Here is a 288,358-nt window from a genome sequence, read left to right as displayed (position 1 = left end):
ATTTTAGTCCTATCAAAACAAAACAAATGCTGTCTCGTTCTCTATTTAATATGTACTCTTCCAAGTCGTACACATTTGGAATGATTTTTATTTTGCTCCCAGAGATAGATATATGTAGATATTTTCATTGCGGGGAATGTTCTCTTAATGTCGCCAGGCATCAATATTCAATTAAAGTAAGAAAGCATCGAAAGAAATGGTGATTCTGATTCATTAAGCACTTAGAAGTCTAACAAGCACGACACAGAAATTGCAGTAGGCGAGACCCTAACAGGATGGGTTTACGATCAATAGAGACAACAGAAAGGAAGCGGAGATCTTGAACAGAAGAGGAAAACAAACTCATTCGGAATTCAGGTACGTTTTCTTTTTTAAAAGACTCTGACGGGATCAGTTCAAGCAACAGGGTTGTAAGTTTTGGGTTGGGAAGCACTTGGAGATTTGGGGAAAGTGGGGTTTGGGAATGGAAATTTATTTATTTATTATTATTATTATTATTATTATTATTATTATTATTATTATTATTATTATTATTATTATTATTATTATTATTATTATTAATTTATTTATTTATTTATTTATTTATTTATTTAGGTTTTTATACCGCCCCATCCCCGACATGCTCTGGGCGATGTACAGCATATAAAATAACAGTATAAAACAATCATTGGCATCCAATTTTCCAGATTAAAATTCCCCCTCCCTCCGAAAAAGGGAGGCATGGTGAGTCTCAACAGATGGTAAGTGACCTAGATGACAGGCCACAAAAAGGGGGGGGGCACCATTAGTTGTCGGCTCCTCCAAAGGCCCGGCGAAACAGCTCTGTCTTACAGGCCCTGCGGAACTTGCCAAGGTCCCGCAGGGCCTGGACAGCTGGAGGAAGAGCGTTCCACCAGGCCGGGGCCAGGGCTGTAAAGGCCCTGGCCCGCGTGGAGGCCAACCGCATCGCTGAGGGGCCAGGGACCACCAGTAGATTGGCCTCCATCGACCGGAGAGGCCGCGCAGGGACATATGGGGTGATGCGGTCTCGACTTCAGCAAATGACTTCAGCAGGATATACTTTCATTGAGTCCACCAGCCAAAGCAACCGTTTTCTCCCGGGGAACTGATCTTGGTTGTCTGGAGATCAATTGTAATAGCGAAAGATCTCAAAGTGCTCCCTGGGGGTTGGCAACCCTATCACGGAACCGATATCTAGCGTAGATGACTCCAGCCAAGCTCATGTGGAGGGCCTCACGATTTCTTTTCTTATCATCTGTTTCCCCCAAATGCTAAACTCAGTTCCTATTTGGAGTTTCTCATGTGCACCAGAAAAGCAGCAGGGCAGAAGTCCCATTGATTGACGCACTCAAGGTGACAATGCAGCACAAACGTGAAGACCGGCCAGGAGAAAATACTCGGTAGTTACTTAAACCCACAAGTGCTGAACAGGCGGGCAGGGGGAACTCAAAATAGGAGATACAGAAAGCCTGAAAACTTGGAAGCTCCCTTAAAAAAAGTAGCACATATTCTTGTTTATTTGCATTTGTTACCTGGACAATGACTTTCCTAATTGATATCGAGTTGAAAAATTTGTCCTGTAACAAATTCGTGATCTGCCTGCAAAACGAAAAAGCGTGACAAAATCCGAGTTCTGCATCTGGCAGGAATTCAAGGCCAAGCATCTGCCACTGTAGTTTCCCTAAATTGGAAGTGGCATGCGTAACCTTCAAATCGTTGCCTTCGTTTCGTTATCCTTGGCTCATTCTATTAGAAACTCAGCATGGGGTAGGTGACGGCGAGCATTGCCACTTGTTATAATCGGTGTTTGGGGAAATTAACATAAACCCTTTTAATGGAACTTTAAATACCATTTGTATCTCCATCTCTGCCCCAGAACAACTGTTCTGCAAGATATGCAGTACTGTGACTTTTGAATGAGCAGTGGCATGCAGGAATGGTGGGGCCATTTGGTTCTTGCAACCCTGGGAGCAGCTGTCTATGAACATGGAGATCCAGCAAACGTTCAGTAAACCAAAGCTAGTGAAGTACAAAGGTGTTCAGTTAGGCATTCTTTCTAGGAGCAGCAGTGGTGTAGTGGTTAAGAGCAGGTGTAATCTAATCTGGAGGAACTGGGTTTGATTCCCCGCTCTGCCACCTGAGCTGTGGAGGCTTATCTGGTGAATCAGATTAGCCTGTGCACTCCAACACAAACCAGCTGAGTGACCTTGGGCTAGTCACAGTTCTTTGGAGCTCTCTCAGCCCTCACAGGGTGTTTGTTGTGAGGGGACAAGGGAAAAGAGTTGTAAGCCCCTTTGAGTCTCCTATAGGAGAGAAAGGGGGGATATAAATCCAATTCTTCTTCTTCTTCTTCTTCTTCTTCTTCTTCTTCTTCTTCTTCTTCTTCTTCTTCTTCTTCTTCTTCTTCTTCTTCTTCTTCTTCTTCTTCTTCTTCTTCTTCTTCTTCTTCTTCTTCTTCCTGTAGCCATCCCAGGTTTCTTGTGAATGTGGGTTTCTTTGAACTGCACCATTTTAAATCATTTGAACCGGCCCAAAGGCATCTTCAGATTGGCTGCCAGTCATGATAATATCACACAAAGTCACATTTTGTATGTATTTCATGATGGGGATGATAGATTTCCTTTATGCTCTTTTGACACGTCGTCCCCCCCAAGGGCTCGGAATATGTGGAGACAATTTTTTTTGTACTGTTATCCCGGCGTGTTCCACCTCCCCACACAAATGCCTCCATCTTTTTTGCTGCTTGAAAGCATTCCCATTATACAGCCTTTTGTCATGCAATCAGCTCTTCCATGCCTTTGACTGCTTATCGGACCGCTCTAAGAGGGAGAGCATCAGGGCCCCAGACAGGTCAGCCCCATGCCAAAGCTTTCAAAGTAGATATCTGAAAATGAAGTACTCAGTGTGGAAGACTGCACTGCCACAACACAAGAGAAAGCAACAGACCAGAAGAACATTTTTCCCCAAAAAAAGAAACATATATCTATCTATCGCTCAGAGAGAAATAAATGGGCATTTCAGAACCTTAAGTGTTCAGAAGCTGCAAATCTTTTTTTCCTCATGTATGTGTGATCATTAGCCTTTGATGCCAAATGAATAAATATTCCAGGAACAATATGCACACAATCCTTTTGGGATGATTTACCACTCAACTTCCAGTGTTATATTGCCTCAAACATTGTCACAGAGCTAATTAGTGTCGTTCTCATGTACTTTTAGGAAGTTCACAGCATGTTGTGCATCGATGAGGGTCAAATTCACTAGTTCTATTGCCCTTTCATCTTTCGCAACATCATGAGGGAGACATGGAGATTGGTGGCAATTTGTGGGAATCCACAAGGTGGCAATTTGTGTTTGAAGAATCCTGAAAAAATCAGCAATGCCACATCTGGAGTTTGGTCCTACGATCTAAATGAGGCACAAATTTCCTTTTGTGGGTGTGTAAAACGTCATCAAGCGACAGACAACTTATGACAACCCAGTAGAGTTTTCAAGGCAAGAGACTGACAGAGGTGGTTTGTCATTGGCTTCCTCTGCATGGCAACCCTGGACTTTCTTGGTGGTCTCCCATCCAAGGACCAAACAGGACCAATCCTGCTTAGCTTCTGTGATCTAACGAGATCAGAATACCCTCCCATTGCCCAGGGCAGAAGGATGTAATACCAGCCTGATGGGGAGGGTGGGGGGTGAATGGGGTCAGGGATGCCTCTGGCTTACAAAAGTTTCTGCATTCTCAACTGCTGTGTGGACTAGCCTATTGCCAACCTGGCTGCCATTCCTTTTGCTTGCCCTACCTCGGTTGGCCCTCTGCACTCAAGTATGTGAAAAGCATGACAGTCTGCGTCTGATGGCCTATAACTGGGCTCTCTGCCAGCATCTCCCTTGCTCTCAGCAAGAGGGAGCAAACATGTATGGCACTGAAACCCACTCCCCTGAAGTAATAGGAACTTACAAGCAGAGGAACTGAGGTCTATTCTTCATAGGACAAATAAAATGTCCTGAGGATGCGAAAAGAAGAGTTTCATGGAGGCACTTTGCACAGCTTCCTCCCCCAAGATGCTGTCAGGATGTTTAATTGCTACTCACACTGTCATATTTAGAAAACACTAAACTAGTTACTTCCCGCCCCCCCTTATGTCATGTTGAAAATGTCTTCTGCTTGCTATGCGGAGAGCAGCAGACATTTTATTTTTCCTGCTGCCCCTCACCCCAGCTTTAACTTTCGGTTTCTGAACAAGCAACTTAGGCCCACCATTTTCTGTCAGCTTCAGGAGCCTCCATGTAGCCATGGCCATTGCTGAAGGTTTCCCATGGAGGTTTCCTCTGCTAGCAGCTCATCTGCTTGCTATTTCCCTGTAAAAAGTTTGTGAATGAAGTTAGTTTCCCCTGGTGTGTTTGTAGCTATGATGACACCATATCAGAATGGCAGCCACTTGGTGGGCTGGTCTACCCACTATTGAAAGTAGTGGGTAGAGGCCAGGTCTACCTATTGCCCTCATGCAAACTGCTTGCCCAGAAACCAAAAGTGAAAGCAGGGGTTGGGGGAGGCGGGAAAAAAAACACCACTTCCTTTGCCAGTGCTTTCTTTGTCTGCACTGTGTAGATTTTTAAAAGCCAAAATAGTTCTTTTTAAACACACTGCAAGACATTTTATTTGTGTTGTGCAGAAAGAACCTGAGGCAGTAGTTGCGGCCAAAATGACTTTCTCACACAGGCTTGAACTCTAAGATTTCTACCAACTTGGGCCATGTAGCTGTAATCCCCTTAAAAGCTCAAACTCAGTGCACACGCGCACGCAAACACACACACGCACAATAATTTACAAGACATTTTGAGACAAAGTAAGGAGAATAATATAGCAAGGAGAGAGAAAATAGGAACTGACATACATAAATAGGAATAAATGGGGCTTCTGGTTTTGTTCCCAATCCTTGGTTGTGTTGTCATGAGGGTTGTCTGTACATCCGGTGTCAGTTTCAGAGGTTAGTCATTTTGGTCTACAACAGAACAGATAGATTAGGCCCAGTAGCACCTTAGAGATCAGCATGATTTGCAGAGCATAAGCTTGCAAGAGTTAGTTATCTTTGCCCGAACAAGATTTTTGAGGTATAAGCCTTGGGATGAAGGAAGCTTTGGCACTCAAAAGTTTATGCCTCAAAAAATCTTGTTGGTCTCCAAGGAACTACTGGACTCGAAACCATCTGGTGCCAAATGCTTTTCAGTTAACTGAATGACAATAGCCTTGTACAGAGAGAAGCGACATGCTGCAGAATTACACTGCTAGAAAGACCACCTCTGCAGCAGAAGAGGCACCAAGCAAATGGATCCAAGCGTCTGTTTGGATTGTCATGCAAAAATTAGATGATGATGATGAAGAAGAAGAGGAGTTTGGATTTTTTAACCCCACCTTTCTGTCCTGTAAAGAGTCTCAGTGTGGCTTACAAACTCCTTTTCCTTCCTCTCCCCACAACAGACACTTTGTGAGGTAGGTAGGGCTGAAAGAGTTCCGAAGAACTATGACTAACCCAAGGTCACCCAGCAGGAATGTAGGAGTGCGGAAACACATCTGGTTCACCAGATAAACCTCTGTCACTCAGGTGGAGGAGTGGGGAATCAAACCAGGTTCTCCAGATTAGAATCTACCAGCTCTTAACCATTACACCATGCTGGAATCCTGGAATCCTTTGTACTATGACCTAGGCCAGTGATGGCAAACCTTTTCGAGACTGAGTGCCCAAATTGCAACCCAAAACCCACTTATTTATCGCAAAGTGCCAACATGGCAATTTAACCTGAATGCTGAGGTTTTAGTTTAGAAAAAACAGTTTGCTTCAAGGTACGCGTTACTTGGGAGTAAGCTTGGGGAAGCAACCGTGCATCACTTCAAATGGGTGAATCACGACCCTAGGAAGGTTTATTCAGAAGCAAGGCCAGCCTAGATGTGTGTGTGTGTTGGGGGGGGGGGTGATTTTCCACTCCCCCTACATGACGAACTCTGTGTGTGCGTGCCCACAGAGAGGGCTCTGAGTGCCACCTCTGGCATCCGTGCCATAGGTTCGCCACCACTGACCTAGGCTATGCATTTTTATCCTGTAATGTTTGAGTGTAAGGTAGGGAGGGATAGGTTGTGCAACCGTTTCTCAGCGATAATGATTTACTCATAGAGTTTGGGGTGAATCCTAGAATGTCTCATCCATTCAATACCATCATTTCTGGTTTATGATGGAAGTGACATAAATGGGTTGGCCTGATGCCCAATTGCTCCCCTGTGTTTTCCACTGCTGACTTCTTCAGTGGTGGCTGGGAATAAGGAGTGCAGAGCAAGAGGTCTATAGCTTGAGACCTAGCTGCTCTAATATGTAATATATTTACATTCAATGTCTGTCAGTTGAATGTGTAGACTGAAATGTCTAATTGTCAGCATTGTAGTCTCTTACACATACATTTTGGGTGTGTTCAGTCATTCAGTTTTTCTGAGATGAAGTTGTTATTACTATTACTATTATTACTATTATTGTTGTTGTTGTTGTTGTTGTTGTTGTTGTTGTTGTTGTTGTTGTTGTTGTTGTTGTTGTTGTTGTTATTATTATTATTATTATTATTATTATTATTATTATTATTATTATTATTATGGTAGCGTTTACAGCTGCCAGATCTTTAGCTAGTTGTTGGCCTTTCATCACAATTTCAAGCCTCATCCAGAGGCTGAGGAAGTCAATGTATTGGCGAAGTACTCGTGCAGATCCCCTCAGGGCTGCCTTCTGAATTTGACAGATGTTAATTTTGTCAATTCGAAGATGTTTCAAGTGCTGCCCTAGTGTTTTTGGGATGGCACCCAGAGTGCCAGTTACCACTAGATGACCTCAGCTGGTTTGTGCCATAGTCGCTGAAGCTCGATTTTCAAATGGAGGTATCTAGTGACCTTCTCGTGTTCTTTTTCAGTGACCTTGCTGTCACCGGGCACTGCTATGTCGATGATGGTCACTTTCTTGTCCTCAATCATGGTGATGTCTGGTGTATTGTGTTTCAACATTTTGTCCATTTGGATTTGATAGTCCCACAGGATCCTGACCTTCTCATTTTTCATTACTTTCTCCGGACAATGTTCCCACCAGTTTTTAACTGATCTTATGTTGTAATTCTTGCATAAATTCCAGTGGATCATCTTGGCCACTGAGTTTGTACCTCTGTTTGTACTCAGTCTGGGCAATCTTTTTGCATTGGCTGAGGACATGATCTACAGTTTCGTCAGCTTCTTTGCACAATCTGCATTTTGCATCATCCGAGGATGTTTCGATTCTGGCCTTGATCAAATTTGTTCTAATGGCTTGCTCTTGAGCAGCAAAAATCAGGGATTCAGTTTCCTTTTTCAGACTTCCAGTTGTTAACCACAGCCAGGTCTTTTCGTTGTCTACCTTGTCCTCGATCTTCTCCAGAAATTGGCCATACAGTGCTTTGTTGTGCCAGCTTTCGGTCCTCATTTTAATCACATTTTTTCTGTATTCTTGTTTGGTTTTCTGGTTACCTCATGTCCCCAGGAAGATACACCACTACCTGCTGTAAATCAATGGATTAAGGATGTTACAACTTTACTAATATTTGAACAAATGGCATAAAAACAGTTGTGTTCGGACTTGTTTCCCAATGTTTGGAAATCTTTTTATAGAAAGCTATGTGTATATTTCCCAATACTGTTGTTATATTTTTGATTGTACTTCATATATATTTTTATCCTTTTTTATTGGCTGCTGGATTTTGAGTTTTTCCCCCTTGTCTTTTTTTTTGTCTTTTTTTTTAATTGTAAGTCACTGGTGGATTCTGAAAAGCATAAATATAACATCTTAAGGACATTATAAAAGCATTTGTTTTGGCATTTTGTGTTTCCACAGCACAGGAGTACACAAGCTTTGCCAGCCAAAACGGATCTTTTTTCTCACCTGCTGCATGGCGCTTTTGTCAGTTTCACAGTGACACGGCCATTTTGTGTGCTGCAGCAAATTCTCCATGAAGATTCCCCACAGAGGTTTCCTCTGGTTGCTGCTCATCCATTTGCTATTTCACTGTAAAAAGCAGATGAATGAAGTTTTTTTTTTTTTTGCCTAGCGATCCTGTGCACATGTTGTTTTTCCTCTTTTTTTGAGGGGGATGGCTGTGAAGATTTAGTGACACAATTAGAGAAGCTGCAATGTCTGATATTTGTGTTACCGTAGCTTCACAGACATCCCCCTCAAAACAAAGAAAGGAAAAATGACACATGCACGAGATTGCTAGACAAAACGAACTTTATTCTTCTACATTTTACAATGAAATCTCGGCGAATAAGCTGCAAGCAGAGGAAACTTCCACGGAGAAACTTCAAGGAAAATCTGCTGCAGCACACAAAATGGTGGCCATGAGCAATGAAAAGGAAAGTAAAAGATTTGGGTGGGAGAAATACAGAGTTTCCTGCTTGCTCGCATTCATTCAGCAAGAAGAAATCATCTTCAACTCGGTTTGGGGGGGAAAGATGGCTAGCTTAGTGATTTATTGAAAAACCCTGGTTGAGAGGGGTGTAATGGGCTGAACTGATTTTGGGAAAGAGAGCCATGTGGAGTTCTTCCCCAAAACACTTTTTATAATGTGCTAAAGATGTTATATTTGTGCTGTGCAGAACCCACTATTACTTGATGTTGTCATCATTGAGTGATAATCACAGAAGTGTGAGCCAGCCCCTCCACATTTGAGGCACTTCAGGCTTTTGAAAGTTATAGTTCCTTTTTATTTTTCCTCCTTCAGCCTGCCATAGGAGAAGAACAGTGCCATGATATTTTAAAGCAATGTGAAGCATGAAATTGGCTTTTTAAAATGAGCGGTAGTTTGTGTGTTGTGCTGACAAGAGGGTTATGAATTTTAAATAATCACAGTTTCTCCAGGGGTTTGATCCATATAGATGCACAATGCAGGGTTGCCAGGTCAATAGTTCACATTTCTTAATTAACACTAAATAGTTTCGTTGGCCCTAAGGCCACGGCATTTAAAGACCACATGGGTCTTCCTATATTTTTCTTCATGTCACCTCACAGAAGTCTGGACTGCTTAAGATGTACTTGATCACAGGGTGAGCAATTATTACCTACAGCTAAGCCCTGATGATGCAATTGACCTGCAGCAGACCACACGGCCAGAGTCAGCCTCAGCTAATGGTATAATAGCTGCAGTCATATTTGTCACACACCCCCAGATGTTAACTCCCTGCCGCTTATCTAATTAAGAAAGTCCCCAATTGAACTTGCTGTGTTCCATTATTGAGCTCCAATAGGCCTAGGAATACCAATCTTCACTGGACTAGCTTTGTCAACTCTGGCTTGGGAAATTTGGGGAGATTTTGAGGTGAACACTGGGAAAGGCAGGATTTAAGTAGTTGAGGGACCTTAGAGTCCTCAAAAGTAACTATTTCCTGCAGGGGAACTTATCTATGATCACTCAGTTGAAATTCTGAGATCTCTCCAGTTTCCACCTGGAAGTTTGCAACTCTAGCTGGGTGCTGAGTGGATTCAAAGTGCAGATGAGTGGTAAGGATCTGTTGATTTTTTGTGTATGTTTTCTGAAAGAGCAGAAGTAAATACCCATATTTACCTGAAAGAAGGCATAGTTTTGTATCCCCAGAAGGACAGCCAAGAAAAATAGAAGTGTCTCCTAAAATCTGCATATGAATTATATTTTTGCAATAATAAAACACTTCTGGTGTATAGCCCTTTTTTGGAGGGAGGCAATAGTTCCCCTAATCCTTCCCCAGTGCTGCATGGAAGCAGCTCCCCTTACTGGGTGGCCACTTATCTGCATAACACCAATATGGTGCCCTGTTAGGTCTTGGAACCGTAAGTCAATTAACAGACTCTGAAGTATTGATCAGTAGCATTTATTGAAGAGGTATTGAAGCACCACACTTGGCAAAGCCAGTTCTGATGAAGCTGGCATTCACAGTCCCCTTTATCCCTCGCTGAAAGTCCCCCTCCCATTTTCCCTAGAGTTTGTGAAAAACAGCTTTTTGGAGCTGAGGCACCCCAAGGTCGGCAGCAGATAGCAAGAGAGAGCCACCTGACTTCCTGCCCCACAAGATAACAGATGTAATTCTTTTTCTCACGTGACAGAGGTACCAAAGGAAACCTAGTTGTCTACAAAGCATGTGAAGCCATAAAGTAAAGATCAGAGAAAGAATTAACAGATAGCAGTGGTTACATTTAGCAGGCTGGTTACAGTTACATCAAATTGGGGATGCATCTCAATCACATAGATGACATTCCCGACAGGCCACGCATGCGCATAGCTTACAGAGAACATTGCAAGGAGGTCATCTGACATTCAGGTTCAGCTGCTTTTCCAATAAATATGAAAGTGTGAGAGTCATGTTACAACTGATAAAAGCAATAAGGTTACATGTCTATCTCATTGTTATTCCACCATTCCTCCAAGAATGTCAAGGTGGCATACATGGTCATTCCTTACCCATTTTATTGCCACAATCACCTTGTAAAGTAGGTTAGGCTGAGTGAGAGTGGAAAACAACAGTCACCAACAAAGTTTCATGGCATAGGTGAAGATCTGTACTCAGATCCTGGTCTAATGTAGTAGCTGTTATGCCACTCATTTTTTCCCATTCAATGACATCATTGTATTGAATGTTTCCCTATCACTGAAATAGAGTGGCCAGATTCTCCATGGGGAATTCTGTACAGCCAAGCAGGGATGTCCTGCGGACAGCTTAGGGGGGAAAGATGCACTTTAAAGTGTCCTCAAACTATTGCGGTTTGAGAAAAATAAGGCATTCTGAGGACATCTTGGGGAAAAGCTGTGCAGAGCTCCTCCCCAAATCGCTTTTTTTTGCATCCTCAAGATGTCTTATTTGTGCTGTGTAGAATGGGGTTTTTTACAGCATCAAAACATTTTAAATGAATCCCCTTTTAAAATGATTCTGTGGCTGAAACATTTTGAAAATGTCTTCATTTGCTAGGCATATCATTATCATTATCATTATCATTATTGTTGTTATTGTTATTGTTGTTGTTGTTATTATTGTTGTTATTATTATTGTTATTTATTAATTAAATTTCATAGACCGCCCAATCCCCAAAGGGCATCTCACTGCATCTCTGAACTTCCTCCTCAGCACCACTTTCTGAGATCAATCAGTTCCCCCTCACCTGTTTATTTGCCGCATTTCTCTGTTCTTTTATTTGTGGGCGGGGCAGTCTTTGAAGCACTGAGTATTTGAGGAGTGGAGATTACAAGCACAAGGCTGTGGGGCACTGAAGCATCAATTTAACACAGAACTCCTGTATGTATGTCAATCGGTCGGTCGATAGATCTTGATTATTTATCTGTCCATGTCCATGTCCATGTCCATGCATCCATGCATGCATCCATGCATGCATCCATGCATCCATGCATCCATGCATGCATCCATGCATCCATGCATCCATGCATCCATCCATGCATCCATCCATGCATCCATCCATCCATCCATGCATGGATGCATGGATGCATGGATGCATGGATGGATTGGCAGCCAGGAATCATTTCAAGGGGGTGAGTGCAGAAAAAAGAGGGACTGAAAACATTTTACAAACATTTTACTAACATTTTAGGAAATTTGTGCAGAAAAAGCCATTGTGAGCAAAGTTTAGCACTGTTAAAACATGTCATATTAAGCTACAGATCCTGGACAAAGTCATAGATCAGGTACATCTAAAGGACTTCGTTGGGATGTGGCAACATTTTTTTACAAATACATTTCCCAAAGTTTTGCAAACTTCAGTTTTGACCATATTACCTTCCCAAGCATCCTGTGTCATTCTGACAGCATGACGCAAGGCAGACTTCCAACTCTGAAGTAAATTATGTTGCAAAATCTCAGCAGCCTCTTCAAGTGCACCAGCTGCTTTGCAACAGAATAGGATTTTGAATGGGGCCACCTAGATGGAAACATTAGTGCAATTAGATCCATAGTGCTAAATAAGGAGGGATGAAAGATGCTAATTCCTTTAAGAAATGTCAATATGATAGGATCCTGCTGGCTTGGAAAGGAAAGTTGTGTTTTCCTTATTACCCACAAAGCTGAATTAATTTCCCAAAGAACATTTCAATTGAATGAACAATGCTTCACAAGGCATATGCTGAGAAAGTTTCCCAAAAAAACCTGTTTTTGTTGATTAACTGCCAGTACAAATGAACACAGTTTACAAGCAAAGATTAGATTATGGAGCAGATCTGAACGCGAGCCTAGTTTCCAAATGTTTGAACTTTACAATCATGCTGTTACAGTCGCTGCAAACTTCATGTCCCCTCTCTGTGTTTTTAATTTGGGATTTAAAAGAGGAATCATTGCAAATTGCTAAATCTAGTTATGAAATTAAATGTTGACAGGAAACAACATGGCAGGTTCTTATTAATGCATGAAGATATTGCTGGTTTCATTTCCAAGGTGCCCTTTTTGCTTTGCACAATTGCTTTTATGTAAATACCTAGAATGACACAAAAAGCTGGTTTCCATACCCCACTTTTCTCTACCTGGAACAATCACCTTCCCTTTTCCTTCCCACAACAGACACCTTGTAATGGAGGTGGAGCTAAGCGAGTTCGGAGAGAAATGTGACTAGCCCAAGGCCACCCAGCAAGCTTCTTGTGAAGGAAGGAAAAAAAATCTGGTTCACCAGATTAGAGTCCACTGCTCTTAATCGCTGTACCTCAATGGCTCAACTATGGTTCCCAACCTCCAGATCGGGCCCAACCATCTAGTAGTGTTTCTGTTGGTCTCCAGGTGATAGACACATATTCCCCTGGAGAAAATACATGTTCTATGGCAATGCGGCCTTCTGAGGTCTCTGATATCCCCAGGCTCCATCCCCACTTTTTAAAGCTGGATCTGGCGACCCTGTCCCACCTCAATACCCTGCCATTGCACAAGCAGGAGACCTGGCAACTCTAATTCCAGCCATGCTGGTGAACTCCTGATGCCAGAATATCCATGCTGGAGGAGGGGGTAGATATGGTCAATGCCACAGATATATTGGATGATGAGTGGAGAGCACTGCTCAACTCAACCTAGTGAGGACATTATATCTGGCTGTGGTGTTATAGAAGCCTAGAATGTTTTGAGAAGAACTCACCACTAACCTCCAGAATATCTTAATAGTATTAGTTTCAGAACCTTCAAATATATTAATATTTACCTATCCATCTTAAAGTTTTATTCAATTGATTAATTGCGTCTGATTCGAGGCTGCGCCATTCGTTTACTTAATCCATATAACGTTTTGAAACAAATAATAATAATAAAAGAACCCTTGGCTTCATATTGAAGGAATTATTAAACTCCTCTTCTTAATGGTCAAAGAATGACATTCATTCATAGATTCTGAAGGCTGAGTAGTTATTTGGAAAGCTCACAGATCAATATGAGTCTATTGATTTACCTAAGGGGCACGCAATAGAAATTACTTAGTTCTGTCTAGTGGAATGTACCAGTTCAGACTGCAAGTTTGAATGCTTCCCATATAAAAAATGTTTTATAAAAGACAGAGGAACCTAGGCAAAAAAAAATATTGTGATCCTATTTATACAATTAGGGTGGATTATAAATCCATGTTGGAGGTGGGTGAGAGATGCTAAAATTGTAATCTTATATGTAAGCTGGTCTGAGCAGAGCTTCAGCCAAGATGGGTGGGGTATAAATGTAATATAATAAAAATAAATAAGAAATATGATCAATTGACATTTAAAAATCTCATGCAAAATAATGTAGATTTAGTGCGGTCTGTAACTTATATGGTATTTATCCCACCGTTCCTCAACAAAAATACTTGGTTGTTGAGAAAAGTCCTAACAGGTTGAGGCTGATTTATGACAACGCTGTCGGATTTTCAAAGCAAGAGACATTCAGAGGTGGGTTACTATTGCCTGCCTTTGCGTAGTGGCCCTGAACATCACTGGTATACTCCCATCAAACTACTGACCATGGATGACCCTGCTTTGCTTCTGAGATCTGACAAGGTTGGACCATCCAGGTCAAAGCCAGACAGCATTAGGAAAGTTCACATACCTGTCAGCTTGGCTCACTTCCCATTCACTCTTGGTGGTCAGCAGCCAATTAAAGGACAGGCTGTTGGTAACCTGTTAGTAGAAGAAGAAGAAGAAGAAGAAGAAGAAGAAGAAGAAGAAGAAGAAGAAGAAGAAGAAGAAGAAGAGGAGGAGGAGGAGGAGGAGGAGGAGGAGGAGGAGGAGTTTGGATTTATATCCCCCCTTCCTCTCCTGCAGGAGACTCAAGGGAGCTTACAATCTCCTTGCCCTTCCCCCCTCACAACAAACACCCTGTGAGGTAGGTGGGGCTGAGAGAGCTCCAAGAAGCTGTGACTAGCCCAAGGTCACCCAGCTGGCGTGTGTGGGAGTGCACAGGCTAATCTGAATTCCCCAGATAAGCCTCCACAGCTCAGGCGGCAGAGCTGGGAATCAAACCCGGTTCCTCCAGATTAGATACACGAGCTCTATGCCACTGCTGCTTGCCCACAATTGCAAGAACATGCAGCCATCAGATGCTGACTCTCAGCTGATGAAGTATCAGCAGGCAGCAGGCAGCTGTTGCAGTTGTTCAACATAATCTGAGCATATCCCTGATTGGCTCACAATCTGATTGTTAGTGTTGGACATGAAAAAAGAAATTGTCAGCTGAATAGCTTCACTGAGAAATTTACAACATCCTCCTTACACAGCACACATGACTCTTTACCGGTTTTACCCTCACAGCAATTCTAGCCACAAAAATAATGAGTAATCCAGGTCACCCCATTTGTTTATTTATTTGTTTGTTTGTTTAAAAAAACCTTATATGACGCCTTATCTCCTCAGACTCAATGTGATTAACAAGGCAGGCACAAATTATAACAATTCAGTTAATAAAATTAAGTCAGATTAAAATGCTCAAATTAAAAAAAGAAGAAGAATTGGATTTATATCCCACTTTTCTCTACTGTAAAGAGTTTCAAAGCAACTTACCTCTCCTCCATCACCACCACCCCCGTCCCACAGGCACCTTTTTAGATATTTGACCCTATAGCTGGTCACCCAAAATGGTGTTAATCCATTGCAGCAAACTGAAAACAACAGTCCGGTGGCACCCTAAAGACTAACAATGTTTATTCCATCATGAACATCTACAATAGCCTCCCAGAAATGGAGCCCCAGAATCTGAACTGTAGAATGATCTTCCCAGGTCAGGCTTACAAATGGGAAATTCTGAAAGATTTGGTGGTGGAGCCTGAACAAGATGAGGTTTCCGGAAGGGGAGGATCTCAGCTAGATATGACAACATTTCTGTCCTCCAAAAGCTGCCATCTTCCCCAGGGGAACTGATCTCTCCAGTCAGTTCCAATTCCAGGAAAACTCCACCCCCCACCTGGAGGCAGACAATGTTACTCCAGGTCCTGGACCTCACTCCAGAATCACTCCAGAATCAATATCACAGCTTGAGAATAGGCTTGTCAGCCTCCAGTTGGGGGTGGAGATCTTCTAGTACATAGGTGTCAAATTCGCAGCCCTCCAGATGTTATGGACTACAGTTCCCATCATCCCCTGCCAGCATCATGCTGGCAGGGGATGATGGGAACTGTAGTCCATAACATCTGGAAGGCCGCGAATTTGACACCTGTGTTCTAGTACTACAACTGATGTCTAGGCAAGACAGATCAGTTTGCCTGGAGAAAATGGTCACAGTGGAAGACAGACTGTATGACATTATAACCCGCTGAGGTCTTGCTTTTCCCCAACCCCCCCCCTCCATGGAATTAACCTCCAAAATCTCCAGGATTCCACAGGATTCACCCCCAAACCTGGAACTGGCAACCCTAAATGAGAAGACACAACATTTTACTTTTGCAAATTCGGCCTGTCTCCCCTAATAAGTAAGAGCAAAGCCATGTCACGTGGCAGCAAGGTGCACATTTAGTTTCCATGCTGCGTACTGCCTTATCCATCATTCCCCAACATACCATAAATACAGGAGTAGCTGTGAATTCTAATTTGCGTGTGAATAACAAGCAGCTTTAGAATGCCAGGCTGCCATTCCTGAGGAATGCCGTTTTTACATGCAAGCCATGTCAAAACCCAAATCCCCCGGTGTTACAGAAGCTGTGCTCCGGTGACAGTTGGGCGACAAGTGGTAATTGAACATATTTAAAAATCCACCCCATGTACTGAACAGCTTTGAATGTCTGCTTTGTTTAAGGTCCACTGAATTGTGAAATAGCTACTTGATTCACACAGATGTTAATATCTCCGGGCTCTTCTCCGCTGCTCCTCATTTACATACTCACAAGCAAGTTCGCCATTCAAGGCTGCGCCTTGTCACTATTTTTTGTTGGGATAATGCATGTCCCAGACAAAACATCTCAAAACTGTAATTACCCCTCATTAAGGTTTAAGAAAAAAATAATAATAAGGAACGTTCCAGTAGGTGTTCAGTCGCTGGCACTCTGTTCGTCTCGTTTCTGTTTAAATACACGGAGCTGATGAATACAAATTATTCAGCGGGAACAATAGCAATTTGGATTGCTCAGGGTCTCTCTCCCTCCCTCTTCCTAGGAAAATATTGGGACTAATGATCCAGCAGGATATTCTAATTATCTATGACGTAGTGCTTGCACAGCAGGGAGTATAGGGTGTTGTTGTTTGAACAAGGGACCTTGTAATTTAAGGCTGGGGCATAACTGAGTATGTAAACAATGCTCAACCTTCTGAGCTGTCCTCAAACTCGGATGGAATAGGAAGGAGCAACACAGAACTGATGGATTGGTCAACTCTGTTGTCCAGAGCTGGATGGCCCGAACAAGCCTGTTCTTGTTGATCTCAGAAGCTAAAAAGAGTTGGCCCTGATCAGCACTTATACCAGAGTACTAATGCACGTTCCAGATTGCTCTGCTGAGACAGATAATGGGAAACTACCTCTGCTCACCTCTTGCCTTAAAGACTTGACATGGTCGCCATAATTTGGCTGCAACTTGACGGCACTTTACACACATAGGGATGGTCAGAATTCCAAGTGGGTCTGGCTGACCTTGGTGTATTTCATGTTGTGGGACAATCGGCATGGCTGCGAGGGTTTATTTCTGTATGCCTGCACACTTGCGCAGCTACACATGTGTTGCAGGAAATTAAATAAAGATAAGTGTTTCTGTGAGAAGGTGCAAAAGGAACCCAGATTGTTTCCATTAGCTCCAATAATTGCCTGCATGGCATGCATGTGAACAGGGAAAAGGGGAATGGGTTCTTTTACAACAATTGCAACCCGATATATATTTGCTGTGCAGAATCAACCTTTATTATTCTAAATGGTTCAACGGACCTGAGCTACTTGTTCATTATTATCCTAGTATAAGATTGCCACTTCTGGGTTGGAACACTCCAAAAAAAAATTTGGAGCACGGACAAGCATTGTTTGTACAGGGAAGGGACCTCATCAGGTTTAATGCCATATAGTCTCTTTCAAAGCAGCCTTTTTTTTTAAAAAAACAGCAGAACTGATTTCTGGAGCCTGGAGATTGGATCTAATTCTGGTAGGGGCTGATGGGAATTGTAGTTCCTGAACATCTGGAGAGCCGCACGTTCCCTACCCCTGGTTTAGAAGTTTCAAGGAGAACTTTTGTATGTATGTGAACACATGAATTTTTGTCATAAAGATTTACAATGCATTGCTGTCTCAGGACAAGCATGTTAGCCGTCAGGGTGTAAAAGTGGCTTGTCTGTATATGGTCAGTGCACCTGTAACCTCTATCTGTGGGTTCTGTGGAGCAGAACTTGGAATGAGTTTGCAACAACAAATTTTAAAAAACAAAATGGTATAACATCAAACATCAACATTTAACATCACACTTCAAGGTCCTGTTCAGGTTTCATTTCAAGTCCTTCTAGTTACAGTCTTCTGATATTGCTAAGTCCAATCCTTCTTTGCAAGTGGGTTGGCTCCTGAAGACTCCAAGGGCTTGGTGAACAGGATTCAACATGATGAAGGTTTCCAGAAGAACTCTCACCCATTACAACCACAAAAAGAAACCCTGAAACAATAAACTCCAACATTTACAACATAGCAAAAATAAACTACCACCTTTCCAGTAGTTCCCAACAACATTGCAGTTACCTTAACAAGGTGTTAAGGGCTTATATAAACCAAGGTCCGAGTCTGGTAGCCTTGTCTCCTCCAACGACATGAGCTCTGCAGCCTTCTCTTGCTGCTTTGAGTCTCTGCCCCTTTCTGGGTCAACCCATTCTGAGCATGGGGGTTACACACCCACCCCACATTTTTTTTAATATGGTGGACTATCTGGAGGTTGGCAAGACTAACAGAACAAAAGATAAATAACCAGGGAAAATTACATTTGTATCTCATTATAATCAAAAGATTCTGGTTGTGTGCTTGTGGCACATTATTCCAGTGGGGTTTATGGTATATGTGTTGATAATGGCAGCTTTATATTATCTGTGGTATGAAATGATGATCAGTTCCCTCAAAGACCCAGAGAGGCCTGGGTCACTTTTGAACACCCCAGCCTGAGGTTTCCAACTCCAGGTTGGGAAATTCCTCGAGATTTGGGGGTGAAGCCTCGGTAGGGCAGGATTTGGAGAGAGGAGTGTGGTATAATGCTATTGAGCGTGGTATAATGCCACAGTGTGGTATAATGCCATCGATTCCACTCTCCAAAGCAGTCATTTTATTCAGGGAAACTGATCTCTATAGTTTGGAGATCAGCTGTACTTCCGAGTTATCTCTAGCTCCTATGTTGATATTGGCAAGTCTACCCTACCCATTATAAAAGTATCTTTTAAAAAAAGAAAACAAGACAAGACATAGGAAAAAGAGAGATTGTAAAATATCAAATGCAAAAAAAATATTTAAATCTGAGGCCCCTTTGTGTTTGAGGCCTAGGCCAAATGGCCCTCCCATCTCTTCTCCTCAACTGATCCTGTGGAACTAAGAGTGGCAACTTCCTATTGGGATTTGGGGGATGGAGCTTGAGGAGGGTAGAGTTTTGGGGGAAGAGACACTCCAACAGGGTATAGTGCCACAAATCTCCAAGTATAATGCCACAAATCTCCATTCCCGAACTTTCCAGGTACTTCCCAAGAAGGAGTTGCCTCCCTCAGCTCCCCAGGTCCAGTCCACCATCCTGGTAGCAGCTCTGGTTGTAATTCTGGGAAATTCCCAGGCCCCCATTGGAGATTGGGAACTCTAGTTCATGACATATATCACATTTGCCATAAAGAGACATTTAGGGTGCCAGCATGCTCTAGTGGTTAAGAACAGTAGGCTCTAATATGGAGGATTGGATTCAATTTTCCACTCCTCATGTGAAGCCTGCTGGTTTACCTTGGGCCAGTCGCAGTTTCCTCAATACTCTCTAAGCCCGCATGAAGACAACCAATGACAAACCACCTCCAAACATGTCTATGGGGTCACTATAAGTCAAATTGTGGCTTGACAGCACTTTCCACCACAGTTTCTCCCGTCTCCCAGCTTCCTTTGTGCTGCTCATGACCATTGAAGGTAGCATGCTTTACACCTCAAGTTTTCAAGACAACAGCTACAATACAGAGAGAAATTTGCTGAATAATCTGAGCCATCTATCTTCATTTCCCTGCCTTCCCACTCCTCCATGCACATACAAGCAAGAGATTTCACAAACCTTTCAGTGTCCAAATGCCTCCTCACAAGTCTAAGCAATTACAAAGCTAAGCAATTACACTGCAGTGCTTTTCAAAATCACTCATGGCTGATTCTTCCTGCTGTAATGCTCAATTCCAAATGCCTTCCCTCTTCTCCAGCAGTTGCATTTCTTTTTCCTGTGGGGTCATTCCTGCTGCCTGCAGTACTTTCTTTGGGTATTTTGCCAGAAAGAGCAGGCAGAATTTACAATCAAGATGCTTCTCAGTAGAAAGTCTCCATTTGTCTTCACCTTTCACAACCCCTGTGTACTCTGGAAGTGGCTTTCATGAATAGGTCCACGTTGGTTACCATAGCTGATGATATTAAAAACTACTGAGAGGTCCAGGAGAATCAACAGAGTCACACTTCTTCAAAGCACAGCTCTTCTGCCAGGGCAACCAAGACTCTTTAAGTGTGGTGTAGTGATGATAGACATAAGGGCAAAGGCCCTGTCCTCAGAGCAAAAGCTCTGACCGGTTACAAAAAGAACCATCCAAAAACTTCTTCAGTGTTCAGAGATTTGTTGTTGTTTTCTTTTGACTCTGCACAGAATGGGAACTCTCCACAAGCAGGCAAGAGGAGGTTCGAAGGGCTGGGTGTCAACGTAGCATAATTTATACCTCCACAAAACATCCCACCCTGCCTTCTGACCATTGGTTAGGTTAAGAAGACATATAGACTTGGTCACTGCATTACCATTTAATTTCTCCACCCTGTACCCCCTCGCATCTCTACATTTGGGCACACTCCACCCCGCCCTGTCCAGAGACCTTGGTTGCTATATTAACCAAGGCTCATTCCGCATGGGCCAAAAATAGTGGTGTGAAAACAGTGTGAAAATGGTATAAACCCTTTTATACTGTTTTAAACCCATTTACACCATTTTCACACCGTTTTCACACCACTGTTTTTGGCCCATGTGGAATGAGCCCAAGTTTTCATTTTACCCTTATCAAATGTTTTTGTGATCTTCTGCTAACTTCTTATCGCTTGCTTGTTTTTCACATTGCAGTGTGCTTTTCAGACTTCACTGAAAAGTGCAGAAACCCCCCCCCCCCCCCGTTCCCAAGCAGGGCCTTTTTCAGCTTCTTTAGCTAACAGTATCTTATACAAAGGTCCTTTGTGAATTACTTTTAATATAAATATATATTTTCCCAATGGCTTATAACATTATAAGCTATAAATTTCTATCAGTGATTAAGTGTGGTGGATTCTAATCTGGAGAACTGGGTTTGATTCCTCACTTCTCCACATGACTGGCAGACTCTAATCTGGTGAACTAGGTTTGTTTCCCTGCTTCTTCACATGAAGTTTACATTTTGGGCTAGTCACTGTCTCTCAAAACTCTCTCAGCCTCAACTACCTCTCAAGGTGACTATTGTGGCGAGAGGAAGGAAAAAAGTTTGTAAGCCATTTTGAGACTCTTTATGATTGAGACAAATAGGGTATAAATCCAAACTCTTCTTCTGCAGTCACAAAACCAGGCCTAAAATCAGCTTAAACTGAGTAACAATCAGCCTCATATAGGAAAGCTTGGAGATGTTCATGAACTAAGGTTGCCAGCCTCCAGGTGGGTCAAAAATCTGCACCAATCGACTTCCGAGTATCTATGTACTATTATCTGATTTAAATATTTGTCAATGAACAAGAATTACCACCATTTTCTATTAGAGCCCCCTAGCAGCAGAGTTTAAAGCGGAGTCACTCTGGTAAGATGAGAAGGGTTCTTGCACTCACTGCAGCTTCCTACCACTCTTGGAAAAGAATACTCTTCACACAAGATGTTCTTTCCATAGGAAGGCTTTTACTTTAGCAGTTGCAAGGTTACACAAGTCTATTCTATACAAGACTATAATACTATACAGAACTCTTCAGCAATAACAAAGTTCAACTTACAAAGAACTCAACTCAAACTCTATCTCAACTTAGCATATACAAAACATTGCTTATACATCCAACAAGGATATTTTCCCCACCCAGGCATCAGTCTCTCATTGGTCTAGAGTTACAGTTGACCAATCATGTTAAAGGTTAAATGTTGCTACTTCTTGCCCCTAAACCAGGGGTAGGGAACCTGCGGCTCTCCAGATGTTCAGGAACTACAATTCCCATCAGCCTCTGTCAGCATGGCCAATTGGCCATGCTGGTAGGGGCTGATGGGAATTGTAGTTCCTGAACATCTGGAGAGCCGCAGGTTCCCTACCCCTGCCCTAAACTGACTGTCTCCAGCCTTTGGGTTTGCAAACTTCTGCTAACTTGATATGACCCTTTAGTGAACTTTTACTCTCTTTTTTATATATCATGACACCCCCCAATAATAATAATAATAAATGCACTAAGAGAAAATAGTGAAAACTGTTGTTCATTGTCAAATATTTTATGAGTTAATAGTACCTAGGTACTGGGAGCTCAATTACTGCAGATTCTTGGAAGGTTTTTGACTTTTTGGTGCAACAGGGAGGGCCTGGAGATCTGGGAATATAACTGATTTTTAGGCATACCCTTAGTAAAATGGTAGCTTTGTAGGGCAGACTCTAGGCATTAACCCCATCCAAAGTCCTTCTCCGCAAATCCCACTCTCCCTAACTCCACCCCCAAATCTCCAAGAATTTCCCAACCCATAGTTGGCAACAGTACATCTTATGTAGTAACTGTGGTACCCCTCACTCATTATATCCCTTTCTCCATATGTTATTTTTCGGTCCACATAGCAGCATAAGTGTGCTTAATTCCAGCAACCAAAGGTATTTATAATGTTGCCATGTTGAGATCAGCTCTCTCATCTCTACAAGATGACAAGATTGCCCTGTTAATTATATTTTTGAATCCACTGTCCACAATGATTAATATTAGTCTTAATTTGCCAACTTTAGGCCTCCCAACAATTACTTTAATTTGCTACAGGTTCTCTTTCAAAATTAATTTGCACAGGAACAAACAGTGGTTTAATAATTCAGCAGCACATAAGGGGATAAAAGAACTCCGTGTGGCTTCAACTTTTGCCAATTAGATTGATTTTTTTGTACTTTGTTAAGTCTTAGAATATAATTTTATGGATTCCTTTTATTCCCCTCCTCACACTTCAGAGTCACAAAATCAGTGCTTCTGTAATTGCTGCTCCCACGGACTCTCCAGAAAATAGACTCATCTCTAGATAATCAGTTTCTGATAAGAAGGAAGACTGGCTCAGAATTGCTTTGCTTTCCCCAAAGGAAGACTGCTTATCTAATTAGAAATAGACTGCAGCATCCTGGTTTTCATTTGGAACAGCGGCACACAAATAATTTCTGAATACTTCCTGCCATGAAGAAACACTAAAATATCCAAGGCAGAAAATGCTTCTAACGTACCGTGAGGTATGGAATTTAAAACTAATTTATAGAAGGAAGAAACAGTGAGACAAGGTTGTGGGAAGACATGGTTATCAGGAATCAATTGTTTACATCCATTGTTATTTTTACTTATTTTTCATTAGGGCTGCATTTTAAAAAGTCACTCTGCCCCCTTCCATGGCTATTTATTATATGTATAACCCATTTTATCCAGAGGATTGCCAGATCTGGGTGGTCCAGATTGGGCTGATCTCACCAGACCTCAGAAGCTAAGCAGGGTCAGCCTGTAATTGGAGTACTGGATGGGAGACCACCAAGGGATGGCAGAGTTGTGCTAAGGCAAGCAATGGCAAACCACTTCTGTTAGTCTCTTGCCTTGAAAACTACAGGGTTGCCATAAGTTGAATGCAACTTCATGGCACTTTACAGGCATACAGAAGATTCATGGTTGACCACCAGAAACAACCTGGGGTCAGCTGGAATTGTGGGAGAGGGAAGAAATTTGAACTCGCTCTCCAACATTCTCCTCAAGGATTCTGTTCTTGGAATGGGAAGAGAGACAGCTGATTTTGAGATCCACTCCCCAATCCAACTCTGATGGTCAGTTAGATTTCAACCCAGTAGCATCAAAGAGCTTCATTCTGCACAGCACAAAAAAGGCATCTGTAAAACATCTTAAAAAGAGGCAACTGTCTCTTTTCACTCTGGCCCTTTCTGCACGGGCCTCTATGTGCCCTCGCACCGGCAAGAATTCTGCCGACGTGGGGGTGGAGGCCGTTCGCACACAAGTGTCGCGAAGCGGCTAACGAGGCCGGTGCAGGAGAGGCTGACTCGCCGCGAACCACCTCTTCCCCGATCCCTCTCCCACTTACCTGCGATTAAGCTGTCATTAAGCCCTGCTGGCCTCCTAAGCCCCGCCCACACTGCCCTCCGACCTCCAGGGATCAGAGGACAGCGAGGGAGGGTCTTAGGAGGCCAGCAGGGCGACAACGACGACAAGGTAAGTGGGAGAGGGACGGGGAAAGGCAGCTAGCATTTCCGGCGGTGCTCTTCGCACCGCGCCGCCGGGAACATGCTGTTTGCTCAAAAACTACCCTTTAAATGGGTGTTTTTGAGGGTGGCCTGACGCCACCCTGAGGGAGGGGAAGGGGAGCCGAATTACCGGTGCTGCTAGCGTTTTCAGCAGCATACCACCCATCTTGAAGCGGCTTGGCGACTGGGGATGGCGTTTTTTTTGCTGCCATTTTTTTTGGCTGCCATTTTTTGGCTTATCATCGCGGAAAGGAGCCTCTGTGGTACTTAAAAATAAGACATCCAGGGGATGTCAGAAAAAGAGGTGGCTTCTGGATGCTTTCCAGACAGCAAAGGCATCAGAGGGGAAAAGAGTTTTTTTTTCCTCACCTGATCATTTTGCTCTCTGGTCAGTTTCACCCTCAACTTACACCCAACATTTTGTGTGCAGTTTAAGGGATTCTCCCTGCCACCATTTGCTAAAAGTTACCCGAACACGTTTGCTTTGTGCACTCCGATCCTAAGGTACCTTTCAGCCCAAAAAGTACATAGTTATACTCAGCTGGTGTTGCCAATTCTGGCAGTATATAGTTTTCTTAATTTTTAAAATTTGTTTTTGAGGTGCCATCTTCAGAGTTACACAGAGACATGTAAGACAATCTTAGTCACCCGGAAAATGAGTATTCTGCATTGGGTTGACCTGCCCTCTGTGGAGAGTCTTCATTTTTTTCTTGCTTCACAAAACCAGATCCCCCCCCCACCCCTTACACATGAATTGCTAACCCAGGTTCTAAAAACAGAGCTAGTTTATCTCCTGAAGTGTATAGAATGGGGGGAGCTGACTGAGTGTGAGAGATGGTTTTCCTGCCCTTATCCTACTCCCCTGATGAGTTTAATAAAATTCTGATGTTTTATGGTTGAATTTTGGAAAACCTTTGGAAAATCTCCGAGATGAAACATAGCAGAGGGAGAAAAGGGGATCACCTCAGTTCCTTCAGCTAGTTCAGTTATACATTTTCTTTAATGAGGTATAGGGTGGGGCAATTGAATAAAACCCACCAAAATGTTGACCGTTAGGCTCTACAGTAAGCAGGAGAATTAGGTGAGATGGACTGAGAAAGCTGAGTACATCCAACTGTATACTGTTTCTGGATTAGGGTTAGGTAACTATTTCTGGATTACCAAACTCGTCTATTACATCTGATCTCCAAATGACAGACCACTTTGGAAGGTGGACTCTATGACATTATGCCCCATTGAACTTCCTCCCCCTTTCCAAATCCCACCCTCTTCAGACTCCACCCCCAAAATCTACAGTTATTTGCCAACCTGGATCTGGCAACCCTATTGTGGGAGAAATGCAGGTGTGGGTGCCAACATTAAAGTCTTTTATGGTTTGGGAGCAAAATTCTTGAAGAACTGTCTACTCCCTTATGAACCTACAGTAATCTGTTGAAGTGGCGCTCCTATTTTATGGCAATTTATTCTGAGTATGGTTTTATTTTGATTGGTTTTATTATTGTATGGTATTTATGATGATTTTATTGTTTTAATTTGTTGTTCACCACCCTGAGCCCTTTGGGGGAGGGCAGTTTATAAGTTTAAGAAACAAAAAAATAATCTGTGGAGATCCTCTTTTGGATTGCCTTAGTTTCTAAGACCAGAGCCTTCTTGGTTGTGGCGCCAAAACTCTAAAACTCTCTCCTCAGGGAGATTTGTCAGTATGCTTCTGTTGCCATTTTCTGTCAGAGGTTGAAGACTTTTCTCTTGCATTTCTCTTGCATTCTCTTCAGTAAACTCCCCTTTTTTGGCTACAGTTTTAATTATTTGTTAGTGTTGTTGTATGTATTTCAACTTTGGTTTTAATTGTTTTGATGGTTTGTTGTGGGGGAGATTAATTGATTCGAATGGTTTAATTTGTTAGTTGCCTTGGTGGCCCTTGTGAGGACAGAAAAAGTGGGGCAAAGTTTGATAAGATAAATCAATAAATATCCTGGAAAGTATAAGCATCTATCAGCTGCTAAAATGTGGTCAATTAATCATGTGACATTGTATTTGGAAGAACTGCTCAATATATGGAAATGATTGGGGAAAGATTCTCTGTGGTGCTTTGTCATATCAAAAATGAGTATTACGGTTGCCAAAGCAACTGTGATGCTGGAAACTTAATCATAGCCTTATATTAATAACTACTAAAGTAACCTAACACAGGATTTTTTTTGTTCGTCCTACTGTTGTAGCTGAGTTATGGCAACCCTAAAGGGTTTTCAAAGAAAGAGACATTCAGAGGTGGTTTGCTGTTGCTTGCCCCCTGTAGCAACCCGAGGTTTCCATGTTGGTCTCCCATCCAAATACTTCCTAGAGCCAACCCTGCTTAGGGTGAAAGTTTGGTTTACATAAACAGCAGATCACATGGTAGAACTGTAACACATTAGATAGAAGAAGTTAATTTTCTACATTCAGAGATTTGATAAGAAGGGGCTACCCTGGATTATCTAGGTCAAAGCGGAAAGGGATATACATGCTTAATGTTAAGAAGGAACTTGTTACCTGCTAGGTGTCCCTATCAATTAAGGCACTCTCCCGGACATCAACTAAAACACGTGTATTTTCTATTACAGCTCTTACTTTGTGGTGTTAGTTCTTCGAGGGGATGCTCTATCTATCTATCTATCTATCTATCTATCTATCTATCTATCTATCTATCTATCTATCTATCTATCTATCTATCTGTCTGTCTGTCTGTCTGTCTGTCTGTCTGTCTGTCTGTCTGTCTGTCTGTCTGTCTGTCTGTCTGTCTGCCTGCCTGCCTGCCTGCCTGCCTGCCTGTCATTGGCCATCCTTCTCCATAAAGGCTTAGGGGGGCTTCCAGCATAAAACACAGCAATAAAATCAATTTCCAATTAATCTAGATGGCATAAAAAAAACCCACTTAAAACATTTGTGCCAATTTTTTTTTTAAAAAAACAGAAATTGACAGAATAATTCAAGATGGGGCAAAAAAACGGACAGAGGGAGACCCACTGAATGGAATAACATTATTATTTATTATTATTTAATTTTATTTATTTAATTAATTTAATTTATTTATTTAATTTATTTATTTAATTTATTTATTGCCTCAGTCACAGGCCTGACAGAACAGCTCTTTCTTACAGACCTGCAAAAGTGTGTCAGATCCTGCAGGGCCCGGGTGTCATCTGACAGAACATTCCACTAGACTAGATGGTGGTACTTCAAGATCATTTCATTTGCTAAGGCCTTTAATTACTTTAGGTGCCATTTAGGTTTGAAAATGGATATTTTTGAGGGGGCTTTGTGGTTTTCGTGGAAGGCAAGAGAAGTTTGGAGATGGTTTGCCATTGCCTGCCTCTGCATCACAACCCTGGCATTCAGGGGGAGGGTGGTATATAAAACTAATAATAAATAAAAAAAATTAAAATTGGAGGTCTCCCATCCAAATACTATTGGAGCTCTCCCATCCAAATCAGGACTCAGAGTGTGTGACTGATTGAAGATTACTCAACAAGCTTCCATGACACAAATCTAAAAATGAGTCCAAAATCCTTATCTGAATATTTTGTACAGCCCTCTAAAGACAATTAGTTGAGACAGGAGTATCAAACACATGGCCTTAACAGGCCCTAGGCTTATCAGACCCAGGAGTCAGCTGAGGCAATCCCCTCCTCATTTCCAATTTGGCATGGCGAGCTCAGCTTCTGGATGAGTTGGGCGAGTTGGGCTCTTAACACCCCTGTGTTAAGAGTTTTATCTGTAAATCCAGGTGTTCCTAGATTTAGTGGCTGTATGTAAAACATACAGTGTGTTGGAAAACAAAAACAGATTTATATTCCAGTTTCAGAAACCACACAATTGCCATCATGACAAAGAATTGTTCAACAGCCTGTTTGGAAAAAAGAAAAATTTGAATTAGGAAGGCCTCTCTTATCTAGACTTAGTCCTCTCCGATCTAGAAATATTTCCAGCAGAGCAACCATCAAATCTAAGAGTATGAGAAACAGTAGAAAACTTCTGGATGTACAGTCTTACAAACCCAATGCCAGACTTCCTTAATTTCCAGGATAATATGTAATTTAGTCATCTAAATCTGCCAGATTGCCTGCTTGAACATTTTTTACATATCTTGCCCACTGTGGCAGGCATCCTTCTGCTCAAAGGCCATGCTCCCACAGCTGTTCTATGGACCAGCAGGAGCAAAAAGGGATATGTGGGAGAGAGAGATTTGATATCAGAGATTCTGTGATGTCACTTCTGGTTTCAGAACTGGAAGGGATGCCACAGCTTTGCACGATGCTCTATGAATTCCCCAAATTGCCAACACTGATTTTGAACTCTCCACTCCTATGTTACTCCTGGGGATTACCAACCAGGATTTGGCAACCCTACCTCTAGCTATTACTTAGGGCAGTTAGGTGGGAGTAATTGAAACTGAATTCAGTGATCTTTTCATTAAAGTGAAAAAGCATAGAATTGGGCTACCGAATTAAGGATTTGTGAGGAAATCGATGAGAATTTGTAAGAGATAGAGAGCTAGGGTTTTAAAAAAGCATGCCACATAAGTATTATTTTCTAGGTCTCTTACAGATTGTTGCATATGTTGTGTTCCTGCATGTGAAAAGGCATAGATAGTAGTGGTGGTGCTGTTAGGGAACCCTGTTTACAAAGAATATATATATATATTTCCTTTCCTGGCAACCTTTCTAAAGTTTTCTATGCTTCCCACCCAAATTCAAAGATTGTTCTTGACTTTGAGTGAAATTTCTGAAGTGTTTGTCAAGACTTCACAGTTGTTGTACTGAAAAGGGTAACTTCACAAGCATAAAACACCTTCTTCTCCAGTAATCTTCGCATTTCAAAAAAAGAACTAGAAAGCCCTTCAGGGAGGTAGGATTTTTTTTTTGGAGACAAAACCAGTATCTTTTATATGTGCTTTTTAGCCAAGCATCTTAATTTTATTTTGGAGTGATTCACCACATTATAAATTCTCCTAAGAGCAACTTTGGAATGTCAAATAGTCAAAGGCTTGTGTTTGTAAATTTGTATTTGTATAACCTATCACTATGTCTAAAACAACACTTTAGATTTTTTTTTTTAATTCAAAACTTTGTACTGAGAGAGTAGTTAACTCAAAGAATCCTCCTGGGTCATCTGGTCTGTGCTAAAGGAATATGTAGTGTATAAATTAAATATTGAAGTTTGTTTTGCATTTTTTCATTTCTTGGATCTTGGTATTATGTCATCTCTGGTAAATATTGTTGTAAGCTTGAAGGATTACTGTGAATTGTTGTGAATCAGTCTATCCTAAATAGTCTATCCTATAGGTTTGGTCTAAAGTAGTACCCCAAGGCAAAAAGTATGGTAATTTCTTTCATGACTATATATATTACCTTAGAAAATGTCTCTGCCACTTACAGGGCTTACAGGAGATGAGCTGAGCTGACCCCAACGGAAGCAAGTGGGAAAATGTTCATCTCAGTATGTTAATAAACCTCAGTTTAGACTCTGGAAGTGAAAAAGAGAGGCAAACTCTTCTGTGAGTTAACTGAAACATTATGTGGGTACCAGAGATATGATATGGGATGGAGCAGGGGTTCCCAGCATTTTGGAGCTTTCAAGCACATATGGAATTTTGTCATGACACAGCAACAAAATGGCTGCCACAAAATGGCTGCTGCAGGAGGCGGAGCCAGTTACAAAATGTTTGCCACAGCTTAACACAGTACAGATCTTGAATTGTGGTAGCAGCTGCTGCCAAAACATTTTTTTAAAAAAAATCTGTACAGCTAATTTTTTTTTTTTTTTTTTTTTTTTTTTTTTTTTTTTTTTTTTTTTTTTTTTTTTTTTTTTTTTTTTTTTTTTTTTTTTTTTTTTTTTTTTTCTTTTTTTTTTTTTTTTTTTTTTTTTTTTTTTTGTTTTTTTTTTTTTTTTTTTTTTTTTTTTTTTTTTTTTTTTTTTTTTTTTTTTTTTTTTTTTTTTGTTTTTTTTTTTTTTTTTTTTTTTTTTTTTTTTTTTTTTTGTTTTTTTTTTTTTTTTTTTTTTTTTTTTTTGTCTTCGTTTCTTTTTTTCAATAGCCCATTAGAGGCCTTGCTGACACAACTAAAAGAAATAAATATTTTAAAATGTGAAGTTGGATTTGTGGTTTCAGGTGGATCCTGCACCCTAGCTCTGAAAGTAATTGGGTAAACGTGCTGTTCTCCCAGCATGCAGTGCATTTGGAAATGGCATCAATCAGATTCATTCCGCTACACATACCCCAGGATTACATTACACCAGATTCCTAGTAGGAAAGGTAAAAGACCTACTTGGTCCAACATCTTGTCTGAATACCTGTCAAGATTCATGGTTGCCAGTATCATTCACATCCCCCATAAAAAAAGAGAGATTAAAAAAGAAATCCAACAGGGTGTTCTATAATACAGATCAGCTTCTGAGGATGCAGGTCCTCCAAGATATAGTCAAGAGGATTTCTATCTCTGGCCGTTTCCGCACGGCTACAATTGGGGTTGGGTCGGCGTATACAACGTCGACCCAACCCCCCTGGGACCATTCGCATGAACGGTCCCAGAAACAGCCAGGAAGACAGCGCCGCGGAGCACCGTCACCCGGCGGACCTGCTGTGTCTGTGGCCATCCGGCATGTCGCCAAGGCCTAGGGACACACCCACCTGCCCTGCGCGAGTGCTCTGGCGTCGCAGGGCAGGGGGGCATGTCCCCAGGCCTCGGCGATGTGCTGGACGGCCACAGACATGGTAGGTGGAGGGCGAAAGGGGGGGAGGGTGCCTTCGAGCTGCTGCCATTCGCACAGCAGTGGCTCGAAGCCACCGTTTTCCGTAAACCTCGCTCAGGGAGCGAGGTAGGAAAAACGTGGTGGTCATTAGCCAGCATATCAAACGGCATCGGGTTGCAGAAGCAGCTGCATGCGCGCCACGGCTCCCTGGGAACAGCCGCTTTTGCTGTCCCCTAGGGCTACCGCAGATATGGCTCCGTGCAAAAGGTCCTGTTCTTGGTAAACAACAGAGTTATCAAAATACTTTTAAATTATTTCTTGGATGATATAGTAGATAGAATGTTGAGCTACAATTTGGGAGACTCAAATCTGACCCTCCCCAATTGCTGTTGAGGCTTTGGATCAGTCACTCTTTCTCAACCTAGTACACCTCATAGGATTGTTGAAGGGATGACATGGGGAAAGGAGAAAAAATGTATGCCATTCTGAACCCCTTAGAAGAAGGGCAGGGGGACAAATGAACATAGTAGACAATGTCGATCACTATGATAAAGTGTGTTAAGAATAACATATGGTGAATCCAGTTTCAGTTTGTGTGCTTTGAACATGAACCATTATCTTCTGCATCACAGTTTCCCAAAAGAGACGCAATTGCTAAATAGAAGTCAAAGTAATGGGTTACAGCTAGAAACCTCTAAATAGTGCTTGTATAGGCAGTTTGGTTTTCCCCCTTTTTTAGCTTGCGGACTCATAATTTGTATAGGATTTTAATTTCTGAAGTTGGCTGTATTGATCCTGTTAGGATAAGCACAATATGTTTTTCTGTCGGGTGCCTCATTTTAAAAGTAGCAAGTATAAGCTGGAAAGTGCTTTGGTGCGTGTGGAGAAGGCATGTTTGTGTGGAAGAATTAGTGCAGAGATTCAAGGGATGAAACCACAGTCACTGATTTTCAGGTAAGTATTGGCAGTACATGCCCAACAGGGATTGTTCTGGAGTAGACGAGAAATAGATTCCAGCTAAACCTGGTGAGGTTACGGATTCCACAAGTTATTTCCCCTCACCTTCGGCTTATCCTTGTGAAATTGAGGAGTGGGGGAAAACCAAAAATAAACAAGGAAATTAGCAAATACTCTTTACAGAGCTCAGCTATAACATCATAACAGCCAAGAAGACTAGAACCTAATGGGAGACAGAAATGACTGGAAAATGGCCCCCATTGAGATGGTGTAGAATTTTCCCCACCTCTCTGTGGATTTTGACAGGAGCCTTGTGATGTAGAATGGTCAGCTTCAGTACTGCAATCAAAGCTCTGTTCACAACCAGAGTTCAACGCTGACAGAAGTCAGTTTCAGTTACTGACAGAAGTCGGTTTCAGTTCCGCACATGCAGAATAATGCACTTTCAATCCACTTTCACTATTTTTTGCTAGTGGGTTTTGCTATTTTGCACAGTAAAACCCAGCTGCAAAGTGCATCGAAAGGGGATCGGAAGTTCATTATTCTACATGTGCGGAAGGGGCCTTAGCTAACCTTCCAAGGTTGGTAAAATGAGTACCCAGATTACTGGGAGTAAAGTATAAATGACTGGAGAAAGCAATGGCAAACCACTCCGTAATGAAAATCTTCCTAGTAAACATCAAGATGTGACATCACCCCATGGTCAGTAATGACCTGATGATGCTTGCACAGGGAACTACCTTTACCTTTTTAACCTCTATGGACATTTGCATGCTAGATTGTCATCCAGTAGTAATGTCCCATTCTCCCCCGGCACTGCCCTTAACATTTTCTGGCATTTGTTGATGGAGTGCTGGAGACTCTAAATCAAGAAGAGAAGAAACTTAGGGCTACCCCAAGCAACAAGTCTGCAAAAAAGGATAAAAGATGCCAGGTAACTAGTAGTGATGGCTTTATTGTCATGTGTAGCACCTACACATTCTATCAGGATTCTTTTTGCTGTGGAAAGGTTCAGCAAAAAGGACTCTCATTTCCCTGATGAAGCTTAAACATATAAGGCCTATAAAACATATAAGACAATAAAGCTATCACCAGCCACTTTGCATCTCCCCCACCCTTTTTCTTTAGCTTGCTAATCCTTAATGGACATTTCATATGCCAGGGCTTAAGAGTTGTGGAGGCTGGAGACTGGAGGCTGGTACAGCACAAGAAGGCTGGTACAGCCTTGGGGATAGGGCAGTATAAAAATCTAAACAATAAAAAAAATAAAAAAAATATCTGTAATGAGTTGCAGAACACCTCTTGCATGCTAAATGCTAGTGGACACAATTGATACTACAGCCATTGTCACCTTTCGGATTGCAGAGCCATTACGGAAAGTCAGTTTAGATGCTAACAAAAGAATTCTAAGCAGAGTTACACTCTTCTTAATCTACTGAAGTCTGTGGGTATATATAACAATATAACAAGAATCTTAATGGATCAAATCAGGAGTCCATCTCATACAGCAAGCTATTTAACACAAAAGCTGATCAGTTGCACACGATGGGCAAACAACATGGCTTGTCCCTGATGTCTTGTCGTAGCATTGGGCTGTAGATACTTTTTTTTCCTTTTTGCTGTCAAGTCACAGCTAATTTATGACAACCCTGTAGGGTTTTCAAGGCAAGAGACGTTCAGAGGTGGTTTGCCATTGCCTGCCTCCATATCACCCTGGTTTTCTTTGGAGGTCTCTCCCTCCTAACCAGGATCTTACTGCCCCTGAATATAAATATAATCTTACTGCCCCTGAATATAACGGTTCCTTTTAGTCATCATGGGTAGTAGCCATTGACGGTCTTATCCATGCATCCATCTATTCCTCTATAAAGCCATCTATGCCTGTGGCTATCATTACGTTTACTAGCAGTGAATTTCACACTTTAATGATTCATTGAGTAAAGACTTATTTCCTTTTGTTTCCCCCGTGTATATTGCCCATTAGGTTCACCCAGAGCCTTGGTACTATGGCAAAAGGAGAAGAGGCATCCATCCACATTTTGTAATCTTTGCATAATTTTATAAAAGAAGAGTTGGGTTTTATACCTAATTTTCTCAACCAAGAAAACAAAAAGCACCCTGCAATCACAATCTCTTCCCCTCTCCACAACAGACACCTTGTAAGATAGGTAGGGCTGAGAGAGTTCGGAAAGTACTGTGACTGGCCCCAGGTCACACAGCAGGCTTCATGTGGAGGAGTGGAGAACCAAAGTGGTGGCTCACCAGATTAGAGTCCACTACTCTTAACCAGTGGTGGGATCCAAAAATTTTAGTAACAGGTTCCCATGGTGGTGGGATTCAAACTGTGGCGTAGTGCCAATGGGGCTGGGCGGGGCACGACAGGGGTGTGGCCGGGCATTCCAGGAGTGGGGCATTCCTGGGCAGGGCTGTGGCAAGGACGCAGCCGCTGCGCTGGTCCTTGGGCGGGAAACGAATGCACGCAGGTGCAGGCTGCCACACATGCCAGTGCACCTCCTGTTAGATTGCTTCAAGTTCTGTGCGCTAATGCTGAGAGGAGGGCGTAACTAAGGCAAAAATCATGTGGCAAAATCACCAATTAGTAACCCCCTCTTGGCACACACAAATAATTAGTAACCTACTCTCGGGAACCTGTGAGAACCTGCTGGATCCCACCTCTGCTCTTAACCATTATATCACTGGCTCTCTAACATGTTAGTCTGAACTCTTTCCTTTCTGAACTGAAAAGACTTCAACTCTATAACCTCATAAACATCTTGTTTCCTTTCCTTTGCCTCTTTTTCAGCCCCAGAATATCTTTTTGAGACGTGGTGATCAGTATTGTACATAATATTCCAAAGAAGGCTAATGTATGGCACTCTATCAGGGAGTTACGGTGTTGTCATAGAATGGGACAACATCGATTGAGATTATGTTGTAAGATAAATGCAGTATGTAACAATTATTTGAAAATGAATCCATGCATCTGCTCTTCTGAGGGTAAATGCTCCATATCATTCAGTGTCCATATTTGGAAATATTGAAATAACCATATAAACAGAGGTTGCCTGTTTTGCTCATTCCTGTATTTTAATAATGATTTTGAAGATTGAGATTACGTGCTCCTTAGAGGGCAAAAATTTCCTCCCATCCTGATATTTTGTGCCTTGATGGTAAACAATTATGCCTGACTTAGTGGTGCATTATGAATAAGTTAATGATATGACTGTCCTAGAAATGTACATTCATGCTAAAGTAAATTCAGATCAGGGCTGCATACTTTAAAAAAAATAAAACAGAATACGCAGCAATAAACAGCTAGAAGTAAACACATCTTGCAATGTGTAATCATATTTTCTAATAGAGTGATGTTTATTTAAAGCACTCTGCAATGTATATCTAATTTTATACCTCATTTTAAATGGAATGTACCAGCTTTAATTTCGACATCTCTGCTATTAAAGGAACACCCAGAAACATATTGCAAATTAACATAATGATATCAAGAATTCCCACTAGCCCAAAGCATTAGTTCTCAAATTACATTATGCATATGCAAATCAAACTCTTCTGGCTGAGGTCATTTGTCACCGATATCAAGACACTGGAAGTTCTACTCCATAAACCGGTGATGCATAAATCACAAAGTTTGGAAAACTCATTGCAATTGAGTATCCAAAATTAAAACCTGCCAATAGGAGGCCAAGCAATTATGCAAATGACTGTGCCCTCGTGTGCCAAAGTTTCTAGCGGATTGAAAACTCATCCTATTTATGACTCTGTTAATTCAGCCTCCAAATTATGGTTCCTTTCTCCTAATTTTAGAATCCTGTCTTTATTTTCCACTGTATACCAATAAATGAGGGATTTGGATGTTCTTAAACTGTTATGCTTTTTTTTCAGATTTAGCCAGATGTTTAACTTGAGAAAGAACTTCCACATGTACCTGGACATTTAGCTTTGAGATAAACTTCACACTTTTTTCCTTCATTGAATGGGAGAGTTCATGAATCCTCCTAGCAAGAGAAGCAGATGCTATCTACAACACAGCTATTATTACAACATGGAAATCCAGCATGGTGTAGTGGTTAAGAGCAAGGGACTCTAAAGTGGAGTTCGATTCCCCACTCCTCCACATGAGTGGCAGACACTTGTTTGATGAACCGATTACCCACTCCTATATTCCTGCTGGGTAATCTTTGGCTAATCACAGTTCCTTCAGAACTCTCTCAGCCCCACTTACCTCACAAGGTGTCTGTTGGTGGAAAAGAGTTTGTAAACTACCTTGAGACTCCTTACAGGAGAGAAAGCGGGGGTATAAATCCAAACTCCTCTTCTTGCTGACTTGTAGTCAAAGGTACAAAAGTCATGGGATAGTCCCAGTTCTCTCTGAACTCTCTCAGCCCCACCTACCTCACAAGGTGTCTGTTGTGGGGAGAGGAAGGGAATGAGTTTGTAAGTCACTTTGAGACATCTTATGGTTGAGAAAAGTGGGCTATAAACCAAAATCTTCAACTCCTCTTATTATTATTATGTATTCAGGATTTTTTTTTTACCATTTCTCCACCGCTCATTTGCAGAGGTTTACAACATATTAAAATCATACAGAACAACATTCAATCACAACACTAAAGAATAGTGGAGGAAGTGATGGTCCAATTTAACTTAGGATATATCTGAAGATGTTAAAACAATAATACAGCTTCATGATCAGTGCAAGATGGTGTCTGAGTTGCGGAGCGGTTGTAAGAGCAGTCGTAAATTTTAAACTTTACATTCTCTTGGAACTTTATCTTCCCTTGGAATGTATCTGAGACACTCCCCTAACTCCCTTGCGTGAAGAACATGGGGTTTGTGGTTGAGAGCTGCATCAGAAAAAGGAAAAAGAGGAGGGCAGGTCAGCTAATGATGGATAGAAATCATCACTGTCCTCAGTTATAGCTTGGGGAATAGCTCTGTCTAAGGCTCATTCCGCACATGCAGAATAATGCACTTTCAAACTGCTTTCAGTGCTCTTTGAAGCTGTGCTGAATAGCAAAATCCACTTGCAAACAGGTGTGAAAGTGGTTTGAAAACGCATTATTTTGCGTGTGCGGAAGGGGCCTTATGGACCCTGTGGAACTTGCAAAGATCCTGAAGAGCTCTGGTCTCATTTGACAGAGCATTCCACCAGGTGGGAGCCAAGGCTGAAATGGTGGCAAAGGCAACATGGGTCATCTAACCTGTTCGTGTTGCCTGTGCTGAATCAGCTATAATTTCAGCTTTTCAGGCAGAAGGAAGACTTAGCAAGATGTCCTCTAAATAATATTCAAAAATATTTTCTTGTGTACACACAGCTTTCCTTCAGTTACACAACCAAGCTCCTTGTGCTATCATGGCAGCTATTGCCAAATGCAATGCTTTTAAAAACCTGCACAGCCAATCAGATATCTAATGGCCCAACAGAAGCAAAATCCCCATTCGCTTCCTAAAACCCCTTGGTGGACACCAGGAAAAATGTCATTTGGTTCCACGGAGCCCACATTGGGGTTCCCCGTACTACGTGGTGGCAAATTGCAGGCATGGGGACAGAAGTGCCTCCCCCTGTGCTCTTCTGGTCTTTGCAGTTTTTTAATGCCTCTGCACAACTCACAGACTTTCAGTCAGGAAGCAAAAATCAGACCATGGCTTTTTATGCATTAACATTAACATAACATGAATTTTATAGTTGCTGTTTTGACTAAACATGCAAAATCCGCCAATATAGACTAATGCACTCTCAGCTCTAAAGTTAAAATGAAGATGGCACTTGTAAATGCTTTTAGCATATTGATGAAATGATACAAGAGTACTTCTCTGGTCTTTAATAATTTCTTGTAAAATGCATTATTAATGAGTGTTTATCATGGGAAGCTTTCAGAAGCTGTTAGACAACACTGTCACCCAGAGCTACTTCACACAATATAAGATCAGAAGTGAAAACGATGTCTAGTAAAGTTCACGGATGGGGAACATCAATAGCCTTTTGTCTATATACTTTCCTGAGTAAACATTTTCATTGGTCTCTTCTATAATTATTGTGCGGCATACATCTCTTCCCCCATCCCCAATTTATGTGTTTATGCTTTCATTCTATTTAATCTCCCATGTACTTAGCAATATGGCATTTGTGTCCTTACTGAGCGCATACATGTCACATGAAAATTAATGATGGTGTGGGCACAGATCTACCCTAGGTCACAAATTGGTGCAAACTATCTGTTCTGAAATTTGCTCTGAAACATCTATTAATGGAAAGCATGCACTCACTTGGTCTGATTTCAGATCAGATTCAAGACTCTCCAGAGTCCATCATGGATTCGAAAAACAACTGCTAGTTAACTACTTGAATTTCTGGGAGTACTTCCTTTTGATAGGATAGTGTTTTATCTATGGTGTTAAACACCATGGAAATGACATTTCTCTCCATTCTCCACATTGCTGCTAAAATAAACACATCCCTAAACACTTAAGAATCCTGGGCTGATTCCGCATGGGCCAAAAACAGTGGTGTGAAAATGGTGTGAAAACGGTATAAGCCCTTTTACACCATTTTAAACCCTTTTACACCATTTTCACACTGTTTTCACACTGCTGTTTTTGGCCCATGCGGAATGAGCCCTGGTCACTATCCATGCTTCCAGAAAACTTCCCCAACCTTTTTGGAGCACATGAGCATCTTTGGAATGCTGATCCAGCACAGTGGGAGCAGACACAAAATGGCTGCCACAGGAGGCAGAGTCAGTTCCAAAATGGCTGCTGCAACTTACCTTCAATCACACAGGGAAGATCCTGGTGCCATTGGTAGCTGCTGTCAAAGCAATGTTTTTTTTAACTGCACAGCCAATTCAATCTCCAATAGCTAATCAGAAGCCTTGCAAGGCAAAAGTCTCACCTGGACCCACCCACTTTCAAAGCACCTGGCAGACACCAGGAAAGTGTTGATATGTGCACCCATAGGGAACAGTCTGTTACCATCTACATATGGATACAAGGAAAAGGACTGAGATCACTAGAGTTGGCATGAGATGATTATTTATTGCTGCATATCAGGATCCTACATTAAAAACCAAGTTTAATGACTGGATTGCATATGCCTACTTTTTACTTACCAGTATATGATTTTATTTGATTCATTAGATTTGTATCCCACCTTCCCCCGAAGGGCTCAGGATGGTGAACAGCAGCTGCAACTGTCACCACCAATAATCATCACATTAAGCAATAACCATCAAAGAACATAATATCAATAAGCATGAAACAATAAACATAGTATTATAACAAAATGTTCTAAATTACAATAAATATAACATTTCAAATATAGGATTATTAGCAGGGCATCAGTGCTTCGCTACGCATGCTTCATCACAGTCTCTCTATGAATTTTGGGGTGACATTCAGCATACTTCTTTGCAGCCTGTCTGTGGACTGATGGGTTTGTTTTCGCATAGTTTGCAGCAGCTTCCTGTAGTTGTCTTTTTTCTAATGCAATGTGTTATTGCTCTCTTTCACCTGGTGGGCTCCAAAAACCGTCATATGGAAGCAGCCATTGTATTTTCGGGATGCAGAAAGGAAGTGTTCTGGCATTGGATGCTGATGAATGAGAAGGCTGTGAAGAGGTTCAGGGTAGGGTTGAAGGTGTTGAACTATCACCCTTAGAATGTTCGTGCAGCATGTCTGTGGACTGAGGGGCTGATTTACCCTTAGAATATTTGCGCAGATGGACAGAGATGAGCAGTGAAAACAGTAAATAGGTAATAAATCAAGTGGAAGTGAATATTTTGAGAAATCCTTTCTTAGTGAGCACCTAAACCACAAAATGAACCGGTGTGCCAAATTTCAACTTTGTAGGTTCGGTGGTTTTTGAGTTCTTTTGATAGTCAGTCAGTGAGTCAGTCAGTGGTATTTCCTATTTATAGATATAGATAACAGAAGCATCAACAAGTCATCAGCATATCCTACTCTTCCCTACATATACACACACAAATTAGTAGTCAATCAGTAAATCTTTATTGTGGTCACAGACCAGCATAAAATAGATAAAAAGTCACCAATTGATAGATAAGATACATTAAAACAATAACTATACATCTGCTGGATTTAAAAAAGGAAGTACACAAAAGGTGAAATACTACTATAATGCATTCAATATTGCTCAGTGAATCTGTTGGCCTCCATCCAATCTGTCTGCTGGGAAAATCATAACTGTTCCCAGTATCCCCCTCCAAATGGCTCAGTATGATCATTAGGGTTGCCAACTGTTGGAATATTAGTTGGCAGAGTACTCAAGGCACATAACACAGCAGATTTTTATTTGCAGCTTAAAAAGTTACACATGGAGTCAGTGTAGTATAATGTTTAAGAGTGTTTTCCCTGCTCCTCCATATGAAGCTTCTGATTGACCTTAGGCACATCACAGTTCTCTCAGAATTCTCTCAGCTCCACCTGCCTCACAAATTATCTGTTGTGAGGAGGGGAAGGAGTTGTAAGCTTGGAGATTCCTTGCAGTTGAGAAAAGTGGGATGTAAAAACCAATTCTTCTTTATCTTTTCAAAATGAATATGAGTCCTCTATTGAAAGGAACTCCATTCTAGACAGAGTAGAGTGGAGACAGGATTCTACCTAGACTAACTAGCTAGGAAGGGTAGAGAGGCAGTATGCAAATTCTGTCATCATGGTGTCAACACAGAGAAGAGTATGGAGAGCAAGTGTCAGCTGGACGGAAGATTCCCCGAGTGCAGGAATCTACACATTAAAGGGATAGTACCAGAGTAGTAAAAAGGAAGGATGTTCTAGGTCCTGACTCTCTCTCTCTCTCTCTCTCTCTCTCTCTCTCTCTCTCTCTCTTCCCCCCCCCTCCCTGACACGCTATAATCCCCATCTGAACTCTGGGGCTAAGAGACAGTGGTGATTTCCTCACAGGCGATTAAACCTGGGATAGTTACCCAAAATAACCAGGTTCCCTCGAAATGTCCTCACAGCTGAACTGCAGAACACAGATCAGTCCCGTTTCTGGTGCTCCCCCCCCCCCTATCATGGGATTTTCCAGGACCTGCTTGTGTATGCACCTTTTTGAAAAAAAAACAACTCCAATGGGAACTAATAGGAGGTGGGGGCTACATATTTGAGGGTCCATAACTTTAGCCCCCATGAACCAAACTTCACCAAACTTGGATGGTATCATCAGAAGAGCCTCCTACTAATACCACCCAGATTTTGTAAAGTTTGGTCCAGGGAGTCCAAAGCTATAAACTCCCAAAGAGGGTGCCCATTCCCCATTGTTTCCAATTGAAGCTAATAGGAGATGGGGGCTACACATTTGAGGGTCCATAACTTTGGCCCCCATGAACTAAACTTCATCAAACCTTGGTGGCATCATCAGAAAATTTCAGATACTCTGAAATTTTGGTGCTGCTAGCTTAACAATTGCACCCCTGACAGCAGGCACCCCCGCTCCCGCAGGGGCAGGGCTAGACGTCTTCACTAGAAACATGCTGCAGTGAGGATGTTGGAACCTGGATGAAAAGGTTCTTTTGAAATCTGGTTGTATCTAGATTAAATTTTCAGTGGGAATTCGGCCAGTGGGAATTCCTTCACTTCCGACACCTACCTCTAGGTGGGGACTGGAGATCTCCCAGTTGATTTCCAGACTACAGAGACCAGTTCCCTAGAAAACATGGTTGCCTTGGAGAGTAAACTCCATTATACCCTGCTGACACCCCTTTCTTTTCCAAACTCTACCATTTTTATGTCCAATCCCTGAATCTCCAGGAATTTCCCAAGGTAGAGTTGGCAAGTTCAGGTATGGGAAGCAGGAATGGCTGGATCCATTGTAAAGCCAGTAGTGCATGTACCATTCTTGGTACACCTCTGCCATGGAAAAGTCATTCATGTCCTGACTCGTTCCAAGAGTGGACCATTTGTCACACTGCTATTTGTTTTCATTAAAACATATAAACAAATGGGCCCAGAATATTTTTTCCTTGCCTTAATTCTCTACTTGATTTAAGAACATAAGAACATAAGAACAAGCCAGCTGGATCAGACCAAAGTCCATCTAGTCCAGCTCTCTGCTACTCGCAGTGGCCCACCAGGTGCCTTTGGGAGCTCACATGTAGGATGTGAACGCAATGGCCTTCTGCGGCTGTTGCTCCCGATCACCTGGTCTGTTAAGGCATTTGCAATCAGAGATCAAGGAGGATCAAGATTGGTAGCCATAAATCGACTTCTCCTCCATAAATCTGTCCAAGCCCCTTTTAAAGCTATCCAGGTTAGAGGCCATCACCACCTCCTGTGGCAGCATATTCCAAACACCAATCACATGTTGCGTGAAGAAGTGTTTCCTTTTATTAGTCCTAATTCTCCCCCCAGCATTTTCAATGAATGCCCCCTGGTTCTAGTATTGTGTTGACTTCTAGTATGCAGTGGTTTGGTTTTGTTTTATTTTAAACTGTGACGTTGAGTTAGTCTAAGTAATTATGTACCTTTATATATGTAGGGTCCCTCGGTTCAAGCAAAAAACAGTTCAGAGTTGCTGGAATTCTGGAGTTTTATCAGTGATCAAATGCACAGAGAATTAGCTTCACAAAGCTGAAGCATTTGTGAAATATTGGCATGTTGTGGCTTTGGCCTCTCAGGCTTTTACAGTTTCCAACGGGGTGTGTGTATGTGTGCGAGCATGCAAATTACCTACATGCTCAGCCAAAGGAACTTGCTCTGCCACAAACAAATAAGCCAAGTCCCTCTTATTGATGATTTGCTTACATTTATCTAATCCCCAGCTGGTCGTTGAAAAATGTAGGTGGCTCGGTAATGTAACACCGATGTTCATTTTGTATGAGACAGCACAGCGGGGTTTTAGTCCCCATGTAGACTGTTTCTTTCTCCACCAATTCATCAATTGGAGCACAGCGGGAGAATTTACCCTAATTCTAGATCATGAAGAGGAATGGCTTGTCTCATGCAATCCAAATTAGCGTTATCTGTCCACTGACTGGGTTTCTTTATTTTATTTTAGAGTCTCTTCTCTACCCCCATGTGCTTTCCTTATATTAATGTTTGCTAGTTTAAGTTTTATAGCAATCTATACTTTAGGTTGCATCTGGGCTTTGGTGAACCTGGTCATATTCAGATGCCATCCTGAGGCCGTTTTGAAGTAGCCTAGGATGGCAACTAGTTCTTGGAGCAGCACAGCTTCGAAACATGCAAGCAGAACACTGGGGTGGCATTGTGCCAACATAAAACTGGCACCAGCATTTCTGCATAGGAAGAGAGTCAGAAATATAGGGTAACAGAATTGGGTTGCAGAGGAATAGGATGGTCAACCTTTGAAGCACTCTCTGGCCCCTTCCGCACACGCAAAATAATGCATTTTCAAACCACTTTCACAACTGTTTGCAAGTGGATTTTGCCATTCCGCACAGCTTCAAAGAGCACTGAAAGCAGTTTGAAAGTGCATTATTCTGCATGTGCGGAATGAGCCTAAGACTGGGTGCCATATATTCCAGCGTAATGTTGAGGAGGATGCTGTAAAACATGAGTGATGGGCCATTGTTTTGATCCCTTGATTTCTTTGTCAAAAGAATTTCAATGTGGTTGAACCCGGATCTGCAGAATTGTCTTGGAAGTTGAAACAGGGCTCTTGCTGAGGACAGCACAGTATTGCATGGTGCAGTTAGCATTGCCAAGTTAACTCCTGGCTACAGTTTGGAAATGTGAGCTAGGGTTGCCAGACCCATGTTGGGAAGCTCCTGGAGATTTGGGCATGGATCTTAGGGAGGAACCTTAGTGGAGTACAGTGATAGAGTCCATCCTCCAAAACATCAATTTTCTCAAGGGAAATAATCTCTGTAGTCTGGAAAGGAGCTGTAATTCCAGGGGATCCCCAAGTCTTACCTGGAGGCTGGCATCCCTAGGGAAAGTGAGGTGCAGGGTGAGACTGAGCTTTCCTTCCCTGACTTTGTGAGTGGTGGTGCACACACCTGTTCATATGATGAAGACCAACACTTCTAGGCTCAAAGCATCACAGTGTCTGTTTATTTGCAGGGGTGGTAATTTGGTAAAACTGAATCACCAAAGGAGCAGCAGTGGCGTAGGAGATTAAGAGCTCGTGTATCTAATCTGGAGGAACCGGGTTTGATTCCCTGCTCTGCTACCTGAGCAGTGGAGGCTTATCTGGGGAATTCAGATTAGCCTGTACACTCCCACACACGCCAGCTGGGTGACCTTGGGCTAGTCACAGCTTCTCGGAGCTCTCTCAGCCCCACCCACCTCACAGGGTGTTTGTTGTGAGGGGGGAAGGGCAAGGAGATTGTAAGCCCCTTTGAGACTCCTGCAGGAGAGAAAGGGGGATATAAATCCAAACTCCTCCTCCTCCTCCTCCTCCTCCTCCTCCTCTTCTTCTCCTCTTCCTCCTCCTCCTCCTCCTCCTCCTCCTCTTCTTCTTCTTCTTCTTCTTCTTCTTCTTCTCCTCCTCCTCCTCCTCCTCCTCCTCCTCCTCCTCCTCCTCCTCCTCCTCCTCCTCCTAAGGAACCCAAAAGCCATATTGGCTTTCTTCGGTTTTCCCCACTGCTGCAAAAACAAAAACAAACACCACAACTGAATAGCCCTGAGGCAGAAAAACTGAAAATTATTTGGCTTTTTTGGCTGCAGCTCAAGCATGTGTGTGTTGGGGGGCTGGGGAGAACTGAAGTTCTTGTTGATTTGGGAAGTGGCAAGTAAGGAAGGGAAATGAATGCTCAGCTTGATACCCCTGAGCTGAGCATTCATTTAAAGTTCTCTCCACTATGTGGACTTGAGAAGCTGTGCCAGGGAGAACAGGTAAATCTTGGGTTCAGGTTTTTAAACCCTGAATTTTTTTTGGTAACACCCACCCCCCCCCAAAAAAAAATTAAAACCCAAATCCTACATTTACCAGGTTTACTATTTATTGGTTGCTCCTTACGTTTCTTTCTAGATACCAGATCCTTTAAAGAAAAAAAAACCCAGTACATATGTTACATTCAGTTATTTGTCTTTGCCCATTCTTAGGCCCTTTCCCCACTTACCTTAAGCCCCGCGCTACTCGAGGAGAGTAGCGCGGGGTCCCTCAGCACTTCCCACTGAGAGAGGCTGACAGCCCGGCAGCCCCGAGGCTGCTGCTGTAAACCCCTCAGCGTGAGGCATTCCTGGCCTTCTTTCAAAGGGCGCCTTTTGATGACCCCGCGCTTTGCGGGGTGGTGGGGACACCCGGGCACCCGGGCCCTCAGAAAAGGGTAAGTGGGGAAAGGGCCTTTATGGCTATTTGGTTGTGGTTATTATCAGGATACTGGTCTAGCACCCTTATAAACTCTCCTAAGTATTTCGAAGCAGATGCCAATCTTTAAAGCACCCCTTCCCCCCTGGATCTAACAGCAATCTTCTACTACTTATGGTGCTTTCATACATGCTGAACAATGGATTTTCAATCCACTTTCAGTGCACTTTGCCGCTAGATTTTAATGTATGAAATGGCAAAATCCATTTGCAAGATATCACTGAAGACCACTGTTTTTCTGTTTGTTATGTTTGTCAGGTTTTCTCTGACCTCCAACAGGGGATTGGGGAGGGGGTACAATTGCCAGATCCAGGTTGGGAACTCCTGTACGTATACAAATTGAGCCTGGGGAAAACAGGGACCTCAGTGGAGTACAACGCCATAGAGTTCACCCTCCAAAACATCCATTTTCTGCCAGGAAACTGATCTCTGTAGTCTGGAGATGAGCTCAAATTCCAGAGGATCCCCAGATCCCACCTGGAGGCCGGCATTCCTACTGTCTGTGGAGAAGTAAGCTGTCTCCAGTAAAGTCCATTGTTTGTTCCAACCAACTTACACTGAAGGTCATTTCTGTCTTCCCTGGATCAGTTTTTCTGTTGCCTAAATTCAAGGGCCTTCTTAAACCCAATTCATGACATAAACTCTAATGTGGAGAATTGGGTTGGATTCCCTACTCCTCCATCTGAGCAGCAGACTCTTAATGGGTGAACTGGATTTGTTTCCCTGCCCCCCCCCATTCTTCTTCTTCTTCTTCTTCTTCTTCTTCTTCTTCTTCTTCTTCTTCTTCTTCTTCTTCTTCTTCTTCTTCTTCTTCTTCTTCTTCTTCTTCTTCTTCTTCTTCTCCTCCTCCTCCTCCTCCTCCTCCTCCTCCTCCACCACCTCCTCCTCCTCCTCCTCCTCCTCCACAGCATCTAGGATTTTTTTTAAAAAATCAAGTATTCCAAATCAATCTTTTTTTATGCCTTAGGTGCATAATGTCTTTAAAGTAGAAAGTTGCTGAATCACTTCTTTATACATTCTGTCAGAAAAAAAGTTCAACTGCAAATTGTTAGTAAGTGGAATTTCTGCTGTTTACTTTTAAATGCCACTTTAAAGAGATAATACAGGACTGAACTATAGGATACATTATTCAAATGTTATCTGAAAAGAATGACCCACTTTAAATATCAGAATGTGAACATCTTGCTTAAAAATGCATTTTGGAAAATTCTGAGATAGATGTTGCAGATGCAGTTTGCAAAATTCTGAGATAGGCGTTGCACATGCAATTTGTTTCACTCATATCTAATAGAATGCTGTTTTTCTACTTCCATTAGCTTTGCAAAGTATAAATACATTATAAGAAGGAGACAGGTGGAAGGACTTTTTTGCCTACTCTAAAAGTGAGGTAATCCACAATAATAGTAATAAATTATGTTAATATTTCAAGTAGAGAAAGCACATTTTTTTTCAGCAGTGTTGGAAATTGGGGACATTCAAAAATACAAAAGGTTTGCTATATAACATGTATCTGATCCAACACCGCATGAGCCCAGGCTAGCCTGTTTTTTCATACCTCAGAAGCCAAACAGGGTTGACCCTGGCTAGTAATTGAATGGGAGGCCACCAAGGAATGTCAGAGTCACTGTCCAGAGACAGGCAATGGCAAACCACCTCTGAATATCCCTTGCCTTGAAGACGAGGTCACCATAAGTTGGCTGCAAGTGGATGAAACACAAACACAGAATCATGTGAATGACTGTTTTGTTTTTGAAATAATTCCTGCTAGAATGAGACTGTAGTTTTCTTTAAAAGCTGACATAATTGCAATTTGAGCTGATGGGCAAGGCTGGCAAACTGCATGCTTAGAACTCACACACAGTCCCTCATTCAATCAGGAATACATACTCAGGCACTTGCTTCCATGAATATGGAGCCCTCCAAAGGGGGAGGGGATGGACTCACCTCTGGAGCTGGTGCAGCCTTCAGCCAGAGTGGGGCCCACCCTGCTGGCAAAGAGCAAGGTGATAATGCTAGCTAGAAGGGCCATATGCCAGAGGCACCCTGGAGTGTCAATGTGGCTCCATGTTCTGCCTGAACCCAGAAAGCTATACTGTTTCCCAGCTTTACCATCAACCCTGGGATGCTACACTGAAAAGCAGCAGCTAGTTTCCCAGAAGTATGTTATAAGCATACTTACACTAGAAACAATGAAGGCATCAACAAGAAAGGAATCAACATGTCACCCTGTCTTCCGTAAAACATCAGGTTTGTGTCTTTCTAATTAACCTACCTCTTTTTTTGTGATTTGTTCATTGGAAGCAGCATGTTGAAAAGTGTAATAAACACTGAACTGAAAGTACTCAACAACCTGCAATATTGTGCAACATATCTTCAAAGCAGAATGGAAATTTCCATATGCCACCATGGCCCTCAGTTATGTTTTTACAAAATACCAGTACTGGAAACCAGCTGTTGTGATTCCTATATTTCAGCTCCAGTTAGGGCAGATTTTAAGCAAACTATTAAATGAAAACTGCTTCATTCCGTCATGCTGCTGTATTACATAACCCAGCTCAATTAGTTTTGGTGATATTTTCTCTCTCTTGATCATTTTCTGCTCCAAAATGTGAGCAAGATATCATTCAGGCAACATCTAATAATGCTTTCATGCTTCTGCACATTTTTAGACCCAACTGCTTCCGTGCTTTTGCACATTTTTAGACCCATTGTGGTAAAGTGGCTGGAGTTTTGGGTTCACTCTACCATCATGGTCAGTGGGTGGCCATGAGCCAATCCCTTTCATTCAGCATAACCGAACTCCCAGGCTCATTCCGCACATGCAGAATAATGCACTTTCAAACTGCTTTCAGTGCTCTTTGAAGCTGTGTGGAATAGCAAAATCCACTTGCAAACAGTTGTGAAAGTGGTTTGAAAAAGCATTATTTTGCGTGTGCGAAAGGGGCCCCGGAGTTGTCCTAAGTATAAAATGAGGAAGAGAAAATAAAAAGTGTGTACTGCCTATGGGGACATGGTGTAACCCATGTCCCTGGGCAAAAAATTACTTGGGCGCTGGCACCAGCTCCAGGTGGTAGACCTGGACACCAGAGGTGGCTCCAGGCAGACCTCCTGATCATTTGGAAGTGCAGAAGTAGAGAGTGGGAGTTGGGGTGGAACCCAAAAGACACCCTGCTTGTAGTATTTCTCGGGAAAGTCCTATTTGTTATTTTTATATTGGGATATCTAGATCTCAATTTAAGAATTTAGAGAAGAAGGAAAGAGCCAGCAACATGATGGCGGGGGGGTGTGGGGGTGGGGAGAGGAAAGCATGAATAGCAGGGTGAAGCTACGTAGGCTGGCTGTTGGTGCAGGAAAGATGTCTGGGGCAAAGCTATTCTCACTGGCAAATCTGTCCCATTCTGGGAATGAATTAAAATCATGCTAGAAGTGGTCTCACTTGCCATGGAAAGAATGGAAAGTGAAAGCGCAGCTCAAGAAAATATGTCTGTATAAGTAATCTTGCTGTGACAGATGTTCACCCCCAATGCACAGCAGGCACATTGTGCATACTCATCCCTTGATAGTTAAAAGAAACAGAATTAACAATAATTTACTATTCCTGAAGTAATAAGATGTGATCCAGAATAATAAACTATTCATTGACTAAACTTGTGTCCAGCAAATTTGACTGTATCTTAACCAAGACCACAAACTTTGCCAGTTACAATGTTACTCATTTATCTTTATCTACAAGTAATATCAAGCTTGTTCCAGTTTGACATCTCTAAGCAATGGGATAAAATATCCCCAAGATATCTTTGATCATCTATTGCAAATCTTGGACACCGAAGAGTCACATGACTCAAGTTCTTAATGAACCAATAGTCACAAGGGTAGATTTGTCCATTATATGAGGTCTCATTAAAATGACCTCTTAACATTGTTGATTGCCAAATGTTCAGATGTGCCTTATAAAACTCTGTGCCCAAAATTTGATAAATTAATAAAACAACCTGTGAGAGTTATGGGCTGTTCTCAAAGTACCTAGTAAACCACATGAATTCTTATGTTCAACAATCTTTATTTTATTAAATGTTGAGCTGCACAGAATCCAAGCCTCCTTCAATATTCTTTTGAATTCACTACTGAATCCAATACATTCAGGCCCTTTCCGCACAGTAAATTTAAAGCAGGTTTCAGGCAGGATAAATGAACCCCTTTTAGCCCTGAGCCGTTCACATGGCTGGGCGTCCCATGGCTGGCTAGTGCTTAAAAACACTAAAATCAAAGGCCAGGGCATGCTGGGCTCATGGACAATGGACTCTACTCAGACACAGGGGTTGCATTCACTAAGACTGTTGCTGCTACAGGGGAATGCAAATGTGAATCATTCCCTGGACTGAAAAAACCCCACCTGCAATACTATACTATCAACCACACCTTTGCATAGCAAGTTCCACCCAAACTGATTGGTTCCCCACTCTGGGACATGGACAATATACACACCACTAAACATTCCCTTCTCATTGGACACAGTGCATAACAGACTTCTCTCTGTGATACACCTCTGAAGATACCAGCCATAGATGCAGGCGAAATGTTAGGAACAAGATCTACCAAACCACACAGCCTGGAAAACCCACAACAACCAGTTGAATCTGGCTGTGAAAGCCTTTGACAATACATAGTCTACCTTGTAAATGCTGTGATTGACATCACCCCATGAGTTATTAATGACCCTGTGCTTGAACTACCTTTACATAATGCCTATATCTTAAGCAGTAAATTTCAAAACAGAAATTCCTCTCCATTTAGCAATTCTACTCTGATGGTGCATCACAGCATAGCGCTACTATCTTTCGGGAAAACCTGAATGATAATATTCATTCTGAAAACTTGAAAGCCTCCTTGGCTCACACTTTGAAAACCTCTGCACTAAATAACAACAATGGTTTAGGCCAACCAGTGCTATAGAAATGAGAATAAACAGACATGAGCTTGATCAGTGATTTAAAGAACCCTTAAAACTTCACATAAGCCATCCACACATTCTAAAGAAGATCACAATGGCCTGGATCCATTGATCTAGAATGTACAAGCAGAAATACAAACAGAACTCGCACTGTGCAACGCCACTTGTGAAAGACCTTGTGCTACACCCAGTGCCTTCCTTCCTGTTTTCCTGATGGGGTATTATAGTATCCAGAAGATGGTTCTGAAATATCTTGTATAACCAGAATTGCAAGTGGAGATTCAGTAAGTTTGACTTCGTACAAATGGCTGCTGCTACCCCTTGTATTTCTGCTGGCACGAGACATCTAGCACAAACACCAATGTGCACAAACACAAATTTTAAACTGGTTCCAACCCAATATAATTATTGCTATAAAACACTTAATATTGGGTTAATCTCCCATTTGCTTTCTTGCCAACTGCACAAACATCAATCCTAAAAAGTCGGAGGGGTTATAATTGTAGACCCTGCAGTACTTTCAGAATACAGCTTGCAGAAGTGAGACTGCACCATATGGCTTTTTCCAAAAGATTGCAAAAAAGGGGAGAGATTATTTTTCTCCCTCTTTTTCTTCTCCTTGCTAGTTTACTGGTGCATTTTACATGTATTATGTCGCATGTTTCTGGTTATCTCAAGCTGAATTTTCCAGATTATCCTGGCTGACAGTTAAGTTATATTCTCAGCATGTTTCAGCATGTTTAATTAACTCCTTGGGGAAGCCAGGATATCTGTAACACAATTAACTTCCCATTCTTATGTAAATGAGGAGTTTCTATGTCCCTGTTGGAAGATTGTCCCCCCGCCCTCCTTCCTGGCTATGAAATAATACACAGAGCCTTGAGCTGAAATTTAGACTTCACTAATTCGTTCTGTGACATGAGAGGGAAAATGTTTTAGAGGGATGTGAAACATGGCTGTTTTAATGTATCTGATGAAATAGAAATCATCACCCCTAGCAAGTCTGTCATTCAGAGTCCGATTACTTTTCCTTTTCATGCTACTGGAGCAAGACTTTTTTGATGTGGATTTTCCAAAATGCCCTTTGTATAGGCTCATGCTGTCAGAAAGAAAATCTACCGTTAAAATTATTGATTTCCAAAGAAAATGATTTCATAGACTGTGTGTTGTGGGTTTTCCATGACTGTGTGGCCATGGTCTGCTAGTTTTTGCTCCTAGCATTTTGCCCACATTTATGGCTGGCATCTTTAGAGGCACGTTATTATAAGATGTGTTTCTTTCCATGGCACATCTTACAGTTACGTGACTTTGCATTTTTTTGCAGTCCCGCGTTGGAAGCACTCCCACAGGCAGGAGACACTTTATTTTCCTCCCTCCCACTTGTTCATGTTAAGTTCTGTGTCATCCATTATCAGCAGGTTGGGGCAGATTCTCTGAGCGCCTGGCAATGTACAAAGTCTCCCAAGCACAGTTTCCCCTCATGATACTGTGTATGACCATCTACAGCAGTGGTTCTCAACGTAGGGGTCGGGACCCCTTTGAGGGTTGAACAACCCTTTCACAGGGGTTACCTAAGACTCTCTGCATCAGTGTTCTCCATCTGTAAAATGGATAAATGTTAGGGTTGGGGGTCACCACAACATGAGGAACTGTATTAAAGGGTCGTGGCATTAGGAAGGTTGAAAACCACTGATCTACAGTAACTGTTCATTATTGCCTGGCCATTGCAGGAAGGTCCCTTTCCTTTTATTTTTCTTTTGGGTGTTGCTCAATCAGATTGTGGGACAATTGGCATGGCTGCAGGGATTCATTTCTGTATGCCTGTGCAGCTATGCATGTGGGGCAGGAATTTTTTAAAAGAAGAAATATATCTGTACGAAGCTACAAAAGCAACCTGGATAGTTTCCATGGGCTCCAATCACTGCCCAAATGGGTGAAGGGCACATATGTGAACAGGAAAAAGGAAAATGGGTTCCTTTATAATGATTGCAACCCATAATACATAGGTTGTGTGAAATCCACCCAGTGTCAGTGGGATTGTATTTAAATGATTGAGAAGCATTCCTACCTCAATGTAATTGCTACAAGATATATGTACCAGCCTGCTATATGTTACCACTGCCTTTCTGGGCATTCTTTCTTTGATCTTTACTTTATGGCTTTACACACTGAGCAGATAACTAGGCTTTCCCCTACACTTTGGTCTCTTGAGAAAACAAGAAATGGATTACTGAGCAATACCCCAATATAATTCTGGCAAGAGTGATCTCCTTTCACTGACTTGTACAGCAAAATAAGAACAAGATATTTCTGCTGTATTTATTTGTATTTTGATTTCTACTATACTGATATTTTTTTAAAAAAATAACATTCTGGTAAAAATGCTAGCCGATAGTTTCCATTTACAAGCCAGTCATTAAGGGCCATTCACATTCATCTTAATTAAGAAACACCATTACTAAAGTCCTTCTTAGTCTTTGCCTCAAATAGTGCTTCCGAATTTGCTATCTGGAACAGAGCTGTAGTGCTTTCCCAAACCCAGCCCTACATTTGAAAGTGTCCCAATCAAAGAGATGGCATTTCTGTTTTGCATGTCTTGCCCTTCTTTGGAATTCCAAACCAGGAGCCACATACTGATATTAATTTGAGCCTTTTCAATTATCTTGCATTTCAACTGATTTGATTTATATAGAGTTTGATGGCACTGCCTGCATAGGAAAATATTGTAGGGTGTGTGTGTGTGTGGTTTTTTTTTTTTTAAAAAAACCCTCATCTTTGCATAATAAGCATTCTTCTGAGATGAAAATGAAAATTCAAGGTAAATAAATAATACCTATGGATCATTGCAGACATTATTAAAAGTGTACGCCAAGGTGACAGATTGTATGCCTACGTCTGCTTTTTAATGTTGAAAAGAGACTAATTTATTAGCCAACCAAGATGCAGGGGAAGGTGCAGGGGAAGAGACACGATAAAAGTTCTTGCACCGTTTGGAATAGAATCCCCAGATTTGCAAATGGGAGTCATTCAAAGCCTGCAATAAAGATAATGCTAAATAGGTCAGGATTAATGGGGACACCTTGCAGCAGAGAAATGCCTAACTTGGAAATGGCATTCTTTCTTTCTAACCTGCCTCGGATAATTGAGATTTTTTTTTTAAAAAAAAGCAAACTATATTTTTAATAATCCTCATCTGTCCAGACTGACAAGAAGAAAAATCTGTAAGGCAGCAGGGAACTCAAAACACTTTTCTTTCTGACTGCCTGTCACCACCACCCCCTCCCAAAGCTATTTGATCTATTTTAAACAGCTTTGGACCCAGGTGTGGATATTGTCAAACCAGGAGAATGTCTAGAGCTTTGGCCAAGATGCATTCATTGCAGCAATGTTCCCCCCCCCCCCTTGACTTCACTAGAGAGAATCAGCACCTTGTGAATGTCACCAAGAAGACAGTCACAATGGAAATTAAAAAGAACAAAGCCTAATTAAGGGGATCAAAAAAGAACCAAGGATGTCTGCTGGGTCTTTCATAAGGTTGGGGGCCTCTAATGTTTCAGTTCACATTGAGTAAGATTAGTGAACAAAGAAAGTTGTATCCCCATGGCGTACCTCCAATAACTGTCATTGGCCTCTTCCCTGGCTCTTGTTTAGCATTTATGTTTTTAAATGCATTTTTGTTGAATTGTTTTATATATGATTTCAAATGCTGTTTTAATGTTTAAAGGGTTTTAAGTCTGCCATCTATTTGAGTAGAAAGACGTTAAAATGTTTTAAATAAATAAACCAGTCATCTGACCTTTTACCTTCAGGTTTTACAGAACAAAAAAACCCCCTGATTTGCCTACCTAGTGATCTGGAATTCATAGTTAAAGTTATTCATGAGTGTAGCACCATTAAATATTAACTCCTACTTTATGTCAATATTCTTAAGTACTGAAATATGCTGTGTTATGAAGGGGAGGCATGAACTCAATGAGAGCCTAGACCTCCTTTATGGTTTTGGTCCTGGGTACCTGAGAGAGCACATCTGCCCACATATTCTTGCCCAGCAATGACATATCAAGGGAAGATGGAGCCCAGGGCAAAACCTGAGTTCTCTCCCAGTCCCCATGGATGGGTGGGGGGGGGGGGTTTGAAAAAGCCTCTGCTGGGGCTTCGTCGGCTCATGCTGCCATTGTGCACCATCCTGTGTGCTCCCGGGCCTGCCCATTTGCACACATTACTCCTTGATTAAAAGAATAGTACATTTTTCTCCAGGCCTTTGGCACCCCTATACGGGCCAGTAGTCAACTCCAGGTTGACTCAGTCTTTTATCCTTCTGAGGTGCATAAAATGAGTACTGGGCTTGCTGGGAGTAAAGTATAGACAGGTGGGGAAGGCAATTTCAAACCACTCCATAAATATAGTCTGCCTAGTAAACGTTGTGATCTGATGTCACCCTATGGTGGCCCACTGCATGTACAGGGGACTACCTTTATCTTTTTACATGTGCCTGGGTATTGCTGATAACATCAGTGGAAGGCATATTGTACATATAGTTGCTTTAATAAAGAATGTTATTGGATTAGAGTAACTTTAGCTGAAGGAAGAGGTAGGTATGCGTTCAGGTGGAAGTTTCCCTAGATAAAATTGCTGCTTTGGAGGGGGTCTCTAAATCAGTGGTTCTCTTTGGGGGTCGAATGACCCTTTCACAGGGGTCGCCTAAGACTACTGGCAAACACATATTTCAGATGGTCTTAGGAACTGAGACACAAATAATTTTATGGTTGGGGGTCACCACAACAGGAGGAGCTGTATTAAAGGGTTGCGGCATTAGGAAGGTTGAGAACCACTGCTCTAAATCATTACACTCTGATGAGCTCCTCCCCATCACCAAACTCTGCCTTTTAATCTTCCAAAGGCATGCCATGAAAAGCTTTTAACTTCCTAATGGAGGATGCTCACATCCTAGAGGAATCTGAATACTTAGGAAGAAATTACATATATGAGTAAATGAGGAGATGGAAGTGACTCCAAAGAGACTGATGGAATGTAAGACCAAGCTCCAACTAAGAACTGATGAAGCAGGAGAAAAGCCAAAGCATGAAACGCAACACTCACTATGGAGCTCCATCCCGATTTTTTTTTGTGCACTTTGGGTTATTCCTCGTTGCACACTTTAGACGCAGTAATTCCATGGTGATATTTTGACTTTCTTTGCAGCCCTGTTTACTTTTATATGCCCTAGTTTGTGCACTCTTTGAATCAAGTCTGCACATTCCAGCAATTTAGGTAGCCTTGGTACAGTGTTGTTTCTATTGTTATTATTTCAGCCGTAGAGAGGGGACATCTATCACTGGTTTACAAACTATGTCTATTGATCTACCACATTAGGGTTTCTTCTGGCAATGGACATGTGGTGTCCCCTTATTCAATGGTATTCCCTTATTCAGTGTGTCCCAGGCTGTAGTACTCACTTGGACACTGGTTCTCATGTCCATTCAGCAGAGACAAGCTGATCCTTCACAACAGCTTTTCATTTGCAAGTGAGGCAAACCTTACAACTGTCAGTTTTAGCTAACATGCCAGAACTTGGAACTCAAACCAAGAGCCCCACCCAATGGGGCCAAACTAAAACACACAGATAACAGGGGAAGAGCAGACTGTTCTGCTGTATACATATCTATCAAATGAATACCCTATATACTCGCGTATAAGTCTACTTTTTCAGCACATTTTTTGTGCTGAAAAAGCCCCCCTTGACTTATACGTGAGTGAGGGTCCCACTTAATTCTTGTGTAGCATTCCCCCTCTTCTGTCTTTGCTCTCCTCTGCCTTCTTCTCTGCCTCCCCCCTTTCAGTCACTTTCTCAGCCTCCTTCTCTGCTTCTCTCTCCTCTGCCTTCCCCCTTTCAGCCACTTTCTCAGCCTTTGCCTTCTTCTTGGCGGCGGCCGGCCCCTGGCTCTCGATGGGTGACAGCCAGTCGACCTGGGTGATCTGGACAAGCTGCGGGATGGAGAGGTTGGTGGCAGAGACCCTGGGATTGGTGAGGGGGGGGGTCAGTGGCAGAGACCCCCAAATAGTGCCCGATCGTATCTATTTTTATTTTTGAAATTTACCAGTAGCTGCTGCATTTCCCACCCTAGACTTATACTTGAGTCAGTAAGTTTTCCCAGTTTTTTGTGGTAAAATTAGGTGCCTCGACTTATATTTGGGTCGACTTACACACTAGTATATAGGGTATACCGCAAAACAAATTTTAAAAATGAACTTGAACAGCCCATCTGGCTTGGAGTTGAGGAGGGGAAGTCTCACGAGTGTCTTCTGATCAATCCCATTGCCACCTGCATCAAAACTCATGGTTGCAAAGAATGGTAACCTTGGCTAATCTCCTTGGATGCAACTGACTAGCCTAGATATTCTGTATGGGGGAGAAAATGAATTCCAGGAAAACCAGCATTTCAGGCATTCTCTGTGGATTTATGGCTTGTTTCCTGCGGCCCAGTTGAAGAGTTCCAGAATTCTTAATAGTCAGAAGTGAGGCGATGAATTGCCATTAGAGCTCAAAGGCAGGACATTGATCAAAAGCTCCCCATTCTTCATTTCTCCCCCCCCCCCGAAGGCGACTTTTAACTTTCTTCCACCAAGTGCTCGACTTCGTATCTGAGCAAAGAACAAAACAGATCCATACAACATAACTGAAAAACAAATGTTATCTCAATCAATATTTATTGATGACTGAATTAATTTTGCCTTCTATTCTGAAAGTATTTCTGCCCATGACTAATCAAGTTTGACTAGGGAACCTTAATATAATCCAGTATTGTTTCACCTTTGTGATATTCAAAAGAAAGTTTGATCAGTTACGAAAAAAAATGGATTTAGGAGTATAACAATAAAAACATCTTATCTGTAAAATTCTTTCCGTTGTGCCTTGGAGGGAAAAGGGCCATGCTTCTGTAACCTCAGCTAGTGGGTTCAGTGGGGCAGAACTTGGAATGAATCTTGCAAACAATTCAAAACACATTTTCTTGTTACTTTTTACACAACAAATCATATATTAACACAGAACTGAGTGATACAACAAAACCATGACCTTATTCAAGTTTCACAATTAACTTTTCCCTTTTTCACAGCTTGCAATCCTCAAGTCCATTTTTCCCTCTTGTAGGTGGCTCAGGAAGTCTCCAGGTGAACTCTTGGTGCACTGGCTTCAGAAGAGGAAGATCCCAAGAGAATTCCCACCAAATAAACACATCCCTGAATCAATAAATTTTAAAATTTACAGAACAGAACAAAATTCTCCCTCCCTTACTAGTTCCCATACAACGTCACACTTTCTTTAAACAAGGTGTTAAGAGCCTATCATTAAACCTCAAGCTTCGGGCCTCACTTCACTGGGATATCACTGTTCCTGCTTCCTGCTGTTGCACTCCGATGACAAGGTTGCCTCTTTGGATCTGGTTTGACATTCCTGATTTTGAAGTCATGTTGCTGATTAATGATTTTACTGTTAACATCTTAGCAAAGGTTTAATTTTTTATTATTTTGCACTGGGGATTTGGAAATGTGTGTGAGGATGGATTTTTTAAATTCTAATTCTGTATTTAGTGGGTTTTTTTTTTAAAAAAAGTTTCTGTATTGGTGATGAGGGGTCTTATACCTGGGTTTTGTTTGTGTGTATACACTCACCTTTTCCATTTTATTTAGTTTTTTAAAACATTATTTTGCTGTCTGCTTTGGTTTTTGATAGGATTGTCAGCTATGGCTTGGAGAATACCCAGCGATTTTTTTTTGGGGGGGGGGGGAGCCTGAAGAGGGTGGTATTTGGTGAGGGGAGGGGCCTCAGCTGGGTATAATACCATAAATTCCACCTGCCAAAGCAACCATTTTTTCCCCAGGGGAGCTGATATTATGGGGGGAACTGGATGTTGCTTTGAGTGATTAGGAATTTTCCTCATAAGAAACAATGGAGATCTAGATGGCTGTTCAGGGGTCCAATTCCCTTACAAGGGTCCAATTCTCTTAAAATGTTGAGGGTCTTTAGGAGAGAGGATTTGATGCCCTAAAATTCTGGTACTACTTAATCAACAAACAACTACTTCAGATGTTCAGAAATGTACCATATCCCTCCATTGGAATCAGTGGAAACCAGCCCACCCCTATCAAATACTTGCCATCCTATCAAATTAAAACTAATTTTTACTACTTTAACTAGCATCATTTATAACTTACTTGCAACATTTGACTCATTTATCGGATTAAAAAATCAGTGCCTTAGTTTTCTATACAAAAAATTGAAAATACGCCCAATACTTGAGAGAAGTACAAGCTGACACACTCTTCTACCTTAGCTCATGTATAGTATTTTCAGCTAAATGCTACCGTTCTTCTGTGGCGAATGGTTAGAAAAAACTCAGTTATGAACATTTTATTTCAGAGTTTTCTTTTGAGGGTTTGGTGCTCTTTCTAACCCACCTCCTTCTGATCATTTTTTTTTCTCCTTCAGCAAGGGAAGACAGTAAGCTACTTGTTACCCAACCTATTGGTATATGTGTTAATAGTGGTTTGAGGGAGAGACAAAAAGGTCCACCATAAGGGAAGGGTCAGGTAAAAAGGCAAAAGAAGTCAATGAAAGCTCTGCCTGGTTCCCTCATGACATTTAGGCATCCTTGGTGCAGAAAGGCATCTTGGATTGAAGTCCTGTATATACTATAGTATGCTTATCTTGTTTTAAAAGCACCTCACTGATTCTAAAACCGGCCATGCCTTGTTGAAGCTTGAGGCAGAGGTGGGATCCAGCAGGTTTTCACAGGTTCCCGAGAGTAGGTTACTAATTATTTGTGTGTGCCGAGAGGAGGTTACTAATTGGTGATTTTGCCACGTGATTTTTGCCTTAGTTACGCCCCTCCTCTGCTCCTCAGCAGTAGTGCGCAGAACTTGAAGCAGTCTAGCAGGAGGTGCACCGGTGTGCGTGGCAGCCTGTACCTGTTTGCATTCGTTTCCTGCCCAAGGACCGGTGCAGTGGCTGTGTCCTTGCCACAGCCCCGCCCAGGAATGCCCCACCCAGGAATGCCTGGCCACGCCCCCGTCATGCCCCGCCCAGCCCCATTGGCGCTATGCCACAGTTTGAATCCCACCACCATGGGAACCTGCTACTAAAATTTTTGGATCCCACCACTGGCTTGAGGCATAGGCATATGGAACGCAGAGACCAAAAAATATTGTTAGTAAGTGTATTGAGCCTGACATTGAGAAAGGATTGCAGATCTCCATGTGGAGCCTGGAGAGATTCCAGAATCACAGCTTATGTCCAGACAACAATATTGTTTATCAGAAAGTGAAACCTGATACGATTATCAAAATTTCTATAAAGTTCCCTTCAGCACTGTGCGGTGTGGAAGAAAACTAATAAAACAATTGCTATATGAGTAAAAAGGTTTTTTTAAAAAAAAATCAGCTTGTGCATGACTTTTTCTTTAGGATCAGCCAAAGTTACAAAGTTACAAAGAAATGTTGAATTCTCTTTCACCAGGCAGGTGTTTAGTATAGACAGAAGTGGAGAGAACTGGCTCTTAACCACTGCACCAAGGAGTTTTTACCATCTTACCAAGGAGTTTTTTTTTAAATTTATTTGCTTCAGTCATTCATATTACACCTTTCTCCCCAATGGGCCCCCAAAGCAGTTTACATCATTGTCCTATCCTGGTGTAGCCTTTAAGAGCAAGTAGACTCCAATCTGGAGAATCAGAGTTGATTCCCCACTCCTCCATATGAGTGGAGGTCTCTGATAAACTGAATTTTTCCCACTCCCACACATGAAGGTTGTGGGTGACCTCAGGCTAGTCACAGTTCTTCGGAACTCTTTCAGTCCCATCTACTGCACAAGGTATCTGTTGTGGGGAGAGGAAAGGAATGAATGTATAAGCTGCTTTGAGACTCTTTACAGGAGAGAAAGGTAGGGTATCAGTCCATTTTTTCCCCTCCTTTTTCCTCAACCTTCTCACAACTGTGTGGGGTAGATTAGGCTGAGAATGCGTGACTGGCCCACGATCACCTACTGAGCTTCCGTGGCAGGTGGGGATTTGAACATAAGTTTCCCAGATACTAATCTGACACTCATGACCACTGTAGCACACTGGCTTTCATAGCACTGGAGTTCCATGCATACAGTAGTAAGTTACCTCTTGGTAATTGGAATTTGGTGTTCACCTGTAAATTTGCAATTATTCCTGTTCTTGAAGTTCCATGTTTGCAGCTGGTAACTTCTGAAAATAGTGTTTATGTAAAACTAGCTGCTAATGAAGGTGATTTCTACTTGATGTGATTTTAATTACAGACTTGAATTTAATTACATCTAATTGGTGGTAGTAATCTACTTTACTTATATTATGCTCCGTTTTTAATTGGGCAGGATAATATTCTTATTTTGTGCTGAGGAGTACAGTTTGGGAGCTGGAGAATGATGCTGAATTCTCTCCCAGCGATGTCTGCATTTCAGTGATGAATGGGAAAACAAATTTATGTGAGATTATTAACCAGAGTTCTCTGTGTTGTTGTTGTTGTTGTTGTTGTTGTTTTTACTGTGCGTTTTAAGTTGCAGCATTCTGCATACGTTGACTTTTTCCGCACAAAGTCACCTGAAACATTTTTAAAATGTATTAGATCTCCCTGAATAACACAATTTTGTTCACACTCACCCTCTCGAAATGATTTTTGGCTGCCATTTTCTGTTTTTCCCTGTTCCCCCCACCCCCCCACCCCCGGGCATTGACAAATCTATGTTTCACAGCTACGGGCTGTGATTTCCTGAGTCTCCTGTAGTCAATGCTGTAAAGATTAAGCTCCCCCAAATCACCAAAAAATGTTCTGAAATGCTCTCAAAACAGGTGAGGTGGAACAGGAAATGAACTCAGAAAATGGTGGCAAGGAAGAAGTTCAGGGAAGGCAGGGGATGAGAGAAACCTTTTAAAGTGCTCGCACAGCAGATAATCCCTTTTCAAAACATTTCAGACTGCAGAAACATTTTAAAGGGTCTGTGAGGAAAGGGTCATTATCTCAGCATAGCCAGTATTCTTACCCCCATATTGCAGATGGAGGGGGATAAGTTTAAAGGGGCAGTCTTTTGTTATAACACCACAGGGTGCTGCTCTAAGTAGGAAGGTTTCAGAGACATCACTGAGCATCCACAGGGTGGAATTCCTACCCTCTCCTTTTTCTATAATCAGAATGAAGCCTAGTGCTCTCCCGCGACCCTGCATGATGGGAGATTTTGGCACCTGCTTATGGAGGATCAACTGTGCCGTCGCTGTTCCAGTGTGATTGAGATGATTGCTCATATTTTACTTCACTGGGAATACTATTGAGAAATTAAGAGCCACCCAATTTTGCCTTTTTAGTGCCTGATTTTGCCTAGTTTAGAGGATGATGCATTAGTAAAATGCTTGCTTATAAATAATAATGACACTACCATCTCTTACACAGTGGCTAAGTTCTGCTATACTGTTAGAAATCTCTAATTGGTGATGGGGGGTATACAAATACTCTGTATCATTTGCTTACTTGTGGAGGGGTTTTTGTTATTATTTCTATGTAACACTGCTGGTCAATAACTGGAAATAACAGCCCAATATGGGGGGAGGGGTTGGTGGACAACTTTGGAGTCAGTGCAGCTTCAAACTGGGTGGGTGCCCACTCTGCCTGAACAAGGGGCAAATGTACCAGTGGCAAATGTACCAGTGGATGCCCAGATATGTGGGTGGGCAAGTGTTCATCAGCCCTGCCACCACAAAAGCTAGAGGTCCCAGCCAAGGTGGAGTTGTGTTGGTATCCGGAATGGATGCTGGCATGGTGATGTGGAGGAAGGGCCATTTTGAAGCTGACATTAGTTGTCTCCCATCTTGGTTTTGTGGTCAGTTGGGCTGTAGTCCAGGCCCCGGAAGGGTGGTGTGAATCAATTGACCCCAGTGGAGGGCATTCCAGAGGAGGGAGGGATTTTGCTGTTTTCTCCCTTCCCGCACCTCCAGAAAGCCCTTTGAAAGTGGCAGGTGGCTCAGCAGCAGCCCCATCCCTGGTTGCCTTTGCTGTCTGGATTGGGTTGTAAATCAGTCAATCAAAATGGAATTTCTCTTTGATCAGAGTGGAATCAGTTCGAACCTGACTCTGGATTCCTGAACCCTGGAAGAAGAAATGGATTGTGAAGATAATTTCTCTTAGGAACGCCAGATCTCAGTTGGGACTCTGCTTCTCCTTTTTCTCAGCCTTTGGACTTTCAGCTGTCAACTGCTGAAGTGTTTGTGGCTCCAAAGTTCAGCTTCTGTTGATAACTCCATGCAATCGATATGCAAAATGCAGCTGGACTTAGTGATCAAACTGCAGGCAACTTGGATACAAGAGCAGGGGAACATTTCCAGGAAGTCAGAATGCCACTTCTCCTTGGTTCTTCTCATTTGAAGGTTCCTCCATCTGTCTTCTCTGGGGGCCAAACTACATGTTAGCATTTTTACAGAGTTGGGTCTGAATTCCATCCCCAGGTTCCACACAACAATTGTTGGGAATGGTTTCATTTTCTTTTTAAAAAGCCCAAATCAGCTCAGAACACAGCTGCTGGGGGGGAAAAGGGTTTCCAACAGCTATTGATCATGCCAACAGATTGCTGGGGAGAGTTGTTTTCTCTTTTTTAGCTTCTCTGCATGCTCAGTAAGAAATGGGGCAATAGCTTCCCCTCAAAATAGAGTTTCCACACAGGAAAAGGGCCTGGGGGGAAGGCAACAGCCCTTCCTCCCCTAGTGGCAAAGTTCCAAGACTGGACTCCCTTTAAGAAGCCTTTTTTCCGCAGCTGCTGTCTGGGATGCTACTGATGTCCCTTGTGAAAAAACAAGCAAGCAGAGAGGATACAGGAGACCATCCAGCTGAGATCACCTGTCTTGCTTCCTTCTGTGTGTTTTCCTTGGGTTGGTGCCTTTCTCTGCCCATTTGAAGAACTGACCCACACCTGAAAGAGACCTGGTGCATGTGGAATTGATCCAGGCCAAAATGACCCTGGAAGGGGACCAATGCCCATACCCAACTTCAGCCCCTACCCCTTATGGAAAAGAGAGGGAAGGAGAACTCTTGCCATGGTTTCTGCCCATACAGCCAGCACAGTGCAGTGATTAAGAACAATGGACTTCTACCTGGAAAACTGGGGGGCTTTCCCCACTTACCTTCTGCTGCGCGCTACTCCGGGAAAGTAGCGCGGGGTCCAGTGGCGCTCCCCACTTGCAAGGGCGGCAACCACGCAGCCGCCCTGACGCTGCCGCTCTTGCACCACCTCAGCGCACGTCATTCCTGGCGCTGAAGAAACGGCACCTTTTGATGACCCCGCATGGAGCGTGGGGAACCCCGAGAGCGCGCCAGGAATGACGCTTGCTGAGGGGGTGCGAGAGTGGCGCGCAGCAGAAGGTGAGTGGGGAAAGCCCCTGGGTGTGATTCCCACTGCTCCACATGAGTGGCAGACTTTAATCTGGTGAACTGGATGTATTTCCCCTCTCCTCCACATGAAGCCTGCTGGGTGACATTGGGCCAGTCACAGTTCTCTCCAAACTCTCTCAGAGGGGAAGGGAAGGAGTTTCTAAGTGGCTTTGAGACTCCCTGTGGTAGAAAAAAGCAGGATATAAATCCAACTTTCCTTCTTCACCTTTTGGTCACCTGCGTTATGTGAAGTGAAGGCTGCCCACTCATAGCAATAGCAACTTCTGCCCTGTGTTTATGAGGGAAATATTGTCTCCTTTAGAGCAGGGGGGGGGGGGGGTTTGCTAGCCAATGGAAGCTGCTGCTTCTCTCCCCTACCCTTGGAGAGTTGGGGGTGCTGAAGGTCAGCAGTGCTCATTGTTTATTTTCATTCATAGTCCTCTGAAGGACAGAGAAGAGTCTGTGCTTAGACTTTTCATTGGAAAGCCATCGATCTTTCTGCTCACTCTCTTTCCTGCATTGTTACACACTTCAACTACCGAGCCCAGTTCCCTATCTCTAAAATTGCATATTAGTCCAATGAAATCTTTGAGTCTTCATCTTGGTGTTTTCCCTGGAAGATTACGACCTTATAACAAACTTCTTGAGATAGCTTGCAACACATCAAAATCTAATAAAACGCAATCAATACTACACTATCAATGCCATCCGATGCAGAGTTGACATTGATGGACTGAGAAGGAACAAAATAAACAGCAGAAATAGCATTGAAGTCAAACATGGGAGGGGAGGGGAGGGCAGGGGAGGGCAGGGGAGGGCAGGGGAGGGAGGGGAGGGGGAAAAACCTACTATCTGCCATCAAAAGCCTGGAAAAGATCTTCACCTGGTACCTAAAGCTCAATAGAGTGAGGTGCCTGTGAAGAAACAGCAGGGAGGCAGTTTTCAGATAGGTTCCATAACTAAAAAGGGATCTGTGCCTTTCCATTATTTTGTGAATAGTTAAAAAAAATACTCTGGCAACATCTTGCTTTCAAGAGGATCCAATGGCTCATTATAAAAAGGAGGTAACATACAAGTGGGATATGGAGTGGTATGGTATAACCTTAATTCATCAGATTTCAGGAACTAAGCAGGAACACAGATTGGCTGAGGGATCAGCAAAGAAGATTCTGCAGAGAAAAACAATTGCCAGCACCTCTGCTTCTCACCAGGGATATGACTGTGGTGGGGAAACCAAGGAAATTCTTATCCACTCCAGTTTTAAACTTTGGGGTCCTCCTCCTTTAAAATTGCTGTTATACCAATGTAACTTTCCAAAAATAACACCTCACCCCCAAGAAAGAGGAAAAGCAATTCCCCAGACCACACACTGCTGAAGAAGGGGACAATGTCTTAACACTGGCGTTGCTTCCACGGGTGGGGTAGGGACAGGAGCCCTGAGCAAACACCATTGGAATCACATGGGGGTGGAAAATGGCCCTCACACCCCTCCTCCTTTCCCCCTCCCCTTGTCCTGCCCCACCAGGCTCGGCAGAAACCACTGCCGGGTCAGCCCTATGGGCCCCTGGCCCCACCCTGCTGGGCTCCACCACCAGCTAAGGTAAGTGGGGCGTGCGGGGGGCATGGGGGTGGGTGGAAAACTTGGAGGCTGCCCTGGGCTCCATTTTCCCTAGCTACGCCCCTATGTCTTAGAGCTGGTTTTCTCTCTCTTTCAATTTTCGTGAAAAAATTGACAAACTTTTTAATGATCAATAAATATTTTAGATGATAGTCATTCATTTGTGGGCAGCCTTGAGTTTTTATTTATACCCTTCCTCTCCCCACAACAGATACCTTGTGAGGTAAGTGGGACTGAGAGAGTTCTGAGAGAACTGTGCCTCATCCATGGTCACCCCGCAGACTTCATGTGGAGGAGTGCAAAAACAAACCTATTTCTTCAAGTTAAAGTCTGCTGCTTTTGTGGAGAAGTGGGGAATCAAGAGCCCACCACTCTTTACCACCACACCACACTGGCTCTAGAGACGTAGACAATGTAGAAAGCTTACAGGAAGGAAGTAGATGCATTTGAAATGTGGTGTTGGAGGAGAGTTTTACAGATATCACAGCCCACCAAAATGTTAAATCCACTGGTTTTAGATTAAATCTAGCCTTATTTCTCCCTAGAACATGGGTCGAGAACCCGCGGCTCGCGAGCCGCATGCGGCTCTTCCACCGCTGTTCTGCGGCTTCATGAGCCGAGCCGCCGGGCCCATCTTCACCCACCCTGCAAGCAGCAGGGCAGGCGCATCCCTTGCCCGTGGCCGGCCAGGCCGCGCCACGGGCTTTGGCTCCTGCCCGCCTCACTCATTGCGAGGCGGGTGCTCTCCCGGCAGCCGGCCAGGCCGAGCCGCCGGGCCCATCTTCGCCTGCCCTGCAGGCGCAGGGGGGAGGTGAACGGGCGGGGGGCGTGAGCGAGCAAGTGGGCGGGGGAGCGGAGGGGGGGCGTGCGAGCGAGTGGGTGGGGGGTGACCCGGGGAGGGTGAGCCAAATGGCTTTTTGAGGGGAAAAGGTTCCCAACCCCTGCCCTAGAAGCTAAAATGACTCAATCAAGGCTACCCTCCTTTGTATGTAAAGTAAAAGCTCACTGGAAAAGACAATAATGCTAGTAAAAATTGAAGGCAGCAGGAAAAGTGAAATGTTGAACATAAGATGAACTGACTGTACAAAGGAAGCCATTGCCCTCAGTTTGTCGAACCAGAGCAAGGCTATTAATAATAGGATATTTTGAAAGTCATTAATTCATAGGATGTTCACAAGTGAGAAGCTACTTGATGGCACTTAACACACATTCACAAACTACAGGCACTTGTCACCACTGATAAATTATATTTCATGCCAGGTTCTTGTTTTTTTAAGCTGGAACTTCATCAACCTAGCTTGGTAGGATTATTCCAAGGTCCAGCACTATGGAAGAGAACACAACAATTTTAACATTATTTCCTGTGTTGTTGCTTGATAATTTTAGAGCTTGATACTAACTTCAGTAGTAGTATGCATTTCACTGTGATCCTTGCCTTATAGATCATGAAGAAAAAAATGCACTTGGAACATACATGTCTACCCACCCTGAAATTAGATATCCGGCAATATGAAAAGTTTTTTTATGGAAAAAAGAAAAACTATCTTTTGAATGTCAAGGATTATTAATAGTCAATTCTATGAGCTAAATGACAAATTGATGCCTTCATAAATCAATACCAAAGCAGCAAAACCTTTTTATGATTTTTTTCTCTAACTCAACTTTAGACTGAATATTTTTAAAATTCCAAGGCTTTCCATCAACAAATGTCCCATCTGTGCCTCCCATTACATATCATTCTCATGTTCTTCCATTTTTTGTATTAACAACATTAGATTATAATAACATGTGAGTTTAAATAAGGAAGCCAAGTTCATAGCTTCTGTTGTCAAATCCTAGGTAGTATCTCTGTAAAACAAACAAATCCTAGTTCTCAGAATTATATCACATCTTTATATGACCAAGAAACAGAATGTAGCTTTTACCCGAAGTAGAGGGAGTCTCTCCTTTTTAAAGTGTGGAATTAGCAAGAGCAGACTCTTAGCTGAGCAAAAGCATAGGCAAGCTCAAGATCTTGTTTGATTGTGATTTATCAAAGTCAAGAAACTTCACAGAAGAGTGAATAAAGTTTAACAATTTTTATTAATGGATAATGGGGTACACAAGCACACAATAATCAAAACAGCAGAAGACACAGTCCTGAGATAGAAACAATTGTGAGGGGATAGATCTGGAATAGATGAGGGAATTGGAGAAGTAAGGGTTTGTCAGGCCTGCACCATTCCTGGCCTGGCAACTAGCACGTCCACTCCAAGGCCACAAATGGCTGTTTCCATTATCATCGCCCGAGGCTAAGGAGGTCTCCCCCTGCTTGTGCGAAACTAGTCAATAGAGCTTCACATTCATTCTTATATGCTTTGTTCGAGGGAGTGAACTGTCTGTCCTAAACAATCCACTATTCCCACCTTCCTTTCAAATGCTGATAATATGGGAATGCGAGGGTGGGGGGATTATGGGCTAAGAGCCAAACTTTCATTTCGGCTGTCTGAGCCTTGGGATTACACAGTTCCAATAAAGCTCTTGAAATCTTGAATTTGGAGTAACAGACCCTTACAGGTCACCTGATCTTGGAGTGGAATGGTTCGATGAGCAGAACTGAGCAACTCACACTTAGCTCTGGTAAAAGAAATATACATTCTGGAACAATATCACTGTCAGGGTGGCCTGAGTACTAGGGGATGGGAATTCTGGTCTGTGTGAGCCTGCTGTGTGAAACTATTCTTCTATAGCTTCCTGACTGCTTATCTCTCCTCCGCTCAGCTAGTGGGCAGAGGGAATGGTGGGTCGGGGGAATGGGCATGCTGCTTGCTTTAAAATAGATACGTCCTGGCTGGGACAGCCAGAGACATCTTTGTACTGTACTGGACTAATTTTACCTGCAATAAACAATTGTTCATCAACACATGGTTCAACTGGTTTAAGGATGTTCTGACAATCACAGACAGAGAGGTGCCCAGAGACAATGAACAAGGGCTACTGAGCAAAGGAGCTCCTTGTAGGGAAAAGGGGAGCCTTAGTGTTATGCAAAGTGACTGTTAATTTCCTAAGACAAAGAGAAGCCCTGTCTTTCTGGGGAAAGACAAGAGACAGACATCAACTTTAAAGGCTGGGTGAATCTAATGGGTTGAGGCATCAACTTAAAGTTCCAAACTCAGGAGTGCCCAAAAGTGGGAAGGTAGCTGATGAAATTACAACTATAGAACAATAATGCAAACGAGGTGGTCATTAGAAATACTAGTCAGAGGAAGAAGCATCGGGTTAATACAATAATGGGCAGACAAGCACATTAACAAATCCATTGTCTTCACAGGGGTATATGGTCCAGGGCTGGAGATGGGAACATTCTGCAGGGCAGTCATATTGTGTTCTCTTAATCTCTTTAGGAGGGTATCAGAAAGGCATTATGGAAGGCTGATTAAGTGAAGGCAACTCAAGCTCTTACTTATTGTATGTCCTTGTGGTTACACTGAGCCAATGCTGAGAACAGGCTCCCCATTTTGAAGAAGAAGAGTTTGGATTTATATCCCCCCCTTCTCTCCTGCAGGAGACTCAAAGGGGCTTACAATCTCCTTGCCCTTCCCCCCTCACAACAAACACCCTGTGAGGTGGGCGGGGCTGAGAGAGCTCCGAGAAGCTGTGACTAGCCCAAGGTCACCCAGCTGGCGTGTGTGGGAGTGTACAGGCTAATCTGAATTTCCCAGATAAGCCTCCACAGCTCAGGCGGCAGAGCTGGGAATCAAACCCGGTTCCTCCAGATTAGATACACGAGCTCTTAACCTCCTACGCCACTGCTGCTCCTGGCACTGCACTGCTAGGTACCCCAAGGAATACCCCACTTTTCTCTACCTTTAAGAAGAAACCTTCCCTCCTCCTCCCCACAACAGACACTTGGTGAGGTAGGCAGGAGTGAGAGAGAGCTGAGAGAACTGTGACTCACCAAAAGTTACCCAGCAGGATGGACACTAATCTAGGGAACCAGGTTTGCTTCCCTACCCCTACAAATGAAGCGTGCTGAATATCAGATTTTTAGGAGAAAAACTATGGTATTCATAAAACTCTCCTCCATAGGGTTGCCAGGTGTCCCTTCACATCTTGCTGGGGAGGAGTGGGGAGTCTTACCAGCCACAAATAACTGTCTAGGCCTTGGTGCCATTGGTGCATTGATGCCACTTTCAGAAGGTCTCCAACAACATGGGAGATGCTCTGGTATTTTGGCAGAACTCTATGGTAAAAACGGCTTCTACCATGGAGTCTTCTCCAAGTACCAGAGTGTTTCCCACACTAATGGAGACAGCATTGAGGCCTAGGCCTCAATTTGGGGCTGGTAAGATCCCAACAGCCAGCTCAGTGGTGTTGGGGGGGGGGAAGAGTCTGACGTGGGGGATTCTCCTGCCCCTTAGCGACCCTACTCCTCCAACCCCATATTTCAAATGAATCAATCATCTTTCTTCCTTGTATAAGCCTATAGCTTAGGTGATATCCAAATTTTGGGTACTATCTTATCCAGTTCTCCACCTGAATACAGCTCCAAGCTAACATGGATTTTGTTAAAGGATTTTGTTCTTTAACATGGATGAAAGGAACCCTCAACATCTCAGTATGTTTTCCTCCCCACTGAAGAATTCTAGCAGTGAAGACAATGGAATGCAAGCCCTGCGTTAGGATGTTGTGGGGTAGGTATTTCTTATATTTTCAGGATCCTAATGCCATGTTTGGCTGGAGGGGAGCGCAGAAATTGCCTCACTTGTTTCGCCTGTGATATTTGCCCGCCTGTCTCCTTTGCTCTCTTCACTGAAGCTGTGTTTTTATTTGAATTCTTCCCTTTGATTTGTGATCATCTATTGTTTAATACTCATGAGAGTCTTTTCTGAGCAGAGATCTCCTCATCAGAGTGCCTGCTGCTTAATGAACAAAAGAAAACTGGCCAGCTCAAATTCTGTGTCTCGTGGCTGAGTAATTTGATATTTTCCAGATTTTTGCAGAAGCAGTTATAGAATGCAAATATTTGCAAACTGTGTGTATTTATGGTGCTCAATACTTTCAAAACAAATATTATAGTTTGTAGAAAATCAATATACCTTTCTTATTTGCACTGTGCAGCTGCTCAAACAAAAGAAATAAAAACCCAACACTGGCATATGCTGCTTTCAAACCCTCAATGTAAAGTTATGCCAAGTGAAGATTTTTAAGATCCTAATTAATTCAGTTTATTTCATTAAAAATTTAAGTAAATTAACCCAATAACTTTCTGCTAAATTCTTAGGAAGAATTATGTTTTTAACGGATTTGGATTTTCTCTCTAAGGCACTGATACTCAGTGGCTCAAATAGCCACATGTGGCTTTTGGACATGTGCCCCTCGGGGATAGGGGGTATATTGAATCAAATAAATAAATAATAATAATGTCTCTTGTGGCTCTTCTGGTCACTGTTCTCCAATGTGGCACCTGCTCCATGTTTCAAAAAGGTGGCCAAAATCCTTTCCCAGAATCTCCTGCTGTTTCTAGTAGTTCCCACCCTTTGCCGACTGCCTCTGATTCTGCTCAGTTGGACAGCAGGGGGGAAATAGCGGAGAGAGTCAGTATACCTACAGTGTGATGTCACTTCCAGTATAAACCTGGACATGATGTCACTGTGTCACTTTGATGTTCTAGGACCACCCAAAACTCTATAGCCCCCCTGTGCCTCCTGTCCTTTTCCCACAGGTTGCCGATCAACTCTTTCTTTCACTACTAATTTTACATCAACCCACACCATTACTGCCAACCTAGCTAGGACATCTAAATCCTAAAACCCAACCTAAGTTAATTGAAGGTGGTGGAAAGTGCTACCAAGTCACATCTGACTTATCTCCATAAAGTTTTCAGAGGAAGAGATGCTCAGATGCGGTTTCCCTTTGCCTGCCTCCATGCTACGACCTTGGTATTCCTTGGAGGTCTCCCATCCAAGTATTAACCAGGGTTTACCCAGCTTAGCTTCTGATATCCGTCAGGATTGGGCTAGCCTGTGCTGTCCAGATCACCACCCTGTTAAATATCCATCCATAAGTCAAGTAGTATGATACAGGCAACCAGGGTCCATTTTGATCAATTTAATGGAACCCAAGAAATCTTATCCAGCCCCTAAGTGGCCAGCTAATCCAATTATTTATCTTTTTTTTCATTTATTCAATTTATGAAATGTCCTTCCCCAATTGGGCAAAACTGGGCCCAACTGCCTTTCTCCAGTGTGGAAGGAAGGAAAGGAAGGATGCCACAAGAATCAGGACCATCTTATTCACAGGGTTGCTAGACTAGGAAATTCCTGGAGATTTGGGGGTGAAGCTACGGATGGGATGAGGTTTGTAGAGGGACCTCAACAGGTATAATGACAAAGAATCCACCTTCCAAAACGGCCATTTTCTCTAGAACAGGGGTAGGGAACCTGCGGCTCTCCAGATGTTCAGAAACTACAATTCCCATCAGCCCCTACCAGCATGGCCAATTGGCCATGCTGACAGAGGCGTAGTATGAATCTAATTGCTCTGGAAGCTTGGGATCCTGCTCTAGAATCTGGAACTGACCTTTGTAATCTGGAGATCCATTCTCATTCTGAGAGGTCTCTTGGCCCCACCTGGAGATTGGCAACTCCATCTGGAACTTAAGCCTTCAGCTTTGTGTATGTGTAGCTTTCCTTGATGACACAGGTTGTAAAAGTGAGAGCCGCTTTGTGAGCAGGGGCACCAGAACTCTATGGAGTTCTTGATTAGGGCAATTGTATGCACAATAATTGTAGGTAAGCACTTGGGTGTTGTGTGGCTCCCAGGCTGTATGGCTGTGTTCTAGTAGCATTTTCTATTGAGTTTCACCTGCATCTGTGGCTGGCATCTTCAGAGGATCCTCTGAAGATGCCAGCCACAATTACAGAGTAATCAGGAAAAATGCTGCTAAAATTCTGACTTATACAACCAAAGAAATCACGCAACACCCCAGTGATTCCAGCTGTGAAAGCTTTTGACAATACATTAAGTAAGCATTGTTGAAATCAGTGGGACCTTCTTCGGATCAAACACATAATAGGCCTAAAAAATTTATTGCTATTAGAAGTGTTCATTAAACCTTTTATATATTTTTTATTTTTATGTTTTTTATTATTTTCTCAGCATACAAAATAAAATATATATACTTTCACACACCACCACATCAATACAAAACTAACTAGTACATAACAAAAATATGAAATGCAGAAAAACTGCACACACACAAACACACACAATTAAAACATAACTCATACAATAGCTTGGCCCAATTTATTAGAACCAAACTACATGCCATAACACGAAATAATGACTTCCCACTATCCCATTGTTGGATTCAATCCAATCCAGGTTCATGCATCTATTTAAAAAGAAACAATTTATCAGTTACAAATTGTATCATTTCTAATATTCTGTTTCAATCTGTTGTTTCTTTCTTTTCTACTATATTCAATTTTAATCTTTTCTACTATATTCAATTTTAATCAATTTTTCTCTTTCTCTTCTACTATTTTTTTAAATAAATAGTCTGTAAAAGGTTTTCCATTTTCTCCAAACTTCCCTGCATGATTGTCACTTAATAAAGTTAATTTGCTATTCTGTGACTTTCTGTATCTAATCTTCCTGTGTTGGGATTTTTTCATCTCTCCATTTCTGTGCATACTGTGTCCTTGCAGCAGTAAACACAATTAAGCCTAATTGTGTCAGCGGCCAGCTTTTAGATGCTTTGATATGCCTGCCATATATTTTATCATACCCCGTGACGGAGGTAGAGAAAATTGTGCCCGGGGCACGACCTGCCCGTGTGCGCCCCGCCCTCATTCTGCCCCCTGCCCTCACCCCGATCTGCCCCAATCCACCCATGCCCCACTCATGCCCCACCCCTGGGAGGGGGGTCTGGGGTGATTTTTTCATTCCCACAGGATGCCAATGGTGCATGCCCAGGGCATGGCACCGCTCCCCGCCTTGTTGCAGCTTCACCACTCATCCTACCCTTCAGGGAGTCCAAGAAACCATAAATGGTTCTTTCCTCAGTTTTATCCTCTCAAAATCCTGGTAAGGTAGGTTAGGCTGAGAGACAGTGACTGACCTATGACAACCCAATGGATTTTCTTGCTGACCAGGAATTGAACCTGGGTGTTCCGCATCCTACTCCCAGAATTGATCCATCTTCTTACAGTGACTTCTCCAAATGCCTACAAAATGAAACTACCCTTTGGCAATGCTTATTGTGAAGTTAAGAGTGAGCAGACCTGAAATGAACTACTTTGTTTTAACCTATCTCATAGGGCAGTTAAGGGAATAAAAATGAGGAGCAGATATCTACCTATGATTTCCTGACCTCCTCAGAGGAATTATGAGATAAACATTTGATAGACATGATCCTCTTGGCACATATGTTGACGTGTAAACAGTGGTTGACTATTGGTATTCCTTTGCCTGTGCCTTCTGATAAAAATTCATCTCAGACCAAATTTGCAGATTCCGTGAAGCACCTATTCCAGATCAAAGAGAGCAAAATCTAGCATTCTTCACGAAAGCCGACTCTTAGTGGACAGAATATAAAGTACCAACTGCTTTATCCAGGCTGCCAGGAACAATGGCTAAAATATTAATGGAATCAATAATTTGAAAAAAGGCACATTCTGAATGAAGTTAACTAGAGAAGTTTAAGGTGGGCTGCTTACCCAGGGTTCCTCCGACAAGTTGAACTCACAAAGCTGCCTTATTGTGAACAAGATCCTCGGTCATTCAATGTCAGTGTTGTCTACTTTGACTGGTAGCAGCTCTATGAGGGCTCCAGTGGTGCTTTTTTCCCTCACTGACTGCCTGAACCTTTTAACTGGAGATGCTGGGAATTGAAACTCGGACTTTCCACGTATCAAGTAGATACTCTACGGCTAAGCCGCAGCCCCGGCCTCCCCGAAGTTGTCTTTTTGACTCTTTCCAATTGCTTGAGCGGCTAGCGTTGCCACCCAGTTTGCTTCAGGAAATATTAAGCAAATCATTGTAGGAGGCTTCCACATGTCTCTGAGGTCCCAGCTATATGGCACCCTGTCTCACAAGCATGATCAGCTACCAGTCATACACTGAATTCAAACTTCAGCTGTGCACTCTAAGGAGGCTGTGTGGCTGCTGCTGGTGCATTCTCAGTTCAATTTGGGTTAGTTTGTGTGTGTATGTGTAACCCCCATGCTCAGAATGGGTTGACCCAGTAAGGGGTGGAGACTCAAAGCAGCAAAAGGCTGCAGCAGAGCTCATGTAGTTTGGAGGAGACAAGGCTACCAGACTCAGACCCTGGTGGTATAAGCCCTTAACACCTTGTTAAGGGTTTCTTTTTGTGGTTGTAATGGGTGAGAGTTCTCCTGGAAACCTTCATCATGTTGAATCCTGTTCATCAAGCCCTTGGAGTCTTCAGGAGCCAACCCACTTGCAAAGAAGAATTGGACTTGGCAGTATAAGTAGACTGTAAATATAAGGACTTGAAAAGGCAACCTGAACAGGACCTTGAAGTGTGATGTTAAATGTTGATGTTATGTGTTATGTGTTAAGAAAGTAAACCATTTTGTTTTAAAAAATTTGTTGTAGCAAACTCATTCCAAGTTCTGCCACACAGAACCCACAAGCTGAGGTTACATATGCACGCATTTGTGTGTATGTTTTACCATCCTAAGAACACTTTCCTGGGACTAAACCCCATTGGACAGGTCTGAGTAGGACTTGACTAGACCTGCTTAGGATTATTCTCTGAGTCCACAGTTACAAACGTCTAAGTACATCTTGATTGTTGGGACAGATGCTAACAGTTCACTTTTGTTGATCTCCACACGTAATGAGGAGAAAGCACCTGTCTTCTGCTGATTCTTATGTAGGGTTGTCAGACTTTGCAGGTAGCCAAGGATATCCAGCTTTGGCACCCCGCCCCCAATGCCATGCAGTCAGCCAACAGGAGAACTTGCTGACAATAAGCTTAGGCCAAGGCCTCTGGCATTCATGTGGTGATCTCATTTCCAGCATACACTAAAAGTGACATCATCAAGTAACCAACAACCGCAGGGATGCTCTGGTATATGGGCAAAACTCTATGGTAAAGCTTTGTTGGTGATACTATGATATCACCTCTGGTGCATGCCAGAAATAACATCACCACATTGTGGATGACAAAGACCTCAGCCTAAGTTTACACACATTGTGTATTAGCAAGCTGCCTTGTCATGAGAAATTGCAGGGTAGAAAGACTGCCTGATGTTGATGTTTAGCGGGAAGTCCAACAGTGATGAGGATCATATGGTCTCTTAATTCTCTGTACCCATTTTTGCTTTGAAATCCAACAATCTCTTACCCGCTTTTTGGGAAATTTGAGTCAATTTCTAATCAATTCCATTTTGAACAAAAAGAGCAAAGAAGCAGCAACAAAGGAAGTTCTGCTAACATTTCAGAATTTTTTTCTGTAGATTCTCAGACAGGCTATGTCTTCCCAAACCTCTCTCTTCTCTACTAGACCACCACTCTGTGGTGTATAACCTTTACAAAACTGTGAGGGTTGAAATTACATAAGGTGCCTTGATATCTCCTCAAGGAGAAATGAAAGAGAAATGCAAGATAAATCAGTCCTTTATAAGCGAAATAAAGAATAGGAGCAATCAACAGCTGTATCTAAAAAAAGGTAATGGGGGGCGGGGGGAATCCCCTTCTCATAATGTTAGATGAAGAGGGGAGACTAGCATATCCAGTTGGGGGAAATAGAGACACATCACAATCAAGAAGATCTTTGGTTGCTCTCAAGACACAAGTGGTCTGGAAAGGAGACAAAATAATGTTTTGGGGCACCTGGATTCCTCAGTTGCAACCTAAAGAAACTTGTTGCAGACATGTTCACAGTCTTTGGCACCACATACTATTTCCATGTGGATAAGTGGGCAATCAAACCTGGTTTTCCAGATAAGAGTCCACTGCTCTTAGTCACTACACCACACTACTGTAGGAAAGAAAAAGAGAAATGGCATACAAATATTCATTTTAGGTCGGGAGGAAATACCCAGTGGTTGGATTCAGCCTATTCACACCTATTCGGTAGAACCGGTAGCTAATTTTTTGTCTAGATCAGAAACTGGTCAGAACACTGTAGTTCTGTCTAGTTCAGAAAACTGTAATCCCACCACTGAGTCCTTTCGGAACCAGTTGTTAAATTATTTGAATCCTACCACTGGAAATACCCCATTAGCACTCATATTCACTGATATGGACAGGAGGCTTTAAAACTTCCATGGATAATGGAGAAGAGATTAAGATGCTTTCTTCTAGTTAAGGGAAACTAAAACAAAGTTTGCCCTTATGCTCCACTAGGAAGGGATTTTTTATCCTTTACATAAAGGAACACATTTTAAGCAATTTTTTAAAAAACCAGAAATCCCAAACCAAACTAAGTATAACAGGAAATGACACATAAGCATAAAAGAATAATTTAAAATTGAATTTGGAGAGAAGAGGGCACATGGAGGAATAAAGCAGAGGTTCTTGAACATCCCTGAAGAATATATTGTCGAAGGCTTTCATGGCCGGAATCACTGGGGTGCTGTGTGGTTTCCAGGCTGTATGGCCGTGTTCTAGCAGCATTCAGATGAAGAGGCCAGCCACAGATGCAGGCAAAATGTCAGGAGAGAATGCTGCTGGAACATGGCCATACAGCCCGGAAACCACACAGCATCCCTGAAGAAGTGAGCTGAACATTTGCAGGTTTGTCCATCTCTGCCAACACACACACACACACACACACACACACACACACACACACACACACACACACACACACACACACTGTGCCAATTTGCAAAGATAACCTTCTCTGTGCCAGAATTGTTTGCGGGCACTGAAAATGGTTAAGAGCTATGATCTTTGTTCAAAAGACAATTACCTTTTATAATTCAGTAAGAAAAAAGGGGAGTGAGAAAAGCAGAGTGTTTTGTAATTCAGGTAACCTTTATTTGCAGCCAGTTAACCGGTATTGGATTTCCTAGAGAAATTAAGGCTTTGGGATTAAGAGTGTTTGCCATCACTTAAGCTCAATAATTGAGGTCACTAGGATTATAAACCCTAATGTGTCAAATGGAATTCACTGGCAACAATCGAAAATCCTTTAATTATCATCTTTGGAGCCTGTGGATTAAGGAGAGTTTGTCAGCAGAGAATATGCTGTCAAATTTTTCTTCAAGAACTGTTAATTTTTTTCTCAGTCTTATTGATACAATTAATCAGGCCCATTGGTTCTGTTTGTACCTTAATATGATAAGAAAGTACTGTTGCGCACCACTATTTGTTTATTACTAGATTTTTTTGTGACTGTGATAAACACCTTTTTGGATTAATTAGCGGCCAAGAAACACACAGCAAATGTTTTTGTTTCAACCTAAGATGACATTTCTTTGCAAAACATGTTTACTGAAAGAAATGTACCCCACACTCCCCCACCCCCAGGATTGCTCAGGTGGTTTTTCACAAGCAGGGACTCACTTTGAAGCTTTCCAAAGGTGATGGGGATACATAAAAAGTCTGTGATAAAGTGTAATTCTTTTACTGGCAGCTTTCCTTAGATTTTTTTTTAGATTTGTGCTATCTATTTTCACCCTCTCAGCTTAACCTCACAGGATAATTGTGAAGATGTGTTCTTCAAACAAAACTCTCAGACATGAAGCCCTGAAATGGCTTGGGGCACATGCATAATAAAGCAAATTTATCTGCAATGTTCCTGTAGATGACATAGAACATCAGTACCTAGAGCATTAAATGATTGTGCCCACATGGAATTCACTTGCTGTCTGCTGAATGGTAGCTCAGACCATATTACTATTTATGGAGTGAATCCAATAAGCCATTTGTTGGCCTTTTTGTATAGTTTTTATCCTGGCCTAGCTTTCATGGTGCAGGGGAAATAACCTGGTTTTAATACTAACAAGACAAAGGAGCTTATAGTGGACTATAGAAGGAATAGCCCAGAAATTCAGCCCTTGACTATAAATGGAGATCAAGTAGAGCAGGTGGCTAGTTTTAAATTTCTGGGCGTTATAATTAAAGAGGACTTGACCTGGGGCGTACAGACTGCTGCGGTGGTTAAGAAGGCCCAGCAAAGACTGTACTATCTGAGACTTTTAAGGAAACAACAACTGAATGAAAAACTCCTGGTGTCCTTTTACCGCTGTGCTATAGAGAGTGTCTTAACCTACTGCATCTGTGTATGGTTCTCCCAGTTGCACAGTGGCAGATAGAGAAAGGCGCTCCAAGGGTGATCGCACTACTGCACAGAGGATTGCTCGGCTGCCCTCTCCCTCCTTGAAGAACTCTATAATTCCCGAAGCCTAAAAGAAGCCCAAAATATTCTGAGAGACCCGTCTCATCCAGCACACTCTCTTTTTGAACTGTTACCATCTGGCAGACGATACATGTCTATAAAAACTAGGACAAAGAGGCTTAGCTTCTATTCTAGAGCTGTGGCTATACTGAACTCCGTGGCTTCGTGTTGATGTGTTTGGGGCTGTGTAGGGATGGGTGGAGGAAGGGGAAAGTGAGGATGGGGTATGAGTCTGAAATTGTATGCCTCGAGGAATGCTGCTGTAAATTTCGTTGTGCATGCACAATGACAATAAAATGCTTATGCTTATGCTTTATGGAGCTCTTGGTGTTCCACATGGATCTCCCTAATTTTATCCTCATATCAGCCATGTGAAGTATATTTGCTGAGAGAGAGGCCTTTTCCACACAAGTCATTTACTTGGTGTCCAGGCTGCTAAAGCTATGGTTTCCCCATGTACTTCCAACATAATTTTTTCTTGTTTGGTTTCTGGAAACATTTCTAACCACCAGAGTTTTTACAAACACTTTTACCACTATGTTTTTTTTAAAAAAATGTTTCCAAGCTACTTTCCCTTAACAGTGTGAACATAGAGAAATTGGTGCAAGTTCACCTGGTGAGCTTCAGATAATGTGAATGCAGCTGAATACCCACAAGCTCATTTTCCCCACCAGATAACAGGAGTGCCTAGATGTGTTAGTTATTCTACCACTTGTGAAGAAATTTAAGCAATCTTTTGTGAGAACCAAAGCCTGGACAATTACCATGAAATATTGGCTGAATGTACTTTTTAACTACCAACCTTAGAGTCTGCTCTCAACAATGTTAGAAGACACTTAAAAATCCAACTGGAATAGAAAAATTCATCATATGCTCAGATTTATTGGCATTGGCCTTCACTACTTGACTCAGTGTGACCAATCTAGTCTATTCCCAATTCCAAAGCCTTTATTGGCATTATAAACTACAGAGTTAGTAGAAAAGTAGAAAAGAGGCATTTATCTACTAACTGAGACATTAAAACATTAAAATGCATTAAAACATTAAATACATTAAATACATTAAAACAATGTTAAACGTTCACAACCACGCCTTGTAAACCGCACATATAAATTAATTAACCATTACTACTATGTAGACAATGATTGCGCCTGACCAAATAGTGCCTCAAAAAACTTGCAACATTATCACATACAAGATCACAGGACCCATTGAGTAGAAAGTTCATCACAGATGGTAACCTGACAGCGTTTGAGCTCTCTACCAATGGACAGATGTACATGGAGCGTATAGACTCGTATATTGGACACTCCAATAGTACATGTTGAACCATCTCAACAACGGCCATGTTACATTGACATAACCTGTTCTCATATGGAGTGTTATTATACCTGCCAAGAGTCATAGCGTTAGGTAGAGCATTAAAACGAGCCAAAGTGTACACTCTGCGTTGTTTGGGGTTGCAAACCCCATTATCTATTAAAGATAATAACTCAAAAACTTTGGGATCTTGAAATAGCAACACTATTTCCTCATGAACTGAAAATTTGTTCCAATTTTTAGGTATTCAGTTCAACCACAGTGCCAATTTATCTGCTTTTGAACTACCTTCCCACAAACACACCTTTATGATGGATAAATTGAATTCCATCTTCTGTTCTCTGTGGAAAATTTCTTTGTGTTCCATATTCCAAATGACTCTGTATAAGTGGGGCAAATATGCCAGATTCTCTCACACACATATTGTTGGATTGCCAGTTTCATACTGTACTGTGAGAGAAATTAATCACCACAATGGTACAAGATAGAACAGCCCAAAGTAAAAAAAAGAAGCAACTTTCCTTACTGCCCCAGTTTTTACCAGTTTTGTTGCCAAAGTTCTCTCATTGGTATTTAAAAAAAGCTTTTCAAAAACTGGAACAAAATGACTGAGGTGGTCAACTATTAATCCCTCTTTTATAATGTATTGATTTTATTGCTCAAAAAGTTTTAATTTATTTGTGAATGCCAATAAAGGTATCTGGATTCTGAATTTGGATTTATACTGATCTTCCAGATTCTAGTTTAATACAATAAACACTATTCCACACAGGCTTTCTGACATGTTTCTGAGTGTTTTTAACCACTAAGCCATGAGGGAAAATGTGATTGGAGAAAAATAGCACAAATCCATCTTTACTGAATGATAAAAAAAACTATGTGGCATCTCTTTTAGACATGTGTTCTTCAATCAATCAATCAATCAATCAATCAATCAATCAATCAATCAATCAATCAATCAATCATTCAATCAATCAATCAATCAATCTTTCTTGTAGTTAGAGGCCATCATTAGGTAAATTAAATAAAAAGGATAAGACATATTAAAACAGTAAATATGTATCTAAAAAGAAAATAAATAAACCTACTGGTAAAAGGAAATTGGGAACACAAACAGGTATTGGAATATAAAGGAAATAAGATAAAAGTATAAATGTTAAAGGGCAATAAAAGCTTTAACTATAAAAAGAACTATAATAGGGAGCCAGGCATTGGAGAACAATAAAATTGGTAAATTGAAGGCCGTAGCTATCAAATCATTAAGCACAAATCCATCCAGAGAGAATTATAAGAAACCATGATGTTGTGGCATCTCTTTTAGACATTTCTTTCTTATTTTATCTTTCCCTGTGTGTCATAATTGGAAACAAACATACATTCTGAATCTTGCAGTTGACCTATAAACAGTAGCATTTTAGAAAAACAAAGCAGAAGGCACTGTATTTTGGGGAACAGTTTCATTGTTGGACAAGGAGAGAGAGAGAGAGGGAGGGAGGGAGGGAGAGAGAGAGAGAACACAGAACAGTCAATGCAAATGAGCATTAAGGAAAGTGAATCCTGTTTTCCTTGCCAAAGCAAATGCTCTGTAACATCAAAAACTCTGCCTTTTCTGTTGAACACTGTCCAGTGTATTGAGTGCTTGAGAACTGCAGAGAGTGGTGGTTTAAAATAATGACAGATGAAGCCCTGTGTCCTTTAACTTCACAGTAATTTGACATTTGTTTACTAGAGCAATAAGAGCTTCATTATTTAATGGAAAACAATGTCACTTTCCAATGGCAAAGCTTAATCTCCTCAAGACTTTATTACACAATTGAAAGGATTGATTGCAGTTGATTGAATTTCGTCCCTAGGACATAGTCACTTCCACATGACCCTGGAGTTAACCCTCCCCCCCCTTTTCTTTTTTGTCAATCTGGCGGAAATCTTGAAATGGAGAGCTTCATGTATCCTTTAGATAATATTTATCTTATTTTTTTAAAAAAATGCACTTGAAAAGGGGAATTTAAAAAGGCAATATATTCAACAGGTCTTTGTGCAGCACTCATTTTTGTTTGGTAGTTAAACTACATGTGATGGCAGATAGGAGATGACCTCAAAAAAATAAAGTGACCCTTTGAGGAAATCACTCTGAGACACCCTTTGTTCTGATATAACATCATTCCAGGATATATTTGTGTGTGTGTGTGTGTGTGTGTGTGTGTGTGTGTGTGTGTGTGGCACACACACTGATATAGTTGAGGATGGCAACAGTATCCATATTTCCCCCCCACCCCCTTTTCCCCTTTCCCCTCTCCCTTTCCCTTCCCTTTCCCCTTCTGTAGTATTAGTGTGAACCTTGGGTTTTTAAGGGAGTTTAATTGCAGATTTTAATGGTTATCTCCTTAGTAGAGATATGGCACCAGAATACAATGGAAGAATTTTATTGATTTTTATTTGATCTTGTTATTGTCAACTGACATTGTAAGTCTCTCTGGCTGATTCCGCATGGGCCAAAAATAGCAGTGTGAAAACGATGTGAAAATGGTGTAAAAGGGTTTAAAACAGTGTAAAAGGGTTTATACTGTTTTCACACCGTTTTCACACTGCTGTTTTTGGCCCATGCGGAATCAGCCTCTGACTCTGAATGGGCTGCCCATAAAAACAAAAGAAATGAGTAAATATTCACCTGTAATGAGTACCAACATCTTTTTTTGTTGGGTGGGGAAGGGCTCTCACAAGTCCTAAAGGGAATTGGAGGAAATTGGTGCAGTTGTACATAGGAGAACAGCTGTATCCAGTGGGAGATCCAAACCTGCCTGGTTAAATAGTTCTAGTAATATGGATTAACTGTATGCAGTAGGATTGCCAGGTCCCCCCTGGTGATTAGCAGGTGTTGGGGGGGGGGGGTAGGGTTGCCAGGTCAAGTTGAAAAATTTCTAAAGATTTGGTGATGGAGCCTGGAAAGGACTGATACCTCTGTGGGGCACAATGCTATAGAGTCCACCCTCCAAAGTATTCTCAAGAGGAACTAATCTCTGTAGTCTGGAAATGAGCTCTAATTCTAGGGGATCTCCAGGTCCCAACTGGAGGCTGGCATCCTTAGCAATGACTAAGATAATAACTCTGCATTGACACATAGTTGGAAATTGCTCTCTGGCAGTTATTAATCACCTGCATTATGGTGTCTTTCAACAGAGTTAGAATGTGTAGATTTCCCTTTGTTCACATTCTCAAGAGGGGAAACGTGGTTCTGCCTTTGTTTCACCAAGGCCAGAGTTCTCTACCCTGAGTCCTGGTGGTTCTTCAGGATCTAACACTCCTGTCAATAACCTAATCAGAGGTCTAGCTGTCCTGATAATTTGAGGTTCTGTGAAGCAGAAAGGATTGCTACTGTGGTATACTGGTGTTGCTGCTTTAAGGACAATTCCCAGAGGCTCTCTGGAAGGAAGAGGTTCAGGTCTTGTGACCATAACCCAGGGGTAGGGAACCTGCGGCTCTCCAGATGTTCAGGAACTACAATTCCCATCAGCCCCTACCAGCATGGCCAATTGGCCATGCTGACAGAGGCTGATGGGAATTGTAGTTCCTGAACATCTGGAGAGCCGCAGGTTCCCTACCCCTGTCATAACCGGAGGAGGAGTCACAGTTACTGTTTTTTTGTTTTGTTTTTGTATTTGAAGTTTGGAATAATGAGGAACTTGAAAAAATTCATCACAGTGGCTTGGATCCCACAGAAGGCCTCTACTGATTGATGGGATTTCTGTTGCCTGCTGCTGCACCTCAAAATATCTTGGGAAATGCTTGTCCCAGGGAAAGGGGTCCACAACCCACAAACAACATGAGGGGTGAACCAGTGATGGGATTCAAATAATTTAACAACCGGTTCCAGTGGTGGGATGCAAATAATTTAACAACTGGTTGTTTACAAGCATCATTTTATCAACCAGTTCTGCTGAAGTGGTGTGAACCTGCTGAATCCCACCACTGGGCTGAACCGGAAGTCTGAAGTTGGAGTGAGAAATTGATGAAAAAAAATCACATGCACATACCCTTCAGCTAGTGAAAATATTCCACTGGATCAAACCTAGTATATTTCAATTACAGCTTAAATTTAAAGTTGCTGCAGAGACCACACTATTTTGTACTAGAAGAGTAGCAACTAATTTCTCTTTTCTGAGTTTATGAATATTGCTTATTTGGACATTACTCATTTGGTTTATAGTCTTGAGTAACAGTTATTCTTGAGAACAGTGGCCATCCATTTTCTTGTTTAGTCATGGATATATTTTGCAGCCATTGATACAGCACATAGATTTGTGTTGCCATCCATATGCAATAAATACAGCTCCTTAATTCTTATATAATAGCATTTAATTATGTGCCGGGGATGCACTTTTATTAGGCAGCTGCAGAAGATACTAAACCTGTAGAGGTTAATGATGTTCATCTATGCACAGCGTGTCATTCAATTTTAAATGCAAATTTGAAAGAGATAACAAAATACATTTTAATTTACAGATGGTAGAGCGATAATTGCTATACATTGACCTATAAAATTAATAACACACTCTTAATAATTGCATCCATCTATTCTACCTTTTTTGATGCTGTCAATTTACTTCCAAGTAGCTATTATGTGGGAAACTGTGGGTTTACGTGTGGGAGGGGGCACCTTAGCTCAGCTTGTGAACTATGACTTTATAATCCACAATTATGGACAGGTTCTATGGAGACTCATGCTCACACTAAACCAATATAATGCACATAAGGGTGCACCAGCCAGCTTTTTAGTACAAGCTCACTGAAATCCTTTCCTTGTTACAGCCTCTGTCCTTCATGAGCTTTGTCCATACAGGACATGACCCCTAGTAGAGAAGTTTGTGATTTACAATTGGGGAATGACCAATGATGGAGAAGATGGAGAAGCTCTATTCACTCTACTAAAACAAGTTGATTGTGGTACAGACCATGCACTAACTGCTTTCAGGGGAACAGTTGGTTGCATCCAATCCATATTCATGCTGATTGGAAAGCCAAACTAGAAAGGCTCCATACTCCATACAGGAAGTGTTCAAGAATGCATGGGATTTTCATGCAAAGTACAGTTGTACACTTATATTTTTGATATAAATTGTTGGTGCTTTTGTAATGACCTATGGCTGCACACAGATTCATTCATTCATTCATTCATTCATTCATTCATTCATTCATTCATTCATTCATTCATTCATTCATTCATTCATTCATTCATTCAGTTGTACAATGGAATCTCAAAAGTCCCTGAATAAATACAGTTGGGGCTTTTTCCACACAATGCATTTAAAAGTTTTGAGGCAGGAAATAAAATGTTTCCTCCATGGAGTTCCACATGGTTTTTACCCCAAAATGTTTTGTTTCCAGTCTCAAAACATTTTCAGTAAATCTCCCTTTAAAACAATTCTCTGACTGAAATGTTTTGAAAATATCTTTGGTTGCTTTGTGATCTATTGACTACTTTTCCGAAGCTTTTTGGCTTCCTTGGCTTCCTCCTTGGTGCCATTTTGAGACCTCACTCAGTTTTTCCTCACCTGTTTGTTTGCAGATTCCTATGTTTGTTCTTTTTTGGGAGGGGGTCAATCTTTGAGGCATCAAATATACTGGCAGCCAAGTCTAATATATATACCAGGAGTATAGAATACAGCACGAGGCTGTGAAGCATTGAAACATCGATTCAACGCAGAACTAAAAAAATGGGTGGGGGGTGAATCACAAAATGGTGGCTAGGAATCATTTTACATTTGCCAGCCTTGACTCCTACCAGACCATCCATGGCACTACACAACAGCAGCATTTAACAACTCAGACACTGTCCAGCGGCACAGCCATACCAGATCAAGCCAGGGGGCACATTTGCCAGCCCTGACTCCTACCAAACCATCCACAGCACTTCACTACAGCAATATTCAACAACCCAGAAACAGTAACAGGAGTAAATGTATGTTAACATACCTGCTGCTGACACCCTTCAAAGTTGTTGCTGCAGCCGCATCCTGATGTAGTACTATTTTTTGGAAGGGAGGCCTCAGACGATGAGAGGGAGAGGGTTTCACCATGTGTACCACACCCTGGTCCTCCTTTCTCAGCAAATTCACACACCATTACAGTCTCACAGGTTGCACCTTAGGTGATGCTGCCACCTTTCATCACTGCCCCCCCCCTTTCCCCAGGAGTGCTAATGGGGTGTCAACTTGGGGTCCAGGCATCTAAAAATGAAGGCAAAATTAGAGAACACAATTAACTGCCAATACCAGGTTTTCCATTTTACAAATGAATCTCTACATCTAATTCTACTTTAGGGGAGGGAGAGCTGAAGGTGTACCGACCTTGTCGAATGCTGGGGAAGGATTGCAGAAAAGGACTGCCATGCTGCCCTGGTCCGAGGTATTCTTCAACAAACTTCCTGGAAAAGCAAATACCAGAATAAAATTTCCAGCACAGTTTACAAACTTGCAAAATGGTGCACTGTACAGCAGATCATTGAATGAAGTGTTGTTGATGATTACTCATTTCTCAAACTTACCTGGTAATTTATGGCCCTTTTCTTCAGTGTTCTTCTGCCATTTCCTGGCATCTTCTTTTTCCCCTGTGCAGAACTCAAAATGAACACTGTCAGGTGGGCCTCAGGTACACTTGTGGACTGACAGCTTTGCAGCTGCTTGTAGCACTCCTCAGGGTTCTTTTTTCATGGGTTATCTAATGTTTTACATTTCCAAATTATGCCATAAGTTACTGGGGGAATTCATCTCCTAGGAGATGAGAATGACAACAGTTTGGGTGCAGCTGATGCTGGTAGCCTGCACTTTGGGTTTGGAAGATGGATAGGGCAAGCCTGACATAGATATTCTCCCACATCTCCCTGCACTGCACAGGTGCTAGGATTTGGTGGAGGCTTGCACATGGGGGTGGGTGTTCATCAGGGACTGGAGCGGGGGTCACCAATTGTCCTGGGACATTGCCCTGGCAGCTAATTTAAGATGGGAAGCGCATTCACCCAAACCTCCCACAACAGACTCCTAGAAGATGCAGGCACAAGCACGTGCTCACCTCATTCAGTCTCAAAGTCCAGCTGTGGGTAGTTGAACAGTCACATGTTGACCTGGAGGAAGATCAACTGCTGGATGTTCCAGGGTGCTAGTCTGGAGCAGACACTTTGCCCATTGCTGAAAAAACTCTTGACATTCATTGGAGGACACAAGAGAAGCTCCAGGGCCACTGCAGAGAGATCCAGCCAGACTGACTCCTTCATGACCCAGAAATTCAGCGGATTTGTGGCCTGAAATTTGTAGGGGTTGGCAAGGTAGTCCCTCACCACCACAGCACACATCTCCTCTCTCATATGCCTTGTCACCACAGAGGGACCAACTGTTCGCCAGATGAGGTCTATCTCCAGGGTCATTGTGTTGGTTGCTCCAGGGAAAGCAAACTGGGGGGGGGGGGAGACTGCAGCCTGAGGCAGAACCAGCTCAAATGGTGCCATTGCTGTTGCTTGGCTACAGGCTCCCCCCTCCCCCGGTCACACCAGAGAGCTTCCAACACAAACAGCAATGTAAGGTAAGTATTTGGGGGGGGGGGTTCCTCTAGTTTGAATTAGACACTAGGAAAACTTTGTTTAAAGGAGTCCAAGGTGGCTAGCCACTTCTGGGTCTCTCTTTAAACTTTAAATCCCCTGAATGCTGAATGCTAAATTTCTATTCGGCATCCTGCATTCGGAGGTATTCTCCCAGCTTGTATTTGGGCTGAATACAAGCTGAAAAAACTGAATCTCGCAGCGATTCAGCTTTTTTTGTGACTTGCGTTTACCAAATCACCAAGCCTAATTCCAGCACCTTGGATTATGACCAGAAGCAATTAGTGAGCCAGTGTAGGTGGAACAAGACTGGAGTGGAACATATGATCTACAAGTCTGCAGTGATGATCCATTCCAGTCAGTGTTCCTGGGGTACAATTCTGTACCATCTGAAGCTTCTATATTGTTTCCAAGATCTCAGGAAGTCACAGCAAATGCTGCAGCACTAATGGATTTATGTGGAATCTTGGATGTGCCTCTTACTTCAAGTTTTTGCATTTGCAACCAACTGCTGCCATAAAGAAAGTGGACCACCCTGATCTAAATTAAATTGGGCCTGAGGAGGAATTTATGGCAGAGTTTGGAGATCAATCCTAAGTGGTCCTAAAACCCTTTTTACTCAATAGGGCTTACTCCCAGAGATTCTTATTATTGTAGCTATAGTTTTTTTCATTGTAGGTAGATGACAAAAACCATAAACACATTCCTAAAAGGTTGCCCTTAATTTTTAAAAACTGAGTTGTATATTTTCCAATTTTCAGTAATAACTAGGTGCTTTTAAGATAATTAAAACCTTCCTTGGCTACCTCAAAACATTCCTCATGAGTGTGCCCTGGAAGGCTGTTATTAGCCTTTCTCCTCGGAGAATTACATGGTTACAAAATTAACTAATTGATTAACAATACCCTACTTTGTCAGTATGAGCAAACATAATTTAAGCACGATGTTTCAAAATATAAATTGGTAATGAATATTAATTGTATACTTTTAGGACCTTGTTTAAAACTGCTTTCTCGCATGCTTAGTTAGTTCCAACTCTCTTACTTCATTAACTTTGGTAGTTTCTTTTCTGCTGAATGAAATTAATTTTATTCATATAATCTGTTCCATTAAGCCTTTTGTAAACCTCCACTCTGTACTTCTTGATTCTCCTTTAATCTATGGAAATGAATTATATTTCTTAAGTATGCAGAGCAGTTCATCAACTGCAGCCTGGTCTCATCCTTTTAATCTTCGGCATTGTCCTTCACAAATTAGGAAGACACGTTGAACAAAGGACCTCTCCATTTTTCATTGAGTTCCACGCAATGGGAAGCTGTTCTTATTACTTCCAAATTGTCTTCCTGGCCCAGTAATGGACTTCATCTTGTGCATTTATGAGTCGAATGAATTTACTAGCATATATGCAAATTGGCCCATATTGTCCTCACGACAAACCTGGGAGAGAAGAAACCAGCTCAAGGTCAGTTAAGTCCAGGCAAGGTTTTCAGCTTGCAGCCTAGTTTTTCTCCAGTGAACCAATTTGGAAGTAAGTTTCAGAGCATTGCCATGTTGATCTGCACTAAAAGAATCAAGATCAGGTCTAGTAGCCCCTTAGAGACCAGATAGATTTTTGGGATATGAACATTTGAGAGACAAAACTCCCTTGACTCTGAAAAGCTCACTCCCTGAAAATCTTGTTGGTCTCTAAGCTGCTGCTCGACTTCTTGTATTTGTGCCTGTGTAACTATGGAGATAGCTCATTTAAAATGTAAAAAAAACACAGAACAATATCTATTTTGATGGAATCAGCAGGACCAGCTGAATACAGCTATGTACTTTTTGGGGGCTGAAAAGGTGCCCAGGATCAGAGCTCGCAAAGCAAACATCCTGAGGCAAACTTCAGCAAATAAAGGGAGGGAGAATCCCTCCAGCAGCATACAAAATGTCAGGCACAAGGTGAGTAGAAAATTGACTAGACTAGAGGGCTTAACAGTTGGGCGGGAAAAATAAGACACTTCCTGAGCTCCACACAGCCAGGCAGGAGACATCTTGCAGGTGACTTGAAGGGGAAAAAGTTCTGTTTCTAGTGTCTTCAAACCAAGATAGTTTGGTCTGATGTCCTGGGGATGTTTGAGGGGAAAAAATTGTGCAAAGGGCCTCCCCAAGATGTGGGTTTTTTTAAGTCCTCAGGACATCTTATTTGTGCTTTGCAGAATGGGTTCATCAGATTAGAGTCATCTGCTCACGTAGAGGAGTGGAGAATCAATTCTGCTAAAATAAAAGGCAATATAAAAATGATTGTGTGTAGGGATGTGTGTGTATGAATTGTTGTCAAGTCACAGCCAATTTATAGCAACCATAAGATTTTCAAGTTTAGAGCTAAGTAATATACTCACTGGCGATTAATCCTGGGATAGTCACCCGAAATACCAGGTTCCCTCGAGATCTCCTCACAGCCGAACTGTGGAACACATATCAGTCCCATTTCTGGTGCTCCTCCCTCCCCTTATCATAGGATTTTCCTGGGCCTACTTGTATATGCACCTTTTTGAAAAAAAAACTCCAATGGGAGCTAATAGAAGATGGGGGCTACACATTTGAGGGTCCACAACTTTGGCCTTCATGAACCAAACTTCACCAAACCTGGGTGGTATCATCAGGAGGGTCTCCTAAAGATACTCTGAAATTTTGGTGCTGCTAGCTTAACAATTGCACCCCTGACAGCAGGCACACACACATCACCCCAAGAGGCAGTCCCAGGTCATTTTCCCACTTACCTGTTGCTGCGCGCTACTCTCCCCAAGTAGCGCGGGGTCCCCCGACACTCCCCACTACAGGGGTGGCGACAACGCAGCCGCCCCAACGCTGCCGCTGTCGTGCCCCCTCAGCGTGCGTCATTCCTGGCGCTCCTCAAAACGGCACCTTTTGATGACCCTGCACAGAGCACGGGGGCGTGGGGAAGCCTGGGAGCGCGCCAGAAATGACGCGCGCTGGGAGTAGCACGCAGCAAAGGGTGGTCAAGGTAAGTGGGGAAACAACCCTAGACATCTTCACTAGAAACATGCTGCAGTGAGGAGGTTGGAACCTGGATGAAAGGGTGCCGATTCTTTTGAAATTTGGTTGTATCTAGATCTAATTTCCAGTGGGAATTCAGCCATGGTTTGCTATCAGCTGCCTATCCATAGTGACCTTGGACTTCCTCAGTGGTCTCCCATCTAATCAGAACCAACCCTGTTTAGCTTCCAAGATCTAATAAGATGGGGCTAATCTGCACCTTTCATGTCAGAACAAAATAATGTCAATAGGAACAATTAACCTATTTGCTTCCATTGGTTCTGCTGGTCAGATTCAGTAACTCCGCCTGCCAGAAGAAGTAGAGTCAAAATGGGAAATGAATGACAAAGGAAGAAAAAAGAAAGATTTGAATATGTTCCTATGCCCCATAAAATCCCAGGTTACCATTGCTGCTCAACCAAAGACTTATTTTTAAAAACTGGAATATGCATCAGTGTTAAATATTTGACGTTTTGCAATTGGGTCTGTACGTTCTACATTTAATCTGAAAGTGAAATATTGCACACTTTACCACTTCAGTGCATGAGCAGAGTGCCAAATGGAAAGAAGTCTTGCTTTTCAGTGATCCATCAAAAGTCATATCATGCACACAGTTATGTGGAGTGCTTTCTGTGTCAGGCTCTCTTCCCTGCTAAATAGGAAAATGCTAATATTTATATGCTAATTAATTGGAGAATAGCTGGGGGAAAGCCCAACTGTTATCCCGCCTTCTAGACTTACAAGCCCATCAATCATGGGCCCCTGTTTTGAAACAATGCATTTAAGCAGCGCTTTCTTTGTATGTCACATCATTCTTATTTTCTGCCATGTGACAGCATTAATATTTTGCATTTTCCTTACGCCTTGCTTATGTTAACTCACCCATAACTTGAGGTGACAGTAAATTAAGTTATGCTGTAGATTTAAAGCTACTCAACAAATCCAGGGGATATTGTTTTCTGCATGAATAAAAGAAAAAAAAAGTCAGCCAGACAGCAATGCTAGCTGAAGGTATAAAACTTTGTGAATGTGGGGAATTAAATAGGGTGTTCACAGAGGACAGGAAACATAAACATTGTAATTGTAGGTGAAAGTACAAGGTGCCATAAAACTAGGGCATAGTTTATATCAATTGAGAATATAAATTATCATTTCAACAAATAATACGTGTGCAGGAGCTGAAAAAAATCTGGTAGCTCTGATGAATACATGACTTGACATATTGGAAGACATCCACATAAAATCTGCTCAATACTTGTAAATAATCTAAAACTCTAAGAGCAAAATATTCATATGACAACTACTGATTCACCTAGCCCAAGCTTGCCTGATCTCATCAGATTTTGGAAGCTAAGCAGAGTCAGTATTTGATGGGAGATCACCAATGAATATCTGGGTCATGCAGGGACATACAATGGCAAATCATCTCTTCTTAACACTTCTTGCCTTAAAAACCTTATGTGGTTGCCATAAACTGGCTGCAACTTGCAAAAAGAGGGAAAAAATACTGTTTCAGTGTGGTATGCTGGTTAGGAGTAGTGAACGTTAATTTGAAGAACAGGGTTTGATTCTTCACTCCTTTACATGAGAGACTGAGTCTAATCTGGAGAGCTGGGTTTGACCCCCTGCTCTTCCACATGAAGCCTGCTGGGTGACTTTGGGCTAGTCAAAATTCTCTCCAAGGTCTCCCAGCCGAACCTACATCATAAGATGTCTGCTGTGAGGAGGAGAAGGTGATTGGAAGTTGCTTTGAGACTCCTTGAAAGAAGTGAAAAGGCTGATATTTTGGGAACGGGACCTGTGCAAAATTTTCCTCCAAGTGGTTTATGTAGCCCCCTCCGCACACACAAGGCGACTCAGGTTTGACTCGTGTCCGTGGAAATCGTTACCTGAGCTCGACTCCTCTGTTTCTTGGCACAGCAGCTGACTTGTGTCTCCGGAGCTGAGTTCAGAGGGTGGGATTACCTCCTCGGGTCTTCCGCTCCTCATTCCCATTCTATGGTGGGAAACATGAGTACGCATCCCTTTTTTTCCCGTTTACCGATGCAGGAGCTATGTAGGAGGATTTTTTAAAGGCGCGCTTCTCAATGCCCCCACGAGTCTCCCATTCTGCGCATGGCCGAAAATACTGCACTGTGATTGGCTGGCTGGCAGAGTCGAGGCGAGGGAGATTCCACACTCTGCCGGCTTTGGCTTGAGTGCAACCCGAGTTCACCAGGAAGATGCACCTCCCAGTCGAGCTAAAAAATTTAACAGTGGCGGGGGGAGCCAAGACAGACACGAGTGAAATGCAATGGCTGTGCGGAGTACCCGGGTCGGACCTACGTCGAACTAAGGTCGAATCCTACAGTGCGGAGGGGCCCATATTTTGCCTTTGGGGAATCCACCCTTGTGAGGTAGGTCTCACTGAGGGTGTACAAGTTGGCTCAAGGACACCCAGCAAGCTTCCAAGTCAGAAAAGGGGTTCAAATACATACAATAATGATACCTTGTAAAAAATATGTTGAAAAACATGGTTGAAAAGTGCATACATGTTTGGAGAATGAGTCTAAAGATCTGGTAGAGAGAAACAGAATTTTTTTAAAAAATGCATAGTTTCCGTCTCACAAGCAAAACTGGGATTTTTAAAAGTCAAAACGGCAAGCATGTGACGTTTGAAATCATCTCTAGTAAGGCACACTTTCCATGAAGGCTGCTCTTGAAAATGGCTTTATTTGTGTGCAGAAATCCCACAGATCTGCTGCTGCCTGGTTTGGAAACAGATTCCCTGACTCGCAGTCAACTTGTACGCCCAATTTCACCCATTGCCTGCTACTGTGAAAGCTCTAAATGGCCTGCATTCAGCATCTGCTGGGTGATGAAAACTATTTATTTTCTAAGATATGTTTGAGTCTAAGATCACTGTACTGCAATTCTGTTATTGAATGCTGCTGGCTTGCTACTATTGTTTTCTAAAAATTGCTGTGTTAATGCATTTTATTTCATCGCACCTATTTTGATTTGTTTTTGTTCCCCTTTCTATGTATCCTCTTGAGAATTAGTGGAGAGCCAACAGGAAAGCTGTAATAAAGAGACAAAATTGATAGAAACTGATCATTTAGAAATGGCTGTGCTGTCCATTTCCTGTAGTAGGAAACTGACCAAACAAGCGCAGCTGAGAAAACTAGCCCACAACATTCTATAAGCCCCTTCTCATTTGCATATCAAAGCTGAGAAATCTTGTGTGTGTTTTTGTGCTCTGGACAGTTACGGCACAACAACTTGACAACAGCTGTTTGAAATATTGATTAGGAAGAACAATTTGAAAATCAGGCATGATTTTATGCGGCTTCGAAAGCTGTTTACTGTGTTGGGATTAAGTCATCTGAGAGAGAACTGGGAAGTCTTCTCTCCTTTTGTGCTTTCTTGAGCCAAAACTGCCCTGAGGGGGGCTGTTTAACCTGCTATGGTGTTCCATGTGATTCCATCAGTGTCCATGGAGCCCTACCTTGGGCCAAATAGGGCTCCTGAAGCTGTTTGTTGTAGAACTGAAGATGTTGTGTTCATCAACCTCCTCTTAATAACCAGATTCAGGGTTGCAGAAATCAGGTTTATTGCATCACAACATGAACTGATACACTCCAGCAGGGTTTTTGCTGACTTGAATGCTCACCCATAAAGCAGCAGTTTATACCCTCAGCTAAGCAACCCTTCCCCTAATGGTCATCCCCAAAAGTGAAAGGTTCTCAGGCTGCACAGCTCTCTCAAGGTCAAAACCCTGATAAACAGCTGGTGTTGTCTGGCTGGCTGGGAAGAACTAATACTACCAGTTTCTAAAGAAAACACAAGCAAAAGCAAGGAGCTCTTCTGGTGCTACAGTCTTCTGGAGTCCCCCAATTGGCCATGCTGGCAGGGGCTGATGGGAATTGTAGTCCATAACATCTGGAGTGCAAAAGGTTCATCACCATGGGGCTAAGGCTTGAGAGAAGGCCTTCCTTCAGCCATGTTGCACTTCCAAACCTATTCAGGCCCTAGAGTGCTTGGGAATGTTAGTTGATTTCCCATAGTCACATCTGCCTATAAATCAGGGGTGGGCAACTATGGCCCTCCAGATGTTCATGGACTACAATTCCCATCAGCCCCTGCCAGAATAGCCAATTGGCCATGCTGGCAGGGGCTGATGGGAATTGTAGTCCATGAACATCTGGAGGGCCATAGTTGCCCACCCCTGCTGTAGATCATGTTAGGGACTCTCAACGCAACATGTGTCATTTAGACTGTCTCAAAGGAACAACAAAACTGTGAGTTGGATCCTATGGAACATTTCCGTGTGCCCAACTGTTCTCATGGAAGCACTCAAGTGATATCTCACTCTCTGCTTGCACTCAATGAAAGCAGTTTGCAACTCATCTTTTTCATGTGCACAAAGCAGGGCGTCAAGTATTTAATCTAATCCCATTCCAAAATAGATGACATAAATTTACATGAATGATCCATTGCACTCTGTGCTGCTGTGGTCTACACACGATGGCTTCTGATGACACTGTCCTAACAAGGTTTTTTTTCCCCCAGTTGGGCAACTCCAGATCCATTTTTAAAATAGATTAAAATAAAATCATGTGAACCTTCTGTTGCACTGTGTGCTGCTGTGATGTATGCGAAACGGCTCATGCAAATGGCACTGCGCTAAGAAGGTTTTCCTTTCCAGTTGGGCCCTACTGGATCCATTTTGAAATATCATGCCAAATTACTACTGAATGCCAAGGACTCAACTCTAAATATTAGACATGCATATTGATACCATATCCAACCCTAACAGAGATGGATAAATGAACTATGGCGTTTTCCCCACAGCCAAAGTAGCCCAGGGGAAAACCAGGATCATACATACCAGGATGTGTCCATCTCAGTTCCTCCCTCTGCATGGCAGCTCATCAGTGCATTCAGGCCAGGAGGAAGAACTCCAGGTGATTACGCGAGTCCCCCAGTTTAGTTTAATTTTCCTCACCAACATTGCCACGCATACGCAAACTGTCCCATTTTTCACCCAATCCAAACAGATTCTTCACTCAGTTTCACCTAATTCTCTCATCTTGCATGACTTCGTCCCATGCAGGTCTAATGATCTGAAACATGAAGTGATCAAAAGAGACCTTTCCTTCCTTTTTTACCAGCAGGAAAAACTGTTTCAATCCAACTTATGGTGACCCCAGCAAGGGGCTTCCAAGGGAAGTGAAAAGCAGAGGTAGTTTGCCATTGCCTTCCTCTCCAGGGTCTTCCTTGGTGGCCAAGTACCAATCCTGCTTAGTTCCCAAGATATGACAAGGTCAGACTATTCCACATCCTTCATTACCATTACTGGGCTTTTAAGTGCTTTGCTTTGTGGGGCTTGAGTTAAAGACTGCAACCAAAACAAGCAAGCAAACAAACAGAATTGCCATCAAATGATTACAAGGTGTGCTCACATTCAGTGCTATTTTCTGAAATCTGACCCCATGTCCCACTTGGGTATGGGATTAACAACTATCCTCCTAGCCGTTTGTTCACCTGTGTTTCAATTCTGTCGATTCATATAACTTTTTTTAAAGTGCCAACCCCACCTCATGCAATAACCGGGAAGAAGGATGACCTGGTGTGATATGATGGATGAGCTTATTTGAAGTTGTCACTTAAATCTCAGGGAGTAAAATGAAAGATGGATGCTATAATTAAATTCCATAATTAGCAATCCTCTCTAGAGTGCCTGCTGGGATTATTTTAGAACGGTGGTGTCTCCTTTTAAGTCTCATATTTACAGAACTTTAAACAGTGGAGGGAAGCATAAATATCAAAATAAGAACCAGAACCTGATTTTTCACTACGGTTAAGATCCAATTCAGATGTTCTGAAAGAAGGGAAGATGCATGCCTTCTGGATGTATTCCACTTTAGAAGGCAGTCAGAAGAGGCTGTTGCTGTCTCTGATCAAGAATCCAGTGAACCCATACGCTCCATTTATACATGCAGGGAGCTTTTTATGTGGGAACTGTGAACATGATTGCATTAAAGAAGTGTACCTCGTGCCCTTGCTGAACATGTGGAGCTGGCATCAATAAGCATGCTTGGATTTATTTGAGGCTACAAGTTGCCTTCCACTTATATGACAAGGTGGCAGGAGGGGTCGGTCCCCATTATTTATTTAATATTTCTCACGATCCATTTCTTATGTCATACAAGTTAAGTCCTTTACACTTCAGGATTTACTGGAAACTTAATTTGTCTTTTGGGTGGTGTCAGCATTTCTCCACGGCTCCACATTTACTTCAGATTTTTCATTAGGTGACATTTCAGTGGCAGCTCTGGTGGCTTGGAACCAAACAATATTTTCTGTTCACAAAAGGCATCTCTGGCAGCAGAGGTGGGGGTTTTTGGGGTGCCTTCTTTCAGTCAGGGTTGCATTTTTTTTAAAAAAAAGAAATCTCCATGCAACATTCACTCAGTACAAAATTCAAGCCACTTACCAGATCATTGCTATCACAGGTACATTACTGTTAAATCCTTACACTGAATTGGCCTCCCCCTGGTCATTTTTGCATTCCACCCTACTCAAGGTAGATGTGGTTCTCCCTTCTTATACTTGATGCATACATTCAAGTTGGGTAGCATGGGGCGGGATGACTGGACCAAGGTCACCCAGTGGGCATTTTGTAGCTGTGGTTGATTTGAACCAAGACCCCCAGACTCATCCTTCATTTCTACTGTTCACAAGAATGCATTAAGCTGCCTTATATTGAATCAGATCACAGGTTCACCAAGCTCAGAATGGTCCATCATGTTCGGTACTGTCTTCTCAGATGGGCAGCTGCTATCCTGGGTTTCAAATGAAGGTCATCCATACTACCTCTTATTTGATCCTTTTGAAACTGGAGATGCCAGGGATTAAACCTGGGAAATTATGCATGTCAAGCAGATACTCTACCACTGAGCCACTGTCCATTTCACCACCCTTGAGACTGTGGCTCTTTCCGCACATGCAGAATAATGCACTTTCAAACTGCTTTCAGTGCTCTTTGAAGCTGTGTGGAATGGCAAAATCCACTTGCAAACAGTTGTGAAAGTGGTTTGAAAATGCATTATTTTGCGTGTGCAGAAGGGGCCTGTACTAAAGGGTGGGAAATAAATCTAAGTAATCATCACCATCTTCAAACTGACAGAATCTACCTGTCAGATTCAAAAGGCAGCCCTGCTGGGATCTGCACAAATACTACGTCGATACATTACAACGTGCTAAGCCTCTGGGTGAGGCTTGATTTGTAATGAAAGGCCAACAACCAGCTAAAGAACTGCCTGCTGTGGTATCAAATGAAACAACAACAACAATAACAACAATAATAACAATATTCAGGGCCCCCAATCTAAATGGCAAATCTGAGGCATGCTGAGAGAATTGGGCATGTGTACCATTTTGAACCTTTACGGTATCAACAAAGAAGCGATTTCTGCATCCGGAGTAGAAAAAAAATCACAGATACTTTGCAGCATCCCCAACATGCAACAACAAAAGCAAAAGGGCAGTTCTGGAATCCTGAATCTTTTCATTTAAAATGTTCATCGAGTGGTGACATCAGGCCAATTCTCAAGTCAGAGTTACTCTGATGAAACCCTGCAGTCTGACAAAAGCACTTAAGCACTCAACGTCCCAACAGATTGGGCATTAGCCTTTGTCCTTCGGCCAGCTGGAGTAGCCGGTTAGTAATGATTTCCCAGGTGAGCACAGCACACCGAAGAACCACATGCCAGATTTGTCAAGCTCTGGGATCAGGGAACAGCCACCGTGGCTTGGTTTGTTCAGCCGTAGGACACACCGGAAGAAATTAGCTTCCAATTTAGATTCCTTATTTATCTCAACAACACTGAGGTCTTGACTGCTTCCCCTTCTTCAGTAGCAAAAGCATACAGGTGTGCTTGTGCATTTGTGTGCGTGAGAGAGTAATGAGATTTCTAGTGCAGGTGACTGGCAATTATTGTATCATTTACATACTGCGAATAATCAAGATTGGGGTAGTGTGGAGAGGGTGGCATTTCACTCCCTTGTAAAACAGCAATGAGCTGCAAGACGACTAAAAAAGAGATTGTATTTATTCAAATATTTATAAGGGAAAATCAATAACATCAGGACTAGCTATATATCATGTCACTTGCTATTATAATATTTCAGGCCGATGCATGAATTTATAATTTAGCACCACAAAGATGTAGTGCAGAGAGAGGAGAGATGTTCCCTTTTGCCTCCCTCTCTTCATAGCCTGAAGGTGGCTTCAGGGCCCTTCAGCACTTTCCTTCCTTGCTCTTTGCATGCCCTTTGGAAAACAATATCCCTGTTTTAGGTTTCAAAGCACATGAATGGGAGAGAAGCTTCGAATTAATAGACTGTTGAGGATTCCGGAAAAGAGTGAGCTTTCAGCTGTACTTGAATTTTCCATAGCTGACAAAGAAGTTCAGGGCAGATACTGGTTCTGGTGGGTTTTCCGGGCTGTGTGGCCATAGTCTGGTGGATCTTGTTCCTAACGTTTCGCCTGCATCTGTGGCTGGCATCTTCAGAGGTGTATCACAGAGGGAAGTCTGGACACTAGCTTTGAAACTGTGAGCCTGGTCTGCATCCATAATAAAGGCATCTGAACAATACCACCGAGTCTAATTATTGGGCAAAGATCCAGGGAATCTAACACCGGGCAACCTTGAGTTAGTCACGGTTTTTTGGAACTCTCTCAGCCTCGCTTACTTCACAAGGTGTCTGTTGTGGGGAGAGGAAGGGAAAGGAGTTTGTAAGCCACCTTGAGTCTCCTGACAGGAGAGAAAAGCGAGGTATAAATCCAAACTCTTCTTCATCACTGTAGAGCACAGCTGTTCTCTGTACCTCATCTAACCATGGGAGTAAAGGGGAACTTGTAGGGCCAATCAGCTTCTCTCTCTCTCTCTCTCTCTCTCTCTCTCTCTCTCTCTCTCTCTCTCTCTCTCACCCTACAAAATGACAGCCTGGAGAGAGATTGTAATTTTGTAATAAACCTTCTGGATGCGGTAACTAGAGAAGCTGCAGAGGAAAACACATTTCGATGCCAGTTGTGCAGACGTGGAAATCCAAAACACCAATATTTTAAAGGTAAACAGTTATCATAACACAAAGGATTTCCACAAAGGGAAATGAATAACCAAGACTGAAGTGTTTGCTTGTCACTCTTGGCTTCATCCCCAGTGATCACAGGAAGCTTTATTGGTTCCTGTCGCCTTTATCATCTGATTTTTTTTTTCTTCACAGCCATCTGTATAGACTAGACATGCCCAGTTCCTTTAACCTTTCCTCTTAGATCTTGTATTCCAAATAATTCAATGCCAGCTTCCTTCCTCTGAAGGGACTCGGTTTCTCTGGAGGTGATTCTTCATTCATATTTATTCCAAACAACACTTTCTATTCTCAAGTTATCAAGTATTAATCATGGTCTGCTTAATGCACAGACATGCAAATGGGTACATGCGGCTGAGTACACAATGGGTGTACAGTGGGCCCAAATTAATCCCATTTATTTGTTTTATTTATTAAAAGATTATATCCTGCTTTTTCTCAGGGTTTATGATAATTAGTTAAAAGCAGAATAAAATAGCAATCCCAAAACCTTTCCCGTCAGCAACAGAAATCATCATCAATAATAAACTTTAACAGTGACAGATTTTATTTTAAATTTGGGGCCACTTCCTGAGCTGAGGTTGCCAACTTCCAGGTAGGGCCTGGAGATCTCCCAGAATCACAGCTGATCTCCAGACTGAAGAGATCAGTTCTCCTGCAGAAGAATGGCTGGTTTGGAGGGTGGACTCTGTGGCATTATACCCTGCTGAGATCCCTCCCCACTCCAAACCCCACTCACCTGGGTCTGCACCCCAAATCTCCAGGAATTTCCCAACCTGCAATTGGCAACCATATCCTGTACTCTCAGAGAGACTCTGCTTCGTCACTGGTGCTGATCAATGCCAGGTCCATAAATAATAAGACCACAGTCCTCCGGGATTTTCTCGGGGACTTGCAAATGGACCTGGCTTGTATCACCGAGACCTGGGTGCGTGAAGGGGAAACCGTCGCCTTAGGCGAGGTTTCAGCCCCAGGTTTCGCGTGTCTGCACCGGTCACGAACACGGGGCCGGGGGGGAGGCGTGGCAATGTTCATCCGTAATACCATCCCTTTTAGGGCAGCCCCTGTTCCGGAGATCGATGGCCTGGAATGTGTCGGCCTGGAGTGGTTGGCCCAAGAGAGGTTGGCTGTTCTCCTGGCGTACCGGTCACCTAGCGCACCGGGAGATAGCCTGCCGCAGTTGCTGGAGGTGGTGGCGGACTGGGCATTGCGGTTGCCCAGGCTTATTGTTCTGGGGGACTTCAATGTCCATGTCGACGCCGCCTCATGTACGGTGGCTGCGGACCTGGTGTCATCCATGGCGGCACTGGGCCTCTCTTTGGTAAACTCTGGCCCCACCCATGAGGCCGGGCACACGCTGGACTTGGTCTTCGGGTTGGGGGTTAATATGGTCATGTCCTCTATTGATAGAGTGCCATGGTCTGACCATTATGCCCTGAAGGTTCGGATGGACATGCCGCAACACCCCCGTCTAGGCGACGGGCGTATTTTTGCCCACCCGCGGAGACTTATGGATCCTATTGGATTCCTGAATGCTCTGCGGGACTCTGAACACACCGGCACCCTCGATGAGCTAGTGGGAGACTGGAATTCCCGTCTTTCCAATGCCATTGAGGAAATTGCCCCCCGGCGTCCTCTACGTCCCCGCTCAAGGCTGGCTCCTTGGTATACTGAGGAGCTATGCCATATGAAGCGGGAACTTAGACGACTAGAGCGAGTGTGGAGGAAAGCTTGTGACGAGGCTACACGAACATCTTATAGGATGTTTATGAAGGCCTATGAGGTGGTGACGGAGGGGAAGAGGGTTTTCTTTTCCTCCTCCCTCGCGTCTGCTAGCTCCCGCCTGGCTCAATTGTTTCATATTATTCGGTCTTTGACCTCATTGTCCGAGGGGTCTATAAATTGTCAATTGGCTATTAGCTGTGAGGCTTTTATGAGCTTTTTCGCAGATAAAGTCATGTCGCTCCGCCAAGACCTTCCTGCCACCTTAGAGACAATAAGCGAACTGGAGGCACCCTTGCCGTCTTCCGGGCCTTGTTTGGCCCAGTTCTCCCTGCTCTCGGAAGCCGCTGTCGACAGGGCCCTGGCTGCTGTTAGACCTACTACCTGTCCTCTGGATCCGTGCCCCTCCTGGCTTATTAAAACATGCCAGGCGGAGTTACGACCCCACCTGTTGAGTATCATCAATAGCTCCCTTGAGCAAGGAGTTTTTCCTGGTGGGTTGAAGGAGGCAGTGGTCCGCCCACTCTTGAAAAGACCATCTTTAGATCCTGGTGATCTGGCCAATTACCGCCCCGTCTCGAATCTTTCGTTTCTGGGGAAGGTAATTGAGAGAGTGGTGTTGGAGCAGCTTCGGGGTTTCCTGGAGGACACATCGGCTTTTGATCCCTTTCAGTCCGGTTTCCGTGCTGGGCATGGGACGGAGACTGTTCTTGTCGCTGTCACAGATTTGCTCTGCTTACAACAAGACCGAGGCAGATCAGCGCTGTTGGTTTTGTTGGATCTAACCGCAGTGTTTGATGTGGTCGACCACGACCTTTTGACCCACCGCCTAGCCGCTTCCGGGGTGCGGGGCACTGTCCTTAAATGGATTGCCTCGTTTCTCCGGGACCGGATGCAGCAAGTGTGGTGTGGGGACCAAGCATCCCGGAGGTGCTCACTTCATTGTGGTGTGCCTCAGGGAGCGCTGTTGTCCCCGCTGTTATTTAACATCTATATGCGACCCCTTGCTCAGTTGGTGTGGAGCTTTGGGCTGACGTGTCATCAATATGCCGATGACACCCAGCTCATTCTGTTGATGGAGGGGGGAGCGGCCGCTGCCCCTGCAGCTCTCCAGCATTGCTTGGAGGCTGTGGCTGGCTGGTTGAAACAGAGCAGGCTGAAACTGAATCCATCGAAGACAGAGATCCTTTGGCTGAGACGTGAGGGGGAGGCGGGGGATTTCCAGCCGCCGGTGTGGGAGGGGGCTATATTGGCACCAGCCCCCTCTGTTCGCGACCTGGGGGTCCACCTGGATTCGTCTCTTTCAATGGAGACCCAGGTGGCCCATATAACCCGGGTCGCGTTTTACCATCTTCGTCAGGCCCGACGGCTGGCCCCCTTCCTCTCCCAAGCCGATCTAGCCACTGTGGTCCATGCAACGGTCACCTTCAGGCTAGACTATTGCAACTCGCTCTACGCGGGCCTTCCCTTGCGTCTGATTCGGAGACTAAAAATGGTCCAGAATGCAGCGGCGCATGTGCTCACAGGGGGTGCCATTAGAGAACATATTACCCCTGTGCTCCGCCGCTTGCACTGGTTACCAATTGAATACCGAATCATTTTCAAGGTGTTGGTACTAACCTTCAAGGCCTTACGCGACCTGGGACCTCCGTACCTGCGGGACCATCTTACCCCATACGTCCCAAATCGGCCTCTGCGTTCGGCGGAGGCCAATTTACTGGTGATCCCTGGCCCCTCAATGATACGGATGGCCTCCACCCGGGCCAGAGCCTTTACAGCTCTGGCCCCGGCCTGGTGGAACGCTCTCCCACCAGCTGTCCGGGCCCTGCGGGATCTCACTGAGTTCCGCAGGGCCTGCAAGACTGAGCTGTTCCGCCAGGCCTTTGGGGAGGCTAGCCGTTGATTAGGGGCCCTTCCATTTTTATGACATCTAGTGGATCCTGCCGTCCCTCCTTGGGGTTAGAGGGAACTGATAGGAGGTGCCATCTTGTGCTAATGTTAAATTTAATATTAATGTCAATGTCAATATTAATTCGATGCTGCATTTTAATGGGGAAGGGTTTATTTTTAATCTGATTGTGTCTTATTTATATTTTGTGCACCGCCCTGAGCCCTTCGGGGGAGGGCGGTATATAAACCCAATAAATAAAATAAATAAATAAAAATATGCTGTCAGTAAATAACACAGTGTCTTTAAGGACATGGAATATTGACTTCAAGATCATAAGGATCATATAGTTTAACAGGTTGAATTTAATGGTGATAAACCCACTTATAACTAGGGACATGCAAAAAATATTCAGTGAAAGTTGCATTCGGGTTCAGTGGACCTTAAATTTTTCAGTAAATCCTGATATTCCTGAGTCCCCATACCAGGAGTTCCCTGATTCCTGGGGGGGGGGGATCAGTTCTATAAGACCCATATCCAAATTTAACTCCTAGCTCATTCCCTCACCCCATCTTCCCCCACTCACACTGACTCCAGAGCTGCAGCATCCAGTTACAAGCTACAGTTGAAGCAGGAAGCAGCAGAGGTAGAAGGGCAGAGCTTTTCCCGAAGCCTCATGTGGAGTCTGGAGGTTGTGGTGGCAGCTTGAGCAAAGTTGTACACAGGGCTTTACTGAGTCCAGGCTGGCTTGCATCTCTGCACTATCCATCACCTCTAGGCTCTATGTGGGACTTTGAGGCAGCTCTACACAGAGATATATGCAGGGTTTGGTAGGGCAAAGCCCGGTATGCAGTTCTGTACCACCTGCTATCTTCAAGCCCCATGTGATGCCCAGAAGCAATTGGGGAGTTTTGTGCCAGCCCAGCTGGCTAGCAGGAAAGTGAGGGGGTCTTGCTATTTTTTTTATGGTAGCCTGAATTATGCTGAAAAGATCACTACAATTTTGGATCCACTTTTTGTCTCCCATTAACTTGCTACTTTTTTTTTCAGAAGGAAAAAAAACACCCAAATACTGATGACTTATTTTTAGGGGGGTTTTAGGGGTTTTTTTTTTGATCAGACTTAATACACAATCCTATTCATAACCAACATGCACATTCAGCAGATAGGCAAATAGGTTTCTCAGTTTGTTTTGTTATTACTCTATGAACAACAAAGCAAAGTATGCAACATTCCTCCAGTCCAGGGAGTCTTCTATTTTCATTTGAGGAAGAGACATTTAAGTTGGAGGGAGTCTCTTTAGGATGGCTTAAGACTCCTTGGACCATAGTTGGATCTCCCTTGCAGCCCTATAAGTCGAAGATGAAATGTTGGATAGGCATAACTTTGTATCTCATCAATCTTAGGCAATACCTTGGGGAGCCTTAAACTGTCGGCATTTTGGGTCCCTCCAAGATCAGATTATATTTTTTGGTTCCTCCTCTTCACACCTGTATGGTTGAACACTGAATACTGGGAGGATTCACACACACACACACACACCCAGCTTTCCCACATTAATAGTGTAAGTGTATCATTCTGGAAACCACCACACAAGTATAGTTTCAAGTGAGAAATCATCTTAGTTCGTAGTAGCAGAACAAAATTCATGTTTGCTCCTTAAAGCAACTTGCCTGACTTTGTCCAATCTCAGAAGCTAAGCAGGCAACTCTGGTTAGCCCTTGGATGGGAGACCACCAAGGAATAGCATGGTCACCATTCTGTATTGGTCGGACCTCACCTGGAATACTGTGTCCAGTTCTGGGCACCACAACTCAAGAAGGATATTGATAAGCTAGAATGGGTCCAGAGCCGGGTGACTAAAATGAAAAATAAAATGGTCTGGATTCCATGTCCTATGAAGAGCAGCTTAGGAAGCTAGGAATGTTTAGTCTGGAGAAGAGAAGGTAAAGGAAAAACACGATAGCTATGTTGAAATATTTGAAGGGATACCATGCTTAAGAGGGAGCAAGCTTGTTTTCTGCTGCCTCAGAGACTAGGACATGGAGTAATGGATTCAAGGTGCAGAAAGAGAGATTCCACCTAAACATTAGGAAGAACTTCCTGACAGTAAGGGCTGTTCAACAGTGTAATACACTGCCTCAGAGTGTGGTGGAGTCTTCTTCTGTGGAGGTTTTTAAGACAAGGCTGGATGGCCATCTGTCGGGAGTGTGATTGCGTGCTCCTGCATGGCAGGGGATTGGACTTGATGGTCCTTGTGGTTTCTTCCAACTCTATGATTCTACTATGCAGATGAAAGCAGTGACAAACCACTTCTGAATGCCTCTTGCCTTGAAAATCCTGCTGGGTTGGGTTGCCATAAATTGCCTGTGATGTGACAGCACTTTATATACCACGCACACAGCTCCTCAAAGTCCAACATGTTCCAGGGTATAAGTTTTTTGTGTGAGAAAGCTCACTTTGTCAGACAGTGACAAAGCTTTGACTCTTGAAAATTTATACTCTGGAAAATGTTGGTCTTTAAAGTGCTGCTTTGCTCAAGTTTTGATTTTGTGAGCAAGGGATTGATAACATTCTCTTACGACTACCAGCCATATTTCTTGACCTCAACCTTTTAGAATTAAGTCACTTCTTCAATATTTTGCTGCGATTAAGCCAAGAGCCACACTTGAAACATTTAGAAAAACTCTTTAGATTTGAATCATTTGAAATGTCACCCCAACAAGTTGGGGAACGGTGCTTTGTTAATAGTCATGTTTCAAAAACTCCCTGGGGCTGAAGAGAGCTTATGTATAATATATACACGCCTCTTTATTAGTCATTAGCATTACATGTTTAAGATGAAGCTTTCAAATAAGTAATCAGGTGCCTCAGCCATTATCTGATTAGGGATTAGACGTTTGATAAATACAACAATTTAAAAATGCTAAGTGGTAAATGATAGCTCAAAATTCCCTCAAGCAATGATTATTACTGAAGAAAACATTTCATCTTTTCCCACTGTTCCTGTTCTGGGTAGTGTTTAAATGTCTTAGTTAGCAGATGCCCTGAAGTTTAATCTCCTCACATACACACCTTTTCTGTTCCTTGTTGTGGAGATGTTTGAATCTTGTTGGCTTGGTCAGGTTTGGAGAGTCAGTGTGATGTAGTATCTAAGAATGGCATGCTCTAACCAGGTTCAATTCTCTACCCCTCCACATGAAGACTACAGAGTCACCTTGGGCTAGTTACAGTTCTCTCAGAATTCTCTCAGTCCCACCTGCCTCACAAGGTGCCTGATGTGAGGAGGGGAAGGGAAGGTGATTCAAAGCTGCTGTTAGACTCCTTTTGGTAGAAAAAAGTGGGGTATAAGAACCAACTCTTTTTCTCATAGGGCCTGTCCAGGATTTTTTCATTTTGTCTTCATTGGGACTTAGTCCCAGTGGCATACTATGAGGGGACAGAGGGGGGTGATGTCCCAAGCACCACTGGCATGTGTCACATGGGTGGGGCACATATTTGGCCACCGCTCCCCCCAGAAACAAGGAGCTGCATTGGGCTGCCTGTCATGCTGCCTCCTCCTCCAGCACTCTCTCTAGTCAGCTGCCACCACACTCATGAAAGAGGCAGGCAGGCAGGCAGCAGAAGCCTCCCCCTCTCCATCAGCAAGCTCCTCAGTGCAGTGCCACATATACTCTGTCAGGACCCATGCATCTGCCCATGTCATCCCCAGCCTCGCCACCACCCAATGGACACCAAGCAGCCAGCAGCAGAGGCATCAAGAAAGACTCACACAGCCCAGTTAGTTGCAGGTCTCTCTGGTGGCTGGAGGCACCTGTCAGACTGAGATGTGTGGCGTAGCCAGTCAAAGAGGAACAAACAATAGAGTGCCCTGTGCAGGGTTAAGGGGCAGCTGCTGCTCCAGCTGAAGGTGGGCCCAGGAGCCCCTGAGGAGTGGCACCTGAGGGCTGGGCAGGGAGCAGCTGGAGCAGGGGGGAACCCACTGGAAGACATGGTGGGAAGTGAGGTGAGACACTTTCCCCACAGAGTTGGGACTCAGGCAACCTGGCAAGGAAGGGGCTGGGTGAGTCAAAAGCAGGAGGTGAGGTGGTGATGTGGCCAGGGAGATGGCAGAAAGCAGAGTGGCAGTGAGCATCTGGCTGGTTTCCCATCTGGGTGCCCCCTCTGCTGGTTGCAATGATGATGATGTGCTGGGTGAGGGAGAAAAGGTGCCTGCCTATTGTGCTCCTTTTTTTACCCTGCCTGGGAAGCAAAGAAGGCACAGTTTCATTGTTGCTGTGGAGGACACAATTGGGGGGGCCATAACGTCACTGTATGCCCCATTTTTTATAGACACACCACTGGTTAGCTCACCAGCAACCATCATGTGCTTGAGCCTACACTACTTACATGACTTACTTAGGTCCAACTGCTTGCCACTGTTCAACAGTAGCCAATCTATGTGATTGAAATGCATTCCTAACTCAATGTAACTGCTTGCCACACCTAACGTTGCTACAAGATATTTCTAACCAGCCAGTGGTGGGATTCAGCAGGTTCGCCCCACTTCAGCAGAACAGGTTGTTAAAATGGTGCTTTTAAACAACCAGTTGTAAAATGATTTGAATCCCACCACCGGAACCAGTTGTTAAATTATTTGAATCCCACCACTGTAACCAGCCTGCTATATGTTATCATTGCCATCTGGGGCATTCTTTCCTCAATCTTTACCTTATGGTTTAACACGCTTTATAGGGCTCCCTAAACTCCTGTGGGATGGCACCCGTGACGGAGCTCAACAGCGGAGCTCCACAAAAATGGGTTTTAAAATCCCTTTTTAATATCTTTTTAACTCGGAGAGAGGTTTTTACCCACTTTATGGTACTGCTATGAACTGGGAGTTAAAATTCCAGACTACAGCGAGTGTAACTGCAGAAAAATAAAACAGCTCAACGACATGCAGTACCTGGTCTCTCCTACGCCTTTAGCCTCCTGTTCCTCCCATCGAGGTGCCATCGGGGTAGTCGGTGGCAGAGACCCCCCAGTTTCAATCGCAGGCCTGAGCGCTCTCAGTGAGTGTGCTGTTGTGGAGTGGAGAGCTGAATCGAGAGCTCTGTGCTTGGGAAGGGCCAGGTGCGATCTTTGGATCTTCCTTCACTAAAAGAATTTACATTATAGTCATTTGGATCTTAGAGGTTTTTGTCCCTTTTCAGTGTGACTGTTAGCAGGATACTAAGCCAGCTTCAGTCAGACTCATTAGCATCATGGAGAGCTTCCATTTCTTGTATGTAGAGCTTGTTTGCTCCTTCATTCAACCTCTTTCCTTCCACCTCCTAACCTACTGCTAGGTTTCCATACAGACAGGTTGCCATACAGACAGAGAGCTATCACAATAATTAAAGTATCGGAGTGAATTCTTGAGTGGAGCGTATTTCTCCACAGCCCAGAGGAGTGAATATGCTGGTTCAGACTAGCACCACGCCACTGTGGTTGAAGGATAAAACTCCTCTTTTTTTTCATGGTCCTGAAACAAGTTAATGGTGCACAGACCTGCAATTTGCATTTATGAATGGGTTGAGAATTGTGTTCTTCACCTGGTCTGTTTTAGCCCTTGGTGTAATGCCATATGTTAAGATTTCAAAAAGCTCCATTCAGATACTCTTTTGGAGTTACTGAAATCAGAATAAAACTTCCCCAAAACCTTTTTAAAGATTATGTGTTCTCCAGAGGGGACCCAAAAGTGGTTTACGATGCAAAAATACAGTGCAAACAACAGGATTTTGAGCATATCTCTCTCTCTCTCTCTCTCTCTCTCTCTCATACACACACACACACACACACACACACACACACACACACACACACACAGAGAGAGAGAGAGAGAGCAGGTCTTCTGAGGCCAAGAGCCAAAGCCCAAGAGTCTTGAACTTGTGGGCCAGTTTAGATTTAAAATGGTTTCTTTATGTGAAACCCTGATATCTTCTTGGATGTTCCATTTGTGAAGGCATTTGACTGAAATTTTCTGCTTAAAGCATTACTATCACTTTAAAGGTTCCAACTTTTCAGCTTTCTCAGTTAACATGTCTGGGGAGAGGTCTGGCAGAGTCCAGAGGAGGGGGAAGATGTGGATGCCTTGAGGGCAAGTAAGAGAACGGTACCAGCAAAGAGAAATAATTTCTTAGCTCTCAGCTGTGCTAATTCAGATTTACTCTCACCAGGGGTATATCTAAAGAAAATGGTGCCCAGGGCAAGTACTGAAATTGTGCCCCCAAAGCACTGTCCCCCTCCCCAGACCTGCTTCTGCGGGGAAGGACTGTGTTTCTCTGGCATATCTAACTAGCCTGATTGATGTGCATGGCTGTGGATCTGATGAGGGAGCTCCGACTATGGAAAGTTTGCTCTTTTGCAAACTTCCACAGCAGAGCGGTCCTTCAAACTTGGCTCACCCAGATCCTAGTCCAACATTCTAACCGCCACACATCTCCTATTAAGAGAGATCCCCTGTTAAGAGGACTGATCCATGAAATTCCAGAGAACTTCATAGCTGAGGTTCAACCAAGGTCTTCCCACTTCTAGTCTCGAATCCCTACGTTACAGTGGCACAGGACAAATGAAGCAAAACCTAGAGGAATGAAACCAAAGAATGAAAGAACTAACCATACAAATGGAAAACCCAGTTTTGTATCAGCATGCATATAAACCATGGTTTCAATGGCAGTGTGGTAGAAATAGAAACTTTGCATTCAAATACACACACACAAAGCCTTTATTGGCATCATACAGTAAAACAATTTGTAACCAGAAACGTTTTACAACCAGAATAACATAGTTACAACTCAAATAACCATCATTTAATATAAAAATCTCCCTTAGCAGATGTGCCAATTATATCCAACAGAAACTTGGCAACTAATTCAGAAAAATCCTGATTTGATCCATCCAGGAAATACTTTATCCTTTGCTCATCTGTCATATCTACATTAAAAGATGTAAACAATGGTCGATACTTATACCTTAAGCATTCCCTATTTGGACAGTGAAACATGATATGCTCTAGTGTTTCTACTTGTATGCTGTTGCAAGGGCATAATCTTTCGGTCTTCGCATTCAAATACGTTGTATGGTGTGGTTCCGGGAGCGTGGCTGCAGAGCTAGAATGGAAAAAAAATGTTAAATGACAGGAAAGAGAGAAAGAATGCCACAGGAAGATGCCAGAAGCTATGCTATGCTCCAAAACTTTTTGATTCCAAAGCCTGAAGAAGAAGAATAGTATGGCTTTATATCCCACGTCTCTCTCTTGTGAGGAGACTCAAGATGGTTTACAAGCTCCTTTCCCTTCTGCTCCCCACCACAGATACCTTGTGAGGTAGGTGGGGCTGAGAGAGTTCCAAAAAAACTGTGACTAGCCCACGGTCACCCAGCAGGAATGTAGGAGTGTGGAAACACATCTGGTTCACCAGATAAGCCTCTGCCACCCAGGTGGAGGAGTGGGGAATCAAACCCAGTTCTCCAGATTAGAATCCACCTGCTCTTAACCAGGATAAATTAGTTTTTGGCTAAACATATAGACAGTTGCTTTCCAAGGTGCAGTGACTAGAACACAGGTGTCAAACTTGCGACCCTCCAGATGTTATGGACTACACTTCCCATCATCCCCTACCAGCATGATGTTGGCGGGAGATGATGGGAACTGTAGTCCATAACATCTGGAGGGCCATGAGCCAATGCTTGTTTTCTTTCTTTCTTTTATTATCTCAATGCCTAATAAATGTTGTTGTTGTTGTTGTTGTTGTTGTTGTTGTTGTTGTTGTTGTTGTTGTTGTTGTTAAATTCACCCCTTTCGGCATGGATTTAAAGGGAGAATCTGAGGTCCCCAGTTTAATCATTGAAAGTGATGCTGTTTCAGGGTGGAGGAGAATCCACCCCAAAATAGCATCACTTTCTATGTTGTTTAAAATGGGAATCCCAGATTCTCCCTTTAAGGTGGATTTAGAAGGAGAATCTGGGCTCCCTTGTTTAAACGTCATTGAAGATGCTGTTTGGGAGTGGATTCCAGCCTCACTTGCTTAAACTAGGGAGCCCAGATTCTCCTTTTAAATCCACCTTAAAGGGAGAATCTGGGGTCCCCAGTTTAAATAACATTGAAAGTGATGCTGTTTCCCCCAATTGGGGGACCTGAATACAACACCATAAAATGTTTTCATAGCAGTAATAAAACATTTTGAAAGCATTTTAAAAATGTTTTCAAAAAATATTTCTGCTGTGTGGCATGGCTCATTGCTGTGTTCAGACTTGTGAGTTGGGGCATGTTCTATAATGTGATGGTGACTTTGAAATGACCTGGTGGGAAAAAAAATCATTGTTTGGTCACGGTGGGGGATGGTGGCCGCCCATGGTGGGGGCATCAAACTCAGGTTTTGCCCAGTGCTCCAGTTTGCCTAGGTATGCCATTGGGTGCCTGGGGTGTTTGTCCCCAGATGTCCCTGTGGCAGCTACGCCACTGCCCAGCTGGCATGTGTTGGGGTGTACAAGCTAATCAAGTTCACCAGATAAGCATCCATAGCTCAAGTGGCAGAGCAAGGAATCAAACCTGGTTCTCCAGATTAGAGTGCACCTGCTCTCAACCAGTACACCACGCTGCTTAGCTTCCAAGATGTATTGAGATCATACTAGCCTAGGCCATCCAGGTTAAAGTTTTCTATTAATATGTATCATAAAAATTGCAGTTATTGCATGAACTAACCTCCCTGTGAAAAAACTTGGGTAGAAATCCCCATTTCCTGTATGAAATTTGGAAGGAAGCTATCTAACTTTACAATGTCTTGGTATATCTCTCACAATGAATAATCTAATAATATCATCTGTGTGTTTAATCGGTGGTTTGGAAAGACAGCAGAACCATTAGCAATGGTCCTAACAACAAGGTGAGAAAGAATATCATGGTTAAAGCTTAGGAATCAATACAACCATTTTTATTCATAGTTTTTGTAGCTCATGTGATGACTTCCTCAAGTTTTACCAAAAGGAAACTTGTTGTGACTATCACAGGCTGAATGCAAATAGAAACAGTTTTTCACCCTGAAGTACATGGTTAATTGCTTTTTCTTTTACCACAATTTCAGTACTGGAAGCAGCCAATCAACTTGATTTTGTATCAGTCAGTTCTACCATTACAAATAACCATCTGTATCTCAGGGACAGTGTGAAGGCATCTTCCGGAAGAAATTTCCCACCTGGTTCGTCTACCCACCTCAAATCTGTTGAATGCTAAACAGAGCTTGCTCCTTGACATTCTCATGACACAATGAAGTGTCTTTCCAGGTGTCCTTTACAAAGGAGAGAGAAAATGGATCAAATCCAGGATATTGATTTAATTTTGTATTGTGCATACCATAATTCATTAGTGATTTTGGGCTCTGTTCTGTGAGTAGCTTCTTCAGTGTGTGATCTTCAGCAAAGCTGGCAAAGAACTTCTGTGCTGATGCTTTCACAGTAAACAACTTGGTCCCCACTTTTGTGAGGATGTCACATCTTATTAGAATGGGACGTTTATGAAAACACCACAAGTCATTGACCCAATAGTTGTAGGGGAACAAACTAGATTTTTTTAAAACTTAAGCTTTGCTTCCCCCAAAGGTCAGACAGCACTTTTCTGAACAGCTGAAACAATATGAAAGTCGTAGGGTTGGAGATACGGATGAAACAAATACCAGATTCGGCCAGAATCTGTGCAAATTCAGGCATATTCGGACAAAAATTGTCCGAATATGTCCTGCCCACCTTGAAAGTCCAGTGCCTCCATCTTCAAAAACGTGCAGCCTGCCTACACACTCAGAAATTCCTCATTGGCTACAATGGAGTCAAGGCAGTGCAGAACAGAGTATCTTGGGCAAATTTCTTGGGGTGCCTGTCAGGGGTGCATTTTTAAAGCTAGTGACTGTTTTTATGATACCAACCAAGTTTGGTAAAGTTAGATTTAGGAGGAGCAAAGTTATGGACCCTCAAATGGGTAGCTGCCATTGGAAACAATGGGTGATGGGGCACCATTTTGGGGGTCCATAACTTTAACTCCCCTGAGCCAGGCCTCACCAAACCAGGGTGGTATCATCAGGAAAGTCTCCGTATGATACCCTGAAATTTTGGTTCTGCTGGCTTTAAAAATGCTCCCCCTGAAGGCCAAAACGTGAAAAAACAACCCCAAAATACAAACAAATTCAAACGGACATGAATTTTTCAGATATAGCTGAATTTTCGGATATAGCCGAATCTGTTATTTTATGCCCAAATAAATCGGAATACAAATTTGACCAAATTATCAAAATTTTCCAAGCTTATGAAGGTGTACAAACAGATTTGTGTCACATGTGAATACACTTTATACTTAACTTTCACATTATCTACTATCTCAATTTAAATGGAGATATTAGGGACTGAACTTGGGATCTTCTGCATGTTTGATTTGATCTAGAACCCATTGATTTGTCTTTTTTGGCAGGTTAACAGTATGCTAAAATTCTCCTCCGACATTCTATTTCAAATGTGCCTACTTTCTTCCTGCTGGCTTTTTTCATTGTCCAACTTTCACACTCCTATATTGTAATGGGGAATACTATGGCATGATTTAAATTTGTCTTGGTTGCTAGTGCCACATCTTTATGCTGAAGACTCTTTTCTAGTACCTTCATGGGGCCCTCTCCAGTCTCAATCTCACTCACTCTCACTTACTTTTTTGGTTGTAGTCTCTGTGACAAGGCTTTTTTTTCTCTACTGTGGAAAAGCACACAATCTTCTAACATTTTGAGGATCACTATAAACCTTCCCCTCAGTTTCCATGTGTTGCACACTTAGCAAATGTATAGGCATTGGTTGGGAAGTAAGTTTTGTGCTGCACCGAAAGTTTATTGAGATCACTGAAACATGCCATAGGCATACTGATACTGCCATATATGTTTGTTTAAGCACTCTTCGCATGATCTGCTGAGCCAAGGTGGGCAGGGTAAATGTTTGTAGAGCAATGGACATATTTATTTGGCAGTAGTTGGACACATGAAGGATAAGTCTATTGATGCTATTAGCCATGATAGCTGAGTAAGAAGACTGAATGGCAAAATCTCTAGTGGCTGTGAAGTCTATTAGCAGTTTTCTGAAGATTCTGCTTGTGGACTTCTATGTGCATTTAACTGGCTGCAGTTGGAAATAGCTTGCAGGACTAGATGGACTACTGGCTTCATACAGCCTTGCTGCTAATGGGAACTATGCATGCATCTTAACTGTCATGCATGCATCTTAACTTCCATGTTCAGTTCTTTCAGACCACACTATTCAAGGATCTGGAACAGAGTCATAGTGTGCCTTTGTGTTAAAAGCTGAACTGGATACTAATTAATCTATGTGGTAACTTGTACTTGCGGTTACTAATGGTTTGCTTTTATTCTCAGAGTTCTCCAAGAAGTTTCATGATAGTCAACACAAATCTTGCACTCTTGTTCGTATAGGTAATATTATCAGCCAAATTTATCATTCTAGACTTTTGAAAATAATACAATATTATTTTGAAATGTTGAATTTTGCTGAAGGGTGTGTTCCAGACCTTCTTAAATTCTTCCTTTGTCATTGGATCTTACAGTACATAAATCCTGTTGTTGTTTTTTTGTTGAGTGAGAAGTCAGTTTAGCTGCCAGAAGGAGGATGACCTCATCATTACAAGGCAACGGTCTGATAAAGTTGCCCAGTCTGTCTCTCATTTTACAATCCAATTTCCCATTTTGCCTCACTACCAGGATCTAATCAATCTTTCAGTAGGCTCTAAGGCTGGTGAGACGATAGGTATACATTTACCTGGAGTGATGTTATTTTTTCCCCTTCCAAGAATTTCTCTTATCTCATACGCACTTATTTATTGTTGATGTCACCTTTGTCACAGGACTCTAGATTTTTTATTTGATGGCAAGGTAGCTTAAAGAAATTAAATCCCCACCTGGGAGCCCAAATACTTGGTTACATTAGCATGATGTTTTAGTTCCTCGAGTTTTCACTTTCTGTTTGATAGATTAGTCCCTTGACTGGAAGCCCTGACTTATTGGTCTCCCAAAATTCAGTTCATATTTCTAAAGCAAAATTCAAGTTCTTACCTGTTTCTGGGAGAAATCCATGTTCCTTCCTGGAAAAAAAAAAAGAATAGTCAGGCAGAGCTAGGTTGGCGAAATGAACAAGCTGCATCATTGGTAGTGGAAAACGCTGCCTGGTCACAACAGACAAGAGACATTTAGAGGTGGTTTGTCATTTCCCACCTCCACATGAGCTGAGAGGTTCTGAGAAAACTGTGAATGGCCCAAGGCTTCATCACAGGGAGGAATTGCCTCATGCCTGTCAAGCAGGGCAGTCCACACTGTCAGGTTTGGTATGCTGTTTTGCTGCAGCAAGAAAGAAACCAGTGTCCTGCAATGGAGAAATGAGATACAGGAACTGGAGTCAAACAGATGTACCAGTGACCTTCACCCCAAGACTACTTCCACCCTAACAGACAGTCTGCACAGTCCCGAAAAATCTCTTCAAATTTTGCACTGGGTAGAATTAGGTATCCTCGCCTGTTTTCAGTGATGGTGCATTGTTCTACATCATAGGTGTCAAACTCGCGGCCCTTCAGATGTTATGGACTACAGTGCCCATCATCCCCCTGCCAGCATCATGCTGGCAGGGGATGATGGGAACTGTAGTCCATTACATCTGGAGGGCTGTGAGTTTGACATCTGTGTTCTACATCATTGCAAAAATAATGATGAACAATCCACCTAAATTTACTGACAGAAATCCACCAGTGGGTAGCATTTATTGCTCCAGCAGTGGCGAGTTGGTTAAGAGCAGGTGCATTCTAATCTGGAGGAACCGGGTTTGATTCCCAGCTCTGCCGCTTGAGCTGTGGAGGCTTATCTGGGAATTCAGATTAGCCTGTGCACTCCCACACACGCCAGCTGGGTGCCCTTGGGCTAGTCCCAGCTTTTCGGACCTCTCTCAGCCCCACCCACCTCACAGGGTGTTTGTTGTGAGGGGGGAAGGGCAAGGAGATTGTAAACCCCTTTGAGTCTCCTACAGGAGAGAAAGGGGGGATATAAATCCAAACTCCTCCTCCTCCTCCTCCTCCTCCTCCTCCTCCTCCTCCTCCTCTTCTTCTTCTTCTTCTTCTTCTTCTTCTTCTTCTTCTTCTTCTTCTTCTTCTTCTTCTTCTTCTTCTTCTTCTTCTTCTTCTTCTTCTTCTTCTTCTTCTTCTTCTTCTTCTTCTTCTTCTTCTTCTTCTTCCAGATGTTATGCACATCACTGGGAAAATGACCTGCCTAGCAGTGGAGTTGAAAAGACATTGGTTGAGTGTCTCATGCCTGAATTACATGTTGTAGAAAGTTATACAAGGCAACCATTAAATGTGGCTTCTTAATCTTATTAGATGTACTAGATATGATGAATACTTGAAAAGCTAAGTATTCTGACAAGTACTCATCCAAACAGCAGCTAAAGATTGTGCCTTCCTTTAATATCTGTCAGTCACTTCTCTGTAAAGCAGGACTGTGGAAGGACTGGAAGGTGGACCATCCAAATGTGGTGTGGACAGCATGGATGTCTGCAGAAGACATGGGGAGGGCCAAGGCTCCATCATGCAGAGTTCACAAACACTGAAGATGATTCAATTAGACTCTTATTCTCATCTCCTGCTGCAGTACTGAGTTATGCTAGGGCAGTTCAACCTATTCCTTCCTGTCAACTGTCCTTTCTGGGAGACTCCTTCATTATGCCATACTCCATGCAACATTGCCATGCATTCTGGGTCACACTCTGCTTCTCTTCTTCTCTAGCCCCCAATGTGCTTGTGTCTGTTTGCGCCCTTTCCCGTTGCTGGCCCAGCATTCTCCTGGTTCTTCCTCCTGGGTGGGAACCCAGCCACAAAGCCAGAGATGACTCACAAGGCCCATTAAGCTTGGTTCCCAGGAGAAATGCTTTGTCAGGAGGACACTATTTCTCAACCCAATCTTTTGCCAGCCCCACACTCCCCATAGCTGCATTTTCCCCAGCAGGAAGTCTGAATCTGTCAGAAACACCATTTTAATTTGGGCTGTGGGAAAGGCAGTTGAAGAGGACTTAGAGGCAGGGAATGATGTGCAATTTAACTTTTCCCTTTCCATCAGCTGCTTTCTTGCTGAAGATATTGCCCTCCCGGCTCCTTTTCACAAAGGAGAAGTGATATCTGGGCTTCAAGGATAACGTGATGGACTGTTGTCACCTGAGGGCAGGACTGGTACTGCTCAGGGTCCCCAAACCACAAAAACAACACAACACTCTTGTCTGTGGGGTAAATTTTTGGCCATAGCCAAAACCATTTATTAACCAAGGATGAAAGAAGCGTGAGGCACAGCATGGGACATGATCTATACACTGGACAGCCCTGGTGCTGTCCCCCCAATTAAACCTTCCTCCAACCCACCTGTTGGAGGAGGCCATTAACCTTGTGCAGCAAAGGTGGAACTCAGCTGGGCTGTGTGCCTCATGGTGAAGATCCATTTTGAACTGCACAACAATAGTGGAATTCTGCAAAGCAGAAGACCCCATGCTGAAGAAGTGTTATACCACCAAGGGGCGCAAGCCTCAGTAGCCCCTGCCTGGCCATCCTGACTCATGGCTTGCTCCACCCCAAACCTCTTATGGAGGTACCACCAAAGCTCTCCAGCTCCCCTCACCATCAGATCAGTTCCCATGCACAACCCGCATATAACATTGAACACGTGCATTAACATTGCTCAAAAGGGGTGAGGTGAGTGGGAAAAACCTGTTGCCCCCTGCGCACGAGGAGGGGCACCTGGCTGGTTGGAGCTTTGTATGGCTCCCAATCAGCCCATCTTCAATGATGTCATGCTGCTGTTGGTGACATGACGTGTCTGCCCTTAATGGGCATGGCTGCTGCCCACCTTCTGCCCTTCTAAGGGCAGGCGCAGTCAAGCCTCTTTGCTGTGCCCTTTTCCGAGCGGCAATGGTGACCTCCCTAAATGTTGGTCGCTTTTTTCTCTCCTTTTCCTGTGGCATAAAAGCTGGAATCTAAGTCTCGCCGTTTCCATTTCCACTTCTTTCTGTTTGTCTTGCATAATGACCACTAATGGAGTCAGCCATTACAATCTGAATTATGTTTGCCAACGCCAAAGCCCAGCTGAACTTATTAGAACTTATTTTCAAGTAAACATGTTAAAAATCAGACTATGAGTTATATTTCTGCTTGTTTGATTTAAAAGCAGTCAGAGATCATAGGAAGATGCTGATAATAATTGGAATTTATATAGCACGATCTTTGTCTTGAGAAACCAGAGAGGCAAAAGCGCTGGAGAAATACACTTTTTCCCCCCTGAAAGCAAACACCATGTATTAAAATTTAGCAAATGGCACACTAAGCATCAAAAACCAAAGCAAATGACTTCTTTTTCCCCTGTTGTTATTATACATTATTTATGTTTTGAAGACAAGAGTTTCCTCTAGCAGATTAATTAAGGGACACAATTTCAGCAAACCAATTTTTTTTATTGTTTGGAGATTTATCATCACATGCTATAGTCACAATGAAAATAGGGAACTGTCAAAGAAAAAAGAGCAACATTGGTCATAAATAATTGTAACAGTTTTGAGGACATCGTATACATGGTATTTCTTTTTTTAAAAAAACAAGCAGAACAAAAAAACCATGTGGAGGGCTCAGGGAAAATTAAGATTTCATTGCAAATGACTGAATTGCTGGGTATGAAATTCACATTATCTTTAGACAAGAATTAATCAAACAACAGGATACCAGAATTATGAGCACCTTGGGAGCAGAATGTGTTCCTAAGTCTGAATGCCTGAATTACAATATGGCTCAATATTAATAGCAGAAGAGCTTAGAAATGTATCGGCTGTCAGGAATTTCCAAACCAGGAAGAAAAAAAATGACTTCGAAGAAAAAGAGAAGAGTTTAGATTCATGCCTTGCTTTCCCCAACTGTAAGGAGTCTCAACACTGCTTACAAGCTCCTTCCCTTCTTCTCCCCACAACAGACACCTTGTGAGGTAGATGGGGCTGAGAGGGTTCTGAGAGAACTGTGGCAAGTCAAAGGTCACCAAACAGACTTGGGTTTTTGGTTGTTATTATTGTTATGTTTTTTTCTTTGATTCTTGTGGCTTGGGAAAAGAGCTGAATATAAGGGAGCAAGGGAGGAGGTGCCACAGGCAGAGCTGGAAGACTGGTGGTGGTCGCTGGTCGGAGATGGAAGAGGCTCAGTTGCTCAGAAGAGATGTCTTGTTCTGCAGCGTGCACACCCTGATCTCCCAATTAGAGTGCTGCCAGGAGGTGGGGGAGGCTCAATTGCATGGAAGAAATGACTCATATAGAAGGGGGGGGGGACTAAAAGGAAGGCACAATGTCACCAAGCAGAAACACCAGATTAGAGTACACTGCTTATGGGGAGAAGTGAGAATCAAACCCAGTTCTGCATATTAGAGTCCACTTCTCATAACCACTATATACCATGCTTAGCCTCCATTTCCACATGGAAAGAAGAGAGATGACTTTCATTGCCCTGTTTATTGTAGGGGAAAGAAGAAAAATTCCTCCTTACCGTGTTGTCTTTGCTTCAATAAAACCAGTGGGGCATTATACCAAGGGACTTTATACCAAGGGTACCCAACTTTGTTGTCCTGGCAGGCACTTTTGAAAGGACAGTGGGTGTCGTGACATAATGGTGACTGCACAGTGGAGCTGATCACAACATGTTGGGAGGTGCCAATTCAAGTGTGTGACCTATAATGGACTGTTGCTTCCATCTGAGTGCTTCCTGAAGATGCAAATTCTTGTTTTGGCAGTGCAGAACTACTTTGTTATATCAAGCACACTAGTATGCCATGGAGGGACAGTAGAGGTAGTAACAGTATGCCAGTTTCGTCTGTATACTACTTCGTGTGTTTTTTGCTGCTGTTCTCATTCTTTATTGTTCTTAGCAACTTCTTTTCTTCTGGCTGTCTCTTCTTCCTGTTTTGTTTTGTTTTTTTGGCCCAACCCCCAGGAGGGTAAGATGGTACTCTCAGCATCTATTTCCACCCTAACTTAGGCTCATTCCGCACATGCAGAATAATGCACTTTCAAACTGCTTTCAGTGCTCTTTGAAGCTGTGCGGAATGGCAAAATCCACTTGCAAACGGTTGTGAAAGTGGTTTGAAAACGCATTATTTTGCATGTGCGGAAGGGGCCTAAGACTGATAGTTATAATGCCTGTTATTTCTTTTCCATCATAGTACAGAGGACAATTTTTATATTCAGTAAATTTTCAACTTCACATTTTAAAAACCTGACAATTTTTAGCAAAGAAGAATAAAACTAATGACCCTTGGCTTTCTTTGACTTTTTTTTTTAACTGAAAATGTTCAGGTTTTTAAAACTCAAACTCAAAATTTACCTAATCAAAAAATTGCCCCTGTTTCTCAAGTCCATCTGGACTTGGATAACAGCAGCGGGGTTGGGGGAGGCAGGGGAGCAGCTTGAGCTCCAGTCTAAAAGCTGAAACAAAGCAAATTGTGTTCAGCTTTTTTGGCACCAGGACTAATTGATTGCTGAATAGCCTGGGTTTTTTTGGGGGGGAGGGGATAAAGAAAAACAAAAAAACCCATATTGTGTTTTAATTGTTGTTGTATTGATGATTTGGTTTTACTGAATCACCACCAGTCATTTCATAACAATAAAGAAATCCATTTCTTTTCTAAAACAGCAAGCCTGTTTTTTGCAGCTCTGACATATGGTATTCACAAACTTACTATCTAATCAGGATACTTACCTAGATGGACAAAACAGTGGTTAATTTTCAGAGCATCCCTAGATTTCAGTCACTGGTCAGCACTGGTGCGATTCATATAATTTAACAACCGGTTCCGGTGGTGGGATTCAAATAATTTAACAACTGGTTGTTTACAAGCACCATTTTAACAACCGGTTCTGCCGAAGGGGTGCAAACCTGCTGAATCCCACCATTGCTGATCAGGCTTGGGATTATTTTTGCCCAGTTAAAAAGCCCAAATCTAGGGATGCTTGAGCACTTCTTGGCTTGGCTCATGTCCTGTTGTTTGCAAACAGGAATGCAGTTTTTCAATAGTGCAACTATTGTTTGATCCACTTGTGATTGTTCAGCAAGTTGCTTCATGTCTTCCTACCTACCCATTCAATTTGGACCAATTCACTTTTTGTACCTGTGCATTCTCACACAGCCCAACTGACCCAGTTCTACTGTTCCTGCCCTTGCTACATAGCTAAGCTACTTCCTTGTCAGGTAGAAGATGAAGGAATTGGTTCTTATACTTTTAAAGTGTCTCTATCTTTTAAGGAGTCTTAAAGTATACTTCCCTTCCCCACTCCACAACAGACACCTTGTGAGGTAGGTGGGGCTGAGAGAATTCTGAGAAAATAGTGATCACAGTAATAGGTCACCAAGCAAGCTTCATGTGGACGAAAATAGACAACAAACCCATTTTGCCAGAGTCTGCCATTCAGGCAGAGGAGTAGGGAATCCAATCAAGTTCTCTAAATTACCATCTACCACTCTAAACCACACTGGCTGTCAGAGAAGTTCAAAAAAATCTGAAACCATCAAAAATCATGTCAATGTGGCATTTGAATAAAATCCATCCATTAGGTGTTCACCTAAATAGTCCCAAGCTACGCTAATGGTAGCCCATCAGTTTGAACGGACAGCATCTTTGCTTATGCACAGCTTTGCAAAAAGTCAGTGCAAACTATCTGTGTCCATTTGGTAAGGACTAAAGAGACTCGCTGCTCAGATGATGACTGATCAATGCATGAAGCTGCCTGATACTGAATCAGGACCCTTGGTCCAATAAGATCAGTCTTGCCTCCTCAGACTGGTAGCAGATTTCTAGGTTCTCAGGTGATAACCTATTGCAAGCTCCTTTTAACTGGAAATACCAGGGATTGAACCTGTACACCACGAGGATGTGTTTTATTGAGCCACCAACACTTTTGAATACAGCAAATTCAACTGCTGAACACGTTCATGCCAAAATCCCTACTGAAATCTGCTGTGGGCTTCCTTTTTTCCTTCCCATCCTGGGCAGGCCTAGACCCAACAGATGCATAATGGCTAAGTTAGCCAGCTCCATATGTGTATGCACAGATATAAATATTGTGGAATGACCTTACAAGGTTAGAAAAAGTTTGTCGTAATTTACTCCAGCGACCCTGTTGTTTCTCAGCCTTCATCTGACTGCCTCCAAGATTGGCCTTGAAAACCAAATATAATCCAAAGCACTCAAGTATATCCATTGAATTGGAAGATGTCAGAAATAATATGTGAATTGATATGGTGCTAGTCTACACTTCTATACAGTTTTCATCTCCCCCCCCCTTGAAATGGTGGGGGCAACTGGCACCACAAACATGTTCTCTTGCAGACTCAAAACCCAGTTAATCCCAGGTATTTGGAATTGTGCTGATTTAGGATTAATTATCACTCCCTTAGTTTAGAAGGGTTATGGATGGAGTTGCAAATGTGCTTAGCCGTCCCTGTAGTTAGAGATGCTGTTAATATACAGACATCCCCAAAGATTATGAAGGCATTAGGTTTTTTCCCTAATAGATAAATATTTATTCTGGAATGGCACCATTGGGATACCATAAACCCAATTTGAGCACAGTGATTTGGCCATAGTGATCCATGCCTGGATCATGTCCAGATTAGATTACTGTAATACGTTCTAGGTAGGGCTGAAACAGATGTTCCTTTTGGGTTGGTGGGAAAGCTGAGGATCTAGAGAGCCCCCAATATATCTAGCTACCTTTAGGAAGACCTGAGAATCCCCTGGAATTGTAGCTCATCTCAGATTACAGAGATCAGTTCCCCTGGAGAAAATTAGTTCTTTGGAGGGTGAACACTATGGCATTGAACCCCACTGAGGCATCAAACCCTTGCTGTCCTCCCCAGTCTCCTTCCTCAAATCTTTAGGGGTTTCCCAACCTGGATCTGGAAACCATATACCATATCCCCAGACCTGGGAGGGACCTGAAAATCCTAGTCACCTCTGAAGCCAGCTGTTAGCCCACCATTAAAGGAAGAAAATTAATTAATATGATTATTCATATTAAATAAAGAATAAAACATCCAAAGCATTGCATCTTTTGTGTATTTTATTTATATTCTTAATTACATTATATACTATATAATTAAAATATCGTATATTATATTGTTATGCATTACATTACATTATAATATAATAAATATAATAAATATAATATAATATAATATAATATAATATAATATAATATAATAAATATAATATAATATAGTAATGTAATGTAAAATAATACAATATAATATAATATAATATAATATAATATAATATAATATAATATAATATAATGTAATATAATATAATATAATATAATATAATATAATATAATATATATAATATAATATAATATAATATAATATAATATAATATAATATAAATAGTAGTGTGTTTTAAGTAACAAAACTGGGTAGAAAATACAGCCATTTCTTTGGCATCATTTCAGACTCCCTGTCTCTCCAGTTGATTCTACCTCCTATATTAAGCTAAAAGGTCAGGAAACATTCCATGAATTTTTGCAGAATCGCATGCTGGATGTTGTGGCTCTATTGGCATAAACAATTTTTAGCCACAAGGTCAGTTTTCACAAAAGGACATCTTGACCTTACACACAGCACAGATATCTGTTCTTCAGAAATGTGGGCATAGTTCAGCTAGTTGAGTCAAGCTGAGGTCTGAAGTGAATCTGTCAGAGTTCAATCTGGAAACTTTTTGAGGCCAAACAAGGTTGTACCTGTCATAGAGCCACCTTTGAACATTTCAGTTGGTCCAAAATGTGACAGATGAATTACTGGCGAATGCTGGATACAAGTATAACACTCAAGTGCTGAAAAATCTGTGCTGGCTGCCCATTTGTTTCTGGGCACAATTTAGGGTTGTTATACCCTGTCAGGGGGAGAGGCCCCAAAAAGTAGAATCCCACTTTGGGCTTTCTTCCCCTGATGTTAATCAGCCAGTTGGCAGGGGGACTTACCATCAGCAAAGTGAGCTCTCACTGGAAGTGATGTCATCATGACACTGATGAAGAGGGGACTCTGGTATTTAGGCAAAAAACTCTATGGTAAAATTGGCTTTTGCCATAGAGGTTTTGCTCAAATACCAAAGCATCTATTTGGTGTATGCCAGAGGTGATGATAACACATCAATGATTATATAGGGGTTCAGTTTGTCACTGATAAGTTCCTTTCCCCCACCAGTTGCCAGAGGATACAACTGAAAGAGCAGGTTCTTGTCTATAAAGCCTTGGATAGCTTGGGGCCAGAATACTTGAAATACCACCTCCACCCAGACTGTCCAGCCTACCAGTTAGGCTCATCTTCTGCAGCCCCTTTCTCTGCAGGTGTGGTACTGTAGAGTGTGGTACTGCAGGTAGCTGAACAGTATATTCATCATTGTGGCCTCTGTACAGCCTCACGTGGGACTTCGCTTGCTCACAGCCGACCATGGAGCATTTTGATAGCAAATTAAGAGCTTTAGCTGTATATAGAGTGCTCCTCTCACCAACCACATGTCTGGGCTAGCTACTTTCCCTGCTTAGGCAATGTAACTAAGGAGGAGGGGTGGGCTCCATCCTTCCAGATTTTCTTTTGCCGCTGTATTCGACTTCTCTGATAGCTGAGCTTTTGTCGAGGCCTACAGGGATTCCTGTGAACAGCGATGGCTAGTTTTTTTTCCTAGTTCTTTTCTTTATCTAGTTCTACTTAGAGTAGTTTGTTTTTCTTTGTCTTTTTACTTTGGGTTAGTAAATAATTATTTATAAGTGGTGTGCCTCCTCGTGTTAGGAATGAGACAAGATGGTGCCCACTGCAAAATTCCACTTTTGAAGTGCCTCACTGGCAGCAAACAATGGCCACACTGAGTGTGCGATCTGACTCGGGGGGGGGGGGGACATTCTGACCTCCTATTCAGCATGCTTGAAGCTCTCCAACAAAGTGTGCAAACAACTGAAGGCCATATGGCCGTGTTCTAGCAGCATTCTCTCCTGACGTTTCGCCTGCATCTGTGGCTGGCATCTTCAGAGGATCTCTGAGATCCTCTGAAGATGCCATCCACTGACTGAAGCAACGATCGAGAGAATACTATAGAAATACTGAACATAACCAAAATCCACACAGCACCCAAGTGATTCTGGCCGTGAAAGCCTTCGACAATAAACTGAAGGCCACTTTCTGAACCACTTTGCTGCATATGGAAAACCAGAAGGACCTCCTGATCAAGGGCAATGGTCCCTCCACTTCTTCAGCAACTCAGGAGCCTGCCATCTTACCCAAAGAAGGCAAGAAACAAGATTAAACATATGGTACTGGCTGCGACTATGGAGTACTTCCCTGCTTCTTGCAGAATGACACTCCCTGCTGAGAGCCTTGGGCTCCCCCAAGAACCAGCCAGCCTCATTCTGCTTTCCATTGCCTCATTGCTGGGAGTTCTCTCCCCAGAGAAGGACTCTCCTGGTATGTTTTTTGGTCATCCTTCCTGGAGAAGTCTTGACCAGCATGGGCTGGAAGAGGGCACTCACCAGGTCCGCAAACCTGGCATCCCAGTGTGGTTTCCTGGCCGTTCACATGGTGTGCACACAGGAGAGGGAGTGCCAGTACCCAACACTCCCTGACTCCATTTCTGGGGGACATCTGATGCTCCTCCTCAGAGGACAAACAGATAGATTGGGTGGCCCTATCTGAAGTTGCTTAGCCTGCCAAGGAACATCACCATCCCAGCTTTAAATTTGGCTGATACGTGAAACAGGAAACTTATCCACACTTGCAAGAACTGTGGTATTACACACTTATCCATTTGGGGAATCTACCATCCAGGCCAATGGCTGAGGGGTTAATTAGCTTCCACAAACAAGACCGTGCCACAAAGGATGCAGCCTTGTCAGCAGACCAGAGTGGACACCATCCCCTTTCTTCAGGACCAACCATCTCTTATGACTCAGACTTGGAAGGAGACTGAGGGAGAATCCAGCCACATTGACTCGAGAATGGACTCTAAGCACCACTCATCTTCCTCGGAAGTCCACAAAATTTATGTCAACTAGTTTATGTGCATAATGAAGGTACCCTAGGTCAACTATGTCCATGAAGATCCATCAGCTACAGATCTGGTGCTGGACATCGTAGAGGTCATAGACACCTTGCAAGTAAAATTTCCACCAGTGGAAGGCATCATGGAAATTTCAAAGGACATAATGGAGAAGCCTGCCTTGGGTTCAGCATCCACCCAGAAATTAGAAAATGTATATACAATACATGCACCTACTGCATTATTTTTTATCATCACCACACCCTTAATTCCCTGGTAGTTAATATGGTATTGCCCTGCAAGCTTTCCAAGTTCAAGGACTGATGGTTAATCCAGCCAAATCCAAGCTGTGTCCTGTCAACAGGATAGAATTCATAGACATGGTCCTTGACTCCACTGTGGGAATAAAGGCCCTGGTGACCAGGTTTCAAAGGCATTGCTGTTTGGTTGCTCTTTGGACTGCCATTCTCTTTCTCCTTTATCTGCCAGGGTTCACCCTATTTCCCCTGTGGAAATAGCTGTGGAATCAGAGGTCTCAGGGTTACTAGGTACCACCTCGTCATAGCCAAATAACTAGAAACTTGAAGGACCATGGCCCCAGACGAGTACACCTGGCACTCCAGGGCATCTCATTTCTGGCCATCCTTGTCTAGAGGGGCCATCACCATCCCAGCTTTAAATTTGGCTGATACGTGAATATGGAGGACGCAGATGCCATGAGGCCTAAAAGTTCCAGGATGAAGTAACATGGCACGACAACTAGGCAAAGGAGGAGTGCCAAACAACCTAATCCCTCACTCCAGCCACTTCTGCCCAAAGTATTTTCTGGTATGCAAAGAAGGATGGAGGTCAGTGCCCCATCTTGGTTCTCAGGAGCCTAAATAAGTTTATTGCCCGAAAGAAATTTCATATGCTACATATGCCAGACATTACAACCCTCCTGGATATAGGGGACTGGCTCATAATTATAGACTTAGATTATAGACTTAGATTATAGATTAGAAGATGTTTATTTTCATGTGGCCAACCATGAGCAACATCATAAATACTTGAGATTTGCTGTGGGGAACCTGTGAGGAACCTCATATACAGGTTTTGTGTCTCTCCCTTTGGCCTGTCATCTGTCTCACAGGTGTTCACAAAAATAGTAGTAGCAGTAGTAGAATACTTGTCTGTACAAGGGTGCACTATTTTTCCTTACTTGGATGACTGGCTACAACTTTCCAGAGCCAGCTGGCTACTGCCCTGCAAACTTTACAAGTGCAAGGACTGGTGGTTGATCCAGCCAAGTCCAAGCTGTGTCCTGTCCACAGAATAGAATTCATAGGCATGGTCCTCGATTCCACTGTGGGAATAAAGAGGGTTCAAGCCATTCAGGCCCTGGTGACCAGGTTCCAAAGGCGTTGTTGTCAAAAGGCTGTTACCATCCAGAAGCTTTTAGGCCTCGTGGCATCTGCATCTTCCATATTCAGGTTTGCCAGGCTGTGCATGTGCCTCCTGTGACACTGGTTTGTGAAGGCCTTCAGCATTAATGGGTCTCTACAGTGGTGGAAGCTATCTATTTCCCACTATATTCCAAGATCTCTTAGTTGGTGGTGGGAGGATGAGTACTTTTTAAAGGGAATGCCCTTAGGACAGGGGTAGGGAACCTGTGGCTCTCCAGATGTTCAGGAACTACAATTCCCATCAGCCTCTGTCAGCATGGCCAATTGGCCATGCTGGTAGGGAGCTGATAGAACAGTTCTGAATTTATCTGACTTGAGTTCCTACTGTAAAAGTACACCTGTTCCTCCTACACTGAGAGCCAGTATAGTATAACAGTAAGAGTTATATGAACAGTGGGTACAAGGATTCAAATAGATTTTAACAAGCGCTGGTTTCCAGTGGTGGGATTCAAATGAATTTTAACAACTGGTTGTTGTTTTACAAGCACCATTTTAACAGTAACTGAAGTTCACACTTTTGCGAGAGTGGTGCAAACCTGCTGAATCCCACCACTTTATATACACATTGGGTTACTCTCAGTCACAGTCACAGTTCTAGTTCTAATCTAATCTATTTTTTCGACTACACAGTTTGTTCCTACAAAACATGGTGTAGTTGTTCAGAGCAGCAGACTCTATTTTGGTGAAGCAGGTTTGTGTCCCTGCTCCTGCACATGAAGCCTGCTGGATGACCTTGGGCCAGTCATAGTTCTCTCCGAACTCACTCAGCCCCACCTACCTCACAAAAGTGTTGTGTTGTGGGAGAGAGGAGGAAGGGAGAAAGAGGAGTTCATAAGCCACATTAGATCTCCCTTTTTTGAGGAGAGAAGGCAGGAGTATCAAATCCAAACTAGATTTTCTTCTGGACTCTGGGGCCCTTTCTGCACAGCCAAAACAAAGTGGGGTGTAGTTCATGAGCCTGGTGCAGCTCCAAACTGTTCGCATGCCTCCATGCAGGCACCCCCGGGGCTAACACGGGCCACTGACCTGCCTTCGCATGGAGGCGCAGCTCTTTTAAAAGGACTTACCTCCATAGCCACAGGGGAGGGCAGGCATGGTCCCCACAGCCATGCTGACAACTCACTCTGCCGCAAGACATCCCTGCAACCCGGCATGGCTATGCAGCCATGAGACAGGGATGTTTAAAATCAGGGAAGCCATGAGCTTTAGTGTTTCCTGGGCCTTCTGTTGCTTTATAGCGGCTTTACAAGAATGTGCTTAAACAAAAGAATTCTGAAATAGTGCAATTTCTCCACACCTTACATTCCAGGGGGGATAACGTGGGACAGCCTCTCAATAGGAGTGGGAGCCATGCAAAGTTCCCACCAAAATGGGTTGTAACCTGTCGTTATCCCGGGGTTATTGGCCTGTGCGGAAAAAGTCTGGGATAATCAGGTTCAGATCTTTGCCATGGAAGCTCAATGGGTGATCCTGGGGCAACCTTTCTGTCTCAGCCTAACCAACTTACCAGGGGTTTTAATGTGAAAATAAAATGGAGAAGGGGAGAATGATACTGTAAACTGCTTTGAGTCCCCACTGGAGGAGAAAATCAGGGTAAATCAAAATAAATAAACTAACATTGATCCTAATTGTCCATGAGCGGGGGTAGCTCCCACCCCCTCCCTGGACTTGCACCCCTGCCTGCAGCCGGCGGGCGCATCCCCCGTGACGCGGGGCACCGTGACGGGAGGGGAGACCCATCACCATGCCAGCAAGGGACGGGAGTGCTCCAGGTCCTGTCGGCGTGACGGCGGGGAAGCAGAGCGGCACCCCGCTCTCTCGCCAGCCAACAGGATAGGCAGAGGCCCCGGCGGCAGGGAGAGGCGTGCCGAAGGGGCCAGGCTGGACGAGCGGGGCCAGCTGAGCCCTGTTGGGCTGAGCGCGGGAGGCAGGAGGAAGCACAGGGGTGTGGGGGCGGGGTTTTCAACCCAGACGGTTTGCAGAGGAGGGGATAAAAGGGAGGAAACATGGGAAGGAGGAGGAGGAGAAGGGCGAGAAGGGCGATGTCTGTGTGTGTGTGGGAGGGAGAAGAGAAGGACATAGAGGGACAAGGAGGACGATGGTGAGGGAGTCCAAGTGGAGGAGAGGAGAGGACAACAGGGGGGAAGGACTTGGAGAGGAGGGGAGGCGGTGGACAGTCAGAGGGGGCAGGAACTGAGAGGGAAGGAGAAGCCAGCAGTCCAGAGGCTGGCAGGGGGGCTACCCTACTCTCCCTCCCTAGCTTTCTGCGAACCCTGGGTCAGCTGTGGGCAGCCGGCGCAAGCTGTGGCTAAAGTGGCTGTCCCACTTAGTCCACTCCCCGGAGAACGGGAGTGAGGCCGGAAGTTCCAGCATCCGGGCAGGGGAAGGTGGGTTGGCAAGAGGGGCTCCAACGGGGACCCCACCCCGGGCACAGGACACTAATACAAAACATGATGTGGTTCTTCTCACCTAAAACGTTGGTGATTAAGTAGTTCGCTGGCACAGTAATGCACTGGTAGGAGTATACCAGGATATCTCTGCTCATTTTCAATAAGGACAATACATAGTTTAAGATTTCTGTTTTTATAAGGGAAAGATTTTTCTATTGATGACTGATTACTAGGATGTAAAAATTTGTACAATAGGAGTAAGGCAAAAGGTGATGTCAAGGATAAGCACGTTTGCACTGAAGCACAAAGGGAATTTGCATAAATCACAGGCAAATTTTGAAAGCTGGAGACCTTTCCTAAAGGTTACCCTAAATCAACTTGGCCAATTTGCTTACACGGAGCAGCCTGTTTCTGTCACTGGACAGCAACTTGGACATTCATGAGAGGTTGTAGAATAGTTACATGGACGGTCCATTTAATGAAAAACCCAGACAGGGGTGTTATAAAATCCAATTAAGCCACAGTTTCAAAGCAGAAATTTAAAGAAGAATCGACTGATCTAAATACTGTTTTTCACTATTTCTTTTCCTTTTTATCACAGCTTTTCTCTGTCCTCAAGGATCTTCTTACAAAGACTACAGGTAATGATAATACCAATGGTGAAGGCATTTGAGAAATGTTCTGAAATAAAAACCTTTGAATTGGAGAAGGGGCTGTGACTCAGTAATGGAACACCTGCTGGGCAGGCAGAATGACCCAGGTTCAATCCCCAGCATCTCCAATTAAAACCATCAGGTAGCAGGTAATGTGGACAACTTCAACCTGAGACCATGAAGAGCTGCTGCCAGTCAGAGTAGCCAATAATGACCTTGATGAGGGTCAGACTCAGCATAAGGTGGCTCATGTTCATACGTGTTGATGTTGCTTAACTTTGCCCATTATGCCTTATATACTTATATATAAGGCAGCTTATATCATTCTACCACACATCAGCGTCAAGAAATGGGTGGTGAGGAAAAAGCAACAGGAAGTAATAGGTCAGTGATGGCGAACCTTTTCGAGATGGTTGCTCCCCAAATTGCAACCCAAAACCCACTTATTTATCGCAGAGTGCCAACCCGGCAATTTAATCTGAATACTGAGTTTTTTGTTTAGAAACGCGTTACTCAGGAGTAAACTTGGTGAAACAACCGTGCAACGCTTCAAATGGATGAATCACGACCCTAGGAGGATTTACTCAGAAGCAAACCCCATTGCCAGCAACTGAGCTTACTCCCAGGTAAACAATTGCGCCCAGGCCAGCCTAGATGTGTGTGTGTGCGGGGGTGTGTGTGTGATTTTCCGCCCCTTCACAAGACTGACTCTGTGCACGTGTGCCCACAGAAAGGGCTCTGAGTGCCACCTCTGGCACCCGTGCCATAGGTTCGCCACCACTGCAATAGGTCCATCTTGGATGGCTTGCCTTCTTCCCCTCTCCATTTTTCTTCTTCTTTTAAGAACATAAGAACAAGCCAGCTGGATCAGACCGGAGTCCATCTAGTCCAGCACTCTGCTACTCGCAGTGGCCCACCAGGTGCCTTGGGGAGTTCACAGGATGTGAAAGCAATGTGAAAGCAATGGCCTTCTGCTGCTGTTGCTCCTGAGCACCTGGGAACTTGGGAACTTAACCCATGGTTACGTTTTTAGCATCATCTTTATATTGTTCCTCAGACCATCTCTTCTATATTACTATTTTATGTAATTGAATTATATAACTACTAGCAATAAAGTCCGTTGTGCGGGAAAATGCAATGGGCTCTAGAAAACTGTGGCTGGTCATTTCTGTCATTGTTCATGAAACGTTACAATTCAATGTGTAGAAGCATTTCAGGATGCTAATCATCCCAGGCCAAGAGATGCGGACCTGCTTCTGCTTGCGTGCCTGCAGAGCTCTTTAAAAAGTGAGTTGCCGACAATATGGCTTGCCTTAATTGTAAATGGCTGTGGTCAATGGCCCTCATCCCTTTAACATTATGCAATGCACTGAAATCAGTGTGGCCTGCACCTTCTGCTCGTGTACCTGGGCAGCTCTTTAACAAGTGAGTTGTGTTTTATATGGGTAAAGAGGTTGTGAGCCACTCTGAGCCCAATTCACCAGGAAAGAGTGGGGTATTAAATAAAATGATGGATGATGGTGGTGGTGGGTGGTGGTGGTGGTAGTGGAGAAGGATGTAGCTACACAGACTGCTGTTGTTGTTTGCAGTGGTGGATTTGGCACAGCATAAATATAACACCCTGAGGATGTTATAAAAAGCATTTTGGGGAGAACTTCTCACAGCTCTCTTCCCCAAAATGAGTGCATCCCATTATATTACTTTCAACCTGGGTTTTTCAAACATTGCAAAACTAGCAAGCTTTCCCCTGCAACCTGGGTTGAAGATGATTCCTGCCTACTGAGTGAACTCCAGCAGGCAGGAAACACTTTATTTCTCCTGCCCAAACCTCTTACTTTCGTTTCCACCACTCACACCTGCCATGTTGTGTGCTGCAGCAGGAGATTCCCCACAGAGGTTTCTTCTGCTTGCAGCTCATCTGTTTGCTACTTCACTGTAAAAAGCAGATGAACAAAGTTTGTTTAGCTTAGTGGTCCTGTGTACATGTCATTATTTTCCTTTTTTGTTTGTTTGTTTTGCAAGGTATGTCTACGAAACTACAGCAACTACATGTATATTGCATCTTCTCTAGTATTATGCCAGTTTCATAACATCCCAAACTCACCCAGTCCTGTGTTGGGTTCAACATGAGTCCAGCTGTTTGTTCCAGAGGAGCTGAATTCTGTCATCTGAAGAACAACCATACATGGTCGGTCTATTTCATCAGACACCAGCAGAAAGATGAGTCCCAGCAGGGCTACCAGTGACTCAGGGGTTCATGTTGGACCCCAAATGAGGATGTGTGGGTTTGGAAAGATACATAACTGGCATAAACTGCCAGCATCTCAATGATTCACATTGGTTGCTTGGGCAGAAAACCATCCTTGTGTGCCAATCAAAATGGTCTGATGGGCAACCACTAGCTACAATTGCTGGCAGTTGACTCTCTCATTCTAGGAAGTAAGTTGAATACTCCTTTGTAAAAGATGGCAACTCTTGGGTATTAATTACCTGCTTTTCCAGTGTGGTTTTCCATCCATGGAATGAGATTTATTAAGGGGAAAAAAACTACATTTGGTTTCCCCCTGGGCAGAAACCTTACAGGCAATTCCTGTGGGAGATTCTGTACATCTTTAATCACTCTGTTCTTGTAACAGATTCAAAGTTTCATGTTACATAGTTGACCTTCGTAGAAGCAAGAACCCCGAGCATAATCTTTAATGAGTAATTTTTGAAAGAGAACGTAATATTCTCTTTTGTCAAGGCTAAATAAAGAAGCTCCCACATTTGTACATATCTAATGTTCCTTTGTATTATGGCAGATATATCCAACTGTATACAAATTTTGTTTTGTTTTGTTTCCTAAAGCAAAAGTTCTAATGATACAAATCTATTGGTTTCACTGAATAATGATACTAAAGCCATCTATTCCCTGCCCCCCATATTTGGAAGGAAACAGACCAATGAGATAATTAATTGTATGTGTGTGGTGGTGGGGATAATGAAGTCCAGATAAAAGCTGATCTAATACTTAATACAAAACTAATACTTCATACAAAATTTTGCTGCTTATTTTTGTGTATGCTGTTATAAGTTAAAACTGTAACCCAATATTGATTTGTGATAGTATCCCATGGGGTTTTTGTATTGAGGTTTGGAGAACTGTTCTATTGAGAATTCCAATTAGAACTGGGACCAAAACACAAGACAAAAAAAAAATACATTCAGCCAGCAACATGGGTGGTTGGGGGAAAAAAACCCCAAACAAGCTCAAACTGAACCAAACTGAGAGCAAACTTTGTGATCCTCTGCGATATATGATTCCTTTGAAATGGGCAATGAAATGCCTGTTGTACCATCTGGATGTCCAGGTCCTTTCGTGTTTTAAATAATTGCTCCTGGGTATTTCTTTTTTACTATCACACATCCAGGGCTATTGATGCATGTCAGAGCACCGCCTGCCAGTGTCCAGATGTCCAGATGCTCATCTTCTTTGCCTGGCCTCAGCGCCTCAATCCTCTGGCTTCTTTGATATGCAACGGGAAAAAAAAGGCAGATAAAAGAGATGCCACAACTTGATTCCCAGATAAGAAATTCTTACGCAGCCAAACTGATCACTTCTCTAGACAAAGGGAAAGTATAACTCAAAACTAACTCAAATAGTAAGTCAGTCAGTCACTCAAGTACTTATTGTTTGAGCCATTGGCTATAACAATACAGAGATACATGCAGTTAAAACAGTAACTTAGTTAAAACAATAATTTAAATTAGAACAATAACTTAGTTTTACATTAAAATATAAATTATTAGTATTTGCAATCTCTAAATTAAAATGCCCCATCAAATACTTTCCACGTCAGATGTTTTTGCAGCTTCTGTAGCTAGCAGAAGAGCTGTCCTTTTCATTATCGGGATAATGGCAGGGGGGAGAAACTAGAAGAAGACATCTCAAAGCGTTGACTCCCATTCCCTCTTCCTCTGCTCCCTGTTGGTAAAGCTCATATTTATTTTGCTGACTGGAAGCAATACTTTTTTTCTTTTTTTAAATGGAAGAAGCCACTTCAAATTTCTGTCAGCTGCATTTTATGTCTGGAAATAGATCAGGAACAACAATGCACAATTAAGCTTTGACTGAGAGAAGCGTGGCTGTGCAATTAGGGTAGCTGGGCATGTGACAGACAAAACTGTTGCAAAATAGCAAATTGGTCATATTATGAAAATGGAGGTGGGGTGAAAATCTCCGTTCCTACAAAGAATGCCCCAAACTGTGATGTTGACATTCAAGGAGATGGAAACAACCATGAAATTAAATAAGAAAGCTCCACCTGTCCCTGGCTATGGTTCTTACAGGGAGTGGAATTTCTTTCTTTTTTTCACAGTTCACTTTTTAAAATATAGCCGTTGATTCCTCAAACACTGAATCAAATCTGCTTCAATGCCTGATGAACTAGCCAAAGACTATTTATATTGTAATTGCATTCTAAATGGGGTTTTTTGGTTGTTCTTATTGTTGATATGTTATTTTTTTTTCTTTGGCCGCTTCTGCCCGGCCACGCTGGGGGTCGGATCGGCGTACATGACACCGACCCAACCCCCCCGGGACCGTTCGCACGGCAGGGAAGGCGTGTCCCCAGGCCTCGGCGATGCGCCGGACGGTCGCAGGGACGGTAAGTCGATTGGGCAAGGGGGGAGAGATGGCGCTTTCCAGTTGCTGCAGTTCACATGGCAGCGGCTGGAAGCTGCCGTTTTCCAAAAACCTTGCTTGGGGAGTGAGGTGGGAAAATGGCGGCTTCGCGCCGCTGGGGAGGAGCGAGGGCAGCACGGCTGCGAAACAGCTGTGCCCCCCTTGCGAACAGCTCCCTCGGGACGGCGTTTTTGCTGTCCCCAGGGTGCTGTAAAAGGCCCATGCGGAAAGGGTCTTAGATTTGTGTGACTTGGGAACAGAGCTGGATCTAAGGGAGCAAGGTGCCACAGGTAGTGGGCAGAGATGGAAGAGTGGTGGTAGTCGCTGGTCAGAGAAGGAAGAGGCTCAATTGCTGAGGATTCAAAAGAGATGTTACAGAATATTACAGAAAAGTTACAAGAGATTCTTCTTTTGAAAGAGCAAAATAGAATAAGAGAAATAAGACTATATATTTAAAATAGTGAATTTTGGAAAAAAGTAATCCCATTCCACTTCACGATGCTACTTGGAACAGTCTTGTTTTAAAGGTTTTATCCCTGTGCAAGCACTGATTCATTACTGACTTCTGGGGTGACTTCACATCACAACATTTGCTAGTAGACTGTGTTTATGGGATGGTTTGCCATTGCTTTCCCCAGACATCTACACTGTACTCCCAGCAAAATCCTCTTACTTAACTCACAAGGATGGAAAGCTGAGTTAACTTTGAGCTGGCAACATGAAACTGACTTCTGTCAGGATCGAACTTAGTTTTTGAGCAGAACTTTAACAGAAATGCCACAGCTTACCACTTTGTGCCACAGGGCCTTCTTTCACCTGATCTGCAATTATCTACCATAGGCATCTGCAACAACAACTAAAATATGCCAGCAGCTGCTTCCTCTGACAAGCTACCAAAGCAGTGCAGCAATGAAGCACTTAAGCCCTGATATAAAAGCCCCTGGTTTGTAATCCCAGTTGTCCTACATTAAAAGGACCTGTATTCATTTCTTCCCTTCAGCAAAGAGTGAAATCTTCCCCTGGTTTAAAGAACATTTTTCCAGCTTGCATATATATTTCTCAGGGAGGATACATTTTATTTTGCCTACTTTTCTCCTCAAGAGAGACCCAAAGCTTCTTAGATCTTTCTCCCTTCTTCCATTTTATCTTCACCACAACCCCATGAGGTAAATTATGCTGAAACTGTGTGATAGATCCAAGGTCACCCAGGAAGTTTCCATGGCAAAGTGGAGATTTGAAACTGGGGCCTCCAAATTCTAATCCAAGACACTAACCAGTCCATCACACTCAGTATCATGGAAGAGACGTTGAAGATGGAGGAGGACTCCTTAAGGAAAATTTTGTTGAGCCCAATAGTTGGATATAGGATATTATATGTTTTTACAGAAACTGAGAGTGACTGTTGCTTCAGTAGTCTTTTTAAACTATTAACATATGTTAATATGTGGAACGTTTTCATTCTAGAGGGACTACTGGGAAGAGCAAAATAATATAGCTTTAATATATGCAATAAAGTTTATTTTCGGGGGGGGGGAGGCTTTTGTAGCCCATTTCTATTTCTTTCATAAGTTGAATAATGTCTGCCTCCAATTGCTCAACGTGGTGGAATTAACTTTTCCCACTATTGTTCTAACATTAATGCCACTGAATTAATGAAGCTCAAGCTGAAATGTTTTTGATTTAAAATATCTTGTGCCATGTTGATAAGTTTAATGGATAGGCCTGACCTTTCAATTAGAACACAACAACCAATGAATCAGAGTAATAGGTCATCTAGCAAACATGAGTTCTACCTTCCTGAATGTCCGGCACATGCGTTAACAAACGCACACCCGATCATTGGCAAAAATATTCCACAAAGTACAAATAAAACATTTGTTTATCCCATTAAACCGTCAGCTTTTATTAACTTGAAGAGGTCACCAATAAAAACTCTGCACACATTAATATTCATGTGCAATTGCATAAAAGTAAATATGGCCACACAATCCCTATATTTAGCTGAATGTATATCATCTTACATGCCTGCTTTCCAGAAACCTTGGAATAGTTAACCATTTGTATGACTTTCAAGAAGTGCATGCTGTGAACTGTAGAAATGATGGACTAAACAACTAAGAGGCGTGTCAAAGGCTTTCACAGTCAGATTCAACTGGTTGTTGTGGGTTTTCTGGGCTGTGTGGCCGTGGTCTGGCAGATCTTGTTCCTAACATTTTTCCTGCATCGGTGGCTGGCATCTTCAGAGGTGTATCACAGAGGAAAGTCTGGACACAGCATGTAACAGACTTCCCTCTGTGATACACCTCTGAAGATGCCAGTCACAGATGCAGGTGAAACGTTAGGAACAAGATCTACCAGACCACGGCCACACAGCCCAGAAAACCCACAACAACCAACTAAGAGGAGGATTTTTCTCCTTTTGGTTTATAATGTCTTCAGCGTTCTGTGTGGGAACTATTCCACAGCGTGCATACTGTGGTGTTATGGTACCTTCCCATTCCATTGTTGTTCTCTTTTGGGAGGGAATCCTGTAATGAAAAAGAACTATGTCATGGACTCTTCCCATGAAAATTAGAGCTTCTGATGTTACTTTAACATCTTATCATTCAGCTCCCAATTACAAAAGATATTAGGGTGTATCCAGTGATGTTTGGTTGGAGATCATCTCCAATTCAGTGCCATTCTAAATGTCTGTTGTGCAAATGTCTGTTGTGCAAATGTCTGTTGTGCATCTGTAGCAATCCTTGTGTAGTTGTAACTGTTAAATGATGGAAAGTGCTGTCACAGCCCACACAGTTTTCAAGGCAAGAGACAAAGGTTTGCCGTTGCCTTCCTCTGCATAACAACTGCGGACTTCTTTGGTGGTCTCCCATCCAAGTACTAACCAGGGTGATCCTGCTTAGCTTCTGAGATTTGATGGAATTAGGCTTGGCTGGGCCACCCAGGGATTGTGAGAGCAGGGATTTATGCGCGAGGATTTCTCATTTCCCCTACTCCCTCTTTTAATACTCAGAGTAGGGTTGTCAGACTTATATCTGGCAATCCCAGGAACCTTTTTGCAGTGGGGTATGGGCAGACTCATGTAAAAACCCAGACGTAACATCAACATGCATGGCATTCTAGGAATTCCTCCAATCTCTATGACAGAGATCAAAGAGATAAAGGAAATCCCTAGAGCATCATGAACATGGTCTAGGTTTGATCTTTACAAAACAAAATTGGGTAAAATTCAGATTCAGCTTTATTTGGCTTTAAAATTATCGTTAAAGCCAAAAAAGCTGAATATCTGATTTGGTAAACCCGAATATTTTTGGATTCTGAAATCACGGAAACTGTAGATTTGTTCTAAAGCCTTTAATTCAGAGTGTAGGTAACATCATTAAAAGAGGAATCTGACGATTCCCGTGCAAACCCACTACCTATATCCCGTTGCCACCTCCCACCGAGCCAAATGGCTCCTACTCCTCTCTACAAACTACAAATCACTTACAACAAAGCATTGCAAGCCTGGGAACAGTTCACACCTTCCTTCGATAAGATCTGTGTCCAGTATATCCTGGGGAGCCGAGGGGAAGACACCAGACTTTTGCCCCATATCAGAGGATGGCAAACCGCCTCCCTCTGCCCTACTTGTCATTTGGCACTGACAGGCTCAGTCCTGACAGCTGACTAGGAACCAGCACTACAATTTATATTTTTGGGCCAGCTAGGCAGGCAACCCAAATCCAGGAGTTTGAATATCCCAGGAAATGAAAATATTCCCAGTCTTGGGCAGTTTTGCTCCAACTTCATTGGTCAGACTAAACTTTTCCCCTTCTCCTGTGTCCTGTCCCTCAAAGTGCAAAACTTTGCAAAAACCTACCTAGTAGAAATGCTTGGCAATAACCTCCAACACATACAGCAATGATAAGTAAGGTGGAGTGGGATTTTGGGGGGGGGGTGTTTCTCTTGTTTCAACTACCCTCAAAGGGGTAGCCCCCATCTCCTTAGCTCCCATTGGAAACCCCCTTTGGGGGTCCATAACTTTGCCCCCTGGACCAAACTGCACAAAACATGGGGGGGGGGGTATCATCAGGACAGTCTCCTCATGATACCTTGAAATTTTGGTGCCGATACGTCTAAAAATGCATCTCCTGCAGGCCACAATATAAAATACTCCCGAAAATTTAAAACACATCCAAATTTCTCAGATGTTCCCGCAGGCTCACTGGCATTCCTGCCTAGGGACATGGGGTACCCCTTGTCCCCAGGCACATCGATTGAGGTCACGTTGGGGGTGCCAAAACATCCTCCTACAGAGCAAAGGATTGAGCAAGCCCTAGAAAGCAGGCACTGAAGCAGCCGACTGCTCCCAGTGCCTGTCGTAGCTCCGCCCACTCTGTATGGTGGCCTGGAGTGTCCAGGGGGCAGGGGAGAAGTCCCACTGGGCTCCCAGGAGCAGGACTGGGGAGCTCCGCCTCCCCTCCCTCTAACCCAGCATGCCTTATTCGCCTTAAATTAAGTGTGGCATTACTCAGAAGCCTTCTTCCCGGCAGGCACAGGAAAAGGCAAGCTGAGCAGGGAGCCCAGAAGCAGCAGCAGAACTGAAGATGATGCTGACGTTTGCTTGGTAAACCTTCAGATGGGGGGGTGACTTGTGAGAGATTTACATGCTTAAAAGTTAATTCCCCTTGCACTGGTTTGGAGCTGTTTCTCAGGCTAGCAGCCTACCTCACAGGGTTGGTGTGAGGACACAATTAGGAAAGTGGTGGGGAGAGAGCCATGCCTGTTTTGCTGGGGGTAGGAGGTGATTTGTGAGAGATGATGCTGACGTTTGCTTGGTAAACCTTCAGATGGGGGGGTGACTTGTGAGAGATTTACATGCTTAAAAGTTAATTCCCAGTTGCACTGGCTTGGAGCTGTTTCTCAGGCTAACAACCTACCTCATAGGGTTGGTGTGAGGACACAATTAGGAAAGAGAGTTGGTGGGGAGAAAGCCATGTATGTTTTGCTGGTGGTGGGAGGTGTTTTGTGAGCTGGTGCAAAAAATCATTGTTTGGTCATTGTGGGGGAGGGTGGTCATCCATACCTGGGGTGGGGGTGGGGGGGCACCAAACTCAGATTTTGTCCCCGGGCTCCAGTTTGCCTAGATTCGCCCCTGCGCAGGCTTGGACCTCAGCCGATCTGATCCCATTCATCTGAGCTTGATCCAAATCCGAACCAGCCCAAATTTTATCGGTATCGACCAACACTAACTATCAGATCCAAAATGGAGCTGAAAAGATTTTATCAGAAAATTATAATACAGAAAACATCATAACTAATTGCCAATGCACTCAAATTAACCCAAAGAATGGTCAGATCACTGTCAACTTATAGTCAAGGTGAACATAGCTACACCACCATGCAGTGGCGTAGCACCAACAAAATGGGGTGGGTGCAATGGCCTGGGTGCGCATTTGTGCGGGGGTGTGGTGGGGGCATGGTGAAAGTGTTCCGGGACATGGTGGGGTCATGGCAGGGGCAAAGGGCACATGCGTTCTCCAGGCTCAATTCCCCCTTGCTCTGCCCCTGCCACTGTGCACGAAAGGGCACCTGTTTAAATTCCAGAATGCTCTGGGGAATTTTAGGTTCCCAAACTCATGGCCAGCCGAGACTGGCAGTTAGAGTATGGAATGTGAAGCTCCTTGAAGCTGTCAACAAGGTCCATTTGTCCGTCTATGTCCACTCCCAGCCCTGGGACATATAGCAGCCCCGAATTTATCATGGAATTGGATGACTTGAAGATGGTAAGAAGATATCTAGAATGACTCTGGCAGAAAACTTGTATTAAATCTTATAGATTATGCTATAGAGCATATTGCAAAACCTATGAAACCATGGTGATAGCAGCAATGAAATGTTACTACTCCAGTAGTATACTCTATGTTCTCCTACAAGTGGGCCTTGAGATTGTTCAGTGATTCTAGCAAGGAAGAACAAATATAGTATATTCTTGACTGAAGAACGTTACAGTCATTATATCAGAGGTGGTCAGCCTCTTCCACTGAGCATGCAGCTTCAAGAAGGATGCTCATGGAATGGTGACGGAGGTAGGGGATACCTGGCTAGCCAGTCAAATCCGCTGAATCAACTTTGATGATCAATGTGCTAGTCACAGTTTCCTCAAAACTCTTTCAGTCCCACCTATTTCACAAGGTGCCTGTTGTGGGGAAGGGGAAGGAAAATTATTATTATTATTATTATTATTATTATTATTATTATTATTATTATTATTATTATTATTATTATTATTATTATTATTGTTATTGTTATTGTTATTGTTATTGTTATTGTTATTGGCAACGACAACGACGACGTTGTGGTTATGGCTGTGGTTGTGGTTGTTGTGGTGGTTCTGGTTGTGGTTGTGGTTGTGGTTGTTGTTGTTGCTGCTGCTGCTGCTTCTTCTGTTGTTATTTACCTTTGATAGATTACCCAATCCCCGAGGGGATCTGGGTGGTAAACAATAAAAATCCAGAAACAATACAGCAATAAAATGAGATACAAATTACAAATATAAAAATGTAAAATCCCTTAAAATCACAAGCAGCAGCATCATAAGTCCACAATAATTAATTAAATAATTAATTCAATTTAAATAATTTGAATTGATGACATCCAATCCTAAAGCCAGTGTGGGGGGTGGGGGTGGAGCAGTGCCTAGATGGCACAAGTATAATACAAAGGCAATGCCGGAGGTGGTATAAAATGCAGTACCAAGCATCAGGAGGGGGCAGGCAATTCGTGCCTCTGCAAAAGCCTGGTGGAACAACTCAGTTTTACAGGCTCTGCGGAACTCACCAAGGTCCCGCAGGGCCCTAACTGCTGGTGAAAGGGTGTTCCACCAGGCAGGGACCAGAGCCGTAAAAGCCCTGGCCCGGGTAGAGGCCAGTTGCATCACTGAGGGGTGAGGGACGGCCAGCAGGTTTGCCTCTGCATAGTGTAGAGGCCTACTAGGGACATATGGGGCAAGATGGTCACAAAGGTATGAGAGTCCCAGGCCCACATTTTTTAAAAAGACATTGTTCAATCTTCTTCAGTTCTAAGAATTCCTCTATAAACTCAAAATCCAGGTTCATACTCTAGGATGGAAGTTGGGCTAACCATGTGGGCACTAAGGATGACAATGTTGCCTTTCAGTTGCTAGGAGGGTAAACTAAGATGTCCTCATTTAGCAGTTCACTTTAGCCCAACTTTTCCATTAAAGCTATTGATGAGGTTGACTAACTACTGTACTACGAGGTGTGGGCGGAAAACACGCCTTGTTTATTTTTGTTTGCTTTTATGTGTTATAAACAGAGGGTGCTTTCAACTTTCTTTTAAGATTCTATACCTGGAGCTGCAGATAGCACTTGCCCTATTTTAGCGGGAAAGATTATAAAACATTTACGAAGACGTCTGGTTCTAAGCACACTCTGCCGGCTGAAAGATGAGCAGTAAAATCATTTGAAAAAGCTTCTCCACTCATCACTGTGATCAAAACTGCCACTTAACCAATACCTTTGACTGCCAAGTGCGGAGGGCTCCTATTCCAGAGTTCAGGTCTTAACTGCAGACATGATGGGTTTGCCTTTCCTCTCTCTCTCTCTCTCTCTCTCTCTCTCTCTCTCTCTCTCTCTCTCTCTCTCTCAAGACAGAACGAGATGTTATAGGACCTGTATGGATGGCTGCCAACAGAAGCATCTTTCTTCCTCCTTTTCTTTCATATCTCTGATAATGTCTAGAAAACAGTGTGTCACACTTTGGCAGAAAACTTTGACCTTCCAAATGTACACAACAAAAAATGTGTGAGTTTTTGTGAGCAGGACTATGACAAGGAGCCAGGATTATCGTGTGGCATAGAACGCTATGTTGGGGCTGCTGCTCCATTTCCCCATGCTATCAGCAAAATACTCTCAGTATGGGAACTTAGGCCCCTTCCACACACGCAAAATAATGTGTTTTCAAACCACTTTCACAACTGTTTGCAAGTGGATTTTGCCATTCTGCACAGCTTCAAAGAGCACTGAAAGCAGTTTAAAAGTGCTTTATTCTGCATGTGCGGCATGAGCCTTGGTGTACTTCATCATAATATAGACCCCCAGTTACACCATCTTGGGAAGGCATTATGAATTATGCCTGCCCATGAATTGTATGTCCCTTGCAACCACGTGTTGAGCTCCAAGTATGCACCTCTGCCCTTTTCTCCTTCACAACTTTCTGTCACTCCTTGCATTTCTCAAGGGCGTTCTGTTCATGCCATTGTGGCACTCCCCAGGCCAACCAGCCCTACCCTATCCTGTCCCATCTGCTGGCTTTCTTGTTCTATCCTTGGTTTGCTGGATGACACCCCCTATACAGAATCTTCTCACCACTGTCATTGAGGCCATCAAGTTTAGTCTCATCTGGTCTAGTCCATGATGGCAAAAGTAGACATTCTTACTCTTTGTCCACAACACTTCAAGAGATGTACATCATGAAATGTACAGCAGTCAGTTGATTCTGGCCACGAAAGCCTTCCACAATCGAATGTACATGACAATGTGAACACATGAAGCTGCCGTACACTGAATCAGACTACTTGTCGTTCAAGGTTCACACTGGTGATCTCTGCACAACAGAAATAAAACATCCTGCAGATGTTTTAAAAAGGCATGCTTTGGCTTTCTTAGTTCACACACAGCCAGCCAAAAGTGCTGCAAGCCAAAATGGATCTTTTTTTTTTGTCTGCTGGGTGGAGCTGCCAGTTTCACAGTTCTGCCTGCAATTTTCTGTGCTGCTGCAGAGATTCACTGTGCATCCACCATTTGGTGAAGGTTTTCCATGGAGGTTTCTTCTGCTTGCAGCTCATCTGCATGTAATTTCCATGTTAAAAAAAGATAAATAAGATTTGTTTTGCCTGTTGATCCTGCACACGTGTCATTTCTTTCTTTTTTGTGTTTTGAGGGGGATGTCTGTGAAGCTGTGATGACAACAATATGTGCATATTGCAGCTTCTCTATTTGTGACCTCATATATCCCTGAAAACAAACAAAAAAGAGGAAAAATCCAACATGTGTGCAGGAACTCTAGGCAAAACAAACATTATTCATCTACTTTTTACACATAAATTGTATGTGGATGAGCTGCAAGCAGCGGAAACCTCCATGAAGACCTTTACCAAATGGTGGAAACATGGAGAATATCTGCTGCAGCACACAAAATGGTAGGCATGAGCAGTGAAAATGAAAGTTTGGGAGGGAAAAATAAAGTGTTTTCTGCCTGTTTTTGTTCCCTCAGCAAGCAGGAAATATCTTCAACCCAGGTTGGGGGGAAAATATTGCTAGTTTAGCAGGTAAATACCAACTACAAGGTGTAAAACAAAATTAAATGTGGTTTTGGATCAAGTGGGACTTTTCACTGAAGGAAAGGATTCAGTCTGTGGAATGGGGCATTCTCATCTTCTCCATCTTACAACATTACAAACTTCTTCTTGAAATGTTGCTGTTGGAGGACAGAGCTCCCTAAGCAACAGCATAAGGGGTAAACTGTAGGACATGCAGCAGAAGAGGAGAATTAGCGAAAATTACCCCCTGCCACTTCAATTAGTGTGAATCTATTGTGAGGTCCAGTCATTCAACCATCCTCACATACTTGCACTTCTGAGTAAACAAAAAGAAACTCTACTAGGGATTCTTGTTGCCGAACATTAGGTCAAACGTAATGATTAACATTTCTTCTGAGTGTTTTGGGTTTTCCAGGGTGTGTGGCCGTGGTCTGATCATTATGGCTCCTTAAGTTTCACCTGCATCTATGGCTGGAATGTCACAGCAAGATGTGTTTCTCTGTGGCACTGTATTGAATAATGCTGTGGAGTGGTGTACATTTTGTCCTCACAGAGGGTGAGGCACATTTTTATGTCTCCGGGTGGAGTTTATTTGCTGTTGTAAAGGACTCTGGAGATCAATTGTAATTCTGAGAGAAATTCAGTCCTCTGCCTGAAGGATGACAATCCTAATAAACACACTAATGAAAAATCGCCACTTGTTCTTGATCTATGTAAGCAACTTCTTTACCTTTGAGGTGATGAATATTCATTTTGTTAATCCTTCAAATGTGCTTGGCTTACCATTCAGGATAGCAGAAATGATATAATACATTAGTGCGGGGAATGATTGGGATTTTTTTTAATTACCAGAATGTGTAATAATATCATTTCTTTTAAAAAAAATGTAAGAAGGGCCCATTCAGTCCAACGTTCCGATCCTAACAGCAGCTATTCAAATGTGCCAGGAGATTCATATGCAGAATGAAGGTTTTATCTTCCTCTTCTTGTCTGGTGCAGCACACAGATCCTAGACACTCTTGTATTCAACTCTCCACCCTGCCCACGAGGGACAAAAAGACATCATTCCCAATACTGTGCTATTGGGCCTTTCCCCACTTACCGTAAGCCCCGCGCTACTTGAGGAGAGTAGCACGGGGTTCCTCCTCCCTCCCCACGGCAGGGGCGGCCACAGCGCAGCCGCCCCGACGCTGCCACTGTCGCGCCCCCTTAATGCGTGGCATCCCAGGCGCTCTTCCGAACGGCGCCTTTTGACGACCCCGCACAGAGCGCGGGGTCGTGGGGACGCCTGGGCGCGCGCCTGGGATGCCGCGCGCTGAGAGCAGCGCGCGGCATAGGGGGGATGGAAGGGAGTGGGGAAAGGCCCATTGATGACTATGGATCTCCAAACATGCATATGGGTTAAAACCACAGATCGATTCCCCCCTCCCAATTCTTTAGCCCTGGTGTGTCCTTCCCTCCTCATATTTTAATAAGAGATGTGGTAAGGTGGGGAAGGGCACCATGAAAAAAAGAGAATAATGTATTGTAGAGGAGAACATTAATAACTTCATTTTGAATGTTTTGCTTTTCTTCCATCTTCCTGTATTTTTTAAAATCCTGTTTTTATAGGCCCTAATTTTTTTGTAGGCCCTAGTCACTATGTCTAAAGTGCTTAATGGATAAAGTGGCCTTGCTCCAGGTCATGAATGGTCTTGTATCCTGAGATTACATTCTCCAGATTCCAACCTGATATCCCTCCCTCCACCACTCACTACAATGTTTTTGTGATAAAGATGTAAACAATATCTTTGCCATGCTTGTCCACTAACCATAATAATCTGCATTTTCAAAGAGATAAAGCAAAACTAGTGTTACCTATCTAGCAAATTCAGTAAATAAAATTACATTTTCCTGTAGAGAAGAGGTCCCCAACCTTTTTGAGCATACAGACACATTTGGAATTCACTCAAAAATGGTGGGCGCAGCAACAAAATGGCTGCCACAGAATAGCTGCTACAGGAGGCAGAACCAGCTACAAAAAGATTGCCATGTCAATAACACAGTGTCGATCCTTGTGATGTGGTGGCATCTTTTGGCAGCAGCTACCAACATGTCACACAAACAATCAACCCCCCTGTAGTCCATCAGAAGTTATCCAGGTCACGGCTGCCTTAAGGTTTTCATAGACCCTAGGCACTCTTTTATTCTCTTCCCCACCTTGCCACTAAGAGCAGATAGACATCATTCCAAAAACAGTCCTATTGACCATTATGGACCCCCCCAAATGTACATATCAGTCAATGTATTTTATGAATATTGTGAACCATCTTGAATTCCCTAGGAGGAAAGATGACTAGCAAACATTTTAGATACATAAATAAATACATGTGGCCAAACAATAGATGACCAGCTTACCAAGTTGGTTTTATACACACCATGGTAAGGTACTTCTTCACAAATACAAATAGTCACCAATAACCCACAGCGTTTTCTCACGTCTTAAATTGGAGCTGAAGAACAACATCAAACTGTGCGTATGTTTTAGGATTTCGAACCATTCTGATCATTTTAACAAAACCGATCATAGTATTAATTTTGAATGACACTCGACAAAAGTGATTGCAATGAATAATGAAATGCTGCTTTTGTCTAATGAACTGTGAATAATCACGCTTTTTTAAAAAAAAAAACCCCTCTAATTTGTTTAGGTACATGCAATGCCTAGTTATCCAATTATTCCTGCAAAATTACAACTAGGGGAAGTTAAATCTGTTAAATTAAGAAGGTCACAAAAGTAATTATGACTGCTGAAGCATATGATTAAAATACTTTATTGAAGGAGGGGGTGGTTAAAAAAAATGCACCTTGTTCTCCTTGTCAGGCGAGCGGTGGTCACATTGTTGCTTCAAGGACCAGAACTGCGGGTTACATGATTATGGTTCTGAAAGCAAGCTTCATGGTCGGAGCAAAGCAAGGCTGCTGGACAGCAAAAGGAAAGCATTTTCAGTCATTTCTCTGTTTGTAAATCACTGGATGTGAAAAAGTAAGGAAAATGTGGTTTGGGATTTTATTAAAAAAAAACTTAGAACACTCTATTGTCCCATTTATTTCTTTTTCAGGAGCAGTTGTGTTGATAGTGAACAGCAGCATTCAGTTATAACTTAGGGCAGTGGTGGCGAACCTTTGGCACTCCAGATGTTATGGACTACAATTCCCATCAGCCCTTGCCAGCAAGGCAAATTGGCCATGCTGGCAGGGGCTGATGAGAATTGTAGTCCATAACATCTGGAGTGCCAAAGGTTCGCCACCACAGACTTAGGGCCACTCTGTAGGATTCCCAAAGGAAGACAAAAGAAGTGGTTTTCCTTCACTACCTCTGCGTAGCAACCTTGAACTTCCTTGGTGGGCTCCCATCCAAGTATGAACTAACCCAACCTTGCTTGACTTCCAAGATGCAAGGATATCAGGCTAGCCTGAGACATCCAGGTCGAGATGCAATAGTGTTAGTGTGGATGAAAATAATTGGACTGAGTGGGAGAGCCAGTGTGGTGTAGTGGTTAAGAGAAGGTGGACTGTACTCTGGAGAACTGGGGCTGATTCCCCACTTCTCCATGAGTGGTATACTCTAATGTGGTGAACTGGATTTGATTCCCCACTCCTTCATATGAAGCCTGCTGGGTGACCTTGGGCCAGTCACAGTTCTCTCTGAATTCTCTCAGCACCAGCTGCCTCACAAGGTGACTTGTTGTGGAGAGAGGAAGGGCAGGAACTTGTAAGTCACTTTGGCTGTTTCTGCACAGCAAATTACAGCGTTGTGCCATCGGTGTTATTGGCAACGCTGCAGCAATGGAGCGTCCGCATGGGCGGGTGCTCCGTAGACAAGTAGCACATCAGCACTACTGCGCTTTGCAAATGGCGTTCTTTTTTCCCCCAGAGTAGTCGTCATGGGTGTTTGGCACCAGAATTGGCCAGTGTGGGCCACCGTTATGGGGGGCAGGCTCTGTGGCACCAATTCCTGGCAGGTGCTTTGCACAAAGCTGACTGCGGCGCGCCGTTGTTGAAAAGACATGCTCGGTAAGTGATTTTCTAATAAACTGTGGAGACGGGGCAGAATGTCTATAAATTGTATTTGATCAAGGAATATGGAAAGTCATATGAACCAAAGATATGAAGAATCAAAATGGGTGCTTCTGTATAGTGACTAGAAGCCTGCATGTTAGCAGCAGGTCAAAGAAGCTTGTTAGTGACTATGCAGGCAAGCAAAGATAACATCTTTAAGATCTTGTCACTAAGGGCCAACGTGACAGCAGAAATATGCATTTATAACTTTGGTTTTTGGGTTAGACTAGCTATTGAATGTGATTAGTTAAATTAAAAAGTGTTTTTCTATATAGTTAAATGAACACAGAAATGATAATGAGAGATTCACATGTATTTGTATTTCACTATAATTCTATTGTGTTGGAATCAATAATTGTATAATCTTTTAAAAGTTTAAAATCATGTTTTAACATTTCATGCTGGGAAAGGGAAGTTTTATGATCCTAAGGAATGCTGCATAGCTTAAGGACATATCTCTCTCTCTCGGAAAAAACTAAGAAAACAGGTTTTTCTTGGAAACAAGAAAGACAGAGGCTAGTTTTATTGCTGCCCTTTGCATATGGGTAGAGGGGCATGAGCTAAGGAATGTCACATGTAGAATAGAGGCTGTTTAGGTGTGACAACGAGACAGAACTATCCAATGAGATTTTAAGGTACATGCTTATAGCACGTGAAAGAGGTATGGATTATGTACGTGAAACTTAAGGGGATGAACTGTGTGTCGTCTGTACTCTTTGCATCTATAAAGACTGGGGTCTTTTGTATGTTGGGTGTGCCTCTCGGTCGAGAGCACCCAGAAGGGGGCGTGTCTCTCACTTGAGAGCACCAAAGCGTGCCTCTCCCTTGGGAGAGTTCACCTTCTGTAACTTTCTAAATTCTGCTAAGTAAAAACTGTCTGTTTGTTTCTAATGTCAGATGTCTTTTGCTTTTATTTCTAACTTTAAGTTTTTCTTAAACTAATTCAGCTGTGTAGGACCAGAGACGCGGTCCTGGCCCCACAAAACCATTGTGGGTCTGCTGGAGTGTTGCCACATTGCTGCAGCATCGTTTCTGCAGCGACAGCTGTGCGAACTGTGCCTATAGCTGTGCCTATAACAGCTGTGCCTATAACGCTGTTTTTACTGTCCTTTTACTCGCTTTTTTGGCCTGTGTGGAAACAACCTTTGAGATTCCTTATGGTTGAAAAAGCTGGGTATAAATTCCAACTCCCCCTCTTCCTCTTCTCCTTTCTCTGTTCTTCCTTCAAAAAAATGCTTTTGAAGGAAAAAAAATGGCAGAAGGGAGAGTATTGTAATCTTTGGTTTCTAGCATGCCTCCTCCCTCCAGTAGACCTTGACCTAGCCTCTGGAACATCCTGAACTAGCCGGGTTGTAAATGGCCATTTCCACACAGCACAAATACAATGTTTTGAAGACTTTAAAAAGAACCATTTTGGCTTTTTTTTTTTTTTTTGGTCTTCATAGTGGGAACAAATCCTTCCATTGTTAGAACTCTTGCTTTTTGTTTCTCTGCAGCTTGCGACTGCCATTTTAGGCCACTTCTGGATTGTTTATTTATTTATTTATTGGTTGGATTTTTAGGCCGCCTCATCCCTGAAGGGCTGCCCACCAGAAGTTTCATATGCAGAAGTTTCACATGCAGGGCAAAGTACATGAATAAAGTCAGTTTTCACTACCAATGTGGCGCATGTGGAGTTTCTTCTTCTTTTTTTGTTTTGGGGGAGGTGTCTTAGAACCTATGACCGCTTGAATATATCATGTCATTGTAGCTTCAAAGACACCTCTCTCAAAACAAAACAAAACAAAAAGGTGGGGAGGAAAAATGGCACATGCACTGAATTGACAATGAAAACTAACTTTATTCATGAGCTGCAAGCAGAGGAAATCTCTGTGGGAACCTTCTGCAAATGGCGGGCAGCATGGGGAATCCCAAAGTGGCAGACAACAGCAGGTGCAAGCTGCAGAGAAACCGAAAGTGAGATCTTTCAAGTTGGACAGGAAAAGTAAAATATATGCAGATTTCTGCACAGCAAACAGAAAACATCTTCAACCTGTCTTGGAGAAAAAAGATTGCTAGTTTTGTGTTTTCTAAAAAAATAAAAGAGTTGAGTAGAAATAAAATGTTTGGAGGACATTTTAGGAGAAAAGCTGTGCGGATTTTCTCCCCAAAATACTTCTTTTAAAGTCCTGAAGATGTTTTATTTGTGCTGTGCAGAAATGGCTAATGTTTCCAGGACAGGCTTGATATGGACTTGGCAATCCCATCGTTTAAAGTAGATGATAAAAAACAATTCTATCTTCATTGGATGGGCTTCTAGTTTTACACCTATACTATAGCATCATTATAGGAGGGACAAAACTACAGCAAAGGGGACATAACTATGGGTGAACATATGTCAGGAGTGCTTTGATTGTGTGTTCCTGCATTACAGAGGATTGAACTTGATGGCCTTTGGGGTCTGTTCCAGCTCTATGATTCTATGATTCTATAACATTTTGATTAAAATTACTTTAATGTCTTAGAATGCAGCTCACTCTCAAATACTTGAATTTGTTTAGGATATTTAGAGAGAGTTTTACTAACTAACAGAGGCCTGAACTGATATTGGTCTTCCTGAAGGCAACCATTCCAGGGTAATCACTAACCAAATCTGAGATGGAGACCATCCCAAATGAGAAGTACCTGGAAAGAGGTAGAAGCAATACTCCTCTCTTGTGGTGGTGGTGGTGGAGGGAATGCACAACCTGTAGGCTTAAGAGAAGAGTGGCTGAATACACTGACCTCCCAATAATTAACTTTGTGGTCTACATAGTTTATGAAAAATAAAGACTTCTTTATTGCCAGTGTGTCTTTAATATGCATAGATCTATTCAAATATGCAAAGCAATGAAATAGATGCATTTCACCGACAGCTCTATTTGTGAAATGAATGTATCTAGTAAAAGCTGTTCATTCATGAAAGAAATATTTGTTACCATTAAATTTCTCTCTTGTTTTAGATGGAATTGTGCTGAGAGAAAAAGAAAGCTAGCAAACTGAAAAAAAAATCTATCATCTACCCATCACTAGGGTCCAAAGTGTCACATAGCAACTGCCACACACCAAAAGGAGACTTTATGTCAGGACTGAGCCTGTCAGTGCCAAATGGCAGGTAGGGCAGGGGGAGGCAATTTGCCATCCTCTGAGATGGGGCGAAGGTCCGGTGTCTTCCCCTCGGCACCCCAGGGTATCCCAGACACAGATCTTATCAAAGGAAGGTGTGAACTGTTCCCAGGCTCACAATGCTTTGTAGTAAATGCTTTGTAGTTTGTAGAGGGAAGTAGAAGCTGTTTGGCTCGGTGGGAGGGGGCAACGGGATATAGGTAGTGGGTTTGCGCGGGAATCGCCAGATTCCTCTTTTGACGATGTTACCTACGCTCTGAAATAAAAACTTTAGAACAAATCCAGATCTGAGGTTTGACACTTTGCTTAACAACGGTTTCTCATACCACATAACCAAGATCATGCCTGCCATTTTGAGAAGAGAATTGTCTGGCCATCTCTTGGTGGGCTTTTGATTTTTGTACAGTAGACCCGCTTCTGAATGCCTCTTTTTTTCCCCACAACACAAATAACATGAGCAGAAGGTTCTCTGGGTGGAGCTTCATGCTGATGTTCTCTTGTGGGCTTCAAACCCCTGCTGGTGTTTGTTTTGCCTATTTGTGCATTTACTGCATTTATACTTTGTCTTGTTCCACAATGAGGCCCCAAGGTGGCTTACACTGTTCTTTTCTCTTTCTGTTTAGCTTCACTAAAGCCCTGTGAAGTAGGTTAGGCTCAAAGTATGTGAATTACTAAGATTATCACTCCCCACCCTGTTCAAAAATGCCAACTCAAATATACTGGTATTACCTTATTTTCAGTTTGGCGCTCTACTGATTCTTCAAGAGAAAGAAATTCCACGCAAGTTGTGAAGGAGACTTCAACATGCATCATGTCCAAATATAATATGTGCATGATAGTCTGAGAAGGAGAATCTCACTTTCATGGTGTATTCAGTATTCTGTCTGTGCTTTTAGGATGCTTTTTAGTTCCTACAATTAAGGGTCAGAAAGCTAGTGCTAGAGATGTGGCTGTAAACTCTGCTCTGAAAGTTAACATTACAAACAAATGGCTTTTATAACTTAGGGGTTATTTTGTCTCCCCTCATGCAAAAGAATTGGGGAAATTTAGACAAACAAGTTGGAACTCGAAAACATCCCTCGCTTCACAACGTTGCAAGTACGCAAGATCCGACAAACACAATCTCGTCAGGAAAAAAGCAGCAGGGCAGACAATATTGAGTTGTAACTCTCCATGGAGATCTCTCAGGAAGTAGCACAACCTGGAACAGTGTCCAATATGGTGGGTAAGATGGAATCAATCTGGCGGGAAATTGGATGTTGTAATAACTGTAAATTTATGCTGGGGATATTTTGTTTCAATAGACCACAGTATCAACAGCTGCTTTGAGATGAGCATACGGTATGTAAAAAGAAAAAGAAAGATGTACAGGAAAGGGAGAATAATGCCAATGTTTTTTTAAAAAAAACATTCTACATGAAGTTGGATGAAAAGGGTTGATGGTTATGTTCAGGACAGCAACCTTATATAATGATTAGGTTTTGGATATTTTCGCTAAGCCCACATTTAATGGTCCTCATGTGGATTTTCTTAATTTGCAGCTTAAAACTCATTTTGTGTTTATTCTGGCATTTTAATATCTCAAAAAAAAGCAAACCAGTCCACAGACCATCCCTACAACTATTACCAGTAAATATATGGAATACAAATGAGGATTCACTCAATACTTGAACAAATCAACGGGATCTGCAAAATGCTAGCAAGGCAGAGAGAACCTTTTTATTAAGTCTTTCATCAAACTCCCTGCATGCCCCCTCCCATCTTTTCCATAAAGCGATGGCTGAAATATTTCCTAATATTGTGCAGATGTGTTGACTTTGCATAAAAGCACAGTCACATGTTCTGGATGTGCTTGAAAAACCAGCACAATTTTTCACAATGATTTTAAAAAACCATGTATTTTGTTTTAGATAATTATTGAATTAGTCCGTTTGTTAGAATTATGTTGTATCATTTCTTCTTTGAAAATGCAGATTGGGTTTTATCATCCTGGACTTCTTGAGAATGGAGGGCTATAAATGGTACAAAATATATTTTTTAAAAAAGATAGAAACAGATCCATTGTCCATCCTTTGCAACTTCTAACATTCATCGTAGCTAGCTCCCTGTTAAGGTGCTTGTCACATTTTTCCCAAAGGCTGCTCACATGCATGCTGGGAGCAGTTCAGAAACAAGGCCAACGTGGTGTAGTAGTGGCTAAGAGGGGCGGGATCTTATCTGGTGAACTGCATTTGTTTCCCTGCTCTTCCAGTGAAGCCTACTGGGTAACCTTGGGCCAGTCACCATTCTCTCTGAACACTCTCAACCGCATCTACCTAGCAAGGTCGCTGTTGTGGAGAGAGTATAGATTTTTGATTATAAGCCAATTTAAGATTCATTAAGGTAATGAAAAGTGGGGCACAAAAACCAACTCCTCTTCTTATTCTGTTATTGAGCCATTAATAATCTGAGAATATACAGCTTTTTTCTACCCATGTGCAAAATTGTTGTTGGTGTTGTTCATATACTCTCCTCCTTTCAGAAGCCGTTGGCATCTTCAGTATGGTTCCCAGATGGTCTCCAATCCTGGCAGTTGACAGGGCCTATTTGCCTATAATGGTTAATATAACTTGAAAGATATCTTTGCCCTTTGGCTCAGAGAAGGTCACCTTCTACTTTACTAGGTGTCAGCCATTTATCACTAATAAATTGGCAAGTATTGTGCAACTCAGAGATCTAGCATCTTATCTACACATATTTATTAATATAATGGGGACAGAAATCACACAAAATATCTCCAAAAGCCTTACTGACTGATATTTCTACAGCACAGTGCTGAGTTACACTCTTCTAAATCTATTGAAATTGGTAGACTTAGAAAATTGTATTGTCGAAGGCTTTCACGGTCGGATTCAGCTGGTTCCGGTGGGTTTTCCAGGCTGTGTGGCTGTGGTCTGGTGGATTTTGTTCCTAATGTTTCGCCTGCATCTGTGGCTGGCATCTTCAGAGGTGTATCACAGAGAAAAGTCTGTTTCTCACTGTCTCTAAGCATTAGAAAATTGTAACTCTCCTCAGGAACGCACTGTGGATCATCCATTTAACATCACTAGGGAGATCAGGTCTCCCACTTTTTCTGTTTGGTGCCTGCTCACTAGCTTGCTGAGGGTCAATATGGGGAGCTTATTTTTTTTAAAGTCACTTCCTGTTAGAGTATTTGGCATCCATGAATTTTGAAGTTTTGCAGGAGCAATACCACTTGCATCTTTGGGTTAATGCTGAGCAGCTGCCTAATTGGAGTGACCTTTACCAGCTGCTGAATTGGGGCTTGGCTTCTACATTCAACCCCACCTACTGCTACTATTGCTACCTTTTTCACTATTCACGCATGTAACTATGTATGATTCTTCTTCCTAGTATTGCTGTGTATGTTTCATGCCAGTGTTTATGCACTCAAGTTTTTCACTGCTTTCTTTTGTATATATGTTTTGTAGCCTGCTTTATCTTTTTTTAACTCCATATAAAAAAGAAGTAACTTTCTTAAGAACTCTGCTGCATGTATTATTCAACTCTGCTAAGGATAGGTTATGTGAGCAAACCTTCTATAAGGTTTTGCACCCAGGTTCTATCACTTCCTGTACAGGTAAAACCATAGATTTTTCCCAATTCCTAGAGTGTCACATATAAGTCACACTGGCAATCCAATGTCATCTCTGGTATTTGCTGGAAGTGATATCATGCCACTCTGCACCCCATCCCCCACCCTTGCTGGTTACTAGCAATGGATTCGCAATCCTGATTCACATTTTTTTTGAAGGTCTGTAATTGACTTCAAAAGAAATGAAGTGATATAAAAGTGGATTTTTAAAGACTTCTTTCTATGGCAAATTATCTATCATTAATCACTACTATGTTACTATGGTTACTGATGTTAAATCCAGTTTATTAATGCACTGGGCCTTAAATAAATGCCTTCAAGACTAATTGCCTTATACTAAAAGTTAAATGTTACAAATTCTATTGGTACAGATTTGGCCTACATTTGGCCCTACAATGGTAATCACTCAGGAGATAAACACACAGATGGCACACAAACAAACAAACAAATAAACAAAATAGAATGGGTGAAGCTAATCAGAAAAAAAATAATACGGGTGCATTTGAAGAGACAGCAAGGATTTAATTTGAGCTTGAAGAAATATCCCCAGAGAGCTTCAAGGAAAATATAATAGGAAAAGATCAGACAACATCAACACGGTTATTTGGAACTTTCATCGCTTTTTAATCCAGTCCCATTTCCCAAGGAAAGACTGCTCCAATTCATCGGATTCAATTTAGCTGATCTCTCAGAATGGGAAATGGAGAAGTCAGTATGTACCTCAGCCAACTCAGGTGCTAAAAAGAATCATAACTAGAACTAGTCTTCCATTAACATTAGCCAGTCGAGAATTTGATTGCTAGTATTGACACAAAGTTTTAGGGGAAACTACATAATCAAATTCTACCTTCTTTGAAAAAGCTTAACCAGTGTGGGAGGGAGGATTTTGAGAAAAGATCCTGTAGGTAAAGGAAGGGCAGAAAGAAGCCATTCTCTCCTTCCGTCAAGTTGCAGACAACTTATGGGGTCAGCAAAGGGCTTTCAAGGCAAGTGAGAAATAGAGGTGGTTTTCTATTGACTTCCCCTGTTAAGTATTCTACCCTTCCAACCACCTACCCAGAGATCTAATGAGATTAGACTATACCATGTTGCCTTCCCTCCCTTAAGTACCCTTTCCTTAAAGGTAAAAAATACAGGCATTACTAACCCTTGGGGTGATATCACATCATGACATTCGCTCAGAGGTATATGGGGAAAAAATGGTGCCCGTGGACAACTTTTGAAAGCTGACCTGGCTTTTGAAAGCTGACCTGCACTGAGGTTGGGGGGGTTAGGATTCGGGGCTGCCCCTGTGCTAGTGGGCAGGGTCAGGGCACCAAGTCTTGCCCCTCGGCTTCCGTACAGGCTGGCTTTTGAAAGCCGGCTTGCAGGAAAAGAACTGGGGGCGGAAGGCTTGGCGAGGCCCACACCCCATTCCTGAAGAGTGGGAGGCATCCAGGTAGGTGGGGCTAGGGGGGGCTGAACCACCACCCCCGGCCTCTGTGTAGGCTGGCAAAAGCCTGGGGACAGCAGGAGAAGGCCTGGGGATGGAAGGAGATGGCCTTCAGGAATGTGGGGGGTGGGGCTTGGTGGCGTGCGGCTGAAGCACATGCCTTTCATCATGTGGGGGGTGCTCAGTGCCCCCCACATGACCAAAAGGCATGCGCCCAGGGACATGAGTGACCCCATGTCCCTAGGGCAGTACCCCACTGCATTCACTAAGCAGACTTTGTTTAAGAGGTAGTTTGCTATTGCCATCCCTGATTTGGGTACTTATTTTACTGACCCTGGAAGAATGGAAGGCTGAGTCACTCTTGAGCCAGCTACCTGAAACCAACTTCCTTTGGGATCAAACTCGAGCTGTGCTGAGAGTTTGGACCCTTTCCTTACCACTTCTAAATTGCTTTCCCTGAACTATTTTTTTTCTTTTTTAGGTAAACATTAGCCTCTCAGTTGTAAATTCAGAAAAAGAATATATGATCCAGTGTAGAAAAAGGAATAATCAGATCCATATTCTCCAACTGCTCCTGTTCTCACACACAAAAAAGCAGATCCAATATTTGGCACCTCTTTCTGGTGATCCGCCCAATCCATTTTGCCTTCCGTAGATTTATGGGGAATGCTTTTTTAGTAGAATTGGTTTCCTTCTTCCCTGTTGAAGTAAACATTACTGAATGTATTTGAATTATCACTATTTGTAACAAGCACAATGCCATCCACTAGAAAATGTATATCCTTCTAAATGAAATTGTGATAGGCACTTTACTAATGCATCCAGAGTCAGACATCAGACTTCAATGCAGTGCCAATTAGCATAGCCCATAGGAAGCTTCCAGCAATGGATAATAATGGTTTGATAAGGGGCTGAACTTTGGAGTCAGAAGAGGCGTAAGAGAATGTATCACTGTTTACTTCTCAGAAAAGATGGACACTTCTGTATCCCCAGCTTTACAATTAACTTCTTGTGTACCATGGACATCAACTAAGAATCAGCATGGTTTAGTGGTTAAGAGCAGGTGAGCTGTAATCTGGAGAACCAGGGTTGATTCCCCACTCCTCCACATGCGTGACAGATTATTATCTGGTGAACTGGGTTTGTTTCCATGCTCCTCCACATGAAGCCAGGTGAGTAGCCTTGGGCTAGTCATAGTTCTCTCAGAACTCTCTTACTCCCACCTACATCATGAGGTGCCCATCGTGGGGAGAAGAGGGAAGGAGTTTGTAAGCCATTTTGAGTCTCCTTAATGGTAAAGAAAAGTGGGGTAAAAATCCAAACTCTTCTTGTGTTTTTGATATACGCTGTTAACACATGAGAGAAAGTTATCATTTTTGTGGGGCTTTTTTACATTATTCTGAAAAATAAATTGAATCTATTTGACTGGTTCAATGTTATTATTATTAATAATATCAATGTTAAGCTTATAATTACTGTTATTATTGAGCAGTAACCCTAACCCTGATTTTCTCCCCAGTAGGCACCCAAAAGGACTTATGACAGGCTGTTTTTTTTAATGGCTGGAGATTTGCTGTGTGTTTAATATTTATATTATTTGACCATTGAAGAAGGCCAATGGGCTAAAAATTGGCCCATACATTTATATTGTCTTGAACTTTTTGGTTCTTAATTCAGTACATTTTGAGTTATTCCTCCCCCCCCCTTTTTTTTCTTTTGCCATCCATAGACCTAGACAGGAAGGGCATGTAGGGTTCCCAGATCCAGACTGGGAAACTCTTGGAGATTTATGGATGGAACCTGGGGAGGCCAGGAACCTCACTGGGATGCAATGCCATACAGTCCAAAGCATCCATGTTCTCCAGTGGACCTGATCTCTGGAAATGACCATCATTCCAGAAGATCTCCAGGTCCCACCTGGAAACTGATATCTCTAGGGCAGGGGTCTGCAACCTGTGGCTCTCCAGATGTTCATGGACTACAATTCCCATCAGCCCCTGCCAGCATGATCAATTGGGACTTGTAGGCCATTGAATTGATGGGATTTGTAGTCCATGAACATCTGGAGAGCCGCAGGTTGCAGACTCCTGCTTTAGGGGCATGAAAATGTGTGGCATCTTCTAAATGAGTTCATGTCAGGGCTAAGAACTAAGCCAGCAACCTCACAGTGGGTTACGGCAGCATACCAGCCCTTTGCAGGGGGCCCATATTCATCCTGGGAACACAGCTCCTTTTCTAATGGTTACAGTTTAAGCCTCCTTCCTTTCAGGAGTTTATTCCCAAATTAAACTTTCCAAACTAATCTGCTTTGCTTTTTTTATTCCTCCCTGTCACTTGGGGGAAGCTTTTCTATAAACGTTTTTTGAAATCCTTTTATAGGAACGAAATTGTAAATTAGGTGTCACGTCAATATTTTTTTTTCTTCTTTACCAAAGTTCTGTGGAGATTTGGAAGTGAATCTCTTCTGTCACAATTTCAAGGAGATCTTTATTTGTGGGTGTGACAATTTAATTTTTTTAAAAAAACACACAAAGGCCTCTTTGCTGAAAAATACTTCCTTTGTTATTTATTCCCAGTAGCAGAACGGAGGACAGATGATAATAATAATAATAAAAAAAAGGATATTTTATTTGATTCTTGCAGTGTGAAGAAAATGCATTAAAATTAAAGTTGCCAGCTCTGGTTTGGGAAGCACCTGAAAATTTGAGGGGGTGGAACCTAAGGTGGGCAGGGCTTGGGAAGAGCAGGGATTTCAGTGGGGTGTAATGCTGTAGAGTCCACCCTCCAAAATGTCCATTTTCTCCAGGTAACCTCGTCTTCATCTTCTGGAGATCAGTTGTAATCTCAAGAGATCTCCAGCTACAATCTGGAGGTTTATTATCCTGAAAGCATGAAGCCCTGATTTGTCCACACGCTGGGAAAATAACATTTTTTGGTTTCTCCCTTCACATGGCTTCCTGTTTTGTGAAGGAATCCAGTGAAGACTGGGAGGAAATATCCCGGTTTCTTTCACACAAGCCCGAGACTTCTGTATTTACATTGCAAGTGTATCTGAGCATGCCTGGTATCCCGTGCTCTGATTGGCTGTTGTTTTTGAGTGGCACCTTGAATGAACGTTAGGCGGGGAAATCAGCGGGGCGGGCGGAGGGGCACGGAGATCAGGCATCTGGGTGGAAAAAATAAACTGGTTCTGCTCCCATGGTGTTTGCATGGTAGAAGCCTCACCCCAATATTTCTGAAAATAATAGCCAATTTGGCAATTTTTGAATACCCTGGGGCGAGGGAAATATGGTGGGGCAAACCCACTCGAGGACTGGGATCGGTCCGAACTTCTTGCATGGATTGGGTATTTCTCTTGCTCAACCCAGGATATTTGGATCATGCAGAAACAGCCTTGAATTCCAATTGTGGAAAAGACAGGGTATAAAGGAAGCAAATAAATAATGTCTGATTGGATAGATAATGGCCCTTTCTGCACAAATTACTGAATATTTGCAAAATGTTTGTAAAATATTTTTGACCCCCCCTCATCCCCCCCAACCCATTTGTCTGCACTCGAAATTATTCCTGTCTGCCATTTTGTGATTGTGATTGTTCGGGGGGAGGGGAGTTGGAGGGGATTTTTCATGGATTCAGTAATTTGATGCTTAAAGCCTTATGCAATTCTTGTAGGGCAGGTACTCAAAGCTTTGAAGGTTCAAGCCCACCAAATAATAATAAAGAACTGACAAAAATAAACAGGTGAGGCGACGAAGCAAACTTAGAAAATGTAGGAGGGAAGTCCAGGGACTGCAAAGGTGTGTGGGAAATGTTTTAAAGTGATGCACACAGTAAATGAAAACACTTCAAAAATGTTTCAGCAAAGGAATCACTATTCTTGAGAATGCACTTAAAACATGTTGAGGTTGAAAATAAAATGTTTTGGGTTGAAACTATGCAGAACTCCTTGGAGGAAATGTTTTCTTTCCTGCCTCAACATGTCTTAAAGTGCCTGTGCAAAAAAAGCCAATGAATTCACATGCTTTAATGTAAACTTGCCCAGCTGGTGGTCCCTACAATGTGCACAGCCCCTAGACAATCTTAACTGACCCCTGGAAAGCCTGCCAGATTGCAACCAAGCTATGAAACATGGTTACACAACTCATCAGGAAAAGAAAAGCCAATGTGGAGTAGTAGTTAAGAGCAGCAGACTCTAATCTGGAAAAACGGGTTCAATTCCCCGTTCCTCCATGGGAAGGCTGCTGGGTGACCTTGAGCTAGTCACAGTTCTCTCCAAATCCTCCCAACCCACACAGAGGCAGGCAAGGGTGAAAACCTCTTCACTTAAAAACCCCATAGGTCACCATAAACCAGCTGTGACCTGACTGCATTTTCCACCACCAGCAAGGAAAAGAAATCTGTTTTCAGAGAAATCTTGTACAGAAATCTTGTACAGAGATGTGCTACCAAATTGCAAGCCAACTCCAATTCCATTCAAAGGTCCAGGTTTCTTTCATAGCTTCTCCACATTTAGGATGCAGAAACATTTGCCATTAAAAATCCATTTTAGGCATCAGTGACATATACATAGTGTAAGATATGGTGGGACAATGTGAGCTACAGAAAGCACCTGGATGACCTCTTTGACTGTTCCTTGAAGCTCAGAAACCAGGTGAGGTGTTGCTGGTCACTTGGAACCCACAGGAGGTTGTATTCCAGCTGAGAAAAAGCCAGAAAAAATGATGGCATTCACTCCGAACCTTCTGTAACATACTGAGCAATTTTAAACAAGCCAAACAGCACTTTGTAGTGCTGATAGCTTCTCCACATTGAGGCTGCAGATATATTTGCCATTACAAAATTCATTTTAAGCAACAATGACATATAAGAAGAGTTGGAAGAGTTGGATTTATATCCCCACCTTTCTCTCCTGCAAGGAGACTCAACGGGGCTTACAAACTCCTTTCCCTTCCCCCCCCTCACAACAAACACCCTGTGAGGTAGGTGGAGCTGACTCAGAAGAACTATGACTAGCCCAAGGTCATCCACCTGGCATATGTTGGAGTGTACAGGCTAATCTGAATTCCCCAGATAAGCCTCCAAAGCTCAGGCAGCAGAGTGGGGAATCAAACCCGGTTCCTCCAGATTAGAGTACACCTACTCTTAACCACTATGCCACTGCATGCACCATATACATGGTGTAAGACATGGTGAGACAATGTGGGCTTCAAAATCATCTGGATGAGCTTTCTGGTTGTTCCTTGGAGTTCAGAAACCTGGTGAGGCATTGTTAATGGCTGTTTGGAACACACAGGAGGTTGTACTCCAGCTCAGGAAGAGCCAGGAAAAAGAAATGATGGCCTTTGCTCCAAACCTGAAACTACCAAGTGGTTTTGAACAAGCCAAACAGTACTGTACGTCTGTGTCAAAGTACAGCTCTCAGTTCATGGCTATGGGTTTTTATTTATTTATTTTTGAAAGCCAGGAGGCGAATCTTGAATGGCACTGCAAAATAAAGGCATAATTTATCATACTCCTGGACATTAATGAATGGCTGGCAAGTAATAGAAAATTTCCCTGTGACTGATGGACTGGTATAACATAACTGAAGTTGGAAAATAGAAAATGGAGGTGCTTCAACAATAAAAGCTTAGAGTTGGAAATTGTTTAGGAGGATATATATCATCAGAAGAACAATGGGCAGCTGTCTCCAGTATTTTTTCCCCCTTCTCCCTTCTTCTTTTGGTAGCAGTTATGAGATTCAATTTCCGAAGCTTCTTTGTTTGATAAGATTTGGGAAATCTGGAGGGCTTTTGACTTATCAGCGGAATACAGCTTATCATGCAAATGTGACGCATGCAAATTTCCAAAGATAAGAGACAGACACATTCATAAGCTCAGCGAAAGAGACACTAGGTGAGATGAGAAATCCCTGTAACTTGATTCTGTTTATTGACTTTCAATCGTTATGAAGGGATATAAATAAAGCAGGCCCTGGGAATAGATAGGTGAAACATTGCATTCTTATACACAGGAAACACTTCTTCTGATGAGGGAAGGTCTGCTACAGGAAGATCAAGCTGTCTACGGTTTTAATTAGATACATATTTGGACATGGCTAGGGGCTAGAACCCTTGGTGTCATGAGAGCACAATCTGAGGTTGGCCCTTTCCGCACGGGCCATTAGCAGCACCCTGGGGATGGCAAAAATGCCGTCCCCAGGGAGCTGTTCGCGACAGAAGCGCCCGACCTGCAAGACTCACCTCCCAAACGGTTATTGGAAGCCCGCCATTTTCCGACCTGCAGCTTCCCCAGCGAGGGTTTACTAATGGAAACCGCAGCAGCCGAACCCCGTTGCCGCCGGTCGCGCGAAACAGCAGCAGCCTCAAAGGCACCCCTCCTTTTCCAACTGTCGACCTACATTCAGCGAAAGCACGTCCAGTATTGCGTCGCCGAGGCCCACACCAGGTTTGAGCAGCCCCCCGCTTCCTGGCGATGCCGAGCCGGGTCGCGCAGGGCACGGGGGTGTCCCCAGAGCCCTCGGTAGATGCACTGGAGCGACGCGCGCGATAATGACGGGAAATCGACCGGGCTCTGCACTCTTCGTGGCGCCCGTATGCCTGGTTAGGTTTCTGGGACCGTCTTCATAATCGAACGTGAACTCGCAGGGGTTGGGTCGGTGTCATGTACACCGACCCAACCCCAATCGTGGCCGTGCAGAAACGGCCGTTGATATATGGGAGGAGCTAAGAATTAGGTCCATTGTTTTGGCAGGTCCAGGGTACAACCTAGATAGAACATAAACTCAGTATTAAGCTAAAGTGGCCTGAGCAGTGTAGTGGTAGACTTGCCAGCTCTTGGGAAATATCTGGAGATTTTAGGAAAGGGGCCTGAGGAAGGGAGGGTTTCAGGAGGGGAGGGGGCACAGCCAGGTATAATGACATAGAGTCCATCTTCCAAAGCAGCTATTTTCTCCAGTTGTAATTCTGGGAGATGGTCATATCTTACCTGGAGGTTGGCAACCATAGAGATGAAGGAGAGTTCCACCATCCTCTCACTTTCCATGCTACCCAATTATACTTATGGGGATCTCCAGACCCAACCTGGAGATTGGCATCAGTAATGACCAGATCGGAAGTTGGTACCAAATTATTTAGGATAGTGAAAACCAAAGTGGATTGCAAAGAGCTGTCTAAATCAGGTGGTTGGGCAACAATGTGAAAATTAAGTTCATGGTTGGTAAATATAAAGCGGTGCACACTGAAACAACCCCCCCCCCCACTTTTAAAATGTCCTGATGGGTTCTGAAATAGATGAGACTGTAACAAGCATAGTGTAGTGACAGATAGACAGACAGAAGCCTTTATTGACATTATAAATTACAGTATTAAAAACATTTATCCATTAACTGAACCTGTTAAGTACATTAAAAATACATTGAGTATCTGCATACAAACCCATATATATATAACACGATGAGAGATAAATTAACGAGCAAGATGTAGTGGTTAAGGGCAGTGGAGGCTAATCTGGAGAACTGGGATTCCGCAATCCTCCACAGGAGTGGCAGACTTTTAATCTGATGACTAGGATTTGTTTCGTTGCTCCTACACAACAAGTCTGCTGGGTGCCCTTGGGCCAGTTCCAATTCTCTCTGAACTCTCTCAGCCCCACCGCCCTCACAAGGTGTCTGCTGCGAAGAGAGGAAGGGAAAAGGAGTTTGTAAGATGCTTTGAGGCGAGAAAGGCAGGGTAGAAATCCAAACTCTCCTTCTTATCCTCTCTCATCCAAACAGAGAACCTAGACTAATTAGTTCTATAAAAATCAATCTTTAAAACCATTTAACCCCAGAAATCTCTAAGAGCTACCTGATTAAAAGTTGTTTGCAGCCTTTAATTTTTTGATAATTGTGAGTTTTGTTCTTTGAACTATTACCAGCAAACCATGCAAAGGGTGTCTACTTTTTAATTGAAAAAAGAAATTATTATTTTTTATTAAACAAGACATTAGAAAAGGCAATCATGTGAAAATTAACCCTTTACTACTGCAAAAACAAGTACCAAAAGTATTAAATCCCAATGATCTCCAGTATTGATTTGTGGGCCTGGTGATGAATGTTGTTGAGAAGTTGGGCATTATGCAGGTGTACTGGCCACCAAGTGTGCTGGCAAAGGTTCTACTGAAACTACTTGAGGTCATCTTGGAGAAAGCCTTGGGGTCAGTGATGGGTTTGGGGGGAGGGGCCACGCCCCCACATGCCCCAGGGGGTGGGGCCCTGCCTCCCCAAGCCCTGCCCCCAGCCTCAGTGCTTATAAAAGCAGCTCTCCAAGGCCAGGGATGGCAGACTCTTCTTCCCCCCGCCCCCTGGCTGGGCTCCCAGCCAGCAGTTGGCAGTCCCTTCTGCCCTCCCCTCCGAGCAGAGGCAAAGCTAGGGAAAATGGGTCCTGGTGCAAAATCTGAGTTTTGCACACACACCTGGGCAGCTGTTGTGATGCTGGAATCCACCCCCAAACAGCATCACTTTCAATGGTGTTTTAACTATGGAGCACAGATTCTCCTGGAGATTTGGGGTAAGGTCCACAGAGGACAGGGACCAGAATTAGCTGTAATTAGCTGTAGTTCGGAGATCAGCCGTAACCCCCCGGTCCCACATGGAAACTGGCATCTTTACTACTAGCCATGGTGAGTAAAGGAAGCTTTAATATATAAAGGTAGTAAACCTCTGAAATGCAATGCTAGGAAACAATTTCAGTTACATCTTTGCCCTCTAGGCTAGGGCAATTGGTGGGTCAGTACTTGAAATAGGATGTTCAACAAGGTGGACCATTGGTCTGGTCCAGCAGAGCTCGTCTTATGTTCTTATGGCATATGGTTGAGGGGTAGCTAGTTTTGACTTTTCTTCTCCAGCCCCCCTTTCTTGGCAACTGCCCCCAAAACAGGGGAAATGACTGGGAACAGAAAGGAGTGGCCACTGATCACAATGCTGAATTTCACATATCGATCTGCAAAATGAACCAACTCTCTTTTTGCTCTCCACTATCAAACAGCTATTACTGGTTTAGTGCTCCAAGGCATAATATCATAATATGCACTACAGAGAAAACATTATTGCTCTGTCATTTGAGATTGATCAAGACATATCTGGTGATAGCAGCAATGGCCATGGTCATGTGGGTGTGATCACTAATACCTTGTTCCTAATGTGCAAATAAAGAAATTGTGTAACTGATTAACAAAATTCATGGCTTTTGTGGTAGATCACCACACTACCTGCAGCAATGCCTGCTGTTTTACATACAGATTTTGTGTGTGTGTGTGTGCATGTATGTGTATAGATATGACAGAACTCTATCAATTCTTCTGCCAGCTTTCTGATGTGCCTAGTATATCTCTATTTTAAGTCTCCAGTATTGGGAGCTAGGGCCCCCCCCTCCTTCTTTCCCATTTCATTTAAACACCTAAATCTGTCACTAGTTACTGTCATTGTGTGTGTGTGTGTGTGTGTGTGTGTGTGTGGATCTGACACTTTAATTGCTTTGATTTCTTTTCATTGATTTCCATGTGTACACTGTCAGATTTCAGCCAATCCTCATTTTGAGGATATTGAGTGTTTTATAATATCATTCCAAAGGAATGCATCAGCCTGAAGTTATTGTTCCTTGACACCTGATTTCACAAAGTTAGCCTGAAACCCATGCAACCACGTTACAATGATGATATGCCAGCAAATAAGCTTCCTTCTCTTCAGTAGGGACTCTACATGTTTAAGGACACCACCCCTCACACTACAATGGGGGACCTCCCACCCTCTGCTGGCTCTTCTCACTGCCCCACAATGACGCTATGGGACAAAAATAGTGGTGGCATCATGTTGATACCACTTCCAGTATGAAGCTGTGATGTCACTTCCAGTGTGATCCAAAATTCTATGATTAACTTAAGGTAAGCTCCTGACCATGGGATATGGAATGGTATCATGTAGCCCAATCTCATCAGATCTTGAAAGCTAAGTTGAGTTGATTCTTTGGAAGGAAGACCTCCAAAGAAGACTCTGTGGAGGAAAACAATGGCAAATCATTTCTGTTTGATCAGTCACCTTGAAAACCCTGCCAGGAGACTTATGGTTTGATCTCTGGAAAGAAAACATGGAACTTTGTTTTTATATGTGACAGCAGAGGCAAAAATACTATATGCTCAGAAATGGAAAACTCCAGCTGTAACTACTGAATATTTTATCCAGCTATACAATTGAAGTATTGTGAGTGAAAGTATTAGAGTTGGCAGAGATGGCCAAGCTAACTTCATTGCTTCAAGTGAAGGACTTAGTTAAGCTTTTGGACAATTGGAAACCCTTGATAGGTTATTTGGATGAAATAGAAAAAAATGAATTGATGATTAGTGGTTTTGGAGGTTAAAGACTGTTAAAATAAAAAGCCATAGAGAAAAAGGAAACTGTTATCAGTAGTAGCTCTAAAGATCCAGTTTTACCTAGGTGGATAATGACCAAGTGGTAAAAAAAATAGTTTTAATGTAGATACTCAGTGCAGAAAACACTGCAAGTCCTTATGGAAAATGTACCTTATACTTGGGTGAATTTTTCTTTGTGTATTTTTGGTGATGTAAAGACATTTAAGTACTGATAAAAATGTTCAATTAAAAACCCCACCAGGGGTCACTACAAGTCAGCTGTGACTTGATGGGACATTAAACACATAGGAGTTCCTGCCCCCACCTATGATTTCTCATTAGTCATCAGCCTCTGGCCAGTGGCGTATGAGCCTGGGGACAGGGGTAACCTCAGTCACCAGGCACAACGAATCTGGTCACATGGAGGGAGCAAAATTGGCCCCCCACATAATCAGATGCCTCCGTGAAGATGATGAAGGCAGGGCTGAGGAAGTCCAAACACGACGTGGTCTTTGGGCTCCCTCGGCCCCGCCCATGTCATGGGAGCAATGATGTGGGTGGGACTTAGAGAGTCCAAAGGCACAATGCCCTGGCACCCTGCCCTCCTCCCCCCTCCTGGCCAGCTTCTGCCCTCCCCAGGCCCTGGGGAGGGCAGGAACGAGCCTCCAGGGATGGGAGGGATGCGTCGGGGTGCCATTCTCCCCCCATACGCCTCTGCCTATTAGATCTAACTTATCTGGACTCCCAGTGTTTACCATTGCCTTAGAAATTGTTCCTCTTCCTCCAATACCACTTGAATATGAATGGGACTCTGATGGCCTGCTTTTTTTTCTTTTTGACATGCTACCACACTGCTGACAAGGATTTGTATACCCTGAGCTTAAAAACAAAGTAAAATGCTATGCAAAGAATCACTGAATTATTTGGCCTTGCCCATGATTGACTTCTGCAGATCAGCCTCTTTTGCATATTTAACATAATTTTGCTTTGAGCAGCATCAAACTCCACAGTGCACTATACCACCACCACAACTGCTGGAAATTCCATTAAGGAGCCCTGTAAGGTTTTAGAGATTGTAACTTCGAAGCATATATTTACAGTTGAAATGATCTTACTTGTTCAGTCCAATGGGAGAGGTAGACGAGTGCATATTCAAACAAGCTCCACCCCTCCTTAACCAGTACTTCCTTTACAAGCTCCCTGCCCGCCATCCTTCAACGAAATGCTATGGCATTAGTTCGTCACTTTGAAGCTCAGGAAGAGATTTCTAGTTTCTGGTCAAGGATGGTAGTGGGTGCTATTAGTTTCTGACCATGGGAGGAGTGGGTGCTACTAAGTAGAACTGATTAGCAGATTGGGTAGGTAAAGTGTGTCAAGTCATAACCAACTTTTGACAACCCTGTAGGATTTTCAAAGCAAAAGACTAATGCAGGTAATTTACCATTATCTTCATCTGCATAATGATGGTGTTCCTTCATGGGCTCTTATCCAACTTTCAACCAGGCCTGACCCTGCTTAGCTTTGAGATCTGGTTAGCCTGGGCCATCCGAGTCTGGGTGGTTAGCAAGTTACTTTGGTTATGCCTAGATTGGTAGGAACAGTGCAGGGTTTTTTTTTCGTAAACAACAAAAGTATCTGGAAGATTAGTAATCTAATTCTGGAGAAGGCTTCCCAATCCAACCTGTCATGGTGGATCAGACTAAGAAGGGTTGGGGGAGGAGTCCTCCTCACCTTTACAATTGAAGTTCCATCAGTGAATGTTGACACTGTTTGGCAAGAGTGGCCCATCTCCTGGTGTGCAAAGAACAAAAAGTGAGGAACAGGCTGAGCTTTAAGCCCTGCTGCAATTGTTATGGCCTGGGCAGTACAGGAGGGTAACCTGCAATAAAGTGAGAGCTGATACTTCCAGAGGGGTAGTCAGTCTATCACAGAAAAATAAAGCCAAAGTCCAGTGGCACCTTAAATTATAAGTGGTAATGATCACCATCACAGTAAGTCTTAAATCAGGGTTGCCAGCTTTCAGGTGAGGCCTGGGTATCCCTTGGAATTGTCGTTCATCTCCAAATTACAGAGGCCAATTCTCCTGGAGAAAATGGATGCCTTGGAGGGCGGTTTATGTGTCATTCTATCCCTTTGAGGTTCATGACCTCCTCAGACTCCTCCCCTAAACCTCTAGGAGTTTCCCAACCTGGATCTGACAACTGTACACCCCAACTCCGGCTGGTGGCCAAGGGGGATCTTGCAACTCTTGATGACTGATATGTGTGCAAATTGGCTGCTATTAAACAAAACTCACTTCAATCCATTTGTTTGAAGATATAGAGCACATTAAATCGGGGTGGGGTGGGTAATCATGGATTGTTCTTCATTATCTTCTAGCAGGCTAGCTAGATGCCTCATTAGATTCACCTTCTCTATAATGGACACCATTTGGCCCTGTGGTCATCGTTTACCCTACAAATTACATTCCTAGCAGAACCAACATGATGACAATTCCTTATTTAATGACAAATAACATCTTCTCAATGTGCAATTATTTTTTATAAGAGAAATGAAACCAGTTCACATACACAATGATTATTGTGATTGTTATCCCAAATCCAGCATTTTAAACTTGGCATTTGTCGTTCCATCACATCCTAATAACCAAGGTCATAAAATCAATGTTCAAATTGATACAACACTGACCTTTAAAAAAGCAGTGGTTTTAGTAATAAACAAGTAAATGGCTTGAATTATATTAGAATCATTTATTGGTGAATGAGTAATCGCTCCCCCTCCCTATTTATGAGCAGCGTTACAAGTGCGAATCCAGGAAATGAGCACTGCAAATCTATGGGCAATGTAATGATCTTTGAAAATATTTTCTAATGAGTAATTTGTGGCTCAGTGGATTTCAAGAGATTATTGGTTTTTGAAATGGATTCTATCAGCTAAGAGATAATGAAAATCATTAGGGCGGGTAGGAAGGGGTGAGAGCAAACACTAGATTTTTTTTCTTTTGAGAACTATTAAACCAGTCCTTATTTCCAGCAAAGTTAGAAGTCTACTTTTCACAAATTGATCAACAGTGTTTGGTGCGGGTTCAATGGTGCAAGACCACATATCGCACTGACGCCAGAAGCAAAATTCCCATTAACCTTAAGGGGACAAAATTTTGCAATTGGAGTTTGATTGGGTGCAGGCTGGAAACCAATGATACTGGAACAAATGAAGCAATTCTCATAATCATGACTGATCTGCTTACAGTGTATTCAAAGGAAGGCATTTTCTCTCTGTGTGTTTTTTTTGCTGGAGTCTGCATTACATTTACAAGCAAAGTCTAAAATCTATTCCAGCAGTAACAGTAGGAATGGTAATTTGTTGGCCAGGACCTAAAAGTAGGGATGCCAGCCTCCAGGTGGGACCTGGGGATACCCTGGAATTACACCTCATCTCCAGACTACAGAGATCAGTTCCCATAGAAAAAATGGATGCTTTTTAGGGTGGACCATTTGGCATTGTACTCACTGAGGTCCCTGTCCTCTCCAGGCTCCATCCCAAGATCACTTTTCCAACTTGAATCTGTCAACCCTACCTTCTCATCCTCTGTTGGTGGCCAGGAGGACCTGGCCACCCCACCTAGAAGCTTCCACCAATAGAAAGCCTTGCAAAACTCTCCAGTTCTGGCTATTTTTTGTTAAAATGGGGACAAGGATAGCATGGTTGGGAAGAGGGAATGTAGAAATTTGAGGTTTCTTCTAGGTAGAGGGTGACAGAGTGAGGGAAGGAGGGAGATCTGATTTGGGGGGGAATAAATAAAGGTAAATGGGCTGGTGGATGGAAAGGACAGAAGGAAAGGGGAGAAGGAAACCGTGGGGCAGAGGAAAATTAGATGATCCCCACAAGTCCTTGAGATTCCCCATTTGTACCATACAACCACTGATGTCAATAAACTTAGAAGGATGTAACTGTAAAGGATTCAATGGTGTTGATGAGCGGGTCAGCCGCCTGGCCTTGACTACATTCCACAACCCGGGCGATGGGCCAGCTTCTGCAGCGGAGACCTTATCTCTGCGAGGGAGATGAGACCTCCGTTCCCATGGGAATCCGGGAGGGGGGATGGGATGGACGGAGTTATAACCTGTGTTTCTGGCGGGAGACCTTATTCCTGCCACGTCGTGTACGTGAGCTTTCTAGGATGTCTGAATAAACGGTCTTTTACACCAAAAAAGCCTTTTATTTCTGCTTCTATGGAATTCCTTACAGTAACTCTGCTTAGCACAGGCTGACCAGATGTCCCGCTTTTGGCAGGACAGTCCCGCCTTCAAACAATTTGTCCCGCGTCCCGCGGGTCATTTAAATTGTCCCGATTTTTGGGAGGCTGCCGCACTGCCTTCTGGGGCGCAAGGCAGTGCGGCAGCCTCCCGCGCGCACGGCTGCAGGAGCACGGCCTTCTGGGGCTTGCCGTCTGGGGCTTGCCTTCTGGGGCAAGCCGTCCCGGTTCACCAGATGGTCACCTTAGTTTAGCATCACATTGCTGTTGTCCCAGACCCCTTCTTATGAGGCACGCAATGCCTGTGATTGCACAACCATCTCCCTTGTACTCTGTATAGCAGTGTGTACAGGGGGAAGACAAAGACCATTGTGCTCACACCAGGTCAGTTTTGCAGAATCCTACCCCACCCATTGCTTGTCAGAGAAATCAGGCATTTTCCCTTCCATTTAACAAGATGACCTGCTTTGACTCTCACATTATGGTGCCTAACCTAACAAATATTTCAGATAGTTTACGATGCCCATCCTTACGGCTCCAAAGAGGATTATCCCAAATGTAATCAATGCTTGGCTAAAACACCAGGAGTCTCGACAGTGCATTCTAAAGGATATTACTTGGCAGAGAAGGCTGGCAAAAGTTTCAAAGCTCTTTCCCTCCAATGCGGATTTGTGCTCCCTCCCCTTCTTCCTCCCAAATAGCTTCCAAGGCTATTTGTAAACTGATGTTCCTGAGGATTATCTGTTGGGACCCTGGAGCATTCAGACTAGCATTGACTTTCATTAGATATCGCCATTCAGAGTCAGTACAGCGAGCGATACCGCTGTCTGTAATGAAGAAGGAAAGGAAACTACGCATCTGAATACTTTTTTTGGTTTGTTTTTGGCTAGAACTAAATGAGGAATGGATTTGTATAAGAAGAAGCAATGTTTCCAAACCCCTTAAAATACAAGTACGTTAATAGTTTCCTTTGAAAAAGAGATCGTGCCAAAATCCAGCACAACTTGTACTTTACCAACAATAGCGGAGACCCCGAACCAAACCTGATGTCCCAGCAGTGTTGATACACATATACCCCTTTCCCCACATATGCAGAAAACCAGGATTCTTATCCAGCTACTATACACTTAATCTCAACGGGGTTAAAATCTAATAAGCAGATTTATTTATTTGTTCTTTTATTGATAGAAAACATGTTTGTGCTGCCTTTTTACCAGTCAGGGCCCACAAGCCACTTTGGGTTCATGAAATCCTTGCACCTGCTTAAGATAATTTCGGACCGAGGCAGCCAGTTTGTATCTCGGTTCTGGAGGCAGTTTTTGAAACTCTTAGGCATTGAGCAAGGCCTCTTGTCGGCGTACCACGCAGCCACCGATGACCAGACCAAACGCACCAATGACGTACTAGAACAGTATTTGCATTGCTATGTGACCCCACCATAATGACAACTGGGCAGACCTGCTCCCATTTGTGAAGTTTGCCTACAACAACGCCATGCACTCTAGCACAGGTAAGAGCCACTTTCACGTTGTCTACGTCAAGAGAGCAAACCTTTCCCCTTAATGGGAGATCCCCTGCCCGAACTGGGGGACCTCCAGGACTGGGTGGCATCCAGGCATCATGGAAATCGGTATTAGAAGCATTGCGAAAGGCTGAGGAGGACTACAAGAAGCAGGCTTATTGCAAATGCCACCCCGTGCCTTAGGCTGTGGGGGACTATGTTTATGTATCCAGGACTCCACCCCCCCCCCCACACACACACATCCAACTTCATGCCTGGCCCATACTCAGGAAACAACATTTGAATATGAAAAACAGCACAATCTGGCCAAGACCTGTTCTTTTGTCTAACTCTCTTAATCTACTTAAGAGTCTCCCTGTGACTCATCCCCTTGTGACCATCTAGGTTGCAACACCCAATAAGGGTCTCTACCTGTTTTGCCCAACAGCCTGAAAAACCCATTAAGATAATGGGTCAGCCATCAGGTCAAATGGTCTGACACTCAATACCATTACCTCACCTGGAACAGCAGGAAAAATCCTTTGTTCAAGGATTTCATTTGCCTCAAGACCTGTTTTGCCCTATAAAATCATGTCCTAGCCCCCAGTCAGGTGTTCAATATTATCACACCACCATGGTGGTCAGTAATATTGTTCCATCAGCGCTGATCATCCAGAGCCTAGCCATTAGGTCTCTGCTTCCTGGACATCCACTACATCCCTTCTGTGTCTATATCCAAAACCTGTCTTTCACCTCTAAATTATATCCTAGAAACCCTTGTATGTGTGAGTTTTTACCCCAGTAACTGAGGTTGATTCCGCATGGGCCAAAAACAGCAGTGTGAAAACAGTGTGAGAATGGTGTAAAAGGGTTTTAAACAGTGTGAAAGGGTTTATACTGTTTTCACACCATTTTCAAACCGCTGTTTTTGGCCCGTGCGGAATCAGCCTGAGTGATTGTGAGTGAGATTTTGTTTTATTCCATTTGTTACGTATATGACCTTGTGCTCTAATTTCCCTAACCAAAGAGGGTCCTTGCATCCCACCATTTTGGGTAACAGTACACACATGCGCACACAGAAGCATGACACACACACATACATATAACACCACAGATCCATATACAGACACTAAACACATTTGAACCCTCCAGTTCCAAGAATTTTCACCAATAATTGTCAGCAGCTCTGAGTTCTAAACTCGACCCATTCTCAGCAAGTCACTCTCACACACAGACTCTGTGAGGAATTAACCCTTTGTGGTCAGGTTTTTCTGCATCTGCATGCTCCTAGCTTTGAAATAGCAATATGTAGAATGGGGTTTTTATACGGCATTTTCCTTAAGTCTGTCACACATAACTAATAAACAAAATGGATGCTATTCATGATGCCTATTATGTTTGGTGAGGTGGAACACAGGTAGGACAACACTGCAGCAGTCGTCTTGTTTGTGGGCTTGCTGGAAATGCCTGGTTGGCCACTATATGTACAAATTGCTGAACTTGGTGGGTCTTGGTCTGACCCAGCATGACTTTTCTTATGGTCTACCCTGGAGAACCAGGTTTGATTCCCAACTCCTCCACATGAAACCTGCTGGGTGACCTTGAGCTAGTAATTCTCTCAGAACTCTCTCAGTTCCACCTACCTAACAAGGTGCCTGTTAGTGTGTGGGGGCGGGGGGGGCGGGGAAAGAGACAGGAGAGAAGGTGCTTTGAGACTCCTTATGGTAGAGAAAAGTGGGATATAAAAAACCCCAACTCTTTTTCTTCTCCATAGAAGAGAAGAAGAGTTTTGAATTTATACCCCACCTTTCTCACCTGTAAGGTGGTGGCTTAAAAGCTCCTTTCCCTTCCTCTCCCCTCAACGGAGACCTTATGAGGCAGGTGGGGCTGAGAGAGTTCCGAAAAACTGTGACTACCCTGTTTCCCCAAATATAAGACATCCCCGGAAAATAAGACGTAGTAGAGGTTTTGCTGAAGTGCAAAATATAAGGCATCCCCCGAAAGTAAGACATAGCAAAGTTTTTGTTTGGAAGCATGCCTGACGAACAGAATACAGAAATATAAGACATCCCCTGAAAATAAGACATAGCGCATCTTTGGGAGCAAAAATTAATGTAAGACACTGTCTTATATTTGGGGAAACACGGTAGCTCAAAGTCACCCAGCAGGAATGTAGGAGTACAGAAACACACCTGCTCCACCAGAAACCCTCTGCCACTTAGGTGGAGGAGTGGGGAATCAAACCCAGTTCTCCAGATTATAATCCACCTGCTCTTAACCACTACACCATGCTGGATGTCCTCAGCCAGTCATCGATTCAGCAAATAGTAATCCAACCTTGAGAATCGCCTTGATTCAGTCCACTTAACTAGATCACTAGGAACCTGTTTAGAGTGAAACAGAAAATCCAGCCTTTGTCCCCAATCAGAGGGAAGTCTCATTATTTCCACAGCAACAGTCTGCATGGGACATATCTCCATGTGCAGGCCATATCATACATTCGCAGAGCTTGAGGAATGAAAAGCGGTAAATGGATGCATAAAGCCATTATCTGAGTGTGACTAACTACATTGTGAAAAATTATTCTCATACCAGACAGGAAGACACAAATAATGTCCTGGAGTGACAGCTGGGGCTACAGTCGTGTTTCTTATTGTTTCTTTAGACCTCTTTTTTATGATAAATTATCACGCCTGAAATTTTGTGACATATGGAGACTAATAAAATGAGAGAAAATGACAAGGAATGCAGTCATTGCTATTTATCAACCTTTCCTGACAGCGTCTTTGCACACTGCAGCAAGGGAAACAATGTTGGCTGGGTGATTTCTTCATTGGGCTGTAGATTTAGCACAAACTTTTTTCTAAAAAAAATTGAAATAAACTTCAGAACTAGTGCTGGGTTCCTTCTGAGGTGAAAAGTCTGAGAAGACTAGTGAGATTTCTCGAGAGAAATTGTCTTGTCCTATAAGGACTATACGGCATTGGGTTTTTAATATGTTTTAAGCAGCTGCTTGTTTGCAAATGTTTCCACTAGGTGGGGGGAAAGGAAATGTCTGTCTTTTGCTCCTTCAGAAGAATAAAGCAGATGATGAAGGGAGGCACTATGTTGAGATGGATCAGTCTAGGTCCTATTTTGTAACCAGTGGGTCTAACTTACACCTATAAGAAGCACTATCTTCTAAAATGGATCCAACAGTTTATTAAACCACAATACTGCTCCACCATTCCTATGTTGTTCCTGCTACACTGCTGTCAGTCTGGTGGTGTGGCTGTGGGAGGAGCCAAAGCTAGTTGGCTTCCACTAGGCCATTGCCCCAACAACTCTGGCACCCAGGACTTTGGACTTATGCCACCTTTTCGGTGGTGTAAGTCCATTAAGCCCAATGGAGCTTTCTGGTGGTGGGGAGGCTCCTCACACTGTAAGAAAGTCCTTTTGGGAATGGTGGGCAAGAGTAGCCACAATACTGTATCCAGGTGCCCAGCCCATTGGATGGGGCTGCCCATCTGGTTTGAGTCTCTCATCCTTCAGCTTCAGCAGATGACCCCACATTCTTGTATCATGAGAGGAGAAAAGCTTCTCCCTGTCCACTCTCTCCACACCACGCATAATTGTGTAGACTTCTAGCATGTCTCCTCTTACCCATCTCTTTTCTAAGCTGAACAACCCTAAGCATTTTACCCGCTCATTACTGGACAGTTGCTGTAGCCTCCCCAATCATTTTGGTTGCTTTTTTCTGCACCTTTGTGGCTCTGCAATATTCCTTTTTAGATGTGGTGACCAGAACTGTACACAGCATTCCAAGTGTTGTCTCACTATAGATTTGTATAAGGACCGTATGATAGCAACGGTTTCCTGCTCTGTTCCTTGTCTAATTGTGGCCAGCATGGAATTTGCCTTTTTTTTCATGTCAGTTGGCTAGAACAGTACATTCATACATTCTTATCGTGACACACCTCCAATCCTTTTGGAGTTCACAATCTGTGTTGTGTTGTGTGTGTGTGTGTGTTTTAACCAACCTAAATAAGTTGGTGCCATCTGCAAACTTGGCCACCTCACTGTTCTTTGGACTTTGGCTTGTTTAATAAGGAAACACCTGGTTAGATCTTTTTTGTTAATTTAACACATAACAAGAAATTGGTTAACACCAAAACTCTGTTTTTTTTTTACTGTATGTACATTGTTTCTTTTATGTGTTGCTGACTCTGAGATTATTGCTGGATGATCTATGATTGTAATAAAATTAGGTAAATAAGTTGACACAGAGATGGGAAACAAACAATTGCTAACATTATGAAAGCAAGACCGGGATACTGATGTGGTATTTCTGAAAAAGATTTGTTTTCTGCTTTACTTTCTTCTTAATGGCACTGTGCATATCTTGCTATGTGTGCAGCACAAATTAAAATGTCAATCAGTGCAATTTCAAGTAACTTTTCAGCCCATATTCATTTCTTAGACTTTTTTTTTTAACTTGCTCCCTTGGTCTCTTGATAAGTTTCAAGGACAATTGGATTTATTTAAGGGTCTTAACTGGCTACTTGTCCTGTTTCAGATGGATGAGATTCGATGCAAAAGACTGGCCACTGGAGTATTTACACTGATTTGATTGAAACTATAATGACATCTGGTCAAATACAGAAGCCTATATGTATGAACATTCTGTCAAGTCTGAAGTGTCATTTGATCCAATCATCTCTGTGTGCACTGGAGTTATTTTATGGAAACTGAGGCGTGTATAATTTTATTCACTTAAAAATAGAGAACAGTTCTTTTATAAACTTTGTCCTTCTGTGCACAGATTTGTCAATACGGTTAAAATTTTGCTGATGGAGTAAAAAGGAGAAAGTCCTTTAGATGTTTCATATCTAGTAGCATCACGGCCAGTGAAGCCACGATGCTTCATGGCTGGTGTTGGGCTACCCTCTCTCTCTTAACCTCATCTACCTCTAAGCGAGGGCTGGGGATACAAATTTTATGAGGGTAGCTATTTATGCTGTATGAGATTCTGCACTGAAGAATCCAAAATAACTCAAATGTTATCAAATCTTTATTGGGGATATGTCTTAGTATAGCAGAGTTGCACAGTCATGGAAACATGATAAACAAAACTCCAAAGAAGTATATTGCAAAAAGAAGAGAAGAAGAAGAGTTTGGATTTATATCCCCCCCTTTCTTTCCTGCAGGAGACTCAAAGGGGCTTACAATCTCCTTGGCCTTCCCCCCTCACAACAAACACCCTGTGAGGTAGGTGGGGCTGAGAGAGCTCCGAGAAGCTGTGACTAGCCCAAGGTCACCCAGCTGGCGTGTGTGGGAGTGCCCAGGCTAATCTGAATTCCCCAGATAAGCCTCCACAGCTCAGGTAGCAGAGCTGGGAATCAAACCCGGTTCCTCCAGATTAGATACATGAGCCCTTAACCTCCTATGCCACTGCTGTACATCTATTGAGGTAGATTCTACATCCATGTTGTAGTCAAAATAGCATTATCAATATGACCTTGGGAAATTCTTGGAGATTTGGGGATGGAGATGGGTGGCAGTGGGGTTTGGTGAGGAGAGGGACCTCAGTGGGGTACAAAGCAATAGGGTCCACCCTCCAAAGCCTCCATTTTCTCTGGGAGATCTGATCTTTGTCATTCAGAGGTCAGTTGTAATTCCAGGGGACCCCCAGGCCTCACCTGGAGGTTGGCAACCAATTCAAAAGGAGACAGAAAAATATTATCTAGAGAATATCATTTCCTATTACAAGTTGCCAGCTATTTCAGCATTGCATGTGTGGAAATAAAATGATCTGTAGAGAGACAGCATGGTGTGCAGTGGTTAAGAGTAGGTGGACTCTAAATTGGGGAATTGGGTTTGATTCCTTACTCCTCCACACAAGTAGTAGACTCTTACCTGGTGAATCATGTTTGTTCCCACACTCCTACATTTCTGCTGGGTAACCTTGGGCTAGTTACAATTCTTCAGAATGCTCTCAATCCCACCTACCTCACAGACACACACACACATGTACACACAAACAGAGAGAGAGAGGGAGAAGTCCCATAGTTCAGAGTGGAAAGCTGCAGTACTGCAGTCAAAGCTCTGCTCACAACCTGAGTTCGATCCTGACAGAAATCTGTTTCAGATAGCTGGCTCAAGGTTGATTCAGCTTTCCATCCTTCTGAGGTCAGTAAAATGAGTACCCAGCTTGCTGTGGGTAAAGTGTAGAGAACAGGGGAAGGCAATGGCAAACCACCCCATAAACGTAGTCTGTTTAGTAAATGTTGTGATGAGGTGTCACCCTATCGGTCAGAAATGACAAAGGGCCTTTCCCCACTTATCTTAAGCCCCGCGCAAGTAGCGCGGGGTCCCCCGGCACTCCCCACGAGAGGGGCGGCGATGGCGCAGCCGCCCCGACGCTGCCTCTGTCGCGCCCCCTCAGCGCACAGCATCCCTTTTGATGATGCCTGGGCACACGCCAGGGATGCCGCGCGTTGAGAGCAGCGCGGGGCATAAGGGGGATCATGCTGAGTGGGGAAACGTCCTTAGTGCTTGCATAGGATACTACCTTTAAGAGACAAGTATGTGGCTTTTCTGAATTCTCCTAATTTGGACCAAAACCTCTTCATTTAGATCTATTTTTGACCCATTTGGGGCTAAAGGTGCAGACTATTTCAATATGCTCTGAATTGCTTGTGTTTTTTGTACTTTATCTGGAAATATTAAAAATGGGAAATAATAAAAAACTATTAAAACAAACTCAGTCCTTGATACACACCATAACATGAATATCTTGTAAACATAATTGGTTACACACAGAATAAAAAGATTGTAACAAACAAATGTACTTATCAAAAGGATCATGTGTTTATGACCCTTACAGAAGATATATAGCCATTGTTGTTAAAATGGCTTCTTAGTGGTTATAATTTCAGGTATATCTGAAGGGCAAAACTGAATTTAGTGTTCTGTTTTTTTATTGAGTTGAATAACAGTGGAACACAGGAATGACTCTCCCACAAAACTCCACAAATCATACAAAATAGCACAGTTTTTGCTGCCTTCTCCAGAGTGAAATGATGTTGATCGCAGTAATAATTTGGTGCATAGTTAGTTAGTCACACTACAAAGTAGCTGCTAAAGAAGTAAAACTTTTTCCATGCTTCTGAGAACTTCAAGGAGGCAAAACCTATATCACCTTTGATGTTCATTTTATTAAATTGGATTGTAGCTGAGATATAAAGATTTGTTCCTTCCATGGCTCACTCATAAAATGAATATTTGTTTATATATAGCAAGTTTGTTCTCTGGGTTTACAAAAATCCTTCAAAGGAACTCACGGTGACCTTTAGAGTGTTGCTAGTTTACTGTACAAGTGGCAGAATTTCCCAAAATCTACAATTCTGTTGTTCCTTCTCTCTGAAATTTGCCTTTTCAAGAGGAAATAAATAATATCAACTATTGGCTATTGTGTTTTTTCAGGCTGTGTGGCCGTGGCCTGGTGGTTCTAGCTTGTAATGCTTCACCCACATATGTGGCTGGAATTTTTAGAAGCATGTCACAGTAATTTGTGTTTCTTATCGTGACACGCCTCTGAAGATGCTAGCCGTAGATGTCGGTAAAATGGTAGGAGCTAAAACCATCAGACCATGGCTACACAGCCCAGAAAACCTACAACAACCAGTTGATTCTCACCACGAAAGCCTTTGACAATACAATACAAACTATCTTTACCAACCCAGATATTTAGGAATTGAAATGTATAGAGCTGTGTTAAACTTCCTAAATATTTTACAGAGCCCCATCCAAAGAAGGGAGGTGAATAAAAATTTGCTTCAAGGTTTGATTTAGGTAGCTTCTACAAGAAATGTTAGTTACATCAAATGGTGGCTGCATAAATATTCTTCTGACTTGCCCCGACATGTTTTAAACATTTCATTTTAGGATCCCTCAGATTAACTGGCAGAAGTTTGTTTGCAATTGTGAGAATTTTTTTCATGTACTGCTGTTCATATTTCACATGACTTGAAGTGAGAGATAATGATAGTTTGATGAACGTGGCCTATTATATTCTCCCCTCTCAATTAGCTGGTGAAAATACAGATTGGTAAACCATTCCATTCATTTGGATTTGAAAACATACAATCTATTTTTAGTATATTTTCTAATTTTTAAAAGATGGTTGTAAAATAGATGCAATTATATATTTCATAGAGTTCTTCCATTCAATATATTTGTTAAAATATATATTCCATTTAATGCTGGACAAAATGCACCCCTGTGCAGAAATAGGATCAAATCAGCTAGTTGAAATCAACGTATAGACTTTTGAAACTCACCAGATGCCTTTGAGCTAGTTGCTGTCTTTCAGACTAACATTTCTCAAATAATTTTTTTAAGTGAGAATTGGATGCATCATCCTATTGGAGGGAAGAAAGGAAGGATAAAGTACAGTAAAGAATTAAAGCTGAGCAGCTTTAAAATATTGGTGCCCTGCTAGGAAAGAAGGATCTCACAACAATGAACTACCAGTGAGGGAAAACAAAATAGGTTAATTTTGAAAAGGGAAAATAAATGGGCAGGCTTAATAAAGTAACCCCTGAAATAATAAAATAGAATGGTGTGGCGGAACGGGCTTGTCTGGCAGGCCCTATTCTGCTCCCAAGCTTCTCCCAGGGGTTGCCAACTTGGGCTTGCTTTCTCTCTGGGTAAACCGCTGCCACCACCTGACCGTTTGAGGACTGCCTGCTGGGGAAGGCCATGATTCCCCAACTTCATTTCCAACCATGAGGCCTCTGCCTCAGTTTCCCTTGGTTCCCCTCTCTTGGGTTCCACAGGGCAGATTGGAGGTCCCGGAGGGAAAGCTACTTGCCTGCTGCCAGCCTTCCTCTCCCTCCTAGTTAGACAGCACATCCAAGAAGGTGTGGCATTTGTGGTGCAGAAAACTGTTCTCCACATCTAAGGTTTAAAATTATTTATTCAAATTAAAATGGCTACAAGTATATTTTAGCACAGCACCAGATTGAGCAAGGGTTTCCAAAACAAAGGAGATATAAATGCAAATCCTCTGCCCCTCCCCCTAAACATACCCTAGGAGTTGTTGAAAGTAGGCCATTGTCAAACTTTAGTCCAAAATAAAGAAACTCAATTTAACTATAGCCTTTATTGAGAATACTAAAGATCCAGAACAGTGGTTGAGGATTCTGAAGATCACAAGCAAAGCTTGGGTTTAAGTTCCTTTGTTCCCCATACCTGGCTAAGGTGCCAATCCCATTACCACAAGATCAAAGCAAAAGTTCAAAAGACAGAAAGCATTTCACACGGCTAAGGAAATTGAGCTACATCAGCCCACCCCCACCCCCAACTGGCCAGAAAGGGAGAGAAGCATCCCTCACCCTGAGCATCCCTCCCCCCCCACCCCCGTCCAAACTAGGAACATTCTGCCAGCCATTAAAGCTTAAAAGGTTGCAATTCTCAAAGAGTTCTCATTACCTGGCAGACTGAGGGAGCTCCCTGGATAAGCACATGGTTCAAGAATTGGTTGCTCCCTTTACAACCCTGGCAAGAGGTCTGCTGCCTTCTGCGACCCAGCAGAAAAGAGAAAACGAAGAGAGCTCACCCGTCTCTTCCCAGAGTTTTTATCAGATCCCAGACCCCACCTTCTTTTGACCTGCTCAGGATGGGTCAAGATATCTTTTCCCCCTAGGTCAAGTAGCTTTTCCTGATGTCCCTCTGGCATTGTTTTAGTCCTCCAAATCTATGATACCTGATGGGAGAAGGGGAGGAAAAAAAGAAAAGGGGGGGGGAGGGAGCCATTTCTCCGCAAATGGCATGGAAACATACCCTGAAGACAGGGTGTAAAGCCTCAATTTGCATGACAGAAATAATCCATGGCATCACATTCATGGGGAGGAAGAGTACATAGAAACCCATGACAGGAAGAGAAAGTCTAGTTTATCCTGACAGAGGGGACCAAGACAATAGAGAAGAATTGTTTTTATACCCTTTTTATACCCTTTTTATACCCTTTTCCCTCTATCTTCAAAGAGTCTCAATGCAGTTCACATTCACCTCACCTCCCCCCCCCACACACACACACTCATAACAGGCACCTTGTGAGGTAGGTGGGGACTTCTGAAAGAACTATGACTGTTCCAAGGTCAAACAGCAGGCTTCATGTGCAGGAATAGGGAAACAAGCCAAGTTTAATCCATTAGAATTCCCTGCTCAAGTAAAGGAGAAGGGAGTCAAACTTGGTTCTTCAGATCATAGCCCGCCACTCTTAACCACTACACCACACTGGCTCAGAGACGTAGAGAAGGAAAATATAGTGAATTGATATCAACACTTTTAATAATAGAAAACACTTTCATCCATTAGAAGGCAGAAAGATTGAAGTCAGCAGCTAAAAGCTGACAGTAGCCAACAAGCATAAAACAGTACTAGTTTTATGATAATTTGGATTCTTTCTAGATGAATTTAGGGAGGGGGGGCACTCCTTGTTCAACCTGACAGAAGTCTTCCTTTGATTCTCACATGCAGTAAGACAGATGGTGCACTCTGAAACCTCAGTAAGGCAGACCCACTTGGCATGTTCACACTGAAAGAGCAATTCTAAGGAAGCGTGTTCAGTTTATTCCTTCTCCTAGGAAAGTGTCCATAGGAGGACACTGATTAATGCTCAGGTGGCAAAGGATTCCATACAGGGTCTAGAAAACCCCATTGGTGGAAACGGTAAAAATCTGCAGTAAATATCATCCTTCCTACCTTTTACCTGATATTTTGATTTTTTTGTTCAGTGGTTCTACATACAGATGTTACATACATATGGTGTGATTTGCATTCAAGGTTTATGAATCAGAGCGTCTCTCACCCATAAGAGCACAGCCTTAAAATGTGTAACAGAAAAAGTGTCCCCTGTGACTTGGATAAGAGAAATGGCTGAAGCATTCTTAATTAAAGTTATTTACAGAGCTGGATAGGAACCCAATCCTTTCATATCTCAGAAGCTAAACAAGATTGAATGGAGACCGCCATGGAAGACTTTGCAGTGGAAGGCAATGGGAAACCACCTCTGCTTCTCCCTTGCTGAAAGCCCCTTGCTGGGGTTGCCATGAGGAACTTGACAGCACACGTGTACATATAGAGTCAAATGAAGAGAAGTCACACAGTAGGGAAGGTGTGCATGACTTTTGATCCATCCTGCATGTCTTTTTGTTACCTGACCTGAATGTTAAAAACAGTGGGAGCTTATTAACACCTGATTGCTCGGATATGCTCAGTTTCTAGTTTTGGGTGAGATCCATGGATTTATTGCACTGCTGGAGGAATTTCTTTTCAGTAAAAGGAAGAAGATTCTCCTGCACTGGGGAAGGTTGTTCCCGATGAAAGAATCAGAACTGTGGGGTCTAACCCAAGTTGTGGTTCTGGTGGTGGGATTCAAATAAATTAACAACTGGTTGGTTACAAGCACCTTTTTAACAACTGGTTCTGCCAAAGTGGTGCGAACCTGCTGAATCCAACCACTTGATCTAACCCAAGGTGTTTTTTTTTTTAACTTGTTAGCTCTGGATCGGTATAAAAAAATCGTACTTTTTCTTCACATTAGAAAAAATAGCACAAGGATATTTGTAGCACAATAGCTGATGGTGTCAACAGCGACTTAGAAATTAGCAGTATCTTAGGTGCCATGTAATTACCTACTGCTCGGGAAACAGGTTTAGAACATCCTTTGGAAATCAGTGGTCTATAGATTCAGGATGCAGAAAGAGAAAAGCTGTGAAATCGAAATGCTGGCATCATTGAAGATTCAGAGATTCAAAGGTTCCATTCCTCATTACCCTGATAACGTGCTCCTCTTTGATTCTGCCTTTGTGCTGTTGTCAGAAAGCACACTAAAGACAATGAGGGAAATATTAGAGGACACTGAAGAGGAACAAATATTTATTAGTTACATGGCTCACTGAGGCATTCCTTAAAGCTTGACAGATTAAGTCACATTTTGTTTACAGTTTGATATCCAGAAATGTGTCCTAAAAAAGCCTAATCCTGGTCAATTTGTGTCTGCATAATTTGGGTCCAGGACCACCTATTATTTAATACCCCAGGAGAAACTCTCTGTTTCACATTCATGTCCGTGAATAATCAGGGCAAGACATTATCCCCTAACCAACTTGTTTGCAATGAGACGTGTGAGCTGAGCACTGTTTTATCACACTGACAGTCAGAAGTGCAAGGTCATGTTGAAGAGCAAAAAGAAGAAGAACTGTTGCTTGGGATTCAGAATGAAGTTTTTGTCGGAGTCCGCAGTCTAAGAAATGCTGGGGATGCTCCCAAATCCCTCTCCAATAGCCTGATTCCAGTGGTCCATCTCATGGAGCTACCGTTCACCTTTTCAGGAAATCCTGGCTTAGATCTAGCAAAATGCAAGCTGACATATAAACAGTCATAGGTCCACTCTGCACAGCACAAATAAGATGTCTGGGGAACATATTTTGAAAAAAGCTGTCTTTCCTGTTTTGTCCAGACAGCACAGGCATCAGAAGAGAAAAGAGGCTTTTCCCCACCTGACCAAGAAACAGTCTGGTCAGTTTCCTCCTCAGTTTGTGCCTGGCATTTTGTGTGCTACAGAAGGGATTCTCCCTGTCTCCATTTGTTGAAGGTTGCCCCAAGACATTTGCTCTGCAGGTTCTGACCCTGGACACCTTTTCAACCCATAGGGTACATATTTGTATTCTGCTCGTCCTGATGATTCTGGCAATATATAATTTCCCTTATTTGTTTGTTTGTTTTGATGATATGTCTGTGATCTTAGCTATTCAGAAAACTGATCTACTGCCCACTGAAAAGCATTGGATAGACCAGTCCTCTGCAGTCAAGGTGGCTTCCAACATTTCATATTAATAAATCCAATAAAATCACAGTTTAATCAACAATGAAACCCCAATCTACAAACTCCATAGTGACAGATAGTTACAAATACACCCCAGTATAAAAGGGTAGAAGTGTGGCATGCATGGAAAAGAGGGAGGTCAATATGATGGAAACCATAGCAGCTTCAACCATCCACCTGGTGGAACAGCTCTGGGCCCTGTTCTCACTAGACAAAGTGTTCCACCAGGTTCAAACCATTCCGGAAGAGATTTTCACCTGCAAGGTCTACAAAAGCCATTCCTGGGATTATGATAACCACCTTATTTATTTAGGAAACAGATCAACCAATCCAGAGTGACACCAAATTCACTTCTCTTAAAGGCGACATATCAGTACGAGGTTAAGTTTTCCTCCAGTTTTTTCTGCTAAAACTGTCGTCAGTCAATGTGTCTGTTCACCATTTCCTAGAAAACAATTCTCTTTTCAACTGAGCTCCCCTCCTTACATACCCACGATAATAGGAAGGTAATAATATTGTAAGAATTGTTTTATGTACTGAGCCCATGCACCATGCTTTGGACATGATAAAGTGTAATATAAATTTAAGAGTTGTTATTATTCCTTGTGAATTCTTTGCTACAGTGTCTCAGCCATCATTAGATCGATTTGCAATCCAAGAGTCCATGAGATACAGAACATTAATATGAGCTGATTGTTTCTCTTAGCTTTAAAATTCCACTTTTCCATTTCACTTTGAGCACTTTATCGACCTATTACCAGGTGGCTCAGATGTGAAAATTGCCTTTTACGGAATATAAGGCAGCGGATAAGGCATCTATTTTTTGTTAACCATTTGTACAAACAATTCTCATCAGCGTTCGTCACTGTTGCAGTACCGCAGCCAAGAGCTAGATTCCTATGCAATATTTAATATGTTTTGCTGTGCTTTAAAACTACTGTGCTTAGGTTTCTGTATTATACAACCATTAAGCATTGATGAATGCAAACATTTTGGAGCATTTCGATTATTTCAAACATGGTTAAATGCTTAAAAGTACAAAAGACATCTAATTCATTGACAGGACAGATGAAGGAGGGGATGTTCTTATTGCCCGCTTCACCAGGTTCCATTTGATCAGACACAGTTGTTCAGGAAAACACCCAAGTAGATTGTATCGCTCGTACAACTGTGCTGGCCCCATGTGACAATATAATACTTCAGAGCATAAACCTTTATTTTTAGGCAATTCCTTTTAATGTAAGGGCATGTCTACCCAGCAAATTTATCATTTGGTTAATAGTCATTTACCCTACCTAGGTAATGCCTGGAATTGTAGTTCTGGGAGAAGCGACCGGAAGGATCAATTTTCAGCACTTTACCAAATTATATTCCTAGGATTCTCCGGGGGAAGCTGTAATGTTTAATGGGATAATAAAACAAAGATAACTTTGCAGCATTTATACCCATAAAAATAAACAGGATTTCTGTCGCTTTAAAACACACAAATATTTTCGGTTTCAAAAGAAGCATTTAAAAAAGTTAGTGTTTCGTTTCTGTTCATGATTTGTTCGTACCAATTGTCATTGAGGAAGGGGAGAAATACAAGCAAAACTACTCCCGTTAGCATATGTGAGATCCATTGCATCAGTACCCATGATTTCATTAATCCTGGTCCCATTCTTCATTTTCTTCGAGCAAGCAATTAAATGGATTTATAGAAACAAATAGAATTAGCAAAGCATTAATTCCACAATGGCGTAATCCTGGGGTTTTGCTGGCTTTAATTGGATCTGTAATAATAGATTAAATAAATTAATGAAATTACAAAACAATGGATAATGCTTAATTATACAAGAAAGCTCACAGGATATTAGTGGTTTCAAACCATGGACTGAGAGACATATGGTTGTGGATGGGGTTTTTGCTGCAGTTGTGTGGTCATTAGGAATGTCGGTAATATCCCAGAAAAGGTTGGCTGGTCCTACTGAAATTCTTTTGACTTCCCCAGATGCTGTTCTGGGGGAAATTTGAGGAACTGCACTAATACATCTCATTGGTTTGACCTTTTGGGGGAAGAGGGAGAACGTCTGTTAGAGTAAGTATCCTTCAACTCATCTGTGATTTTATAATGGATAAAATTTTGGTGGCAAATCTACTGGTCGATAAACCTTTATGCTGTCAATAAACCTCTATAGAATTATATATATTTTTTTGCTTCCCATTTTCTTGAGGCATCTCATAACCAAAACAACAATAAAAGTGAATAAATCCAAATTGATTTATTTGCTTCATTTATACCTCATATTTCTCCCCAGTGGGGTCCCAAAGAAGCTTACATCAGTTCCCTCTCCATTTTGTCTTCACAACAGCCTTGTGAGGTAGGTTAGGCTGAGAATCTGTGATTGGGCCAAAATCATCCAGTGAGCAACCATGACAAAGTGGGGCCTTACCGCTGGGTCTCCCAGATCCCAGCCTTTCTAAACCAGGGGTGACCAACCTATGGTGCTCCAGATGTTCATGGACTACAGTTTCCATCAATTGGCCATGCTGGCAGGGGGTGATGAGAATTGATGTCTATGAACATCTGGAGCACCATAGATTGGCCACCCCTACTCTAACCGTTACACTACACTAGAGCCAAGGGAGCAAAAAAATTATAAAGCCATACAGAAGAAACAGCTATAAATTAAAACATTTAGACCACAGCACCTTATTATTAAATCACTTGGGCAAAGAGAGAATTGTTTTATGAAAACAGACTTGTGGAAGGGGTTCCAGTCAGCAGAAATACATGAAGACTTTGTCAATCTCCTTTCTTGCCATAGCCCAAGATGCCTTCTGAAATGCTGCAACTGAAGAACAAGGGATGCCCAAGAACGGCATATTGTGGGAGTTACAGGTTTCTGGTGGGAAAGCAAATGGAATAATAACCCCCACCCCAGCCCAGAGTCAAAATTGTCTATGACTTTCGACCCAAGGAATTAAATTAGTGGAAAGTTCATTCCAAAGCTCACAGATGCAACAAAGCAGATTATTCCCACCTCTTGGTCTTACTCATTGTGATCTCCCACTTTGCCTTGAAGTCAGTGCCATACCGGGCTAAACTGTGCCTGGGGGCATGACAGCCTCCCTATGGCCCCCCACCTGGCTCCCCACTCTCCCCCCTGCCCCACTTATGGGAGCCAGGGAGCCAGCAGGGAGGCCAGGCTCAGACTGGCACTGTGGTGGCAGGCCAACTCGTGGGTGGCATGCTGCTGAGCCCTGCCCCCCTTAGCCTCCCTGTAGGCCAGTTTCTGCCATCCCCAGGGCCTGGGGAGGGCAAAAGCTGGCCAGCAGGGAGGCCGTGGGTTGGGGCTCTGCGGGGTGCGGTTCGAGTGCATGTCATTTTGTTACATGGGGGACGACTGGCCCCATGTGATGAAATGGCATGTGCTCAAGGACATGGGATACCCTATGTTCCCATTAGCTGTACGCCACTGGTTGAAGTGCCAGCTTTTACTCTTATTTATCAGCACTTAAAATATCAAGCAAACATTCAAACCAGCATATATAGGGCTGGATCAATCGTGCTTTCCTATGGTTAAAAAAAGAGTTCAAAATTATATCCCTTCCCCATTCTCTCCTGTAAGGAGATTCAGTGGGGCTTACAAACTCCTTTCCTTTCCTCTCCCTACCTTTTGAGGTAGGTGGGGCTGAGAGGGTTCTGACCCCGGGGCGCCCAGCAGGCTCCATGTGGATGATCTGGGAAACAAATCCAGTTCACCAGATAGGAGTCCACTGCTCATGTAGAGGAGTGGGGAATCAAACCCAGTTCTCCAGATTGGGACTGGGGTCCAATGTACTGCTTGTTTTACCTGGCTCAAGTGTGGACTTTTGCCGATGTTTTACCTGGCTCAGGTATGGACTTTCGGTGTTTTGAAGGTCCAATTACCTGCTCACAACAGGGAGGAACATCATGTGAAAATTTGGGGGTGATCCGTCCAGCCGTTTCAGTGTTAGGGCATCAGTAACAAATACATTGTTAGCTTTATATATATATATAGATTGGGACCCGCATGGACAAAAGCTATGTGGAACGGGAGTTGTCACAAGGAGGGCATGTGGCCAAGATTGATTGAAAAAGATGGATGGATCTAGGGTTGCCAACCTCCAGGTGAGGACCTGGAGATCTCCCAAAATTACAACATCTGCAGACTGCATAAATAAATCCCTCTGGAAGAAAGGTGGTTGTCTTGGCTATATGGCAGTATGTCCTGTTGAGGTCCCTCCCTCCAACCTCATCCTCTCCAATTTCCTCCTCCAAGTTTCCAGGATTTTCCACACCTGGAGTTGGCAACCATAGGCCTGAATCAAATTCTTTGTTCTGTATTTCTCTCTGTCTCTAATTGTGTTGATTGTAAGCAGAGAGTCACTGTACAAAAAATTCTACACTGCTAAAATGGAAAACCTAATGCCCAGTTCCTTCAAAGTTTGAAACATTAAAACATTAAAACTTACTATAGCACAATACCCAGTGATCTGTGTATCCACCCTTAAGTTTTAATCTTTCAAGCTATAGTAATCATTCACCAGTGGGGTTTCCAATGTGGACAAAATAATCAAGGAAACAAATGATTGTGCGACAAATATGATAAAGCAAACAGATACATCTTGGAAACAACTGTTATTGCGCAATCACATCCAAGCCAATTAAGGTGTAGTTTCAGGCAGAGGAGGACGAGTTAAAGGGTCATACCAAGCCATACTCCGGGAAGCCCAAAGAGACTCTGTTGACTAACAGGGTTGCAATCTTGTGTGACAGATTTGATGAATGCCATCCCCGTTTTCCTGAGACAATGCTTCCTTCTGAGGATTCAGTCTTAATTTCCCATCTTCGAAAAGCATCTGTCATTTGTGCCTAAGCTGTTCAATGTACCTGGACATGGAACAGATGAATATTGCTTTTGTTTATTCTGATGGTTTGCCCAGCCCACCTTCACCTCATGAATGAGCTGAATGGAACAGATGCACGCATGAATTGACATTTTCAAGAAAGGAGGCTTTGTGTTTACCTTAGGGAATGAGTTTTTGTGTGGAGGTGACCAGACAGAGCACTGAGAAATTACAAAGTCCTGCATCCTATAGGCAATCTCAACCACTTGCGGTTTTTATGTGACTCAAGAGATGAAGGCCTGACAATTAAGATTATTTGGTGGTGAATTGTGACATGAAATATATATTCGTTACGGGGAGAAAGGGAATCAAAATACAGATGTTGCCGTCCATCATAATGTAAGTATTCAGCATAGGTTTAATTAATATATGTCATTCCCACCTTCAAAATGAGAGTAATGGATCTTTACCTCAGTGATTCTCAAGCTGTGTGCTGTGAGTGCAAGTAAAGGAAATCATGAAAACTGAATTAAATAATTGAATGTCCTGTGAACTAAAGCACCAGTCCTGAGAGGAGGTGTCCCATTGTCCCTCTGCTTGATGTATTGCTGTGATCTTGCTGCCTTGTACTCAGCCTTGTTGAGGGGGAGTAAGTCTGCCTCAGGACTGCATTTTGTGTGATCTTTTTTGGATTGTGGTTATTTCAGACATGTGCATTATGCTCATAAGCTTCCCGAAGCATCTTATATCTGCCCAGCCATGGTGTTTTGATTCCAAACCATCTGAAACAGCAAATGTGTCAGACATAGTTTATCTCTATCCATTTACTCCATATGCAGAAAGTATCATGATGAATGCTGGACTAGATTTAAAAGAAGATAAAATGAAAACTGATGGAAGGAACATTTTAAAAATTGATATATGCCAATGACACCACATTACTGGCAGAATGCAGTGAAAGCTTGAAATGATTCCTGATGGAGGTTAAAGCAGAAAGTTTCAGAGCAGGATTACAACTCAACATTAACAAGATAAAAGTAATGATGACTGAGGGATTTCATAGCTTCAAGTGTCGAGGTGAGAGGAAAGGCAGTATGGTATAGCCCAATTTCATCAGATCTCCAAGGTAGTTCAGTACTTGGAAGATCTCTGAGGAAGATTCTGCAGAGGAAGACCCTCTGCTTCATCACTTGCCTTGAAAAAGTCCACAAAGGGTTGCTGTAAGTCAGCTGTGACTTGACAGCACAAAAGGAGGAGGAAGAGTTTGGATGTATACCCCACTTTCCTCAACCATAAGGAGTTTCAAAGTGGATTACAAATTTCTCCTGTCCTTTCTCCACAGCAGACACTTTGTGAGGTAGGTGGGGTGAGCGAGTTTTGAGGTAATAATGACTAGCCCAAGGTCACCCAGCAGACATCATGCACATGAATGGGGAGACAAATAGATAGATAGATAGATAGATAGATAGATAGATAGATAGATAGATAGATAGATAGATAGATAGATAGATAGATAGATAGATAGATAGATAGATAGACAGACAGACAGACAGACAGACAGACGGACGGACGGACGGACGGACGGACGGACGGATGGATGGATGATAGATGGATGATAGATAGATAGATTTGATTACACACACACATATACATATATATGAAGAAGAGTTGTGTATCAAAGTGGTTTACACATTACTCTCCCCACAACAAACACCTTGTGAGGCAGGTGGGGTTTAGAGCGTTCCAAGAGAACTGTGACCAGTCCAAGGTCATCCAGCAGGCTTCATATGGAGGAATGTGGAAACAAATCTGGTTCTCCAAATTTCCACCACTCTTAACCACTACATCATACACAAAGTTGATGGCAAAGAAACTTAATTTATTAAAGGGAGACTGGGGAGGGAGGGAGCAGAAAAAGACTGAAATGGGGAAGGACAGCCACAAAGGAGTTCAGAAAGATCCTTAAGTATAAGGAAATGTGGATGAAGATCAAGTTACTACCAGTGGGAGCAGCAGTGGCGTAGTGGCTAAGAGCAATGGCTAAGAGCAGGTGCACTCTGATCTGGAGGCACCAGGTTTGATTCCCAGCTCTGCTGCCTGAGCTGTGGAGGCTTAACTGGGGAATTCAGATTAGCCTGTACACTCCCACACATGCCAGCAGGGTGACTTTGGGTAGTTACAGCTCCACAGAGCTCTCTCAGCCCCACCCACCTCACAGGGTGTTTGTTGTGAGGGGGGAAGGGCAAGGAGATTGTAAGCCCCTTTGAGTCTCCTACAGGAGAGAAAGGGGGGATATAAATCCAAACTCTTCTTCTTCTTCTACCATGGTGGTATTTCCCATTACTGTGTATAGGTGTGAAAAGCTGACTGATAGAAAGCTGATAGTTTGAAATGTGATGTTTGCGAAAAGTTTTACAGGCAACATAGACTGTCAAAAAGTCAAAATGAATTGCAGATCAGATCAGGCCTGAATTCTTCCTTAAAGCTAAATGACTAAACTGAGGTAATTATACTTTGGTTACATCATGAGAAGGCATGAGCCATTGGAAAAGACAATAATGTTGAAGGCAGCAGGAAAGTTGAAGGCAGCAGGAAAAGAGGAAGACCCAACAGGAAATTGCTTGACTACATCAGAGGTCGATAACAATAGGACATTTGGGAGGTCAATAATTCATGTAGTATCCGTAAGTCAGAAGCAGCTAGAGGGCCTGTAACACATGCTCTGGTGTTAGCAGTGACTCATGAGATATATCCGTGAAGCTCTGAGAGAGGGAGGGGGAAGCAAATTGCAATAGCAAAGTTTTTGTTTTTGTTTTAAAAACTCCATGCAGTGCATATTATTAGCTGCAATAAATGACATGTGGTTAGTACTTGTGCGCCACATTGCATCACACATCAAGAACATGGAAAGTGCAATGTTTTGTGCGTGTGTTAGGAGCCCTCAAGTCCTTTCCAATTTATAATGGCCCTAGGAACTGATGACCACCAAAGTGTCCTATAGTTAACCACCTTGCTCAAGTCATGCAAACTGAGGGCTTCGGCTTCCTAGAGTCGTGTTGGGCTTTCTCCTTTTCCTTCAACTTTTCCTTCACAATTTTGGGAATCAGTGCACCATTAGGTAATAAGCACACCACTCTGCACCTGAAAACTAAAGGATGAAAACATCCTATAGATTCCAAAAATGAGTTACAAAACTTCTTTCTTTTAGTCACTGGTATATAGTAAACTTTCCTTCAAAGACAGATTATTATTATTATTATTATTTATTAAATTTAGTATACCGCCCCCATCCCGAGAGGAATCAGAGTGGTAAATTAATACAATTTTAATAAAAGCTATCAGCTAAAGGAAACATACTTCATATAGAGTCTAAAACAACAAGTCCATCATCTTAAAAGCATGGCCCGTGCCACTTACGGAAACCCTCTAATCTTTTGCGAAATAATGGGTCCTGATGAGTGGTATTAGGGCCCATGGGGGGAATAAAGAGGAGGGGGCAGGGGCACCCTCAGCCCGACAGGTCTCTCCAAAGGCCCGGTGGAACAACTCAGTCTTACAGGCCCTGCGGAAATCTCCAAGGTCCCGCAGGGTCCAGACAGCTGGAGGGAGAGTGTTCCACCAGGCCGGCGCCAGAGCTATGAAGGCCCTGGCTCGAGTAGAGGCCAGCCGTATCATTGAGGGGCTGGAGACCTCTAGTAAATTGGCCTCTGCTGAGCGCAGACGTTGAGTTGGGACATATGGGGTATGTCCCAACTCGTGTGATAAGATGTCCCAACTAATGTGATAAGATCAGTGATAAGAGAAAGCAGAAGAAACTGCAGCCCAGGAAAGACAACATATATACGCTATGATTGTAGGGGTTTGAATGTAGTGATCTACACCTCAGGAAAATAATAGGCTTGATAAAGCCTGTGTGAAATAACTTATTTGGAAGTGTTATTGCCTATTGTGAATTTTCCTTGTAAAGGCAGTTGGTCTAATACACATTTTTCTTGAACCTATTTAATTGTTGTAAGGGCATCTGTGTATGCCTGAATGGGAAATGGAAATGATATAATTCTATCACCAATATAGTTCAATGTTTCCTAGCATTATTGTCTTTTCTAGTGGGTCCTGTCTTCTCATAATGTGACCGAAGTATAATAGCCTCAGTTGAGTCATTTTAGCATCTAGGGAGAATTCTGGCTTGATTAGATCTAGAACCCACTTATTTGCCTTTTGGGTGATCTATGATTTTGACAAGCTCTTAAATCCATGAGATTCGAAGAGCTTCCTTTTGCCTGGACCATGTCCTCTGTACCAGCAGGAAACAAGAAAAGGGGACAAAAAATGACATGAAAAACTGCAAGTCCTGGAATAAATATTTCAAAAGTCATAGAAGCAATTATCGGATTTTTTCCCCCCTTCCTCATTACTGCTAGGACAATGACAGGCGGCAAAATATTTAAATGAAAATGGAATCAGCGGGGTTGCTCTTCCTGCTAGCTTATAAAAACACAAACAAAACCCCCAAATCCTTTGCCTTTGCCTAAAGCGTAACCAATTTAACTACAGAATTGTTTTCACTTTGGTACTATGCTTATTTAATGTTTTTCTTTCACTAATAGCTTTGCATTTGTTTTTTTAAAAAATACTGTTGAAAAGCATCTTTTAAAATTACGTGAAAGCTGTAGTTTTTTTAAAAAAAAAACTACCATAAAGACGGTTTCATATTAATGCTAAGAATTAATTAATTACATTTCTGCCCACCTATAGAGGTGAAGTATGTGTTGCAGTAAATCTTCCAGCTGATAAATGGATATGCCATTCTAATTTTGTCCTCGGGAAAGATGCCTGAATATAATCCTTTTAGCCAGGGGAACGCTGGGTTTTCTATCTAGGAACAACATTTAAATCTCCTTCCTTCTGCTCTATGACCCACAAATGTCCTTCATAGGCTGGTGACTGCAGATTAGTCACAAATATTAGAGAAGCTAATAACAAACCATTTGCTCTATTTACACAACTGCAGATATTAATATTGTCAGAGTTATACTGGGAAATTATACAACGGTAAAATTGTTTCCTGATGGTATAAGTCCATAACGGTGTTTGTGTGTAGGGGGTGTATGGGGGGGGTGGGTGGGTGGTGGTATTCCTTTTGGATATTAAAAAGAGTCTCATTTTGTCCCATAAATGTATTGTTTGCTTTAAACTCTGGAAGCCTAGATTAAAATGTTTGTGTAGCTATATAACCGACCCAGGCAGTGTCCGTCTGTCCGTCTCTCTCTCTCTCTCTCTCTCTCTCTCTCTCTCTCTCTCTCTGGCTGTTTCTGCACAGCCAGCAGCAGCGGTGTCCCATTGGCTTAAATGAAGCCAGTGGGGCGTCGGGATTGCTCGCATGGTCCTATGCGGGCAGCCCCGATACTGCGGCTGCCCGCAGGGCGACTCCGCACGGAGCAACCCAGGGTGTGTGCAAGGGACTTACCTTGCTGACTTGTTCAGCTCTGGGCAGCTGCACAGACACGCCCATGCTTTCCTCTGACCCCTGGGGGTAAGAGGGCAGCGTGGGCGTGTCTTTGCAAGCGCCCGGAGCTGAACAAGATGGCAAGGTAAGTCCCTTGCACACACCAGAGGGGCTGAAAGCGGCACCCTCACACCGATGCTGTTCGCACAGTGCTGGCCTGAAGACACTGCTTTGCAAAAACCTTGCTTGTTTAGAGAGGTTTAAAGCAGCACCTTCACACCGCTCCGGTGTGGCCAGGACGGTGCAAAAAGCATCCTAGGGACGGCGTTTTTGTGAAGTTGAAATTTAATAGCCCCCATGTATATGAATTTCAGCTCAATCAGTCAATCAGTCCAGACACACTGAACACTGAGTGTTGGGTGAGGGCCTATTTTATAGTGGAGATTGGGCCCTCTAGCCATGTTAAGAGAGCTTAATCTCTCAGGACAAAGAGGAGTCCTACCTTTCTCGGGAAAGACAAGACATCAACCTTAAGTGTTGGGTTGTTGATCTAATAGGTTGAGGCATTAGCTTGATGGGCCAAGCTTAGGAGTGCCTGAAAAAGGGAGAGTAGCTGATTAAATTAAAGCTATAAGACAATGGCAATGCAAGTAAGGTGGCTATAAGAGAGATTAGTCAGAGAAAAAAGTTCTTGGGTTAATACAATACTTTCAAGAACACTGGAAGCAACATTATTAACAAGTCCTTTGTCTTTGCAGGGTGGATAGTCCAGGATTGGAGATAGGAATGCTCTCCAAGGCAGGGGTATTGTGTTCTCTTAATTCCTTCAGAAGGGGTGTGTGACAGTTCTGATATGGGCGAAGGCAAAACCAGACAAGTTTTGACTGTGTCCTTGTGAGCACACTAGCAAGTGCAGAGAATGGGTTCCCCACTTTGGTACCTCAAGGTTTGGCAGGAGGGGCAGAGGCATCACTGTCTTAAAACAGAGCTACCTGCACCACCATGGGTCAGTCTGAAAACAAAATGTGCCATCTGTTCATCATAGAAGAGGGTCAGCAGAGACTGTCTTTATTGGCACCCCTAAATCAGGTGGGTGAGGTCCACTGTGTATGTAATTTCCACCAAACCCCTGCCTTTGTTCCTAGTTCAGTGATGGTGGGGTGAGCATGACGGGCAGGACCGGCAACTTCAACATGGTTCCCAAGTTCCAAAATACTAATGTGAGGGAGGAGTCAAGGAAAGCAACCACCATATCATGGTGGTACTGTAAAGAAGGAGACCTGTACACATTGTACTCTTATGTGATGTGCAAAGCAAAAGGAAGAATATAGAAAGGATCCACAGGATCTAATCCGAATAGTGGTAGCAGAAAGAGTTATAGGTTTGTGAGAACCTACGAAGAGAAATCCCAGCCCCAGCCCTATCCTCTGCTTGTCACCAGATCCCCAGTTTGTTCCTTCCTTCCTTCCTTCCTTCCTTCCTTCCTTCCTTCCTTCCTTCCTCTCTCTCACCAATGTGACTCCCTGTCAGGAATGGCACCTAGTTGATTGAGATGCATTCCTAACTCGATGTAATGGCTATATAACATGTGGACAGTGATTGTGTTTGGGTGATTGAGATGCATTCCTGTCAATGTAACTGCTTCTAGATATATGTACTTAACCTCCTATATGTTGCCACTGCTGTAATGGAACCACCTTGCTATATGTTACCACCTTGATTTTGCTTTTATTGGTTTCACATTCTTGGTAGATTACTAGGCTTTTCCCTGACACTCTCTACTCCCGTGGGGAATGGGATGTTTCTGTTGCCCTGTGGGGGTAAGAGATCAGGTGGTTTTATCTCTGTCTGTCGCTGACCTTGGGGCACTTAGGCTCTGATGTAACTCTTTCTAACATCTTTTGGGAAAACGGGAGTGGGGATTGTTTGTTTCTGAATAAAGGGGGTAGCAAAAGCCAGGTTCGCCAGAAGTGACTTCTTGCAAGCTGGGTACTTTGTTACCTTTCCAATAAATGCTGCTGATCAACAATCCAGAGTCCGTTCATTGATTCAAGGATCAAGACCTAACACTCCCAAGCAGTTGTCTGGGCGCGGCCATGTCCCCAGCGCCCGGACTCAGCACAGCAGGCAGGGCAAGAGCTGGCAAAGGGAGAGACAGCAGGATAACAGCCAGCAGAGTGAGAGTTGGCAGGGAGGGGCATCTCACAGCTGAAGTGGCTGTGAGAGAGAGTAATGAGCTGCAGCTGGGCCAAGGAGGTGGGACTGAAGAGAACAAGATAAAAGGAGAGGGGAAATAGACCTCTGGAGCTGCCGCTGCAGCAGGGACTGGGGAGGGAGTTGGCAGGGGAAGAGAGTGGTGAAGAAGGAACAGGGAGAGAAGGGTAGAAAGGCCAGGAGCTCAGAAGGGGCTGCTGCCCAGCGCTGTGGGGGAACCCCAGGCTTTACACCAGCTGTACACCCACCCCACCCCTGTGAAGCATAACAGGGTGGGTCAAGGAAGCCGGGGAAGGGAAGAAACAATCAGTGGACTCTCTTCTGTGAGGCAACAGAGAGAGTGAGAGAGAGAGGGGTCAGGTAAGCCAGTAGCTCTGACAAACAGCACCGGGACCCCAGGCCAGGGTATGGGAGGAGGGTGCAAGACATGTCCTAACGCAAGATGCCCTGTGGGCAAGACTGTTCCTTGGCCCTCAGGGCCAAGCTAATGTAACATCGTCTGGGGAGTCCAACCCCCAGGTCAGGGAAGGTGGGTCAGTACAGTCATCTGTGGGGCCGGGGCAACTAGGGGAAATGCCACAGCAGTCATGTGTCATTTCCTTTTCATGGACATGTATAGTGGCATGCTAGCAAGTTAGTGTACAAGGGACATCAGCAGCAGTGGGCCCTGCCAAAGATACCCATATGATGTAATAGGCCTCTGAACTACACTATCAGCAGAACAGGTACACAAAATCTAACCTGATATGTAGGGTTTGAATTATGGCTGCTGAGTTCTCCCCTCCCCCCCACTGATATCTTGATCCAAAAATCATTTATTAATGAGCAAAATCCCCCCTAATGTCCTCTTCCCAAACATCATCTGGGGGTTTTGTTTACAAGAGACCATTTTTTGGCCAATTCTATATTTTAGGGCTACCTGTAAAATAATGCTGTAAGCAAGTACCATACAAGCACTCCATTTGCCACTGTTCAGATTGCAAATAACTTTCCCTAGTTTCTAGCAGTGAAATTTCAGCATTTTGCGCTTAGTGTGCACATGTAGAATCACTACAGCATCATGTAGCACACAGGTGGCCATCCACATGCTTTGGCTGATGACCTGCTCTTTGAATTCCACATTCCATTTTGTATTCCACATTGTAGATAATTGTTTAACGGAAATGATGTATTATGCACTAAAATAATTAACCTGATCCAGATGGCACTTGAGTTGACAAACTGCTCTTTCAACACCACCTAAATAATCTTTCATCCAGATCATAAATGTTTCTTAGGGTATCAGAGAGAGGAATGCTAGATTAGAATTTTTCTCATGTTTGTAATATAGATTATGGATGGGTATGTTTTGGGATTGCAAACTGGGATGTTAATCCTTTGAAACTCATTTTTCCTCCCGGAGGAAGTTTTAGAATTTTCAAATATTGGCAAAAGAAAAGTGAAACAGGGATTTTCATGAGGAATTTCTTCATAACGGCTGGTGGCGTGGAAAGAAGGGGTGTGGTGGAGGCCACCACCAAGACATTGGGGCTGGCTTAGCTAGGCCACATTTGAACATCCAGAAGAGGGCAGTATTTGCCTGCAGAAAGGGGGGATTGCTCATTCTTCATGCTGTAGTGTGTTTTTTTCTTTGAATAGCTACAGAATTTTCTTGTCCTTTTCAGGATTTTGAATAGCATTTTATTGCAAAAGCCTGACTATCAGAAAATGTCCTTTACAGAGTCATTAATGGGGGAAACTGCTTTGCAGCAGAGAGCAGAAATGTCAGTTTTACCAGCTCTCTCTTCTTCCTTTCCCTCTCTGTCACTATGTCTGTTTTGTGAGCCTTATTCGTCTTTCCCTTCTTCATGATTGATCTTTGCTGGGTTATTTGGAGTCTACGTCTTTCAAGAAGAAGACAGAAAGACCAACTCCTGACAAAATCTGTAATTCATATACAGCCATGTTTTCCTGGCTTTAGGAAATCATGTTAATTATCTTTTATTTAGACAGCCTCACCTTCTTTTAAAACCTAATAGAGATAAACTGTGAAACTACTTAGGGAAGCTTATGGAAATCTGGCTCACATCTCTGCTCCTTTGCTACACGATATCTAAAAATATCTCTTCAGTAGTTCAATTAACTCTTCAGTGTATTGTCCAGCAACAATAGCTCACTTACAGAGCAATCCTAATGTGAGCAGTGAAGAACAAAAAAATTAAAAGGAAAGACATTATTTTGTCTTTAAAAATAAAGTTTTATTTTTTAAATATGTTTAGTAAGGTATATTCTTTGTTAGATTTGTTTGTAGCTTGAATTGTGTAAAGTTTCTCTGCAGGCTTTCAGGAACTCACAGATTGTGGGTGCCTCCCTTTTCCTTAAAGATCCTTGGAAATGACTTAATTGTGCTCAGAACATCTGGAACTACAAACACAAATAAATGATGGACTTATAGCAGATGAACTTTGGACTCTCTATTGTGCTGTTAGCCCACACCCCGGATGATCAGGAAGCCAGTGCTGGCCAGACTTTTTGTGTTTTCAAACCGAACAGTTGTGGCGGGACCCTCAGGGCATGGGTACAGCTCTCCATAGGACTCTCCTTAGATGATATCCTCTAAGCACCCCAGATAAGGACTATTCCCTGCTTTAGGATTCCTGGCGTTGTGAACTCTCGGTTGTGGTATGATACCACGAGAGCTCACAGCTCCGATCCCTGGACTTCCGAAGACTCTCTGTATTGTTTCTAAATCACCTCGCTTTGTCTTTTAAATGCCTTGTATTGTGTATGCTGATTGTCATACTATTGTAACCCTCTTTGAAGCTCCTATGAAACCCTGCATGTGTCCCTGCTCGTGGCGGTTGCTCTAGCAAAGTGCTGTAACAGGGATTCTTTGGTGTTACAGTAAATAAACTTTCTTTAAAAAAATCCTGCCTGTCGAGCCTCTTTAATTGCTTCCAAGCTGAAATCACTGAAATCATTATTAAAAGTTGCCCAGGCAGCAGGTAACAGTTTTGGGGGCTTGTCCGGGATTTTTGGACCTTTTGGGCAGAACGGGAACATGTGCTTTGTTCCCCACTTCGGTCTGAGATAGCCGCTTTGGCAGAGGAAAATCTCGGAGAACAGCAGCCATCTGGAGACTTCAACCCTGGCAAGACAGGTGAGAGACCTCCGTGATTCTTAAGCAAGTTGGTCTGATTTGGTTGGGTTGTCCCGTAGATTTAGGGAAGACCTGAGCTCTGAATTACTGGAACAGGCGAGGAGACCCTAGCATTTGGATTTTGGAACACAGGCGGTTTTGTGGCAAGGCACTGATCTTTGGATCAGGCATCTATAGTGAAACATGGGAATCTCAGAGTCTAAATTTAGTGAATTTCTGTCTCTGCCTAAGGACACACCACTCATTTGCATATTATTTAATTGAGATAAACTGAGAGTTAAGCCCACTGTTAGCAGGAAGAAGCTCTGCTCTTGGAGCAGAGATGACTGGGTAGACTACACGCTGTCCACAGGAGAATGGCCAGAAGGGGGCACCTTTTATTGGCCCATTCTCAAAGAAGTGTACCAGGTCTTAAAGACCTCTGGTAGGTGAAAGGAAGCTAAAGCTTTTGAAAGGACTCTCATGGAGATATACATGCACCCTGATAATTATGTGTGCTCAAAGGGGTCCAACATAGTAATAGTCTGGCATGAGACTGGACTGGGGAGTGGGGTAATTAGCAAATCCCAACTTCAGCCCTCTGAGATACTGCCCCTTCCCCCAGAGGACATGTTATACTTCCCCGCACTCACACAGCAGAGCCCCAGCCGGTGGCAATTCTCTGCTGCTTTTTCCCTAGCCACTTCCCACAATTCAGCAGACTCTTGGGCTGCTTCTGGCTGTTCATGGAAAACCATAGTGGCAGCCTGGAGCAGCTCGCCAGGCTCTTTAGTGATATTATTCTTTAACCTGTTTAGCTTTTTTCTAATGTCTGGGGCACTGCTGCCAATGAAGATGCTGTTCAACATGGAGGGATTGGCTGGATCATCAGGATCCAGCTTAGTCCACATCCTGCATTCACCACAATTGACCAGGTGATGAAATGGGGGTCATGTAAGGGTGGGGGTTAGTTTCTGCTCTTTCTGCCTGACCTTGGCGCATTCCTCGTTTCGGGCTTCGTGCCCGGGGCGGATGTGGCCTTAACCTTGCTGTGGTTATCTTGTGTGTTTGAAGCTTGTTTCTGTCCTGTCGTGGGAATTCTGCTGGGACGTTTGGGGGAGGTGGCTGAAGGGTCCATAAAAGCGACACCTTAAGCCCGGGAAAGTCAGAGTCCGCATTCCGTGTATTGCGATCATTGAAGTTTATGAAATAAACGAGCTGAACTCAGTTACTTTGTTTCGAGTCCTTAGAGGTTCCTGCGCCAGATGCGGTGAGTGAAGGGGGAGCCCCCATAACTATTATGACCACGCTGACCAATACCTCCAAGCACACCCATATTCTGGCACGAGCTCTCATAGACTCCGGTTGCTCCCACTGCCTTATGAGACCTCAGGTGGCTGAGCAACTAGGGCTCGAACGTATAGCATTGGCCAAACCCATACCCTTTACTCAAATGGATGGCAGCCCGTTGGGCACCGACAGTCCAGCCCGTTTCAAAACCCAACCAGTGCTCCTGTGATGTGCTGAACACTGGGAAAGACGTAGCTTCATTCTGGCTCCAGTCGCCAAACATCCCATAGTGCTGGGCATGCCCTGGCTTCTCTCCCATGAACCCACCATTTTCTGGGGGCAACGCATAGTCCGATTCACTGATCCTCCTTGTGGGGATCACATGCACGAGGGTGAGCCACCAGCAGAGGCTAAAGAAGACCCCAATGCGCCCCAGGAAATGGCTCTAGCCAGCGACCCGAGCCCCGAACTGGCCGGAGTTCCCAAACAGTACTGGGATTTAGCCAAAGTCTTTGCAGAACAGGAGTGCAATCAACTCCCCCCCATAGAGACACAGACTGTAAAATCCTCTTGGTCCCGGGGCACAACTCCCCAAAGGTAGAATATATCGGATGAGTCCAACCGAGGAGAAGGAGCTTCGAGCCTTTCTCGATAAGAATCTGGCTCGCGGTTTCATTTGCCAAGCTACCAAGAGCACTCACGCAGCCCCCGTTTTGTTTGTGAAAAAGAAAGATGGAACCCTATGTCTGTGCACTGATTATCGTGGTCTCAACGCTGTTTCGTTGTCAAATAAATACCCCTTGCCCCCGATCAAGGACCTGCTCGATGCCTTGGGAAAGGGGCGTATTTTCACCAAACTGGACCTGAGGGAGGCCTATTACCGAGTACAAATAGCTGAGGGATTCGAGCATTTGACAGCATTTAATACTAAATTTGGCCAGTATGAATATCTTGTAATGCCATTCAGATTATCCGGCGCCCCAGGGGCTTTCATGTCACTTATTAACGACGTCTTACAAGATTTTCTGTTCAAAGGTGTGGTGGTGTATTTGGATGACGTTCTAATATATTCCCAAACGATGGAAGAGCATGAACATCTGGTCAGGGCTGTGTTGCAACGTCTGCTTGATAACTCCCTGTTCGCAAAACTGTCCAAATGTGCCTTCCACCAGACCTCCATGGATTACCTAGGGTATCAGATCTCTCCAGAGGGCCTGGAGATGGATCCGGCAAAAGTAGCAGCTGTGGTGGATTGGCCGATACCCACCACCCGTAAGGAACTTCAATCGTTTCTAGGATTTGCGAACTTTTATCGAGATTTTATTCCCCAATTTGCTAAGCTGGCTCTACCACTCACAGACTTACTGCGCACCAAGGGAAAGGGACCCCAGGCATCGAAACCCTGGGCTTCCCTCTCCTGTTCCCCTGATTGTCAAAAGTCGTTCCAGGCTCTTAAGACATCTTTTACTACTGAGCCCATCTTGAAACACCCAGATCCCACTTTGCCTTTCATCGTGCATGTTGATGCTTCAGATAAAGCCCTAGGAGCAGCATTCTTGCAGAAAAATAAAGATAACAAACTTGTACCGTGTGCTTATTTATCGAAAAAACTGTCCAGCCCTGAACTCAACTGGACGGTTGGGGATAAAGAAACGGCAGCCATTAAGGAGGCTTTGTCTACGTGGCGGCACTGGCTGGAAGGCACAGCGCGCCCTTTCCAGGTTTGTTCGGATCATAAAAACTTGGCAGCTTTGTCTACTCCACTCAAAATGTCGGCCAAACAATTAAGATGGGCGGACTTTTTCTCCAGATTCAACTTCACCGTCCATTTTTTCCCTGGTAATAGCAACAAATTAGCTGATGCCCTGTCCCGCCTCCCCAAGGGGACGGACACCTCCTTACGCGCCATGCCTCGCACTATTCTCACACCCTCTCAATTGGGCTTGGTGGTAACCCAATTCCAGACACCCCCCCATGAATGTCCCGGACGTTGTATCTCCATTTCTACGTCGCCTGGAGGAGGCGGGACGACAGGAGGTTCCGAAGGATGAATCCGACCCCCTCCTGCAGTTGCAAGGGGGAGTTTGGAGATGGGGTGACTGCTCGTACGTCCCACTGGCCCTACGTAAGCAGGTTCTACTGGCTGGCCGTGACGCCCGACAAGCGGGACACTTTGGATTTTTGAAAACGCACCACTTACTTAGGAGGCAATTTTGGTGGCGCACCATGAGGAAGGACATTGAGGCATACATAAAAGGGTGTCCAACGTGCACAGAGGCTAAGGCCATCCCTGGTAAGCCTCACGGATTACTACACCCCATCCCCCCGGCGGCCCGGCCATGGCAAGTGATTTCCATGGATTTCATCACAGATCTCCCCGAAAGCCATGGTAATACAGTGTTATGGGTGGTGGTGGACCTTTTTTCTAAACAGGCGCACTTCGTTCCGTGTTCCACCATTCCCTCGGCGCCTAAATTGGCCAAATTGTTTATTCAACATATCTATCATTTGAACTCATCGCCGGAGAGAGTGATCTCCGACAGGGGCCCGCAGTTCATATCTAAGTTTTGGAAAGCTTTCCTGGAGTTGTTGGGAACAGCTTCGGCTGTGGCTGCCCTGTACCACGTGCAAAGTGACGGCCAGACCGAATGAACCAACAGAACGCTAGAGCAGTACCTACGTTGTTACACCAACTATCATCAGGATAACTGGACGGAACGTCTTCCCTTCGCCGAGTATGCCCACAACAACACGGTTCACAGCAGCACCAATAAAACTCCGTTTGAAGTGGTCTCGGGTCATTCATTCCCCCCGTTACCCCAACTCCCCGATCATGCGCTCCAACCCCCTGAATTTAGTGACTGGATTCGGTCTCTGGCTGAAGGCTGGAAATCCGTTTCCTCCTCGCTTTCGCAAGCACAGGAAGCCCAAAAAAACACAAGCGGACAAACATAGGATGGATTTTCCTCTGCAAGTGGGGGCGTGGGTTTATTTGTCTACCAAAAACCTTAGGGATGTGCATAAATATTCCAAGCTAGGCAAGAAATTCATAGGCCTGTTTCGGATCACCCAAGTGATCAATGATGTGACTGCTCGGTTGGAATTGCCCAATTCTCTCAGTAATATTCACCCTGTATTTCATTCTAGCTTACTCAAGTGGGCTCCAGATTCAGATGCTTGGCACGACCCAATGGAGGTTCCCCCGCCTGTGAGCGTTGATGGCCACAAACACTACGAAATCGACGCTATTCTGGATTCTCGTTACATCCGCAAACGTTTGCAATATTGGGTTTCCTGGGTGGGATATCCCTCGGGCCATAATCAATGGGTGTATGCTGAAAATATTGACGCCCCCCCTTTGATCACTGCTTTCCATAAGGCTTTCCCTCATAAACCAGGTGGGGAGGGGGCTTTCGTAGAGGAGGCGGAGTGTAAGGGTGGGGGTTAGTTTCTGCTCTTTCTGCCTGACCTTGGTGCATTTCTCGTTCCAGGCTTCGTGCCCGGGGCGGATGTGGCCTTAACCTTGCTGTGGTTATCTTGTGTGTTTGAAGCTTGTTTCTGCCCTGTCGTGGGAATTCTGCTGGGACGTTTGGGGGAGGTGGCTGAAGGGTCCGTAAAAGCGACACCTTAAGCCCGGGAAAGTCAGAGTCCGCATTCCGTGTATTGCGATTATTGAAGTTTATGAAATAAATGAACTGAACTCAGTTACTTTGTTTCGAGTCCTTAGAGGTTCCTTACAGGTCAATTGTGGTGCTATTTGCTGGTGGAAAGCCAGGGTCCCTCCTCCAGGGGACATGGATGTGGATAGAGTAGCTATGGCTCCATGCTGGCTGGATGCCAATGCGGGGACTGACTAGGCTCAAAATCAGAGAATCACCACTGGGCTGCATGGGAGCAACTTGGGGCCAGACTAAAGGAGCCGCAGCAGGGGGCTGAAGTTTCAGTAGGGGACCAAGTAGCAAGGATCCTTCCCATAGTTCCCCTGCCCCTCGCAACTCTGTGCTATCTCGAGATCAGTGCACTTTCTTCTGGGGGCTCGGGCATTGGAAATGTGATTGTGCTGCCCTGGCTGTGGCAGAGGCTCAGATTCCACCATGTCCCAGTCATGCTTTTGGGTGTGAGCCAGCACCATAATTGAGTGTGAGCCAGCACCAGTCCCGGTTTTCCTTCACCCGCTCTTACCCTCCAGCCTTCAGGAACTCACACTAGGGGTGCCTGGGTCCCATCAGGCTCCAGTCATGGCCTCCCAGTAGCACAGGGCCCGGAGGTGGGATCCTGACATGCGGACAGAATTTAGGACCCTTGGGCTTTTAAGGACTGCCGCCCCAACCTTTGTCCAGTCAGATCCCCGATGCCCCAGGATTGAGGATTTGAAGACCCTCCTCATGCAGCTCTTTGCTGAGGTCAGGCACCTTGAGAAACAGTTGGATTATAGCCTCTTGACAAGAATCCACACCCACTCTGAGGCTGGCACAAAGCAGCCAGTTTTGGATGCTTTCCACATCCCTCCCCCAGGCCATGCCAGACTTACCACAGTCACTCCCCAACCCATGGATTGCCCTGTTGCATTGGTGGCCACTGGTGAGTCACCCCTCTGCTCAGTTAACTCTCCATCTCTGATGGACAGGTTCCCTACCCCTACTCCTCCGCTGCCTGCCCCAACTACCAGTTTGCACTCTGCACATACTCAGAGGTCTGACTCTACTCTTCTCTGTTCCCCTGCTCCTGCCAACTCTGTCAACCTACCCCCTGTGCTTTTCTGTTTTCCCCACTGAATGAGACCATAGCCCCAGAGCATGTGTTGAGTTCTCAGCCTGATAATTTGGACATCTCCACAGCTGGAGAAGGCAGCCCCATTCTAGCCCCAGTTGCCTCTCTGTCTCTACCATGCAATGACCCAGTTATCCTGGTCAATGTAGGGGGGATTTTCTATCCCAATGCTGGTGGACACTGGGACTTACTATTCTGTTCTAAACTCTCGAGTCCCATTCACAGACTCAGGAGAGAAGGTCTGGGAGGTTGGGGTGAGTGAGCAGGCACAATTGGTCTCCCGCCTTACCCCTACCCCTGTGTAAGTTGGTTCTGTGGCCACTGAGCACTCTTTTCTTAGCATGGAGGACTGCCCGATCTCTCTCCTGGCTCATGATCTCCTGTCTAAATTGCATGCCTCCATTACTGTTACTGATTCTGGCTGTTCCCTTGTCCTTGACCCTGAGATTGAAGGAGTGTTGGCATTACTGTCTCCGCTGACTCCAGACCCCGCCCCAGCATTGGTTTTGCAGGCAGTGGATCCAGTGGTGTGGGATTTGCATGATATAATCCAGGCCGCCAATGTTCCCCCTGTGCATGTGCATTTGAAGACTGATGCTGCCCCAGTACAGTAAAAGCAATACTTCATAGCTCATAATGTTTGTGTTGGCTTGCAGCCAGCTATAGATCGGTTGCTGCTATTGGGGATTCTTGTAGAGTGTTCCTCCCCTTCAACATGCCAGTTATGGGAGTGGAGAAAAAGGATGGCTCTTTTCGTTTGGTCCATGACTTGAGAAATATAAATGACATTACTGAGGACATTTATCCTGTTGTCCCAAATCCTTACACTTTGTTAACCCTTCTGTCTCATGACCATGCTTTTTTCACCTGCCTTGATTTGAAGGATGCCTTTTTTTAGTCGCAATTACCCCAGTCTCAAAAAACTGTTTTGGCTTTGAGTGGACTTTCCCCGATCGCCTCAAGACTCAGTTCTCATGGTGCTCCTTGCCACAGGGCTTCAAGAATAGCCCAACCCTATTCGGGATTGCTTTGGAATGCCGCTTGTGTTCCTGGGTCTTGCCAGAGGGCATCAATCTATTACAATAGGTTGGTGACCTCCTCCTTTCTGCTGCCTCTCAATTCCTGTGCCTGATGGGCACCATCAGACTGTTGAAATTTCTGGCAGCAGAGGGCTTCAGGGTCTTCAAGTTCAAGGCTCAGATTGCCCAGCTCTCTGTGTTGTATCTGGGATATCACATCCAAAGTGAGAAGAGGAGTCTGACATCATCCAGAAAGGATGCGATATCCCAGATCCAACTCCCAGAAACCAGGAAGAAACTTAGAAATTTTTGGGGAATGGCAGGTAATACATGCAATTGGATTTCTGGATATGCTGCCAGATCCCTCAGAAACCCTAGAACACAACTGCATTGAAACTATGGACATGACTTATGCAGCTAGAATGGACTTAAAGGACCCCCTGTTGCCAGACCCCAACTGGGAGTTTTGGACTAATGGCAGCAGCTATATGGAATTGGGTCCAGGTATACAGGCCATGCAGTGATCACTCTAGAGGAAGCAATCGAGGCAGGAGCCCTACCACCCTCTCACTCTGCCCAAGCAACAGAGTTAATAGCACCGACCAGAGCCATGATCCATGGGAAAGATCTGAGAGTCAACTTTTATAACAACTCTCATTATGCTTTTGGGGTTTTGCATGTCTTTGGGGAACTGTGGGCACAACAGGAAATGTTGACCACTAATGGGGGCTCAAATCAGTGATCTCCTGGAAGCAGTGCATCTACCTGCTGAAGTTTCTGTAACACACTGCAAAGCCCATATAATAGGGGATTCAGCTGTGACCAGGGAAAACCGAATGGCAGATGTGGCGGCAAAGCAGGCAGCTTGGCTCCCAGCTAAGCTAATGCTCCCTTTGATTCCCCGCTGCCAGCCCTCAATCCACAATATACAAAACAGGAAAGTCAATTTGCTGAAGCTGAAGGTTTAATGTTGGATGCTAGTGGATGGTGGATCACTGAGCAGGGGAAGGTTTATGTGCCAGCAGAGATGGTTTTCCTGGTTCTTAAAACCTTACATGAGGGCACTCACATCAGTGGAGAAGGGCTGGCCAACTGCTTTGATGTTTATTTCATTGGCACAAAGGTTCGAGTGCAGGCAGAGGCCATTGTTAAGGACTGTGTAGTCTGCCAACGTGTCAGTTCCACTGGGAATCAACCACACAAACAAGGGTCTGTCTTTCAAGGTAGTCACCCAGGGTCCAGCTGGCAATGTGATTTTTCCGAGTTCCCTCCCACCATGGGTTATAGGTAGCTGCTGGTATTTATGGACACAATGACTGGATTGCCTCTCGCTTTCCCCTGCCTTACCTCTCAAACCAAAGAAGTGGGCAAAGTCTTTTTAAACAACATGATCCCCACAATTGGTTTCCCATAGGAGGGCATAAATTCAGATAATGGGGCGGAATTCACCTCACAGGCAATACAAGAGGTAGTCCAGGTGTTGAACATTCCCTGGAAATTGCATAGTTCATGGCAGCCTCAATCTAGCAGAATTGTGGAATGTATGAATAGGACCCTAAAGGGTATTCTGACCAAGATTGCACAAGAAAACTCTCTGAAGAAGCCACAAGCTCTGCCCCTCAACCTGCTCAGAGTTTGGACTACCCCACGAGGTCAGCTGAAAGTTAGCCCTTTTGAAGCCCTTTTGGGCCACCTTTATTCTCTGGCTCAACGTGGCTTGGGAGATGCAGAGGAGGTTGGGAACACCCTAACTTCCAAGTTCTTGTGTCGTCTAGCTGCTACGGTCTCCAACCTGCATTGAGGCCTTACAGAACTGTGACTGGCCAGATTATCTGCACCCCTTCACCCATTTACGTCTGGAGACTGGGTCTGCTTGAAGTCTTGTAGGAAGGTCCCTTTGAAACTGGTTTGGAAGGGACATTGTCTGGAGTAACTCTCCTCAGGATTGCACTGTTAATGCAATTTTACAAAAAGTAAAAGGAGTTTTGATGGTTGTTCATGCTAAAATATGGTACATAGATCAGTCCTCAGATACCCCTAGAATTCTCTTGGAGTGCCATCTTCATAGTAACTTGCGTATGACTTTAATCCACCCCTTTTTGCTTCCAAGCCTTAACCACTCTAAATTCCAGACTATTCACCTCTTGTTAAGTGATTGTAGCCCACTGACTACCCTGGCAGTGGCTCAGTTCTAGGAAAATATTTTAAACAGTAATATTTAAATGTTTTTAAGCGATTCAAAAATATTTTTGTAATTTTCATATGCCATTAAAGGTTGAATTAAATTTAAGTGAAGAAAGAGCCCTGCTGGATCAGGCCAGTGGTCTGTCTAGACATATAATTGTTAACCAATTGCTCTTGAGGGCCAACAAACAGGGCACAGAGGATAAGTCTTTCTTCTGATGTTGTTCTGGCAATCAGAAGTTTGGTACTCTTGAATGCAGAGGTTCCTTTTATTCAGCCTGTCTTGAAACCCCTGATGGACTGATCCTCAATGAATCCAACAAATCTATCCTTAAAAATTCCATCAGTGAATTGCTCCACTTAAGTACTTTTAACAATACATTCCTTTAGACTGTCCTCCTGAACTCTTGTCAGTTTCACAGTGGCTCCCACCATTTTGTGTGCTGCAGCTTTCAGAATCCCAAAAACTGCAACAAACTCATGTAGAAGAACAGTAGTTTATTGGTAATGAGGATCTCCCTGGCTAAAGCCAGAACTGGGACTTGCCTGCACAAACCCCTATAGTTAAAGTAGGGTGCACCCCCTCCCCTCCATCGTGGGAATGCCCGTCAAAAGAACTGCAAATGAGATAACAGTGAAGGCAGCCAGGCACTGACCTTGGACAGCACCTGGTACCATATAGCATCACACAGAAGACAGAGAAAAGTCAGTTAGAAATGCAATTAACCCATTCCACCTCCCTCAACAGCCAGAAAGCAGCACAAGCAAACCCCAGAATAAACAGGTCTCCCGACATTCCACTCCCTCTAAGGCCCTCCCCCCAGCTTGCTTGGGCAGTGTTGATGAAAGGCTCTAACGAGGCAGGGGGCCTTAACATTTTCAGCAAAGATCCATTGATTCTGCCCAGGTAAACAACCTTTCCAGGGGACCAAATACTGCAAGCTGTTCCGATAGATGCAAGAATCAAGAATGTCAGAAAGTTCATAATGTTTAGTCCCATTAATCAGAACCGGAGGAGGAACCGTTTTCTCGGGATGCCAAACATCGGGTGAATTCTTCTACAATGAGCTATAAAGAAACACAGGGTGTATTTTATGTAAAGCATTAGGCAGTTCCAGTTCAGCAGTCATCTTGTTGATCACCCTGATGATCTTAAAAGACCCTATGCAGACACAAAAAACGAGAATCTTAGCTGCTAGGCAGACTGGTCTACCTCCTATTGAGAAGCATTGGGTTGACCTGCCCACCATGGACTGTCTTAGTTTTTCTGTGCAGTAAGTAACTTTTTGTCTCCCCTAGTGGACTCTGGGTTACACATACAACTGGGACATGCATCTCGGCTGTGTACCCCACTGTGTACCCCAGCCAGACATTTCTTAGGGATAAAACACTGTGGAGGGGGAGGAAAAACAGACAAGAGAGGACAGATAAAGGCAGGGGTTAACTGATGGGTGGGAAAGAGAATAGGAAGCAAAGAAATATGAGAATATGGGGGTTTGCCAAGAAGAGGGAAGCTGGAAATAAAAAATGGATACAGAGGGAATTGAGATGCTGCTCTGTAAGTCCTTGTATGCACCCCGCTTGTATAAATACTTCTAAGTAAGTTTTGAATTCTGTTCTCTCTCTCTCTCTCTCTCTCTCTCTCTCTCTCTGTGTGTGTGTGTGTGTGTGTGTGTGTGTGTGTGTGTGTGTGTAGTTACATTCATTGTTGTCGGTGTTGTTGGGTTTTCATGCGTTATGGCTGTTGTCTGGCAGTTTTTGCTCCTAATGTTTCACACACATCTGTGATTCACATCCCCATATACATGTCATGTTATTATGTGTTTCTCCCTGTGTGGAGTGATTATGTGGCGGGGTTTATATTTGCCCACCTCAAAGATGGGAGGGGGAATGAGGTGCATTACATGTGTCTGGGTAAGTTGCATTTGCACCTGCAATCACATTTACAATTGTTGTATTTTTCTCTTTCTGCAATCACATATACAATTGCTATGTTTTTCTCTCGCTACCTATTGGAATGCTATCTCTTAACCAAAGACCTCTCTTATTTTGCTTGCTCTGGCTCTCGTTTCTTGAGAAAACTTCTAAATGACATCTTTTTACACTGAGTTTCCTGATTATCAGAAATCTCAAAAATTGCCTTAAATTCAATAGCAATTCTACTCAGTGCCCATTCCATGTGGGACTGAGAATGTGTACCTATATTTTTCATCCAGTTCATAGCCAGTGGTGACCCTACTGGAGGCATCAGATGATTGATCAGCATGTTTTGATGACTGACTTGTCCTCCAAAGAAGTGGAATTGACTCCCTCCTTCCTTTAAGCGGCTGTCTTTGCTTGAGTAGTGTCATTAAACCAGAAGGTAATTCTGATCAGTTGCCCAGTGATTGCCATAAGGTAAGGGCTATTTGATATAACTCCTCATGTTCTCTGTGCATGTGGGACTTGCAAGAGATCCACAAAGGATGACCGACCTGCAAGGAGCTGGCAATAACTCAGAAGAATATTTCTGTGGCAAAAGTATCCTGCTGCTTCAGTAGACTCAATCATTGATCAAGAAACATTTCCAGCTACTCCAAGGATTTGTGTGAAAAATAGCCAGGCTTACCATTCAGTAGCAATTTTTGAGTTTTCCACTGGCACCTGGATGGAAGAAATCGGAATAGTGAACTGTATGTCTGTGGCTGATTTTTCACAGTTAAAATGCCCCACTATTAGCACAAAGAATAGTTCATGGCAGCCAGGAGTTCCTCACAGCACCCGGTGTTGCAGTGTGTCTGCCGCATTGTTGCCTCAATGCTGCCCTGCAGCATTGACTTTGCTCCACGCATTTCAGAAACTGCCAAAGTTGAGGTTTTTTTGAAATGCCCCTTTGTTGCTCTGCTTTTTCACAAAGATGTTTTCAGAATGGCCCTTTCCCCACTTACCATTTGCTGTGCGCTACTTTCCACAAATAGTGCGGGGTCCAGCGGTGCTCCCCACGAGTCTGGGCGGTGACAACACAGCCGCCCCGACTCTGCCACTCTTGCATCCCCTCAGCACGCGTCATTTCTAGTGCTGAAAAAACCGGCAGTGGGGAACACGACCCCGCACCAGAAATGACTCACGCTGAGAGTAGCGCGCCGCAAACGGTAAGTGGGGAAAGGGCCAATGTGTTGTTTGTGCTCAACCTGGGTTTTTGTGAAAATGCTAAACTAGTGATTCTTTTTTGCCAAGTCAGCTTAAAGTCATCTCCTGCTTGCTGTGCAGAACTCAGGAGACAACGAATTTCTCCTGTCCAGTCAAAAGACCTCTTACTTTCATTTTCTCCCACCAGCCATTTTCTGCTGCTTGAAATCTCTGCTGTGCCAGACATTTGATAAAGTTGCCCAGAACATTTCCTCTGCATTCATCATGCCTGTTCTTATTTTTAGCTCAAAAAGTACATGGTTCAACTCGGCTTTTCCTGCCAATGCCGGCAATACATTTTAAAATTTCTGATGAGCCATCTTCAGACACAAACACGCAATTTGAGAATCATGACTGATTCTCATATCGTGTGTTCATGTCTTCAAATCTTGCATGCCAGAGAATGATTTGAATTCACTAAATATCTAGTAAGTAAAACCAAACCCAGCATTGTATAGGTGGTTAAGGCCGATGGACTCTTATCTGGAGAACCAGCTTCAATTTATCACTCATCCCCATGAAGCCTGCTGGGTGACTTTCAGCCAGTCACAGTTCTCTCAGAACTCTCTCAGTCCACCTGGCAATGGCAAACCACCTCCAAATATCTCTTGCCTTAAAAAACATTGCTGACATGTAAGCTTCTTTCATCGGAAATTAGAAAGTGATGGCAAACTTTTCAGTCTCCCAGAAGATAGCGATACAAGTTGTCAAATTTTGTCTTTGAGTGAGTGGGTTACATACTGTATATACTGGCATATAAGACTACTTTTGAACCCTGGGAAATCATCTGTAAAGTCTGGGGTCGTCTTATACGCCAGGTACTCTTATATGGCGAATATATCCCAAACTCTGGAAATTTTAACTGGAAAAGTGGGGGGGGGGGTCGTCTTATACTCCCAGTCGTCTTATACGCCGGTATATACGGTAAATAGCTGAGGCTAAAAATTCTACTACATAGCTGACATTACCTTGTTATGCTACACTTTACTTTTTTGACATAGTTTTATAATTATTAGTATTAACCCCATTCTACTTTTATTGCTATCTATCTATATCTGGAGCTGATTTTGTATCAAAATAAATACTGACTGACTGACTGACCTCTCTAGAAATTCTGGCCCCTTCCGCACACGCAAAATAATGCATTTTCAAACCACTTTCACAACTGTTTGCAAGTGGATTTTGCCATTCCACACAGCTTCAAAGAGCACTGAAAGCAGTTTGAAAGTGCATTATTCTGCATGTGCGGAATGAGCCCCAGATTCCTAGGGAGGATTGAGATTGCTCCTGGCTTCCTCAAAAGTGATGTGTTGCCAGACTGACCTATGGTGGACCAAGGGCCCCTGTTTTAATACAGTGGCACCTCTACACCTCCTCAGCCAACATTTGGATGCCCAGCACCAGCGACAAAATAGAGAAGGTTGTTTTGGGCACCCTACCAGGAAAAAGAACTTTGTCTGGACTTGCCTCACTCCAAAGCAACTTGCATAATATTCTCTCCCACCCTTCCTGACAGGACTAAGTCCACACACAAAAGATGTTGCCCTGGAGAGAGTTCCCATCTCCAGCCCTGGACCATATGCCCTGGAGAAGACAAAGGATGTCTTAATGTGCTTACCTGCCATGTATTGTACTAACTGATGTTTCTTCTTCCGAGTAACACTTTTAACGACCACCTTACTTTACATTATCATTGTTTCTCAGCTGTAATCACTTCAGCTGACTTCCATGGGCACATCAGGCAGATGTCTAAACCCATTAGACTGATGACCCACCATTAAGGTTGATTTCTGTCTCTTGTCCTGTCCATGAAAAGAAGAAAATCCCTTTTGTCCCTAGCTGCCTCTTTTCACTCTGCACGCCAAAAACAATATGTCTGGGGAGGCAGCTTCTGGTGTGCTTTCCAGACAACATAGGTGTCATAGGTGGAAAGAGGCTATTTCCTGCCTGACCATTTTGCTCTTGGGTCAGTTTCACCCTCAGCTGGCACCCAACATTTTGTGAGCAGCTAAAGGGATTCTCCCTCCCACTGTTTGCTGAAAGTTGCCCCAGAATGTTTGGTCTGAAGGCTCTGATCCTGAGTGACTTTTTAATGCCAAAAGTACACAGTTATACTCAGCTGATTCTGGCAATATACAGTTTTCTTTTTTTAAAAAAAAAATGAGGGGCTATCTTTGAAGATATGCAGACACACGTAAAAGAATCTTAGCCACTCAAAAGACTCCCATTGAAAAGCATTGGGACTGTAGAGGACTGTAGACCTGTCCTCCACGATCCCAATGCTTTTCAATGGGACTACTTTGAGTGGCTAAGATTCTCTTATGCATGTCTACTTATCCTTGAAGATAGCTCCTCCAAAATTCTATTTTAAAAATAGGAAAACTCTACATTGCCAGAATAGGTAGGATGAGCTGAGTACAACTGTGTATTCTTTGAGCTGAAAAGGCACCCAGGATCGAAGCCTGCAGAGCAAAAAATGTCAAGGGGCAAGCAATAACAGCAAATAGACAGCACAGGGAGGATATCCTTCAGCCTACAAAATGTCGGGTGCAAGCTGAGGGTGAAACTTTCAGCTTTATTTAGAAACTAAAAATGGTCCGGAAATATGAAAAGCTAGTCTGTTTCCACTTCTGACACATATGCTGTCTGGAAAGCACACCTGAAGGTGCCTCCCCAGACAACTTCTTTTCGGTGTGTGGAGTGAAAACAGGCAGTGGTCTCTTTTTAAGATGCCCTGAAGACATCTTTTTGTGCTGTGCAGAATGGGCCTAGGAATCACAGAAAACTCACTGGCTTTACCATAGAGTTTCTAGCAATTCCTAGAGATGCTTGTTATTGCTACCAGATTTTCCCAGAAGTAATGAGATGCCATGACTGATACTGATTTTTAAATTCAGTTGACTTTTCCACCTGCCACTGGAGTGCCACCACCAGGGGGCACATGGCAGCCTTAGGTCAAATACCTCTAAACATCATAAATGTGAGCAAAGCACTCCTATAGTTCTGAGCTTTGGGTTCGTGTGCAAACCATTCCCTGTCTGTGCAAAGTACCCTTTAACATTGCAGAGGTCAAGTGGGTTTTTCTTTTTGTTTCTAAGTATGAAACAAAAATAGGCCAGGAAATTGCAGCCTCATGCCATGTGATCTCCCATTTAGTGGCCTTGGTGAGTTTTTTTTCTACTACTTGGGTGAGCTGTGATTGGCTTCAAAATCAATTGGAAACATCAGATCCATTGTAATGGACCAGGAGGTGAGTGTGGGAGTTCTGTGGGAGTATATATCATCCACAGCTACCACTTTTGCTGGCATAGAGTTCCTGACAAGATCCTAGCTAGGCTTACCAGCCTCCAGGTATTGCCTGGGGATCTCCTGGAACTACAATTGAACTACAGCTGATAAGAGATCAATTCCCCTGAAGAAAATGGCTGTTTTGGAAGGTGCACTTTATAGCATTATGCCTTGCTGAAGAAAGAGGGTCCAACCTAGTGAGCAGTCAAGAGAAGTCAGTTTGTCCCTGAAAGCATTGTAGAAAAGTCTAACTACTCTCTGATGTCATAACCAGATGAAATGCCAGGTTTCTACTTTGTCCCTCTTGAAGCCTGTGGTGCTGGTTTGGTTTTTTTTTTTAACCCAACTGGCAAATAAATAAACCTCCTTAGTTGTTTATATATTACTCCTGCCTCAGTGATCTCCATATTTATTTTGTACAACACAAAACTTTCCTCACAGCAGCAAACCCAATGTCTACATACTCGCTACCCATAGAAGACCTGGAAATTGAAGCAAAGGTCTATAGTTTGAAACAAACTTCGGTTCCCAAAAAATATTAGGAGACTGTGGGTCCCCCTCAGTAGGGAAAAAAATAGGCTTGTCACAGTGACAACTTTGTTATGCTGTGTTAATGTTGGACAGTTAAAAGGGGAGAAGGGGTTATATTTCTAAGGAAAAAAGGCCAATTTAGAGAAACACAGTCAGCAATTATCCAATTGCCAACAGTGTATCTCTAAATTGCTTGGTTTCCTTAAGAATGTCTAGTGTGGGATTAATATTTAAACATAAAAGGTTACATGTGACTTTTCTCCTCTTGCCCTTTTTTTACTCAGTAGCAAGCTTTATAATCACAAAACAGTGCATTTTATTGCATCCCTGCAAAAATAAAGTAACCTTCATCTTGATAAACCTAATGACGCTAAACCGCAACAATACCACTAGCCTCCCAGCGCCGCTCGTCGTGGTTCATTAAGTAGAGCAGACAAAGTGTGTGCAAGCGTCTTCAGTGACATAGTACTATATTTGTAGGGAACGACTAAGCTCCCAGCTTCTAGCTGCATTCGGTTTCTGATAAATGTATTAGTCTAACACAGGAAAATTCCATTTCGGAGACTAGAACTAAGCCATTTCTGGAAGAGATTTTCAGCAAAATGAGAGCTTTTGTTGACTGGATCGAGCAATCAAGCCACTATTGAAATAGAAAGTTTGGACTGTGGTAGTCTTTGATTAGGAAAGAACCAACAAATATGCCATTTTCTGTGTTCAAAATGAAGCTGTAGATGGATTAATCAAATAGATGGATTAATCAAATATGTTAAAACAGCAAGTTAGTGTTTGAAAAGCCAGATAACTGGACATAAATACAACCCAGCTGCCCTGTTGATTCATTCAACAGTTTTCTCCCTCTTTTCCCATGGCTTAACTTTCTCCCAACTTTTTCCATGGCTTAATCAAATAATAATACCCCCTACCAGTGGTGGGATTCACTACATGCAGGTTACACTCCATTAAATGTTCTAGTAATAAAATAGTCTTGCAGATTCTCCTAAAAGATTGTGGGGGGGGGGATCTTACCCCCAGCAAACTGAGTCCTAGGCCTCTGTTGCTGGTCACACATTGATGTTACTTTCAGCACTCACTGGAAGTGATGTTGTCATGTTATTGACAACATGGGGATGCTTTGGTAAGTAGACAAAACTTTACTGTAAAACTTTACCTCCTACCAAAGAGTGTTTGCCTAAATACCAGGACAATGTCTCTGGCAATGTGACAACATTGCTTCTAATGCTGGAAGTGATGTCAGTGCACTGCTGGTGACAGAGGACTAGGCCTCAGTTGTGCTTCCAACCCTAAAGTATACAAAATGCAGCCCAGCCAAAATTGCCCCCAGGTCTTGGTGAATTTTTCAAGCTCACAATCACTCTGACAGCCCCATCCAAGCAGTAAAGTAGGTGGCAGTGGTGCTGCAGCTGTGCCACCCTGTTGCTCCCAGAGAGGCTTACTGGTGGCATGGGGAGACTTGTAAAACAGCCCCCGGCCACTGAGAAGCCTCTATGGGACTGAATAGACTTATGCAACCCCGTTCCAACTTCCCTGCTGCCACCATAAACCAGCAAATGGCCGGGAAGAAGCCAACTAATGTCAGCTACTCCCCCGGCCGTACCTCCTGGCTGCTGCCACTGCAATGGTGGCAGTAGCAGGGGAGCTGGGATGTTGGTACACCACCCCACATTGCAACCCAACATTAATGGAGGCTGGCAGTGATTGCATGCCACAGTTTCGACCTCCGCTGGAGTAATGGCCCTGGGGAGAGCATTTCCACAGGAGGAAGACCACGCTGTTTCCACTGGTGGATTCAAAAACCCCTCCCCCAATTGGGACCCTGAGTGTCCTAACCTTTCTTTCATATTACGAATGTGAGCATGGCAGGGTGATAAAAGAAGCAATGTTGTGGGGACAGATTAAAGACCCCATCCTCCCTAGAAAAATTGTTCAGAAACAGGTATTCTGGCCTTTCTCTTGCCTTCCGCCTACAGATAACTGGCCAAACTTTGTTCCTCACGCAGGCAAAATTGCTCTGCCAGCCCTCCAATAGGGAAGACATCATGGCTTCTAGCAGGCAAGTATCCCTTTCAGGAGATGTGGGGCCACCAAATGGTAGGACAAGAAGAAGCTCTTGCAGTACCAGCTAACCATTGCTATCTTAACCTGTAGACTTTTGAAACATTATCACAGTTGTCAAAAGGTAGGATATGACTAATATTCATGGTTCTTATAAAATATACATCAAAGTACTCTTAGTTGTGTTCATAATTCACCTTTTTATACACTATGAATGAACTCAACTATGAATCTACCCTTTTATCAGGACTACATTTCCCAGCAGCCCCCGGTACCCTCGGACCCACGACCCTACGCGGCGGCGGGAGGGTTCAATGAATGAAAACCAAAGGCGGGGAATCGAATGGTGGTGATTGGCCAGCATTGCCACAGGGCCACTTCAAAAGCTGGAACTGAGGAATGCCCCCTCAGTTCCAGCATCTTGTACCTAGGGCAGGGGTAGGGAACCTGCGGCTCTCCAGATGTTCAGGAACTACAATTCCCATCAGCCCCTACCAGCATGGCCAATTGGCCATGCTGACAGAGGCTGATGGGAATTGTAGTTCCTGAACATCTGGAGAGCCGCAGGTTCCCTACCCCTGCCCTAGGGCAATGCAACTCAATAAAGTACGTTCCTTTTATTAAAGCCGACTTTGTCCGATTGTGTCCAGCCTTACACCTTTTAGATGAAGGGCTTAATCTAGTTTCCTTGGGTATGCTGCGGAGTTTCCTGTTGCTGATCCTCTCTGCTTTTTAGAATCTTTTAAGAGGCACTACTGCATTAGTTAGTCTTGGACTGAAAGGCCCAGGCTACCCCAATCTTGTCTGATTTTGGAAACTAAGCAGGGTCAACCGTGTTAGTGCTTGGATTAAAGACCATCAACAAAGTCCAGGTTAACTAAGCACAGGCAAGCAATAGTGAACTAGTGTTGTTCATCTCTTGCCTGCAAGTCATTTGTGATAGGTGCAGGAAAGGTGCAGGAGACCGGAGACTCTTCGAAAACAGGAGATTCTTTATTGGCAAGTGATTCCTGGAAAACAGCTCAGCAAAGAACATGCCACGGAGCTAAGTGCAAATCATTTTACACACACTATTAGGAGGAGGGGGCACCGGCAGGAGAGGAGGCAGGTAAGGGGGCAGGTCCCTTATCCTGTAACAATAACAAACATCAACAAATTAAAAGAAAGATACAGTTTCACATTCATGAATGGAGCTGTCAAGTCTCGCGATTCAGTGTCTTCTCGTGGGGTCGCAGAAGCAAGGAGCAGAGACCATCCCATTCATAAAACTTGGGTGAGTGATAACACACCCAAGAGTCCTATTATCAGAGGGTGCTGTACATCGTCCTGCCCTGAGGCTCCCGCCTCTTGGTCTTAAAACAAAAGGAAGCTCAAATAGTCCAATGGTGGGGCAGGGATGTTCTTCAATGGCTGGAATTGCCATCATCAGGTTTAGTTTGTAAATCCAAGGGGCGTTTGTCCTTTGCTGATGGGATCTTCTGGGTGTTGGCTTCTGCCACATTCCAGGACTAACTTCCTCGAGTTCTAATGTCTACTACTATTGGCTACTGTAAAATATATATTTTCCTACCTACAACAACAACTTCCTAAAATGATTACAAACATTATTAAAGTCAAATCAATATTAATGTAACATCAAAGAATCTACAACGTAATCATGAATGCCTAAATATATGTTAAATAAAGTAAAGTAAAGTATTTGTTTGTTTCTAAGGAGTGGTTTTGTTATTGACACACATACCTTTTCATTCTCTGGCTGCATGGAGGGTGTAGTATAGTGCAAAGAGGTTCATTTAAGAACTTTTATTAGAAAGCAAAATTTTCTAATTCTCCCACCGGTAACACTTTCTCACAGCAGCCCTCTTTTCTTGTGGCTTTTGTTCAGGCTGTTTCTACCATCCCTGCTTTTTAATGGTCAAAAACCCTTCCCAACCCTTCCATCAGCAGAAGAACTGGTAGGATTGGCCCACAGAAAGCTGAACTCAAAGGATTGTTGTATGTAATTGCACATGCTAGAGGGTCAAACTGAATTGGATCCAGTGTGGAGTAGTGGTTAAGAGCAGGTGGATCCTAATCTGGAGAACCGGGTTTGATTCCCCACTCCTCCACCTGAGTGGCAGAGGCTTATCTGGTGAACGAAATGTGTTTCCGCACTCCTACATTTGTGCTGTGTGAACTTGGGCTAGTCACAGTTCTTCAAACTTTCTCAGCCCCACCTACCCCACAAGGTGTCTGTTGTGGGGAAAGGAAGGGAAAGGAGCTTGTAAGCCACCTTGAGTCTCCTTAGAGGACCGAAAGGTGGGATATAAATCCAAACTCTTATTATTAAGTAGGTACACTCTTCCAAATTAAAGGACAACCCCCCCCCCCCAATTTGCATGTTTTGATGCTCCTATGAACAATCACAAGTCTGGAGTTGTTGATTGGGTTATAAAATTTTAATGTTGGTTATGAGGAAATAATAGTTCTGGTCTAGGATTGTCAGTTGGGGAATATCTGGAGATTTGGAGGGTAGAGCCTGAGAAGGATGGGGTTGGGAAGGGGAGGCACTTCAGTAAGGTATAATGCTATAGACTCCACTGTTCAAAGTGGCCATTTTCTCCAGGTCAACTGATCTCTGTTGCCTGGAGATCACTTGTAATAGTGGGAGATACCCTGTGTCAGAAAGAAGGTATTAGTACAGTCAGTTGTGGTGCAGTGGTCAAAAAAATTGTATGCATCCACATTAGAAAATAGTTTGGAATGAATATGAGAATTATCACTCACTTTTATGTACTACCTTTACCAAAACCAGTATTTTGTGCATTACTGAACATGGTACTTTGACGCAAGAACATTTATACAAGAGCATTTCTTGAAAGGCTATCCCCAATACATGCTTTTTTAAACTTTCAAACTTTCAAACGGATGTGGAGGAACAGGACTTGGGAGGCACTAGGATCTAGAGGTAGAGTGTTCTACAACAAAGAATGTTGAACTCTGTGATGGAGTATTATACAACACTATAAACGTCTTTTTTTAAAAAAAAATATATTGTATAGAATGTTTATATAACCATTACATATCATACATTTTTCTAACTATACATTTTCCCCCTTTTTTCCCTCCCTCCCCCTCTTTTTCTCTGTTGTTCAAGCAAGCAGCAGAAGATCCATTCTTCGTATTCTCTTCTTCCAGGATTCTTCATTAAATCCGGCTTCTCTCATCCAGGTCACAAACATTGTCCATATCTTCGTAATATCTCTTAAATTTCTCTTGCCACGGCATATTTTTTGCCATCATCTCAAACATTTCTAACTGTATTTGTTCCCATACATATTCCAACCATTTTGAGATTGTCCATTTCTAATTATCTTTCCAGCCCAATGCTATTACTGCATGTGCAGCTCTAATCATTGGTCCCAGAGTTCTATTTACCCTTTTATCTTCTATTATTCCTACCATTAATAAATCATTATTTATATCGATTTTCACTTTTACTAAACTATAAATGCCTTTTTCCGAGACAGATTACCACCTGAAGATTGGCAGTTCTTGTTGAGTATCACGGATGATGTCTGCTGATGAAAGGTGTGTAGGAGGAGAGATTTTTGCTGATCCCCCTCCCACCACAGACCTCTAATGCCGTCCTTATTCCCTACCTAAAAACAAATAAATAAATCCTGGGAGTTAAGTTCAGGCTAAGAAAATATAACTGACCCAAGGTTGTTTAGTTAGTTTCCACTGATGAATGAGGGTTCAAACCTGGGTCTGCCAAATCCTAGTTCAGTACTCTAACCAGTACATCACACTGACCAGACAGAAGAGGGAAGAAGGGGGGAAGTTTTTGTACACCCTGCAGAAAGTAAAATTTGTATTTTAAAAACCTATTTTGTTCTTATAGTAAGTTCCTTGACTACACTATTATAGGAGAGGGAACAGTATAGAAGGAAATAGTGGATAAAAAAATTAGATAATGTATTTTAATGTTTCAGTCCTGACTTACTGTATACCTCGCCTTTTGAAAAAGAGAGGGACCTTGATAGTTTTTTTATATACTTCTTTTGTTTTATTATGGTTTTTTGGGGGGGAGATATTTGATAATGTTTAACTCCTCTTCTATTTTCAATATCATGTAACCCATGTTATATATGATTGTTTTATATAATGGTGAAAATCAATTAAAAAAAACTTTTTTAAAAAAAACACAGACCATACAGGCATTTCAGTGGGCTCGAATGGAATGATAGTACTACACCTGCAAAAGAAGTCATATCTGTGCAAAAATGTGGCACCATAAACTGTCTCATAAACTGAGATTACAGTTTTGTACCTTTAAAAAAAACAGCAATAGGTTCAAGCTTTCTTTGGCAGAAAACTGTATCATACCTTCTGTTTTCACTGGAGTTTGTTTTATTTTATTTTTCATGCTTTACCTTAATTGCTGACCTTCCATATTTGCAAGTATGATAAGATGAATTTTGCTTAACAGCCGCCGCAGCAGAAGAGTTGGTTTTTATAGGCTGTTTTTCTCTACCTTTGAAGGAGTCTCAAAGTGATTTATAATCGCCTTCGCTTCTCCTCCCCACAGCTGGCACCTTGTGTTGTAGGTGGGGCCGAGAGAGTTCTGACAGATCATGACTGTGAAGGAGTATGGAAGCTAACCTGGTTAACCACATTATAATCCACAGTTCTTAATCACAATGCCATCAATTTTTCAGACAGGTCACTTTGAGCTGTCGCCAGTTGTTATTTGCTGTAATTTAATAAAGTATTTAATTTTGTTAGTTAACTGAATTGAATAAAAAAATTTCATCTTAAGTTATGGCTTAAGGTCATTCTATTTGCCAAGGGATCAGGCTTACTTAGGGCGAATCCCCACTGAAAAAATAAACCTGTTTTCCCCCCCGGTTCAATAAGATACAGCACATTTTTATCGCAGTTTCTCCCTCCCCATTGCAATGTGAGTCCATTGAGGGGCCTGAAGTTAATCCCGGTATCAAACAATGGAACTATTCCCCACGAACCCGTGATCTGCACTGCAACTCTTTCGTTCTTCATTCTGATTGGCTGTTGTGTTGTGTTGGGGTGGGAACAATACCCCTCCCCTCTGCTTGTTTTTTTTATTTTGCGTAGCTTCATAGAAGTGCAGGTAGTCTCTTTTACCTCTGCGCCTGCACAGCTTTGTAGAAATGGTGACAGTCCCTGAACGTTATCCACTGTGGTCCTAGAGGAGGAACTTCAGCAAGGACAGCTTCCCCCCAAAAAAACCTCTATGCATGTAGTTCTATGCATGTAGCCATGACCAGCATACACACACACAAAAAAAGTCTTTGTGCGCTCTGTGTCCAGCCCACTGTGTTTTGATTGGCTGGAACATTTTACTCCACTCCCTAGGGCAGGAAAAATAAACCGATTGTTTTCCCTGTGTCTCCCCACCGATCCAGCCTCAGCTCATGTTTTTTAAAAAGTTGCACCTTCCTGCCAGTTTTTGAAAAATGCGGGATGAGGGGGAGAGCGTATGCCATGGCCAGGATGGAGCCGAGTTGGGCACTGAAGCCGTGGGGACTCCTTGCCCAAACTGAGATTTTTATCGTTATCACAGGATTTTTTGACCATGGGGAATTGCCCTTACACAACTATTCAGAGATGATTAGTCTATCTGTTGATCCAGAGCAATGGTATGTAAGCTGCTTCATTTGGTCTCTCCCCTTCTTTTCTTGATTTTTTGGCTCTGGATATGACTTTCCAATCAGGGATTCAAGGGTCTGTCCATGTAATAGCCAGGAGGTGAAATTACTGATGCACATTTTGCTATTTTGTAAATTTGACAATTTTACCTTAGATTAGGCGTGAGGGACAACCACCTTCACTTCTAAGATCATCTCAGAGGATAAGAACCACAGAACTACCTTGGCTGCAGCTAAGTTCCTTTCAGAGGCAGTAAGGATATGATTAGCTTTGGTAAATGATGCTGATGACAAATATACATTTTGACATTGTTCTGTATGCTTTTATCTTATCGTATTTGTTGGTTTCTCATTTGTTTTATAATTGGGTCAGTAGACAACAATAAATAGGTTCTGAGAGTGGGGCTCTCACTCTCCCAACCTCTGGTACCCTGTTTTTCTGAAAATAAGCCCTACCCCTAGCATGATTTTTCGGGATTTTTGGAGGATGCTTGAAATATAAGCCCTATTCCAAAAATAAGCCCTAGTTACAGATTCCCCAGCACAGCTGATCTGGTCACGTGGGGGGTGCAAAATCATGGGAAAAAATAAGACATTCCCTGAAAATAAGCTGAACACATCTTTTGGAGGAAAAATCAATATAAAACCCTATCTTATTTTTGGGGAAACACGGTATGTCCTACTCCGATAGCAGCTCTCTGTATGGGCAGGCATGTTTGTAGCAAGTTCATTGAATAGATCCATAAGGATCTGATTCTGGTCAGAACTACTGCAGCTCAGAGGGATTAGAAGATCCTGCCTTTCTTCTGTGTTGTTTTCTTGGCCCAAAATGGTTCTGGGATGGGAAAAAATAGTGCCCTGGCATTGTTTGTGATCAGAAAAATGGCATGGTGTCAGAATCGCAAAAACTGAAACAAACTCATGTAAAAGAACAGTAGTTTATTGAGTATTGAGGATCTTCTCTGGTCAAGCCAGAACTGAGGTTTGCCCACGCAAAACCCAGTAGTTAAAACAGACTGCACCCCCCATCCTGGGAAAGCGTGCCCAAAAGGAACTGTGAAAGAGATAACGGTAAAGACGGCCAGGCTCTGACCTTGAGCAGCACCTGGTACAGTACAACATCACACAGAAGACAGTTGAAAGTCAGTTAGAAATGCAATTAACCCATTCCTCCATCCCCAGCATACAGAAAGCAGCAATAGCAAAATCCCCATAACAACAGGCCTCCTGACAAATGGGGGACAAAGGAGCCCTTCCTTTCCCTGTACCATGATGTTCTCAGCCAGAACTGGGCACCTTGTGTCATTGGTAAAAGGAATTCTGTAATGGGAACAAACACCTACAAAATGTTGACGAGAGAAATTTTTCTCTCTCACAATACTAGAACCAGGGGAAGAATTAGGACTAATAAAAGGAAACATTTTTTCACGCAATGTGTGATTGGTGTTTGGAATGTGCTGCCACAGGATGTGGTGATGGCCACTAACCTGGACAGCTTTAAAAAGGGGCTTGCACAGATTTATGGAGGAGAAGTCGATCTATGGCTACCAATCTTGATCCTCCTTGATCTCAGATTGCAAATGCCTTAGCAGACCAGGTGCTCAGGAGCAGCAGCAGCGGAAGGCCATTGCTTTCACATCCTGCATGTGAGCTCCCAAAGGCATCTGGTGGGTCATTGCGAGTAGCAGAGTGCTGGACTAGATGGACTCTGGTCTGATCCAGCTGGCTTGTTCTTATGTTCCTATGTTCTTATGGTAGAATGCCCCCAGGGCAGATTCAGGTGCATTGTATTGTCTAGTTCAGAACAGACTGAAATATTTTTGTTACGTGCTCTTTCATTCCCAAGGCAAGTTGAACAATTACTATTAAACTAAAATACAAAAAAGGGTCAGCCATAAAATGTTACAATTAAAAATGAAAATTGGGACAGCAGATGTTAAAAGAGCAAAACAAAAGAGGGAGAAAAGCCATTAATATTAAAACAGAGGCCAAAAGAATCTTTAAAAAATTATGAGACAATATAAAATAAATATAACAGTACAGGTAATCTTAATAATAAAGCAGCAGCTGCATTATCTTTGCCTATCAAGATAATTTATTTATGCTGGGATTGAGCAGTAAGCAAGCTCACTGTGTCAGCATATTATTCTTTCCATATCCATTTTAAAATGGCGGCAGGGGAATTGTGCCAGGGTTTAGGAGCACAAAAAACTCGGGGAATCCATTCATGCTTTTAGAGTTAGGCTTACAATTACAAACGATCTTTGGAAAACAGAGTTCAGAGTTCAGAGGAAATGACAACTCAGAGGATGGACTCTCTGATATCTGATAAAATCTAAGATAAATTAAAGTCCCAGAGTGACATCACAGTTCCACTAAGATCTTTCCCCTCCCTGAATTCCATCTTCCTTTATTGCGGTCCCCAAATCTCCAAGAATTCCCCAGGTCAGAGTTGGCACTACTACTGAGAGTAAAAGAAGGAGGAATATGAGGTACAAAATGAGTTACAAAGCTGGAGGCAGAGGAAGCCATAGGGGGGAAGTTACCCCAGGACCCTACAAGACTGAGAAGAGAAGAAGAGTTTGGATTTATACTCTGAACTATAAGGTATCTCAAAGTGGCTTACAAACTCCTTCCCTTCCTCGCCCCACAACTGACATCTTGTGAGGTAGGTGGGGTTGAAAGAGTTCTGAGAGAACTGCGACTAGCCCAAGGTCACCCAGCAGGTATAGGAGCAAGGAAACAAAAGTTCTTCCCAGATAAGAGTGGAAAAGTGAAGAATAAAAACTGATTCTCCAGATTAGAGTCTTCCGCTCATGTGGAGGAGTGGGGAATCAAACCAGGTTCTCCAGATTAGAGTCGGCCACTCTGTGGCCCTATTGTAGAGTAAAATAATGAGGTTAACAGCCCAGTTTGAGAAGGAAGGGGCAAAACAGGCTTTGGACGTGGTGCAGGCTCATACTGGCATAAGTGGCACCCCTGCCAGCAGAGAGGGTAAAGACGCTGGTGTTCAGGCACCACACAGTTCTGCGGCAGTGAAACACAGAAGTGGGTGCTGCCTTGGAGCTATGCTGGCATCTGAGTAGACACCAGCGCAGGAAGGTGATGGGCTAGAACCTTCCTGGAGGTAGAGCCGACTTTAGTTGGCTTCCACCTGGGCTTTTGAGCAGGGAAAGTTGTGGTGTAGGCCTTGGAGTTATGCCTCCTGAAAGGGTGGCGTACCTCTATTCTCCCCACCCTTTCCAGGTGGTCAAAATTTTTTGTTTGTTATTGTTGCCTGTAAGTCCTCTGAACAGTATGGTAGTGACATTATCCCTTTTTTTTAACCAATGATGTAAACTTGTCTATTTCTGCTAATTCTAATACCTTCCTCATCCCATTCTTCAATTGTTGGAATAAATGGTGTTTTCCATTTTTGCATATATAGCATTCTTGCTGCTGTTGTCGTGTTGCTGCCAATCTCCTTAAATCAGCAGCAGCGTCTTTCCCCGTGTTCAGTTATGGGGAAACCTGATGCCAGGCATTCACAATTACTTGGCATGAATGAACCAAACAGACTGTGTTAAGTGGCTCACATTGCCACATTCGAACAACAACTGAGCATGCTCCCAACAAAATGTGTAGAATCCGTATTCAATTGGTTTGATTGGAGTCATTAATTACCCAAGGTTTGTCCTGATTGTTGATATATTGTCTGAGGTTTCTCTGTCCTGGTTTCATGTTGTGATTCACTGACGTCGCAGCTGACCCTTTAGTTATGGTGTCTGTGGCCACACTGGCCAGTTAGCATGTGGAAATGTTTTGAGTAGCTATGTGGAAACATTCAGCACATGGGGGCGGCAATCGGTGGGTTGGTTCATCATCTACTCCACTCTTTCCTTATTTTGCAATCACGATTATAATCATCTTTGTTAGTCCGTTGCATGATTCCAGCATGAAGAAACAGAAAAATCAAGAATAGAGCTATGCTAGCTGTAATATTTTAAAATCTGCTTCACCGTCTCCATCTGGACTACTTGGTGCTAAATGCGACTGTAACCTCTAACTGTGGGTTCTGTGGGGCAGACCTTGGAAGGAGTTGCAAAGAACTAAATTTTAAAACAAAATGGTTTACTTCCTTAACAAATAACACTTTTAACATTAACATTTAACTTTTAACAATTTACAGTCCTTCTAGGTTGCATTTCAAGTCCTTATCTTGACAATCTACTGATAAAATGCCAAGTCCAATTCTTCCTGCTGGTGGTTGGCTTATGAAGACTTCAGAGGCTTGGTGAATGGGATCCAAGATGATGAAGGTCCCCAAACGAACTCCCATCAATTACATACAAAGCAAGCCCTGAAACAATAAATTCTAACATTTACAAAAAGAGCAAAAAATGAAACTAACTCCCCTTCTTCCCACTAGTTCCCAACAACTTTGCAGTTACCTTAAACAAGGTGTTAAGAGCTTATAAAGAATTAAATCAAGGTCCCAGCCTGGTAGCCTTGCTTCCTCCAACTTCACCAGTTTTTGCAACCTTCTGCTGCTTTGAGTCTCCACCCCTTTCTGGGTCAACCCATTCTGAACATAGGGGTTACACGACTACCAGGCTATCCCTCCAATTTGCAGTCTTTTGCTTCTCTATTTTCTGCTTGTCTACTTGCCTCCTACCTTTGTACTGGGTCTTCTCTACCTCTCCAGTCAAGGAAGGAGAAGTGGCTAATGAATAACAGTCAAATCAAGAAGTAGATCCAGCTCCAGGAACATTTGGAAGTCACTGAGAAACCATACATTATTTGAACTAATTGGTTTCCAGTTGTCACATTTTTATGGTGGGCACGGCAGTTTCAAAGGAGCTTACCCAGGTGGCTAATCAAGAACAACCATTCTTTAATTACATTTAAAATTGCACGGCCTGTTAATGGATCTTCTAAGGAAAATGTGGCAACTGACAATATTTTCTGTATCCAAATCACTTTGCAGGTTTACAAGCTGTTAAATCTTGCTTTGGTCTTTCATTAAGAAAAAAAAGACTCTTCCTGGCTGGAGTTATCCTTTCAGTTCAGTTATTTTGGGGCCCAGTAGCACATTCAACCTTCCTCAAAGCCAGCGATCATATACAGCAACAAATGAATGCTGTAATCTTAACAAGATTATCATCATAAAGAGTCATCAGAGAAATTAAAATGATCTACTTTAATTACAAAATTATAACCCCCATTAACTCCTATGTATGGAAAGCAGGGATTGGGGAATAGGGAAGAGGAACTTGTAAATGGCTATTAAAAACTCTCTTGCAAATTGAAGAGGTCAGGGCAGAGTGCAACTCCCCAAATGGACTCAGGAATTTTGAGCGAAGCACTTGGCAGACTTTTTACTCTGAATTACACTTTGCAAAATGACATCATGGAGAAGAAAAACTCTCTCAGCCATCTCCTTTTTTAAATGTTCATATTTACCAGCCCATGTGTGGTACAAACTCTTTTCTAAACATGCCCAAGGCTGCAAATTAATTACAGCCCAAGGAGGTTATTAGAACAAAGTTGCCACTTAGATATTATTTATGGAGAGTCCTTTTTTGTTTTGGTAAAATAACTGGAAAGATGCTTCTTAACACATCAATATGCAAAGAGAATACACATATCCACTACCAAGCACTCTTGTGTGGAATAATGTAAATAACAGTACAAGATTATGTTACACAATCTATATAACAGTTTCTGCACACATGTGTAATATACACAAACACACATCCTTACTGGCAGTCACATCTCTTAACGTTCAGATTTAGTTTACTGGTTTGCAAGCCAAAGGACTCTTTCTTGGGAGTTAGTCACATCGAATAGCATGGGGCTTACCTTTGAGTAGAGTTGTTTAGGCTTGCTCCTATTGGGCAAACCAAGTATTTTGTACATTTTGTACATTATGTTGGGCAAACCAAGTATTTTGTATGCTAACATTTTAAAGAGTTTTGCTATGTTTCTTGACAGACTCAACCAAACATCAGCTTCAGCCCACCAACACTATATTGGCATTAATAGGCATCCCCTACAAATGTCACCAAACCTCATTCTGCCTTCCACACCCAATCCAAAACTTGCCTTGGCTTCACTGATGATTTAGTATTTTTAAATACAAATTGGCAACTATGAGGAACTCCCAGCAACAAGTGTTATGTTTGAATAAAACAAATCTGGTACATCAATATCTGTATGACAAAACCAAGTATGCTATATTTTTAATTACACCAATAACATTAATAAATGAAATAACAAGGGACAAAACGAATAGATTGCTTCTTTTGCTATTACCTGTTTCCTCTAATTTTAGACACTTCAGTATTATCGTGCTAAACAGAAGGTGATTTGTACCTTGAAAAGATTAAATAGAAGACAAAGTGAGGAAATGTATTTATAGGCAGTGAAGCAAATGATTAAAATTTAATACAAATACAAATGCAGTTGCATTTGTCGTCGTCATAAAACAAAATAAGAAATCAGGTCATTCGGCTGACAAATCATTAAGGAAACCTGCTGAAGACAAAATGGTATAGAGTGGCAACCTTATTTACAAGCAGACAACATCGGGCATGTTGATTGGGCCTGTAGGCAGAGCAGATCACTTAAAATCTAGAAGGTCCATTTAATCCATGTTCAAGTCATCATAATTGTTGTGAGGTTTCTTTAGGATGAATGAGGACCACTTGACAATGATAACTTTCTTTTGTGTGCCCCTAAGATTATGTGTATGGTAGTAGTTAGACAGCTGGACTAGGGCCCAGATGACTTGAATCCAAGTACTCACTCAGCCATAAGTTTCAGCAAGGTATTAGCTTATACTCTGTAACCTACCGCGGATGTCACCTGAGCAACCTGACAGAAAATTGGTCCCCGTCTTCGTAGACAGCCATTGCTTAATGCCACTGTGCAAGATGACTAAAGCTAAGGTAAAAGCAGTCCCTTCTGCAGATCATCACCTTACCCATGAGATGATGTCACATCACAATATTTACTAGGCAGACTATGTTTATGGGGGTCATTGTCTTCACCAGTCATCTACAGTTTACCCTCAGCAAGCTGGGTTCTCATTTTATCAACAAAGGGACAGAAGGTTGAGCCAACATTGACCCAACTACCTGAAACCGACATCTGTCAGGATTGAACTCAGTTTGGGAGCAGAGCCTTGACTACAGAACTACAGCCTACAAAACGATTAGATGAGCCTGTTGGTCTATCGGAGGTTATTTAAAGCCTGCATGCTCCACTCATGACTCCCTGTCTTTAAGTATAGTAGCAGTTCTCTTCAAGGCTGAACAAGAATGATGGGTTCTGCACAGCAAATGTATAAAGAATTGCAATTGTTTTCCTTTTTTTCATTCACCTGTGTTGCTATTCAGGCAGAGATTGGAGCCCATGGAAACAATCCAGGTTGCTTTCGCCCCCCCCCTCTCTCTCTCTCTCTCTCTGAATAGAGTAGCCTGGCATGTGAGTCACAGAGAAGTCTGTAGCATGGGAGTAACAATGAAGTCACTTCTCTGTGACTATTCAGATGGCCTCACCTTTTCACCTCACAGTATATATACTCCACTTGCTTTCCATTCCTACCATCAGATCCTCTGAAGATGCCAGCCACAGATGCAGGCGAAATGTCAGGAGAGAATGCTGCTAGAACACGGCCATACAGCCCGGAAACCACACAGCACCCCAGTGATTCCGGCCGTGAAAGCCTTCAACAATACAAATCCAGTTCGCCAGATAAGAGTCCACCACTTATGTGGAGAATCAAACCTGCTCTTAACCACTACACCATGTTGGCTCCCAGAGGTGATGCGGAAGATGCCTCCTGAAGACCCCAGAGAACTATGGCCAATCTGTGTAAACAAAACTGACCTTCTTGGGCTAAAGGTCTGATTCAGCATAAATCAGTTTCATGTGCATTCATTCATACTGACACATACTATGCTCATTTCATTGTGGACATGCATGTGTAAACTAGCAGCTAAACAAGAGCTAAGCTTTTCAATCCTATGAGAAACAAGCTTGATTTCTTCCTTTGCCAGTGCATCCTAATGTTTCCACAAACATCTCTAAAGAATGCACACGCATCACCAGCCCATTAAGCGTTTTAACTGGAAGGCAATCAAAGCAGGCACTCTGACGGCCATGATGGCACTTCCCACAAAATGCCAGCAAGCTGACAAAAATAGATTAAAAGGCTAGACTTGAAAAGTGTAACTGTGAGAAGCAAATTTAAGAACTTTATTTCTTTTTTTAAAAAAAGAAACCCTGGGATCCTACGTGAGATATAAAACATGTAGATAAGTGACAAGGACAGTTATTAAACTGCCACCAGTGGAGATAGAGTCAGGATGATCAAAAGGCAACTGTGAAAATATATACAAAACAACGTTGTGCTGAAATAAACAATGTAAGTGACTGGGACGCACATCGGAATATGCCTTTGGTTTCATCACAAATGCACAGATAGCAAAAAGCAGCAACTTTATCAAGCCCGGGTGTCTTTGCCAGCAGCAAGGAGAGGCGCTTCTGCACCGTGCAGGCGGGAGATAAAAAAGAAAGCAAAATCAGAACACCTTGGAAAATATCCCATAAAAGGATGTGAAAAAGAAGATGTAGCTCAAATTTGCAATGATAAAAGGTGGGGAAGAGGGTGTTTTGTGCAACAGGTACAGAGGAAACCAATTAGCACTGCTGAGTTAGAGGTATGTGACCTCTACTAGTGACATAGCCATTTTTTGTCTTTCAACAAATCCATCCATCACGTCTGAAATTCAGAGGAAAACATGCTATCATCTGTTCTCTCTCTCTCTCTCTCTCTCTCTCTCTCTCTCTCTCTCTCTCACTGTGTTTATATTTATTTATTTCAGATGACCCCCCCCCCTCGCATTCCCTCAGAATGAGGGTATTGGTGGGTATTTCCTGTCAAAGGCAGTATCTTCAGAAGCTAGAATTTTGCCAGGGATACATAGCAATATACTTAGATCCTAACCAAGTTTCTCTCTGGCCAAAGGGACTTTGGAAATGCAAAGCTGTCTTTATGCTGAATCAGATCATTAACTAAAAAGCATAAAGATCAACATGTCTCTATCCCGTCTTAGTGTCACCACCTAGGGCAGTGATGGCGAACCTATGGCATGGGTGCCAGAGACGGCACTCGGAGCCCTCTAGGCACTCGGAGCCCTCACACACATCTAGGTTGGCCTGGGCCACTGAGCACGATGTGAGCGCACGGGACTTGCTGGAGGCTAGAGCAGGCTGGCCCCTGCTCGAACGCGTGTGGCGGAGGAAGAGGAAGCCAACCGTTTTTTTCTAAACGAAAACCTCAGCATTCAGGTTAAATTGCGGGGTTGGCACTTTGGGATAAATAAGTGGATTTGGGTTGCAATTTGGACACTCGGTCTCAAAAAGGTTCGCCATCACTGACCTAGGGAATGTAAATTCTGGCAGTTGAAATTACTGACTATAAGCATACACATTGATATTGTTGTAACCACCGGGAGCAGCCAGTTTACTTGTATGTACATATTATCACAGTATCAGTATGGGTGTATAGGTAAGCACACACCAGTGGCAGCTAGATCTCGTAGACTATCAGTAGGCTACAGGCCTATACACACAGACTTGATGCCTTGTCTCTGTTTAGCATAGAAGCAGATTTGTAGTGCCAGATTAATTTTCAGGACTTGATAAGAGACTGCAATTTAAAAGTAGAAAAAAAACCTTTTAAAGTATATATATGTAGATAAAAAATTATTCGTTCATCCATTAATGTTAAAATGTTATGTATCTTTAAGGTTTTAGAAAGCACTGAAATAAAGGATGGTTTATGTATGTATGTAATAATGGTCACTATCTGTATGTTTTTGTGTCTGCCTACCTGTCAGCCTACCTGCCTACCTATCAGCAAAAAATGGTACAGTACAGCACAACGTCTCCTTTGCAAGGTCCAGAAAAATGTTCTAACTTGAAACATTTGAAATAAGTTTTAACATTTTTATTTGCATTGTTCCCTTGTAACAACTTAAAATACCAATTATTGAAAAATTGCATGTGTCTACTGCCCACTCCTAGTTATAAGCAATTAATTGCTTTTGCTATGAAGTGTTAAATAAATTAAATTTAAAAAAGCAGGCTACACTGTGAATATAAATTGAGAAATCGGGTCAGGTTGGCCTGCAAGTGATCTGAATTACGAATTTTGCAAATGGAAGGGCCGGGGTATGAAGGTTGGGTTGGGTTTAGTGCATCACTTGGACTTAATCCAGCCCTGCCTAATCTGTATTGGAACAGAAACAGGGTTGGGCTGTGGCTCAGTGGAAGAACCTCTGCTTTGCATGCAGAAGGTCCCAAGTTCAGTCCCTGCAATCTTCAGTTTAAAAAGACCAGGCACTAGGTAATGTAGAAGGCCGTTGGCTGAGATGCTGGAATGCAGCTTTCAGGCTAAGCACTGCAGACAATACTGACCAAAATGGACCAAGGGTCCATTCAGTATAAGGCAGGTTCATATGTATGCTTTTTGCAGTCATAAAAATATATATATTTTCTGCAACCTGATCCAAAAAGTATACAGCTCTCTCAAAGACAGATTTAAAACTTAACTTTTCTTCTTAAAGTCAATTTAGGTAGAGAATGGCACCTTTGTTCACATAACACTAATTGTATGCCATTGTTCCTTGAATCTATTCAAATGTAACAATATGTATTTGTCTGAGGTTATCTTTTTTGCTTGTAAAACCTTATTGTTTGCTGTGTTTTGCTATTGTTGTCCGATTTATGCCAATAAAGGCTTTGCTTTGCTTTGAATCTATTCAAATCCCTTGTTTAATCGGACCTAGACTGATGAGATTATTTTTAAATTGACTTGGAACCCAGAACCAACAAATAAACAAACCTCATTATCTCCCCTAGGATCTGGAGGGTTGTGCCCTCAAGCATTCAATCATGTGTTTAAAGTTTTCCCTTCCCTTCACGAAACACAAAAAGCAAAACTATTGGGTCCTTCCTAAGTAATTCTACATTTCCACCCATCCATCAAATAAAAATGATTTTTAGCTGTATTCTGATTAGCAGAATGCCATCTTTAAAAAAAACCCCACATCTATGTGCACCTATAGTCCAAGCTACTGTATAATCACTCTATTGGATGAGATGAAATGTATTCATCCTATTATATAAAAGGCTCAGGTCCAGTGAATTGCCACACACATCTCACTTCCAGCCAATCACAATGCACACACAGATTGGGGGCAGGGCTTTCATGGAATGGGTAAAAAAATAACACAAACAAAATAGCAGGATGTGGCAGTTACTGTCTTGTGCATTTGCCCCTTTTCCCAGTGCTGAATAATTACAGCCACTGTACTGTCTGTAGTTGCCTGAGGATGAGCAGGTGCAGGCATTGACTGCTCTCTGTGGGAGGGTCATGACAGCTGGCAGCCACAACTGCACTGCTAACTGTTGTGTGGTGATACAGGCATTCGGGAAGATGAGCAGGAGTCTGGGAACAGGAGGAGAGGGAAGGAATTGGTGATGCTAGGCCAAGTGGGAAGAAAAGGCAGGAGAGGCTGGCCCGCTCAGTGGGTGCCGTTAACCTACCAATAGTTTTCTAGAGCCCATTGTATCTGTTCATACAACGGGCTTTACTGCTAGTGGCAATATAATTTAACAGAATATACAACCAGACATGGTTGACCCAGGTCAACTTAATCTCATCAGATATTGGCCCTAGTTAATACTTGGATAAGAGACTACCAAGAAAGTCCAGGGTTACTAAGAAGAGGCAAGCAATGAATAATCACTTCTGAATGTCTCTTGCCTTGAAGTCCCTGCAAGGTTGCCATAAGTCAACGGTGACTTGATGGCACTTCCTACCATTCACCCACCATGCCTATGAGTGATAAAAGCAGTAACATTCTATACATCTTCTTCGCTGGAGTCCAATTTGGGATCCTTCAAAACTCTCAGCTTTGGATAACAAAGTACCGAAGGATATAATTTTATCTCTCTCATGTTTCAGTGATTTTTTTTTTACATGTTTCTGAAGGCAACATTTTCATCGCCAGTGGTGAGGACAAAGCAGTCAATAATTTTTAGGCACCTGCTGTAGAACAGCATAAAATGGTTACAGCCCCCTGCTTCCAACTGCACTAAGCCATCATTTTATGTATTCAGTTTTATTTTGAAGGATAATTTCCATTTATCAACAGTGTTTTTTTTTCTTTCCCCAAAAAAACCCTGCTTCCATGGAAAAACAGCATCAGTTTGCCCCAGAAAAAAATGTCTATCTTCCGTACAGCTGTAAGAAAGCACTCAACTGCTGAGCTGAAACTGTACATCCTAAGGCACTTAAAATCACATAAAGAAGAAAAAAAAACTTTTAAAGTCAATACTAAAGGATAGAAAAGAAGCAGGAAAAAAACTGTTATATTTTCTAATGGGGGAGCTGTTTTCAATTGTCGTTGGCTACAATTTGAGGATATAGCTCCAATTGTCCACAGTTGGATATCGTTGGATAGTTGACATTGTCTTTGCTTTTCATTTCTTCTTGGGACAGAAATTATGAAAAGGCCTTTGTGTTGAACTGGATTCATAACTTGCCATGCTATGAAACTAAACTATATACTGCCCCTGAGGTATTTTTTCTCTGGACTATTGACAGTGCTACCAAAATTTAATCTGAGTATAATCATGGGGGGAATGGTGGGTCCACTGACTGATTTGTATAGAAAATTGTCAAATTTTACTCGTTTTTTAAAAATAATGAACGATCAAAATAGCAAGATGCAGTTTGTACCTAGCCTGTACACGTACCTATGATGACAAGCAATTCCAAAGAGCAGAAGCTGGAGCAGTCAGATCAGCTGAAGGAATAAGGGAGAGGACTAGAACAATTCTGGTTTATTTCATGACTAAAGGTGCCATTTTAAAAACCTTTGGCTTGAATCCAAACTAGTGTTTTCATAGGCTGGGGTGGGGGAAGAATGGCACACAAAATCGGTGTGAAGGTGGAATGCCAACAAGAGCTAGAAAGAAGGCCAAAACTGCATTAAATAGATGCATCATAATGGCAAGTTCTTCAAAACATTTTGGAGTGACTGTTGATTAGAAGCAGGAATGCAATGAAGACTTATCAGGTCAGAACATTTTTATGCTGCCTAACCCAGCCAGGGTCTCCAAGGCAATGAACATAAACACACTTAAAATACAGCTAAAATATAGAATTCAGTTAAAAACAACTAAAGAAACAACACTAAAAGGAGGTCCAGTAACCCATTTCAGGGGTATACCTGATGAAACAAACAAAAGATAATAAGAAGAAGAGTTTTGGATTTATATCCCCCCTTTCTCTCCTCTAGGAGACTCAAAGGGGTTTACAATCTCCTTGCCCTTCCCCCCTCACAACAAACACCCTGTGAGGTAGGTGGGGCTGAGAGTGTTCCGAGAAGCTGTGACTAGCCCAAGGTCACCCAGCTAGTGTGTGTGGGAGTGTACAGGCTAATCTGAATTCCCCAGATAAGCATCCACAGCTCAGGCGGCAGAGCTGGGAATCAAACCCGGTTCCTCCAGATTAGATACACGAGCTCTTAACCTCCTACGCTACTGTTGCTCCTGATACCTGATGAAACTAGCAAAAGACACTGATAGAGGGAGACAGACAGAACTCCCATGGAAGGAGTTCCAGAGTTCTGGTGCTACATCTGAGAAGGCCCTTTCTCAGGTCGCTACCTGTTTAGCTTCAGAGTCAATCAAAACAGGGCCTCTAAGGATGACTGAAACAATTGGGTAGGTGTGTATGAGAGATGGTAGTCTTTAAGTTATGTTGGTACCAGGCCATACACTCTTCATTTCCCCTAACAAGAATGAGTCCACTGCATCTCCCAAAAATACCCCTCCTTCAGTTCCACAGTGCTTCTCGAAGAGGACACGGAAGTGATGGCAGTGGAAAATATAAAACAGGAATATTATGGATACTACATTGCCAGGTAAAATGGAGGGCTCAGCTTAGTGCCTGGAGTGCTGTAATCAACTCAGACCCAACTGATAGCTGCCTAAGAATTAATAGTGGATATAAATCATGTCTCCCTCTTTCTCCCATGGTGACAGGCCCAGTGGCACTGAAACCATCTTGGGGTCCTTTGGTTGGAGAACCTATCCCAGGTGATGAAAAAAAATGATCTGACTTGCCACTGTTTGGCACAGGCTGCATAGTTTGACAACCCTTATCGTATAATATAGGTTGATGGAATATTTCTTTTATTTATTAATTAGATTTTTAAAAAGTTTTCTCGTTTTCTTTATTTACTTGTTTTATTTTTAGTTTGAAAATATTTTTCTTTGTTTTTAATTTATTTATTAGGGTTTTTTTAAAGATTTATTAGATATTTCAATTTTTTCCCCCTGTCACATCTCACACCCAGGGGCAATGTTCGCAGGTTCGCACCACTTTGGCAGAACCGGTTGTTAAAATGGTGGTTGTAAACAACCAGTTGTTAAATTATTTGAATCCCACCACCGGAACCGGTTGTTAAATTATTTAAATCCTATCACTACCCAAGGCCTTGCGAAGACTTGCATCACTTAAAACAACATCACAAAAGTAAGTTAAAAACCAACCAAATCAAATAATACAGGGACGATATTCAAACATATGGTTCAGCTATCAAACCAGGTCAAAGAATCTGGTTAATTGTCAACCTGAACTATCTGGCCTTATAAGCCTGCAAAAACTAAGCAGGGTGCAGATGTCATATTTTTGTGGTGTACTGCCTGCTATCTTGGGATAATGTAGTGGCAATTGTTTAAAACTGTCATGTATTGTTATTTATTTATTTTCTTTATACCCCACCTTTCTCCCCAATGGCCACCCAAATATTGTTCTCTTCTTCTTCATGTGATCCTCATAACAATCTTGTGAGGTAGGTTAGGCTGAGAATGGGTGATGGCCCACGGTCACCCAGCAAGCTGCCAAGTGAAGATTTGAACTTAAGTTTCCCAGATTGTAGTCCAGTCGCATCACACAAAGTTTCCCACATTTGGGAAACTCACACGAGTCAGCACACCTGAAGTGCAATGGATGAATTTCACTCGGGAATCCCTGCCTTGCTGAACATGGGGGCATTCTCCTTGCCAGTGGAATAGCTGATATGTGCTTGGTATGTAGGAAATAGGTGTTTTGTTGGCAAGTGCTGAGAGCAGGTGTCATCAGATATAGATATTCTATCATGAACTCCTCAAAACTAAATCAACGTATATGTATACCACCTGGCGTTTAATTTACTGAACCCTCTCTGCATCATTCCTCAAAATGTAAGGAATATAAATGACAATTCAAGGTTTTGGGTTTTTTTTTTAACTTCAACCAATGCTATTTCCAAGGATAAATTCCAAGGTGATATTGTTACAAGCTCATCAATGTTGATTTAATTTCTCTCAAGAACTGCTCTCAGTCTATATTTCATTTTTTTGCGGGGGGGGGGGGGAGGCTCCAGTGTTTTCTCCTGTGCAATGTTTTGATTGATTTGCTATCTTTATTACCCCTCAAATTTATGACAAAGGAATATTAGTACGGAAATGGAGAAAATGTTTTTATCTGAGCAGAGTGCTTGCGATCACATCTTTGAATCAACCAATGTGTTCTGATCAAAACAAATGAGAAATGTAAATTGTACTAATTACACAGTGAGATTAAACTAGAGCTATTATCCTCCATGAAAGAAAGATCAGGAGCTTCACTGACTCCACATCAGAATGAAAAATATATGTGGGAAAATAGGAATTATAATGTTACCAGGCCGAACCATGGAGGGGGGACTCCCTTTTCAGAACAGTGTCTCTACCCATCCTGTCAACTTTTGGGGTGCCTAGCAGTGTCTTGCCAAAATCCCCATTCTTTGCATTGGCTAGTAAACCCACAAGGAGGCAGAAAAATCTTGTCTGGACTTTTCCTTGTCAATATCTGCCTTACAAACAGCCACTGTACCCTTCCAAATGGGATTAAGAACACACACTGCCTCTTCTCTGGAAGCTTCCACTTCCCATCTCTAGCCCTGGACTACCCACCTTGCAAAGACAAAGGACTTGTCAATGTGTTTGCCCCAAGTGTTCCCACCGGTGTTGTAGTAACCTAAAACTTCTTCCTCTAGCTAATCGTTTTCTAATGACCAACTCATTTACATTGCCATTGTTATAGAAATTGTAATTTCATCAGTTTCCTCCCACCTTCAGCCATTCCCAAGGTTGGCCCATCAAGTTAATGTCTCAACTATTAGATTAGTGACTTAAACCATTAAGGTTGATGTCTGTTTCTTTTCTTTCTCCAGAAAGGCAGGACTGTTCTGGGAGATTAAGAGTCACTCTGCACAACTCTGAGGGTCCCTTTTTCCCTATAAGAAGTCCCCTTTCCCAGCTGTAAGTGTTCAATATCTCTGGACACCTCTCTGTCTGTTGATATTTTCCCACAACACATTGTTCTTTCTTCTACCAAACCTAAGTGTGGGACCCTCAACTCTGCTCATTGGGCCATTTTGCTCCAAGATCAACTGACTATAATCCTAACGCCCCAATTCCTTTAATCTATTCCAAACCTATCCACTCAACACTGCTTATATTTTAGGACTGTGTGTGTGTTCTGCTGCTTTGATTATTGTGTGTTTGTGTACCCCCATTATCCCTTAATAAAATTAGTGAAACTATTTGTCCTCCTGCAGATGTTATTTTTTTTGCAAAAGCTGATTTCAGGCAACAAAGACCCTGAGCTTGCCTGACCTTTTGCTCAGCCAAGAGTCTGCTGTCACTAATTTCCCACTCTAAAACGGAAAGACTCCCAGCATTTCGGGTAACAGTTAAGCAACTCTGATTATGATAGTGGAAGGATGAGTTAATATGAGACAGTAACACTACATTACATGAATGTTTCCAGAGCAAATTAATTAATGTTTCAACTTGGTTCTCACTCATCAAACAAGGACAGAGACCCTGGAGCAACCCTGAAGTGTTTAACAGGTGATTTCTTGAGTATAAGTACTGTTCAAGGGATTAACCCTGGACTTTTGAAACATATATTTAAGTTCACCTTGGACCAGTGGCTAGCTCAACTAGTGAGGTAGAGTTGGCAGGAAGTGGTGTCCTCATTTCCCCTTCCTACTGCAGTTAATCCCCTGAAATTCTGCTCGTGGGGATCAAAAATCCCAGGAACTCACTAGGACATGCAGTGGAGTTCCACAGCGGGAAGAGTGAAATGACAATGATAGTTGATCTTTCAACTATTTTGTGAATGGGGAGAGCAAGGTCTTCCAGTTAAAGTACCCATCTCATGTCACATGCTCAGGGAAAAGGAGCAGCAAAATTGTTCCTCCTTAAGAAAATGGGCATGTCCCAAAATTACGCCCGAGCCTACAATATCTAAATTGTATCTAAATACATCATCTAAAATTGATGTAAGAATGAATGATCTAATAATCACCTTGCAGGCAGGATAACAAAGATGGTTGAAGTGGGAGACTCATATTAGCTTTGTACCATTTTCAGTGATTTCCACTTTTGTAAGATCCCTTCTGTGTAATAACTGTAAAGGTACCTGTCGGTTGTGTTCTAAGGCAACATTAGGTGTGAGCATTCTTCTAAAAGATCAACAGAATACCCCTAAAAATAACTTATTGTTATTTGGCATGATTCAGGCTGCTTCAGATCAGCTGCCAATGTAGTGAAGAAGGACAGTCTTATGCACAGTGGATGTCGGAGGTATACCCACACTGGAGACATTACCTTGTTGTGGGTTTCCAGACAAAAGACGGATAATATTCTTTCTTGGATCTGGATGGTTTCCTTAAATGGGTGATTCAGCTACAGAGCAGGTGTACAACGTACCTTGTAAGCTGTGTGGTCGTGCAGATCAGGCAGCTGCCAACAGGGGGAGATCTTACAGAGCTTTCATAGATGGCTCTGTGCTACTCAGTGGTAGGGAACTTCCACAAAGTTCCTCACCATGGTTAGAGGGACCGTTGTATGCATGTGAATCAGAAATAGCAGTTTTGCAGAGTGCAGGGGGAGAGAATGAAAAAGAATCTTTTTTTAATTTGTTGCAAGTGAAGCATCATGGGGTACAGGGATTCTACCTGGGCATCATTTTCCTGCACTTTCCTGCATCTGACACAAATCCACAGTGCAATCCTAACAGATTTTTATTACTTTGACAGGGATAACTGTATACTAGGCAAACACTTCTTATGGAACACTCCATCGCTCACAGATGTGTAGAACATGTGACAATACATACAAAAGGGTTAGGACAAATTTAGAAGGACGTGCTTGCAAAGCAAACTGAATTGTGATAAGATTTGTGATGTTTCTGCAGGAGTGAGTTCACGTCTATGAATTATTAATTTGCTTTAAAAAGTTTGTAAGTTTTTCTCTCTTTACAATATTAGATATGCATACTGCACCTAATTCCAATTCAGTAGCGTTTTAATCATCGTAAAATTCTGGCCTGAAGTCTTCTTTTCTCCTTCTCACTTTTCTTCTCCATATTATCTCCCTTTCACAAAATCCTGAATATGTGCATGTGTGCACTTGTGCGTGTGCGTGCGTGTGTGTGTGTGTGAGAGAGAGAGAGAGCGAAAGAGAGCAAGAGAGAGACTAAGAATGGTGTCAATTATGTGATCCATCACTGGTTGGGATGCCAACCAATGTTTCAAGGATGCATTTACCCAAGAGTAAGCCCCACTGAATGAGCTAGACTTACTTGCAAGTAAGCAGTCATATAACAGTCAGTTCCCAGAGGTATGAACAACTATCCATCTATCTTTCTGTCTATCTGCTTGCCTATTCATCCGTCCATCTGTCCATTCGTCCGTCCGTCCGTCCATTCGTCCGTCCGTCCATCCATCCGTCTTTCCATCCATCCAAATTGTAGAAGCAAGAATGCTGATTTTGAATTGTCAGTGAGGAAATGCTCATAGTCTTTATAAATGAAGAATGGGGGAAGATAATTATATGCTCAGCTTTGTAAATTTCTTCTCTCAGATAAGTGCCACCAACTGTATTAAAACAGAGGGGATGACAGCATGACCGGGTCCAAACATTTTCAATTTAATCAGCATTTTGTTTAGGCATATTTTTTTCAAGTGTACATATATATAAAGTGATGCATAAATTCATTAAGGAAGTATCTATTAAGCTGAGTAAGTTTAATGAGGTGTGTTAATATGCAATGATTCTAAACTGCCACAGGGTGGTAGGAGATGCACTTTCCAAAACATTTATCTAATTTGCAGAACTAACTGGTTTGCTACAGTTTTGCCACAATCAAGCCCTCTTATTAGGATGCTCTCTCTCTCTCTCTTTTTTTTTTGGTGTGTGCTTGGAGGCACATAAGAATAATTAATATGAAATAGAGTAGAATCAAATAGTTCTTCCATCTCTCCACTGTGGATTAGAATGATGTATATCCACTTGAAAGGCTGTTTATTGACTCTTTGAACAGCAAACTGGAAAAGGCATGAAGGTCATTTAGTTCCTAGAACTGAGCTACCTTGTTTTGTTTTGTTTTTTGTTTTGTTTCCTCCTATTGCAAGGGGACACGGATTTTAATTAATTAATTAATTTATATTTCAAATTTAATGATAGTGACCTGACAAAATCTATTCTGGGACAACAGCAACTGTGCAGTAACAAGGGATGGAGCTAGGGAGAACTGCGCCCATTGCACACGTGCGCCCCGCACCCCTCCAAGCCCCCATTTACCCCCAGAATGCCCCATCTTGCCCCCACAATGCCCCAGAATGCCCCCACCATCCCCCCACAGGGGCGTGCGCATGATGTGTTGCGCACTCACCCCTGCCCCCTTGGCGCTATGCCACTAGCAGTAACCTTGTCTGGGAGGATCTGTTCCTAAACATGCCTACTTCTGTGGACAGATCAATTCAAGACCTGCCTTTTTCTTACAACCTTTTTCAGTTTCCAACATTATTTGCACAACAGCTGTCATCAACTGCTTTGACTTGATTACTTGTTTCATTCTAGACTTTTTTTGAAAACTATGGTGTGATGTCAAGGTTAGAGTGTCAGACTAGGTTTTGGAAGAACTAGATTCTAATCCCTACCCTATTCTGGAAATTCACTAGAAGCCTGACCTATTGTTTACATTGTTGTTGCTACTCTTATTATCGTGCTTTTTGTCTCCAATTTGGAACTCAAAGCAGCTTAGGACATCATTCTGCCCTACCTCTTTTTTTTCACAACCACGATGTGAGATAGGCTCGATTGATATTATGTGATGGGTCAAAATCACCTAGCAACCTTCTATGGTAGAAAAAGGGATCTGAGCACATTAAATGATGCAGAATTCCATAGTAGGATCCGACTGAACAGTATGCTATACACAGTAGTATAGACTTCAGTCCTGACTAATTTTTTCAAGCAACTTTGTGAAATGTTTAGTGCAGTGCAACTCTGTCCCCTTGAATAAATCACATTTGCATAGTTTGAGGAAAGCAAGGAGAGTGGGAGTCTTCGTGACCTTCTCAAGAAGGCAGTTCCACAAGGTGGGGACCTCAACAGAAAAGGGAAATGTATGGGCAGGTTGGTACCTGTGCTGTGCCAAATTGAACTTATGTGTTGCATACCAAATGTTCGAGAATGGTGTCTGAACTCCCTGCCCACATGAATCCCACTGACATCCCATTTTGGCACTTCCTCTGGCTGTAGCTAGTGAGGCCATAAAGGCATATTAGAGCATACATTCCTGTAGCATCCCATACTATCTTTACAGGCCTGCTCTTGCAGCTTGGCGGTACCAAGTAGGTATTGCTTTTCCATCCTTTTTTTTCCACCATCTTTGTTATGGCATAACAGTTCTCCTTTTGAATCAATTTCGGAATAATGCAGAGACAGGATGAGACCTTCCTCAAGAATCTTGAAGGAAACCTGCTGTCCCTCTGAATTAAATTCATGGTGGACCTTTCTTGGGAATTCTGCACACATTTCACATCTGACACTGTCACCTTTGTAGATGTGAATCAAACAGAAGTCCTGGGAGATCAGTTCTGTGGAAGGTGTCTTTTCTGTTGGTGCAGACGACAGCTCTTTTGAGTTCTTGTCTCTGGGCGCAGTTGACAGATCCCCCCCCCCCCTTCTGTTGTTCTCTACAACTGAGAAAAATCTCCCTTAGATTAATTATGACATAATTTAATCATCATGATTTATCTGACTCACATTCCTCATGCTCCAGATTCCACCATGACTGCTCATCTCATGTCAAGTCTGCAAAAAGAGGGGTATTTTTGGGTGGTGGGGAAGATAAACATCCAAGTTGACTGAGGACAACATTCTAGAACAGATTTTTCTTCTTTGCCCCCCTCTCTCCTTCCCCAAACTCTTTCAGCAGTTTCCACCAAACATTGCATTCAGGGACATGGACTGACTTCAGGAAATTAGGGGAAATTTGAAACTATATTATGCTTATACAAGTTTACATGGCTGCATCTGTAGGGTCCCCAGTTTTTTTGAGATTCAGAACTATCAGAACTATCATTAGAGGGTGGAGAACAAATGGTAGATGCTCATCAGAACAAAGGAAGTCAGCTCTAGGTCACCTTGTTGTTTATGAATTGTAATAGTTGTTGTCGTCGTCATGGCAATAGTAATAAATTCCTCTTTGGTGTGCAACTTCTTAAAATAACAGTAACTTTTAGCATCTTCCTCATTCCCCAGTAGCCAAATAGAACTGAATCCTTTCCATGGCTAATGACATTATGAAAAAGTACCAGCTCTACCTGTTATTTTTCATTGTCAGTTCTCCTTAACATGAAATTTCTGGCAGAGACCAATTGGGAAGATTAATGCTATCTACTGTAGTTCACCTTTCTCCACCACCCTCATTAACATTACTCATCCTCAAATGTTGTGTAATGCCAGAGCAAGTTAATGCCACACTGGAAAAAAATAGACTTCTAATTCTCAGGTAGAGGATAGTGTCTATTAATAAGCCCTTGTTTTATTTGGGTTCCTTGTTGACTGTGTCAATCTGCTTTAATCCCACTGGCTGTTGACTTTGTCCTCTCTAGGGTTTGGTGCAGCTTCCATTGTCTTTGAACATTCCTTAACTATCCAAATATCAGGTCAAAGTTTTAAGAATGGCACTCAAGTGGGTCATCTATGAGCCAGGAATCCTCCAGTTTATATCCTACCTTGGGCTATGGGTATGTGTTAAGTGCCATCAAGTCACAAGTGTCATATGGTGACCCCTTATTGAGTTTTCCAAGGCAAGAGACTAACAAAGGCCTTCCTCTAAATAATGATCTCGGCATTCCTTGGTGATCTTTCACCCAAATGCTAAGCAGGGCTGACCCTGCTTAGAAGCTGAGATCTGACAAGAAAGTTTGGCTAGCCTCAATCAGGCTTCCTCTGCCTGGCCCCAGTCTGGTGTCATAAGAACATAAGAAGAACATAAGAACAAGCCAGCTGGATCAGACCAAAGTCCATCTAGTCCAGCTCTCTGCTACTCGCAGTGGCCCACCAGGTGCCTTTGGGAGCTCACATGCAGGATGTGAATGCAATGGCCTTCTGCGGCTGTTGCTCCCGATCACCTGGTCTGTTAAGGCATTTGCAATCTCAGATCAAGGAGGATCAAGATTGGTAGCCATAAATCGACTTCTCCTCCATAAATCTGTCCAAGCCCCTTTTAAAGCTATCCAGGTTAGTGGCCATCACCACCTCCTGTGGCAGCATATTCCAAACACCAATCACACGTTGCGTGAAGAAGTGTTTCCTTTTATTAGTTCTAATTCTTCCCCCCCCCCCAGCATTTTCAATGTATGCCCCCTGGTTCTAGTATTGTGAGAAAGAGAAAATTTCTCTCTGTCAACATTTTCTACCCCATGCATAATTTTGTAGACGTCAATCATATCCCCCCTCAGCCGCCTCCTCTCCAAACTAAAGAGTCCCAAACGCTGCAGCCTCTCCTCATAGGGAAGGTGCTCCAGTCCCTCAATCATCCTTGTTGCCCTTCTCTGCACTTTTTCTATCTCCTCAATATCCTTTTTGAGATGCGGCAACCAGAACTGGACATAGTACTCCAAGTGCGGTCGCACCACTGCTTTATATAAGGGCATGACAATCTTTGCAGTTTTATTATCAATTCGGGAGGGACGCACATGGAGCTGTGAGGGAGGTAGGGGACACCCGCCTAGCCAGCCAGATCAGCCGAATCAACCCTGGCGATCAATGGGGTGACAGATGTCGCAGCCAGATCGCCCTCACATCCTTATTATCAATTCCTTTTCTAATGATCCCCAGCCTAGAGTTTGCCTTTTTTACAGCTGCCATGCATTGAGTTGACATTCCCATGGAACTATCAACTAAGACGCCTAAATCCCTTTCCTAACCTGTGACTGATAGCATTGACCCCTGTAACGTGTATGTGAAGTTTGGATTTTTTGCCCCTATGTGCATCACTTTACATTTTGCTACATTGAACTGCATTTGCCATTTCTGAGCCCACTCACCTAATTTATCAAGGTCCGCTTGGAGCTCTTAACAATCCTTTCTGGTTCTCACCACCCTACATAATTTGGTATCATCTGCAAACTTGGCCACCACGCTACCCACCCCTACTTCCAGGTCATTTATGAATAGGTTAAAGAGCACTGGTCCCAAAACGGATCCCTGGGGGAAACCACTCCCGACATCTCTCCATTGTGAGAACTTCCCATTTACACCCACTCTTTGTTTCCTGTTTCTCAACCAGTTTTTAATCCATAGGAGGACTTCCCCTCTTATTCCTTCATTGCTGAGTTTTCTCAACAGTCTCTCAACAGGCGAGGAACTTTGTCAAAAGCCTTTTGGAAATCCAAGTAGACAATGTCCACCGGTTCACCCCTGTCCACATGCCTGTTTACACCCTCAAAGAACTCTAGTAAGTTTGTAAGACAGGATTTGCCTCTGCAAAATCCATGCTGACTCTTTCTCAGCAGGTCTTGCTTTTCTACATGTTTTATAATTTTATCTTTAATGATAGATTCTACTAATTTACCAGGAACAGATGTCAAACTGACTGGCCTATAATTTCCCGGGTCCCCCCTAGATCCTTTCTTAAAGATTGGTATGACATTGGCCATCTTCCAGTCTTCCGGGATGGAGCCTGATTTCAGGGATAAGTTGCATATTAAAGTGAGAAGATCAGCAATTTCATGCTTGAGCTCTTTAAGAACTCTTGGGTGAATGCAATCTGGGCCAGGGGATTTGGTAACATTTAGTTTATCAATGGCTGCCAGAACGTCTTCCTTGTCTACCACTATCTTCGCTAGTTCCTCGGATTCACCTCCTAAGAAGCTTGGTTCAGGTGCAGGAATGTTCCTCACCTCCTCTTGGGTGAAGACAGATAAAAAGAATTCATTCAGCTTCTCTGCAATCTCCCTGCCATCTTTTAGCACACCTTTTGTTCCTTTGTCATCTAACGGGCCTACCGCTTCCCTTGCTGGCTTCCTGCTTTTGATGTACTTGAAGAACTGTTTGTTGCTGGTCTTGATGTTCGCAGCCATGCGTTCCTCAGAATCCTTTTTTGCCTCCCTTACAGCTAACTTGCTTCTCTTTTGCCACCATTTGTGTTCCCTCTCATATTCTTCATCAGTCAAAATGGACTTCCATTTTCTAAAAGACATTTTCTTTTTTTTCTTTTTTTCTTTTTCTTTTTTTTCCCCTTACTTTTTCCCCTTACTTACAGGGCAAGTAAGACAAAACTGTTTCCCCAGGCATATGGCTGAGGCAGCTATGATACCACCTGGCCTTTCCTGCTTCCCTCTTTCCACCATTTCCCCTGCCTCCCTTCTTCCCTACCTGCTCCTTTCCATCATTTTCCATCACCGTTTTTCATCAACAACTCTTAGAGGAATGTTAGGAAACTGCCATCTTGGAAGTATTAATCACATGCATTTATTGTTGTTTTTTACTGTTTTATGTTTATACTGTTGTAGATGTTTTTTACTGTATGAGGTGAGCCACCCTGAGTTCAAAAGGGGTGGGGGGCAGGCTCTGCGGCACCGATTCCTGGTGGGCACTTAGCAAAATGCTGACTGCGGAGTGCCATTGTTGGAAAGACATGCTCAGTGAGCGATTTTCGAAAAGAACATCATGGGCCCACTGGAGCATTGCCGCATCACTGCAGCGACGTTTCTGCAGCGACGGCCGTGCGAAGTCTCCACCTATACTGCTGTTTTTACCGTCCTTTTTACCTGCTTTTTTGGTCCATGTGGAAAAGGCTGTTTTTAACATCTAGCCTGGTGAATAGTTCTGTAGAAGGGGCCATAGATCAGTGATAATGTGGTCATTTAAGTAACGAGTGGAAAGCCAATAAGTTAGCCAGTAATTATAAATCAACCCTGAGAGCTTTTTTATCATCAAAATCCATGATATCAACATTCCATTGCGTGCAGATGGTGTAGACCCTTCCCCGGCAAACACAACAAGGATTTGAAATAGATTGGGCTGCAGCCCAATTTATTAATTAACAAACATAACACTCAAGAAGCTGGGAGACAAATGGATCGCAACATCAGCAGGTCCGCACCGTTGCTGACCCGACCATGCTGTCCCCAATCCCTATTGGGGCATTGGCAGGAAGCCGGGAGCCACCGGGGTGGATACCCTTGGTGTCAACCCTTCCTGCTGGGGTGGCGGGCACCAGCTAAGCCTACCGGCTTGCTTACCGCCCCGCCCCACCCCCAGGCCCTTCCTTAAGGGGACCAACCATGGAGAAGACCGGCCGCCCGGCTCTGCTTCTCCCTACAGATGTTGTGATTCTCTTGCCAACCCGCCGGGCTGCGACAAAAGTACAAGTATAACAATAAAACCATTTACAACATGTCAACCATTAACAATTGTAACTAGGGAGGGTGGGTGGGTCATGTCGCCCTTGAGCCTTGGCTAGCCAAGAAGGCCGAGGCTTGGGGTGTGGCACTTATAAGCGCTCTGCTGTTCCCGCCTTTGCAGTTCGGGCCAATCATTGCAGCTCCCTGCAACTGCGCCCTCAGAGCTGGCTGCCCCATTCCTTTTGCCTCGTGCTGATCACCTCTGCCGGAATGGCTGCCAGCGGTGACTCGATGGCTGCTATTTCTTTTACACAGTCTTATTGGAGTTATAGTCTTATTCACACATTATTTAGTTGCCTCGTCCAGCCATGCATTGCTCTATGGGAGAGTAGATTTCACCTACTGTGCAGATGCAAAAACTGCAGTAAGGCTAAAGGAGTGGAACTCCACCATCTGTGCAGCCACAAAGCTGCTAAGCAGTTGCTTAATTCAGCTGGTAATGAGCAGAGGAAACCCAAAGTTCAGCTCACCAGGCCTGATGGTGGCCGGAAGCAGCATGTTTGCCTCTTGTACTTTCAATTGAAATTTTCCTGTGCTTATGGACCAAGTTTTTCTTTCAACATTTGGCAACAGGGAGACTTGTCAGTCTTCCTCTATGGATGCCTCTGACAGTGGGGGAAGACTTTACCTACTTGACCATGTATCATTATTATATGTAGGTTTGGGGAATACCTTAAATATATGGTAAAATTTGGATTCAGGCTTATTCAGGCATAAAAGTATCTGTATGCCTGAATAAGCCTGAATACCAGATTCAATATGCCCAAATATATTGGGTCCGCCTGATTTTTTTGGTGTTTTTTCATGTTTCGGCCTGCAGGGGGCGCCTTTTTAAAGCTCAGAGATTATCTTTTCCAGGGTTGAGTGCAATCGGTAGACCTGCCCATTGAACATCTGGGCTAGTAGTTGGGCGGAGGGTAACACTGTACAAGGAATGAAGTACGCCTGTTTTGAGAATAAATCCACCACCACCACCCAAATCACCACCTTTGCTCATGGGAAGATCGGTAATGAAATCCATGGAAATTACCCTCCAAGGGGCTGGAGATGCCAGTAATGGCTGCAGCAGTCCTAGCTGTCTGCACTATTTTGGGCATGGTTCATGTTGGGCATCCCTTTACATACGCTTCCATGTTCCGGCATAGACTGTGTTACCAAAATTGCCTCCTGACCAAATGCAATGTTTTCACAAACCCAAAGTGTCCTGGCAACTTTACATCATGACAACCCTTTAACACTTGGTATGCAATCCTGATGGCACATATAGTTTCTCCCCCCCACCATAGCCCCCCCCGCCACTTCTCCCCCTAGTTTCTTAATTTTCAGGTAAGTTTCTCCAATTGCTTTACATTCCTCCTCTAATGTCTTTTGGAAGGGTGCATGGGTGTAGGGGTTGTGGTTGGCCTCTGGCTCGTGCTTGGCTATGAGTGGATACAGCCAGATGCACAACTGGGTCAGAGTAAATATGGTGGAATTGGCTGGTTCTTGTGTTCTACAGTCTGTGGAAGGTGGGTCAGAGTGTCTGCTAGGAAATCTTTCTTCCTCGGGAAGAAATGAAGTTAAATTTAGAAAAGAAATCCACCCATCTTAATTGTTTGACTTTAAATTTACTTGGCGTTTTTAGAGCCACCTGGCATCCTACCCCCTACAGGACAATAAAACAACCCCATTTCCCATGAAACTGAAGTGCCAAGGGAGAGCCTAGTTATCTACACAGCATGTGAAGCCATAAAGCAAAGATCAACGAAAGAATGTCCCAGAATAGCAGCAATAATATGTAGCAGGCGGATTACATATATCTTGTAGCAAGGTAGTTACATATATCTTATAGCAGTTACATTGAGTTAGGAATGCTTCTCAATCACTAGACACAATCCCCCAGACAGACTTTGAAGAGCTGCTGTCAAATTGAGTAGACAAGGCTGGCCTTGAGTGACTACGGCATTGATCCACAAGATACCATTTTCACTATGATCTGGTTTTCTACATTTTGCATAGAGGACCATTCAGTCATATGAGCTTCCATCCCTCAGGGAGAACAGCAAGTTTCAGAAGCAAAGGTTTGTCAGTAGCATCCTTCCAGGGAGACACCTATGTGCCCTAAAGGTATTGCCTCCCTTTGGTTTTTCTTTCTACAAGTTTGTTTCATAGGATAAATGGCATCTACTTCCAAAACTGTGTTTTGGAAGTGAACTGAGCAGGAACAAGCCAATGCCTTTAAATCCATTATATGCCAGGGGAGACAAATATTTGATGGGAAAACAGCTGCAAACCTTTTTTTGGAAACAAAGGTGACTCATTTCAATGCAGGCTTGAACCTTATTTGCATCTGGGCTCTTCACCTTGCATTATTTGGCTGCTTCGGTCTCTCTTTCATCCTTATTTTTCCAATACATTTTCCCCATTGCCATAGTGATATTCATTTATGATTTCCCTTCTGATTTTTCTCACTGCTTCCATATCTAAAATAATAATCCCATCTTGGGCCACAAGTTTTCCTTTTGACAGGACACAATGAAGACTCAGTTGTGTCTCATTATTCTTCGTTATTTATTATTAACTATGAACCAAGCCAGAGGAAAGTGAACTTATGACATAACCTCAAACTGAATGAGACTGATTCTGATTAACAACGTCTCTCCAAAGTCTCGAGCAGCTATCTTTCACTGTCTGTTTGAGAAAGGAGTGCTGAGTGTCTCCCAGAGTATCCAAAGCAAAGTTTCCTACTGGACATTCCTTTCCTCATCCAGATCTAACTGAAAAACCGTACAAAAAACCAATCAAAAGTCTTGCCCCACTCCATGGATTTTTATTTATTATTATTATTATTATTATTATTATTATTATTATTATTATTATTAATTATATTTATAAGCCGCCCTCCCCCGGAGGGCTAAGGGCTTCTGGAATGTCTGTTGGAGTAAGGCAACTCAGCATGCCTGGGCATTGGTGGGGGTCTACATTGCTCAAGAAGGAGGAGGAGGAGGAGTTGGTTTCTATACCCCACTTTTGTCTACCATTAAGGAGTCTCATGGTAGCTTACAATAACTTTCCCCCCTCACACACGCACACACACAACAGACACCTTGTGCGGAAGGTGATGCTGAGAGAGTTCTGAGAGAACTGTGACTAGCCCAAGGTCCCCCAGCAAGCTTCACATGGAGGAGTGGTGAAACAAATCCAGTTATCCAGATTAGAGTCCACTGCTCTTAACCACTATGCCATGCTGCCTCTGGATATGTCTAACTGGGGATGCCTGTCTTTGTCTTTTAAATGGGGAGCATCTGTTTCATTTCTCCTTCTCTTCCTATGCCCTTTGCATTATCTCTTGTACTCTCATGAACCTGCAAGGAGAAGGACATATCTAAAGGGCTATCCTACAGAAGTATTCCTGCACACAACCTGTAAGCACTTGCTACTGGTTGTGACAGGGAATACTATTCTTATGTCAAATTTCTCTCTGTCCTTTTGACTGAAACACTCAATGACTTTGCAACTTTGCTGGATTAATTAAAACATATCACCACATTAGTCTTCCTTCCATGTCCACACATGAGATCTAAGAAGTCAGTCAGGGACTTTCTTCGGAACGCAAAGCACTGAGTGGTCATCCCCAAAGTCAATAACATAATACTTTCTGAGCTCAGGAATTTACAGTTTAAATTAGAATTGTCCTTTTTTTTTACAAGAGTGAAATTTCAAAGCAACAATGAAGGATCCTGCCTGGCTGAACTATCTCAGGAATTTTAAGCATAGCATTTTCCCCCTCAAGGATTGCTGTACATTCACAAGATGCCAGTATGTTCTGCTAAAGTGAAATTTTAAGGCTTGTTTGCAGGTTTATATTTGGCAGTAGCATCCAAGACATTTCAATGAGAGTTTTTTCCATACATTCATTAATGTAAACAGACAGGAAAGAGACACCAGTCAAGATATTGCAACTCAACTCAAGAATTCAATGGCATGGAAAAGGATCCTCCACTTGAGTTTGATGTAGTCAAATGTGATCATATGGATCAGGGTTTATACATTTAAGCAAATCTATATTTTCTTTCATTCTTTAATAGGCAATTTGTAATGTGTATGGTTGGACTGGTAAACATAAGAAGAGGAACTTAAGAAGAGCCCTGATGGATTAGACCAGTGGTCCCATCTAGTCCAACATCCTGTCTCACACAGTGGCCAACCAGTTCCACTGGAGGGCCAATGATAAAGCACTGAGTTTGAGGCCTTCACAAGAACATCAGAAGAACCCTGCTAGATCAGATTGGTTGTCCATCCATTCCAGCATGCTGTCTCACACGATGGCCAATCAGGTTCCATTGAGGGCTGAGGCCTTCCTTGATATTGCCTCCTGGCATTAGTATTAAGGGTTAACTGCTTCCAAATGTGGAGCACTCTTTTAGTCACCATGACTAGCTGACACTGATAGATCTATCCACAGTAATTAGAGAAGATAAGAGTAGGGTCATTAAGGGGAGGGTGACTTAGGCCCCTTCTGCACATGCAGAATATTACACTTTCAATCTACTTTCAAGTCAGAATGGAGTTCTTGGTGGAGAGAGGGCTGGGCAGCAAAGAATGTTCCCTTTTTTGGCACCCAGGGCACATGTCCTGGCTGCCCCCTTTAGATACATTTCTTTCTGGGGTAGGGGTGGAAGTATCTGCATAGCAGATGGTCAAACTGCATCATCAGACTGCACAGGCTGACCCTTCACCTGGTCTTTAGTGAAAGGCAGTGCTGAAAGTCTGGGAATATCTTCCTGCTTCTTTTCAAAAGAGCAGATTGTTTTTTTGTCCACTCAATCCCAACAATCTGGGATTGAAGATATTTGTAACTGATTAATATGTATAGTAAAATTGGACAGTTATTAAAGCATGGGATCATGTGTGGTGAAACACACTTCAAATCAGTGTATTGCAACTGACAAAAAGAATTGTTTTTATTGAAGCATATCCACATATATCTGGTAGCAGAAGCAGAGTCAGATGCCTAATCTAAATAATACTACTTCCCATTAAAAGTGATCAGCTACTCCTGATGTAGGTGTGTGAAGCAAAGAGATCTTGGGTGTAGTCGTAGCTTGCTTTGCACAAAAGAAGTCTGCAGAAGCATTTTTCTTCTTGCAAGACCAAGTTGAGAGAGAACGAAGTGTTACCCAGCTTAACAGTATGAACTTATATTTTTATAGAGCAATGGGGAATTACTCAGCTTGGCAATGTGAGAGGCAGGCTGGGAGGGGATCTTTTTAGACTATGCATACCAGAAACAGCTTGAAACGTATCCGCAGAGAATTCACAAGAGACTAAATTGCAGTTTAAATATTTTTATATAAATTTTGTTTGCAAGCAATCATACAGTGAGACATTAAGGCACACACACACAGTTCCTAAGTATATAAATAGGGAGGAGAAGATAGGTTGGATGATAGAAGGGAGTTGGGGAGGCAGGGGACTTATACGTTACCTAAAACTGCAGAGAAGTTCCAGGAGAAGACAAGGATCTCTATGCCAGCATAGGGATCCAAGCGAAGGACGATATATCGTGTCTCACACCAACTTGACCGAGGGAGGTTCAGGTTAGAAATGAGCACTGCGCTTAAGGTGTGCAGATCTTTTATAGGGTGAATCGCTGGTTTGGCGGGAACCTCAAGCTTAGGTTTCGTTTCTCTGAAACTGCTTGGGGCTTCTTGCTGGACTTGCGGGGCTTGAGCTAATTAACAGCTCTATCTATTGTCTCCGCTTCCCTAGATTACATTAAAAACACCTTGAATAGGTGGCTGGCAGAGTGGAGCTCTGGCTATTGTAATTTGGCTGAGGCAGCGAGATTAAATCAGGGATGGGAGCACTTAGGAGGTTTTAGGAACAGCTGAAAGGGAAGAAGGTTGCAGCCTCTCAATTCAAGGGATAGCTTACATTTACAACTCTATTAACTGTAGCTCTGGCTTGGGTGTGGACCTCAAGGAGCAAATGAGTAGATTAATTCTCTATAGGCAGTTTGCTATTTCTTAGGCTTGCTGTTAGCCTATTTTATCCTGCGCCACACCATATATCTGTTAGCCTTAATATAAATCAGAAATATCTCATATGTATATTGTATTCATAAATATCCCGGCTTGGATGCGTGTTTTAAAGTGTGGGGTGGAAGGGGTACATAAGGGGTGGAAGGGGTACATAACAAAAGGTTCAGAAACATGAAACGGCAGAGAGAACCTTCTAGTATAGACAAAGAGAGGTATCACACAAATATATAGTCTGGGTATAGATTCAGACATGCTGAGTCACCTCTATTCCTACATTTGGATCACCACCACCAGGTTCCCCACCCCAAGCAACTGGTGGGAGATCTACTCTGCTGGGGTGGGTGCCATCACTAGCAATGGCAACATGCTTAGATATGCCTGGAAGTGGCATCAGTTCATCAGCGGCAATGCCCTGTTATTTATCAGTAATTTTATGATTTTATCCTAAAGTCTTTGAGAACCTTAGAGGTTCCTTGTCGTTGTTTAAACTGGCATGTACCACTGACTCCCCCCCCTTCCCAATTTCTCCTGTCAGTGACTCATCAAGAACAACTGCTAGGAGAATGCCCTCCATAATCAGGCAAGGAGCAAGACTTCTGCAACCTGTGGCAAATGAGCAGGAAGCTACCATGCTTGAGTCAAAAAAAGGAGGAGGAGGAGGAGGAGGGGGAGGAGGAGGGGGAGGAGGAGAGAAACTATCAAGGGTAAGGGTGATCATGAGCTTCAGCTCTGACAAACTAACTATTCAGGGCAATAAAAAGAATGGAAACAATCTCCTCCACAAACATCCAACCTGTAAGGCTTAAACTGTATTTATTCTGATGCATTGCCTACCTTCTCCCAGGGGTCTGCGCCCATGAGTTACTGAATTGTTCATTCCGTTATGCTTCCCATCCAGTCCTTGCCCATGGGGATGCTCGGCAACGATGCATCAACATAAACACCCTGTCTCAAGGTCAGTTAAAGGTTGCCCCTAAAGGGACTCACTCCCTGCCCATTATACACTTGTGTAATGTATAGCCCAAGCCAGGAACACGAGTATTCATCTTTCAGCAGATAACCTTCGACAGAGAAACATTTGCTTATTATGACAGTTGAAAGGTACTATTCCAAGAACACCTTGACATTCTGTTTTCCACAATAATGATGATCAATAAAGATGACAAGGAGTTGTGCTATAGGAAATCAGGCTTCATAAAAATCTATTCTTTCCTTCCAGCACTCATCAATCATATGGTTAGATATATCAGGGTTGTAGCTTGTTTATGGACTTTCAAACACTTATTTCTCCCTCCCCTCCACCCATCATGAGTATATTTTCTGTATTCATTTAGTACCGTCATGGTATGGCGGTTCCTTGACCACATATTAAATATGTGGGAATAACCTTGATGTAGCTAGTTGCCTAAAATGTTATTTAAAAGCCTCAGACCCACAAGAGATGCAATAAAGTTAATGATTTGGTCAATGCAGTTACGGGAAAGATGGCATTTCTGGAGCAGAAATACCTGGGTGACTGATTGCATCCAAGAAGGCATTTTCCCCTCCCCCCAACTACAAAGCCACGTTCATTTTAAAAGAAGAACTTAGATAAACCCCCATTGATTTCCCACCAACTCTCTTCTCCCGCAGCAAAGAGGATAATGAAAGGTAAGAAGGCCAGGCGGGCATTTTAATGGTATGGCAGGCATAACCAATGAAAAAGTAGTTTTTAAGCAAGCTTTAAAAACACACACAGAGAGACATTTTCTTATATATAAAGCCATGTTCCTGGGTGCATGCCTTTGTTTGGGATGCAAGAAATTCCTTCAACCAATATATCAACACACACCCTTTTTTGGGGGGGGGGGTTGTGTATTCCTCGCAGTTTCTCATGTTTTACCTGAGGAAAAATTCTATACTTGGTTTTGAGTGAAGCTTCAAAGCAAAATTTGGAAGCAATGATGAAATAGTGGTTGTTGTTTTTTTGTAATATAACATTGAGATTGAACCACTACCTTTTGAAATCATGGACTGGCTTTTTCTCTTCACAGAATTTGTAAATTTCAAAACATGGCTAGCAAATATTTCATAAATTGAATGCAAATGAAGGTGCTCTACAACTGATCATAGTTCTCATGCAAACAGATGGTTTTCAAAATGGGTCTATCTGATATTTATCAACAAGAGGATCACTAATGTAACTGGGAGTCCTGGTTCATCACAGTCAAGTTTTCACTGCAATGTAACTAGCCAGAACAGAATGGCTTCCCCTCCCTTGCCCCTCCCCACAACAAGCACCTTGAGACATAGATGGAGCTGAGAGAGTTCAGAGAAAACTGTTACTGGCTCACAGTCACCCTGCAGGCTTCATGTGGAGGAGATGAGAATTGAATTCGATTTCCAGATTAGAAGAAGAAGAAGAAGAAGAAGAAGAAGAAGAAGAAGAAGAAGAGTTTGGATTTATATCCCCCCTTTCTCTCCTGCAGGAGACTCAAAGGGGCTTACAATCTCCTTGCCCTTCCCCCTCACAACAAACACCCTGTGAGGTAGGTGGGGCTGAGAGAGCTCCGAGAAGCTGTGACCCTTGCCCAAGGTCACCCAGCTAGGCGTGTGTGTGGGAGTGTACAGGGCTAATCCTGAATTACCCAGATAAGCCTCCACAGCTCAGGTGGCAGAGCTGGGAATCAAACCCGGTTCCTCCAGATTAGATACACGAGCTCTTAACCTCCTACGCCACTGCTAGAGTCTACTTCCAGATTCTAGAATGGGGATTCCAGATTTGAATCCTCATTCCAGAGTCTACTTTCCAGATTAGAGTCTATTTCCAGATTAACCACTACACCACACTTGCTCTCTGGTAAATACTTGAAGACTTTTTAAAGGTAGAGAAAGGTGGTTATAAAAGCCAACTTGTTCTAATGTCATTTACATCTTTTACATTATGTATAGTCTGCCTTGATTTCTTCAGGCAGGCAATTTTGCCAAGTGGGAGCCACAACCTAGAAGACATGTATAGGGCAGATTTTGATTTTGGCCACTCACCTTTTGCAGGTGCCAACTTGTGAATGGCCAAAATAAAAAAAACTGCCCTATACATGCCTTCTAGTCAGCTGGAAAGGATCTGGGACCATTAGAAAGAATCTTTCTAATCAGCTGGAAATAATCTTTCTAATCAGCTGTAAAGGATCTGGGAGGCCCTGATCTGAATCCCCACTCTGCCATGGAAGATTGTTGGGTGACCTTGGGTCAGACACAACTTCTCATCGTAACCTTCTGGACAGGGTTATTATGAGGATAAAACAGAGAGGAGAATGCTTGAAGCCCCTTTGAGAGGAAAAAATCAAATATAAGTAAGTAAATAAAATAAAGACCAACACAAGTTTTCCAAAACGTTTGGTAACAATATGCCAGGATTCTGGAGGTAAGCTGAAGGAGTGACTCAAAACAAAGATATACAACATGACTTTCTGTTGAAGTGACTGAACTCCATTTGGGGGCAGGTGTTTTGGCCTAATGTGTGGTTGCAGAGTGTGGCATAGAAAGGGAATAAAAAGTAATGAATGAAAGTCCCTGGGGAAAGGAAGGCAGAAAGAGAAAGGGTGATAAAAAAGGAAAGCCTGAAGGGGCAATAAGACCACAACCAGGATACTTACCAGTCCTCCTCATTTTCCAGATGCTGCAGCTGCCATTGTAGCCATAGAAACCCCTTTCATTTGAATAACAAGCAAAATAACAAGTCCTGCTTTAAAAAGTCTCAACCTGCTTTTAGAAAAGCTTGCTAGGTGAAGTACCAGTGGACACCAAGGTGTCCATAGACTCCCTTTTAAGGAACCCTGATCTACTCAGACTAGCAGCAACTCTCCAGACTCTCAGGGGGAGGTCTTTCGCATCATCCATGACCTGATCCTTTCAACTGGAGGTGTTGGGAGTTGAACCTAGACCTTCTGCATTCCAAGAAGATGCTCTACTGCTGTGCCACAGCTCCCCTTCCATGCTACCATCCACCTGAAAATGAGACTTCATGTCCCCTTTTAATTCATTTGGTAAAACAGCAGTGGTGTAGGAGCAGCAGTGGCGTAGGAGGTTAAGAGCAGGTGCACTCTGATCTGGAGGAACCGGGTTTGATTCCCAGCTCTGCCGCCTGAGCTGTGGAGGCTTATCTGGGGAATTCAGATTAGCCTGTACACTCCCACACATGCCAGCTGGGTGACCTTGGGCTAGTCACAGCTTCTCGGAGCTCTCTCAGCCCCACCTACCTCACAGGGTGTTTGTTGTGAGGGGGAAGGGCAAGGAGATTGTAAGCCCCTTTGAGCCTCCTACAGGAGAGAAAGGGGGGATATAAATCCAAACTCTTCTTCTTCTTCTTCAGTTGTGGCTCAGTCTGAAGACTTCTCCCAGTGGCTGTGGTAGCATTCAAGATGAATCATTAATACCGATGACTGGTGAGGTTTAAAATGGCAAAGTGGATCAGAGGGTTTAAGTGAGGGGAGCTGCCTGTCTTTTGCAGCCATAGATTGGAGACCTGCATTGCCAAATGCACAGGAGATATTCAGGGCGGGGGGGGGGGGATTGGAAACTCGGTATGTATCTCACTATTCAAATCCCTAAAGAGCGAAACATTTCCTGCTCAATTAAGGTTCCTGACATCATAAAAAAGACTTGTGCAGAATAAAATTGCAGTGTGGTTGTAAGGGGATGTTACTGGAAGTCAAATGTATTACCTAATTACGGGGTCCAGACATTGTTATACAGTGTTTATTATATGTTACCATTGCGATGGCTTAAATGATAAAAGTTTAACAAGGGAAGAGGATTTCCATTTTCTCTTTTTTTCCCTACAGACCAAGTTAAGACATTGATATATTAAAAAGAAAGGAGCGGGGAATGTTCTGGCTGACTTTATTCTTCCCTGTCTGCACTACAGCTGCAAAATAAAGATTATATACGGCAGGTTGTTTCCCCAATCTTCACTGTGCAGTCCAGAAAGGGCTTTCTGTGCTGGGGCATCAAAACTCTGCAACTCCCTCCCCATGGTGATTCATCTATTTCCCTCTAACGGTGTGTTCCACCAGCAGGTGAAGACATTTTTGTCTCATTTGGCATACCCATAATTATAGTTATTGGCCCTTCTCTTTGGTTCTGATATTGGGTATGTGTTTTTTAAGACAGCCAGCGTGGTGTAGTGGTTAAGAGCAGGTGGATTCTAATCAGGGGAACCGGATTTGATTTCCTAATCCTTCACCTGAGTGGCAGAGGCTTATCTGGTGAACCAGACATTTCTTCACTCCTACATTCCTGCTGGCTGACCTTGGACTAGTCACAGTTTTTTGGAACACTCTCATCCCCACCCACCTCACAAGGTGTCTGTTGTGGGGAGAGGAAGGGAAAGAAGCTTGTAAGTCACCTTGAGTCTCCTTACAGAAGAGAAAGGTGGGATATAAAGCCAAACTCCTCCTCCTCCTCTTTTTCTTCAAATTATTTTGCAATTTTAAATGTTTCTCATTGTTCAAATGTTTTCATATGTACCATCCTGGGGACCCTGATTAAGTGGAAAGGTGGTATAAAAATGCTTTCAATGGATAAATAAATGGAACCCAGGAACTCACCAACAACTCAGTGTCTAATGACAGTACATGTTTCCTAAGAATATCTGAGAGTTGGACCATGGCATGTTCACAGATCATTTTCCTGAACTGAAACAGCTCCAGGGAGCACATTGGAGAAACTGACATGTACCCTAGGGGTTACCTGCAGTTCCTGAGGACAAGGAAAATGGCATGGTGGGGAAAGACTAAGGACCGAACAGACATAATACGAGACACTTCTGCCATTTAAAAACAACAACCCTAAAATGGGCATTTTTCTACTTGAAAAGAGGTGAAGAGAGGTGGAAAAGAGAGCCTGGTCCCACCATGCCTTTGGAGATATTTAAGTCATCCATTTCAGGCTTTTAAATCATGGTGGCATTCCCATATCAGACCCAAGATACCATCATGTCTAGTTCAGCCCTAAGCTACCTTTACATACAGTCCAGATTCAAATCTGTGCCTGGAAAGTGCAGACCACCTGCAATGCATCTGTGACCCTTCCAGAGGATGTACCCTTGAGCAAATTAAGATCCAATTAGGATCTCTGCTTTTTATTGGCTGCTTCCAAGCCTATGCTTTGTACCTAACTCTCTTTCTGCCCTTTAGTTATTTTACATGTGTACACATCTTTTTCCCTTTCGTAGGCGGTGGAAAATGCTATCAAATCACAGCTGACTTATGGGCTTTCAAAGCAAGAGACATACAGAAGTGGTGTGTCATTGCCTGCCTCTGCATGGCCTGAGAGAGTTCTGAGAGAACTGTGACTTGCCCAAGGCCACCTAGCAGGCTTCATTTGGAAGAGCAGGGAAACAAACCAGGTTCTCCAGATTAGGGTCTGCCACTCTTAACTGCTATGCCATGCTGCCTTCTTTTGAAGAAAATTATATCATATAAATCAAGAGATGGGGCCCAGAGATCTGTTCTGCTAATGGTGATGCTTTCCTTCAGCACAAAGAAGGCCTTCTGCTCATTCAAGAGGCTAACCTATCAGAGACGACAATGGGTGGGCCTCATACCAAGACTGTTTTCAGTCCAGACACACCAACTTGCAACCTATGCCATGTGGATGACTCCTGCAGACCACCTAATGGAACTGCCAACTGGGCTGTCTTTTTCCTCCTGGTCTCAGATCATCTCAGAGTTCTGGCCCATGGCTAGTGAAGCCAATCACAGGTCCCCAAGTATGATGAAGCCTGAACTAGCAGATCATGTCCTTTTTATCAGGAGAACTTGGCTCAGATTTGGCTCAGACTGGGTTTCACTCCCTGTTCTGTCTTCTTGCCTACCAAGACTGATTTCGATGGGACACATTTTACTCTACTACCCCTTTTATCAAGAGGCATGTTTTAAAGTTTATTACTCTTTTGCTAAATGGGTATCCTGACTGTTTGGGTTCAGTGTATGATAAGATGTTTCTTGTGTATACAAACCCAAAAGTCATGGCACATACTTAAAAAATTTGCAGTGTTGCTAGAAAATTTGCTGGATACTGTTAGGTTATGACTAAGTATAACGATGGGAATTTTTAAATCTTTTATACTTTTAACTAGCAGTAAAGTCCATTGTACAAACAAGTATAACAGGGTGTAAAAAACTGTTGGTGGATAAATGGTGCCCACTAAGGCGGTCAACCCTCCTGCCTTTCTTCTCCACTTGGCTCTTTAATTTCCCACAGATAATGAAAACTTAGAATAATTATTCAACAAAAAAGCTTGCTTACATATCTCCCCCCACACACAGACTTCTATAACTTTGCAAATGGGCTCTTCTGTCTCAGATTCCACCTCCCTCTCTCTCCCTCTCACACAGGCTCCCCCAATTTTGCAAATGGGCTCTTCCAGCTCAGCTGTTGCTTGACTGAGTTTATTCCATGTTCCCAGACAGGAAGTTCTTCAAAATTCATCACAGGGACCTAGTTCTGGTAGGGAGAAGCACACCATGGGGGGCGGGGGGAGGAGAGAAGTATGGCTTATAACAAGGGCCACTGTCCTTCTGGCATGAACTGGAATATGGACCTTCCCAGATGTTCAAGGGCTGTACCAGCAGTCCTCATCTTTTCTGGATTGTTGTTGGGAAATAAGATGCACCTGAATAACCAGGGGCAGCCATTGCTGCCGTGGTGAGCAACGCAGCAAGATAAGGGGCATGCATGGCCTGGCGGCAAGCTGCAGAAACGGGTGCAATGATTGGCTCCCACCGAAAAAGGCGGGAGGAGCCTGGGTATATCTAGACGCCTTCCCCGGTCCGCGCCCTTCCCGGCGGCGAGAACCAACAAGGCGTGGCCCACCCACACTCCCTGTAATTTAGGGTTGGCGGGATTTTTTGGGTCCTTACTGTCGCAGTCCCTGGCGGGTTTGCAGCGGTGTCGCACATCTGGGAAGAGAGCGAGCCTTCGGCTGGGGCTCCCAGGCTTCGCGCCCTATGAGGGGCTGGGGGGGTGGGGCGGGCAGGCTGGCAGGCGGCAGGCCGGGCCGCTGCCCGACACCCAGGGAGTGGGGTTGGGTTGGGCCGTTAGGCGGCCATGGGCTTAGCCGGTGCCCGACACCCCAGCAAGCACGGGAGGAAGACGGGCTGGGGGCGGCCTTGGGGCTCAGCCAGTGCCCGTCTCCTCAGCAGGGGCGGGAAGTGTGGAAGCATTCAGGAGTATGATCTCTGGGCTTCCCTTCCCGCCAGTTTCCCATTCATTGGGATGTGATGTGCGACCCGTTTGCTGCCCAGCTCTGATGTAAATAGTTCTTGTTTATATGTTTGTTGTTTAATTAACGGGCTGCGGCCCATTCCTTTCCAGCCTGTCGTTGTGGTGTACTTATTGAGCGAGGGAGTCTCACCATCTACAGCAATGTGCCGCTCAGTTATAAAGTAAGAGTATATACATTTGCTATGTGTTTAAGGAAATGTAAGTGGATATTATGGATGGATGGATGGATAGATGATATGCATGTATTGGAATTAACTGGCTGTTGTGGGTTTTTCAGGCCCAGGAGTTATGTTCTGGTAGTTTTAACTCTTACTATTTCACCTACATCTATGGCTGGCATCTTCAGAGGCATGCTTTGGTAAGATATGATTTTCAACATAGCACAGTGTGTTTCTCTCCCTGGCCACACTGTGCCGTAAAGAGAAACACATCTTAACATGCCATGCCTCTGAAGATGCCAACCATAGATGCAAGCAACATCTAGGAGCTAAAACTTTCAGTCCACAACCCCATGGCCTGAAAAACCCACAACAGGCAGATGATTGATTGATTGATTGATATGACTGACGAATTACTTATTAATCATTGTCCATAATCACAAAGAGACTCAATTTGTACTTGAAAGTCATAGATTTCACATTTTAGAGTTCTCAAATGTGTAATTAAATGCTAATTTTAGCATTTTTAAACCTCTCACAAGTATAATGAAGTCAAATCACCTGCCACGTTCCATTACAATAAAAATCATCCAGGTAAGGATGGTTAATAATACCTCCGCACAAAAAAAAGATAGCTAAAAATATATGTTCCTGTGTCTCGAATAGAAAGTAAGATTCAATTTTCTGTTCCCTATTTAAGTTACAAATATTTTTAAAAAATAAACGAAAAATGCTGGTATCAAGACTTTAGCTGTCAACCCGACTCAAGAGAAAATCATAATGGTAGTGCTATAAACCTTTGCAAATGAAATCTCACAATGGGTGTGATGACAAAGTCCTGATTATAGTGTCCATGTGGCATAATTATCGGGGGTGTCTGTCAGCTGTGAGAATACAAGACAGTGTGAGGAAGATTTGACTCCTTAGCAATGTGCAAGAAATGCAGAGTTAGGCTGTTTTTGCACTCTCTGATGTTCCGTGACTTAGCCGGGAAGAGTACCTGCTATTTTTCACCCTGCTTGTAGTTCCCCACTGCTGCCCAGTTCTATTCTTCACTTGAGTCAGGACCAGTGAGGGAAGCCCCGAATGGTTTTCCACCAGCCTGGAGCTTTCCCATGAGCATCGCTTAAGCACCACGAGCTGTTCCATAGTATCTTTCACACAGGCGCGAGCAGCCTCTGTTTCCTGCATTCAGATTGGTTGAATCTTGCCCCATTCGCCCTCCTTCACTTTCACTATTTCAGTTGTACATGACAAATCAGGCACTGAGAATCGGTGCCCTCCCTCCCCCCCTCAGTCTAAAATCCTTGCGTGTGCGACAGGATCGCTGTCCTCCACCCCCTCCGTCTAAAATGTAAATCTAAAATCCTTTCTTGTGTGAGTGCATCGCGGTCCTCCTGTTTGTGGCCCCTGCACACACCGCCTTTCTGCCCAAGGTTTCTCCCTCCTTTTTAAAAAGCAAGGTTTCTCCATTTTTTTCACTGCCGGGGGGGAGGCGGGAGAAGAAGAAGAGTTGGTTTTATATTCCCCCTTTCTCTTCTGCAAGGAGACTCAAAGGGGCTTACAAACTCCTTCCCCCCTCACAACAAACACTCTGTGAGGTAGGTGGGGCTTCTCAGCACCTGTCGCGCGCGTGTGTGTGTGTGTGTGTGTGTGTGTGTGTGTGTGTGTGTGTGTGTGTGTGTGTGTGTGTGTGTGTGTGTGTGTGTGTGGTGCTATGGAAGAGTTTTGCATGCCGATGGAAGCCTCCGGAGCAACAAAGGGGCATTTCAAAAGGACCTCAACCTTTGCAGTTCAGGAAATTCATGGAGCAAAGCCGTTGCTCGGGGGTGGCTCCTGGGCAGAAAAGTGGCAACCACGCTGCAGCACCGAGGGCTGTGTGAAACTCCTGATTGCATCAGGGCATTCCCCGTGCCAACAGAGAGGCAATTTCAGCATGCAAAAACAGCCTTAGTTGATAATCTGGGGTCTCACTGGCTATTTGGAAAAAAAAGTATAGCACATGATTCATTTTCTCCCTGTTTATAGTGAAATCCTAATCAAAGGTTCACCCTACTGAGGACCAAAGTGGATGATACGACTAGTTTCCCCTGCAGTCACACATCAGCTGCAGAAAGTCTTTCAAAAAAAAAAAATCAGAGGAAGCTTTTTTTTTCCAGTCTGAGGGTGGAAGATTCCTGCCTTCCCTAAACTATTTTCAGACAATGAAATGCCCTCCCCTTCCCACCCCGGGAATTATTTACATTACTTTGGAGCAGCGCATATGCTCCACTTGCTAGTCCAAAGTGATGTAAATAACTCATGGTGGTGGGGAGGGGAGCTGTTTCAGTGGCTGGAGAGAAGAAAAACATGCTTAAAAGTTTGGTTTGAACACCCATTTGCTTCCCTGAAAGGTTGAGAGCCAGTATAAGGCTACAGAGGGGCAAGATTAAAGCATGGTAGCACCTTAAAGATCAATGAGATTTCCAGGGTATACGTTTTTGAGAGTCAAAACTTCCTTTATCAAATATCAAAGGCAACTTTGACTCTCGAAAGCTTACACCCTGAAAATCAAAGGTGCCACTGGACTCTAATCTTGGTCTTCTACTGCAGACCAACATGGCTGCACACCAAAAACGAGTGTAAGCCAGTAGTTAGCATGTAAGATTAGGATCCGGGGGGTGGGGGTGGGGGGGCCAGATACCTAACGGATAAAATTGAAATAATATACAAGAAGCTGGTTTCTGAGAGGATGCCGTTTTACTAGTCCTTTCAGTATCTTTTTACAGTTGATGCAAGGTTTACCCAGGTCACTATCTTTAATGCCTTCAAGTTGTTACACTCACTTAAATTCTCCACAAACTAAGGACTCACCAGGATAGGTGTTCAGTTTTCTTTTTGGCTCTCTTGTTAATGTGCTAACCAAACCTTAATTTCTACCCTCAAGTAAGTATAACCTACACAGTTCTTCAAACACTAACTCTAAGGCCCCTTTCCGCACACGGAAAATAATGCATTTTCAAACCACTTTTACAACCGTTTGCAAGTGGATTTTGCTATTCCGCACAGCTTCAAATAGCACTAAAAGCAGTTTGAAAGTACATTATTCTGCATCTGCGGAATGAGCCTAAGACTGTCTTTCTAGAGTGTCTATCTCACCGGTGCTTATCAGAGAAGGACATGTGGCTTTTCTCCAGGAAATCCAATCCTTTCTCTATTTACCAACTAAATCATCTTCAGGAACTTCACCGCTCCTGGGTTCTTCTCAGAGACATCAACTCAACCATCAGTGTGATTAATCACTGCTACTGTGTTATGATTATGATCCAGGACCTTTGCATAGATTCCCTATTTTAAATATTTCCTTTCTGGCACTTAATTAAGGTAGCTGAGTTCACTTAGAACTGGTCCTCAGCCTCCGGAGAATGGAGCTACACAGAACAACCATTCACTCTGGCATTCAAATCAGTTCTCCCTCAAAACTCTCAGTGAACTGGCTAAGAACGTTCTGCAGTTCTCTCTAGCCAGTCATGTGCAATCATGGCTCTTAACATTCTATTGCCTAAATGTGCCTAAGTGTCTGTCTACATTACATCCAGCTGCTGTTACCAGCCTCTTTGAGTGTCAAATGAATCCTCTCTTCTCTCACTTCTCTTACATGGCCAAACAAGAGAAATGAATTGATGTGGGTTATGCAACTCATAATGAGGCTCCCAAGAAGATCAAAAAGAGAAATTGCACGCACATGATCTAGAACTGTTGCTAGCTGAATAGTGCCATGCTGAGATTGCCAGTGCTGGGTTGGGAAATTCCTGAACATATAAGGGTGGGTGTAGCTTTGGAGAGAAAGGGACCTCAGCATGGTATAATGATGTGGAGTCTATCATCCATAGCAGCCATTTTCCCCAGGACACTGTAATGTATCTGTGTAGTAGTGTGGATCCCAGCAGGGATGCCTTCTGAATCTGACAGATGTTGATTTTATCAATTTGAAGATGTTGCAATTGCTGCTCTTGTGTTTTTGGAATGGGACCCAGGGTGCCGATCACCAGGATGACTTCAGCTGGTTTGTTCCATAGTTGCTGAATCTCAGTTTTCAAGACATTTTATTTAGTGACTTATGTTCTTTTTTCACCAACCCTGCTATCACCAGGTATTGCTTTGTGGATGTTGTTGTTATATTTAATATGTCTCCTCTCCCCTTTCAGGTTGGGGTGGCTTACAACATTTCATATAATATTTCATAAAAAGTTTAAAAACTCCAATAAATTATGTTTTAATCATCTCCAAGATGGTGATAAAACAATATCTAAAACCATTAAAGGTTGGCAGTAAGCTTGATGGAAAAAGGAGGATAGCAAAGGAAAGGAGGAAGCCAGATGATACTGTAGCTGCCTCAACCAAATGCCTGGTGGAACAACTGTCTTGTAAGCTCTGAGGAACTGCATAATGTCCTGTAGGGTTCTGTTCATAGTGGACAGAGCATTCCACCAGACCATGACCAGGGCCAAAGATTCTCTGGCTTGGATTGAGACTGGCCATGACTTTCTTTTGGCCATCCATTGTTCGAAATAGAAAAACAAATCAATAGTATTTGGAACATGCAAAAATCTTAATGAATTGTAAGTGTGGTCAAGGGAGCAAAAGTTGCAGGCTGATTTCTGTCCTGCTCATTTATTCAAACCATTACTATTTTTTCTTTGTATAATTTAATTATTCTTTTTGCTAAGAAGCACTTCTTAGCTATGTTATATTTCAAGCTCATGGACCTGTATCCCTTCCACCTTTTAATCTATAAAATTGCAAAGAAACCCAAATTAAACCAATCTCGTTAGAAATGATAGTTTGTTGGCTGAAATTATTGGTGCCTGCACTGTACATGCTCTCGTGCATGTGTTTACTCGCAAAATATTACCGTATAAAATCAAAACTATCAGACAATTAAATTTTACAAATGGGACGAAAGTGTATTACCCAATATGACATTGTAATTTAGTGACAGATATTGTGTGGCAACATTGCAATGGCCCATCGCCAAAGCGGCTCTGTGCAGATGGTCTGTGCACCTGCAAGCGATTGGAAGGTAACTTTTCCCCCCATGAAAGCTATATTTAGATTTCATGAGGGAGCCTTTTGCTGAATTTTAATGCGATGCCCAGAAATTGCAACTTGCTGCAATGATTTTGTTTGCTCAAATGTATTCCTCTATAAAAACGAGGGGGGTGGGGGGGCGGAGACACAAAACAACCAACAACTTGTACTCTGAAAACTTGTTAATCTGTTCCTAATGAAATAAAGAGCAGGGGCGAACCTAGGCAAACTGGAGCCCGGGGACAAAACCTGAGTTTGGTGCCCGCCCCGCGAATGGGCGGCCACCCTCCCCCACCATGAACAAACAATGATTTTTTGCACCAGCTCACAAAACACCTCCCACTCCCAGCAAAACATACATGGCTCTCTCCCCACCAACTCTTTTCCTAATTCCCTAATCACAACAACCCCATGAGGTAGGTTGTTAGCCTGAGAAACAACTCCAAGCCAGTGCAAGTGGGTATTAAGCACATGTAAATCTGTCACAAATCACCCCCAGCAAAGAGCATTTTACCAAACAAATATCAGCATCATCTCTCACAAAACACCTCCCGGTGGAATCCACCCCAAACAGCATCACTTTCAATGGAGATTGTTTTAAACTAGAGGAGACTCAGATTCTTCTTTGCCAAATCTACCTTAAAGGGAGAATCTGGGATTTACACCGGCTAAAACAAAACTGAAAGTGATGCTGTTTAAGTGAATTCTCCTCCACCCTAAGAAACAACTATCACTTTTTTGAGGGTTGGAGATTTAGATGAAACAAATACTAGATTCAGCCGGAGATCTGGGCAAATTTGGAGCAAATTTGGGAACAAAAAGTGTCTGATTATGTCCTGCCCAAATATGAACAAATGTGAATGCAAGGTATTTGGGCTTGGGGGGTGTCAATCATTATTATTATTTTGCTGTTTTTCGGCCTGCAGGGAGGGCATTTTTTAAAGCTAAGCGGCACCATGATTTCCAGGGCATCATTCAGAGACTGCCCTGATGATACAACCAAGTTTGGTGATGTTTGGTTCAGGGGAAGCAAAGTTATGGATGCCCAAATGGAATGCACCCCATCCCCATTGTTTTCAATGGGAGAGCTAACAGGAGGAGATGGGGGGCTGCCCACGTTTGAGGGACCATAGCACTTTGGTCCCCCTGAACCCTAACCTCACTGAAACAGGTAACATCATAGGAATAGTTACCAGATGAGTACCCTGAAATTTTGGTGTCACTAGCTTTAAAAATACACCTTACAGGCACCCCAAAGAAAAGTTGCCCAAGATTCCTTTGTTTTTTGCAGTGACTTTGCTCCATTGGTAGCCAATGGGGAATTTCTGAGGAGCAGGGTGCACATTTCTGAAGATAGAGGCACCAGACTTTCAAGGCGGCTCCAGGGAAGCCCCTCCTGGTAATAGCTTATCCAGGCATAGAGACCTTTGCTTCTGAGGGTTCAATTTTATGGGCCCCCAAAAGGCTTATTTTTGTTTCCCATGCTCCCTGCCCATGAAGTCTGCAGGGCTGGGTTTCTCTCAGAACTCTCTCATCTCTCCCCCCCTCTCAACTGGCTAGCCCCCCACTCTGCAAAACAAAGCAAAGCTCACCAAGCTTGGATGCTACTGTACCCAAGACCTCTTGGAGCCACCTTGAAAGGCTGGTGCCTCTATGCACAAAAAATGTGTGTGGTCAGTGCTTACACACTCCAGAAATTCCCAAGAATCTGCCAGGCTCTTCAACATTATTTTTTCCCACCATAGACTCCCAATGGAGCTTTCTGTTATACCCAGCTGGCTGGCTGTGGTAGAAGAGGTTTCCAAGGGAGGCAATGTGGTAGTGCTCTTGCTCTGGGTGGGGGGGGCACTAAAAGTTTGCCTGGAGGATGGCCAGAATGCTGTGGGCATCCAGGTTCACCTTCGAATTTGGTGCCCACAGCATTTTAGCAAATTTGGTTTGGTTCCTTTCCAGGAGACTCACACCAGCAGCCCTGCAGGAAATGCCCCCCACCCAGAGCAAGACCCCTACCACAGTGCCTCCCATTGAAACCTCTACCACAGAGCCATCTGGGCACTTAACAGAAAGCCCATTGAAGTCTATGGTGAGTAAAAGTAATTTTTCCCACCACAGAACTTGCTGAAGAGCCTGCTTGCAGATTCTGGGGAATTTCTAAGGGTCAATGGCACTGGCTGCACATTTTTGAAGATAGAGGCACCAGACTTTCCAAGGTGGCCTCCAAGATGTCTTGGGTAATAGCATCCAAGCTTCGTGAGCTTTGCTTCTGGAGTGGGGGGGGGGGGGGGAACGAGGATTGAGAGAGAGTTCTGAGAGAACTCAGCCCACAGGCTTTCATGTGCAGGGCGATCAGGAAACAAAATAAGCCTTTTGGGGGGCTCATAAAGAGTGAAAGACCCTCAGAAGGCAAAGGTCTCCAAAACCCTGGATGCTATTACCAGGAGGGCCTCCTAGAGCCACCTTGAAAGTCTGGTGCCTCTATCTTCAAAAATGTTGCATTGCCAGTGGCTTACACACTTTCCCAAGAAATTCCCCCATTGGCTACAATGGAGCAGGAGTCGCACTACCAAAACAAAGGAGAATCTTGGGCAACTTTTCTTGGGGTGCCTGTAAAGAAGGGGGTGTATTTTTAAAGCTAGTGACACCAAAAGATTTCCAGAGGTATCATCTGGTAGCAGCTATTCTTATGATACCACCAAGTTTGGTGAAGTTAGGTTCAGGAGGACCAAAGTTATGGTCCCTCAAATGGAGTAGCCCCAATCTCCCTGTTAGCTCCCATTGAAAACAATAGAGGGATGGGGCACCCACCTCTTTGGGGGTCCATAACTGCTTCCCCTGAACCAAATATCACTCAAACTTGGGTTTTATCATCAGGTCAGTCTCTGGATGGGTACCCTGAAAGTTCAGTGTTGCTAATAGCAAAGCTCCGCCTAAAGACCAAAAACGTAAAAAACACTAAAAAAATTAAAAATCACACAAACGACCCTGAAATGGTGGCACCCCCCACATGACCAAATGGGGGGCGCCCGGGGACATAGGGTACCCCCTGTCCCTAGGCAGGAACGCCACTGATAAAGAGAGAAGAGACCTTGAAATGTTCTGCAGAAAGTGACTTCCAAAGCAAACAGATGACCACGTTCTTCCAGTAGGTTGGATCCTGCCATGCAATGGCAAAAAAGGGAATTTTATTTAACACAGTTCTGCTTGTGAGAGACATTGCACAAGAGTTAGTGTAAGATTACATGCTAGAGTTGCCAGGTTCCCTCTGGCCACTGTGGGGATGGGAGGGTAGGGTTTCCAGATCCAGGTTGGGAAACTCATGGAATTATAGTGATGGAGCCTGGGGAGGACAGGGATCTCAGTGGGGTACCGTGCCGTAGAGCTCTCCCTCCAAAGCATCCATTTTCAGGCAGAGGTGTAGCTAGGCCAAACTGCGCCTGGTGTGCAGTCTACATTTTCTGCCACCCATGGTCCCCCTGTGGCACCGTGCCCCCCACTGTGGCGTCCACCACACACCCCTTCCAACACCTACCTTTATTCCTTTCCTTTTCCTAGAATTTTTCTGGGAGTGGAGAGTTCCTTTTCACAGTACAGGCTAAAAATGGCCTGATGGGAACTATACTTCCCAGGAGACCCTGTGAGCCCCAAGGTCTCCTGGGAACTGTATTTCCTCAGGCCATTTTTAGCCTGTACTGTGAAAAGGAACTCCCCACTCCCAGAAAAGTTCTAGGAAAAGGAAAGGAACTAAGGTTAGTGTGGGAAGGGGGTGGGGGGGGCCATGGGGAGGTGCCATGGGGGAAGGGGGAGGGGCCTGGGGTGATTTTCCGCCCCCCAGGCATGCACTAGGTGCATGGCACACCCCCTTTCCCCTTATAGCTTTGCCACTGTTTTCAGGGGAAAGGATACCTACAGTCTGGAGATGACTTTTAATTCTGGGGATTCCCAGGTCCCACTTGGATACTGCCATCCCTATTAAATGCTTGATTTCTTGTTTCCCATTAGTGTTGCTGTGTACAAGAACAAAAGACAATTATTTGAGTCAATCTTTATCATTCAGTTTGGAAGATGTGATATGGTTTGATTGAAGGTCATTATGGGTATGGCCCATGCCAACCTGATCTTATCAAGTTTCATCTGATCTGATTAGTACTTGGATGGGAGATATCCAAAAAAGTCTAGGATAGCTATGTAGAGGCAGACAATGCCCAAAACCCTTTGAAAGTTATCTTGCCTTGAAAACCCCTTAGATTCACAATAATTCAACTGAGACTTGGGCTGATTTTGCACAGTGAAAATGCTCTGCTGTTTGTACGGGCAATGCCCTGATGCAATCAGGAGTTCTGCGCTGCCCCCAGTGCTGCAGCATGTCTGCCACATTTTTGATTCAGTACTGCCCTGCAGCATTGGATTTGCTCCGTGAATTTCCAGAACTGCAAAGATTGAGGTTCTTTTGAAATGCCCCTTTGTTGCTCTGGTGGCTTCCCCCACCATGCAAAACTCCTCAGTAGCAGAACTGGGGCCATTTTTCCCACCATCCCACTCTGGCTCACCCAACAAATGGACAGACACTGAGAATCGGTGCCCCCCTTGCAGGGGGGGGGGAACATAGGGAGAAACCTGTTTTTTAGAAAGAAGGGAGAACTCTTAGACAGAAAAGTGGCGTGTGCAGGTGCTGCGAACGGAAGGGTGGCAGTTTTCTTGCACATGCAAGGATTTTAGATTTAGATTTTAGACAGAATCCCACAAAGAACCATGCAGTAGTGCAGAGTTGACAGCAGGACAAGAAGCACCGTGGTAGGCACACTCCCAGATTTACCACAGGGCATTTTGACTGTGAAAAATCAGCCTTGGTGTCACTGTCCACCACCAATACCATTATGATGCTGAAGTACACCTTGTGCTGAATCTAGCTCATGAAGAAATACAAGGTGGGATACAGTCCAGTTGATTTAGTGCAAAGGTTACCTGCAATGACTTTCAAGTCTTGCCTCTGGCACATTTTTAAACAAATTGTCCTTTGTGAAATGGCCAGAATGGAGGTTCTTTTTTGGCAGAATCATCTGAGGAACTTTTGACGACGCTCGTCAATGGTGCCAGGAGAGATTTCATACTTTCTAACAGTGGTTCCTAATTTTGTCTGAAATGAAATCCTTAGTAAATATGGAGGCCATTCCAGAGTTGAAACATTTGAGAGATTTGGAAGGAAGACAAAATATTGAAGAGGAACTGGCCAGCACACTGACCAAATGAAACAGAGCACTCAGCCTGTCATCGTAGCTTGCAAGCACTGAGAAACCTGTTCCAGGTGACATTGCTGAAATTTAGGTTACCATACTTTCATTGGGGGTGAGGGACTCTCTGTTTTGGTGCCCCTGCCCTGGCACCATTCAGCCAGCTGGTGGTGAGAACTACCAGTAGCAAACTGAGGCTTCTGTCACAGGTGAATTTCAGCACTGGTGAACTTTCAGCATGCACCAGAAGTGACATCATTGTGTCACTTGTTATGTCTCAAAGAATCAGGAGTCGGAGGAACAAAACATGGTGCTTTATTTCAAAGCTGCTACTCACACATAGCCTAAAATCACTCTGCAGCTGTGCTCAATATAACACACCTACTGATTACCAATTCCAGTGCAACAGCTGCAGACTCTTAAAACAATACAGTACCTCACAATCAATACAATACATTACACCCCTTCCCCCCTAACTCCTGTAATATTGTAATAATCTGGTGCAGGATTCTGCTTTTCGCTGAGATGCGTCTCCCAGCTCCCGCTCTAGCTCCTGAGTCTGTGTTTGTTCCCTGGTTCTGCCAAAACAGATTTGGACCCTTTGCTGTTTCCTTATCACTGCATCTCCATCTGTGCCCATGCTTAGCGCCCCAGGTTTCCATCTCTGGGACCCAATTGGACTATTTCAGCCCCACTGCTTCCTCATCCTGCAGCTCCATCCTCTGCCCCCCCCTTAACGCCCTAGATTCCCGAGGGACCTGGGGTTCCCTGATGATCCTACTGTTGGACCTGGCAGCTGCTCTTCCTTACTTGGTCAACATGTCCTGCAGGGATCTTAGCCCTCTTCAGTTTCCACCCTATAGGAAGACAACAAAGGGGCCCACCAATGTCCCGGCTGCTTACCTCACAACTGCTGGGACCCAACATGGACCCTCGTTATTCCATAATTTGGGACCATACACCCGTATCATCCCTATCAAATGTCCGAGGTGCTTTCCAACACCTGATCTTCTTTCCATGGGCGATCATCAACTGAGAATCAGGATGCATTAGGTCCAGCAACGTTGTAAGTTTCGATTCATTAGCAACTCCAGCAGGACTCCACTCCCGGTGGCTGTGCGGTGTTGTTGTATGTGCTGTGTTAACAAAAATTACGGCAACCGGGCGGTGCCAATCCCCCCTCTACTATTCGCTGCAATGCATCGCTTACGTTATGCAGCACCATCACTTTCTGCCTGCCCATTACGGTAGCGGATGAAAAGGGGCCGAGGTAACCTGGCCGAATAACACCATTGTGCCAGGAATACTCCTAAACTCGCTTGGATACCAAGCGCTGTCCCGGTATCCGATACCACCCATTATCCGGGAGGCCATGGGTTACGCAAATAACCTACGCCCAGTGCCCTAATAACTGTTTGTGATGTCATTGACATTACTGGCACTACTTCTACCACCATTTGGAATATATAGAGTCCACACTTTCACGATGAAACACCCTGGCCTTGGAAAGGCCCTGCAAAATCAATATGTACCCTTGACCCACGGTCTTTTTTGTGGACTCCCCATTGATAGGTGAGGAGGGGCCTGAGGTGGGGCAGGTCAGCGTTATCTGACACTCCCTGCACCTGGCCACCCATTCTTCTATTTCACTATCCATCTTTGGCCACCACACACATAACCTTCTGGGGCCAATGCCTTCATTCTCCCACTATTCAGGGGTGCGCCCCTACATGCCAGCTTAAGGCCTCCAGCACCCCTAATCCTTAAAGCTGCTGGGATCACTACTCTATTTCCCCACAGTAAGCACCCCTTGTGGACAGATATCTCGTGCTGCCTCATTCCAAATGGTCTGAATTTTTGTAGACAACGTCCTAGAATAATACGCAATTGGAGCTTCCCGCATATCCTCCAATTGATGGCTCAACACTGCTCCAACTCCATACGGGGAGGCATCGCACGTCAAAATTAATGGCTTCCTCTCATCAAAATGAACCAATACACTTTCTGATGACAACAATTGTTTGACATCTCGGAATGCCTTCTCATGCTGACTTACTTGTCCACTGCCACACTGCCGTTTATCTACATGGCAGGTGCAGTGGCTCCACTCATTAATGACCTTATGCTTTAAGAATGAATGGTAAAAATTTAGCAATCCCAAAATGCCTGTAACTCTTTGCTTTTGACTGTGGTGCTGGGGCATCCTGGATGGCCCTCACGCGCTGCTGATGTCAGGTGGATTCCCCTTGCATCTACCATGTATCCCAAAAACTCTACTTGCTGCTACTCCAAACGCACACATTTTTCGCTTAGCAGCAACCCTACATCTATAGAGAAGCACTGCCAAGTACTTTCCATTACCCGTGTCATCAGTTCCTCCTCAGTTGCACCCACTATCAAGACATCATCAAAATATGGTATGACTCGGCCAGAGTTTCTTAATATTTCTTCCATCAAGCTCCTGGAATATCCCAGGAGCTGCAGCTCACTCCAAATTGCGAAGCAGCTTTACTCTGAATGCCCCCCTGTGAGGTCACTATCGTCCTGGGCTTCTGCGGTAGGTGGCATCATCCACTTCCAGCTGTTGGTATGCCCTGCGGCTAAGATCCTAATTTTGCAAAAAACCTTTCCCCCCTGCCAATGTTGCTAACAACTGACTGACAACTGGCACTGGAGTGCGGATGTTTCTGCAATGCCTGCTTGTTAATGGTGTGCACTTATAATCCAGCACCAAATGCGCACATCCCCATTGGCGCTTCAGGGGGGTCACAATTGGAGTTTCCCATTTTGCATTTACCACTGGCTCCAATATTCCCTGTTCCAATAACCGATCCTAATTCTGCATCCACTTTAGGCGCCAAAGCAAAATGTGGAATACGCCCGTGATTTTTATGGCGTGTTAGGGGGTGCACTAAAGGATCAAGATGCAATGATATGGAGTGTGGACCCTTATACTGCCCAGTCCCTCAGCAAACACTGCTCTTAGAATTCTCCCACTAGCACCTCCCATGTCCAACTTGCTAACCTCATGAATTCCTAGTAATTACAATTTCCCAACCTCCCAAAACCAGTCCAACCCCAATAGGCTCGTCCAGCCTTGCCTTTTAACTATTAACAATTTCAAACATCCATCAAACGTATGATATTTCCACATGGACATTACACAGCCGCCAACCACAGGTACTCCTATGTCCTTGATAATCCGTGAAAGTGGTAAGTCACAAGATTGAATGTCCAAATCATCCACCTGTGGGCAAAATGTTTTATAAGTGTCCCCATGAAGCTTGATATGGAGAATGCTGACCCAGAATCCACTTCCATCACACAAGGGACATCCTGGATCTTCCACAGTCACACCCGACAACTTACGCTGGATCTCGGGTTGCCGCGTGGTTAATTACATCCAGCTCGCGTATTAAACACCATCCCGCACTGCTCATGTGGGGGGGTTGGCCAGTCAAGCCAGCCTACATGGGAGGGACAAGCAAAGGTGCATTCACAGAGTGTAGTAAGCAGATGAGCCGGGGAACATGTCTTCTTGGTCCCTGATGCCTTTTTTTCTCTGCACACTCTCCCAATATGCCCCCTAGCGTTTACAACAGAAACATTTGTGCCTCTTTAAATTTACACCTTTCTCTCTCCATGGGGCCCACCACAGCTCCTAATACATTTTCTCTGTTAAACATCCCTCCCCTCTGTTGTGGTGGTCTTCCACATCTTCACATTGCCACGCAATGCTGCAGTCTCTGAATTTCACCATTACCGGGTCTACAGTCCGCACTGCGCAGCTGTTTGCAATCTCTGTGGAGCATCCCTGAAGCGTCGCACCTCCGGAGTAGAGGGCTGCAGCAGAAGTTCAAAATTCAAAGGCTTCTTGGTGCGTAATGCCGTTTGAAAGTCAGAGTCTGTCTTTGCCAGCAGCAACTTTTGCAATGGTGCCTCTCTCAGGCCACAGACCAGGCGATCCCTTAACATTTCTTCCAAATTGGAGAAATTACATTTGTTGGTGCCAACCGCCCGTGAAGACTACAACATAATCTGCAATGCTTTCCAGTCCCTCCTGATCCGCGTTTTATAAAAAACACTCCAGATCTAGCTATTTCTGACGGTTGGGGAATGAAATGGTTCCTTAATGCAGTCAATTATCTCTACAAAAGCGGTGTTGCTGATAAGTCTCTTGGCGGCTATCAATGCTGAGGCGAGGGTCAGAAGCACCCCTTCACCACAGAGGCTCAAAGAACGACACGGCTCTTTTTCGCTTTCTGGGTCTGTTATGCCATTTTGCCAGAAGATAAAGTTGTCCAATCCGGACCTCACTTAACTCTGCCACTTCAAAGGAAACTCCAAATTAAACTTTGTTTCCAGCTGCCTTGAAAAGCCATAATTTACTCACAGTCGCTTGCTTCACAAGAAACTTGCTAGACTTCGTCATAAGTTTATCCTTAATTAGCCAATATGTTATGTCTCAAAGAATCAGGAGTCGGAGGAACAAAACATGGTGCTTTATTTCAAAGCTGCTACTCACACATAGCCTAAAATCACTCTGCAGCTGTGCTCAATATAACACACCTACTGATTACCAATTCCAGTGCAACAGCTGCAGACTCTTAAAACAATACAGTACCTCACAATCAATACAATACATTACATCACTGGTAATGCATGGATGCTCTGGTATTTGGGCAAAAACTGTATTGGAAAAATGGCTTCCACCATAGAGTTTTTGTCTAAATACCAGAGCATTCTCATGCCTCTGATGTCAAATAGAAGAAGTCAAATAAATATAACAGCAACAATTACTGTTCTCAAATATTCAGCAACATCCCAAGCTGGAACTGGCATTCTTGTCCCCAAGGACAGTTGAGGGAGGGACTTTGATTGACTTTGGGCGTATCCACACAGCTCATTGCCAGCAGAGTTCGACTTGGGTCCAGCTCGGGTTGTCCACACTGGAACAGATGTCAACACAAGTCAGACTCTCCTTTGACTCGGCTAAGCGGGATTTTCTCGATCCCTGCTCCGACCTAGTACTTTTTGGGTGAACTCGTGTCCAGCTCAACTTGCGCGGACTGTTTGCTGAGCTCGACTCGCCCCTCCAGCCAATCGCGCCATTCCTGTCTTCCCAATCAGGGCTTAGTTTCCCTTTAACCAATCACGGCACACTTTTGGCCAGCCAATCATAATCGACCATTGAGAGCAGGTGTACAGCTGGAATCTTGCGGCACTCAAAAAGCATTTGCTGGACTGAAACGAAGCAGGGGACTGTAACTTGTGACAGCTTGTTCTGTGGTTTGTTGATTCAAACAGAAATCTCTGGAGGAGGGAACGCCTATATTAGGTGATGAATTGGTGTTTTAATTCCAGATTAGGCAGCACTGCCAGTCTTCCACACTCACTTTCTCACTGGCACTTTCTCACCGGCAAATGAGTCCTGTCTCTTTACTTTAGTTGATTGCTGGAATGCTGGGTACAGATTAGAGCAATTTGAGTTGATAGCGAATCAAAACATGCTTTCGTGTCACATTAATTCCCTTTGCTCAGCAAAGGACAAGAGAGACCGCCTCACTTCTGCAGGAGTATATCACATACCCTGAAGCTGTGGAAAGGTCTATATAGGAACCACAAAACGCGGCATTCAGACCCGTATTAAGGAACACGAAAGACACTGTCGGCTTAACCATCCTGAAAAATCTGCAGTTGCAGAACACGTGTTAAACAAAACTGGACATAACGTTTTATTTGAGAACACTGAAATTTTGGACAATTCAGAAGCCTACTATGTCAGACTGCACAGGGAGGCCATTGAAATTCACAAACACCAGGACAACTTCAATGAGAAAGAAGAGACTTTGAAGATTAGCAGGGCCTGGCTCACAGTACTTAAAAAATGGACTGATTACCCCACCCGCAATACAATGCACTCAATCACACCTTTGCATAGAAAGTTCCACCCAAACCCTTAATGATTGGTTCCCCACGCTGGGCTATGGACAATATACCACACTAAACTTTCCCTTCTCACTTAGGCCGTTTCCGCACAGCCCCCCAGGCGCCCCCACGCCGGCAAGAATTCTGCCGGCGTGGGGGCGATTCCATACGGCTGCCGCCGCATAGCGATGTAGGCGTGACCCCTCAGGAGGAGCCGACGGCGACGGCGGCTCGCGTGGAACGCCTCTGCCCTTTCCCACTCACCTTGTCCTAGCCGACCCGGCCTGCACTGGCCTCCGAGCCCGCCCACGCTGCCCTCCGACCTCCAGGGGTGACCTGGAGAGGCCGACCCGGTGACGGAGGCGACTCCGCGTAAGGCATACTCTGCCCCTTTCCCTTTCACCTTGTCCCACAATAAATTAGGCCTGCTGGCCTCGAAGCTTGCGCCAGCAGGCCTCCGACCTCCAGAGTCGAGGAGGACGATGAAGAGAGTGGGAGAACCAACGATGATGAGAAGAAACTCTTTAACATGTTCCGGCGGATTGCTGTTAAGCACAGCGCCGCCGGGAAAACGCTGCTATTCCCTCAAAAACAACCCTTTAAAGGGTTGTTTTAGAAGCGACCCTGAGGAGCCCCTATGAGGGAGGAGGCAAGGGCAGCCAGGTTGGTAGCTGCTGCTAGCGTTTTACCAGCAACACCATACCCATAATATGCGAGCGGCTGACCTGGGGGGCAGCATTTTACCGCCCCCCAGGCCGCCGTTTTTGGCCAACTATCGCCGAGGCTTGGCCTTAGACACAGTGAGAAACAGACTTTTCTCTGTGATACAACTCTGAAGATGCCAGCCACAGATGCCGGTGAAACATTAGGAACAAAATCCACCAGACCACGGCCACACAGCCTGGAAAACCCACCAGAACCACTTCAGAGTTTGTTTATTGGCTTAAGGTTCCAAGACCTAACAAGCTGTTCCCATATGCAAAACTTTTGAGCTAAAGTTAGGGGAAAATTTCTGTTGGGGGGAGGAGGTGAACGATAACACAAGGGTGTTGTCATGCTCAGTCATATACCAGGCCTGACCATAATTCCTCTCCTGGCAGGAGGTGAGTATGGTAGTATGTGTTTCCCCCCTCCCAACTCAAATGTAGTCCTGGGAATCCATAGCTTACTGTTTTAGTTAGACACCTGGGGTTATTTCCTGTGTTGGCTTGCATGGAGTAGAATGTAATGAAGAGAGGCCAGCTGCATTCCTTTCTAAGAGGAAAGAGTCGGGTTGCTCTGGGATAGGAGGTGTGGCTTGGAGTAGGGCAGCGAGTCCTCTTTCCTATTTTAAAGGAGTTTTTGGCAGGGTTTCCCTGTTCGGTCAATAAATGTGTATCTTTGCCTGAACTCTGACTTTTGTCCACATGGAAGTGCTTTTCTTGAACAGACCAGGGTCCTGACAGTTGTCCCTGTGCAAGTAAGTTGTTTGAACAGCTCTGATTTGGAGGATAATTTACTACAAGACCTATGTTTTTGCCAGGATGAAATGAAGCAACTGTTGGAAAAGTAATAACCAAAACGTTCATCACACTTTGAATCCCAGCAGATAAACTATCATGCATCTGTATGGGAAATCTGCAGTATTATAAAACCTGCTTTAACTGCCACAGCTTCCAATCAAGGAAGGAGATACAATATAAATTTGAGTCATTTGAATAGTTTACAAGTTGGCAGATGTAAATGTTACTGCAAATATTTGGCTCAATAGCAGTCTAAAATGAAATAATTTATTTGTTGTGTTTGGAATATGGGTTTTTTTTAAGGTGTTTGCTTTTATAAAGTAATGAAGATCAGACCAGTGTGTTTTATATATACAGAATGTCAATCTGCAAATTATTATTATTTTTTATTTGGCAACAAATCATCTGGAATTTCAGACAGGAGTCTACGTGAGGTAACTATGTAGCTGTGCACAATGAGGTTCTGTGAATTTTATTTTATTCACATTTATAGCTCATATTTCTACTGATTGTACTCCAAGTGCTGAATTACAACATAATAACTAGACCAGCATTTTAAAACAACAATCCTCGTTGTAGTAAATTGAAACTCAGCATTCCCACTGTCCCTTGTTAACTCACATCAGATCTGGTGGAACTTATTACAGAAGAGTTGTAGTAATACTCATACACTTCCAAAAGCCAAAAAAATATATAGCAAGAAGCTTTTCTTTTTTTAAAAAAAATGAAGCCAATGCAAAATGAACAAAGTTTGGCAAAACAGCTATAAGTTGATGGCTCGGAAAGCAGGGAAAAAAGGAACCAATTGTTGTAAGCATAAAAGTAAATGCTTATTTAGACGCACCAGGTTGAATCCAGCCATTTTCCACTGTCAGAAGTGAATTGGATCCCAACTTGCTCTTCTTCCAGCTACATCCTTTAACACTCCCTCCAAAACAAATGCTGAAGGAGTGTGCCCCCTCCTGAATAAAAACGACAAAAAGAGGAAGAAGAGAATGGATTGGTTTTTATAACCCACTTTATCATAAGGAGTCTCAAAAGAAGAGGCAGTCATTTTGAAAAGATGCAAGTGCATTTATGAGCTCATAAGGGAGCACCATGAACTTATACAGTCCTTCTGGAGTAACAAAGACAGGCTTACATTTTGGTCTAATTCTGTCTACCAGTAATTCTTACAAAGGTCTGATGCTGATAGCACCTTGGCGGATCCAAACATGTTCAACAGAGTGTCTGTCTGGGTATAGGGTAAGCATCTGGTTTTTGGATCTATTGAGCTTTCTGTAGTCACACAAAATCTAACTGAGCCATCTGGCTTGTCCAGTAGGACAACAAGAGCTGCTCATAGGCTTAGCAAGGACTTGATCACTCCTAACCTCAACATTTCTTTCAGCTCCCTCTGAACATCTGCCAGCAGCCTACCATTTACTTTGAAAGAGAGGCACTGAATAGGCCTATGGGATCCTGTGGCTATTCCATACCTAACCAACAGCCCCATCCAAGAGGCCAGGTGGCCAGCAGCGGTGCCGTCACTGCTCTGCCTCATTGGCTCATTCCGCACATGCAGAATAATGCACTTTCAAACTGCTTTCAGTGCTCTTTGAAGCTGTGTGGAATAGCAAAATCCACTTGCAAACGGTTGTGAAAGTGGTTTGAAAATGCATTATTTTGCGTGTGCGGAATGGGCCATTGTTTAGATAGGGGCTTTCCATCAGCATGAGGAGGCTTGCATAGCAAAAAAAAAAGTCTCCTTGCTGTCAAGAAGCCCTAACTGGGCCAAATAGATCTTTTTAGGTTCCACCAGTCTAAAGTCCCAGCTGCCAGCAACAGGCGCCGAAGGGCAAAGAGGATGCCAACTACTGTCGGTTCCTCCCCCAATCAAGACCTGGCCCATCCCCCCATGCCAGTAGTGGCAGTGGTGCTGGGATGTTAGTACCACATCTTGTGCCATGACTTAGTACTGGGGAGGGCTGTGATGAATGAGTGCCAGTGGAAGTGCATTGGGGAGGGAGAGCAAATCCACCAGGGCAGCTGTGCACCAAGTCCCACAGGTGGATTCACGCACCCCTTGGAGGAGGAGGAGGAGGAGGAGGAGTTTGGATTTATACCCCACCTTCCTCTCCTGTAAGGAGACTCAAGGTGGCTTACAAGCTTCCCTTCCTCTCCCCACAACAGACACCTTTTGAAGTAGGTGGGACAGAGAGAGTTCTGAAGAACTGTGACTAGCCCAAGGTCATCCAAAGGGAATTTAGGAGTTCATCAGATAAGCCTCCATCATTCAGATGGAGGAATGGGGAATCAACCCCGGTTCTCCAGATTAGAATTCACCTGCTCTTAACCACTACACCACACTGGCTTTGGATTTGGATTGGGCCACTAATCTGTTCTCAAGATAGCTTACAATCTTCTTACCATCTTCTCCCCACAACAGACACCTTGTGAGGCAGGTGGAGCTGAGAGAGTTCTGAGAGAACTGTGGCATGTCCAAGGTCAACCAGCAAGCTTCAAATGGAGGATTGGGGAATCAAACCCAGTTCTCCAGATTAGAGCCCGCTACTCTTAACCACTATACCATGCTGGTGATGTGGGGAGGTAGAATGTCAGCCAGATACAACCTTGGTTTGCCTACATTCGTGTAAATTATAAAGCCTATGTAGATATAACTTCTGTCAGTTGAGACCAGGGCCCTGTGGGACCTAACTCAGTTCTGCAAGGCTTGCAAGACAGAGATGTTCCACTAGGCTTCTGGTTTAGGCACCGACTGCTTTTTCAACTTTGATGGCCTCCCAAAATCCCCCTCTCCTCTCCCCTGTTTGATATACATTTAAAATAAAGTGGGATAGGAGATTATTAATTTGATTGTAGCTAGGATACCCTATTGGCACTTCTAAACTGTTTTAAAGAATTGACTAAATGTCACCTAGAATAGGGATTTAATGTTTTATTGTTGTTATTATTCTAACCTTGTTGATTGTTTTGATATGACATATTGTTCAGGTTTTGTTAGCCACTCTGAGGCTGACTGTTAGCTCAAGTGTGTGTGTATATTGTAATTATGTTATTATTTATTTAGTTATTTATTGGATTTATTATCCCACTCTTTTTCAGCTTTTTAATTATTATTATTAATTTTATATACATACATACATACACACGCACACACACACATACATACATTTATATATGTGTGTGTATACGTATACATATATGTGTGTGTGTATGTGTATATATATGTGTGTGTATGTGTATATATATGTGTGTATGTACAATAATATATTACAATCATATTTATACACACATACACACACACACACTGCTTTGTTACAGCTATCATGTAAACCTTTTACTGTAATTCGCTCATTTGCATAAGCATAAGCATAAGCATAGCATAAGCATAAGCATAAGCATAAGCATTTTATTGTCATTGTGCACGCACAACGAAATTTACAGCAGCATTCCTCGATGCACGCAATTTCAGACTCATACATCATCCTCACTTTCCCCTTCCTCCACCCATCCCTACACAGCCCCAAATACATCAATATGAAGCAGCGGAGTTTAGCATAGCCACAGCTCTAGAGTAGAAGCTGTCTCTAAGCCTCTTTGTCCTAGTTCTGAGGGCCCTGTATCGTCTGCCAGATGGTAACAGTTTAAAAAGAGAGTGTGCTGGATGAGACGGGTCCCTCAGAATATTTTGGGCTTTATTTAGGCTTCGGGAATTATAGATTTCTTCCAAGGAGGGAAGAGGGAGATGATGTAATAATTTTTCCAATTTTGTATTTGTCTCCCTTTTGCATTTTGAACAAAATAAAGGTTATTAATCCAGTGTAATTCACTTGATTCCAATTAGAGGACTGAGATTTTAATCTTAGTATCTATCCTTCAAGAGTAGTTTGTTGGTATAAAACAGTTAAGTTGCCAAATGACCTTTTGAAATATTTTTCCTCAGAGAGGGATAGTATTCTTATACCATTTGTATAGCTGACACATGATATTAAATTTCTATGAACTGAAAAAAAATGTGTGTTTTCCTAGACTTTTTGGATCCCACTGGCTCCTGACTCTGGATTTGTTGTGCTTGTGAAACACATTGACAGACATGTTGCCACTCGAAAATCAGCCGTAACTGTCCTTTGATCCAGATTGATAAAAACTAGTTATTAGCGCAAGATGCAATACCTATAAATGTGGAATTATTGTGGGGTTCAGTTATGAATGTTGCTATAATGCCATGATATTTAACAGCCAAAAGACACAAAAAGAAAAGAAATATTAATAGCCAAAAGAAACAATAGTCCATTTTGCACATAGGTTTTAAAATGTTTGCAAAACGTTTTGCAACATTTTTTTGAAGAATCATTTTCATTGTTGAAGGCTTTCACAGCCAGATTCAACTGGTTGTGGTGGGTTTTCCGGGCTGTGTGGCCGTGGTCTGGTGGATGTTGTTTCTAATGCTTCGCCTGCATCTGTGGCTGGCATTTTCAGAGGTGTATCACAGAGGGAAATCTGTTACACACTGTGTCCGGTAAGAAGGGGATGTTTTAGTGGTGTATATATTGTCCATGTCCCAGGATGGGGAACCAATCAGTAGGTGTTTGGGTGGAACTTGCTATATATATTGGGCTG

This window comes from Sphaerodactylus townsendi, linkage group LG04 (genome assembly GCF_021028975.2).
Source record: "Sphaerodactylus townsendi isolate TG3544 linkage group LG04, MPM_Stown_v2.3, whole genome shotgun sequence".
Classification (NCBI taxonomy): Eukaryota; Metazoa; Chordata; class Lepidosauria; order Squamata; family Sphaerodactylidae; genus Sphaerodactylus; species Sphaerodactylus townsendi.
Note: the sequence above shows the minus strand (reverse complement) of the source record.